General features: G+C 43.4%; 8 protein-coding genes across 8 annotated transcripts; 6 read left to right on the forward strand and 2 right to left on the reverse strand.

The window, feature by feature from the left end:
* The first annotated feature begins 306 nt into the window (after nt 1–306).
* Nucleotides 307–9,241, forward strand: LOC126568030 (monocarboxylate transporter 10-like). Its single transcript, XM_050224430.1, has 6 exons — nt 307–1,009; nt 6,910–7,083; nt 7,158–7,560; nt 7,632–8,177; nt 8,255–8,549; nt 8,625–9,241. Exons 1-6 carry the CDS (start codon nt 307–309, stop codon nt 9,237–9,239), a joined length of 2,736 nt encoding a protein of 911 aa, XP_050080387.1. The 3' UTR covers nt 9,240–9,241.
* Nucleotides 9,242–15,828: 6,587 nt separating this feature from the next.
* LOC126568223 (arginine/serine-rich protein PNISR) lies at nt 15,829–172,881 on the reverse strand. Its single transcript, XM_050224671.1, has 8 exons — nt 172,876–172,881; nt 18,643–19,729; nt 18,447–18,560; nt 18,267–18,363; nt 17,390–17,443; nt 17,134–17,312; nt 16,742–17,054; nt 15,829–16,664 (listed from the first exon to the last, which is right to left on the reverse strand). The coding sequence occupies exons 2-8, from the start codon at nt 19,717–19,719 to the stop codon at nt 15,829–15,831; spliced, it is 2,670 nt and encodes an 889-aa protein (XP_050080628.1). The 5' UTR covers nt 19,720–19,729; nt 172,876–172,881.
* Nucleotides 22,273–23,311, forward strand: LOC126559581 (glyoxalase domain-containing protein 4). Its single transcript, XM_050215754.1, has 3 exons — nt 22,273–22,399; nt 22,477–22,526; nt 22,597–23,311. Exons 1-3 carry the CDS (start codon nt 22,310–22,312, stop codon nt 23,309–23,311), a joined length of 855 nt encoding a protein of 284 aa, XP_050071711.1. The 5' UTR covers nt 22,273–22,309.
* LOC126561618 (uncharacterized) lies at nt 24,946–25,347 on the forward strand. The gene is made up of 2 exons (XM_050217881.1): nt 24,946–24,980; nt 25,067–25,347. Exons 1-2 carry the CDS (start codon nt 24,956–24,958, stop codon nt 25,297–25,299), a joined length of 258 nt encoding a protein of 85 aa, XP_050073838.1. The 5' UTR covers nt 24,946–24,955; the 3' UTR covers nt 25,300–25,347.
* Nucleotides 27,259–29,414, forward strand: LOC126563514 (alpha-(1,3)-fucosyltransferase C). The gene is made up of 3 exons (XM_050220162.1): nt 27,259–27,275; nt 27,368–28,135; nt 28,962–29,414. Exons 1-3 carry the CDS (start codon nt 27,259–27,261, stop codon nt 29,398–29,400), a joined length of 1,224 nt encoding a protein of 407 aa, XP_050076119.1. The 3' UTR covers nt 29,401–29,414.
* LOC126568364 (protein stoned-A) lies at nt 32,088–36,641 on the forward strand. The gene is made up of 3 exons (XM_050224832.1): nt 32,088–32,192; nt 34,026–35,173; nt 35,269–36,641. The coding sequence occupies exons 2-3, from the start codon at nt 34,054–34,056 to the stop codon at nt 36,639–36,641; spliced, it is 2,493 nt and encodes an 830-aa protein (XP_050080789.1). The 5' UTR covers nt 32,088–32,192; nt 34,026–34,053.
* LOC126566615 (protein stoned-B) lies at nt 36,670–44,266 on the forward strand. Its single transcript, XM_050223279.1, has 6 exons — nt 36,670–38,901; nt 40,372–40,600; nt 40,686–41,444; nt 41,508–41,928; nt 42,000–42,392; nt 44,124–44,266. The coding sequence occupies exons 1-6, from the start codon at nt 36,670–36,672 to the stop codon at nt 44,263–44,265; spliced, it is 4,176 nt and encodes a 1,391-aa protein (XP_050079236.1). The 3' UTR covers nt 44,266.
* A 74,563-nt stretch (nt 172,882–247,444) lies between the features above and the next one.
* LOC126567791 (transient receptor potential channel pyrexia-like) lies at nt 247,445–250,426 on the reverse strand. Its single transcript, XM_050224095.1, has 2 exons — nt 250,326–250,426; nt 247,445–250,244 (listed from the first exon to the last, which is right to left on the reverse strand). The coding sequence occupies exons 1-2, from the start codon at nt 250,424–250,426 to the stop codon at nt 247,445–247,447; spliced, it is 2,901 nt and encodes a 966-aa protein (XP_050080052.1).
* Nucleotides 250,427–286,522: the final 36,096 nt, after the last annotated feature.

Consider the following 286,522-nt stretch of genomic DNA (forward strand, 5'->3'; position numbering starts at 1 on the left):
ACATGTGCGCCATATGCTTCTGTTTTTTGTCCCTTTCCGATATCTTGCTCTATATTTCAATGTTACCAAACGATAGAGTCGTACAAGTATATAAAGTGAGAGTGACAGTGAGACAGTACAGGTTACCTAGATAAATAAACAGCCAGCAACAGGCGGTAACCTACACCGGCGGGGTGAGAGGTTTGTGATATGCCGTAATGTGAGTGTTCTTTGTGACGTCGGCACACCGTCCCCTGCTGGGTTGGCGTTTCGCAATGGAACCAAGACTAAGCGTACGCTAAAACCTAACCCTCCAAAAACTTCACGATGCGCATACTGTTCCAAAACGAACCGGTGTACGGAAACTACGAGGATTCGGGTGTTGCGACCAGTGCCGATGCACACTCGCTCGTGTTTGATGAGCCAATCACACCGCCGCCGGTCGGTGGAACGGCACCGGACGGTGCCTCCCACTCCAAGGGTAAAGGCGCGAAAGAGCGTGGATCGCCCCTCGGCGAGTTGGAAGCATTGGCAAAAGCACTCGCTAAAGCACAAGGCGCCAATCTGGTGAAGCTCGCACCCGCTGGCAATGATGGCAAATCGAAACGAATTAGACGACGCACCAAGAAATTGGAACACCCGGAACAGGACCAAAAGGAAACAGAAGAGGAAGACGATGGCGAGGAGGTGGATGTGGAGGGGGAGGAGGAAGAGGATGCCGATGATGATGAAGAGGTAGATCCCGAACAGGGGGTGGTCGGTGACGGTGGTCATTCGCCGACTCTGCCACATCTGCTTCACCACCGGCACCATCACCATCTACCGCATCAGCAGCGTGCGTCCAGCCGGATGTCCAACACGAGCACCAGCACGATCAAGCAACACTACTATCCGGAAGGTGGCTGGGGCTGGATTATCGTGACGGTCGGCGTACTGGTGCACATCTTGACGCACGGTCTACAGACGGCGTTTGGTGTGGTGATTCTAGCGGCGGGACGTGCGTACCCCAGTGAATCAGTCGTCTTCACAGGTGAGAGATCGGTGGTGCAAGAGCTACCGATATGAGTTCGTGTCTTGACACTTGCCGAGAGTTTATCTCTCCGGATGTATTTTTCGAAAGACTACCGCTAACGTCACTCTTCGCCAGAATCTGAAGAAGTGTGAAGTTTCATTTGACTTATCCTTAGGATAATCCTACGTGTTAAAACATATTCTGCAGTTGTCTTCAAGGTAATAGAAGCTCAACACGTAAGTCACACTGCTCCTAGTATGGACACTATAGTTAAGCACATTTGACATTCACGAGGGACCTCTCGGTCCTATGAAGACTAAAGAAGCCTTGCAATTAAGTTGGTATTGGGACGAGGACTTAACGCTCTTAAGGCAACTGAGGGGGTCCTAGAGCCCCTTGCGCTCAAGTCTTTGAAGATTATACCAAAGAACAAACGACTCTGATCCATCATTGTACTGACTTCAATGTGTTCAACAAAATCTAACTTCGATAAGAGCATGCAATCGCACTCTAGGTTTAGGTTTTAACCTACCAAAAGAATTTTATGACTCCCAAACAAACCCAAAGTTGGTGGTACGATGTCTTGACTAGCTTAACGATTCTACTCGAAGCCCAATACCGGCAGTCAATCTTAGTCGGTATCTTAACTCAAGCCATAACGTGTGGTCAACCACCCTTTTCCTTTGATTTCACTGCTAAATAACTCATACGCCTCCCTCTTCCACTCGCCTACCCACAGACTTCTTGTGTTTCTCTTCTCAAAATAAATGATTCCACCGCTCTCGAGCTTCCCCTAGGCGTAATCGGATGAGGCAAAGACTTTAAACCAATTTACATTGATGAAACCACCAGCTGTTGGGCAAAACAGTTTTGATTACTTTTCAAAAAGTAATCAGATTCTCAGCCACGCCGAAACCGGAAACTATTTCGCAAAATCGCCATTTTTTTTTTTGTTGTTGGCCTGAGATGAGTTTGCCACTTCTTGCTCATCTCATCATCATCATCTAAACACTCCCTTCTGACCGGCATCGGTTGTGGTCGGATGGAAAATTTGAACTCTCATAACCCTCTACTCCAGCGGGACCCAGATCACCACTACAAGCATCAACATTTTAAAAACTCGTCCACCGTTACTTACGAAAGTAATGAACTTGGTTAATGAATAGGTTCTTTTTTTTTCTTTGGGTAGTTATTGCGAACAGAAGACTAACGCCCGTAACTGGATGAGCTGGTCTGTTTCACTTGGCATCCACTTGGAATGTGTTGCTTTAGCTGGCCAGCTGGTTTTGCTGTGGCTGTCTAAAACCGAGAAGTTAGTGCGTTGGGCATAATCCTGCAGCAATCCGTCATGGTACTTCAACGTCCAATAAACAAAATAACATGGGTTTGGCCTACATAATTGGAAATGTTTCGAATCGATAACAGAACACTGCAAGCGTGCTGTGGAATCAGGTTCGAATTTTCTGCTGAGTCTTCGGAGCAAGTCTGTCAAGCTGTCAATTTCGAATTGAAATTGAATTGAAAGATACCATTATATGTTTGTGAACGAGTCCGCAACGAGCTTTGTAAAATCGCGTATCTATTTATAAAATTCTCCTCAGTGATTCAACTAGTGATGGACAAAATTGTTTATTGGTTGGAATCGGTTCTGGAGAGCCAACATCCAAAGTAAGATCCTTGTGAGATAGATTAGAGATGTTCGAGATTGCTCACGAATAGCAGCCACATATAGACTTAGCAGGCTTTAAAAAACGTCGTCATGTTAAAACACAGGTAGCTGTGTCCATCGGTTCGCCAATAGCAACTAATAACAGTTGACGAAAATGCAGAAGGTTTAAACCTAATTTATAATTAAGACCACCGCGTCTTATTGTATAAAAAACAAATATTCAAAGACTAATGTAAGACCATGAGCGATAAATACTCAATAAATAGCAAATAGCAATTACTCCACACACATGCGACTATAATTTCCAACCAAAATTACGTAAATTTTCACCACCCACACGGGATAGGAACCGTCTTCTCCACCGTCAGTAGAAAAACTGGCTGATCTACACACGATTCTGCCTTGTGACAACTAATAATCACCTGCTCCTTCTTCTGCTGCTTTTAATTGAATTTCCTAACTGTGCGCACATTTGTACACCAATTCCGGGTTTGTGACACCACACACACACACACAGCCGGATATGTTCGGACTGGCATAAGTGCATAAATTTAACACCGATTAGGGGTGGGCTAAAAGGGGCAAGACAAATGGCATCGTATTTCTTTCCTTTTTTCTGCTTCGCGTACTTCCCACAAAACCTTAGTTGCTGGTAGTGTGTTAGTGTGCGGTGAGTAGTAGCAGTACTGGACGCCGGGTACGAGCCACCAGGCGTCTCCTTCATTGTGGTTGATGCTGGTTTACGATAATTGTCACATTCGGTTGTACGCGTAGTGCGGCTGTGGTCCGCTTGGTTGATTTATCATTTGCTGTCCCACAAATACACACACACACACAAATACAGCAGGATGCAACCGACGAATTTCCATTTGAATTTAACGCTTTTGTGTGTTAAAATGTGCGATCATCAGCATCAGTGTCAGCGTATTTTAGCTTCCCTTTTTTCTGTCTCTCTCTCTCTCTCTTTCTCTCTCTCTCTCTCTCTCTTCCTTTCCCTCTCGAGGTTAGTTTATGCCATCCCATGGAACATAAGCTACACGAGCCACAACAGAGCAAGTCAATGTTTTTTTTCCGGATGGTTTGGTTGGATGAGTTAGGTGGAAAATGTAATTTAGCAGCCATCCCGCTGAATTATGGCGCGTCGGTTGGTTTCACCCTCACCACACACACACACGTGCACCCACAGACCAACCAGCGAACAAATTTTTAGACGCCTAGACTGTTGTCTATTTCCCTTCTTTTTTTTCCTTCGCTTGATTTTCGGTCGGATCCTGTCGCTCGTGGTTGGTGTGGATGTTTATGTTTTGGGAGAGATCAAGCGAAATGGTGCAATCTATTTTCCCGGCGAATTTGCTGTGTTCTATCGGGAGCGGGAAAAAAAAGGATTTAGGGATGTGATGTTTGCGTGATTCATGACGTTTAATTTAAGCAGTAGAATCGGACCACCAACGCTGCGGAGCGTTTATCAACACGTATGAGTATATAAGAAGCAAAGCAAGCCGAGGAAAAGCTATCCACAATTTTCCACAAAACGCGTACCAACTGAGCACACGCTTATCAGCTTCTGCTCGGATGTTCTTGACACAATCTAATTGAAAACAGCTGCTAAACTCATTAGACTCACCTAAACCGAGTGCATTACAACATTTGTCGGCACCATTTTAAAATGGAGTCACAGAGGGAGAGAAGGCAGACCAGAAGGGACGAAACATCTGCAGCATCAGCTCCGGATGCGACACATTGGTGGTTGTGATGTGAAAAGTTTGGCTTCACACAACGCTTGTCGCCATGCCGGGGCCACTCACAGCCAGTCAAAGCTAGGCGAAAAAAAAAATCAGACATACGGTTCGATTGCTCAGTCGTTCATTTTTCCTGTAGAATTCCTGCAGGACACTCGCACACACACACACACACACATTGCGATTAAGTGGAAAATAAAAATTAAAAACATAAAACATTACAAACCACCATCCAACTCGTAGCGCCGGCTAGAAGCAAGGACAAAACAGCATGGCCGATGGAGTGTGGAGTGAAAAGTTTTAATGGTTGTTTTTGTTGTACTCTTCAAACCTTGAGAGAAACAAGGGGTAGCAGGGGACACTTTTTTATGGCTTCACAGTCCGGCTGTTTGCTCGATTTGAAATTGTATTTAACGCTGATTGCATTGATTTCTTTTTGTTTTACCCTCCGCCATCGTTCCTGGTCGCCATTTTCGAACGATTATAAAGTTGGTCCCCGCAGGGCTTTCGAGTTCCGAGCTGCGGAAGAAGATTAGGTTGAACCACGCACACACACACACACGCACACATGACGATCCTGTCCCGACAAGGCGTACCACGAATGGACGTGGCAGATTAGAGACACTGGTACAGCTATTAAGACATGCTCTACCGCAAAGGCCGGATGGCTATCTTTGTTGGGTGACAAAAGCAGCAATAACTGGCAGCAGCTGGTCGGTTGGATCGTTCATTTGAACATCCCGCTTTTTTTTTATTTGTCGACCTAGTTGTGTGACTTGCGGGGATTCCGATCGAGCTGACATGTTCATTATCGTAAAGGTTTAGTAGCTTCGCAAAAAGTTTTGCCACACACACAAACATATAACAGCTTATAAAGGGTGCTTTATAAAAGCTAGTATAAGTGTAGCGATCGTCTAAATGCAGAGAAAACTCCATCTTTTTAGTTAGAGATTTGAAGATTTGAGACCTATGCACGGATGACTCTGAAGTTGTTGCCGCTTTAGTAGTAAAAAATATTCAACGCTTCAATATCAAGGTCTTTTGAAGGTCCCTTAAAAAATTGGGACTCCTAAACGAAAATCCTCCGAAAAATGATAAGATCTTTAGGAGACGATATCCCTTAGATGGCGGAGTCCTTGACGAGATCATTTTATTTGTTTTATTTACGTTTAACTATGACGGCTTGCCGACATATTATCCTTGACGGGATTGCTTCGTTATAAAAGAATAGTTGGAAACTTTATTGCTTTATTGAGGTTTATTGCTTAGATAATAAGTTATCATGTAGGACCAGATAATCACCAGACAAGATTAAATCATCTAGGACCCTTACTCAACAAGTTCTCTTGACTGGCGAGGTACAGGGCATCAACGATCGGACAGCCAGTAAAGCTACTTAGGTATCGTCGACCCTTTCAGGAGTCCTCATCAATTTCCTAAGAAAAATTTTCCTGTCAAGGACATTCAAGCCAAGAAAATCATAAATGGCAATCCGGGACCTCTCGAGATTGTAGTGCAAAAAAAAAATTCAAGGTAACTTCACTAAACAACACAGAGGTGCCAATGCCTTATCTAACAAGATTTCTCTGGTAGGTCTGTAGGATGACGAAATTTCTACGATGGCACATCCATTTAGCCGACTTGGTCCCTGACGGAGTGCCTCGACTTATAAATTGTAGATGACCTCATGAGTAGGATTTCTATAGCGATTTCATCAATAGTCTCAAGCTGTGTCTAGAGACCCGAATTTTCCACGCAAATGTATCGCTGTTAAAGCACATCCCTAAAAGTTGCTCCAACTTTGTATCCTCCTGCAACCACACAGTAAATGTCAATCGTGCCCAAACTGTAGCTCCAAGTGGAAAAGAAAAACTTTACCCAACATTATTAACTCATCATGCTATCTCCGCCACAATTCATCATGTTTATCTTTCACCGAGCACACCAATAAATCATCTCTCCGCATCGCACAGCAGCGACGGCTAGACACGGCCAAATAAATCCTGCCCCGAAAAAGGGTAACACAAGCCAACAGCAGAGATCTCGACGTTTCTGTTTTGTTTAACAACGTGTGTTGGAGTTGAAGTACGCGGGTGTCAATGAGCCGCGAGAGAGGGCCGAACAAAAAAAAACTGATAAAATTAAAACAGAAATATGAAGATTCAAGCTGCGACGCGTGATGTTGTGTTAATAGATCAAAATGGATATTACCAGTAAAATAAAAACATAAAAGTACGTGGGATGTGCACTGCTAGCCAATGCTAGCCGCCAATGTGTGATTTATGACGCACTTTATGGAATTAAATTCCATGCATGACGCTGTCTGGGGAGCTATGGACACACAAAAAAAAACTTTCACATTCTTGATGCGTTCCACGCATCTTAGTGATGACATTTCTAGATAAAAAAATCTCTACCATAAATATTATGATCCTGACGCTGTCTACGTCAAGAATTCGAAGGACACAACTAAAAGTAACGATTTTCCTCATCTTCCCTATCATCAACAGGATGGCTGGGCGCACTATCGACCGCGGTAGCACTCTTCATATCACCCATCACGATCGCGGTATGTAAACGCAAGTCCACACGGCTCACCGCCGTCATCGGTGGGCTGGTAACTGCCCTGGGATGCCTCTTCACATCGTTCGCGTCGCAGTTTCATCAGCTGTTCTTCAGCTACGGTAAGTTCTATCATCTAAATTCTACCCATCCCCGGACACACTTTCCCTACCAATTTCCGACTCTCTCCCGACAGGTGCGGTCGTGGGCGTTGGTGTTGGGATGACGCGCGATTGTTCCACCCTGATGGTGGCCCAATACTTCAAGAAGCGGCGCGAATTCGTCGAGATTTTTATCGTGTCCGGTAGCGGGCTTGGGATCGCCGTCATGTCCAGCTTTATTAAGTCGGCGATCGATGCGATCGGATGGCGATTGGGATTACAGGCCGTCACGGGCACGGTGTTTATCACGTTCATCCTCGGCACCTGTTACCGGTCCGCGTCGCTCTATCATCCGCAGCGGCGTGCGATTCTGCATCTAAAGAACCAGAAGCGCAAGATAAAGGACAAAAACAAGCATGACGATCGACCGCCATTTTTCGACTTTAGTACGTTGCGCAGCAAAACTGTCCGGATACTGCTCGCATCGACTGGAATTGGGTAAGACTACTTTTTGTTGTATGTTGCTACTTGAACCAATGACTTATGTGTTTAATTTTTTATTTTTCCAGTGCGTTCGGTATCAACACACCGATCTTCTATCTGGCCCATGAAGTCCAGAAGGATGGCATTGGTGATAAGGTGATGATACTTCAGATCTACCTTGGCCTTGCCTGGACACTCGGGTGCACCGCGTTCGGGTTGCTGGTCGTGCGGAACAGCGTCGAATGCCGGATCGCCCGCCAATATCTGTGCCAAACCGCCATCTTTATGTGTGGCGTTTGTATACTGGCGCTGACGGCCGTCCACGGCAACTACCACGGATACGTGATGTTTGTCTGGATCTACGGTATCTTCTGTGGCGGTTACCACTACTCGCTCAAGATGTACACGTACGAGAAGGTCCGGGCACGCAACTTTGCCCGTGCCTGGGGTTTCGTACAGTTTTCCCAAGCGATACCGATTGCGCTCGGTGTGCCCATCTCCGGATACATGAACGAGAGTGGTTCCGGCACGGCTGGCTATTACTTCAGCTCGGGCTGTGCCATCGTTGGCAGTGTGCTCATGTTTCTCATCGATCTGCACCGGCGTTCTGTGTCGCGTCACAAACACACAAGGTACGGGAGCAACTGTTCTTGCACAAGTTCACCCCACCAGAACTCACATTCTGTTTTGTTTTTCTTTTTCTTGATAGAGCGAACGGTACACGCCATCTGTGCGTCTCGGAAACTTGTCCTCAACGCCGCAAACTCTCCTTCTCGCAAGAGCCCGACAATGAACCGGGCATCATCACTGGCAACACGGCCATGATGATCGGTCCGGAATTGCTGATACCGCCACTAAGCGATGGCATCGTGGAACCGATCAACGGACTTGACAAGCCGGAGCTCACCTGTATCTCCGAGGAGGGAATCGCCGACATGGACCTGCCGGACAACTTGCTGGATGATCTGGACTATGTTGGTGATTGTATTACCTCGTGCAATAAGGTTAGTCGCGAGCCATAGAGCCGGAGAGAACTCCACTGTACCCTCCTCATATAACGATTCCCTTCATCTTTGCAGGTGGAAAACTATCTCATGCTGAGCGAGTTCGAGAACAACCTCAGTGCCGAAGTTCCTATCCTGCTAGACAAGCGGGGCCGCCGACTGTCACTCTCCAAAACGAAGGCACTACTCGGTGGACATCTGGCTGGGGCCGGCGGTGGTACAGCTCTACCACCCGGAACCCACCAGCAACATCATCCCGAGTGTCCCATTGAGCAGACCCTCGCCCATACTGCCAATCCGCTGCCGAGTGATGCAAACGGTCTCTCCTTGCTTCATCCACACCAGTCACACCATCATCCGCACCATCACCATCACCATCATCATCATCATCAGCACCAGCCACCGGTAAACGGTGATCTGGGCAAAAGTTTGTCCCCGGCCGTTACGAAATCGGACGCAGCGCCCCAAAACACGATCGGTGGTGGTGGTACCGGTGGTGGACGTGGTGGTGCCGACACCAACGCCAAACCGTCGGTAGCCGGCAACGGGAGTGGAAGCGGTAATAGCAGCACGCCCAACACACTCCAGCCCCAGCAGCACTGCAGACTGAACAGCAAATGGCGCCCGAGCCAGCAGGTCGGGTTTCTTAACAACCGCGTTATATCTGTGATCGATGAAGCCTCAGTATAAGCACAACAACAACAAATAACAAACCGCACGCGGTAGAAGCGTGCAGGAATATTAAGATATGGGTCAGAAAATGTCAGCCGGATAGTGTGTCGTAGAGGGGACATACAAAGGGCAAACGAAAGGGTAGAAGAAAAAAACATTTGGAAAGAGGGCCAATCCAGATGGCCGCCATTAAGTAGAGCTAACGAGGCACTCCAAATTTCACTATCTGTACATAGTACTTAGTAGTAGCTTATCGATGTAATAATCGCGATAAGGATGGGATGTCTGCAGCAATCGCATCGCATCCTAACCCCTTGCGTTGAATGCGTTATTTACTTAAGTTTATGCAGTGTGTGTTAAACTTCTTCAGAGAACAATTGACTGATTGATTTTGTGCGTGATTTGGTTTTTTTTTGTGTGTGTGTGCGCTATCAAAACATGACGCACAACGGATTGTTGTGATCGTGAACAGCGCATTGTTTTAATCAAGTGAACGCTTGTTATATGAGCTGCAAAAAACATTGTACGTTACTGTTTTCCTGTATGGTTTTCATCATTATTTTCCATTCACTTTTTCAAACGTTCCATATTTAGGATTCTCTTTCACTACCTCTCTCTCCCTCTCTCTCTCTCTCTCTCTCTCTCTCTCTCTCTCTCTCTCTCTCTCTTCTTCCTTGTTACATAAACATTCTCACTTTATCTCATACACACGCACTATCTGTTAATTGAAGCTGATCCTTTTACAAACTGTCTTTAGTCCTTCCGCAGTTTTCTCTATCTTTCTCTCTCACTCTCTCTTCATTCTCTCTAAAAGCCTAGCTCCACTATAGCAGTGTCTTCCTGGGCCTCCCATGTTTCCAAATTAACCGAAAGATGCTAACAAACTGTATACACGCATACACCCACACATAAATCCGCGGGAGACGATTAAGCATATACACTGAGCGAAATAAGAATAACACCACCATTTTCTTTTCACAGTATCTTCAAAATGTATGAACCGATTCTACTTTTTTAAGCTAAGAACGTTAGATCACTCTATTTGCAACCTTTTAGAATCATTGTTTCTACATTTTTGCAGACTATTTACATTTACGCCGATAATTTCATGAAAACACGATGCGAAATAAAAACAGAACCACCATGACTTTTGATCAACCGATGCATAGATCACATAAAACAATCAACACCAGCTGTTTTGTTCAAGACATTTTTAGGGAATGTAGGTGGTATTCTTTCGATAGATGGCAATAAGCAGTGATTTTGTGGACAATTTTGTTATATTCCAAGATATGCAAATACAATAGTACTTAGCATTCAGGAGTTCGACGTTGGACAGTTAAGTAAAGTTGTAGAACTGTTAGTTGTTTTAGTAAATGTGACGAAAAGCGATAGATTAAAGATTTCCCAGGATAGATAGAGATCCGCAAGATATGCTGCACATCCGAATCCTTGAAGTTTTTATGTGGAAACCAGATTTTACTCAGTTCAGGCTTATAAATCGTAGCAATGTGCATGTGGAAACTGACTGTCAATCCATGTTAGTCCTTGTTTCGATCGCTTGACTTGAAATTAACACCAATGGGAGCTCATCTCCAAAAGAAAAGGGTCGCAAAATTATTAGAGTACCACCATCGATGTTACAGCGCTTAAATTAAAATTAGCTTCTTCGCGGAAATCGTAACATATTTGTTGTCAATGATTGAGACATCGGCATCGAAGCATCGAAGCTTAGAAGAAATAGATTTTCTGTAAAGATGATCATGCTGAGACTGTAGTGCCGCTTCAAATTTTCATTACTCAACATAATGTTTAGCACACATCTTGTGCTCATTGCCCCTGTTCGAATTTGAGTTGCCTATCCTATCTATCTCTATATAATTTTTCAAAAACTGCACAGATTTCTTTAGTATCTGGAAGCCATTATGACCGTTTTCACTCGAAAAGTAGCCTGCATTATAGTTTATTTTTATATTTAAGTTAGAAGAAAAGGTCTCATAACTTATGGTGCTATACTTAGCCTTTTTTTTATTTTGCATCCTTTTTCATAAATGTATCGGCTTGAAAATGTTAACACATTGATTCAAAAAGGTTAAAAATAGATTGAACTTACATTTTAACCTTTGAAAAATCAGAACCGGTTCATAAATTATACGGTGTAAGATATTGTCACAAAAACATGGTGGTGCTATTCTTATTTCGCTCAGTGTATGTGGGGGAAGACCGTGCACAGAATAAAAATAATTATAGCAAATAAATAATCCATCCCTCATCATCTCTCACTCGTGAAGAAGCGTGTAAAGTAAAATGATATGCAACCGCAAAACACTATAGTAGGCGTTTTACATATTACACTAGAGTCACTCTTTACTCGGCAGCCAAAACCCAACACACACACACACGGAAACAAAATACCTACATACATAAATGGCAGTGCAATCGAAAATATTTGATTGTAGCGTTTTAATAAAAACCAGACGAAACCAACCTTAATGCGTATTTTCTTTCAGCAAATTTCGAATGTAAACTTTAGAACTATTTTTAGAAAACGGAACTTCCAGTTGTCGGAATTATTATTCTATTTCTGCAATAAAAACCGTTCTTTTTTTATACCGAGGACGAGAGGATAGCTGACCTTAACAGAAGCGGTAGAAACCCCTAACACAAACAGTAATAAGAGATTACAAAAACCGTTTTTTTTGCAAGAAACCGGGGATTTTGGAAGTTTGAAGCTTTAAAAGTGTTTGTATGTGGTTCTTGATTCTTCCGTGTTCAATATACGTTTTGTGGTTTTTTGATTTGCGGTACATTTTGCCGTATTCTAGGGAAGGTATTGGTGCAATTCTGATCTCAAATCTTTTTTTTTTTTTTAAACACAATCTAACCTAGGACACATGCACAAACGCGTGCGCTAAGTATTTTAGCTATTTTCTTTTTTAAACACCTAAGTTGTTTAGTTCATCCCGAGCGTTCCCCCGTAGTGAGGATTGACTTTCCAACTACGAGGTGTATAAGCAAGTATAGCAAGCCATTCGATGGCCGGCGTGAAGTTTGTTTAATTTTTCTCCGAAGATACTTAGTCTTCACTCGGTTGGACATTTTCCTTTAGATCTTAGACCGTTCATTGAAGTCATAAGCGGAATCCGCCGATCTTGAAAAGTTTAATCGGAAGTTTATCCTACGGAACAAGGACCTCGGCTCTACAGCATATGGTAGGATAGGATTATCCTGCTAAGGAGTAAATTTAGGTTAAATGACTGACCCTTAGGTCATCTCATCTCGCGGTTTTTAAACCGTTTTTCGAATATTTGGAAATTTATCTTGAAAAAACAAACTATTCGTAACACCTGGTGACTGGAGATAGAAACAAAGACTTCATTAGATGCATCCATGTTCTAGTTCTATTCTACATTGATAAGAGAATAAAAATAATACCTCTGTTTATAAAGATTTGCATATCTTGCAACACACTGTGAATATTAGTTTTCCATAGTTTCCACAGTATTGTATTGAGGGCTAACTATCCAACTACGTTGTATCAAGAAGTCTAGTAAGTCGTTTAAGATGATCACCATGACCTAACGGATCGTTGCGCCAAAAGGAAGAAAAAGGGCGCAAAAAATTGCTCTTAAATTGACCAACGAATGCAACTTTCACTCAATGCTATCTATCAAAATGGCATTTCAGTTGTTTGGAACTGAACTTCACACGTATTGCTAAGATTAAATTTTGCTTAGCGCAACTAACGACTTCACTTAACGACAGTCAATTGAGGGAATTATATGAATTTTCATTGTTAGTGAGAGTGAGACCGGAGCTTTTGCTAACGCTTTTATTATGTTTTTGGTGTTATTTTCTGATTCAAGAAATTGAATCGATTACTAAAAATTCTCATGAATTTTTTTTGGGGCGACCCCAGTTGTAAGGGACAATGGCACCAGACTTCACATGGCAGGACCGAAGTTTAAATCCCATTCCCCGGTAGTGAAGACTGACTATCCAACTACGTGGTATCCGCAAATCTAGTAAGCCATTCGATGGCCGGCGTGACCCACAAAATGGTCGTTAAGTCAATATGAAGAAGATCAATTTATGTTTGCACTATTTTAACAATTTTATCGCCCTTTTTACCGATTTTTCCACGCAAATAAACATTTGACAGTTCTTAACACAACCGGTGAAACTTTTGTGTGCCGTGTTACGAAAACCACGGCAACAGAAACTTTCAGTAAACTGAAATGAAAGTTTTAAATGAGTGAAACATGCTATCGTTTACAAGCGCTTTTACGGTACAATCATAAATTTCATCGATTTAAAAACATATAAATTCAAGTATTCCTCGATATACACCATCATTTGGGACCGAGTGCTAATCGTGGATCGGGGGGGGGGGGGAATCGTGGGGGGAATTTCCGTTGATATAGATCAGCATCAACCTTTACATAGACGAAATTATTTGTATGTGTGTGTTTGATCTTTTCGAATTCATGTGTGTTTATGTAGGTAAAACATTTTAGATATGAAATCAAGTTTATTTCAATTTGATATCGTAACTAGAATATTTGGAACTATTTCTCATTAATACTATTAATAAATTGTTTTTAAAGCATTAACGTACAGCGAATCCTCGTATATTGAGTATGGGCCTATATCGGGAAATTCCAGTACTTGCAAAATCGCCGTAAAACATCGGGATGAAAGAAACAACAAAATTGGGATTGTGTAGAATCTTTTAAGGTATCATACGGAGCGCGGGGCTAGACAACGATATGCGTGGCACAATTCTCTACCGATCTCTTCAATTTCTTGGCTTCGCGGATGACATTGACATCGTTGGCAAGACGACAGCGTATGTGTGTAAGGCGTACACCCGACTGAAACGTGAAGCAGCAAAAATTGGATTGATGATCAATGCGACGAAGACGAAATTCCTGCTTGCCGGAGGCAACTTCGGATACCGAATGTCAGTAGCGAAATCAAGACACGCATTGAGCAGAGGATTCGTGCCTACTACGACATTCACCGTCTGCTAAGATCCAGAAGACTTCGAGACCGCACGAAATGTGAGATATATCGCACACTGAATCGCCCGGTGGTCCTATATGGCCACTAGTCTTGAAGGATGAACCACGAGCTTGCTGAGCTATACGGAGAACCGGACATCCTGACGGTAACAAAGACCGGCAGGATCGAGGGATCGAGTTTCCTGGAGATCTATTGTTGATCGGGCCATGTCACGACGTGCTCTTTAAAAGAGCAGGCCAACGTGAGTGAGTGAGAATTTTCGCGATGCCCTGCGAACGGGGGCGGCCCGATAGTGTAACCGACCGGACCGTCCCCCCGTATTAAGGACTGACTATCCAACTTACGTGGTATCGGCAAGTCTAGTAAGCCATTCGACGGCCGGCGTGACCTAATAGGTCGTTAAGCCAAGAAGAAGAAGATACTTTGCGTACATGCATACCCATATGCAGTGTCGGATGCTTTAGTAGCATCAAATGTCCTCGTTTGTCCTAGGCATGGGTATGTAAAAAAACGTGGTCACGGGCCATCGACATCTGACCAACTAATTCCAAAATCAACTAATTAAAAGAGAAGGAATATATTCAAAAATAAAATACGCACAATCATTGGCGACCAAATAAATTGTTCTAACCATGCACCTGTTCCAATAAAACATGCGCGAACACGCTTTCCCCTTCCGGAAATGGTGACGCGCACAGCAAGCAGTTGACCGTTTTTGCTTGTCTTTATAAATCGTAAAAAGTCTTTGGAAAACTAGCCCTTCTCTAAAACGCGCTAGTTACGAAGAATTGCAAAAATCCTACTACTAATAATACGAGGATTATAGCAGTACGGCCTGGCCGTCCTTTATGAATAAAAAAAATAAAAAATAAAATACGAGGATTAACCTGACGGCAAACAAAAAAAAACATCAAACCGCTACCTGTCCTGCGCTATACCGCACGTTTCATAATAGCGTCTAGCCTACACAAACACACCCCCTCTGTCTGCTTGTCTCTACTATTGTTTTTCGTTCTAGTGCATTTGACTTCTTGTTTTCATTTTTTTTAGAATTCCTTGTCTCGCTGCTTAAAAAGATAACTAGTTTGTGTGTGTGTGTGTGTGTGTGTTTGTTTGTTTGTTTGTTTGTTTGTGTGTTCAAGTGTGTGTCTGTTACTTCTACGTGTACGTGGAAAGGAGGATTAGGGGATGGGGGAGAATAGGTGTTCGTGTGTTCAGGTAAGTAATAATTATGCATGTATGTATTTGTGTATGTCTATGTGTGTAGGTATGTGTGTGTATGTGTGTGGGTGTGTGTCTGTATTTATACAATCTTTCCCTAATTTATCACACTGATTTAACTCTCACTGAATTAACTTGCTCTTCTATTGCGGGACGGTCGCCATAGATTTCGTCGGCAGCAGTTGGGAGTTGGGGTGGTGGGGATGGTGGTAGGTGTAGTAAAACACAATTCTGACCTATACCAACCCCACACAACACACACAAACATACACAAACATTTTACACAGAATTCACCAAATGGAGTATATGCAGAACATAACCTAACACGTGCGCTCTCTTGTGTGAGGTGCAGCAAGATACCTTAGAATCGGCGGCGGGAAGAATATTTCGACGAGGACCGTGACCGAGACGGTGAACGGCTGTGTTTGCTACGATGATGCCGCCGGGAACTCGAACCGGACGATCTAGACCGGCGCTCGGACGAACGGCGGTCCCGATGGTAACGGGGGCGCTTCGATGAGGAGGACGACCGCCGATGGTCCGACGCGTGACTGTTGGGCGAGAGGGTACATCGGGATGAGCGTGAATCAGCCGAACCGGACCTCGAACCACTCGACCGTGTGCCACGAGACGAGCGTGAATGGGACCGTTGATCCCGGTAACGCTTCCGGTGGCTGTCACTACCATCGTCCCGCCGGGATCGAGACGTGCCACCGGACTCATTTTCTTCCGCGTATGACTTTTTCCGATCGTGGTAGTAGTGTAGTTTACGATCCGAATCACCACCATCGTTTCCGTGCGAGCCCGGTTCAGACTCGGAATTGTGACGATTCCTTCGCGTATCGTCCGTCTCGTTTGGTTTCGACGGTGCCGTCCGGTTGCCTGCGGCGCTAATGCTGAAAATCGTTTGGTACGATTGTAGCTGTTGTATGTACGCGTTAATGGACTGTTGTTGGCGCGGTTTTGCTTCCGGGGCTGGCGGCTGCTTCGGGCGGACCGTACTGATACTGACGGGTGCAGATGCCGCCGCCGCCGCCGCCACCACCACCGCCACATTCGATTCTAGCGGTTTAGTGCTAGAACGCACCGTTTCAGTTGGATTGGATAGGATGGACACATGCGTGATGTGCGTAGTACGCACCGTATCCCGTGGATCACTAAACCGGGACACACGTTTATCGCGCCGTTTACGGACCGCTAAAAAAAAATGGAACAAATCACGCATTAAGGAAAAACTACAACAGAAAAATCGTTCTTTATTTTGTCAAACGAACCATTTTCTTGGCTTCCGGTTGGTTTTTCCGTCTGTCTACCGGTGAAGAGCGTGTACTGAGCCGTTCCGAATCCGTTGCCAGTAGTCGGTTTTCCTTGCCGCGAAGGTGATTCACCCTCCAGATCCGAATTCATACCATCATACCGCGCACCCTCTTCGTGCTCTTCCTCCTCGTCCGAACCTTCCGTGTCAGATGTCTGTGGTTTCTGGTTCAGTTCGCCACCGTTCGGCATCGGGTCCGACACATCGCCGAGCCATTTTTCTATTTGCGAAGCAGTGGATTTAAAACTTTGCTGCCGAGTGCGTATTTTATCCTACAGAATTCATTTGGCAGTATCACTATCGATAACAGAGTTCAATTGTTTGCATCAGAGGAGGAGAATCAACGCATACCATCATTTTCCGCATTGCTTCCGTGTCGGAATCATCATCATCCGAGTTGTTTCCACTGTCCAGATCCGAATTCGCATACGTACCACTGGGCGCTGTTTTACTAACCTCGTTCGTGGGCTTTTCTTCTTCCTCTTCTTCTTCATCCTCATCTTCATCACTATCGCCATATATACCAAGGCCTGCGGCGCAGCAATAAATTGAAGTAAGAGTAGTTATGCTTTGTATGGACAAAGGCCTCACGCGAACAATCGCTTACCGAGTCCTCTAGTGTACGTCGCATGTCCAACGTTGGATGTGGCAGCCTGCTTAGCTGTATTCGTAGCGTTAGAATATATCCGATCAAAACATGAAGAGAACACATTAGAAGTTCATAGATATTGCTCTCAGGTTTTGAAGAAGCTTCGTTTCTCAAAAGTCAGCCCTTCGTTTAATTTTGAGGGATAACGAGGTCTATTGTTTTAATAATAGAGGATCACTTGAAGCCTTATGGCGGCTCTGTAGCACATTTTAGAATCCTAATCAATGGCATTAAAAATTTAGAACTTCTTAAGAACAGTATAGGTCTTCTAGGCACATTCTAGAACCGACTCAGCTATCGAACCATCACCGTCTTAACAACATTTAAGCATAAGTTTGCATTTTCTTCTTGACTTAACGTTCTTTTAGGTAACACACGGCCATCGAATGGCTTGCTAGACTTGCTAGACCCACATAGTTGGATAGCCAGTCCTCACTACGGGTCTAATAACGAGGTCTGATCTGCGTAAATAATAGAGGATCTCTTGAAACTTGTGGCTCATAAAGGGGCTGTAACATCTTAGATGGCTGATCCCATTCAAATTAGAAATTGTTTACATCAGGCTCCATCAAGAGCCGTTTCGACTATCAAACCAATCCCCATCTAGACATGATTTTTGTATACGTTTGCTAAACACTATACTTGCTTGCTTGTATGACTATCCTTAACTTGATTAGACCTGTTACATCGGGATATTTAATCGAGCGTAGGTGGTTTACTTGGACGAAGCATTGTACCCCTAACCAATGATTCAAACCCACCATTAATCTCTTCCCAGAGAGAAAATAAAGAACTAATTTACAAAAAACAAACAAATAACGCGATAAAGTCTTACCTTTTCGCATCCGCACCTTGCTTAGCTCTTCCTTCGCGATCGATAGCAGTACTTCGTTAGTTGTTTCCATAAACACTTCAGTGAGAATTTTTTTCGTCTGGTCACCGAATTATGCAAGGGTAAAAATAAAAGCAAACATTAAGCAATCATCAGCATGGCATGGCAAAAAATCATACATACAGTTTGTTCCACGTCTTGCTCCTTTAATGGTGATGTCGGTTGAGGTGGCGGTTGAAGATCTTCCTGCTCCAGCTGCTGCACACCTAACGGCGGTATGCGTTCCTCGCGTGTTGGCTGTAGAGAGCAAAAAAAAAAGGAAGGAAACACCAGGCATTACTCCAAGTTCGATTCTGATATAACACTGTTACCAACTCACCGACAACGCTAGGGTGTGAAGATTCTGCTGGCTGGAAAGTTTCTCCTCCCGCTGGCGATATTCTTGCTCCCGCTTTAGCTTCTGCTGCTTTTCCCGCTCCATCTTTTCCAACCCTTCCCGGATCCAGGCCGGCAGCATCATGCGCTTTTCCTCGTTGATTGTGGTAGAGCTGCCGCCCGGAACGGTCGCACCGTAGCTGTTTTCCTTCGTTTCGACCCGTTGCACATCCGCACCGGTCACCGACCCGAGACCCAGCTTTATCTCGCGATCCATCAATCCTGGCAGCCGGACCGGTTTCGGTTGCGTGCTAAAGACGCGCCGTGGTGGTGCTGGTGTTTGTGGTGTCCGGACTGCCGTAGAGTCTTTCGGATAGCCTCCGGTTTGGAAGAGATGACTGTTTTTCGCCTGCCACAGTGCAATGGCAGCCGCAGCTGATGGTGACGGCGTTGTAATGCCGGGGACGGGGGTGGCAATGGTGCTGACGGCACCACCGGCACTCGTCTGTTGCTGGTCGGTATGTTTTTGATTGTTTGGAAGCGTTTGCGGCACACGGGTCTCGCTGGGTGTGGATGCGCTAGGTACGGTAGATGGCCAGGACCAGGTTCGCCACGTATCGTCACCGGACGTGGACCAATCGCTGGAAATGTTGGGCGGTGTGGGTGGTACCGGCATATCACCATCATCTTCCCGTTCCACCTCCATCGGTGCTTCACCTTGCTCCTCGAAATCGACCACCGAACCAACTGACCGGTTGGCCGGATGTGATGTGTCACCCACAGCCGTGTGAGCCGTCCCACCATCGTACGCATCACGATCGAACGAGGGCGGCGGTGGTGCCGATGGTATTAGCGAAGGCATCGGCTGTATCCAGGTTTCACGCATTTTTATCCACTGCTGAGCGAGGGCGGCCCAGTCCACCTGATCGTTAGGCATGTTCTGGTAGTGTGCGAGAGAGAACGCATTGCTCCCGGGTACGAACGTGCCCTGGTGGGGGCCATTGTCGGACATTAGCGCGGAAAACAGCTGTCCCGGATCCTCGGAGCGGGTAGAATTAGAGGCACCGTGTCGATTCATCATATCGTAAGCACTAGCACTGTGTCCAGCTACTCGGCATTATTTCCTTCCCGTGTACGTGTGTGTGTGTTTGTTTGGATGTGCCGAGTGTACGGCTACGCAAAACAGCCGAAACAGATTAATAAACCATCCATGGTTACTTGGAAAAATTGAATCAAACAAAGCAACACCAAACGCGCGATATTTGGCGAAACAGTTTCGATCAGCTTGGCACTTAGCTAAACCATTTCAACACCTAAAACCTTTGTGGCAAGCAAAATCTGCACCGAAACATTGCTGGCCAACATTAATTTCTTTTTCAATAATGGCCACTGATGTACACATGCGTTTTGTTTTCTTGGTTGTTGCAGGGAACAGGGTCAAGGTTCGTAGACATTTTGACAGCTGCATCAATTGCAGTCCAGCGGCAAGGTGCTGACATCGATGCCGTAAACAATTATGGAACTTAGAGTTTTAATTCTAATGTAGATGTTAGAAAAATGCTAAAGAAATAATTTGTAGTATTAATATGTATTTTCAAATGCATTTATTAAAAAAAAGGTATTTTGGAAAAGCATCTAAAAATTATCAAAGAATATAAAAAAAGAAAAAAGGTGCACTCAAACATTTTTCACATTCTAGCAAGAGAATTCGAAAGTTGAGTTGAGCATTACATTTTTTTCGTATTAATCGTAATCGTAATCGTATTTCGTAAAGAATAAGTTTATCCTCCAATTGGTAGCCTTTTTTTATCTCGAATGCATCAATTGCAGTTGTTTTTGTTGCATTTTCTATAGCAGCTGATTGTGGCTGACATTTAAATTGATAGCCGTCAACCGTTTCCACCTTAAATGACGTTTGACAGCGGCTCATGTAAACAGCAAACACAGATAAGGTTAGGGTGCGGTCTCAGCTTTCAATAGTTTTGTTTGCATTGGAAATTAATTTTTCTTTTTCGTTCGTTTGGATAACACAAACTAGCAATACGACCAGGCCGTACTTTTATTCTATTCATTTTTCTGTAGCTTTCAACATCTATAGTTACAGTAGTTTCTCAAATAGCAAAAAATGAAGAAATCAAACCTTCTAGATGGTTGTTGACAACTTAAGGATACAATGAACTTCTGTTGAACGTTGAGGTTTGTTAAAAAGAGCCTAGAACTTGATTGAACTATAAAGTTTTTTTTTACTTGCACTACGATAGAACTATGAGGCATGTTTATAAACGATGCGTGATCCTCAGTGGAATTTTGAGGTTTCTTAAGAAGTAAGCGGTGCTTTATGGAAGCAGTGGTCATTAAACGGCATCAGAAACAAATGTTTACAATATCATACAAAAAAAAAACATAACCCCGCTGATTGCCAAAAACCAGTATTGGTTCTTCACAAAGAACAGAGATTTGGAAGAACAAATTGATTAAGAACAAAATTTTACAACACTTATTCAAAGAAACTACTAAAAACAAAATATTGCAAGCTACAGGTTGGTTTGGATCATAATATATCTTTTTGATTATATAATGATGACCAATTTTATCTTAAGTTTTAGGGTCATCAGCTATTAGTGCAACTGGCATGCCTACATAATAGTTATCATTTTTACAATAAAAAATAACTGTCAGTTAAAAGTTTACAAGCGAAGTGAGCGATCGTCAAGGATCTTCCGTTGGAGGGATCCCACCAAAAAAATCTCAAGGAGGGACAGTGGTGCACGTATACATGTACTCAAATACATGTTCAAATCGGAACCCGGAAGCTGCTTAGGAGCTGGTTAAAAGTACGACGAACTTTAACGCTGCTCATATACTGCAAAAGATGTATTAGAGCAGCGACCTTTAGCATGCTACTTTTGACTGCTTAAGATAATTTGGCTATTTGGGAGAGAATAGGATGTTGATTGAAAATTGAATTAAAAGTAAATTTTAAAAATACTGTTAATAAGTTATTCAAATCTACATTATAATCTATATTAATAAGTTGTTCAAATCTAACAATACGGCACTGGACCGTCATAATTGATTATAAATAAAAGTTGTTCAAATCTACTATATTCATTATAAATGTAATTGAAAAATAAAATGAAATAAAGGATAAAGAAAATCATATAATTATTTGCCATACTTTAGATAATTTGCATGTTGCAAATTTTAAAGCATAAAACAAAATAGCAGCGCTCTCGATTATGCTTTCCCAGGACAACAACCACCGCTGTCAGCGAGTGTTTAGGACTCCGAGACCGCAGCCTAACCAAAACAATTGCCAATTTGCAGCAACATTCATCGCGGTCGCGTTCCGATCGCTCAGTGCCTTTTTCATTGTTGTTCACCCTTTTTCGGCCCCACTCTCTAAGAGAGATATAGAAAAACAAAAGAAAATTACACCATCATCATCGTCATCCCCCCACCCAATTCAGCTGCACGATACACGGTTCTAGCTGGAGGCAAGCAAACGTTTGAAGTAGTCGCCCGGTGGAAGCGAGTGCCCTCGGTCAAACACAAATCTCGATCAAAGCGGCAAACCGGCCCGGTCATCCAGCGGAGGCGGACAGTACATAAAGAACGGCGCAATCTCTAGCTGAATCTCACACCGTCATCGGCACGTGCCTTGTCCGAAGATGATAGCCGCCCGGGCACTACACTACGTGCTGAAGATTGGTAATCGGGCAAGAAATATTCTATTTTTTCGCGATGTACTTGGAATGAAAGTGAGTATGTTGTGCGGTTGTGTGTTTTAGGAAGTGAAATTTTATTTACTTTTTGTTTTCTATTCTACATCCGGTAGGTGCTCCGGCATGAAGAGTTTACGCAAGGTTGTGATGCCGCTTGCAATGGGTAAGACTTTACACTGCTGTACACCAATTCACCAACACCATCTTTTAATACGGCCGCTTTCATCCCACAGACCGTACGATAACCGGTGGAGCAAAACGATGATCGGTTACGGACCGGAATCGTCCAATTTCGTAATCGAACTAACGTACAACTACGGTGTGCAGGAGTACAAGCTCGGTAATGATTTGGCCGGTCTAACTGTTGCCTGCCCGGGTGTGCTAGATCGTGCCCGTACCCACAACTTTCCAGTGGAGGAACAATCGGACCCAACGCAACCACCCGTTTTACGATCGCCCGACGGTTATCCGGTGTTTGTGGTGCCGGATCCCAATCCCCAGGTGCAGCGTGTCGCACTGAACGTAACGGATCTGGCCAAAGCCCGTAGCTACTGGGCCGATACGCTCGGTATGGTGCCGGTTGGGTCCGGAGGTACGGACCGTGCCGAGCTGTCGTACGATCAGGGCAAGTTTGTGCTGGAACTGCGCCAGTCCATCGGTGCGCTGGATCGTGCCAAAGCGTACGGGCGTATTGCGTTTGCAGTACCGTACGATGTGCAGCCACGCATTGACGAGCTGATCCAGAAGATGGGTGGTACCATTCTGACGCCACTGATCACACTGGACACACCCGGCAAAGCGTCGGTGCGCGTTATTATTCTGGCCGATCCGGATGGGCACGAAATTTGCTTTGTCGATGAGGAAGGATTTTCTGCCTTGTCCGCGGTTGATCCGGAAAGTAATGCGGCACTGGACAAGTACATCATTAAGGATCCGTTCCAGAAGTAACCGTATCGTGGACCGTCACATTCCAACCAGGTGGAACGATGGAACGTTAATTCGCGTCGTTAAAATAATGAATTGTAAGTAAGGGCAAATGTTTGCTACTTAATAAACGAAGCTTCAGAGATCATTAATCGAATGATATTAGATCGAAACGATAAAAAAAACCGAGAAGGTCATTCATGATTTAATATTACATTTACATGGACAGAGGCCTTACAAGGTTGGGATGCAATTATCATTACAAGAAAATGCATGTAATGCGTTGTAGTGATGGGTAAATTTTCGTTTTCTCGAAGGGTCTTTGTACAATATAATTATGAACCCAAATTACTTCGGAGTCATCAGCAGTTTCGGTTTTGAATCCGAATATAAATCCCCAGTAAACTCCGGAGTGATCCTCTGGTAACTCCGGAGCAATCCGAAATCGGAGAAGACAGCGGAGAAACAGATCTACTATTCCCATCTGTTCTTCGACATCGAAGGCCACGTATTTATAGCATAGGCAGAGTAAAACTGTACGAAGCAATGAGCTACGAATGAGTTCAAATGACAATGACCAACGTCACATGCTAGGTGATGGTGGATGGAACACTCTCGGGACCTTTTACTACCACCAAAAGTCTACGCCAAGGAGATGGGTTGTCTTCTCTTCAACCTAGCGCCAGAGAGGGCCATCCGCGACCCCGAGGAAAAATCTTTGGGGACCATCTTCTACAAAGTCTATCCAGATCCTGGCATACGCTGATAGCATACATATGATTGGTTTAAGGCTCTTCTTCTTTAAGGTTGTCCACATGGACAGGGGAGGCGTGGTAGGTTTAAATTTAAATGATGTGAGTACGTTGATGCCTCCACCACAAAGGCCGGGATAATGGACTGGCAGAGGACGGCGCTAGACCGCGAGCGGTTAAGAGGATTCCGGATTTAAATCGAGAGTCCACTCCGGATTTTTTTCCAGAATTGAATCCGGTTTTTACACGCCGGAATCGGAGTGGATTTATGAATCAACTCCGGAGCTCCCACCGCTAATGCGCTGTGCATTGTGTCAGGTGAAGGTCGTCAAGATCGTTCTCTCGTGCCCAGTGCGTGTGCGTGTACTGCTCGCGAATCCACCCGCGTAACGCAACAGACAGCGTGCATTTTTAGCTGTGCTAGTTTGATTTTATTTTTTAAATGCATGCGTGCATGCGTTACCGTATCCAAAACAAAAAGAAAAAGACAAAAAAATGCCGACCACCTTTTTGACTGCCGTGCCAATTGGCATTAGTTTCCGATCGGCAGTGCATTAGTGCAGTTCAAATTTTGGATGCGCGATAAGCGCGACAACCGGGCTGCACCTTTCAACTGGGATTATCTAACCCCTGCGAGTGGGAATCGTTGATTGATACGCCTTTTTTTTGTGTGCTTACAAACAACAAACCAACAATTTGGAAGTGTTCTGATTCACCGTGGAAGTATTGCAAGTTTGAGAAGTAACAAAAGCACCACTCAAACGTGTCTCAAGTAGGCGTGACACGTGCGTTTTTACAGACAACGATCAACGAGCCCGAGCTATTTCTCGCAACAGCTCAACCCATCCTTTCAACGGTTATCAAACTATCAACAAGACCGCACGTCCGTGCATCTAGCCTCTCCCAACTCCACATTATGCCCTGCAGAACGTGCGGCAAAGGTAACCGTGTCTCGCCACGGTCTCAACGGGTGACCCACTTGATGCCGTTTGGTTGTATCATTCTTGTGTGACTTTCTTTTTCGCAGACTGCAAATGTTTGCGCATGATGAGCAAGCGCAGCTGCGGTTGCCGGCCGTGCGATTCTGACTGCACCTGCAGCTGTAATACCAGCTCGAGCAGATGTATTGGATCGGCGCAGGTTGAAGGTAGCGACCGGAGCAAGCAGGAAGGGACCGACCAAGACGGCGATCAGAGTGGATGCGGATGTGGTGATGGTCAAGAAAGGACGGTTGGATGTGGTGACTCCTGCTCCTGTTAGACGCTGGCTATGCGAGACCATAACATTAGATCTGGATGAATAAAACCGCGTTCTCCGCAAATATCTTAAAGAGGCTTTTTTTTCTTTCTTGAGGTTCTGTTCTTGTTGTATCCCCTATCGCTAGATCCACGCAGCAGAAAACCTGAGAGCTATCTACCCTACGCGGAAGTTTACCGAGAGATAGGCCAGTTTATGGGAAGTTGTCATTTAATACATGATAAAAAATAGATGAATAAGGCTAGACAAGCCCAATTCCAACGGTGCGCTGATTGCATTTGTGTATCTGCAAATAGCATGGCAGAGAGCATGGATGTAGAATTCATGAGTACTCCGCGCATTGAATTCCCAGTGTACAACTTCTGCCGAGAACGGCAGAGGCGTCAAATGTACAGTAGCGGAAAGAAAACCTCGCTAGTCCGAGAATCTTTCGAATCTACAGCAAATGTGTCCATTTATGGGGATGAGCGCACGAACGAACGCGGCACTGCAATCTGCCAAAGTTGATGTTACTATGCACTAGCCGGTTAAGCAGGACAGAAAAATTTCAATTTGAAGTAGACTGTGGACTTGACTGTTCAAGCAAGCGCTTCTTTGAGTGCTTAGGTGCTTACTTCTTCTATATTGAACTCTAAATCCTTCTGAGTTTCGGTCCAGGTCTATACACGACAGGACCAAGCATCAAATCTAATCTGGACCGTAGTGAGGACTGACGATTCAATCACGCAGTATCATTCACTGATATGACTTATAGTAAAGAAATTCGAGAAGGCTTTTCCCCGTTATAATTGCTCCGGAAATGTTCCGGTGGCAGATAGTGGCGCCGGTCTTCACATGGTAGGACCATGCATGGAATCCCATCTTTGACCCGTAGTAAGAGAACTGTGGTCCTCACGAGTATGTGTTTTAATGACAGAATAATAGATGCTTGAATCTCTCTCGCTCTCTCTCTCTCTCTCTCTCTCTCTCTCACACACACACACACACACAGTCTTTCTCTTTTTTGTTGGCCTTAAGGCTGGAAACACTGCTCAGTTGTACGATGGTCGTACAATCTTGTATGAATTTTCACAGATGTTGGTTGTACAACCAAAACAGTCATCCTATTCATCTGTCAAATTTCATACAAAATTTAAAATAATCGTACGACTGCGCAGTAAGTCACAGCTCCATCGTTCCGATTTGTCACATAGGTTTCTGAACATTTTTTTCTACCTTCCAATTAAATCGGAAGCTTTTGACATCTGTCAAATCCCATATAAAGTTTTGACAGGGCCATACGAAAACATTGGAACAATGGAGTTGTGCCACCCACTGCCCAAAAGAAGGTTTTGACAAATTTTATAAGGAATCTGTCAATAACCTTTTTCTGAGCAGTGGATTAGAGGGCTCTTTAGAGTTGGGATTAAGTAGGGATAATCTTGAGAAAGGGTATCCTCCTTGAGTCTTTTACCCAAATTTAAAATAAGGCCACTTCCACGACATGTCACAAACTGTCTCAAGTCTTAAATAACAATAAAGAACGGAAAGAAGTGATAATTCTACAACCACATCAAATAAAGCTCCCTTTCGGTGGCTTATACGAGCACGCCCTACATGTCACTCACACACTCGTGCGTACAGCTCGGTTCCTTGTACCTCCCGCTAACTGGGTACGGGACGTCACCGATACAACTTAAAACAAACAACGCACAACATTGCGTTTAGCCGGGTCACTATGCAAGCGAGATATCGTACGAGGAGTGTGTATCTAAGCCGGTTGAGTGTGTTTTTTTGTGTGCCTTATCAGCAGCCGGCTCGTTATCAGTGACGCAAAGGAAGTGAGAAAGATTTGCCTTGGTGCCTTGATAACGATGGAGGCACGATGTATTGACATGGGCCCAACTATTGATTCGTTGGCTTTATGCCGTTTTGAAAGTGTTCGCGTCCGTCCTGTCGCGTGCTACTGTACACCGCACCACCATGGCTGGGTTGCTAGAGTAAGTATGTTTGGTTGCATCAGTCGGCCAATTTGCGTTGAAAAATAATACCAAAACGGTTACGGTTGCTTAATCCGATTGCGCACTTACAGCCGTAAGCTGCCGATCAAACATGTGGTACTGTTTGGTGCTGCTGTGCTGCTGATATGCTGCTTCTTCATCTACGACCGATGTCTGGTGGAAACGATCAACTCGTACCAAGTGCTGTACGACCATAACCGTGCCCGGGCCGACCGGATCGAGCAGGAAGTTGGACAGGGACCGGGCGGCCGCACACGCTACATACTGCTGTACACGAGCTTTTTCAGCGAGAAACGGTGGGGCTTGCAGGCGGAAACGCTCGGACCAGAGTTCTTTGCGATGAAGCACTGTCCGGCAACGAACTGCGTGTTAACCAGCTACCATCAGCTATTGCCATCCGTCACCGAGTACGATGCGATCGTGTTTCACGTTGCGACAAACTGGGATGGACCGCTGCCAACGGTCCGAAGCCCGCATCAGGTGTATGTGGCCGCACTGATGGAGTCACCGGCACACACGAAACATACGCTCAGTTTGGACGGCCAGTACTTCAACTGGACGATGACGTACCGGCTAGATTCGGACGTACTGTTCAACTACCTAAACGTTGTCGATCTGGAGAGCGGGCAAGTGATAAGCCCGGCCATTAGTCCGAGCTGGCGCAACGGCTTCCAGGAGTTTATCAATGCGACGCTTCTGGAGACGGTGGCTAGCAAGCGCAAGATGGCAACCCAGTTCGTATCACACTGTGGGGCACTGTCCGGCCGTGATCAGCTAGTAAGGAAGATGCAGTCGATCGGGTTCGAGGTGGACGTGTATGGAGCGTGCGGTCCTCTAACGTAAGTATTGTCTCTCTGTTCTTCGCAATATAGTGTTGAGCGTACTAGGTAATAGCGTGTGAGTGAGCTTTACCAGATTCCCAAAAGTGTTCGGGTGTAAACACTGTTTGGAATCATTATTATCCAACTTTTTTTTTCGTTTATTTACAGAGGCTTTGAGTCTTAGAGACTACATTCGCCTCTCAAATTATTATCAAACTCACCCTGAAGGAGTTAATAGGGGTGACGCTGGTGAGCAGGGAGCGAGAGAGAGAGAGGAGGGGGGTGGGGGGTTATCGAAAAGGGTTGTATTTGGAGGAGTTGAATAATTTTGATCGAATGGGTCAAATTGGGAGCATGTAGTCAAACAGATGGCGCGCCGCTAAATTCGAAACATGCTGGTAAACAAGGATCATTCTGTCCAAAAACCGTATGGCGAGAAGTAATAAAGTTCGGAGATCTATCGGTAGGAAACGACGTGATGGAACGTATAGGGACAGGGAAGAAAAAAGAGAAGAAATGTCGAACTCTGAGGCAAGAATACAAGCAATGAAATAGGAATGCGCGTTTGAATGGCGGAATCCAATTTGACACAGACTAAGCATATGGGTGCGCATTGAAGGGAGGGCACAGGAACAGTACAGCAATGCAGAAATTTACGCACAGCAAGGCGCATAAACCTCCTCTGTACGCTCTCGATTCTCTGCATAGCGGTGACTCCAGCTGGGGTCCAGACAACACCGACATAGTCAAAGACGGATCGATTGGAATCGCAAAGATTTTTTAAGACTCTTTTAATGATTGGAATAATCCGCTGGTCATCACTATAAGCAATTACTTTTTCTAGGTGTCCCCGAGGTAAACCCGAATGCGAACAGATGCTAGACACGGTGTACTGGTTCTATCTATCGTTTGAAAATTCTCTCTGTGTCGATTACGTCACCGAGAAGTTGTACAACGCGCTAAGCCACAACATAGTACCGGTTGTGTTCGGTGGTGCCGACTACAATCGCTTCATGCCACCCGGTTCCTACATTGACGTGCAGGACTACGGCACGGTGAACGAGCTGGTCGACTACCTGCGCTACCTCGTGGACAACCCGAGTGAATACATTCGGTACTTCTGGTGGAAGGAGCATTACGCACTCGAGAATACCAACTCGTACTGCGATCTCTGCACGAAGCTGCACAGTGTGGATGCACGAGAGAAGGTACAGTATTACCGTAGTATTAAAAATTGGTGGTATGACGAAGCATGTACGGCGAAGCCAAAGATACAGTTTTAAGCACGTTATCGTTAGGAGATACCATACGCTTAAGAGTAGGGTAGGTAGATACAGCGTTGTGAACATGGTTGTATTGTAGCTTTTTTCACGGAGCGATCGGTGAATCGACAGACACTAGCTATAATTGTTGGCCTTTTGATAAGAGTCAAGAGCATTTCAGTATCTACCGGGAATCGGTTTTAGGGTTAAGAATTACGGAACTCAAGAGAACTGACTATATAACTACGTGCTATCAATAAGTCTAGTAAGCGATTAAGATGGCGACCTTTAGCCGCGTATTATACAAAGCCAAGCCAAGAACAAGCGTATGAAACGTCGTACAACAAATATTTGTGCTAAATGATTGGAATGCGCTCCAATTAAATCCTTGCAATCAAACATGTGCTTTCAACGAGTTGGTTGATGGATAACTAGATCTTGCTCGTTAAGTTGAATTTTTCTTTGAGATCTTTGTCAATGATTTATAGCTAGTAATGCGAGACGTAAATGCATGATTCTAACTTTCATTACTACTTGACTAACTTTACAAAAAGTCCTCGTTTTATGACAAACTAATAAATCCCAGAGGAATCTAAACTAAGAAAAAGTCGAATAAAGTGGTCTGAATATATAAAAAAAAAATCTTGAGACACACAGAAAGATCTTGGTGGTGCAATACAATCCTTTAAGGTATCGGTAAACCGCATTTGGGCCTATTCATACTACTGGTTCTTCCAAATACCTAGAACTAAAAAAAATAAAATTTAAATACACTTAACGATCAACTTAAGTTAACATGACTAATAAAAAAAACCTAAAGGAAATAGGAGAAATATCACAACTATTTAAAATAAAATAATTAAAACAAAAGAAATGAATTGCAGCAAAAAACCTACCGATAAACTGCAAGTTAATGGAACTAATAGTTCCACTAATAGTTCCAATAGATAAACCAACATAATCAAAATGAAAACGGGTAACTCAGAAGGCTCAACATCTTTGCCCGTTCTGTTTTTCAAGGATGAACACCTGCTAAATTAGTATCGTCAATCTTATGTTAGATAACATCGGTACAAAAAAAAAATGAAATCCGGATGGAGTATAGCATTCCCCCCATTTTTTTTGACCATATAACTTCCGGATGGATGTGGATAGTTAAAAGCAAATATATATATAAACCTTGTGTATGTGTTACACTTGTGTGCCAAAAATACTAATAATAACGAGGTCAGCTTAGGATGGCTACAGGTACTTCGCCGTGTGTTTGCGTGCGTCTGATTCACTGTAGATGTGTTGTGCAGTTACGGATACGGGCAGCGATGGTGAAAAATTGCAAGTTATGCAATCCGCCATCACGACAAATCACTGGAAGGATAGCGAACTTGGAAGTGAGACTAGTAGTGCGCCGACGCACAAACATCCCTGCTTCCAGTAGAATGAAGCTGGAATGCGTGAATCGATATGATGCTCAGAAAATGACTACCAATACTCACTTTTTCGTGCGTCGGAAGCTTGATGTGCTTCGGTAACAATTTACAGCTACTAGGCACCGTTTAAAACTTTTTTTTTAAATGTTCAACTACCTACAGTTGGTGAATTGTTTGCTGACGACCTAGTGTCATCGGTATCCCATGTCGTATGACGGGGCAAATCGTTTCGACGTCATCAGCACCATCGTGACGGGCAGAAACATTTGCACGAACGCTGACACTGACCGGGTGCGCATGTGCACCGGAAGAGTTCGGTTATTTCGTATCACCTAACCGAACCGCTCGCTCCTCTTGCAAAACTCAATGGAAACACGGTGACTCTCGTGCGTGGTCGAGCTGATGCCGTCGGTCAGTACTCACCCGAAAGGCTTCCCGTTTGCGTACACCGCGGTGTCTGTGAAGTAAGGTGATAGGACCAGGAGAAATTCTGTAATAACATACACACAGATTACACTGTACAAATAGGGATATTTCCCTTGGAATATGCAGAGTTGTTCTGCTGTAGGTGGACGAGAGGTTTTTTAAACACATCCGATCAATTTAACGCGCCGTCAAACTGTCTTCAATCCACCTTTTTTGTGCATCGAGTGAAGAAAACTTTATCCTCCCACACGTTGAAAAACACACACATACACATTCACACGCACACACGTACACTCAGATGTGCGCTGGCGCACATACACGGACACAGTAACACTCACACAAACACTCACTCGGTAACAATACTGTAAAATGGGTCTCCTTCTTCGTGCAGAAATAGTACGCTGAGAGCCTGATGTGTCCTCTTGGGTCCGAATCAGAACAGACGAACAGGTCCTAGACGAGTCAAGAGCCAAAGTGATGTTCTTTACCCTTGCCCATCATCCGGTAGTGGGGCGTGTGTGTGTTGGAAGTTTTAAGTAGCAAGGGTGAAGGAAAACTGAGCACAACTCAAGAGCCTCTTCCTTAACGTTTGCTGGGTAAGCTGGCGGAAAACTAGAGAAGAACAGAAAAAACTTAATCGATAGTGTATGGGATATATAACACACATATAACAGTATGGGACGAGTTGTGATAGGTGCATTCTTCTCTTTGTGACTAATACGGTATATGGAATATCCCTTCTTCCAGAAATCAGATCCACAGGTTAGGAAGACGTATGTGTAGTGCGTGTTTGTGTATGTGTGATAGGAAAAAATAAGATACAACCGGGTAGTTCAGGACGGGACCGGGCTTCTCGACCAGCGTCGACGTCCTCGCCAGTTATCCACGGCAGTGAAACACACCTTCAGTCAACACGCTTGTGACAAAGGCGTTCCTATGCTTTACCGTACAAGAGGAGACGTAAGTAGATAGTCGCGTGACGGGAATTTTTGGGGAATATTTTTTGCAAAATATACTATCTGAAAACTAACAAGGATGCTGAAACATACCTTGGATTTGTAGAACTCGCCCAAAGCAAAGAATATTCCCAGACGGAAGCGTATCAGCTCTACTGACGTGAAGTTCTCGGCAGAAAGCATCCCAACACCCCTGGGAGATCCCATCCCATGGGATAAAACATCCCACACTGCAGGACACACATAACGCGCTGCAGATAATTAAAAGTTGTTGAGATCTGCGGTCATTTTACATTCACCCGACACTGGGTTGGGTGGATGAGAATGGGGACGCCCTGCAGCGCATTCTCACATTGGAAAAATGTGTCAAAATATTCGGCCAAATCAATACCTTGGCGTATCGAGTGCTATTGAACGTTTGGGAGGGTTGGGCAACATTGTTCAACAGCTCCCAACCCGTGGTTCTACGGGGTGCTCCAACAACGATGAGCACAGAAGATGTGTACATCACGTGAGAAAATCTAACAAGCAAGTATAGAAGAAAGGATGGGGATACTGGTGGTGGTGACTGTTGGAGCGTTTGCGCGAATAGCGATGGAGAAAAACGTATAGCTTGTCAGGGTGCCTGGTAAGCTGACTGGCTTTCGATCCAATATCCTAACCCGGGTGTATAAAGAAATGTGTTAGTCTATCAACCTGTACCGAGAACCAATCAACCGTATTAAGGACGAAGGTCCTAGTTCTCCCCCGATAACTGTTTCGTCTAATGTATATGAATGTTATCATTTAGGGTGCATAATTGAACAACTCAGCTCTTCAGCTGCTGGGCATCTGTATAGATCAGGAGGCTTCAGACCTGGTAGTTATACTACAGAATCCATTTTTGTTCTCATCATACAACAGATAGTGAAGGTAGCACCTTAATATTGGAAGAAGATGGTGGCACTACCATTGAGTCACGCTTCTCCAAAGAACCTGAATCCTGTTCAATTGCCGTTTTTTCTTCTTGACTCTATTCAGACACACTAACACACTCTCAGTCATAACTCCAACAGTACTAGTTTGGACCATCGGTAGACAAATAACATGTACGCACGCGTGTTCTTCCCCAATCCACCGCTCCGGTTCTTACTTGTCGGAGGTATTTTTGTGCCTGGCCTTTCTTGAAAGCACAGAATCAGCTTTGCCTGAAGTCCTCTCGTTTTGTGACATTGCCGTGCAACGGTATGTGTGTGTGTGTGTACCGTGCACTTCAGCAGAATTTCTCACTCGTTATTGGTCCGGCATCATCGCGAAGACCTGCTTTTAGCTGGCCAAAAGTGAAATAAGGAAATATTCATTTCCTGCCAAGGCTCGCTCATAACTACCCGGTACCCCGGAGCAAAGAGTGGATGTGAATAGTGCATTTTTATCGGTAACAAAATAAAGTAAGCTTTGCAGCGAAAACTGCAAATTTTTGCATGCTGATGATGAGGTCCCCCCACCACACTGGGGCCGGTTTTGGATGAGAGCAGTTACATCAGCATGGAGAAGGGGAAAAAAAAGGATTCGCTTGCTTATTGGATAAAATATGGATGACCTTGAACTGTGTGTGTGCAGTCTTGGGAAACTGTGCCAGCTTTTCGGAGAATTATGTAATGTTTTCTATATTGTTGGCAGTGAAAAAGCACTATCGGGGAAGCTTCTGGGTGTCAGAAACCGTTGGAGTGCAAAAGTTCTTCTGTGACATAAAACAGATGTGTGATAGCTTCGTTTGATTGTGAAATAGCTGTTAGGTGGGTTTAACACCTAGACGTTGTATCTAATTCCCACCGAACTTCTCTTGTTTCGATTTCAGACGCTTCGATGTCTCGGTAGTTTAGATAATGCTTAAGCTACCCAAAGGACTGAAGAAGAAAAAGAAAGGCAAAAAATCGAAGAAAGATCAGGAACTTTTCACCGAAGAGGAGCTCGAGCAGTACCGCCGGGAGCACCAGAACCAATCGGCGCTCAACTCGGCGGCACCATCGGACAGCGAGGACCAGCCGGGCGGCAGCGAAAAGTCCGAAAACGACGAGGAATGGTCCAAGTTTGCCGCCCTTACGAGTGGCATTGATTCGGTGCTAAAGAAAACCCAGGGTGATCTAGACCGCATAAAGAGCACCTCGTTCTTCCAGAAGGTACCGACCAAGGTTGAGCAGGAGGCAAAGGAGCGGGAGGAGCGCGAACGCCGCGAGCAGGAGGAACGCGAACGGGCGGCAGAAGCCGAAAAGGCAAAAGAGGAACAGCGTGCAGCGGAGGAGCTAATAAACGCTGTCGTTGAGCTATCGGAATCGGAACCGAATTCCGAAGCGGAGGAAGATATCTTTGATACGGGATACATCGATGCGATAGCAAGTGGTGAACTACCGATCGCTTACGTACCCGAGTCGCCCGTACTTGAATCGTTCGAGGGTGAGGACCCGTTTGACACTTCGTACGCGGAAAAGGTTATCAAGGGACCGGAAGTTTCGAAGCGGGGCAAGAAGATTGTGAATATCGGATCGGCTGTCGAGGTACTTACTGGCCGGGTTGAGAGTGTTGGTACCGGTTCGACGAAAGGCAATAGACAGAGGCGTGGAATACAGAACCTTCTGCTAGCGAGTTTTGACGAGAGTGAGCAGCAGCAGCAGCAGCAGGGACGGTGCGAAGGTGAGCCCAGATTTGGTGCCGAAGGTAAATCAGCGGAACATTCAGTTGGAGTAGCAGAGCCAGCAGCATTTAGCTTGTTAGATGATTCAGCCGATCTACCGGGGGACGTTCCGATCGATTTAAGTGTATCGTTGCATCTGACGCTACAAAAACAACAACAAGAACAGCTGCAAGAGGAGAGCGAAACTCACCAGGAAGCATCCGACACTGTTACCGCTCCGGTACTCGATCTAGACGAGTTTGACGACCTTAAGAAACGCACATCAGTCCTCGCTGGAGGTGACGATTTTGAGCTACTAATCGGAGACGCCACTGGTAAGTGATTTTTTTATTGCTGTAGATATAAAATTACATCAATCTATCTCATCTTAAATATGTTCCAACAAATTTCTTTTTTCTTGTGTGAATAGGCTCTAAAGATCGAGTCAAAGCTGCAGGAAACGCGAACCTACCGGTAGTTGATTTAGACGAGTTCGAAGACGCTCCTGTAGACGATCCGTTCGATACAGGGTTTGTTGAGCGTATTCTGCCAGCAACAGCCGTTGAGGACGACGAGTTTGATCCTCGGGCCGAAGAACCAGAAGTACCGGAGGACGACTTTGACTTTGATCCACGGGCTGCCGAACGGGACGAAAAGCGTCCGAGTACACCGGATCTCTTCTCCGTCGATCAGCATAGTTCGCTGCAAGTGTCGGCAACCGGTTCCGGTACGCTTACCAAAGATTTGCTCTCTGGCAGCAGTTCAGATCTAGCAGTTATCGCTCACGCACCACTCGAGTGTACCGCGGGTGGTGTTCAAGCAGCGTCGGTATCCACCACAGCGGATCCATTCGACACCTCGGACGTTGAGTTTATTGTTGCGCCGGGTAAGACAGAGCTAAAGTTTCTCGAGGAAGAACTTCTCACGGATCGTAGTACCGGTCTGAGCCACTCGCTCAGTGATCCTGACTTTGATCCGCGTGCCGAGGCAGAGGAAGAGGCTCGCACAGCCCAGGAAGAGCAACGTACGGAGGAAGACTTTCAATCACTAGCGCAGCGTAAATCATCGCTCAGCCTACACATCGGCAACGGAGGCGCATTAGGTGGTGGTGCTAATCGTAGCAAGTCGGTAGTGTTTGCAGTACCAACGCCGGATCTACTGAAGCTCGACGGAGAGCAATCAATTGCGAAGAAACCACTAACACCATACTACAATCGTGAACCATCGCTACCGGACGTAGAGGCGGATCCGTTTGACACATCGTTTGTGCCGTCGGTAGCACCGACCCAGCTTGAGCTAAGCTTGCTAGAGCAGGAACTGAACAGTGCATCGCTGCACCACAGTCTATCCGATCCGGAGTTTGATCCGCGTGCCGACTCATCCCCAGCAGCAGCACCTACCGCCCGTTCGGATCTGCTTGGTGTGAGTGAGGAGGAGCATTTGCAGAAGGTGTTAACACCGGCTCGTGGTGGGGTTGCAGTTGAGGCGGATCCTTTCGATACATCGATCGCAGTAAATTTGCAGCCAGGTCGGGCCGAATTGAAGTTACTCGAGGACGAGCTCATACCACCGGTCGCCAAGGATAGTAGTGTGGTGTCGGATATCCTGTCCGACGGTGCACCGGAAGCTAGTTCCGTCTTTGTGAAGGTATTAACACCGCAAGCCAGCAACAGTTCGCTCGATCTCGGTCTTGGTGGTGCTGAGGCGGAGGACATCGATCCTTTTGATACATCGTTTGTGCCGAGCTTGGGACCGGGACGGGCAGAAATTAAGCTGCTCGAGAGTGAGCTAATTGATCAGTAGGTTCGCCGCGCAACTTTCCACATCGAAAATGGCGAATCCTTTCCTAATGGATGATGAGGCGTTGGGAGGCAATGATCCAACGCCAAACCCGTTCCTGTTCGGCGACGATGGTCCAGCGGGTGGCGATGAGTCGGACAATCCGTTTCTCGCGCAGGGTGGAGGTAGCAATCCGTTTGCGGACTTTGGCGGTGGAGGTGATGAGGATATGCCAATGGCGGTTACCTCAGCGATGGATCTGTTCGGCGGTGGAGATCCAGTGGTAGTAACGACCGGTGCGCAACTATTTCTCGCTACCGACCATGTCATGACGGCGACAGCGGCATCCACTGGTGTAGTGGCGGGACTTCCGGATCCGATTACCGGTTCGACCGCTGGACCACCAAATGATGGCGTAAATGCTAACTTCTTCCACACCACAATCAACGAGGAGGATGATCTGATCATCCCGAAACCTACGCACCTGCATTTAGGCTCAAACACTACCGCCGCACTAATGGATCCGGACGGTGCTGCCGGGTTGTATTCGAGCGAAGATGAACTGTCACGCGGTGGTCCAAGACCCCACAAACCTGTCCCGCCCCGTCCGATACCACCTTCGACCGCAACGCAGCAGCTGATCAGTTCGATCGCCGACCAGCTCGACCAGACCAGTACCAATCTGTTGCAGAAGATTCCGGTAACGCGTACACCCAGCCCGGTGTCGATGCGTGATCTTCATTCGCCGAGTCCCACACCGGGCGATTTTGGAGATCTGATGACGGGCAGCACTGGGGACACAGTGTCCACCGCTACCGGTGACAATCCGTTTGCTGACGAACCTGCTGTGGTCGGTACTGTAGCGCCTGTGCAGAAACCACCTCGCCCAAGGCCTCCTCCACCAAGGCCAGCTCCACCGAAAAGTTCGTTGGCATCGTCTCCGGTTAATCCAACACCTTCTGCTGCTGCTGCTGCTCCAGCAACAGCACAAGAACCGGACCTGTTCGATCTGTTCGGTACGGGGCCGGCACCGAAACCGGCCGCTCCACCAAAGCCACCTGCACCGAAAACGAAGGAAGACATTCTATCACTGTTCTCCCAACCGGCACAACCGACCACGGCTGCAATGGCACCGAGACCTTCGAAACCGGATCTGCTCAGTGATGATCTGGATGATCTGCTTGGTGGTATGCCAGCAGCAGCTGGACCCGGATCGGAAGCAGCATTCGTGCCGAACTTGGCGGAGAACTTGGCAACAGTTGTACAACCTTTGGCGACCGTGCCGACGGTAATACCAGCAGCAGTTGCTCCCGTTCCGCCTCCAAAGCCTCCACCACCGGCAGTCTTACAGCACCAGCAACAACCTGCTCCTCCTCCTCCACAGGAAGTTCCACACCACGAGGAACCACTGCCCGAGGAATTACTGCAGGAGGATTATTCTGCACCTGAAAGTTTCGTAGAACCGTCGCCCGAGATTGTGCTGGAGGTAGCACCCGCATCGGATCCGAGCGATGCCATGCGTTCGGAGGTATCGTCCGAGTACAGCCCAACTGGGTCGAACATTACGTCCGGCAATATACCTAGCTCGGTGTCGGGCAGTATCGTTAATTTGCCCACGCTTGATCGTGCGCCAACCGGGGGTATCGAGATGGAGATGGATACGGCACCGGAAGACCCGATTGCACCAGCCGAATCCGAAGCAATCGATTACAATCACGTCGAGGCACAGCAGCTACCACACGCGACGACCCTGTTCGAAGAGCCTGCTAGCACTGTGACGCAATACTACGGTGAGACGATGCAAGATCAGTTGATAGGCGGCACAAACGGCAGTGCCACGGTGAATCCCTTCGCAATGGTAGACGATGAGCCGGTACCGGTGACGGTGGCAGCTCCCGTTGATAGTGGACTAGCGTATGCAAACGAATTGTTCGGTGCGACCAATCTGGCGAACAACAACAACACGATGGTGTCGCATCACCCGCCCGAACCGGATGCGTTCGATTCGTTCGCGGCCAAGTTCGAGGGCAAACAGACTGGTGGTGGTGTCGGTGGACTAACAACTGGTGCCACGGGACGGGTGGAAAACATCTTCCTAGACGATGGTGACCTCGGTGGAGGCGGTGGGCATACTGCCGAGCTGGACGCTTTCGGTGGAGATGCTTGGGGTACAGGAGCAACGGGCAGTATGGGTGGATTCGACGATGCGAAGGGCGATGGGTTCGGTAACGACGATGGTTTCGATGATCCTTTCCTAAGTATGCAGGCACCACCGGCACCGGAGGTTAGTAGAACTTTGTAGATCTCTTTAAGGCTTTCAATATGCTTTTGCGCACATTTTGTCGGATATCAATCTATTATGTTCTGGTTGTAGTTCTTCCTATCAGTGCGTTAGTCAGGTTGGTCACTCAAGCGGGTATATCGGGAACCAGAGGGGAAAATATTTGCAAAGCATTTTCATTCTCCATGAAATATTGTTTATTATTCGGATTATTCGGGATTTGCCCTTCGGTTCTGCTCTATCGCTCTGGATGAGTCTGGCGGTCTGTCACATAACAGTGTAACATATGTACTTTCACTTTCTGAAGATACTTGATTTGAAAGTTTGAAAGAGTTTTTTCGAGTTTTTTTCAAGCATCTCTTTCTTGCATAAGGTAGTGTGTGAGTCGTCCGAGTCAATCCCATAACTTACTGATTTTTGTATAGCGTTTTAGTAGGCTTCCTGTAAGATATTTTTGTCCTATATTATTGTCAAGTCGATACCACGTAGTTGGTTAGTCAGTCCTCACTACGGGGGGACGGTCCGGATGGGATTTGAACCCCAGTCCTGTTGTGTGAAGACCGGCGCCGATGTCGCCACAACACCGGGCCGTCCCATTAATAAGAGTGTTTTAAAAGAGTGACTTAAAAAAAAATGAAATTGACATTGAAATTGTTCAGTTCAATTTGGTCGCTAAAAAAAACCGGAAAAAACTGAGCAGAAACCGAGAAAAACCTGAAAAACCATGGAAAAAACTGGGAATTAAAAATCCTGATTTGAGTGGTCATCCTGGTCAGATATCGATCGTAAGATAGGTTAACCAGGCGGAGTTGCTGAAAAACGGGGCATATACACTGAGCGTAGTAAGCATAGAGCCACCATATTTTTTTGACAATATCTTCAAAATGTATGATCCGATTTTAAGTTTAGATTTTTTAAGTTTAGAATGTCAGTTCAATAATATTTCTACCTTTTTGAATCAGTGTGTTAAATTTTGCAAACTATTCACATTTATGCCGATAAATTTATGAAAAAAGGGGCGAAAGAGAAATTGCACCCTCAACTTTAAAAATTAGAATCGGTTAATAAATGCTGAAAATATTGTCAAAAAAAAACTTGGTAGTATTCTTATTTCTTTCGATGTAGTAAAAAGACATGGAGACACAGGACATGGGGTACTCTTAAGGACAACAAGAATTCATATTGCATTTGTCTTTAGTTAACACTAAACTACCTTTAATTTAACAAATAATATTACAAAGCAATCGCACGAATACAATTTTATTTTGATGTTAAAGGATTTTATTCTATACGGCAGGACATCTACTTTTGATAAAAAACAGGATTGTTCCGCTAAATACGATATATACATCTGACTCATATATATCTGACTCATTAGTAAGCACATCATCTAGAGTGCTCTTTAGTGTTTTTTTCTATTTTTGTTATCTGTAGACGAATAATCCTAAATCTGCATCTTCTGATCGGGTACAGGGCACACCGTTCGGAAGATCCCACTCGCGCGATTCGGACGAAGGCCGCGAGTTCAGTGTGGTAATACGGCCGAAGGAAGGCGTGGAAACGCAATATTCGGCCCTAGCACTAGCGCCACCACCCAAGAGCCCACAGACGGCTTCCATCTACTCTGGTGATTCGTCGCCGCGTGTCAATCCGTTCGAGCGAAGTGATGAAGGTGAACCGATCCCAGTGAGCATGCCGGATAGTAAGTACAACGAAATCGATACTCTCATTGGTTTTTTGCGTTACTATGGCTAAGCACTTTCTTCATTCCCGCAAAAAAAAAACAGAGCCACAGCTAGAGCGTACCGATTCGCAAGAAACACCCCCAACACCGTTGTTCGACGAGGATGTATCGCAACCATTGGAAGACTTCCCGCGCGTCATCTACCACGGCGATGGATGGGAGATGCAGTTGCGCCAGCCGAACAAAAAGAAGATCACCGGACAACGGTTCTGGAAGAAGATCTTCATCCGGTTGGTGTATCAGGGAGATAGTCCGGTGCTGCAGCTCCTGAACGCGGCCACCGATAAGGAACCATTCCAAGAGTTGCCACTGCAGGCGTGCTATTCGGTGTCGGAGATCGGCGCACAGCAGTACGACAACTTTGGGAAGATCTTCACGATCAAGCTACAGTATGTGTTCTACAAGGAGCGGCCCGGTGTGCGGCCGGGCCAGGTGACCAAGGCGGAACGGTTGACAAACAAGCTGAGTCAGTTTGCGGCGTACGCGATCCAGGGCGATTATCAGGGCGTGAAGGAGCTGGGCAGTGATCTGAAGAAGCTTGGTTTGCCGGTGGAGCATGCGCCCCAGATTTCGCAGCTGTTTAAGCTGGGCTCGATGAACTACGAGGATATGAAGCAGTTTTCGGTGTGCATTGAGGAGGCACTGTTTAAGATGAATGTGCACCGGGATCGGGCACTCACGTACAAGACTGAGGAGGTGCAAGTGACGGCGGTGGACGAGCTGTACGTGGAGCAGGACGCTGAAGGCCATGTGATGAAGCAAATCGCACGTGTCCGATTGTTCTTCCTCGCCTTCCTCACGGGTAGGTTCGCGGGGGTGTAGGTTAGAGAAGGGAAAGTATGCATTAATGGTTTCATCCTTCCAGGCATGCCCGATATTGAGCTGGGTGTGAACGATCTGTGGCGTCAGGGTAAGGAGGTGGTCGGTCGCCACGACATCATACCGGTAGTGACGGAAGAGTGGATCCGGCTGGAGGGTGTCGAGTTTCATACCTGTGTTCAGCAGGACGAATACGAGCGTAGCCGCACGATCAAGTTTAAGCCACCGGACGCGTGCTACATCGAGCTGATGCGTTTCCGTATCCGACCGCCCAAGAATCGCGAGCTGCCACTGCAGCTGAAGGCGACCTGGTGCGTGACAGGCAACAAGGTGGAGTTGCGTGCGGACGTGCTCGTGCCCGGATTTGCATCCCGTAAGCTAGGTCAGATACCGTGCGAAGACGTCTCGATACGTTTCCCCATACCCGAATGCTGGATCTATCTGTTCCGGGTGGAGAAACATTTTAGGTTAGTGTGATGGTCATGTGGAAAACACTGTTACGGGTTAAACATTTAACGTCTTTTATCGATTTCCCTAGATACGGTTCGGTAAAATCGGCCCATCGGCGTACCGGCAAGATTAAGGGTATCGAGCGCATTCTGGGCACGGTCGATACGCTGCAAGAGTCACTGATTGAGGTAACATCCGGACAGGCAAAGTATGAGCATCACCATCGTGCGATTGTATGGCGGTGTCCCCGGCTACCGAAGGAAGGTCAGGGTGCATACACGACGCATCAGCTTGTCTGCCGGATGGCACTGACCAGCTTTGACCAGATCCCGGAACAGCTGGCACCGTATGCGTACGTGGAGTTTACGATGCCAGCGACGCAGGCCTCCCACACAACGGTGCGATCGGTCAGCGTGCAGGATTCGGAAAGCGATGAGCCACCGGAGAAGTATGTGCGCTATCTCGCTCGTCATGAGTACCGGTGAGTATAGAGTATTTAGTGACGATGTCACCCTAACCGGTAACCTAAATTTCGAAAGTCCTTGAATCCATAATTCACGCTTCCATCCATTCCTGATTAATTCGCAAACGCAAAACTTCCTTCTATCTCCATTCCACCTCCATTCCTCGTCCATTCACCTGAACGGTTCAGTACCGAATCCCTCTTCGAATCATTAACTTGGACATGCTGAAAATCTGATTCGATGCTGAATTGTTTTTTTGTTTGATGTCAGTATTGGACAACGTTTAATAATAATGTAATAATGTAGTAATAATTAAGTAATAATGTTTTCAGCGGAGCAACTTCTGATATGGTGCAAAGCATGGATAAAAACAGATTTGGTGGGCTGATCCGTTATGGATTTTTGATGGTTAAAAACACGGTTCAAATCAAACAATGGTTTGATAAGTCTTACCCAGACTAGGCACAAGCACCTACAAACATTAATTATTGGTTTTGTGAGTTTAAAAATCGCCGTGGGGACACAGCCGATGCAAAGCACAGAAGGTCGCCCAAAACAGGTTGTTTCGCCAGCAAATGTGAAAAATTCCATGAAATGATTTTGGATGTGCGTAAAACAACATTGATGAAGATAGTAGAAGCTCTGGTAATATCTAAGTAACTTGAAAGAACAACGGATGGTGTGAAACTTTTAAACAATTGAATTTTTGGGTCGTTATGTGATTACGGACGGCTTTTTCCATCCCTATTGATCAGAAACAAAAAAAATGCTGGCTGGATAGAAAATGATGTCCAATAATGAGATAATCACTGAGACAGAGGCCACTTTTGAGGCTTATGACAAACTTTGTTTAAAAAATGGCATCGAAAAGATAGAGTAGATCGCTATAAGCACTGCTTTGCTCTCGGAGACATATTAAGTTGAGTGGAAAAATTGAATTTTGAACAAAAAAATTCAAGTAAACTATCGTGGTTAGGAGTAAAACTTATCTCTACCAAACTTTTATATACCATCCCGCCACACTCACTGCGGCTCAAACCACCCCCTTTTCTAGAGCTCTATCGACTTTCAACAACATGTGCTGGAGAAGAAGAAGATATCAGAAACTCGAACGTTTAATCACAACGAGAACGGAACAACGTGATTGCTTGCTATGCGAACCAATATCTTTCTTTTGTTTGACTGTCGAGTCAGTCTTTCTAAAGATTCTGGATGAGAATCTTCCTTGCTGAAACGTTGGAAACATCGAGGCCTTACCTTTGATAGGAGACTCTCGATGCTCTTCGGCGAAGCAATTGAACGCAAGATTTAGCTTGTTGCTTGATTTATTGCATTGTAGGTTTCTTTAAAGTTCGTGTTTCATCGGGCGCTTGGTCAAAATCGCTACTTATGCATTTCTGGCATTCTTCATAGTCATTTGTATGAGGTAAACAAATGTCTATGTTCATAAAATGTTGTTAACATGAATATGAGGTATGCTACAAACACATACCACGTGTTTGAGTAGAATGTTCCTCAGTGTCGTTTTTGTGTTCCTCTTCGTGAATCTTTCTTTCTTTCCTAATCATCCTTTTAATACCCTCTAGCTCCTCTGCCCAGACAATACGGCACTGCGCCGTCATACAAATAAATAAATAAAAACCACCTCTGCCCATTAGTCATTTAAGAAATCCTTTTTGTTAAGCCTTATTGGTGAATAATTTACGTAAATAAACGTAACATAACATAACTTTGCTTTCTTTACTTAGCGTTGGCATCGAACATACTACTGGTGAGTCGTTGAATCCTTACCTGGCAGCGACCACCGTCACAAAGCAACCGATCCAGGAAGAGCAACCTATGGCAACCACACCGATCGCACCGAGTGATTCTGATTCCGACTCCAACTAAACCACCCAACTCCCTCCCCCCATCCAACCAGATGTAACGCTAACGCTGACCAGTTCGGGGACGTAAAATTCGGATGAATACTACACACACACACACACATACACACACACACAAACTATTGAATACTTACACAACCACACACAGATACATGCCCCGTAAGGATTCTAGCTACTTATTACGTATTGACAGACATACACATGTGCATAAGAATGCATGCATTACGTATACATATTGAATATAGGAAACTTATAGCTGTTATTGAATTATATTAGTTGGACAATAAAAAAAAACCGACACAGAGAACTGGATAGGTTAGAGAGGACGGGATAAAGAGACATAGTGGTAACCGTTTCTCGCTAGGGCCGATCTACCAACCGGCATGTTAAACTGAGCAAACCCACGTTTAGTTGACATGTATTTTGTGGTTTGGTTTTCACAAGAGTCGGTACCACTACCAATCAGTAACAGCGCAGATGGTAGTGGCCAATACGAGAACCAATCGTGTGCAGTCAGCAGCAGCAGCAGCAGCAACAGCAATACACTTAGCTTTTAGAGCCAGGAGGCCAACACGCACCTAGTGAGGATGTCTTTGTGAAAGCGCGTTGCAGAGTAAGATATTAATTAGACAGTATAGTAGGGATTATCCATACGCTCGCACATTATTTAACGTGGACACTGTGAACACCACACCCACACACAAAGTTTTGTGGAACGCGATATTTACCAATGATTTAGTCTATATTATAGATCAAGCTCCCTTAAGCTTGAATTGGTTGAACGCCTGCAGCCAGCTAGGACTTGGTGGTTGGCGTTTGGTACCACTACTACTACTACTACCACTACCCTTCATCTGCTGTGTCTACCTGTGTACATCTGCACTTCTTACGCACCTACCCTGGTGAGCGACTCACTGTACATACAAATATACGGACACCGGTCCGTCAGCTTTCTTTAGTAGCGAAAAACATTCCAGTGCAGGCGTAATCGGTGATATCCAGTATACATATAACTTCAGCCTACCTAAGTATAGTATTATCCGCTTCCGCTAGCAGTAATGCTTACCCACGACCAAAGTTACGGGTAGAGCACGGTCCAGCTGATGGTTTAAGGTTTTTAGGATGCGTGATCGCCTTCCTGATGTTTTCATTGACATTCGTTTACGGCGATAGTTTATTTGGAGCGATGTGTTGCTGATACACGATACGGGTTTGCGGACCAGTAGTTGCACGGCGTACGGTCAGGACCTTTCACTCCGTTGCGTTGCGGACTGCGTACGCTGGACGTTAGACGCGGCGTTTACGAATTCCTATGAACTGGTTTCAATCAGCAGCTAGTGTCAGTTTTAGTGCATTCTAGGTTCGTATGGTAACATATCATTAGACACATTCCAACACATTCCTGGTATGTTTCTTACTTACTAGTTCGAGCAGATTTGATGTGCGATTTTGAGCTTCATTTTATCCTCTTATCCGACTTGTACGCTCCTTTACTCTTTGCGCATTGTTTTACCCATGCTTACTCCGCCTTTCCAGAGATCCAGAGAATCAGAATATTCGTGAAGTGACGTTTTTTTTGTTAAGAGAACACAAACTTTAAACAAGAATTATATACCACGGTTAAGTCGTTGTTTGTTGATATGAATGGCTATGTTATAATTTGGGATGTTAGGATGTATGACACATAAACACACGTACACACTTACACTTACCCCCAAGAGGGCACGTAACATTGTTGGAACATGCGGTTGGTGGACAGAATAAAAAAAAACGCTAAAACCTGGAGTGATTATGACATGCATTGAATATATGGTTCATAAAATTACACTTACCCTGATTGAAACAAAAGAAAAGCAAAATAAAACGAAAAAAAAACAAACGTAGCAAACATACATCAAATAGTAACTAAACATAGAAAAGCAAACAAAACAAGAAGCAAAAGCAAAACCAATATACGTGTAAACATGGTTGATTGATATAGACATACTATTGCTAACCGGTGAAGGTTAAACAGTGAAAAATCGAAAAAGAAAAATCGAAGAAAAAACATATAAAGAGATTTAAAACACACATAAAGAAATGATATAAAAGTAAAAAAGAGGCAAACGAACAACGGCGAAAAACCAACGCTAATAATATATCGCGCAATAAAGATATCGCTCGAACATAGTAACTCTTAGCGAAGAAACAAGGAAAGCAAATGGTGACGAGATGCGACAAAATATACATATATACATAGATATGTTATATATGAAAATGAAGAACAGAATGCAAAAGTAGATATATACACACAGCGCATATGGGCGTGAGGTTTGCAAATACTATTGATACGCATGTTGATTGCTTGTATGATTCGAACTTGTTCATATCTGTCTGGTTCTGGCTTCAAAGATCTTTAGGGACGGGCGATGCATGAAGCGAGCAATTGGTGCAAACATAGGGAGGGAGGTGGCAAGAAGCAAAATGATCTGCAGAACAGTTAAAACTACTTAACAGTAGCTGTATTTCCCCACATTTAGACAAAACAAATGACAGTTCAGTATTTCCTGCAGTGTACGGGGTCTGGGTTGGTCTGGACCACCGTACACTGTACCGGACCAGATAATATTATCCAGCAACAACCAAACAAAACCTAGTCCCGATAAAACATGTTAGCAAAATAATCGATACAGACACAAGATAAAAACGACGGCACGGCAAAAAGTGAACAACAGCTATTCATATTATACATACATATAGTCATCCCTAATGAGAGATCGAGATCTCTTCGAATGATAGACACATGGAAATGGAGAAGAATCTCATAGTAAAAGAAAAACAATCCCCCGAACAATATACTGTGACATCGTGACCCAGACATCGTTGTGAAAATTGGAAAACTATATGAATACGGAGAATGCACCACACCATCATGGTTGTTTCTCGCATCTATAAATATATATACAAATCCAGATTGTTTCAAAAAGCACGTCCAGCAACGTGTGGTATGGACGGATATGGTTGATGATTGGACGTGTAAGAAGAAAACCATTAACTTAAATAAACTCAAAGTGTTATACATACTATATGCAACAACGCGTGATGCAGAGTTTCAGTGTTCGATGTTGCATATCTCGTAGATTCGCATTGAATAAAGCTGTGTGTACGTTGTATCCGATGAAGTCCGGTGGATCGAATTTGTTGTGGCATGTGTCGGACGTTGGAGACGTTAGGTCAAGTCATTCGGGCGATCCCAACCATTTTCACCGAATTCTTAAAGTTAGTTTATAGTGTCTTGGCTGCTTCTGAACGATCGACAATCGAAGGATCCTCACGCCACTCCATCCATATGCCACTGCTCAACTTCAACTTTTTAGCTGGAATTTTGACCTCAGGTTGCGGACGCAACCGTTGGAGGCCCACTTTTACTCCCATCCACGAGATTCTCGACTCGATTCGCGTAAAAAAGAACCTGGCTTCGGATTAATACTCGAAAAAAGAGTTGTAAAAGACCACCACCCCGCTACCTAGACATTATTTTATTTTTCTGAGCCATTGGTTCAACCAACTCAATCAATTTTATTATTTGACAATACCAGCCTGTCCGTAAATCACTTCCGTTGGGTACCGTGCCCATCTGGCTGCCTAACAGACAGCTGTAACGAATTTGGCTGGAGGGGTGGTGCCTTAATAAGCAAATGTTGCCAATAGGTCTGGACTCGCCACGAACGTCTGTGCTATAGGGAAAAACGGAAAGAAATTAATCAGCAGTGGGCTCGAGCTTTTGTGAATGTGTAATTTATGTATTTTTTAAAGTATAACACACACACACACACACACACACACACACCTACCTAATTTTTGCTTCTACTTCATCGTCATTGACGATCCGCCGAGGTTCATCTCCTTTTTAGTCTGCAATATATATTTTTTAAATCTTTTATTTATGGAGGGTTTGAATCTCAGAGCCTACATTCGCATCTAATATTATCGAATGCTGGCCGACCCGGTGGCACAGGTGTGGCAGCGGTGCCTGTCTTCAAACGACAGGACCGGGGTTCAAATCCCATCCAGACCGTCCCCCAGTAGTGAGGACTGATTAACCTTACTACGTGGTATCGGCAAGTCTAGTAAAAGCCATTCGATGGCTGGCATGACCTTACAGGTCGTTAAGCCAAGAAGCAGATTATTGAATGTTGAATAATGAATGTTGATTATTGATTATTGAGTTGGATTACACAAAATTAATATAAGTTTGAATAGAATTGTTTAAAATCCATGTTTTGGACAATCATTGAGAGCTAAGCAGTGTTTGATCAAGTGTAAACATGTTTTTTTTATGTTTATGTATCGGTTTAAGGGTATTTATAAACTTTTTTAAATGTTTTATTTTCGAGGAGCGAGTATGCCCGGGATAAGGCAAACTCCAAAGAGGAAATGCTTTGTGTAATTTGTAATTCGTCAACACATGCGACCAAACGGCATAGAGCCGTCATATTGAAAATTAAAAAAAAATTCCTATGAAACATTTTACTGAAAAAAACAAGTGCCTCGGACAATCAATAGGGCCTGGTCATCCTTTGTAAAAAAAAAAAACAACAACAACAAAGTGCTTCGGACGTTTTATCGAGCCCCAGTTTCCCAAATACTTCTACCAGGCACTTTATTTCGCTGTAAACTAGTTTGAACTTAGAACATTTTGAATTTTTGGAATTTGGAACTTCGAACTGGAAACTGGAAATTGAAAGTCTTATATTTGAATCGCGTCCTCACGAGCCGCTTGATCATTTGCTTGTAACTCTTTGATCCTATGCTTCCGAATTCCATCGTTCCGATCGTGAGCGCATATTTTGCTTCCTTATTTGGGAATATTTAATTCGTCGATCTTCCCACGGTGGAAGCCTGCCAGTTGACCTTTCGTGCGAACCCTGTCTCTCTCGTGCCGTGCGGTGTTTTCTTATCAGTGATCGATTTTAGATTAATTGATTGGCACACCGCACGGCATTCTCTTACGATCTTTATCATAACGTCTGAGGTGCCATGTCAACACATTTAAAAAACCAATTTCTCAAAACATCAACTCTGTACGAATTTCAAGCCAACAAAGATTTGCGAATTAAAGTCCAAACTTTGGCCAGGTAGGGAAAGTCTAGGTTTAATTGATAATCTACTATGTTAAACTTTACAGCGGCTTGCTCCTAGCTTGTTTCATCAGTTGTCACTTGGTTCATTGCGTTGTTTACACCGTATAGGATGCACAATTTTCCATTTATGATAAGGTAAGCGAAACTTTATTTTGTTTAATATTCTATTTCGTTAATTAATAACTTAGAACGGTATTACAGATGTATTATCTACACGCAAATGAATAATCGAAGCAATGGTTGATGATTGAGTGTATGAATGCGACTTGTGGTGGTGGCACCACCTTCGCGATCAAACTAGCTGTACGAGGTTTCAACACTTTCGCATGTGCACTTTGCACATTTGGGGCTAATATGGATTTGTGTTCCTCCATGGGACCCTCATCTACACCTGACGGACCGACATGCCGGAAGGGAAGAAGTTCTTGGTTCTTTTGACGTAGGCCTATGTTGTGCGCGCTACCAATGCTAGCAATCGAAATGTTTCGTCTTCTGCTTGGATTAACGTCCTGCTAGGTGGCATGACCTAGCATCTAATCCGTTGCTGCTGTGTAAAAGACCGTGGAAGGGCTCGGCGGGGGCGAGTACAGCACAGGGGAAAGGTTTCTTTAAGTAAGTTTGCAACTGTATCGTTACCTCCCCCTTACAGGCAAGTTGGAGGTTTGAGGAATTGGCAGATTTAGCTTGTTGCAACTCTAATCCATTCTCACATATTTATATCCATATTGAATAATTTCTTTGGCTTGCAATAGTGTTGCCTCACTGATTTCCTAATCAATGTTTTCTAGCGAATGTGTTCAAATTATGGATTGCTACGTAGGCGTCAAATGTGCCACTTGCGGTGCGATCGATTTCTGCGCTTGCAAAAAATTTGTCACTATAATTGTAGTGCGATCGTTTGCCGGATTGTACGTTCTATGCGATTGCTATGGTTCGATATGTATGAAGTTATTTGTTTTGAGTTGAATTGCTAACCAATGACTGCACGGGCACTGGCGTTGGTTGTTATGATTTGGCTTCACATTGCATTATTAGCACTGGGAATATTCATTTCATGTCGGTACTCTTCCCGTTACGGCACTGATTGGCGCGGTTTGCTCGTAATAGTCGACTGGTGTGATGCTATTTAGCATGCTATAGACCATAGCACACTATGGTCGAAGAGGCGGTAGCAGACTTCACTCGTCGAATTGACTATCCACGTACGGATAAAAAAAGTCAAAGAAACGCAGAAATTGCAGCCTGCGAGACCTTGTAGTGCCCAAAACAAAGAAGAAAACAATCAAGCTCTATCTCGACAGTTACCTGCATGGTATAGACCATAGAACACTTGAGAATACATAACCCTGTGCTGGACATAATAACTGTTGGTAAAGGTCGAACATTTCCGCTTGACTCGGTTGTACTTTTGCTGATGATAGTGTTGGCATGACATCTTACCAGCATTGTACGGCTCTGTCGGATCCTGTGAAGAACTTTTATTTGCTTTCCTATCTTTTGCAGAACCAACCTGCACGCAATCTACACGTGTCGCTGCAGCTATACGCTTGCGGGATTGAGCTTTTCTCACACGACAACGGCCAGCTTACCATATCTCACACAATGCAGACACTGGTGAGACATCGTGCACTCATTCTCTCAGCCAGCAGCACTCATCGGACAACCAGCATGGTCGGTGCATTTCCTTCTGGTGCAACTGGCGGCTAGATCGTGCAGTTGCACTGGTTTGCTACTGGAAAGTGTACTCGATTAACTCAATCGGTGCTAGTCAACACACCTGTGCAATTTTACACCTATTATTTCCGTAGACCATGACCTACAGAAAGACGCACAGAATGTCGTGACATGCTCGAAATATCTGGCTTGAAAAGGTAAGAAGATTTATTGATTGATTAACATATGATTTTTGTTAATTTATTACAATTATATACATCTTTCTCTAGATTAGCATGCATTCTTTGCTGTGGCATGTTTCGAGACGAGCGTGTAGTTAACGGAAGGATGAGAAAGCGATTTATCTAATGAATGTAGAATCAATGCTAGTAAGCTATGCGAAGCGACATGGTTGCTGTTCTATGATATCGTTGGCAATTGAAACGACTACATTAACTGTGAGCGATGAAGTACGTGTTAGGTAGTTTAGGAAGTGTTTTAGACGAAAAATGACTAAAACTGCCTAAAGGAAAATTACATATAGCAATGTAAGCTAATGAAACCATTCGATCACATTCACTTCTTACTCGAGAAGCATAGAAAATACGGAAAAATTGTTCTTTATCTAGCGAAGATAGTTCAGCCACTAGCGAGGATAGCTGAGTGATGGCAAAACAAATGTACTGCTAGCAGGGTAACATAGTCGCCAGTCGTGCGGTCTAGCTAATAAAAGATTTATGGGCGGGAGATGGGGCTGAAATAGATATTCTGAACCGAGGCCCATGTACAACACTCTTGTGCTTGTATAGAAGACCAATGTTTATCCTTGAATATATCTAGCACAGCCGATCAGTTGGCGTTTGGGCTTTGTCCGGTTTGTAGCTATCATCTCCGTTGGCATCCAGAATATATATGGAACATTCACTTAGAAGTAAAAAAACGAAAGACAAATGCATTAACTGCTGAAATTACAGACTATAAGAAGAAAGCAATAAAATCTTTTCCATCCGCTTACGCTTCCTTTGGTTTTGCTTCCAATCATTGCCGCCTTTGTGTAAACAAAGCTGACATATTGCTACCAGCAACACACATCCAGCGACCCGAGCACAAGCGCGCACACGCGTACATGCCAAACCGAAGACATCCGGCGTGGTCAGCAGCGAAAGATCACGCAGCTTCTAGAATCACGCGCACTTTCTTTGCCAATATGATCTTGTTAGGCCTTCGCTTTGATGGATCGTTCTTGTGTCTGCATCTTTAGAACCACCCTTCGCCACTCGGTAGTACGTGCTAATGAGACACTGATGACACGGATGGCCTGTCAGTAGGCGCCAAGAAGAATCGATCGACGCCCTAAGCACGCACGCACGCTCGCACTAAAACCCGCCCAAGTGAAGAAACATAAAACTTTTTGCAAAGCATTTTATTGTCATCGTGATGTTCTAAATCATTTCGATAGCGTGTATCGTTGGAGAAGGCATAGCGCTAGCGCTGGAACAGTGCAATACGAAACGGCCGGAGTCCACGTGGGACAATCTTTCACACCGGAAGATAATGACAATACAATACAAAGACCCGGGGTTTACAATGCTCCTGCGGTATATTCAGGCTTGCGGAATGTGCGCATCTTGAGCTCCACCTCGACGTATGGTCTAGGTGTTCCATCCAAACGGTCCGTAAGTTCGACCTCATATATTTCCCCTGTGCAACGCTTCTTCAGCACCATTCTCTTTGCGTAGCGTATGTCCAGCCAGAGGGAGCGCTCCGTAGCAGCAGCTTTCAGCAAAGATGTTAGCAGTACGTCGCCAACTCGGAGAATCAAATCACCGGGCTCAATCTGAATGTCCGGAATCTGGAAGACAAGAGGTGCATCAAACTAGCTGACCATGGGGCGAAGCAGCGACTTTACAAGAACTTACCTCACCGTACGCGATGTGTTCCGAGCTCAAAATCTTTCCGGCGATTGGTAATTTTTTATAGTACTCGATGTTCGTTGGCGTGAGCCACGGCTTGCTTTCCTTCTGAAAAAAAAAACAAATAGTTTTATAGAAGAACTTCGCAACAAACAAAAAAAGCGCGATTAACTAAAATAATTACCTTCGGATAGCGAGCATACAGCACTATCGTTGCGTGATCGGTAAAAGGCATCATTTTACATCTGAACCGTTTTAAACTTCGAAATGAAATGAAATTAACTCTTCTTGTTCTTCTTCGTTGCTGTTCAGATTATGTCATCCTATGGATCTGGGTTGGATCATACTCAGAGGCATACTGTACTGCGTTAAAAGAGAGGACTGCATGTCAATATCTCTTGTTTTTTTGGGTTCGTTATGTCTTTGTGTTTGTGTGAAACGTCTTGGTTTCTATGTCGCTTTTCCACTGTCTTGTAGAGGTTCTTTTTAGGTAGGAGTGACCTTATTATTATTGTCATTATTATTATTTTTTATGTATGTATTTTTTGGTGTTTTTTAGTTTGTTTCTCTTTTTCTTATGTATCTTATGGACTTTTTATATTTGTGTTTTGATTCTATGATATTTTGAAGCGTGTTTCACTTATTAGATTCTCTATATATGTTGTATGTAATTCAAATAACTATAAGAGTTTCTTTGAAAAGCTCTCAAGCTCTTCCTAGGATGTTTCCTTTTGATAATTGTGTTTGTATTTTCCTATCACTTTGATAGTTTTGTTCCTTTTTTGTATTTTTGTGAGGTCGCTTTTTTTGCTTTGAATTCTTATACTCTTTTTTGTGATCTGGAAGGGTAAGGATTTCTGGTAGCCTATTGTGTTTTTTTTTGTTTTGGATTGTGTGAAGAATTTTTTCTTGAATATCAGTTTGGAGGGTGTCTTTTGGATTGTTTTTGTAAAATAATTTATATGCGTGTGAATAAATAAATAAATAAATAATTTAGAATGAATGAATAAATACTTAAATAAATATTTTAAAAAATGAAAGGATATTTGTTTTTTGTTAGTAGGAAGATTTTATACTTATGGCGTGTTGTACGGCGAGTTTGGTTATTTTCTTTCCGGTGACAACGGCGCCGGTCTTCATACGACAGGACCTGAATTCACATCCCATCCGGACCATCCCCCAGTAGTGAGGACTGATTAACCTTACTACGTGATATCGGCAAGTCTAGCAAAAGCCATTCGATGGCTGGCGTGACCTTTACAGGTCGTTAAGCCAAGAAGAAGATTATTGAATGTTGAATAATGAATGTTGATTATTGATTATTGAATTTGATTACACAAAATTAATATAAATCTGAATTGAATTGTTTAAAATCCATGTTTTGGACAATCATTGAGAGCTAAGCAGTGTTTGATCAAGTGTAAACATGTTTTTTTTTATTTTCGTGTATCGGTTTAAGGATATTTAAAATTTTTTTTAAATGTTTTATTTTCGAGGAGCGAGTATCCCCGGTATAAGGCAAACTCCAAAGAGGAAATGCTTTGTGTAATTTGTAATTCGTCAACACATGCGACCATACGGCATAGAGCCGTCATATTGAAAATTAAAAAAAAATTCCAATGCAACATTTTGCTGAAAAAAAACAAGTGCCTCGGACAATCAATACGGCCTGCTCATCCTTTGTAAAAAAAAAACAACAACAACAAAGTGCTTCGGACGTTTTATCGAGCCCCAGTTTCCCAAATACTTCTACCAGGCACTTTATTTCGCTGTAAACTAGTTTGAACTTAGAACATTTTGAATTTTTGGAATTTGGAACTTCGAACTGGAAACTGGAAATTGAAAGTCTTATATTTGAATCGCGTCCTCACGAGCCGCTTGATCATTTGCTTGTAACTCTTTGATCCTATGCTTCCGAATTCCATCGTTCCGATCGTGAGCGCATATTTTGCTTCCTTATTTGGGAATATTTAATTCGTCGATCTTCCCGCGGCCGAAGCCTGCCAGTTGACCTTTCGTGCGAACCCTGTCTCTCTCGTGCCGTGCGGTGTTTTCTTATCAGTGATCGATTTTAGATTAATTGATTGGCACACCGCACGGCATTCTCTTACGATCTTTATCATAACGTCTGAGGTGCCATGTCAACACATTTAAAAAACCAATTTCTCAAAACATCAACTCTGTACGAATTTCAAGCCAACAAAGATTTGCGAATTAAAGTCCAAACTTTGGCCAGGTAGGGAAAGTCTAGGTTTAATTGATAATCTACTATGTTAAACTTTACAGCGGCTTGCTCCTGGCTTGTTTCATCAGTTGTCACTTGGTTCATTGCGTTGTTTACACCGTATAGGATGCACAATTTTCCATTTATGATAAGGTAAGCGAAACTTTATTTTGTTTAATATTCTATTTCGTTAATTAATAACTTAGAACGGTATTACAGATGTATTATCTACACGCAAATGAATAATCGAAGCAATGGTTGATGATTGAGTGTATGAATGCGACTTGTGGTGGTGGCACCACCTTCGCGATCAAACTAGCTGTACGAGGTTTCAACACTTTCGCATGTGCACTTTGCACATTTGGGGCTAATATGGATTTGTGTTCCTCCATGGGACCCTCATCTACACCTGACGGACCGACATGCCGGAAGGGAAGAAGTTCTTGGTTCTTTTGACGTAGGCCTATGTTGTGCGCGCTACCAATGCTAGCAATCGAAATGTTTCGTCTTCTGCTTGGATTAACGTCCTGCTAGGTGGCATGACCTAGCATCTAATCCGTTGCTGCTGTGTAAAAGACCGTGGAAGGGCTCGGCGGGGTCGAGTACAGCACAGGGGAAAGGTTTCTTTAAGTAAGTTTGTAAATTTAGCAACTGTATCGTTACCTCCCCCTTACAGGCAAGTTGGAGGTTTGAGGAATTGGCAGATTTAGCTTGTTGCAACTCTAATCCATTCTCACATATTTATATCCATATTGAATAATTTCTTTGGCTTACAATAGTGTTGCCTCACTGATTTCCTAATCAATGTTTTCTAGCGAATGTGTCCAAATTATGGATTGCTATGTAGGCGTCAAATGTGCCACTTGCGGTGCGATCGATTGCTGCGCTTGCAAAAAAAATTGTCACTATAATTGTACTGCGATCGTTTGCCGGATGGTACGTTCTATGCGATTGCTATGGTTTGATATGTATGAAGTTATTTGTTTTGAGTTGAATTGCTAACCAATGACTGCACGGGCATTGGCGTTGGTTGTTATGATTTGGCTTCACATTGCATTATTAGCACTGGGAATATTCATTTCATGTCGGTACTCTTCCCGTTACGGCACTGATTGGCGCGGTTTGCTCGTAATAGTCGACTGGTGTGATGCTATTTAGCATGCTATAGACCATAGCACACTATGGTCGAAGAGGCGGTAGCGGCGGCAGATTTCACTCGTCGAATTGACTATCCACGTACGGATAAAAAAAGTCAAAGAAACGCAGAAATTGCAGCCTGCGAGACCTTGTAGTGCCCAACACAAAGAAGAAAACAATCAAGCTCTATCTCGACGGTTACCTGCATGGTATAGACCATAGAACACTTGAGAATACATAACCCTGTGCTGGACATAATAACTGTTGGTAAAGGTCGAACATTTCCGCTTGACTCGGATGTACTTTTGCTGATGATAGTGTTGGCATGACATCTTACCAGCATTGTACAGCTCTGTCGGATCCTGTGAAGAACTTTTATTTGCTTTCCTATCTTTTGCAGAACCAACCTGCACGCAATCTACATGTGTCGCTGCAGCTATACGCTTGCGGGATTGAGCTTTTCTCACACGACAACGGCCAGCTTACCATATCTCACACAATGCAGACACTGGTGAGACATCGTGCACTCATTCTCTCAGCCAGCAGCACTCATCGGACAACCAGCATGGTCGGTGCATTTCATTCTGGTGCAACTGGCGGCTAGATCGTGCAGTTGCACTGGTTTGCTACTGGAAAGCGTACTCGATTAACTCAATCGGTGCTAGTCAACACACCTGTGCAATTTTACACCTATTATTTCCGTAGACCATGACCTACAGAAAGACGCACAGAATGTCGTGACATGCTCGAAATATCTGGCTTGAAAAGGTAAGAAGATTTATTGATTGAATAACGTATGATGTTTGTTAATTTATTACATTACATCTTTCTCTAGGACTACAAATACATGTATTAATGGGTTAATAGAATGTAACCTAACGTCATTGCCTGTATGTTTAAGGATCTGCCGAACCATGCGCAAGAATGCGGGATAGGATCAGCAGGATTCAAAGGTGATCTCGACGGTTAACAGGAGTCTATTGTTGATGTTGCATGATCTACCGAAGTATTTACGTATCCGGGACCAAAAAACAATTTTCCCATTCGATTGCGCCACCGATTCGATACCGGACACATCATAGATGAGCCAATTACTTTCGTAATTCGTATACCTTTCTGACAGTGCTGCTAGTTGGAAATTTTTGGCTCTGTAGCCTTTGTAGCCTCTACGTTTTAGGGTACATTTGAAATATCTTTCCAAAAATGGTTGCAAGTGGTTCAGCCAAAGCATCTCTTCGCTTCATTGATCGCCGATACATTAGCAGCACCAGGACGGTAATGTAATATCGGGAAAGACCAAGCCTTTCATTATACCAACAGATTTCATTATACATTGCTTCTTCCGAGACTTCCACACAACCCGAACTGAACGTATAAATGAAATAGCTTGATTAAAAAATGTCACATCGTATGCGCTACATCCATAAAATTTACCACAACACATGAAACTGTAATTGCTGTTCTCATTCCTAAGAAGGCCTTTCACCAAACAGACCATCAGTACAACCTAGTACGGGAAAGTGTCAATAAAAAAGTGCATCGGTCGGCAAAAATTTAACTGTCTTCCGACCTTCCGGCAAACGGGGTCCACCGAGAAAACCATTCGTTTCGAGAACCAAAACGAACCACATTCGTAGCAGCAAAAAGAGGAAGTAAACTGGTATCGGGAAGGGATATACAGACATTTCGTCGCGGTAGTGATGGTACATTACATCACACAAGAAAGATAAGCACGATTAGGAAAACAACAGAAAGGGAAAGTGCCGAAAAGGGAGAAGCATAACGCATTGCACAAGACAATGAACCGTACTTACAGCTAGTTTTATCGAATGCTAATTTCGGAAGGGGCATAAATCACGATAAAATTCCGTCATTCATGTGCGGAGAGCGCACCGCAGTACTGGTAAAGAAATTCCTGACATTGCAGGGTTCGGGTGGAACGGTGGATGATAGTTATCTGTACATGCTGCATGCATTCTTTGCTGTGGCATGTTTCGAGACGAGCGTGTAGATAACGGAAGGATGAGAAAGCGATTTATCTAATGAATGTAGAATCAATGCTATTAAGCTATGCGAAGCGACATGGTTGCTGTTGTATAATATCGTTGGCAATTGACACGATTACATTAACTGTGAGCGTTGAAGTACGTGTTAGGTAGTTTAGGAAGTGTTTTAGCCGAAAAATGACTAAAACTGCCTAAAGGAAAATTACATATAGCAATGTAAGCTAATGAAACCATTCAATCACACTCACTTCTTACTCGAGAAGCATAGAAAATACGGAAAAATTGTTCGTTATCTAGCGAAGATAGTTCAGCCACTAGCGAGGATAGCTGAGTGATGGCAAAACAAATGTACTGCTAGCAGGGTAACATAGTCGCCAGTCGTGCGGTCTAGCTAATAAAAGATTTATTTACCACGTCCAATTTTTTTTTTCGTGCACCAATCGTGGAAACAATCGTAAATGGATGGAGCTTTGCTGTTCTTTTACTCTTTCTGTAGTACGAGTAGCTTCTGGGGCAAAGATTGTAAGCTGCAAGTAGGACTAAGAACAAAAAACAAAGTAGGGAAAATAATTTATGAGCCTCCTAGCACACCAGTTTGTACGCGCCGTAGGTCAAACAAGCAGAGCTAGATGAATCAGTCTAATTATTTTGACTTTGTCGGCGATGGGTTGGTTTTTTTTAGCAACTGGTTTGGGGGATGTACCTCTTCACTCCCAGATTTTAACAAGCTTAACAAAATACGAGAGTATTGGCCCTTAGGTTGGCCTCATTAGGTTAGAATAAGGAACAGATTAGGAATCCCTATCTGGCAATCCGACGAATGTATCCTGCATCTTCTTTAGTCAACTATTCCATAGCTTCGCTACATCCTTCATCACATCATCACCTTTGCACATATTGTTTCGCATGACTGATGCTTGCCGTGAGACGCTGTATTTAATAGCCACGGGTATGTGATCTATAGTCACCGGTGATCGCAACAGTACCTTAGCTGTGTCTATTTGAATCATCGACTGTTCATAGCGGAGGAAAACCCCAGCACAACCCAAGGGCGGATCAATATGTTAGGAGGCCCTGGAAGGAATGGATATCGCGGGAAGGGATGGGCGGGAGGTGGGGCTGGAATAGATATTCTGAACCGAGGCCCATGTACAACACTCTTGTGCTTGTATAGAAGACCAATGTTTATCCTTGAATATATCTAGCACAGCCGATCAGTTGGCGTTTGGGCTTTGTCCGGTTTGTAGCTATCATCTCCGTTGGCATCCAGAATATATATGGAACATTCACTTAGAAGTAAAAATTCGCTTAGAAGTAAAAAAACGAAAGACAAATCCATTAACTGCTGAAATTACAGACTATAAGAAGAAAGCAATAAAATCTTTTCCATCCGCTTACGCTTCCTTTGGTTTTGCTTCCAATCATTGCCGCCTTTGTGTAAACAAAGTTGACATATTGCTACCAGCAACACACATCCAGCGACCCGAGCACAAGCGCGCACACGAAAGCGCGCCAAACCGAAGACATCCGGCGTGGTCAGCAGCGAAAGATCACGCAGCTTCCAGAATCACGCGCACTTTCTTTGCCAATATGATCTTGTTAGGCCTTCGCTTTGATGGATCGTTCTTGTGTCTGCATCTTTAGAACCACCCTTCGCCGCTCGGTAGTACGTGCTAATGAGACACTGATGACACGGATGGCCTGCCGGTAGGCGCCAAGAAGAATCGATCGACGCCCTAAGCACGCACGCACGCTCGCACTAAAACCCGCCCAAGTGAAGAAACATAAAACTTTTTGCAAAGCATTTTATTGTCATCGTGATGTTCTAAATCATTTCGATAGCGTGTATCGTTGGAGAAGGCATAGCGCTAGCGCTGGAACAGTGCAATACGAAACGGCCGGAGTCCACTTACACGCGGAACAATCTTTCACACCGGAAGACAACTTCCACCGTACGGACAGGCGCGCCGTTCTCATTCTTTTTAACAAGATCTGTTCATTTTCCTTCCTTCCAGAATAATAAAATAAAATAAACAACAAAATCTTCGAATCTAACAAATCAGCATGGCTGTAAGCACTCGGCTTTATTTATAGAAAAAAAAGGGCAAAGCTTCTTCGGTACATTTAGGCTTGCGGAATTTGCGCAGTTTGAACTCCACCTCGACGTATGGTTTAGGTGTTTCCTCTACATAGTCGATAAGTTCGACCTCATATATTTCCCCTGTGTAACGTCTCTTCAGCACCATGCTATTGGCGTATTGTAAGTCCTGAATGCGGGAGCTCTGATCAGCAACAGTTTGTAGCACAGATGTTAGCAGAACGTAGCCAAATCGAATAATCCGATCACCGGGACTAATCGCCATGCCCGGTATCTGGATGAAAAGAGGTGGATCAAACATATTAGCTGACCATAGGGCGAAGCAGCGACTTTACAAGAACTTACCTCATCGTACCAGAAGTGTTCCGTGCTCCAAACGTTTCCGACGATAGGTAATTTTTTATAGTACTCGATGTTCATTGGCGTGAGCCACGGCTCGCGCACCTTCTGAAAAACCAAATATTTTTGTAGACGAACTTCGCAACAAACAAAAAAAAGCACGATTAACAATGATCATTACCTCTGTATAGCGGGCACACAACACTATCGTTCCGTAATCAGTTTGATACATTTTTCTACGTCTGAACCGTTGTAAACTTCGAAATAAAAAGGAAATGGTTAATCGCTCTAAGCTCTTTATATAGACTTCAACCCTCACCATTGTCAGGTGAGGGTGTCGTTGACGTTTGACAGCTGGACAGATCCCTAGCAGCAAAACCCACTGTTCGGGTTGGTTCAAGCGCGAACTGGAAGCGCAAACCCATGCAGCATAAACGTAAAGTGCCAACATTTGTGAACAAAGTTGCAAGCGCAAGCATTTGTAAATGGATTATTAACTAGTTTACGATACTGTTATGAATAATACCAGTTACAGTACAGTTTTTTCTCCTATCTGTTTTATATTAGTATTCCGGTTATATGCCTTTTTACGGGAGTTTACGGATGAAGAGAGAGGCATGATGATGATAACCGAAATCTTTTCCTGCTTTTAGAGTACTTGCTTGGAGATCTCGCAAGCATCTCAAAAAAAAATTTAAAAGATATTTATTTATTTTTACTTTTTATTTATTTTATTTTTTTTCTTTGACGGCTCTACAAAATAAAAATAGCAAAATTTTTCTTACATAATTGGGTGGTCATAATGCTAGTATAAACGGTTTTGTTGCTGGTATATGTAACGTGAGCAAAAAATAAATTCCTTTTTTTGGCCACAATTTTAGACAAACTGTCCACAATTGCAAAATAGTTTACATTTCCAATTGCGAAGCTTGCAAAGAAATTTGATGAAGCACCTGAAGAAATGTGAGCCAATCTGTGGTAATTTTATACACATGAAACTGAACAAATAAAATAAACGCTGAAATCCCTATTGACAAAATCACCTTCACAAAACTATTATTTTAGGGATTTATCTTTACAAATCTGGCTTTATAGTACTCCAAAGGAAGGTTTTGTAAACAAAAAATATAAATGTAAGCGCATTGGCCGTACCTACTTGTCGTTTAATTGCTTTTGGAAAAAAGTATTATATTTTTAGCTGTTTGTTTGTATTATTATATTATATTATTATTATTGTATTATTATATTGTGTATTATTATTGTATTATTATTGTATATTTGTGTTGATTTAAAATTTAACTTTCTAAATTTTTGATTCAACTTAAATCTTATAACGAGTGAAAGCCACGGTATAGAATTCGAGGTTTCTAAAAGTTTTCGGTTGAAAGGGGATCAATGTATTGGATTGAAAAATATTTTCCTTTGAAGATCTCGGGTAATTTCGGTTCAGGTGATTTTAAAATCACACCTTCTTCTCGTGCGGTTTGGTCACACGCTCTGCCAAAATGTTTATAGCAATTCAATAGAAAATGCCAGCATCAGCATAATACGCACAGTGGTCTGTTATGGTGCCAAATATTAATTTTTCGTCATAAATTAGAACCATCAAGATGCAACGAAATTATTCATCGCTTATGATTACTGTTAAGAATGAAGAAACGTAGAGCTTTCATCGGAATTGCTTACTTTTCTTCTCTCGAGGCCCGTTGACATGCTGGGTACGATCAAAGTTCTGGCAAACATTTGGCAAACCAAGGCACCAAGGTTTGGCCACTTTTGTGTGCTTCTGTTGAATAACAAAAAAAAAAAAGTAATGGCACGTTCGTTCAATTTTTTCGATCTTTCACACCATAATGGGGGTGTGTGGGTGTGTGTGTTTGTGTCACAATTTTGCTATTGATGGCCCAAATTCACTTCCATTCCCATACTTTTGCGTGAGTGAAGTGATGCTTCCGCCTAACGAAGCCTGACTGGTAAGTGGATGGGTTTCCTGGCTGGAACGGTGGAAGTGTGCGTTCTAGCTAAAGTGTCTAACGAAGGCGTTAAGGCCATCACACCAGACTAGGCGTATTTTTTTTTTGGTGTTGGGAATTAAGGGGTAAAAAATGGAGAGGCAAGACGTTGGCTTTGACAAAAGGAAGAAAACTGGGTTGCGATAAAGCAGGGAAACAATCTGCAAATAGGAGTGAGAGAAACAGGGAGAGAAAGAGCGAGAGAGAGAGAGAGAGAGAGAAAAGAGAGAGTGAGCGAGAGTGAGAAGGTGGTACAGTACGAACAGAGCAGCTTCGAAATCAAATAGCAACTTTGCGTTTGAAATTCAAATGCACTCTAAGGAAGTTTTCGCTTCACTTCCGGAAAGCGCGGAAAGCCCGAAACCGATTGGAGGTGCCGGTGGACGGATCGGCGAAAATGTCGTTCATGTTTGAAACTCATCCCTGCGTGGGAAGCTCTTCTACGGATTTTGCTTAAAAGAAACTCTTAGCTGGGTGGTTTTTCGGCACCAGGAAGAGGCACCAGGATGGTGAGGATGCTACTTTTCAAAAAATTATGCTAAATGAACACTCCGGGACCGGGCCACTCGACTATCCTAAGGCGAGAACGAGTGAGGCTTAGCAGAAAAGTTTGCTCTTTCCCCATCACACTTTTCCCGCTGCAGCGCTGGCAAGTTGCATTCATGGCAAGTGCTCCAATTAACGTGCAACTTCCATCCGTAACGTACAAATGGTGGCCTTGTTGGCTGCGGAAGGTTTTTTTTTTGTATTTTATTTCTTGTCTTCTTGGTGGTCCACCCCCACCCCCCGCCCTCATTGGTCGTTCTTTGTCCGGGTGAGTTCTTTAAAGCAGCATCTAGAATGCTCTACATATGCAGGTTGCCTCTTTTTGCACAACACCCAAAACATAAAAAGGTGCCTGTATGTGTGAAGAAAAGCCGGTTGCGATGAAATGTTTCGAGTTTGGCAAGCAAAAGGCGCGAAAAGAAAGGAGGAAAGATGATGCGCGTGCTTACTTCAAAATATTCACCACGCAGCTGCTGCTCAAGCCCATTACGCTTGCGGCAAGGCAAAAAAGGGGACTTTTTGCCAAAACAGGGATAATAATTGTTTAAAACGATTTTGATGTATCGCGAATTGCATAAATGGTGGCGCTTTTGAAAGATTTGTTTCAATCATTAGAAGTGTGTGTTGCGTGTACGACAGAGAAATCGGATCAAGGATGCGATGTCGATGTCCGGGTCCGATATCAGGTTTGAGTACGGGTCAGAGTTTGTGCGTGACTCCTCGTTTAATCACAGATCCACACACACACTCAGATTTTGAGTCACTTGGTCGATCCTTGGGCAAGTTTAAGCTACACACGAGACCCTCAATCGAATTATGTTGATGCCATCCGAGTACGCCTAGATCGGGATTAGTGGAAAGTATCCGAGAAGAGCGCCACCTGTGTGTCTCGGAAGGTCCTCTCTTGGGCCAGGGCCAACTTCAACAAGCTTAGAAGTATGGAGCTAAGTACATGGATCTAGTGGTGTCAGGTGCCAGTGGTATCTGTCAAAACCAAAGACATCTACAGGCATGTTAGCGTGGAAAATTTACTACAATTATTTATAATCCTCTAGTAAAGTAAACGGAAAATAACGTTTTAGAATGAATCATTACTCTAGTCTAAAAAAAGGGTTTTCAAAATTTTTAATCTGAAATAAAATGTTTTACTTTTATTTTTGAAAATGACTGCTATCCGCTTAGTTGTAAAAAAATAAACAAATAAAAATAAACAAAAGCGGCGTGTAGCCGTCATACTAAAATAAATAAATAAATAAATAAATAAAACAAATATAAAAAAATATAATATAAAAAAAAAGATTTGTCTTGCGGATTGCCGGGCTGCAAGCCTATTCCAGCGATCAACGTGTTCGCAAACATTAAAAATATATTTTTTTAATCACAAGTAATATAACCCCTAACCCCTTACAAAATTATCCTAACCAGCATTTAATCCACTCTCAGCCCGCATCAAGGTGAAAGTTTTACGTATTCAAAAATTCATTTTCTCCAATGGAACACTCTGCCACACTGGGCGAAGCTGCAAACAGGGAACGACTCTGCACGAGCGAACATTTTTGTATGTATGAAGGTAGAGCAAATATTTGAAGTCAGCCAGGGTTTTGAAGTGTGTTTGAAGCGATTCAGTCTCCATTCTGGTTTCCGCACCTGGTCGGCGCGTGTGTTTGGGTGTGTCAGCGCACTGGAGGCGGTACGTTATTCAAAAGCGTGCCCATCCGTCCTTGAGCTGGCGATGGGGTTTGGGAACGCGAAATAATAAAAAGGGAAATCAAAAACGTACACCGAGTTCATGTTACGCCTGGTTGTATGCAACGCGCAGTGTATGTGCGAATTTTTGAAAGTGTGCCTCTTGTCGTACGGCTGAACTACGCTGGTGTACTACGGTTGCCTATTATCTGCGTTCCGCTGGGGGAGAAATATTCACTTCATCTCTCCCCCCCCTCCTCCCCCTCCCCCGCTCCACTGCACCGCACTCCTCTTTCTCTTTTCACGCTTCTCCCACACGGGTGCCAATCGATGATCGGTGAAGTTTGCCAATCTAATGAAGGGATGGGCCCGGCCGTTGTCGTTTTCCTCAAACCAAGCAAAACAAAACAAAAAAAAAGAGAAAGAAAATAGAAAAAAAGTTTTTAAAAAAAGTCTCATTCGATTTCGTACACACAAAAAATGCTTTTCACAATCATTTCCCCGCACAAAGGAGTGCACAGTTTGTGTGTATGTACATAGTCAAACACAAAAAAGGAAACACGAGCGTGTAGGGGGGGGGGGGGGGGGGGGCTTGTTGAGAGACTGCACTAAAAAAGGCAACCAGTCTCTTGGTTCTGCAACCATTCCCCCCCCCCCCCCACTTCATTTCCCTTCCCCCTTCTATGGTGCTTCGACTCTTTCGATGGGATGTAAAACGGTTTCGGCAGCCAGGGCAATGTTAAATATTTGAGTTTTTATTCGAAATAAATGTACACAAATTTGCACAATTATGCTGACGGTTGCCATAGTGCTATAGAAGCGGAAAAGGGTGGCTGGGGACGGCGACAGGGATGGGGAGGAGGTGAGTTCAGGAACAAGTGGTTTTTGAAAAGCGTGTTTGTGTTTGAGCACTCCCATCCCCACTTGGAAAACCCTACCTGGGACCTGGTGCTAGGGACGCATTTTCGATTCTTTCGGAAGGACTGTGAACTGGCCCTGGGAAGGATGGATTGTGCTTGGACGGGACATGGTTTGCGTGACGTTTGCATGTGACTTGTTGTCTGAGGGGGTTTGGAAGTGAGTTAATTGTAAGCCGAGCTGTGCGCTTCCGGGTTCTGCTAACCGGGTAGCGTTTCACGGTGGGCATCGTTGGGTAGAAAAATAGGAATATAAATTTTTTTTTTTTGCAAAAATTTTATTATGTTAATTCTTTTCACGATCATCTAATGACTTCATAGACTTACCGATACCATGTAGTTGAATTCTCATTCCTCACTGCGGATTAGTGTAAAGACCGTTGTTGACCGAAGTTACGATCGTGCCAAGGCGGCAGTAGTCCTCTACCACCTAAAAATCGCCACCGTCAACTGATACTCTGCTTCCGAGTGCCTTCGGAGAACAGGAATTTTATCTTCGTCTTACTATTGCTTCTCCAATAATTCATACGTCAGTTGCCGTCTCGAGGGTCGTCTTCCGTTCGCTGCACCACAACGCTATCGTTCGTTACTGCTTCTTCGCGTTCGTAACCAGATTTCAGAGATTTTAAACATGATTAGCGTTGTGTCTGCGCAACTTCCGTGCGTCAACGTGTACGATTGCAGCTCGTCGGTTGATATGCCTGCCTGTTTATCACATCACACAGCGAACGAATCGCGATCGTTTTTTACTCAAGGCGCTCATTCTCCTACGATGCCCTCTAGCGGAATCATGCGGTAGTTTAGTGGTTGCTCTTTTAATGCTCAAACTATACTTAAATTGCAATTTTTTTTAGTAATTTCTTATCGACTTCAACCGGATGTACTTTTTTGAATAATATTTTCTATTATTCATTGTCCGGGTGATAAATATCTTAAAATAAATGAAGTGCGATTAAGAACGATTTTTTTTCCACGCATATACCCACTGTGCGTATAGAGGAAGCTTGTTGAGTTAAAATGTTAGAGAAGTGCAAGACTATGTGTGTGTGTCCGTAAGTGTGTGCTGAGGTTGGATTGAATGAAAAGGAGGTCCTTTTGTTTGGCCGTAGCTAGCAGGCACCACCATCACACAAGGGAAACGGAAACAAATTGCAGAACAGTATGCGTGATACGTTCGTGTGGACCAAACTGGGGAATTTTCCACACGGGTAAGGTGCGAACGGGAAAATTGAGTACGACAAAACAACAACAACAAAAATGTACTGAGTAAGGATACCGTGTGATGGCGTGTCATTCGATTTCTTGTTTCGATTCGGATAGAAGCATTAATATTGTGTAAATATATTTGAAGCATCGGTAGTCGATGGTGTATCGTTTTTTTCCGCTCCTTATGAAACTGGATGGTGAATCAGCCGAAGGAGCATAAACACATTTTTATCATTCTTCCCACTGTCAGTTCGGGTACCGCAACACACTTTTACTCGTACGCTGCAAACGTGCGTTTGTGCGGTTTGGAAAGTTTGTTTGAAGTTTGCTATTCCTTGACTTTCCGTTTTGTGTGCATGTGTATGTGTGTATGTGTGGTACATCCGACGTACCGTGTGGACGAACGACGGTTCCACGTGTCGGTGGTGCAAAAAGTCCGGGTGCTCATTAAATTTTTCCACTTGCCGAACCGGGTTTCAATAGCTCGCTGTCGAGTTTTGTTTCGAATAGGCGGGTACGGCGTGGCTCACCGGCAAGAAGCAACGGAAGAATTGTATGTTTTCCCGCTGGTCGTTGGGGAACTGATGAAAAACGACCCGGAACCACAGTCACGCTGCACACTGCAATAGATCGGTTCGGTTGGGATGAGCCTGCAATAAAAGGAGTTTCTGCCAAGAGCGCACGATAGCATTGTGCTCGCGTCGTGTAGGGAAAGCGCATTTGATGAGACGTTTTAGGAAGCGCTTTAGAGCAGCGCGCTGTGCAGAATTGCCAACGGTCGTTTGTTTGCTGGGATGGTGACTTGTTTTTGTTGTTATTAAAAATGTACTTAATTAACGTTCAGACGCTCGAAAACCAAGAATAAATGAGAAATTATGCACGGAAGAAATGTTTGTTGACATTAGTATTTGAGAAAGTCGAGCCTATTAGACCGGACGAGATAATGGAGTTGTTTTTCGGGGAACTTAATGCTATGTAGTGCGCGATAGGATCATAAATATTAGCTTGTTTTGGCCAGCAAAGAGCGAATCTGACAACACAAGTTAGTAGATCTGCGTAGGAAAGTAAATAGAGATATCTGATAAGAAAGCACAGTCGCGAAGTTTATTTAATTAGAGGCCTGCCATCAAGTTTAATTAGACGTGAAAGTGTGCTACTTCAAAGGAATCTGTCTAAAAAAAGTGACAGTGGACAGGATAATGCCGAACAGTCACTATCAGACTACGAGATCTTGAAGAACTTGAAGTTGAGTGTGATTTGTAAACTTTGGGGATGATCAACGTGGGCATCCAGATTCCTAGATTCGTCACAGAAAATACAGAAGATGCACAACTGATAACTGTATCACGGATGATCTCCGGATAGAACGTTGGCCAAAAACTTTTTCTAAAGGATGAATCCTGAATCCTCAGCAGCATTGCTAACGTTTTACTCCAGAAGAGAAAAGATGTTGGTCAAACATCTCAGTCTGTATCCTGTAAAACAGGTCTTTATTACTCCATCCACGGCTGATTCCAATCTCCGAAAGGTACGACTCTTCCTGATCGGTGACGAGCACCTTCCTCCGGCATCGTCCGGCATCGCCATAACGTGTCCCAAGTACTCCGAAAAGGATAATCCTTAGTTTTCGCAAAGGATTAAAAATTGGCGAGACGAATACCGGACGTATCGGTGTTCATTTGATGTGTTGCTGAAACCTCTAGTACCATCTCGGGATAGTTAACTGACTTTCAAGTCAGGATATTCCACGGATAAAGTCTCCTGTAGGCAGCTATTCTTGGCAGATTAGGGGTGTGCGGGAGAGTCTTCGGAACAGGACCTACAGGCAGCATTCAACACTCGGTGAAGGCTCGAACGTGACACGCAGTTTTTAAATCCATTCAATCAGCTGATGCATGTTAGCGGCAAGCCTCTCCACTTTACAAATCATCTTTGTACATTTGTCCATTACAGATGTTTGATGGCTTCGTCTGACGATATTGCTCTTCTGCTGTTCTCTACTTTCTTGAATTTCCTCTATCTCCTCCATATGGTGAACGGTGGTGATGCGACAACGGCGCCGGTCTTCATACGGCCGGTCCGGGGTTCTAATCCCATCCGGGCCGTTCTCCCGTAGTGAACTGTGTGGTAAGCCATATTATGACCGTCGTGACCTATAGACGGACGTCACGACAAGACAACAAATAACAAACTACAAAATCAGCGAAAGTCGAAAGCCCTCCACGGGACGGGTGGTACGGTTAGACGATGCGGACCGCGGTACAGCGCCGTGTAACTTGTATCGACCGTGGAGAACTTCGACAGATCCTGGGCAGCAATTGCTGGGAAATATTTCTTGCTTGAAATTTCATTCTATAAGGCGTTGTGAACGTTACTGGATTGGAATTTATAATAATAAAATAAAACAAAAGTTGTTGCTAAGTCAACAGTCACTATCGAAGATAAACTATAAAATGAAGCAAATCTCTCCTGCTTGCCAATAACATTGAAACTTTGGTATTAATTCAGTCTCGTAAGCTTCTTCGGATGAAGCAGCATCGTTTTGCAGCATCAAAGCCCCATCTTTAGAGGTGTATGGGTAAAGTTTCACAAAACGGAAGTTCTCCACGGGCTTTAACTTTACGTGAAACTTCACTTTAGAAATAGCGAACGGGAGCGAGATAGAGAGAGAGAGAGAGAGAGAGAGAGAGAGAGAGAGAGAGAGAGAGAGAGTGAGAGAAAACAAATACAGACAGTGCGTGTTTCGGCTTGTCTCCACTATGCAAACTCAGCAGCTCATTTTCATTTTCTATGCGCACGAAACAACAACGAAAACATCCAGGAAGTAGTGCTTAATAAATCCCGCCTTGGAACTTACGGTTGGGAAGAAGTGTGTGGAACATATATTTCATCACACACACACACACATACACGCGAGCGGACACTCCGTCTTATCCCTTTTCCCACCGAGAATAGCTAATAGTGAAAGAACCGGCACGAAGTATTCCGGTCCGGTTCTGTGATGGGTTTTTGCGTGGAAAGGGGACACAAAGTTTTCGCCTTTTCCTCGGGGTTTCCCCGCGAAACCAAACGCTAAGCACCACTTTTCTTATTTATGTTCGCTCGTATCGCTCATTCCTTCTCTCTTTAGCGTGGTTTCCACCAGCGCCCTGCCCGCCTCCGGAAAAGCTCCCCCGCTCAGCAGGGCAAACGGAAAACGTAGGGAAATAAAGCCGATGGAGGCGCCCGGCACTTTACTCGTGCCCGGAGCTCATTAATATTCATGAGCAAACACATGTCGCGTTTAATAGTGATATGTGTGTGTGTGTGTGCGTGTGTGTGGGAGGGTGAGGAGGGGGACGAAGGGGTGCGTCTGCGAGGTTGTATAAATATATATGTGTATGGGTCGCTCGTTTCACCAGGGGATCCACCACCTCATCCTTTTTTAACCAATCCCATTCTTTCTCCATCTCTCTTTCACACCTTCTCTCTCTCTCTCTCTCTCTCTCTCTTCCTCTACGGCATTATTCTGTTCTATAATTCTATGCTTGTGTTTCGATTTTTGCTTGAAAATTTATTTATATTTGGCAAAGCGAATGTTTGCCCTCCCCCCCCCCCCCCCCCCATCCACACAATCATCTGTTCTTTTTTTTACTCGACTCCAGGGTTAGCTGTGAGTGGTTCCTTCCTTTACGTTTCTCAGCTCAGCTTGCTTCTTTTTCTAAATATACATTTTATTTGATGCCAATGTGCTGCAACTGTTTATGTTTATCGCATTTTTTCCCACGGTGACTGCTCGCACGCCCCGCTGCTCTTTTATTTTAGCCGCTTTCGACGGCTTTGGGGTACGTTTTCATCTCAAGAGCTTCTTTCGTGCATGGTTTTGGATCGTTCGCTGCTTGGCACTTGGCCCTTGGAACCGTACCGAAGTTGATACAACGATTTAACTCTGCCAATATTTGACGTTTGGCTGGTTCGGCTTGATCGACTTGGCGCGACCCAAGACTGGCACTTCTCCTGTGAGTGTGTGTTGTTTTCCCTATATTTGTTTGATTTGCTCGCTTCATGTTTGACATGGTGTATTTTTCTTCTTTTCTCTCTCTCTCACACACACACACTCTGTGTATGTTTGGTTGCCAAGTTAGTACTTCCACTGGATTATCGGATATAGCTCGTACGAGGATGCTGTGGATAAATAAATAATATGCAAACAAATCAAATGAGTTTTACAACGCAGAAGATAGATGCAGAACGAAGTGAACGGTACTCATAAATCAGACGCGTCAGCTGGTCAGGTGTGTTTGGGCAAAGTTTACCAAACGGTTGGTCCGTTCTCCGCCAAAATTGGATGCCTGAGAAGTGAATTTATAAATCATAATTGTGCAGGCAGGATGGACAGCTGTAGCTGGAAGTTTAAATAGTTTGGAAATTAATGGAAAATGTTTTGATGATAGTAACGAAGAGTTGCAGGACTCTATCTACTGAACAACAAGAAGTAGAATTAATTGTTGTTTGACGCGTTGGGCACAACACACCAGATATGCATCATAGTTGCAACACTGGTCCGACATAACGGGTATGAAGATCTTAAAATAGAGTCTTCTTTACAGGAGCTCTATAGACATCGAAAGCTTACTTTGATGCTCGGTAATCTCGATCTTTATTGGTGAATCGACCTTGAACATTGGGAAGGACGGTGCCCTCCGTAGCGAGGATTGAATATCTAACTACGTGGTATCAATAGTCTGGAACTAAGAAGATCCTATGAGATAGTCTTCCTTACACGAACGTTGGAGACATTGAGGACCTACTTTGGGCTAGCGGGGTTCTGAATTCTTAGTGATGAATTGAAGTCAACTAAATGACTTTTTGGGTAAAGAAAGATATATAAGGTAGAGACATTGGATATGGATCCAGGTATAGAAGATTTTGTATCAAGTCTAGGGCGTGACGATCTCATATGGAACGTGCCCTAAGTAATGAAAACCGACTAAACTACTTAGTAACATCAATAAGTATCGAAGAATCCTAGAAGAGAAATTTTCGCACAGGACCGTTGGAGACATCGAGGATTTAATTTGCTGGTTATGTTGAAGGGTTGGGGTACAATCAAAGCTCTGTTTATTTGGATCCAGATTTTAAAGATCTGATTTTAGGTTTAGGGCGTTCCAGTACAGATCTCATCTCTCTCTACAGGGAGGATTAACTATCCAACAACGTGCTAAATCTCGTGACGCTATTAGATGGTAAGCTAGCAGAACATTATAGACCAAAACTCCAAGTCCTTACATTTCATTGCATGCAACGAAACCCTACAACAGCAATATCTGCTGTACGAAAAACTTCATCTTCAAGAAGATCGCCTGTATAATGTGATACCGCAAGATTGAAATACAAACTTCAACCCATCGCATAGTGCCTCCTGCACCTCGGTCGCTCACCCACCGCATTAGACGTAAAGAATGCACTCTCAACCGTTGCGAGCTCGGCAAGCAAAAAAAAAAAAAATAGAAACCACAACCTCTTCTTTGCTGGATGTGTTTTTGTGGGTTCCGCGCATTACATCGAAGCACTCCGCCAGAAATTCGTTGCACGGTAGATGCCCCCACATTCACATTGTTCGAGTTAAGTCGTTGTCGGGATGCGCGTCCCTCAAGTTCAAGCCTTTTGTTAAAATTTGGATTTTCTTGCCCTCACGATTTTGACCCTTTTTTTTGTCTGTGTGTGTGTGTCTGATTGCTCTGCTTTCTGAATGGAGCGCACAATTTGCGAGAATGCTTCTTTGCTTTCTTTAGATGTGTTTGTTCGTCTTTTTTTTTTGTATGCAATATCCCCACACAGGCACGCGTCTACACGGGCCAGACACACATTTTTCCTTTCAGACTTTGAATGTGCTTTTCCGACCGTTTTCATTATGGCGATGGCGTACGGAACACTACAGATGGGGAGATTTCGTGCTTTTTTTTCGGCGGGAAAGAACTGAATCCCCCCCAACCCCCCTTTTTTCCATTCTATCATCCTTCCTTCTTTTATCCTCGATCTCGATGCTTTTTGAAATCTTTCAATTAGAGCAGAAATATGAATTTTCCCTAGGCAAAACTCGGCAAAACCACAGACGTAAAATGAGTAGGGCGCCCATTATCAGAGCCTTGCGCTACGTTGGGATATTAGGGTGAGAAGATGAATTGAAGCGCAGCTGGAGGATCACAAAACGCGACACACACACACACACACACATACAGCAAACCAACCAAAAAAAAAAAACACTCGCCACTGACTTTAATTCGACAGTCCAAACTCAAGTGCGGCAAATGCTTGCCGGTTCGGCCAGCCATAATAATTGGGCAGGATAATTCGTAACGAGCTGAAAAATAATGATTGCACCAGTGCCGTCATCAAAGCCGCCAGCAAACACCACCCAGTTCCAGGTCCAGATTGCCCGACCACGCAATGAATGGACCAGAAGCAGCAGCAGTAGCAGAAAAAAAAAATGGAAAGAAAAGCACCGCACAACGTCATCCAAGATGTGGGAAAGGAGTAACATTTTTGCAAAACCTTCGACGAAATGGTCGAATGGCCACTAGAGAGAAGAAAGGGAGGCAGAGAGCTGGGGAGATGGGGGGGGGGGGGGGGTGCGTTAGCTAAAGGGGAAGGTAGCTTGAAATTATAGTTTCCTTTCAGCGTGAATAAAATACAAACTTTTCCTGATTAAGCTTTCATTCATTCGCCCTGCTGACCGGTTCGTTTCCGAGCCCTTGTTATTCTGTATGTCTGTGTGTGTATGTGTGTGTGTGTAATTATTCTTCTCACTCTCTCTCTCTCTCTCTCTCTACCTTCCTACTTTTCTTTGTATTATTAAAGCTGCACTTGATACAGCCATGGTGCGGGGGATGGGCAATAGATTGGATAAAATTTTAATTAATCATAAGCTTGGGAATGGTTGTGAATTCAAACCAAGTGAATATTAGAGCGTAATGGAAATGGGGCGTTTTTTCGCTGTTGTTACATTTATTTTAAAACTCTAACAACGGCGATTCTGTGCAAGGGAAGGAACTGTGGTAGGAGGGTTAAGAGGGAAGTTCACCTTGTTGAGAGGAAAGTTAGGATGCTTGCTGTATATCGTGGTGAGAGTAAGAAAATAAATAAAACACATTGAAAGTGCACCAACAGGTGTGTTAAACCGGGCACAGTGGTGTGATTGAAACTATGATGGAGTTTTTTTCCCGCTGTTTTCCGCACTCTTGATGGACTGCTTCTTTGCCTACTGTGCGGCAAGTGAGATAAATATGTGGTTTTTCCTTTTCACTAATCACATTTATACCTACCACACATACCAGTCAGAAAACGGTTGCTATAATTGAAGAAAGTATGTGAGATATCTCCTGTCATAACTTGTTTCGCTTTCAAAAAAGATTTTGTAAAAAAATAAGCTTATTGAAAGCATTTTTCGTTGTTTTTGTAGACTCGATGATACTCTCTTCGGATAATTTAGAGTTTTATAGCAAACTTTGATAGCATTGCGTCTTAAAGATTCGTTATTAGCCTGAAAGAATTTCGCTTAACTTTTAGATAAATAAAGATTAAAATGTGGAAATATTATTAGCATTCGTGAATTCCTTGAACAATCGCACGGCCCATCAAGAGTGTTAAGTCTGTCAAGACTGGGGACATCAAAGTGTGTAAAGAACTAGGAAGTATATTATCACAAACAAGGCGCATCAATTCTCGTAACCGCACAGGGTCCAGCGCCACTAAGGGCTTAGTTTATAGATTGATCCTTCCGGAGCCATTTTCAATTCGTTCGGAGCCATGGATCTTTCGGAGCATCTTCCTCTCGAACGGAATCAGAGGATGTTTTCTTGAGATTTGTCACAGAGTCTATGTCACAGAGGCGTAACTCCGGAGAGGTTCGGCTGACTCCTCTACGGTCTGGCGATAGAGAGCAGCCATCTAAGATTCGGAGGTGGAAGCCTCGGAGATTGGCTGTCATAAGTCAATCCAGAGTTTCACACACTCTGATGACATAGACATCATTGGTATGAGGCCTACCAAGTATCGAGTATGTTTCAAAACACTTCTTGTTGAAGATTAACGAAGCGGATCTAAGCACGTTTGAAGCACCCAAACACGTACCGCGACTAACGAAAGTAAAATTGTATAGAACTTTGAAGCAGACACTTCGAAAGACTTATGGCTCGTTTATGTGGAAGGACAACTTCTGTTCTGTTCTTACAGAAACAAAATTCTTCTTTTTCGTACCTGGATAGTCAGTTATCTCTAGGGAGGGGCGGTCCGAATGGGATTTGAACCCCGGTCCTGCCGTATGAAGACCGGCGCCGTTGTCACTTGCACCACCGGGCACATTTCCAGGTTGCCAGCTAGGTTATTACTTCAGAAATGTAAGGTATAGACGTTTTACTTCCCGAAGGAAGCGTCTCGGCGCCGCACTAAGACTACTTGGTTGAGGTAGTCTGGCATATTAGGTTTATTTATTTATTTGATACATACATTCAATGGATAACAATGATCCTAGGAACGATCTTAAGTGTAATCTAAATATATTTATAAATGTTGTCTAGTTTTAAGGCGGGTTTTGAACGATTCTATCGATGTATTAAAGTCAAAGAGCTGAAAGCTTTCATTAAATGCAACAGACATAGCTATTACATGGTCTCTATACCCATGGTTAGTACGGCTGCGGGAAATCCCTAACAACGGACGCGGTCGCAAGGTATACAAATGTACAGTGTGTACAAATACGCTTCCACGGCATACCGTATCTATAATAGAGCGGCTAAAAAATAAAATTTGCCTCTGACCCTCGATCATTTTGACGTTTTGCCAATGTCCTTTGCAAATCCCTCCTCAATATCTCTAGGCAATGATGTGGCTGATACGCCCGCTGGCTGTAGTGAACTATTCGCGAGACATTTTTCATGCGTGTTCGTTGATCCATGTAGCAATACCGTGTCTCCCCTTGATGCTTTGGCCTACACGCCTAGTAACGTCATTAGCTGCAACACCGTAGAAATAGATGAACATGCGGTTTCAAAGGCTCTAAAGAAACTAAAATTACGTTTCTCACCCGGACCAGATGGCATACCATCATGTGTCTTGAAGAAATCTCAAATTTTCGTCCCAATTCTGTTTCGTCTCTTTTCAAGATCGCTCAGAGAGGGAAATTTTCCAGCCGTCTGGAAAACGGCCTGGATCTGTCCAATTTTAAAAAAGGGAGATCGTTCAGTCGCGTCCAATTTCCGTGGTATTGCCATCCTCTGTGCTATGTCCAAAGTGTGTGAATCCCTTGTTCAATCTTTTATCCTTCCCGTAGTGTCTAATTGCATTTATCCGCACCAGCATGGCTTTATGCCCAAACGTTCTACTTCGACAAATCTTATGTTTTTTGTTGTCTGTTATTATGTCCAACATTGTCTGTAAACGTCAAGCAGACACTATATATACTGACTTCAAAGCAGCTTTTGATAGTTTGCAACACGACCTACTGTTTGCAAAATTGGAGAAACTTGGATTTTTAGGACCAATCTTGTCCTAGATCGGGTCCTTTCTTAAGAATCGATCTTATTCAGTCAGATTGGAACACTCGATTTCATCTTCATTTGTGGGCTTGTCTGGCGTCTCTCAGGGAAGTGCACTTAGTCCTATCCTTTTTACCCTATTCATCAAAGACTGCATCAATGTTCTTCCAACTGATGGACACCTTCTTTTTGCTGATGATATAAAAATCTTTTTCCCCGTTTCTTCGTCTTCCGACTGTCGATCTCTCCAACGCACTCTTAGTGACTTTTCTGTTTGGTGTTTGAAAAATGGGTTGGTGCTCTGCCCCCCTAAATGTTGTGTCGTCTCTTTCGGGAGGCTGTCTGCTGACCGGCTGTTATGGAACTACTCCTTATACGGCACCCAAATAAGTAGAGTAACCAACCGCGAAAGATCTTGGAGTCTGGTTGGATGAGGGACTCTCATTCGATGAACACATTAACCTTGTAGTTAATAAAGCGAATAGAGCACTAGGCCTAATTTTCCGCATGGCTTCTGAGATCAGAGATCCTTTATGTACAAAAGGCATTGTACTGCTGCTGGGTTCGCTCTGTTCTGGCGTAGTGTGGACCCCAGCCGGAGAAACCGCTATGCAGAGAATAGAGAGGGAGATTCTCTCCGCTGCCGTATGTTGGGTCTAATAGATATTAGATCCCGCCATCTACACGTGCAGTTCTACTTCATCGCCTGTATCCTTTCCTCTGAACTCGACGTTCCTTCACTTCTATCTTCTATACTCCTGTATGTCCCTTCTCGTCGACTTCGTGATAGACCACCCATATTTATCCCTTCCCGCCGTTCGGTTTTTGGCCAGAATGATCCTTGGTTAAGATGTTGCGTCTCTTTCAACAGAGATCAGGAGCTGTTCGACTTCAACTTTCCCATTTCCCACTTCCGAACCCGCCTTCTAGAATCCACTACCTTTACTCGATAAAAATCCTTCATCTCTAATGACTCCTCATAATACAGTTTTATGTCATCGGCAAACATAAGATAGTTATCATAAGGCAACACATACGTCAAGTCGTTAACAAACAATACAAAGAGTGACGGGCCCAGGACGCTGCCCTGGGGTACTCCGGATGATCCAACGAAAGAACGGGAGGTTTGTTGATCAAAATGGACTGCATACGTTCGGGCTATCAGATAGGATTTCAACCAATCCATCAGTTTCACTCCCAGTTTATCGAGTTTTGCTAGCAAGTGGCTGTGGTCAATACTATCAAAAGCCGCCTTCAAATCGGTGTATCAACACATAAACGTATTACATGCGTTTGCTGTTTGCTATCCATATGGCAGACGCATCTAGACGTAAACTCCACTAGGTAGGTCACAGTTGAACGCCCTGGAATAAAACCATGCTGCTATCACCGCTGTTAACTGGAAGAGCTAATGTGACCCTTCCAGTACTCAACGGTGAACTACTGCCTGTGGTGATAGCACGCTCCTCCATAGAAGCTGGAGTTACCGCTAATGAAACGGCTGTTCCGGCTGACATCTGAGCCATCGAATGGCTTACTAGACTTCGTGGTACCACGTAGTTGGATAGTCAGTCCTCACTTGATCCTGATGGGATTTGAAACCCGGTCCTACGGTATGACGAAGACCGACACAGTTGTCGCATCACTTAACCCGCCGCATCACCTGGAGCCCTTAACAAAATCGAATAAAGTAGAAACAAAATTATTGAAAATATTAATTACATTAAGTATTAAGACCATACCTAATGATCTTCGCCCGAGGGTAGTTCCGGGCATTTTCATGAATAAGTATGGTCATTTAGACCAAATAAGCCAGTACTACACTGATGGATCATCTTCTGATCTTCGGTGTTTTTAGCGAGTCCACCGAAGCTTTTTTCAAATTGAGGTAGCCATGTAGTGTTTACACCGCAGAGCTAGCCGCAATATTTTACGCACTATCGATGATAGCAGCGAGACTTTCGGACCAGTACTTCATCTTCACTGATAGCCTTAGTGCTATTGAAGCTCTGAGATCTCCGAAGGCTGTTAAGAGTGCTATTGAAGCTCTGAGATCTCCGAAGGCTGTTAAGAGTCAAGATTTCCTCACCATAAAAATCATTGAACTGCTTGGCTCAATGTTCGATAAAGCGTATAGGATCTCGCTAATTTGGGTCCCTTCTCATTGTGGAATTCCCGGCAATGAGAAGGCTGACTCATTGGCCAAAAAAGGCGTCCAAGAAGGCGCTTTTTACGACCGACCTATCTCGGCTCAGACAAAAGTGTGTGGCTGCGGTGACGGATTCCACGATGTGGATCACCTTCTGTGGTCCTCCGTGGAATTTGAAACCGCAAGACCCTCCTTGTTGAACGCAGTTGAGCATATTGGCAGACGAACGGGTACAGAAATTAGAGAAGTGTTGGCCACTAGTGACCTCCCCTACATGAGGACCATTCACCGATTCGCCAGAAACAACGGTCTTGTCCTATGATACCACATCCCTAGTATCCTTCCAATCCTTATTCGTACTTCTCCATTCTTTTTTTGTTAAATGTTGTGTTTTCTATGTCTTAAGTGTATTTTTTGTAGTGCCACGGTTGATCCAATGACTGGGCAACAGCACTCGAGGGCGATTCCAACACTGCCGTAAAAGGGAGGCAGGCGTTGTGGAAAGTACAGTGTTCTGTAGTCCAGTACAGCTTTGACACATTGAGTTTGACAGCGTAGGCGTCGGGTTCGGGGTGTTTGGCGGGTTCAGTCTCGTGAGTAGTGAAGTCGCTTTCGCTGCTGCGGGATAGAGCTTGTCGATCATCCTTTGATTGGACGTTGACTAGATTGAGCTTGGAATGCCATTGCTGGAATGCACTGGAGAACACTGTCCGCAGACAAATAAATGTTCGTGCTGTCTTAACAATGTTTATTTGTTTGTTTCAGTCGAGACCAAGCCAAAAAGGTCAGCAATAGAACAGCCACAACACCAAAATAGCCGGAATTCGGATGCAATCAACCACTATCAATACAATAGCCACAGCAATAGAACCGGACCATCATCCACGAATACATCATCATCATCATCACCATAACCGAGTATGCCCGGTATAAGGCAAAGAATAAGGAGGAAATGCCTTATCAAGATGATTATAAAATTTACTCAACACAAGCGGTGTTGACAATACGGCGCTGGACCGTCATAATCAATTGTAAATAAATAAATAAATAATAACATTAAGTATCCAAGTATTCTCAAATATATTGTCCGAAATCTTATATAAATTTCCACCTCTTTACACAATATCTTCTAACGAAGCTCAATTATGTGCGTGATAAAATATTCAAAAAACATTTTTAAGTCCACCACTCAACGTAAATGGTTGGTTGGTTGCAATTGAAAAGCTTTAAGTAAGAATGAAACGTCGCTGTTTAAATAAATACTAAGAATCGTTACACGCCTTTATCTTACAGGCTCGCTGTAATGTGACACCTGATTCAATAATTCCAGCGAATTGTAATAAAGTGTGTGGCCATTGTGTGGGGCGAATGTGAGCAAACCTCCGACCGATAACCGGCAAATATGGGAGTAATGTAAAGCAAAAAAAAAAAAATGAAATTATTTCATTATCGGACAGCGAGTGTGTGTGAGCGTGGGAAATGGATAAGCAAACAAGGAAAATTCACCCCTATAGCGTCGTTATACTCGGCTATTTCAATTAAAAGCATGTGTTTGTATGGGTGTCTGTGTACAATTCTGCTACGCACAAACGGAATCACGAATTATTTAATACTATTAAACACTAACTTGTTTGCTTTTATCGTTTACAACATGTGGATTGCAAGACTTTAACCCTCCTGCCGCTATTTGTATTGACCCGGAATGGAATGAGTTGACGACAACAATGCAAAAAAAAACGGCTGGAATCGAATGCAACAGTAAATAAATACAGCCACTCTGCCGCTCTACTCCACTCCAATCATCCTGTGCCGTACAGCGTAGCCAAATATAAAAAAAGGCAGCACATCCGAACCCGAGAAAAATGGCTCCGAGTGGGATAATCATAATGTAATAATGAAATTTATTTGCTTTCCACTTCAGGGCAATAAATAAAACAAACGCCCGTTTTCGAACTGCAAGCAAAGTAAAGATGGCCTCCTAGAGCCCGAGGGGCTTGCGATGCCACCATTGACACCTTTGTGTGCGCTTGCTGTTGCAGAGTGTTGGCTGGTGTTTGTTTGCTTTTGTCTCATCCCTCATGTCCTCGTTGTCTGTTGTTTCATGTGAGTAGTGAGTGTGTGCCGGTATGTGTGGGAATAAAGAGTTATTTGTTAAGTTATCGAGGGGAGAATTTCGTACCGAATCGTTGAGTCAAATATGTTTTGTTCGAGTACTTCTTTTTAACACCAACCGATAGGGTTGTAATAAAGGTTTAAAAAGCTACCTAAAAGGGTGCTTAATTTTGCTCTCATCATTGTCTCACAAGGCTCGCACATGAGCAGGACTGCTGCGTAAGGTCATCGCAATATCAACGAAGGTACGATTTCCTTTCTCCACGCCAAGGAAATTGAATAACGATTCACTGCCCTATCCGGAAGCTGGCCGCATTACGAAGGGAAGGCGTTGGTGAAAAACTAGAAATGCGGAATAGGAAAAATGGTACGTGCAGGACATAGAAAGCAATCAAGTTCTAACCGTTCCCCAAGCCCGGCCGTCCCCGAGACCACGTCTGGTGGTCGACTGGATGGATTGATTCGATTCGGACCCGCGACGTGACACGATTGTCATCCGGCTGCACCCATTGCTGCGGTTTCGCTTCCCACCTCGCTGTCGGTAGCAGTTGTTTACACTTTTATCCGGATACGAATCGGTGGAACGATCTAAACTCAATTTCATTCTACCGGGTTTTATTTTCTGGCTTCCGGATTCAATATTTAAAGCGGGAACGGACGGAAAGAGAGGGAGTGTTTGTGTGTGAGAGAGGAAGTGAAAGAATTTAGTAAGCATGCGATGGATCACTAGCGAGCTCGTTCGGCGGCGAATAGCAATGAATCAAGGTTTTAACGATGTTTTGTCCGGTGGGTGAGTGAGCTTATGGGAGAAGTAGTGAAGGAGAAAGCAATAGGTTAAGTCTAGTAAGATAAATTGATAAAATGAATTGCATGAAAAACTAAAGCACGGATCAGGAAACGATCTCAAACATGAAATGTTTGCTTGAAAAATCTTGAACCTAAAATTTGTAGTAAAGAAAATATTTTACCACGTTGGAAATGGAGGCGCCTAGTGGGTGGTAAAATATTTTTCTAAAAATAAAATTAAGACATTTTTTTAGGCACTTTCTATGCAAAGTCTGAGTTATGGAATAATGAATTTTTATGTATGCAAAAAAAAAAAGAAATCAAATTTCGTGTAGCTGGCTCACGGTGACATAGTTTTCTCCGAGAAAAAAACTTCTCTCGGCCATTTTTGGGAGATAAAATTGAGTTAACGTTGGAAAGTAAATTGATGGTGTTTTGTTTAGTCATAAATTCACAGTAGCTACTACTACTACTTAAAAAACGCACAGAAAAGCACCAATTCATCCATTAACGTGACTTTAAGGGGCATAACGTATGCTTAAATAAAAGCGACAAAAATGTTCCAATGTTCATGCTATCACGCTGTCATCTGTCCGGTCGGTTCACCGGTCAATGTACACTAATTGACAACACAATGTCAAAGTTTGATAGATTTAGCTTGTCATTTACCTAGGTACTCGTAACAATACCTAGGACGAGTAGACGGCGCCGGTCTTCAAACGGCAGAAACGGAGTTCAAATCCTATCCGGACTGTTCTAGTAAACCATTTCGATGGCTGGTATGACCTTAGAGGTCGTTAAGCCAACAAGAAGACGGGTGAGAACAGTAAAAGTTCTTTGCGGAAAAGTGTTCTCCCACTTTCTGCTTAATCCGGGCCCAAGAAAAAATGGGCAATTTCTGTCAGGAGATTACGATCTGGCAATAGAGTGAAAATCTTTTCGACTGAAAATTCGTCCGAAACTGTAGTTAACAGTCAATGTAAAACACGTTACATCCCGTTTTATTTTCTCTAGGAATGACATTGACCAATGGTCAACAAATTATTTTTTGATGATAATGGCTTATGTGTCGGCAAAAGGCCGCATGGTGACGAGGCTAAGATTGGCTCGTCACCAACCACCAGGAAGACCAGGAGCAGAAATTGAAAAATGGGTTGAAACGAGAATAAAAAAAAAACAACTGCAAAGAAGAGCTGAACTTTAATGCTAGTAAACACTCGCTACTAACCTTTGCAATGAACCATTTTTCGTGGTGAAATTTAGTTGAAGGTGTACAACATTATCCAATGTCAACCATGGAAGCGTTTCTACATGTTTGCAACCGCGCAAGACATCGAGTGTGGCTGCATTTGACGTTGAGAAGGTCTACGCACGCACACGACATACAAATGTGCAGAAATGGAAGCTTTGCCCAGCTTGTGGAGCAGCATGCTTCTGGTAAGGATGCTGTGAGGTCAACGCAGTAAGCAGCCATCAGCACGGAGTAGAACTATGCATGCTCCCATCTGAGTGTTTGCTCACCGTATCGTTAAATATGCACATATAAAGAGGGATTTTGTGCTTGTGCGATGGTGCCGCGGCACAGGTTGACAATGGCCCCCTTTCAGCCATCTCTTTTTATGCCTTTTCGTATAACAATAGCATATAAAAAAAGTTCACATTCTTCACACGCGGGGAACGCGCCTCGCACGGGTATGAGCCGTCACTTTGAACGAGGTGATGAGTTGCTTTAATTATGGCAGTAATCAAAGATTAAACAACGTTACTGAAGAAGGCATTGTTCCTGTTCGACGAAGGGAATGTTGAAGAAAAACTCGTTATGGAAGACTTTACACGGCTCGGTGGAGTGTTTGCTTTATTTTATCGTGGAGCTGTAATAATTTTATCACTTTTTTCCTTCCTTAGTCCCAGGAACAGTGGTATGATTATCAATGTTCTCATTGGTTCGTTTTTTTTTGTGCGTGCATGTATGCTTGAGAAATATGTGTATAATGTGTTGATGTTTTAGAAAGATAAACCTGAATTAAGAGAGAAAGATGGCGAGAAAATGAGAGAAAAGCACTGAAAATATTCAAACTCAAGGATGGTGTTTCGAGGCGCAGATTATAATGAAATCTTTGAGGATACCTAGCCAAGAGAATTTTTCATTAATCGTTTTCCTTTTGCTTGCGCCACTTTAATGATTGAACAAATTTTATTGCTTTCAAAGAAAATATATAATTATGCGATGCGTTACCCCAGTTAAGCACCTCGATCACCACACATAGACGCACGTCTGAAAGCGTATCAACCGGGGCGAAGTGAGCCAGGCGCGGCGTAGTGCGGAACGAATGCGAGGATCTCGTTCTCTTTCAGTGAATAAACGCTCGACGAACAACACAATTATAATTATATATTTTTAGCTCTCTGTAAACGATCAAAAGAATAATCACGAATAATTGTAACACCTCTAACCACTAACACAAACCCTTAAGCACCTGACATTCCTATATTTATTTCGTCAATTCGATACCGAAGATCTTGGAACCTACTGGCCATGTATTTTCGGATTGATTGTTCATTGACCAGATATTGTCCCAGATATCGGATTGCAGATTCCGGATACCAGATCCCGGATATTGTACCCACGCGTTAAGCCAGGCTCTTCCGGATCCTTTATCCCTGATCTCGGATTTTGCATGGATGAACCTTGGACCTTGGATGTCCCAGATCTCGGATATCGGATCTCGGATCTCGAGTCGCGGATTTTGGATGCCAGACCTCAGATCCCGGACCTCAGATATCGGATCTCCGATCTTGGCACCCGGATCTTGGATCTCATGTGCCGGATGTCGGATTCTCGAATCTCTGATAGACAAACTTGTTCAACAAGTAATGGGCCGCACTGTACGTATACAATTAAGGAGCGCAGAGCGCAACAGACACATGACAAGGAACGGATAAGAGGCGCCAAAACGAGTACGACGTTCCCCTACGTCAAGCAGTGATGTAGCAGGGAGCGATCTAGACGGGGCGTAAATGTTGATTGCAGAGAACAGCGCTAGCGAGTCGATGCGATTGTCAAGTTGACCTGCGGCAAATGCAGAAAAATGCCAACTAGCTGATTGCCCTTAGCGACGATGTGCTCTAGCTGGTCATGGAAGCTCAACTTATCGTCAAGGAGAACTCCACAAGGAGATCTCTGATGCAGCTTTTACGGACAAGGGCCGTGTCGTTGATGATATACGTGCAGATTAAGGGAATACGATTTTTGGCAAACGCAACCACAACGGACTTATCGACGCATATCTCCAAGCCATTCGTACAACACCAGGACTGGAACGCACTGAGAGCATTCTGGAGATGCAGCTGATCTTCCTGGTTGCGTATCGGAAGGTACAATTTAGCGTCATCCGCGTAAAGCAGATGGCTAAGCACCCGTGTGACGTCGTTCAAGAATATCTTGAAGAGAAGCGGACCAAGGTTACTCCCTTGTGGCACTCCTGAAGACCCGTTGATACGTCGAAAGGTTTGATCCCCCATCTTCAACACGATACGGACGGCATTTGCCCCCGGAAGACCAAGAACCTGAAGCTTGGCGAGCAGCAACGAACACTGTCAAAAGCTGCCTTGATGTCCTTCTAAATTACATCGATTTGAATGGCTAGAATTGGTGGAATACGACAGGATCCTGGATCCCTGACGCAGGACAAATAAGATCCGTAATAGAACAGCTCCCACTGTTGATCGATATTGTCGAAAACATCTTCCACCAGCGACAGGCTCATCCAGCAGCATCGATACTATTAATTAAGAACCACAACATTTCCACCACTCACAAAGCTTGCCACCGTTGGAAGCAGGAAGACACAATTCTGTTCTTTTCAATCGTGAAATCGTGTGCGTGCCTTCCATTCTGATACTTTCTCACGTGCAATCGAACGCAGACGCTCACCGTGACGGTGCATCTCGTCAGGCTTTGGGGGGGCTTTGGGATGTACGGTCGGGAAAAAGTCAAACACATAATAAGCAACTTTCCGTATGTTCCGCTTTGCGCAAACACACACACACACACGCGAACACTCATGTACACGTAGTCATTATGAGGAAAAGCAAACATGCACTTCGCACCCTGTGCGGGGCACGAGCAGCGCCGGTTAGAAAAAGCTGAGCTGAAAAAGCTAACCGTGCATGGGAAATTTGTGTGCTTTTTGCGAGTCGAACGAGCTAAATCTAAAGTCGCAGAGTTGCAGCTAAATGGTACGAACAATAACGAAACGGGGGTACTGTAGCGGGGCGGGCGGATACGGTTTCGTACCACCACCATTACACACTCTCGCGCACGGCAAATTATGCGGCAAATTGCTCTATCAAACTGTTTGCCATTAATAGTCACTAGCAGCGGCAATGCAACTAATGCTTTCGCCACGGCGTTTGCACTGTGGCAACGATCGCATCGTCCGGGTGTTGCCACAGTTTGCCGAATTAAAGCATGGTTTCGGCATGGCTATGCATGCTGTGGTACACCGAATGGAACGATATTCTTGTGCGACGATGTGAGTATCTTCGGGAGCACCGGGGAGCAGAACTTTGAATGATTTAACTTTAATTTAATATCAGTTTTTATGAAAATTAAAGTATTTGCTAGTTTTTCTTGGTTGATCTACTTCAGCAGCCATTTTTTTCTCAATATTTACAACCCGCGTGGGGTTGTGGACAGTTTTGTATGAATGTACCTTTGTTGTTCACATAAAAAAGTAGTCTTGTCACCAAAATTCTTACATGTTCGGTTTATTGGAAAAGAAAATAGCAATTGAAACCAACTTTACTGAACGAGCTAGTTACACAAAATGTTTCAAGACGCTTGTCGCGTATTTTTTTTACGACTACTTGCGGAGTCGTTGTAAGGAAGTGTGAGAGAGGAAGAAAGAGAGCGAGAGTTAAACAACTAAACGATTTTGTCTGTTGAGCAAAAGTTTTGGTTTCTGTCGGAAACGTTCACCCCGATGGTCCTTCCCAGTAGAACGGTGAAGAAAGAAAGAGAGAGAGAGAAAAAGGGGTGAGGATTGTTTCGTGGGGGTTGCGGAAGCTAAAGACAAATCTTGCAAATCTAGCACGAGCATAGTTATGTAACGTGGGAAATTAATAACAAGTGCAGTAAACCGACTTTTTCTTCCGCACGATGAAAACTAGATGAAAACCGTTGGCGAAAAACCCCCGCCCAGCTCACGATGGAGGGAATTTGTGTAACTTTCTGTGCTCGATGTACGCAAGCGTACGTAACTCTGGTACTGCCACACTCCGAATTTTGCGGACCGCTGCAACTTGCACGGGCGCAGTTTTTTTTTGCAGCAGCAAATCGTTCAGGGAAATCGGGCGTTTTATGTTAAATTGGTGCAAAACGACGACATTCACTCGTCGGCATGCTCGGCATAGAATTAGGGGGGGGGGGGGGGGGGGTTGTGTTTTCACCGTGGGCGCTACTCCCTGCCGGCCGGGAAGGAACGGGTGAAAGTTTAACACGCGAATTCTCACGTGCTGGAAGCCCATCGTCCTAGTGGGATGTTGGGATAAACCGGGCGCCACTGCAAACATGTTTCCGAAACTCCATCATCTCTTTTAAAAATCATTTAAAACTTTTCCATTCGATTTGCCAACTGGGGTCTGCAATCGTATGTAGGTGTGGATGTGTATGTGTGTAGGTGTGTGCTCAGCAGATTGATTGGATTTTACTAAATACAGTACTGCAGGCAGTAAGTTGTGAGATTGACAGTTTTTGCTCGTCTGTGGTTCGCTTGATACCTGTTGAGGAAATCCGTTCGAGTAGGAAATTGAAGCCGAGTGTTTGATTAATGGTGAAGTTTTGTTCATAGGTCCTTGTTTTGGAATTCCGTATCAATTTGCTTGCGTTGGCGTGACAATTGAGCGACGCATTTAGAATTTGTTTTCTATTTTCTATTTATTTACAACTGATGTTCCTTATAGATTAGACAGTTCTATCTTAAAATTAGCGCCTTTTAGGAAAGAAAGGAAAAAATACGGTGGAGAAAAGATCAACGAGATCTGGGTTAAAGAATGAACTCCGAAGACGTGACACGAAGAGTGAGTGAGAAATATGATCGCATCGCTTTCACAACTGGGTCGTAGTAATCGACGTGGTAAGGTGCCAACGGCGTCAATCTTCACGCGGTAGGACCGAAATTCAAATCCCAGCCGGATCAACCTCCATAATCAGAATTGACTATTCAACTACGTATCAGTATCGGTAAGTTTAGTAAGCCATTCGATGGCCAGCGAGAAGAAGCAGAATCGACGAAGGTTCGCCAGCTAGCCACGAATAGCAGCGGCTGTAGATGTGAGATTAAGTGTGGTAGTAAACCATGAAAAGGAAGGTCATGTTTGTTACACAGCAGGACACTAACAAAAATCGATTAGGCGGATAGCTCGACTTCTCTCCATGGGTTCCATGCCCAGAAGTTGAGAAAATAAATATGCTGTTTGAACCAGAGCCTCGATTCTAATACATCTAGGTCCTTGACAGTGTCAACCATGTTTACCTTAACGCCTGCAACAAAATTGTCATGCAGAGTCAGAGAACGCAAGAGGGAGAGTAAGGTAGAGGAAAAGAGATCAGAAAGGAAGATCTGATTTGGGGGGTACAAAATCAAAGATGTTTTGGAACGAGACAAAACCTACAGGGGAAAGAGATAGGGAAACAGATTGTGAGCCCATCTGCATGACATAAAAATCGGTGCGTAGGAAGGACAGAGCAGACATTAACGATAAATCGCATAAATAGATATAGAAAAAGAACGATTTTTCCTTGGAAAGGTCTCCAACAAAAAATGAAATAAGGTTTGAAGATATTGAGATATTGAGGACCTAGTTGCAGTCCAGTTTGGATGTTTGGAAGAAGGACCTTAGATACAGAAAAATATTCTCTAAATCTCTGCAGAGGTCAGTTGGAAGTCTCTTTAAGCGATGAGAAATGACAGGAGATAGGAGAAAGTGTTTGGGAACAATTTTGACTGATTGTCCCATGGATCCAAGTCTTAGCAATGTTCATCCTTTGCAGAATATTTTGCACGTGTTTATACAAATGCCCGGAACCTTGGATCAAAGAATTTACACCTTTAGTTATGTAAGCATTAGTAGGGCAGGACCAGAGTTCAAATGCCGGACAGTTCCTCCTAAGTGAGGACTAATTATTGACCGATGGCCGATCGCCGACGTGACTAAGTAGGCCGTAAAGCCAATAAAAAGAGGAAGCAGCGTTCTACAAAAGGTGGCAGCATCTGAATGCCATGTTGTACGCAGGACTGCTGTGGGTAAAATTAATTTAAAGTAGGTCAGAATGTGTTTACCAAGACTTACCTATTTATTTATTTATTTATTATGTTCAATTGTCCACCAACAATGGCTTAACAAAAAAATATTCTTTAAGTATCTAATGGGAAAAGGAAGTAGAGGGTGCTAGGAAGGATTGTGAAGAAAGGGAGGAAGAGTCACGCGGACGAACACGAAATCGAGACAGAGATACATTGTAGTGAAACAGATGGTAAGTGTTGTTCAAGCCGGGATGGGATGTATTGAGGAGGTCTATCGTGAAGTTGATGAGAAGGAGCGTAAAGGGGGATAGCGGACAGGAGAGACAGGACATCTAGTTCATTTAACAGGAGCCCTGCATTGAAGCTAGCACGGATATGAAAATGTCTTACTTCCAAGGGCTCAAGCCCAAGAAGGTGACAGCGAACAGGATAGGGATGGAGAGCCAGATGATAACCGGTAAGGAATTTGCGTTGAAAACTTTCCAGTCTGGCCATCGCGGTTGTGCCTGGAAGAGTCGGACGAGCAGTTGGGAGCAGCAGTTATCCCAGTCTTCGGAAACTCGCAAGTTTTACAGAATGTTGAATGCGGCACGGGGCGGTTCTGCTCCCATGATCGCTATGTGCCGCAGCGAGGAAGGAGATATCCTGTCAGACGAGCAGGAGGCATGCAGGAGGCACCGAACTAGGCGCAGGAAGCAGAGGAGTGCAGAACTCCGACAGCCAGCCAGCATGACGATGACGAGGCATCCCTGCCATCCCTGGACGAAGTCATCAGTGTCATCAAACAGCTGAAATCCAACAAATCAGCTGGCAGCGATGGGCTGGTGCCCAAACTGTTCAAGATGGATCCGGAGGTTGTTAAGATTTGGGATCAGGAAGAACTACCGGACGAATGGAAACTGGGTGTCATATAGCGCATTGTTCTGGGGAATCGTACCAACTACGGACTCCACAAACTCCTGCGATCCAGAAGGCTCCACCAACACACGAAATGCACGATTTACCGCACCTTGAAACGTCCGGTAGTCCTCTACGGGTACGAGTCTTGGACTATGCTGACGGAGGACGTCAATGCACTCGCCATTTCCGAATGGCGGGCTACTAAGGACTATCTTTGGCAATGTGTGCGAGCAGGGCGAAGGAGAATGAACCACGAGCTAGCTGAGCTGTTTGGCGGTGCTGATATCCTGACGGTAATCAAAGCCGGTAGGATACGTTGGCTGGGGCACGTGATGAGGATGCCGGACTCATGCCTCACCAAGAAGGTGCTCGTCAGCGACCCGTTCGGAACGAGGCGTAGAGGAGCACAGCTAGCTCGTTAGCTGGATCAAGTGGCGTCTAATCCTTCGGAGATCGGATGCAGCCGTGGATGGAATACTGCAGCTCTAGTCCGAGTTTCCTGAAAACCAATTGGAGACCTCGCCGTGTCGATATGACGTGCTCAATCCTGAGCAAACCAAGAAGAAGAAGAAGTCTGACTGGAATTCATCCTTTTTTGCTTAGACTCCGTTGTTGTTCTTAGCAACAACAAATCTTCCATCGAAGTTCGATCGTCTAATTAGGCTTTACATGTTGCGTTTTAATACTTCTACTCTTGAGCGATATTATCATCTCAAACAAACCACATATACGGTACGATGGAGCGGCCGAGCGGACTTCACACGACAGGACCGAGGATCAAATCCCATCAGTGAGAACTAATCATCCAACTACGGGGTATTAGCAAGTCTAATAAACCTCTCGATTGCTGGCGCGAACTTGGAGGCCGTTGAACCAATAAGAAGAAGAAGGAGAAGAAGAGGATGACATATACGATGCAATTCGTCAAAGTCTCCTTTTCTATTCATGTGGCGTTCGTTAAGCGAATTGCTGCATACTTTAAGGAAAATGGTGTTTCTCTTCTCCTGCGATCTGTTATCGTCTCGAACTTTTTTTTTCTTGCGGCAACTTAGAGTTTAAAATCAAACTCTTTCCTGTACGCCGGCCGGACGAAGCAGATACAAAACGTTTGCGCTAAAACAAACTAAGCGAAAGCACCAACGCTTACTTCGCAAACGTGTGAGCTCCCGAGCATTTCCGCCGGACCCGGATGGATAATTCGTGGCAAAAGTTTTAACGGATATAAATTATGGTACGATTGAAGAAGAAGAAGAAAAAGAAAGGCTCACACACACACACCAATGCGTTGGATGTATTTTTTGTGGCTCTCTTTGGTTCCTTACTTCTTACGAAGAAAGCTGCCGGTTCAAACTTTTGACCAGGTGAGCTCTGGTTCCTCCTGCTTCTGGACATCCTCTTTTTTCCCCCACCCTTTCCCTTCTTGATGGGCATGGTCACTTTTAACCTGGTAGACGATCAGCACGAAACCGGATCAAGCGGGTGCTTGAATTTGAAAACTTTTAAATTTACGTGCCTGGATTGGGTGCTGCTTCCGGGTTGCGCGTACGTTTGGGGCTTGTATGTACGTGGTTTGGCTTTTAATTTTCTAGGAAACATCTAAAACATCTAGCGTGTATGTGTATGTGTGTGTGTTCTTTAAAATAATTGACCTTCATTTGAGCTATTTGCTTGAAACAGTTAATGCTGTAAGTAATTCTAGAATGTCGGAATTGAATGTCAGAAATTTGATTGAAATAAACCTTCCACTAGTTCTTATGGTCTGGCAAATTTACCATGCAGCTAGATAATCTATCTTCAAGAATACTTTCATGCAATCAACTGAGCATGACCGGGATAAGGCAAAATAAAACCCAAGGAGGAAATGCCTTGAGAAATTTGTACAAAATCAGCTCAAGAATAGCAGAGAGTACGGCACAGAGTCGTAGTATTTAAACTAAAATTTAAAAAAAATTTGTAATTGTACTAGAAGAATATCCAGCGAATCTTTAAAACCGATCTGGAACATCAGCAGCGCCTGCAGGACACCTCCGATACTCTTCAAACACAGCCCAACGCTTGGCTGCAGAAAAACTCATCGCAATCGCCTTTTTAATTAACCGGATGCATTTGGAAGGCATCGTGCTTTGTTGCCTTCTATTCATTGCCTCGTGCACTTGGGAAGCACAGGCAGCACTGGTCGATGCAAATCTGTCTGCTCTGCGGTATATCTATTACATGTTGCTTGCCCATTAAGCACATGAAAAGCTCCATCACCAGGCAGGCAGCCAGGTAGCAACAAAAACTCAGTAATCCAGTCAAATCAACTCTTGGATGAAGCGCTAAGCCTTCTAATAAAACAGCAACAAAAAACTAAAAATCGAGAACTACCTACCAACTCTGCCAGGTAGTATGGAAAGTAATTCGGAAAATACACATTCGGAAAAATCTGTTTTCGCTCTCGGCCGGTTGAAAATCTGTCCCTACTCCGACACCCCTACTACCGCCTAGTGTCTTCTATGGTTTGCAGGATTGTACGGTGTTTAGTTTCTTTATTTATTCTACAGGATCCGGATCGGTCATCACGGTACAAGGGGGGTTTTTTTTTTGTTTCCTTCTGTTACCGTGTGCTGTGAAAACCCACTTCTCACCAAGCTGCCATGTTTACACGGAAAACTCTTTTGTCCGAATGTTCGGTTTTGCGGTGTTGCAGTAGCCAAACGAAATAACAAGTAGCACAAACACACACACACACACACACACTGACAAAAAAAAAATCGGTTGGGATTTCTGGCGTGCAGCTATTAAGATAACTGGAAACCGAGAAAAACAACAGCGAACTGGAACGTGGTCCAGAGGCATGGGAAGGCAGCAGACCGAACAAAAAAAAACATGGCCAACATTCACCGTAGGATACGAGACTAAGGAACACACACACACACATCAGGAGGATGTTGTTGTATTATATATATCTCTCTTTCTCTCTCCCACTATCCCTCTTTATTTCTCTCTTTCTTTGCCTCGTAGTCATCCGGATGCCCGCGAGTGTCTGGCAAGCGAGCAGCACTGTAACAACTAAACTTTTAATCAATTTTATAATTAATGCAGACGTGTTGGAGGAAAACTTTTGCCCCGAAAACTGAAACCGTTTGCCGTTCGATGGTGGTCGTCGCCTTGTCAGTATCGCCGTACTTGGATGAATGGATATGTGGCTCAAGTGTATGTGTGTGTGTGTGTGTATGTGTGGAAGAGGGAAACGTACGGAGTTTTATGTTATTTATGTTACCACTAACCGTGTAGTCGCGTTCAAATCCCCCCGGGGGAAAGAATGTTTTGGAAAGGTTTTTGCATGGGACCTTAGATGGATTCGGTTGATACTTCAGGCAACGAAACGGGTTGCACAAAGCTGATCCACAAACGGTTGCTGGTTCGTATGAGGACATACAATGCATAATCTAGAACATCGGTCGGTCCGTGTAAACGAGGGACGTCCATCAGCGTCACGAACCGGGGATAGGATTAATTGTTTTCAAAGCGACAAGTTTTCAGCAACAAACGAACAGGCCATGGGTGGTTATAGTTTTGTAAATTAAACTATTGCGTACGAAAGCGATGGCGGGTCGATAACCAGGAGAGTTAAAGTTGTAGTACGAGAATTTATCATTGAATGACTCACTCACAGAAGAAATCCGTCATACTGCTGACGTGCTGGTAACTTTGTTTGCCAGTCCAATATCCTGGTAATTCTCAGACCATCTTCTGTGTCCATGTGGACGGCGTAAAAACACGTCCAACGACGCTAGCATTACATGACATCCCACTGTACACTAAGGACAGAGACCTTGTCTTCTTGGCATACAAACGTCCTGTATTGTTATCAATTTATATTGTTATCAATGATGAGTTTTGATGCCAAATAGGAGAGGTTTCAAGGACGACTTCTAAGTTGTGACCTCCTCTCTGTACATCAGACCTGCTGGAATGTATATTGATAGATCCGCTTGTGTTGTCACCTCGTTAATTGCCATTAAGGGTTTTTGTGACGCATGCTAGATCCTTGGTAAGACTCAAATCAACGATCTCTCTTTCCTCAGAGTATGCCAAGATCTGGTTTGATTTTTAGAAGATGATTGACTCAGATTGAGGAAAAAACACTCAACCCCATGTTTTTGAGTTTAATTCTCCTTTCCCGGATTATGATTGGTCAGAACTTTGGCTATGTTAGCATACGAGGCTGTTGAATCTCTACCTTCTCTGTCCATGTTCATGTAAATCTCTTCTCTGTAGACGGTCTGAAAAGACGTGCGTCGAGATAAGTATTACATGATCAGCCCACCGTACACCAAGGACAATGGTCCTTGTCTTGTAGGAACACAAGTGTTCTGTATAGTTCCAGGTGTTCATCACGTCACGTTAGGTAGTTGAGTGGAGTGGATGTTGTCTGTTTGTCTGTATGTCTGTAGTATGGCTGTAGTTGAAAGCGTATACACGTGCCGGTGTCACAATGTCTATATTGTTATCGATGATGACTTCATTCATGTTGGCCTGCTCTTTTAAAGAGCACGTCGTCGTGACATGGCCCAGTCAACAATAGATCTCCAGGAAACTCGATCCCTGGCTGCAGCTTCCCATCCATGTCTCCCTTCACCTGATCCAGCCAACGAACTCGCTGTGCTCCCCGACGCCGAATTGGGGGTCGCTGACGAATACCTTCTTGGCGGGGCATGAGTCCGGCATCCTCATAACATGCCCCAGCCATCGTATCCTGCCGGTCTTTGCTACCGTCAGGATGTCCGGTTCTCCGTATAGCTCAGCAAGCTCGTGGTTCATCCTTCAAGACTCGTGGCCATATAGGACCACCGGGCGAATCAGTGTGCGATATATCTCACATTTCGTGCGGTCTCAAAGTCTTCTGGATCTCAGCAGACGGTGAAGACCGTAGTAGACACGATTCCCCTGGACAATGTCACGATCCGTCTGCGCATCTGCACATCGCGGTTATAGGAGCAAATCCACTCTGTGTCTCTTTGAACCTCCTGTAAAACGAGCGGGCGTCCCCCGACTGAGAGAGCCTTCGATGCCTTCCGTCTATTAGAACGTGTTCGATTTGGGAATAGGTTTGTAGTGGTGATCTCGAATGGTGTAGCTGAACCGAGGTGCGTGGGGTGGAAAAAGGTGTTGCGAATGCGAAAGGCAAAATTGATTTGTCAGCTGGTGGGCGCTAAAGCCTCCAATTGTTGGTTTATATGCCTTGTCCCGTCCGCAGCATTAAGGTCTCCGAAGACGATCTTCACATCATGTTGTGGACAACGGTCATACTCCCTCTCCAGCTGCGTAAAGAAGAGCTCCTTCTCGTCGTCGGTCCTCCCAAGGACCGCACATTTATGATGCACAGATTGAAGAACCTGCCACGAATCTTCAACCTGCACAATCCTTCGTTGACTGGCCACCATCCAATCACCCGTTGATGCATCAATGAATAAACAATCCTTATTTACCTAATATGTGATTGTCATCTTAATAAATCTTGACCAGGACTCTGGATATGTTGACATACGGAGCTTTAATATCTTTGGCATAGCGCCTGAAATTTAACGCGATTTTCTTTCCTTTTTGGAACCCTCTCTGTTTATCTTTTTCTTGAATGAGGCAAGTCCATTTTTTAGTATCAGAAAAATAAAATCTTACAGGCAGTATTCAACAGCCTGTCATCGGTATTGTTCTGTAATTCAAATTCTGTACGTAATAGAGCCTTAAATTCTCTTCTAGAAACTCTATTTATGCAACGTTTTGTATACTATATCGAGTATAATGCACCATACAGTTTGTCAGACCATTCTATCGTCCTCGTTATTCAAAAGTTCCAGGCATTGCCGGCGTGTTTAGTGTACCTAATGTGCGTTGCGAAATTGGGATGCAATCCCTCATTACAGCAGGCGTATCACCCACAGGGCTCGGTTTTCCAATCGCGAAAGAACGTTCTACGCTCGGCACCAAGGTACCGAGACATTGTTCATTAGGCACGGTAGGGACCATCGAAGCGAAACATCTCTCACCCCCTTCTACCTTCGTCCAGGCTTCCCCGCACACTTTTTTGCCAAATCCATCAATGCAAAACTAATCGATTTTACCCGAACCACCCTCTTGTAGTACACGAATTTCGAACACGTGTATCGTGTGTGCGTGTATCACGCACACACACAAAAACCCAATAACATCGCAATTATTGCGGATTGCAGAAATTACATATCGATTCGGCAGCTCTTTCATGTGTTCCGTTGCAATTTGCCCGTACCTTACGGGTACACGTCTAACAGTGAGTTTAAATGTTGGTTTTATTTTCGTGAAGCGCTTCCTCTATTTCGATTGGGCGCTTTCATACGACGGAGCGCTATCGGTGTGTTACAATGTGTGAAATTTGATGAAAGCTTGAGCATCGCAAATGAGTATTGCTGTATCAATCGTCATGAAAGTAAATGAAGCTTGTGTGTCTGTTTAAAAGTAAGCGAGAGAAAGAGAGAAAGTGTGTGAGAGAGAGGGAGAGAGAGAGAAGAAGTAAAATATAATCAATAAATGCATCCTTAACGAGCACATTCCACCCGCCCCAAAAACCCGGATTCTACCGTCAAGAGCACTTCAGCATAATATCTTCAACTTTGCGCGACGGTAGCGATATCTCCACACAAACCAAATTCGTGCACTTAACATTTTGCTGCGTGGAGTTTTGCTTTTTTTTCTCGGCTAGCTTGAAACAAATCGAATTTATTACAATTTCTAATAACTGCCTGTTTCTCGACGAGCTTCACGACGATGATGAACCGCTTCCGAGTGTGCGATCCACTTTGCCACCAACAGAGCAAAACCAGAGGGCAAAGGAAAAGCAATATAAAATCGTTTAACGAGCCGCACGAAACAAGTGACGACCCAAGTCGCGGAATTTGTGCCTCACATACGCGCACCCGATCAGACGAGATTTGAAAGAAAACCGTCCCGACCGAATCTGAAGATGTTGATCTCATTATTTTTCTCATTTTCCGCCATTTGCCGAGCAATGCGGATCGAGTGGGAACCGGGGAACCGCCACTGGGTAGGCAATGGAGTCGTACTCATCAAATGGTTCATCAATTTCCCGGACTCCCGGCCGCCAGGATTTGGTGGTACAAAATTTCAATACATTGTTTGGCTGTGTTTGGCAATAATTTGTGTGGTTAGAGTTCGTGCGAATCGTTCGCCGACACACACACACACACACACACACACACACACACACACACACACACACACACACACACACACACACACACACACACACTCATATGCCCTTGTCGTGAAGGATGTGTGATGTAAACTGTGGCCTTTTTTAATGGCATCGAGCAAGGAAGGTACAGATTACAGGCACGGGCGTTAATCAGGATCAAATTGAGAAAAGGGGACTTATCGAAATCTTCAAAAGGGTTGGCATTAGTACAGTGGTTTCGTACCCGATGTGGAATTCTGTTGGGTTGCGAGTTTGATGAGCTTGTAATGATACTTTGAACGCATTTGAAGTCATTTCGTTACTCGTTACTTTCTACAATTGGCCAGTGAGGCTGAATTTGATGTTCCTCTCTTTTGTAGTTCAAGGAAAGAGTCATGCTAGGTTAAAAATAAGTTAACTATCTTTACTGGCGAGCTGGTTTGTGTTCTGAAACCGGTTCGCAACACGGCAGGATCGAGTATCGATGCTCGTACGCCGGACTGACTTTCCAGCTGTGGGTTAACACTAGAACCGCCGATGGGACTTTTTTGTCCCATCACACTCGAAAAAGGTGTGTTATTGCGCTTGCCGTTCGGACAACTCATTGAAATTTTCTGAATTTTATTTATTTTTGACGATCTTTTGAATGCGCTCATACAAAATTGTGTATCCCAAATGATACTTTAAAAATCCGCTTCACCAACACCATCATCTTTCAACACTGGAACTCCACATGGCACAACGTAGACCTCAGCAACAAACTCCGTCCTATCAAGCACAACACCTCTTCATGGAAAGATACCGAATCCAGCCACATCAAACGAGTCCTTTCCCGCCTTCGTATAGGTTAAACACGGTGTACGCACTCCTAACTCCTAGAAAAATTTAGTCCTCCACTCTGCAGCTTCTGTGATGTTGACATCACCGTCCGCCACATCCTCACCGATAGCCATGGATACACGAAACACCGAGCCACCTGCCAACTACAGCAGAACCGCCTCGTTAGATTTTTACGCATCAGAAATTTATACAAAAAAATTTAAGCAATAGTTTAAACTTATCTGATATCATATGTCATAATCGCAATAGTTTTCCATAATATTTAAGCCACATATACGATAGTTTTGTATTAGATTAAACCATTTTTTATACAGTAGAGAGGCGAATGTAGACTCTAAGACTCAAAGCCTCTACAAATAAACGAAAAAAAAAAATGCCTGAAGCTGTGTCCTAGTACAACTCGACAAAGTACGGAGTTGATGTAGTTGACCAAATGTGTAGAAAGTACTCCATGACAAGTGCTAGTAGAAGATGACCTGGTTCTTCATTTCAATAACGAATGCTGGGAATCAATGCCTGGATGCTTGTACAAGGAGCCAACAAAGGAAAAGATATCTAGACGCGATTTTCTTTTGCAGCTAAGCGAAGAACTTGCCAAAGGGTACGTTGAAAATAAGAACGCCAACACTAACTTGCCTGTGTCAGGTGCTACAGGCTCGAATGCCACAAGGGCAAAAATTACTAAAAGAGTTGCGTACATATGCGTTTCATGTGTGCTAGGTTCTGATGAAGCAATGCAATATTTCGACCTAATGCCAAGAAGCCTAAAGATGTGTTATAGAGGCATGAAATAATTAATCGTGGTGTTCCCTTTGCTTTCAAAAAAAAAGCGTAGTCCTCTTCTTTTGGCCATTTAAAGCTACGATATTGAATTTTTGTAATGTTTCTAAAGGGAGTCACAGACGCCCGCGTAGACCCAAACAGCTTAGAACAAAAGATTTGTTTTATTATCATAAAATCCCTACATACCGCTTGATTGTTTAAATAATTTATACAACTTACAAAATTTATTGTCGTTTAACCATGTAAGGTATAATTATAAGCATTTATCACTAAAAGCCCTATAATTTTAAATTTTATGTAAATAAAACTGGCCTTGATATCTTTGGTATGCAGTTTATATTATCTCAATTAATTTTTTAAAATTATTGATTGAGTTGCCCCCCAAAAAAACCCTTAGATAATAATAAACATGTCTTAATATGTACACATAACGAATGGGACAAAATTGTCCCATATGGCGGTTCTAGTAAAGTTGAAAAGTTCGGTGGTTCTAGTGTTAGGCCAGTCATGGAATTTAGTAATGGCAGGCCAAGTCCTCGTGAGGTTGTAGAAGAAGACGGTTGATTACTGATGATGACCTATTGATTGCCCGAATGTTTGACAGAAGCTAGAAAAAAATCCTGCCGGTCCGCACACGGTAGGACTAAGATTCAAATCCCATCCGGATCGTTCTCCCGCAGTAAGGACGGACTATCCAACTACGTGGTGACAGCGTGACGTAGTAGGTCGTTAAGCTAAAAAGAAGAAAATGCTATTGAAAAGTAGGTTTTTGACAGCTCTCACATAACTGTCAAAACACCTCTTTTGAGCAGTGGTTTAAAGGGGAAAATTATTATAATACTCGCAGCAAATAACATAATTCTAGTTATAGCTGGTATAACATTAGTTACGAAATGTTGGATAAAGCTACGGTGAAGGTAATAACTTTTCAATAAAATTCTTGACAAACACAAAGCGAAATACAACTAAAAAGTAAAGCATCCTTTTATTTTGTATCGGTTTTCTCATAGATGTCTACAAAGACACTTATCTGTATGTTATCTTTATTCGCATAATGATTTCTTCTGCAGTACCATTCTTTCTGAAGCGTTTTTTTTTTGTTTAAAGCTTGACCTGTCACGCTGCCGACTGTGGACAGATTTGTCCATTTTATTTATTAGACAGACCCCGTGGCCTATCGATGTAACACTTTTCCGTCCGACGAAAAGTGACCACAGCTGTTGCTGCTGTTTGCTGCGACCAAAACCGTCTCGGGAAGAGCTTTCAGTCCTAGACAGAGAGAGAGAGAGAGAGTATGAGCGAGAATGCACGATGAATCACCCTCCTGGGAGCGAACCATCCGGAATTGGGTGGGTCAGGATGAAAGATTTATTTCCGGTCCGGTTTCGTTTCGCACCGTCGCACCACGCACCAGCTAGCCCCAGTATCCTTGCAACAAGCCGATAATTACGTAATACTTGTGAGCTGGAAAGTTCGATCTGCCCCGGAAAGTATAGCAGCGTTCGTCCGGGTTTGTATCGCGTTTAGCCCAACCAGTCCGGGCGTAGTGGTGGGTTTTGCTTAAGAAAACCGTCTCTGTCAATTTATTTGTTGCGAGGCTGAAGATATTTATTGCCTGTACGGTTCGGCCGACCCTACCGAACGGTCGGCCGGTCGGCTATTCAAAGTGAGTGCCGTAAGGTGCGCAGCTAAGATTTATGCTACTTGAGGGGGGGAGGGGGACATCACCTCATCCTCTCCCCCTCCTCGTTGTACTTCTCGGGCAGCAACCAAAGGTGGACACAAACCACACGCTACTGGACAATATGTGACACACAGTGACGATTGTATCTTGCATTTGGCACGGTCCAGGTGCAATGACTGCGTCAATGTGTGTTCGATCGTTCGGGCCCCCGAGGCCCGAGGTTGTGGATGCACCGACTGTGCAATGATTCATGCATGGCTTATTCATTTCGCATTCGGTTCCGGGAAAGCAGGTAAGCTTCGGGCAGCAATCCACCGTCAGCAAGAAACGACGGCCCACGGTGGCTGGCAAATGTAAATAAATAAAGCATTGTGTATGCATGTGTGTGTGTGTGCAACTAATCTCCGAGCCGTGGCCGGTGCATCCGGAGGGAAAGAAATAAAATAACAACTTCATCTTGTGCCGGCTACTCAACGGCTCATCGATCATAAAATTCTCATCACCGGCAGGACTCATCGCAGTCATGTTCGGTGCCCTTGCGCTCTGTCAACCGCACGGCTTGGCCGACCACCGAATCTCCGCCATTCGATGAGCGTATTTTCTAACGGGCCCACAGCACATTATTCATTCATCGATGGCAATGAATATGTAGTCGCTGCTCCGTTCGATTTCTCTGCCCACTTGATTGTCAGCTTCCGGGAGAAATCCCAGGCGCTAGGCTGTTTGTCCTTCCACGTGAAAGCGAAGGCCACGGGAGACAGATACGGCAGGTGTTGATATTTCAACGGGTGAAGGAGGATGAGGTGGGAAAGAAGGGAGGTGAAGCAGGAAATGCATCAGACAATGTTGACCGTCAGTGGAGAAGCGGTGAGCACTGTAGTTATCTTTTGCTTGGCCGGCAACTGGATGAACTGGATGGGTGTGGTGGTCGTAAGGTCAGAAAGTAGATGGAAGCTGGGAGTTTTTATGTTTCTCTTGCAGTCAAGAAGTATAGACATCGATTTTGCATACAATGTTGGATGCTAAGTGGGGGCGACGTGCTGTTGGTTGCCTATCGATTTTTGAGCCTGTTGGTTGTCATTTCTTACTCTTAAAATGATGATTGTGTTGCGTAATGCATATTTCTAGGCGCAATATTTATTCGTAGTCTTTTTGCAACTAGTTCTAAGAAGTGCTCTTCTGCTCAAAGTTTTTTGTTGCGTTATTTCTTTGTAAAGATTTAGCACATCTTATCAAGCGCTATTTGAGGTGTATATTTCAAACCAGGATTGCAACCACGAATCAGAATCCTGGTGTATTTCACAAGAAGTTTGATTCTTGATCGTAACTTCCACCCGATAAAACCGATCACAATCGCTAACCACAAACACGGGAAGGTGGCGATATTCGTACAAAGGGCGTCAAAGTCAATCTGATGGGGTTTGGGGTTTGTTTACGCCACGGTTCACACTTCCCACTCCCAATTTGCCACCCCATCCAAACCGGAATTATATTACGGACGCGACCCCTAATTAGCGACGGTTCACCTCAAAGTTACGGCTCAATCAGCTTTGTCGGTGTATCTGCAATGCCCGAGGTATGCGATCACTCGCAGCGTGGGAAAGGATAATTAATTGGTTGGTATTTGTGGACCGCGGTCTGTGTGCGACGTCCCGTACCAATGCCACCATCTACCACCAATTCTCGAAAATCTAGATCGATCTAATCACATCGTGGTAACTCCGCCCCGGATCTCGTCTAATCGCATCGAATTGATGCAATTAACATTAACGTTAGAAATTAACAACACTAGCCAAAGCAGCGTTTCCCAAGAACGCTGTGAATGCTCGTATACCACATTTTGAAGGAACAGTTGGTCAAAGCAACGCAAGCAATGAGAAATCCGAATAATTAATAGTAATAACAATAGTAGCTCGTCTTACAGATAAACCATAGAGACGATAAGATATTTTGCTAGGTAGATTGCATATCTTAAGGCGTTTGAAATCTTTTCCGAATCTTGTGCATCGATTCTCTGAAGCTCATATCGGCCGTAGATTTAAAGCAACACCAGCTATGGCGCATTCGGATTTAAAGGGAAGTTTTGGAAACTATTCCTGTTTAGGAAGCTATATAAATGCACGACTATGCCTGTGTTACCTTCTTCTATGTAATTTGTGTCCTGAACTTTTGAAGTCTTAGAAATTTTCATGCTAATGAACACACAGAGTCACCCCCCCTCAACTTTTTCTTCTTTTTCTAGCTTTGACATCTCACTCCGTTTTACAGCATCATATCATTATCACATAAAATGGAGTATGGTTTGATCGAGCCGACTGCTCCATACCGTTAGATTTTAAAGTTATGTCCACCTGCGACAAACTCCTGCGAAACGGAAGTACAGATAATTATAAAGCAACATTGAACCGGAAATAATGCCGCGGACGCGAACGACGCTCGGCGGCAACATCGGCTATCCTTTCGCGTGTAGTCATTAGACACGATTTCGGTGAAGCTGTATCGCAAACTATTCTCGTCCAATCGTTGCCAGTGGAGTGATGTTCCCTCCCCGGAATGAGATAATTAGAAGATTGAGCTTGAAAACGATATGTTGTACAATTTCAACGTGAGCTGCGATCGTGGAGATGGGATGAACTGCGAGAGAGAGAGAGAGGGAGAACGGAGAAAGGAAGAGCTGTTTTATAAAGATATTTAAATAAACGGGTAGATGTATCAAGGTTTTAGTGAAATTGCTAGTGGATTTGCTTTGATGCTGTGAAGTAGTACATACTTACACCCGAACATACACCGCTGGTTCTAGGTAATCATTAGAATTCGTAGTTGTTTGTGTAATTTTGTACCCACTCGGGAGGGTGGTGTCGGTTACTTTCCATTGTCCAGAGAAGCTGCAGCAAGCTGAAAATTGTAGGTTAGCGTCGTGATAGAGGTTGACAGCATGTTATCGATTCTGGTGCATTTGATTAGCTGTGGCAGGTAGAATGTCTTTCGTCTTTTGATTTTCCAAAACTGTTCCAAAGACAAGATGCGTTAAGGTTCCTGCAGAGAAGTATATTTGCCGGAAGTTCTCGTCGGTAGACACTGTGGGCCCTTAGAGCCCAGCTCGACTGCGTACCCTTTGTGAAGTCACTTCAAAGAAGGTATGGGGCATTCTGGACAACTCGATTATCTGGAAGGCAACACAACACGCCAGCAGGTGGAATGCCATATATTGGCTTCGTTTTAGGCTTGCCAAACCTCCCAAAGCGTAGCCTGCCCGTAGTGCGGGCATCAGTCACATAAGAGGCTTAGCGTCAATTTGCGACTCTTTGACGGTGGCTCTGCAACAAAAATCTGACTCCATCCAGGCCATAATTAGACCTGGTCGCTATCAATTGCTTTCAAAGCTCTGGCGGGCTCCCTCCCACGGGCGACCACCCAGCTTTGGCCGCCGAGCGGCGGCAAACAGAGATTTGATGGAAATTAATTGACCACCTACCAGGAACACCCAAGGCAAGCCAATGGCACGGCGCCTTCTTGCGCTCTAATACCTCCGGTGTGGTCTTATTCAATTAGGGTCCGACAAAAGTGAAAATTCGTATGTGTGCACACGGTGCTCGCGTACGATGTGCGTGTGTTAGGTATGTCTATATCAGGCTGAAAATTAATGTGACAACCGGAACAGCCCCGGAGTGATTGTGTTATGTAAAAGGCACGCCGTCACCCTAGCCCCATCACCCCATTCACCTTCCGCAGCTCTTGTTCGGATGTCTTCAAGATCCATAAGCAAAGCAGGCGGCCATTTTCTCTCTTCACGGCTAATGTCGTAGGTTGGACGGAATCCACTTTGACTGCTACCCATTGGATGGTAGTTTTAGAGCAAATATGTGTTCGTGGGTGTAGGTTCTGAAAAGTGCAAAAGCCACACCGATTAATGAACCTTCGCTTTGATAAATTTGTACCATATTTCGGGGTAAATTTTTAATAATCCTCACTGCTGCCTGTAAAAGGGTCCCCCCATTAGTGGATGTAACGACTCGTATCGACAGAAGCGATTAGTGGTGATATTAGCTGCAAAGTACAAGTCCGTGGAGAATACACATCCCGTAGGGATTTTGCGGAACGGCTTTCGTAACTATTCCCCTTTTCCGCTGCGTCCTGCCATACTGCTGCCTGTGGATGCGCTAATGTCTTCTCAGAAGCTTCTTCTTCTCCCTCGTGGAGATGGGGACAGATAGTGCGTGGAGGACAGAAGAAAAGAAAAATGAAAAAGAAAACGCATGGTCCTCCGGTCGTTGCCGAGCAGCAAAATCCGATGTCGTTAAGGTGGGTGATGTATCATTTCTGTAATTAAATTTCACTCGAACTCGGACCGGGCAGGTCATTTATCAAACTGGATCAACCGGATGAACAACGGTTTGGGGACGGTGTCGTCGCATGTAATGGTAGGGATCGCCCTTGAATTCACCATTGCGTCATTATATTTTTGGCTTTCATTTATTCATTTTAATGTTCGGGAGAAAAGTCGGGAAGGTTTGATACGCAGAAGAAAGTGTTAGTGAGTGTCATTTAATGTTTAATTATGGGTTTAATTAGGAAACTGTAAATGGAGTTCGGGATGTATTTAAGATTAAAATAAAATAAGGCTCTTGAAGGCTCGAGGAATTCTTTTAGTGATAGTCGCTGCAGTTGTAGAAGAATTACATTAAGCGCTTGATATGGTCACATCAAGTGATTGAAGTCCTGATATCAGAGGTATGATCCCGATGTATGTCCTGATGATTGGTTATGAAGGAGTGGCACAGGCCACAGGCACAAGCATGTTCGTCTACACTTCAACATTGTTGCCATTTTATCCAGGCAGAACTGCAGAGCATTACATAATAAGCGACTTCTGGAGATATTTGAGACGCTCGGATTTCCAGCAGCGCATGCCTTCACACGACAGGATCGGAGTTCAAATCCCATCTGGATCGATCCCCTATAGTGAGGAGGGAGGTATCTATAAGGCTTATAAGTCTTTCGATGGCCGGTGTAGTCTAGTAGGAGGTTGAGTAAAGAAGAAGAAGGACTGATAAAGGTCCTACATCTAAGGATATTTATCCGGGTTGTCTCCGTGATGTTTATTTATATTGTTGTAGTTTGAGTGATATCAAACTGAGACGTGCTAGGACTTAAACTTGTTCTATGGTGGGCAGTTTTAGAGAAATATTCAATCCAACGAAGAATAAAACATCACACCAAGCCGAGTCGTCAAAACCTTTGCAAAGTCCCTTAAAGTCCTGCTAACTAGCGCGCCCTGTGCGGCACTGTTCAGAACATTCATTTCTTAGGGCGCTTTACATCAACAGAGCGAACTATTTGGTCCATTTGCCCGTCCGACCTGTCTAAAGAACTCTCACGTTTCTTTTTACGCCCGATTGTCTGTCTCTATATGTGGGTTTCCTTTTCCATCTGAAGTTCACATACAGACCCATCCCACACAAGATATTGTGTCTTTTCGGCGCCCGCATTACGCATATCCATTTCCGCCCAGCTCTTTGCTCGGCCCCCCTCCGGATTCTTCCGCTGAATCTGGCGAATCTTGCTATTGTTTGTTTGTTTTTCGTGCGAAAGACTTCACAATCCCTACCGTACGCCGATTAAAGATATCTCAGCTATCTGTGAGCTTCCTTTCTTTTCCCTTTTTAATGGGAAGGGAGGGGGGAGGGAGCAACATTTGAAGGATCCTGAAATACCTTGCCTTCCAAGTCAACCCGGGCAACAATGTTGGATCAGTTTCGGATTCTTTCTCCCTGGTTCCGGTTGCTGGGCACAGGAAAGGGGAAAAAAAACTCCACCAGGCAGCACCCACAGTTTTGGAGAAAGTTTAAAGTGGTGTTGTTGTTGTTGGGGCTTTGTTCTGTTTTTGCCCCAGTGTTCCGATGGTGGACTGCTGGCTGGGCAGTGATATGGTTTATCTTTTACGGTGGTCCAGGTAAAAGGCCTTTTTTGGATGAATGCATGCTAGCTTCTCCGGCCACTCTGAGACGGGCTTAGAACCCAAGGAACAGTAGTGGCAATTCACAAGAATTGAACAACCTCCACTGTTTGCCTGTTTTCCATAATGGCGAGAAGATGGTTACCTTTCAAACTGATTGTCGGTGGGCGTGTAGTATTCATCCGCAACAACGACACGTGTTTTTAGCTTTTTTTTTCTTCTTCTTCCTCTTTCGTGTATGCTGGCAAGAAGTTAACGGGGTTAGGGGAAAATTTCGACTGTGGGTTCATACCAAAAGACAAGAAAAAAGGGAAAACTTTTCATCTGCCCAATCTTTTGCTCAGCTTTATCCCGTTCCAGAATTGCCTTGGAAGAATTATTTCAACAAGGGAAAATAAAGAAAAACTGGTATAATGTAGAAGAACTGGTGGGAGATGAACCTGATATACTCCCTCTGCTTTCTCTTTCCTTCGTTTCACATGCCCTGCCTGCAAGCCCTTATTCTGTCCAATGTGATTCCAATTTTCCTGCGAAGCAAAGCACTTTTAGCAGATCACATGGATGGGAAATTCGGGAGCTTTTCTTCGCGACACTGTCCCAGTGGGACTATAGCCTCTACGCTCACCGCTTCCACCTTCTCGTTATACCTCTCAAGCGAAGAATGTTTTTTTTAAAGATTCCATACAAACCCCTAACGTATAGGCAATCCGCGACACACGACAAATAGCTACCACCATGTGCGTTATTTTCGCCCCCTTTCTGTTGCGAAGGTGGAAAAAGTGGAAAGTGAGGTTTTGATATCAAATTTGGGTTCTTTTACTTTCCCACCTTCCCACCTTCTCACCCTCTGCACATTCTCCTCACACATCAGCACAAATACAATTTCATTCTTCTTTCTTTGGCAAAAGAATTTCCATACCCAACCGGGGCGGAGGGGTTTTTTTTTCTTTCTCTGTAACTTGGTGGGCTGTGGTTGCGTTCCCGGCTTTCCTAAACAATGTGAAAATGGTGATATGATAAACGGAAAGTTGTGCTCGCTCGTGGCGTCGCTCTAGCAACGGGGGCGCTATCATTCTTCCACTCGTGTGTAGGTGTATGCGTCTCTCGGGGCAATCCAGCTTGGGTGGAGTGGTTTCTTTTAGCACGTTTGCACATGGAAATCACAAGGAAAAAAAGGAGGAAGCTGGAATCGAATTGGAGCGCGGAATGGAAGCAGAAGATAAGATAACTAAAACTGCAACCCTGTCGCACGTCGATCTGATCATTAATTTTCATACATCAAGCGGATGTTGCCGATATTCCCGGATCCGATAGCAGGGTGTGTAGGGAAGAAGGATAAAAGAGGAATTGGATGGGTTTCGGTTAACCATAACTTAACGGATCAGCACCAATCAATCAAAAACTATGTCCAAACGTTTTCTGGGCGTCCTAAACTTGTATGTGTTGGTGCAACTTAATGTTTACGGGGCAAAAGTTGCAATAAAAAAGCAGGCCCACTTCAAGTATCTTCCTGATATCACAAAACAAACACACACAAGTGTATATATATATACATACACACACACACGCAATCGAAGACATGGTGATGTTTGATTCAATTTATGGTCAACTGCTGGAGCGTGTTGTGGGTGTAAATGGACGGTAAGGAAGGAGAGGGAGAAGCAAAAGAGAGAGAGAGAGAGAAAGAGAGAGAGAGGGGGGTGGGTGCCAGCACCGCAAGGACATGCGTTTGGACAAATACAAGGACACGTACTCGATTTTATGCGCTGGGCATAAATTATTCATCGAGACAAGCTACCAGGGTCCCAAAAGCTTACGCTGCGGCAAGCAGAAGAGCCTGGCCCGGGTGGAGGGGAAGATGAGGTACGGGATAAAGGATACGATTCTTAACACTTGTAGCAAGATGTTGCTTGACCATTTTGGTCCAGTTGCGCAACCGAGCGCTGCCAGCAGCAGTGGCAGTAGCAGCAAGTCCTAAATTATACATGAACAAGAAAACACATTATCGTTCGCGTCGCTCGCTTTCACCACCGGACACCGGGCGGGTTGATTCTTGCTACCGGGATCCGGCACCAGCAAACACTTGAACCGGGAATCGGAATCGGACGCACTAGTGGGCCTGAAGGTGGTCAAAAAAAAAACCAGACCTGACTGTACCTTTTGTCTTTTGGACTAGAATACAATTAATGTGATGTAAAATTAAAATCAAAAAATTAAAATATTTATTAAAAGTTCCTATAGTACATAGTATCAACGTCAGAAAAAAGCTCCTTCGACACCCGTTATCAGTAGCAAAGACACAATTATTAGTATAACATCCGCTATAATAATCTGCAGTAAATCCATAACATCATAGACACAAACCGCACACTTGTTACTAAGGCTAGAATGAAACAGCTAATGAAATAGCATTAGAAGTAGCGTGATCCCATTCTCCAACACACTTAAATGAAATAGTTTTTACAGTATACAATTTTAGATTAAACATTATCAGAACACAAACTTCTGTAATTAGATGCACATAATACATTAAAGTGCAATATGTTCTAATCAGAAATAACTATTTAAGTAGAGAAAATTTAAGAGAGCGCAGTAGGATAAACTTGGGAGGACGATATTGCATAATGTACGCAAAAGTCACGTACGCATAATGCAGAAGATAGAGCAGGATAATTAATTGTAATCATGCATAATTATTTTATATAAAAGGAAGCTCGCGCGGAGCTAGAGATCAGAGTTTCAATTACAAAGATCAACCTCGCAGTACCGTATAATTACACAGTCCAAATTGTTAAGTCCAAACGTGGAGTTTAAACTCGCTGTTCTATAAAACGAAAGTGGAAAAATAAAGTTGTAATAGGTGAAATACAAAAATCCGCCTCAGTCCATCAGTAAAAGGATGACAAGTTCCACTACATTATTTATACTGCGTAATTCACTCGGATAATGAAAAAAAAAAAAATGGTCCATAAAAATCCCTGAGATGTATAAAAGTATGCGTTTGAAGGTCGTATTATGGAGCAACGTATTATAGAAGCTGTAGAGCAACATATTGGCCAGGTTGTTAAACGTTACTTGGGCGAATGAGTTTGAAACTATTGCTCCTGACGTGGAACGAAGGGGATTTAATTCAAATTCTAGTCATATTTTCTGCAAATCAACTCATCAAGTATTGACCACACATAAAGCACAATCTGCACCCTTGGAACCACCCCCCCCCCCCCTCCCTCCCCTGAAATATTCATCTATTCCGTAGTGAGGACTGAATATCCAACTACGTGGTATCTGCAAATCTAGTTAACCGTTCGATGACCGGCGTGACCTTAGTGGTTGTTAGAAGAAATAGCCATCAATAATACAAGAAGATATTGTGAAGACATTTTTTGACCATGGCTTTTTGCAAGCTTATCCCATAGTGTCAATTGTATGCTGAGACAAACAGTCGAGTACTGATACTGAAAAAGAATGCTTCTGCTTACCCATTATACGCTGCGAAAGTGCATCCCTTTTCTTTGGTGTGTATGTGTTAGTGTAGGAATGCAGTTCAATGAGGGCGCGCGGGCACGGTACGATCTTGGTACGATTTATTTTCCACCCACCTCTTAGCTGTGGGTTACATTTTGAAGGATAATTCAATTGTGCTTCATTATTGTGGTTTGAACGGAGCCCCTTACAAAAGCGAAGCTATGAAACGGCACTCTACGCGAGATCGAAATCGGTCGGTCGGTTGCATTGGTTATTGTTTTACAACAGCGAAATGGGGATAGGTTTTTGGCCGTTGTTTTTCTTTTATTGCTTTCCGGTTTTTGCTAGATCCGGTAGCATAAAGCGTAGCGTTACTTCGTGGAAGATCTCCCGCCTAACGAGCTGTGGAACGACAGGCTTTCCTGTCGATGTTGGATGGTTTGGAGCGGGCGCAACGAGTCAACCCCTTGGCAGTATATTGATGTACTCTTGTAGACCAAACATCATAGATTTATTCAAACGCTGGGAGAAAGTAAAAAAAGAAGAGCTGGAAAACAACAACAACCACGCGAAAAATCGCAAAGAAAAACAAAACTGCATCAGCTTCATCCGGATGCCGTGCAGGGGTCCGTTCCACCGTGAACCGGACGGGTTCATGTTTATGGTGATCAATTTTTAATATAAATATTGGCAAACAAATCACCCTTCTTCGTTTCACTCGCCGGGTTTTTTGTAGTTTTTTTTTGCTATGCCGCCCCCATTTTGATGGGGATATGTACTTTGCAACCCGCCCGATGAACCTTCATCACCACACGATACGGACAAGGGTACTGTTTATGGTTTCACGAGTGTCTAAATTTATCATTCCAAACACTTGCTAAAGCGTTGGCACGCTGTGCGACTTGCCAAAAGGGAGAAAAAAGGCTCACAAACACGATACACTCAATCGGTACACCATTTTTAACTTTAGTACGGGTTGTAGTTATTGTAGTTGTTTGTCGGACTGTGTTTACTATACACCCTGTTTCCCCGGGATGCCGATTCGGACGGCATCAAACAATTGGTAACGGTGGCAAAGACGTGGCAAGGATTAAGTGATTCGGGGCATGAAGCAAACGGATGAAAAATTAATTCTAGCGAAATATTTGGGTTATTTACTATAGGGGAGATGGAAAAAAAAGCTTGAGAATTTTTTTTTTTCGATGTTGTTTGCATTATCGACACAAATACTGCAAATTGACGTGAAATGTGAACGATTTGTTCTGCAGTAGAGCTAGTGTTGCTGGATGAATGGTTGCTAGTGACGTACTGTACAAAAACTTGAAGCTTGAATGAATGGGACCACACCGCTGTGATTGTAAACGTTCAATAATGGCACTCTCACTGATGTACCGTAACGTATCGTATCAAGTTAATTATTTCTGTGTTTTATTTTCCAGTCAAAATAGTGGAAGCGTGTATTTTTGTCGAGGTAATGATAATTACTAACAGAAAGGAATTAATTACGACAAAAGCATTTTATTTGCTGTTGATTACCGGTTGATTACAATAATTGTTTCTCAAATAAATAGGCAAGAAAATTACAAAATAGATAGTAAAACTATACTGATTGCATGCATTTGGTTTAATGATGCTCGCACCATTGTGAGTTAGACCATAGAAGAGCTGTGTTTGAAATTGTTTTTACGCGTCCTAATTGATGTAAAATGGTCGACAAGAAAGGATTGAATGCTTAGAAGAATAATAGGGCTCCAAAGTTGACTAAAAATGGTAGTAAATAAACTAAACAACTTTGTGTATTTTAAGACGCTTTTTACTTTTTTACTCTCGGGTGCTTTGGGTTGGGGGTGTCTGCCAATCGATAATTTCGATGAAAAGGTACTTCCTATCAGCATCATCACCCGTTCACTTTGATGCAACTTCGGTCGGATGCTTGGAGGTCTAGGGCCTTAGCAATAGGAAGGTAAACCCATTAGGACTTCAGGATTTTTATTACCACGTTCTATTTCTTGGCTTGCTCAGGATTCAGCACGTCTCTTAAAAATGGCCAGGTAGCCTATCAGTTTCCAGGAAATTCTGTATAGGGCTGCATCCGATCTCCAGCCACCGAGCTCGCTGTGCTCCTCTACGTCTCGTGTCAAACGGGTCGCTGACGAGCACCTTCTTGGTGGGGCAAGAGTCCGGCATCCTTATCACGTGCTCCAGCCAACGTATCCTTCCGGCTTGGACTACTGTCAGGATATCAGCACCGCCAAAGAGCTCAGCTTGTGCGTGGTTCATTCTCCTTCGCCACCCCGCTAAAGATAGTTCTTAACACCCGCCGTTCGGAAATGGCGAGTGAAGTGGCGTCCTCCTTCAGCATAGTCAGCGGTATATCGTACATTTCGTGTGTTGTTGGAGTCTTCTGGATCGCAGTTTTGTGGAGTTCGTAGGAGGTACAATTCCCTTAAGTTATCGTTATCGTATCCTCCAACTCTTAAGGAGGTGTCCTTATCGTACAAGAAGCTACATGCATGAAGTATAACAAGCCTCAAGTCAAGGAAGCGTTGTGCAAAAAGCTTCGCTCTAGTAGCTTCGTTCTAGGAGCCTCAATGAAGGAGCACCACACTAGAAGTCTTGTCCGGAGATTCTCGTACAAGGAAGCTTGCTCAAGGAGCCTAAACCACGAAGCGATCTTTGTCCAAGAAACATCATTTTAGGAGCCTCGAACAGGAAGCCTCGTCCAGGGAAGTTTTCTATTATGGGTCTCACTATAGGAACCTCGACCTAGAAGTTTTATCCAAAGAGTCTCATTCATGTAGCTTCAGTCTATCAACCTCGCTTTAGGAGCCTCGTTGAAGGCGCCTCATCCTAAAAGTCTCACCCAGGGAACTTCCTTTTTAGGAGCATCGTTCAGAGATTCTCGTTCGGGGAACCTCGTAGGGAAGTTACATCTAGGAGCATCGACCAAGGAGCATCATCCAAGTCTCATTAAAAGAAAGGATATCTCTCCCATCAGGAACCTCTAGAAGTAGTCGTTCGAGTCCTTATCTTATGTTCCTTCACAATATGCTCTGATAACACGAGAAGCTCAACCTGAAAAGATTTAATAGATAGCCTGAAAGAATATATAAATTGATACTGCCTTCCAGGAACCTGCTGTGTTTCTTATTTGGTGTTTGACGTTATAAATTAGCGTACTTTCTTCAACGTAAGATATATTAATTTAAATTATTGTTTAGGTATTTCTTCTTGGCGTAACGACTTCTAAGGTCATGTCAGGCATCGAAATGGCTTACTAGACTGCCGATACTACAAAGTAGGTTAGTCAGTCTTCACTACGGGAGGACGGTCCGGATGGGATTTGAACCCCGGTCCTGCCGTTTGAAGACCGGCGCCGCTGTCGCCTACACCACCGGGCCACCCCGGTGTTTAGGTATTCATAAACCATATAAAACCGTAAACAGAAACCTCTCATACTGCCCAGAAAATGCCAGTCTCAATCGGAACACTAATTTGATCCCTTCAATCAAATCAATTCATCGAATGTAGCCCCGGACGTAAGACTTTCAGAATTTTCCAACGTACAATAGGTTAAATTGTAATGTTTTCCCAAAAAGCTTCTTCTGCTGAAAGAATCGTGCTGATGGTGATGATTGTATCACCGGTAACAATCAGTTTTCCATCCTAACGCCTTTTAAACTGAAAAATGATTCAATTAGTCGGTTCAGTCGAACTCGTCGTCCAGAAGCGTGCGCGTGTTAGCGAACGAAAGTGCGCCGTGCTATGCGTTTTGCATAACGCAACGGGGGAAAGGGTCGGCACACCAATAAAGTGCCAGTGTTGGTGTACCGCGCGTTATGGTGTCTGTTTTACCCAACATTGGGCCCGGCGAAAATCGGAAGCATTTTTCAAGATGCATGTGTGTGCGTGTGTGTGTGAGTTTGAAATAATTTGTACGCATATAGCTGTTTAAATATTCATGATCATTTCACCATCACCGTTTATGAGGCTTCCACCCCCCCCCATTCCGCTTTCGGCGCCCAATAAACCAACCGATGTTGGTGCTGTGAAATGTTGGGTTTTGGGGTGGGAGTTTCTGCTTCCGGAGTGACATTATTTTCCTAAATGGCAAACCTGAGCGCGGTCTTACGCAGTGGTTTGGCTGTGGGTTGTCACGCGAGTGGCTGGCAGCTTTGGGGGCAGCTTCTTTTACGATGGTAATGCGCCGGTACTGATGAGCTGCTAACCGTGTTGGGTAGGAGAGGAATGTCACCCCCCCCCCCCCCCCCCCACTAGAGATCCTCTCGCCTTCTTAGAATGAGAATCACCATACATAAGACGATCGTGAAGGAATCCGCGCATCGAGCAAGTAAGCTAGACGTGAATATATTTTACAATTTTCACACACTCTCCGGATGCTCTTAAGCCTTGACTAGTTTAGAGGTTCTGGTTTTGCCTAAAAGGCATAGCTATCCTTCCGTGCTCCAAAGCCTAGAAACCATTAAAAACTCAGGACCAAGGGTACCAAAGAGGAGCAAGCGCTTTTGGTGGAGGTTGCTTAAATTATTGAAATGCAAATGTTAATACGCCTCAGCTTGGAGCTAAGAGCTGTCTTAAATAAAATAATAAAAAAGGGTGTTTTCCCGTTCCTGGTCGCAAGTTCGCGTTCGGTACGAGGCGATGCGTTTGTGGCTGCAGAAACAGAGTAAAACCGAGTAGCGGCAAAGAATGAACCCGACAGTCACTTCCTTCTCGGGCGAAGCATCGCATCTTACGGCTGCCCGAAAATACGGTACCAGTGCTAGACCGCTTCATTAGTGCGGCCGTGTGAATCTGTATGTTAATTTGCGTTTAATTTGAGGTTTACGGTGCGATCTTGGTTGGCGCCTCGCGTCGCGGTTTGACGCGTTTTGGGAAATGGGGAAAATGAATTATGCTACGCAACGTTCGGACACCCGTTGACACACCAAGACCGAGCATTAGCGAACGCGACCAAACAGTGCAAAGCAATTTATCGAATCGATGCGTAAATCCCTTGATCGTTGGCAGGCATTCGACTGATGCTTGCTGTACGAGGGCTCGCTCTCTCTCTCTCTCCCTCTCTCTTGGTCTGTAAGATCCGTAAGCCTATCAATCCGTCTCCGGTTTGGAACGGTTGGTTAGGCGCCCGTTTTGGAATAAATATTGCATAACTATAGGCGCACGTTTTCGATACCGATCGGTTACATTAATGGAGAAACAATTCGGAAATGGATTTTGATGCCGATCCGCCGATTTACCGAAGCTTAGCCCTTAAAAGTTCTTGCGTTTTCCTTTTCGGAAAGAAAGAAAATCGATCCGGCTGTAAAGTGCGCTAGGAGACTGGTGTACACATGCAGTCATGACCCTCTGCTTGGCTGCAACACGTCGCCGAAACGGATATGAAAGCTGGAATGGAGTCTTCCTCTTACTTGCTGTTATCTTTTTTCCATCGCTCTTCTTCTTGTTCCTTTTCTTCGTGGTGGAAAGTGACTGGGTCCGGAAAATGCGCATTTAATTTGGAAAGATTTATTGCGCTACAACCAATCCTCTAGCTCTATCCCTTTCTCTCGCACGGAGCAAGAACAAAGCTCAAGGAGACTAGCCCCTCCTCCCCATCCTCTTTTAGCCGGTGAGCTTGGTTTGCTGGTGTAAAAGAGGATTTTGGTTTAGTTCGATTCTGAATTGCTGTGTCACGAATGTACTGGCCTTGTCCCAAAAGGGATTTTTTCGGCTACAGTTGTACTCTTGCTGGCAAGCGAGTTGCGAAAAAAAGTGTAAAAGAGTCATAGGAGAGATTTCTCTTGGGGAAATTGAGATTCGTTACCTTCGATATTTGATCAGTTTTTGGAGACAAAAAAGAACTTTCATAAAAAAACGATAATTTTGATGAAATGTTCAAGTCGCATTAAAAAATTTAAAAATATTGCAAAAGAAAATCAAAACCAATTGACATTTTGGAGGAACGCTTTGCGTTTTTAATTATTTACTCCATCACGCGCAGCATCGTTAGGTCCAGGCTTTCCAATAGGGATTCAATTCCCACTCGCGCTAGATAAATGGATGCAAAATTGTCACAATCGTAATGAATTTCCCAACGGAGCTTCGAAGCAAGCTCGAATATGGCTTAGATTTTTTTCTCATCCCTCCATACAATTTGCTGGAAGGCTAGAAAAGTAAATCGATTCTAGCGATTCAATATCTTTCTTCGCACTCTCTCGCGGTGTCTCTGCCTCTTGGGAAAATAGGACGCCAATACGTTCCATTGAACCAGTCTCGAAAGAGCGGTGGCAGGGTGGATGATTTTCTAATTAAATTTCACCAACTATCTGCTACCATCCCTGGCGTGCGTGCCAGAGCAAGGAAAAGCCTTCCTCTGCACACTTTCCTGCCCCACAAAAATACGCAACCCCTGCAACGATGGCAAAAATTCGCCTCAAGAACGCTTCTCGAAAGTAGCTGTCAAGTGGCACTTGGCATGCCAGGTTTCGAATGTTTGCCAGCAGTTTTGGGGAAGGTGATTGCGGTAGCTGTCCTAAATCGACCGCCACTTGAAACAAAACGCTAGGTTGCAGCCGGTACGTTCTGTGCGCAGGGTGTCGATTGATCGGAGAGCTCTTCCATCGCATCGCTTCTTTTTCCGCGTTTTGATTGTTGTCTTGCCCATTGTGTGGATGAATTGAATGAAAAACTGGATACCACCCACACATACACACACACACATTTTCGTGTATGGGGAGAGTTTTCTTGAGGTGTGGGTAGAACTTGAACTACTACCGCAAACCGAGCATCCACGGGAATCCTCAAGCGGGGGTATTACAACGATTGAAACAATTCTTAAGTCGGCTCTTGTGGTTTTTGAAGAGTGTGAAAAGAAGTGGTTTGATTTATATTGCTTTGATGGCACAGCCCAAGTACGTCGATTCGAGTGAGGTCTTTAAGTAGTGCAGCTTTGCAGTGGCGTAAGGTGGGTGATGGCGATCGGAAGATTAGTGAAGAGTTGTAAAGGAGGCAAGCATTTCGATGTCCTGTTGCTTGTTTTTAACGTACGTCGTACTGTAGAGTAGGTTCGATGTATTGCTAACAGAACCAGAGCCAGTTTAGCTTTTTTATTTACATATTGGACTCTTATTTGCTATCAGTTTGTAATCATTTATAAACATTTAGTTCAGAGATATCCATAAGGAAGTTAATTTCAACGGAAATATAGGACTCTTCATGAGTGTTTCGTAGTGAAAATCAGAGTAGCCTAGTTGAAAGTAGAGTAGCCTTATTCCAGTAAATGAAGGGTTCTAATGACGATCTTTTATTTCATTAAAGTAACTTTGATCTCACTGTAGAGTACGTACGTCAGAGATTGAAAGGCGTAAACAATGGCGGGCAACAGAAGAAAGAACTGTCATCGATCGGCAGGGAAGGAGACGGCAAGAGAACAGAACATCCGGCAGTTGGCTGGTAGATACTGAACAGGCGAACAGGCCAATAAAGTGAGCAACTCTACACTCACCAGAACTCTCTGTCCTCACTAGATTGGTAGCTCTGATTTCATTAGATTGCTCTGCTTTTACTAGGATATTTGGAGTGTCGTCACTGGGCCGTCTCTGTCCATGCCATGTTGGACTCACTATTAATCTATGTCCACATCACGATCACGTGGAGCTGTGCCACCATTACAATGAATACACTGGGAAGTTCTGTCTTCACTAAGTAGCTCTATATTTGCAGTAAAGCTTTGGCATCACAACGACATTTCGTCCTCACAAGGTCATCAGGTATCAGGTTTGGCTTCACAGGAAAGCTCTGACCCATTACGATGAAGTCACTGAATAACTCTGTCTTCACTAAGTTCAGCAGGAAGCCTTAAAGCCTAACAGTAGCATAACCCTCCCTTAGATAACTCTGTCCAGATCTTTGTCTTCGCTACATCCTCACAAAGTAAAACGGGATGTACAGAGTAGTCCAGGATCCACATAGTTACTCTAGCCTCACTAAGCAGCTCAACCTTCACCAGCCTTATTTGAAGCTCTGACATGTTTAGCTGGTTCTGTGCAAATTTTGCTGACTCTTAACCTTCAGTGAACCTGCAGCTTCCTAGGATATCGCAACACACAAAACGAAAGGGAAAATAGCAGGCCATATTGCTTTATAAAATAATAAAGCAACAACGGTTCCTGTAACACTAAGCAGTTTGAAGATATTTTGTAATTGCTCTACGTTGGGGAAGATAAAATATGTGTCCAATAACTTTCACGACTTCATCTTGCTTCCAACACTGAGCATTACATTCCGAGGAAAGAAAGAAGTAAAACCGTTTCAACGCTGAGTGATAAAGTTGTGTGCGATTGCTCGTACACACAGTTACCTCATATTTCCAGCCTTAATTATGATGATTCGTGGCACGTCCAATACGATAAGGCAGGGTACTGCAACTTAAAAAAATACAGCAACCAGAGCCTCCCCGGTTACAATCTACTCACGTCCTGGTCAGCCTTACTGGAGGTAAAAGTTTTTCTTAACCCAAAAAGAGGTTTCAGCGCCGTTGCCAAAGGAGTGAAGCGAGGTATAAATGTTGCTTGCCAGCTGGACAGTTGCCTGGGCAGAGATTATTCTCGTACGTGTTGTGTTGCTTTCGGGGAATGTGTTTGGGTTTCATATTGCTTGAATTTGGTAACATCGGTTGTTTTTACCATACGTTTGCAATTAAACAATGCTAGAGATTATTCACAAGACGTGAGAGTGTCGGGGCGGCCGGTGGGAAAACGACAGCGGCGTCGGTCTTCATACGGGAGGTCTGGGGTTCAAATACTATCCGGACCCGCCCCCCCCCCCCCCCCCCCCGTAGTGAAGAAAAATGAATAGTTTCAATGAGTATAAATTTCCGCTGAAGGATGAATTTAAAACCCTCTTCAGAGCACCTTAAGTAGTGATTAAATATTTATCACAACTGGCAATTATGACAGTTACCTGACAGCACAACTCTCAACGCAAGCGACCCGTGGCATTCGAGAAGCGTTCGTCCGTTCACGGCACTATGAAGCATCTCGATAACGAGCCGCACGCCCGTCTGCTAATAGAAAGCTCTCCAATCGTTCATTACGCCCCGTGCAACAAGGCTTCGGTAGGAATGCTCCGTGCAAAACAATTACCGAACAAAATTCGATCCTGCACCGGCGATCAATCAGCCACAAAACTCTCTTTCGCTCTCAAACTTTTCAAAAGATGGCAAGTTTCGAGGCTCCTGATACCCTTCAAAAAATCGCGGAAAATTCAAATTGAAGCAAAACTAATTAAAACAATCAAATTTAAGTAAAAAGGGAAGCCGATGCTACTTTTTTCGTTAGCGTGTTGTTTTATCGCAACAGTTTGCTTTGATATCATATGCCTCTTTTTTAAATGTTTTACCTACAGTTGTGGGTGCTAATCAAAGCGAGCATTCGGTTGCTTTCTTGAGCTAAACCGCCTTAAAGTAGGCAAATTAGATTCGACACACACACACACACGCACACAGAGAGAGAAGGCTTCGGGTTCGATTTTAATCAGCGAAACACAGCGCGAAACAGGCAATTAAATTTCTTCCTCGCCTCGCAAGGTACGGCTTTGTGCGATTGGAGCGATTGCCGATGATTCAATTTGCCAACGGCGAAAGCGAACCCGGTGGTTGGTGTTCATCTTCGTTCCGATTTGTAATCGGATTCTCTGGGGCTCCCAATCTCAAAATCTCAGGTTTTATTTTTCGTCCACGCCGAGGGTAATTATACGCAAGCTTATTAGGGAAAGGATAAGATAAGGGCAAATGTACACAGATGAAAACAATCCCGTGTTGATTCGTCGCTGGTGGTGCGATGGAGTAGACGTTAAAGTGTACTAGAACCGGTAGGGTAATTGAATATCATTAAACGTTAGTGTAAAATGAATCAAATTTGATCGTATTGAGCTGAAAACGAAAATTGGGTTCGAAATGGGATAAAATCATTGGGAAAAAGACGATTTGAGTACGATTGAATTTATTGCGAACAGAAGCGCATTGATCACAGAAGGAAAAAAAAGTTGTTTTGTACTACAGACTGCATACTTTTTGGCAACTTTTGTAAAGTGACCTAAAAGGCCAGGGCACCGAAACAATTTCAAGATGCAATACAGAAAAAAAAGATCATCAAATCGAGTAAAAACTATACACTAGCACTTACACTGTACACTATACACACTTTTTGTTTTGCAGATTGCATACCTTTAGGAAAATTTCATTATTCATTTTTCGTGGGTATTTGTAGAATAAATCTCTTTATTGCCTACAGCATTGTAGATACTCGTACACAACGATCGACAAAAAAGCGCACACACACACGCTATCACTTAAAAGTGTTCGGCTAATAAAGATTAAAATATTGCTTTGCGCAAGCTGTTACACAGGTCCAGGGCGGGTCAGCAGAATAGTTCCGCACTTTGGGCAATTGTAACTACTTTTTAATCCTCTATCACACACACACACACACACGCAGAGCTCAATCTCCTCGCAAATGCCGAAACAGCATGCATCAAACAGGGTAGGAACAATTAGGATGGTGAATGTTTCATAAAACCTTCACGGGTACGGGCCTGATTCCCATTACTGACCGTGAGGTTTTACTTTCACCGGCACCATGACACCAATCGGTTGATCCCACAACAGTACCGGAACGGTGCATCGAAACAAGGATTCCTCCGAGAGAGGTACGTCCGTATGTGCGCGCGTGTGTGTGTGTGTGTCTATCGATTGTACCGTAGTTGGAGCCATTTGAGGGCGAAGCCTTACGCTTGGTACAGACGATCCGCGTGTGTTGTGAAACGACGAATGAACGAGCGAACCACTCATAATGGTTGATGTTGCACGTTCGAAACGTGCAGCAGATCGACCTCATGGAAACCGGACAAAATCCACTAGCAATCGTTGATAGAAAACGGAAGGGTGGAGTAAGGGATTTCGTGAGGGAGAGAGGGAGGGGGGGGGGTTGTGGAGGCTAGCTAATTTTCATTCTACGATAATGCTCGCCCACGGTAGGATAAGAGCCTTTCGAATGTAGCCAAGCCCCACACTATGGACTATGGACAGTTTAGAACTTTAAATAAATAAATATCTAGTTTTTATTATTAAGTACGACGGCACGTCGCCTAATTATCAACACCGTGTGTCAACATAATAAAAAACATTGTTTTACAAATAATTTATTTTTAATTGCATTTGACGGTAGGTCGCCATATTATCATTAAACTATATTTTTAAGAACCATTTTTTGTTTTAATAGAAATATATTTTTTTCTAGCCGTCATACTTCCAAAAAATAAAAATAAAACACTTTTTGTTTGCCATTCCAATGTTTTAAATCAGTTTTAGTTTCTTCTTTCCCTGAACATCCCTCTTGGGAAGTATTAAATTTGATCAGAAAACGAAATTCTAACGTATTGTACGGCTGGGCGTAAATTTGAAGTCGGAAAAGGCCTGCGTTTATACAAAGACACTTTTTGAGGCGGTTGTGCTTATGAATTAAAATAGACTGTATACGATACTGAAAACAAATGACCATCGCTTTTCAAACGGTTCAGAGTTTTGTTGGTTTAGGAGTCTAGGCACAAAAGGTTACATAACTTTTGAAAATTTGTCTCAAAGCTGTGATAGGCATCGTAAATCGTGAAAAATGTCTAAATTTACTAGAATTGTATGTACTATTTGAAGTTCAAGGAAAACATAAAAAAATTGATCAAGCTTTTCTTAAAATTTTATGTTGGTCTTTGTCAAACAAAAATAATAGTTTTAGATAATAATGTTTCCAAGTTTCGATTTCATTTTATACTTTTGACGTGTTATGTCCGAATTTCAGTCCGAAGAGAGCCCACCGTGCAACTGTGATGCAGGACAGTTTTACCCACATTTTCCTCTTCTTCTCGCAACCCCCCCCCCCCCCCCCCCCCCTCATCGCCACCCTCTACCGGGGAGGGGTTGGGTTTATGCTATCGTTTTGTTCCTTGCATTACCAATCATGTCAGATCCTCCTGCCTAGGCCCATTTTTGGCAGGAATGCGCTTGCCGAAAGTAAAGGGATTTGCAAAATAATCACCGGTGCCGGAATGAAAATGATCTCGCAGTTGGCACACTCCGGGACAGTGCAAAAGCAGTGGTCCCCAACCGCGAAACGGTGCATGCGGTATAGTTTTGGTTCGTTTTTATTTCGTGCAGACGCAAACTCACCGGGCAGGGTTAATATTGCAAAATCTGGCCTGCGCTCCAGAACGGCAACGGGTATTACGGGCAGTGTTTTGAAGGTTGGTGATAGAAATATACAGCAAAGAAGAGCAAAAAAAGGGAACGGGTAGGGGATGCGGGAGGGATGAGGAGGTATGAAGTTCATTTGTTGGGTTGGTCGTGTGATGTAATAGCGTTGTTAATTTATTTTAAAATTAATGTCGTCTTTAACAGATGTCACTGTTAAAATCTGTACCCAAGCAGGGTAAAACGGGACGCAAAAGGAGGAGGGGAGGGGAGGGGGTGGAGGGGGGGGGGTGGCGGAGAGGAAGGATACTGCTAGTAACATCCCATTCCGCTCTTACTAGCTGCATGGCCAAGGTTTGGGCACTGAAAAGCAATGAAACTGTGCCTACAGCAAGGCCCATGATCAAAAACGCTACCGAATCGAACAAAGGTTACTAAAATAGAGGTAGGAGGTTTAGCAAAGAGGAGAAGAGGAAGGGTGCTCATGCCAGAAGGGGTGAGGGGGGGGGGAGGATGGTGGTGGAATAAGCGGAAATCTGCACGCGCAACATAATTTCAATTGCAGCGGCTCTATCGCTGGACGTTCCTGGCCGATGGGTAAAACTCTGCATTCTGTGCACCGATACAGGCCTGTTTTACGGTTGAAAATAGGGTGGCCACGTACCACCATTTCAACCCCCTGCTTATGTTGCCCCCAAAAACTGGGCTACGAACAACCGCCGAGCGCACGCCGAGCGCACAGTGCCGTGTTTCGCTGCCTTAATAATTGTTTCAAAGAGTCTCGTCTACACAAAATGGCGATCGTTGTTGTGAGATGAAAAGCTAGGGGATTGGAGTTCTACCGTGGTTGAACTAACTAGTATTAGAAGCTCTCCTACCTTCAGACCTACACCCCCCCCCCCCCCCCCCCCCCCAACAGAGGCTTGTCCTGTCTAGCACGAAATACTAGAAATGCATTTAAATGTACTTTGTTTCTGTCCGTAAACCCACCAGCGTACCGGAAAACAGCAACCCCTGCACTGCAACAGAGGGATGAAAAGGTAAGGTAGGTAGTTCAGGTTTCACCCTCCCAACCATCTTCCGCTTTCTCTTTGGTATGGGTCCCGCGATGTTACATTTAATGGTGATATATTATTGGTCCTCGCGTCGCGAACAATTCGCCAAAACCTGGAACTCGGGCTGCCAACCCCCCCATCCCTCTCATTTTTCCTCACCCCTATTCTAATGTGTCTGCCAGTGAAAAGCCGTGAAAACGATACTTTGCGAATGGGTTCGCTCTTTCGTAACGCAGCACCGTGCTCAGGTAATACAGTTGATTAGGTTCATCCTTCTCCTCATCCCACCTCCACCGACCCCTCCCTTATGTACACTCTCTGCCATACACGAGCAGAGTAAGGGGACGCATCGAGACGCACAAATTGGCGCAAAACAATTTCACCGTTGTCAAAGCAAGTCAATTAAAGCGCTGTTTGCACGTTGCATGCTGAGGCCAAGTGAGTGTGTGTGTGTGTGTGTCCTGCACAAGTGTGTGTGTGTGTGTCAGTTGGTGCGTACTAATGCGTACAGCAACATCCCGTTACATCGATCTTACTCGGCGATCCTTGGACCTCTTGGACCATTAACCTACATCGGGTTAATCTGGGGAGATAAATCAAGGGAATGGAGTATGGAAAACGGGTTGGCCGGGCATCTTTTCACTTTGTGTGTCTATTAAGCCATCAATGGTGTAGTGTGTATGTCGTGTGAGGTGGAAAAGGAAGTCAAAGAAAAGAAAAAAAAGGGAGCAAGCAAACCTTTTAAGAGTGCAAAGATATGCAAAATCCTCACCAGAACACAGCAAGTAGGTTTTCTTTTACTACCCTTTTTTTTGTTGGGAACCGTTGTAAGAAAGGAGGATGGACCTAATGTAGCTAACGACATTATTGCACATTGTCGTCACGTGGTTGACTGGAAATCATTGACCGCTTACGTACGGTGACAAAGTTTGGTCTATTTATAAAACCCAGCTGACAGAAGGATGAGGAAAGGTTTTGAAAGATCGATGCGGTGTGTTGTGTGAGATGAAACATAGCTTCCGATTGCAAAATTGCATACTTTTAGGCGTTTAGTTTATCTTTAGAAATAATTGTTTTTCTTTTTGGTTTAGCGACCTACTAAAGTCACGTCGGTCACCGAATGGCTTACTAAACTTGTTTATACCACGTAGTTGGATGGTCAGTCCACACCACGGGAACAACAATAATATTCTAGAGATAATTTTAGTGTCCATCAATTGTTTTCGATCACATTCTCGAGATGGCGTTCAACGAAAATGAAGAACTACAACAGTTTTGAGAGCTTCCGCAGTATGAAGAGATGGTACGCTTAAATATTTATACGGAAAGGTGAGGCCATAAATCTTGTGCCCGAAATACCTTCTGAGGTCGGTCCTATTTGATCCTGTTGTTGGACAACGATTTGATCTTCAGTGAAGTTGGTTAGAGGCTTTTTAACATCATTGAGTGTAGTTTGTTTCTTCTACATCGTTTATAAAATCTTCACAAATCATCTTTTACAAACAAAATCTTCTGTACTGCAAGCGGATTGCATACTTTAGGGCGCGCAATTTCCTTGAACGCCTTAATGTTAGCATTCTATTTGCACCACATTTTTCTGTGTCCAGCAGCTCACATCAACCTTGTCAACTGGGTCGCACAATTTTGGGGATCAAAATGTCAAAGTAAAGGAGGGGAGAAAGGAAGGACCAAATCGGACAATAGAAAAAGAAATGTCAAACGTCAACAAATCATCCATTTATCGACCCTCACCGGTGGGGTGTAGGAAAATACAAGCAAAAAAAAAAGTAATAGTAACCACGACAACACGTACACATTCACTCAAATCGTCGCCCTTGGTTCACTGGTTGACCTTTTCGGTTCGGTGAAATTTCCTTTCCCTTTTCCCGGTCCTCCTCACACCCTGGGCGATGGTAGTGTGCGGTATGGGAAGTTTCCTGTGAACAAGCTAATCAAACGAACCATTTTCCAGTAGTCGAAGGCGGGACGGCGATTCTTTTCGGGAAAAAATATGACGACGAAAGTTTTCGCCTCCTTGCCGAACACCATTTCCGCATCCGGGAGAGAAAGGGGGGGGGGGGGGGGTGGAGAGAGGAGGTGAAAATCGTTTCGCTTTTCACGAGGCAAACATCTTAGTCGTTTTTCTTTTGCGAATGGTTGCTGTTGTTGTTGTTACGGTTGTAGAGGGTTGTGTCCTTAAAAGAAGAGAAAAACATTCAAACGGATTGTCCAGCCAAATTCGGGAAGGACGATTGAGGTAAAATTTGGGGACTGAAGGAGCAAAGAGGAGGGTAGCTTTACGATCGACCATTATCGTTGATAAATAGCTTTTTTCCTGCCCTTCAATAGCGTGCCCTGTGGCGGGAGTGTATTACGGGAAGGAAGAACAAAAAAAACCTCTCATACCACACCTGCAACACCCCCCTCCCCTCCTTCCTTCAAAGCAGGGTCCTGTCATGCAGCATGGTCCTGGAAATCTGCTGTAATTATGCTTGGTGCAGGGAAATTTAAAACACTAAACACTTGAAGCCCTCACACTCACTTAAAACAAAAAAAAAAAAAAAATTGAAAAACAGCAAGGAAAAACAATGAATTTTCCACCTATTACAAAATGGACGGTGCGCGAGAGAAAAGCATACAAACGGAACAGTGAGGCAAATCCAACAAAAATAAGCACCACGTTTCGGGTGAGCGTTTTCGTTTGCTTGTTTAATGTGCCACTTGAAGCCATTTGCAAAAGCCCCCCCCCCCCACTCCCCCCGCCACCCCCGCCACCGTTCAAATGATTAACGGGGTCAACCGTGGATCGGGAGAGCCAAAAAGTAAAAGCTGGCTATTTAGTGTTTGCTTTTATTTCTGGTTTGTTTTGTTGCTGTCTTGTTATCATTGTATTTTCCCTCTCGCACATCATTTAGATCGTTCTATTGTTTTTAGCGTAGTTCAAAGTGATTCTTTCTTTCTTTTACCTTTTTTTTCGTGTATGTTGTTTTGCTACTGTGATTTTTTCCTTCTATTTATGATTTTTGTTTGTTTTTCATTTGCTCCTTTGTGTTTTCCCTTTCATTTGTCAGTATCAAGCATTGTTTGTATAAATTGTTTTTTTACTTCTTTTTGTTCCTTTTTCAATTTTTATCAACAGAAAAAAAACTATGAAAAAACACTTTTCTTCTCACATCATTTTTCACTCATAAACTAAAGACTTGTTGCGTTCGGTTTGCATCAATCTTCAAACTGCTTGCTTGTGAAATCTTTACAAGCTAAAGCTATTTCCTTTGGTGAAAGGGTGTCCACATTAAAACTCACTTTTGTTAAGGGTGAAATGAATAACAGTTAGCAATGAGGCAGCCCTCTTTCTGAGCACAGAAAAGGGCTGACAAACCAAAACAAGCAAAAAACTGCCTGAAGATAGAAGATGTCACTTCCGGTGCTTCATAATTGTTTCGCAAATGTTTTGGGTGGAAAATAAAAATCAACACGAGTAACAGAAACCGCATGAGGGTGAGAAAGGTAGGTATAAAGAGAGAGAGAGAGAGAGGGAGAGAGAGAGAGAAGAAAACAGAAGATCTTGTCCATTTCCAACCATAGTGCTGGTAATAATTTATCATGTTATCTTACCATTTAGCATGATAAACTTTGGCCGGTTCGTTTTAGTGGGCGATGGGTTGCTGAAGGCTGGAAGCGCAATGTCTCCAACGACAATGGGTGATTATTGTATGCGAGAATGAAAAAGTGCTGTATGTGCGTATCGTAAGAAATGTGTTAGAACGGTTTTTTTTTTAAATCATTTTCTTTGAACAATGCTTGTCCACCTAACTTTGGTGGCTTTCATAGCATCCCTCCCAACGAAAGGCTGTTGACAGTGAGGGAACAAAAAAGCAAACCGCCGTGACCTTGTGTCCTAGTGACAGGAGAGCGTAAAAGAGGTAGCTTACAGGAAGCAAAAACACTCTCATAGAACCATTAGTGGTCTACAGTGTGAAAAGCGTCCAACGAAGCGCAAGCGAAAGGCTCAAGAAGACCAAGAAACCAAACAGAGGGGTGAGACAAAATAAACTGTAGTTGAAAGCAAACCTTATGGATATGCTTTTCGAAGGGGTGAGGGGGGGGGGGGGGTTAATGGGGGAGCTACAGTGAAAAGGTGTAAGAAAGAGTGAAAAAAAAGGAAGGTCACAACCACACCGGAACGGTGCTGTAAAATATATTTTAATCAAAAAAGCCGAGATCGCCATTTTCTTGCTAAACAAATGCTGGTTTTGCTAGTCGTATGATGAGGAAATGCATTTACTTTAAAAGAAGCAATGCTTAAGTTCTTTTTTTTTAACCACAGGTCAGATACAGGGAAAGCTTTTAAGTGTTGGCGGAGCGCGCTCTCCGGGAAACTTCTCAAATCCTAAAGAAATCGGATTCTTTCTATTTAGATTTTATTTAGGTAAGAACTTGTTGCGTAGTATATTAGCATTAGGATAAGAATTCGAATATTTCATAATGATTATATATTGTATATGATGTTTTATTTTGCATAACTTCTCCCATGTTTGACTTTATGACTGACTAAACCATTCCTTGATGGTCAATCGCTTGAATTTGCAGCTGAATAGTCATTTTTGTAACGGGAGAGCCTATTTTTGAAACGATTCAATAAATGATCGACATACGGATACGGGAGAAAATACTTTTGCCAGTCTACGCGTTTGTGTAATTGCATAATTAATTTTCCCAGGTACGGTGGCTCTGTACTCATCAGTCCTGATGCTGTTGAAGCTTCATTATCCAAGCTCTAGCCTTCCTTCTCTCCCGGCCCGGATGGTATTCCTGCCTCTGTTCTCATAAAATGTAATGTTGTGTTTGTTCCAATACTTCCAATAAAGTTATTCCGCATGTCCTCTATCTTTCCTGATTTAAGGAAGCGTGCTTGGCTGGTACATATCCTCAAAAAAGGTACCCCGTCCTCGGTCTCAAATTACCGCGGCATCCCACTGCAATGTGCGATATCAAAGGTGTTTGAGCACTTGCTTCATTGATTCCTTTTAAAGTCCTCCAGGCCGTTTATCATCCCTCAACAGCATGGATATCTTCCCAACAGATCTACTACTACTAATCTTATGTCATTCATTTCCTTCATCTCCTCTAACTTAGAATCCGCACATCAAGTTGATGCCGTATATACTGATTTTAAATCGGCTTTGGACCGCGTCCCTCACTCCTTATCTTCATAAACTATCCCAATTAGGCATAAGCCACTTCTTTGTCTCGTGGTTGCGATCTTTTCTGTGTGATCGTTCGTAATATGTTAAGTATAATAACGAATTCTCCTACCCTTTTTCCTCCTCTACGGGCGTCCCAAAAGGTCCTTAGCCCTATGTTGTTTGTTATTTTCATTAATGATGTCAGTACCGTGTTTCCCAATGATTGTTTCCTATGTTATGCAGATGACTTAAAAAATTTTCTTCTTAAGACTTAAAAAGAAAGTCTCTGCAAGGCATCCTTGACTGTTCCTCTAATTGGTTCGCTCGTCAGGATCATCAGGACCCTCTGTCCTGACAAGTGTGGGGTCATTTCCTTTGCCCGATCGCGAACTCCCATCAGCTACCCCTGTGCTCTTGACAATCAGTTTGTTAACCGAATCACGGCTATCAAAGACTTGGGAATCTGGTTGGACAAAGATCTCTCCTTCAACCTCCAAATTGATTCCGTGGTTGGGTGCGCTTGGAAGACGCTGGGCTTGTTCAAGCGTATTGCTTGCGACTCCTCGGACCTCTTAAGCCTGAAAGCTGTGTACTACTCGCTGGTCAGATCGATTCTGGAGTACTGCTCAGTAGTCTAGTCTCCCCTAGCCAAAACTCATATTGAGCGTGTTGAGCGGGTGCAGCGTTCGTTCACCAGGTTTGCAATACGCAAATCACTTGGTGGGCTTTCACTCACCCTGCCTCAGTACGAGTCCAGGTGTCAGCTGCTGAGGCTGAATTCGTTGGAAATTCGCCGTTCCCAGGCCCAATCGACCTTTATTGCCGCTCTCCTTTTCGGTCATTTTAAATCCCTTCCCGTGTCCTTCGTAATCGTCCCCCTCTTGCGATCCCAAGTCGTCGTACCTCAGCAGGGCGCAAAGACCCCCTCGTGTGTGCTATTCGTCAATTCAATTCCGTGGCCCATATGTTCGACTTTCACCTTAGTTTATCCACCTTCCGGTCCCGTCTTAAACATTCTTCTCAGCTTTCTTCTTCCTTTATATTCTTATTCCCTGGCGCTTAGCAAAGTTAGGTATAGGTTTTAGCGAATAAGTCAATTCTGTAAACCCGCGAGGCAACAGAACTAACAATAAAATAATAATTATCAGAACCTAGAAAATGATTATCCGAAACTTTGATTACTAGTTTTTGTCTAGTCAACCGGGCGGCACGTGGTATTAGCAAGTCTAGAAAGCCATTTGATAGCCGGCATGACCTGGAAGGTCGTTAAGCCAAGAATTCCCAGGGAAGTCTTCTCACCGCGGTTGTAAAATCTCTCCACGACGCATGTGCCTGCCTCAACCTTGCGATGGTCAGCTGTTCCTGTTCGCGGACGACATTGCCATTACGGTTAGAGATATGAGTCTGGTGGAGTTGAGAAGCAGATAGCAGTGTTGTCTTGAAGTTCTTCTAAAGTATGCCGAAGACTGGAAAATAGGGATAAATCCTTCAAAAACACAAACAATTATTTTTCTGCATCGTTCAAAAAGAAGCCTTACTCCATCTTTGAGTTCGAGAGTGTAAATACACTCTCGAATCGTAGTCTCCACGGCACGGTTCCATGCCGAGACTACGTCCATTAGATATCTGGGTCTTGTTGCGATAGATTCTTCTTCTTCTTCTTCTTCTTGGCTTAACGACCTCTAAGTTCATGCAGGCCATCAAGAATGGCTTTCTAGACTGCCGATACCACGTAGTTGGTTAGTCAATCCTCACTACGGGGGGACCGTCCGGATGGGATTTGAACTCCGGTCCTGCCGTTTGAAGACCGGCGCCGCTGTCACCTACACCACCGGGCCGCCCTAGTTCTGGCATTTCAGGTACAGTCTACATTAAGGCACCTTCATGGCAGTCAGTACTATTTTGAAGCTATAGCTTCACGCATTGTAGTTGCATCTATGCATGCATGTATCTGGTTTCCTCTTTAAGTGGGTTTTATACGAAAATCAATACTGATTCCATGCAGTTTTGATTGTCTACCTTTGGGCGTCCCACAGAGTTCGGGGTGTGAAAAAAAGATAACCAGAAAGCCATCACAATCATCACGGATCCAACCGTGGCTGAACGAACTGTCTGTAATCAATTTTCATTTACGATTTCCACGTACCGTTTCCTTCCATCTGCAAAGCTCATCTCGAAACTTTTGCGACCTGGTAAACTGGTAAACCGGAAAGCCTTCTGTGTGTGGTTTGATGCTTCTCCATGGTCTTGGGTGTGGTGACTTCACCTTTGGAGGTGTAAATGGCCCTTTTTTGCATATGGTACAGTTCCGGAGGTTTGCCTCCTTAGCATATGCAGACAAACATTCCCTAGAGGGGGGTGGCGAATATTGTGAATAAAGAGTGAGGGAGCGAGCTTGGTGCATTAGAAGTACACGACAGTACTTCCCTGAAGGTATTAGCGAAGCGAGGTCTCACACACTGGGTTTCTTCACCGAGCTGGGAATTGTGTGTGTGTGTGTGTGTATGTGTGAGGCGTGTTGATTGGAATAATTTTCTGCTTGGAAGCTACTCGGCTACTCCAATCCGACTCGGTACAATTCCTTTTTGCCATTGTTTTTGTGTGTGTGTGTGTGCGTATGCGAGAGTTAGAAAAGAAGCAGAAAAAAGGGGCGAATAGCAAATAAGATACCTAACATATCCTCCATACACTCGCCTCACCCGTATCACACCGAACAACGACATAAAGTACGTTATAAAAAGCTTATAAACAAGCTTCAAAGCAGCAAAGCAATTTCTTCCTCTTCTTGGCCTAACGAGTTGCTAGGCGACGCCGGCCATCGAATGGCTGATACCACGTAGTTTGGGTAGTCAGACCTAACTACAAGAGGGGAACGGATCGAATGGGATTTGAACCCCGGTTCAGCCGTATGCAGACAGGTGCCACTGTCGTATCACTACCGGGCCTCCTCAAAGCAAAGCCCACTACTGCTTCTATGCGCGATTATGTGTGAGATTGCGTATGGAGGAGAATGGAAAACTTTGAGGTCAATATGCAAAACAGATCCCCAAGACCTGGAGGGCTTTGGTGGATAATAATGTATGCATGCGTATCCTACATACTCCACCGCTGCAGAGCGTTCTCAGCAAAAGCATAAGAGTCACATAAAAAAGGTAGAAATAATGTGTTAAAGAATAGTCAACTTTAGGGAATCTATAGTACCTGTTTGGGGTTTTGTTGTTAACGAATAAAAGTGTCAAACAACGCAGAAAACTGGACCTGTAAACGGTTTGTTTTTCTCTCTTAAAGCCTCAAAACATGCTCTCAAACATTGCATCCGCCTCTGTGGTAGCCAATCATTATAAAGGCTGCATACCGCTGCCGTAGCCAGCAGAGAGCACATCCAGAAACGCAAGGCCCACGTAGTAGCTCGGCAAGATTGCATAGCTTCAGGCGCTCAAGCATCAAACTGTGGGCGGCGAAGATGAACTGTTGCCTTCCTTACTCTCAGGTATCCCGGGGCAAAACTTGTTGCAAATGCATGATGCACACCGCTCTTTATACACGTGCACAGGGGGGAGTGGGTGGGGTGTGTGTGGGCAGCAACCGGGCCAATGGTAAATCACTTACTGCCGCATCAGCACATCGGCTGCATCCATACGTAGAAGTCGATGCATTGTTTTCTACACCGAGTGCAGTGAAGTATTGTTAAAATCGATATGAATTTTCCCTAGCCTTTTCAATATGGTTTACCAGGTCCGCTCAGTAGCTAGGGGCTGAATATAAAGGCTGAAAGCATGTAACGAATGGAAAATATCTACACTTGCCTGCCAACGAGTGGACGATGTAAGATCACTTCCAGACAAATAACCGTAGAAAGGAATGTGTGGCAGAGGGAGGGGGGGGGGGGAGGGGCAGAGTGAAGAAGCAACGACTAGGATGACATGGATCGCATAACTGGCTATGCCTCAATGCAATGGTAACTTTTTAATTAATTTTGAACGTTTTGATTGCAGTTCGTAGTAAACAGTCTGCAGCGTGGTAAACAAAACCCAGGTAGTGGACCGAGCGGCGAAGCAAAAACTAGGAAAACTCGGTATAATAGCTCAGAGATACCTGCTTCTGATGCTGCTCTACTTTCTACGAACACGGACAAACGGGCAGGGTTGAAAAATTGTTTGCTCAGTTTGGAGGAATATCTTAGACGCTGCATCGTTTCACGGACGAGCAGGAAAAGTAATAATAATCATTTGTGCTGTTGTTTTGTAATTTTCTCTCTCTCTCTCTCTCCTTCCAGGCTGAATCCGTGTAAAGCTTGTTAAAGTTATGCAATTATTTGTTGCCTTTTATTGTACTAGGTCATAGAGTTGCTTGTCGGGGTTTGCATTTCAATGAAAGCCTTGGTAAGCTAGGAAATCATCTCGAAGGTTCTGGTGTGAGCGTTTAGCATCAAGCAAATGACGTATTGCCTGATTTAAGCTCTTTCATTCCTTCATAATAGCAACTGCAGCGAGAAGGATTGAGCTTACCATGCTAAAGTGTGTGCAATCAAGGATATAAATTGATCGTTAATTCTCATCTACGAGCTTCTGTTCCGACGGTGTTAGTAAATTGCATACCTTAGGGCGTATAACATTTTTATTCGACCTCGCTAATGTGTAGCGATTGTGACTTTTATTAAAATTGCAGATGGTGGTATTTGAATAATAATTTGGGTGTAAAGATAGAAAGAACCTGTATAATAAGGTCACTAAATTCTTCTGGGCTTGACGACATTCCATAGATCACGCTGGTCATGTAACGGCTTACTGAGCTGAGTAAAAATTTAATGAGGTGGTTCTGCTGGAGTTTGTCTGGTGATAGGATTGTCGTTAAATCAGTTTCTAGTCGGCAGGTGGCTCGGTGTGTCGTGTATCCATCTCACAGCCGGCTGAGTCCAGATGAACGGAGCCGTCTGTGAAGGTATGATGAAAATGTTTGTATTTAGACTGTATTAAGTGAGTAAAGATATTATTGGCTATGTGGCTGCTTTTTCCGGTTCCCCGGAGAGAGCTTTTAAGTTCCCAGTCTATGGCAGGTGTACGGTGGTACCAGGGATGAATTCCCCGTCGGGTGGATTGAATGATTGGTGGTAACTGATGTTTGGTGAGTGTCGTCTTGTGATGATTGCAGTTGTGTCGAGTCCTTTCTCAAGGATCCGAGCTGCAGCTGCGGCTAGTCCGTTTCGCAGAGGAGGGAGTTAATCGTGCACCATGATATGTTCGAGGTGAATTTTAGTCTCCTAGCTGTTGACCTCTTTGAGCAAAGCGTTTAGGTGCTATTGCGATGGGACCAGGACTGGAAGACGCGTAATGATGTTTGTTTTGGCTGGAGTTAGAAACTTGCTCCTCTAACACTATGTAACCGAGGCTTTTTTGAATAGTATTCTTGAAAAAGGATGAATACCTGTCCTACTGCTGTTGGGGCGGGTCTATAGCGTAACAGTGAAGCTTAAGTCTCTTTCTATTTTGTTTTACCGAAGTCGGGTTTTTGTACAGAAGGCTAGAGTGGGTCCTGTGGGACGACATGCCTCGTTGAACATTTTAGAACAATCTCCAGAACAGTTGTTTCCTATTTCATTCTTGTAAGACAGTGGAGAACCACCATTTAATCGAATAGAATCTGTGGATTTTTCGTCTGAAAACTTTCTTCCAATTCCAACTTTCTGCTATAAAGTAGACAAATTTTTGAAAGCTGCTAGTAAATTGCTCAATGTTGAAGGTGTGTTAAAGTGTAAAGTATCTGGATGGTCTCTCCTCACCCGGTGCCTTAACACACCTCTGCTAGAAGATAAGCCGGTAGACGACTCAATTTGTTTTGCTTTCAAGAGCTGAACATCTCAAGAACTTACGAGTAGTGATGTGTCGAAACTAAATGTCAAATCTAATGCCAAGTAGCAAAATGCAGCTGCTCAAAAGTCTTGTGGAGCGAAAAACGATTTTTTGGGACCGCAGGTACCGTGTCTTGGCTGAGCCATGCACACTGAAAGGCAAACAATCTCGTCATATCATTTCGTTAGCGTGCAAAGCACATACAAACACTCAGTGTATTAGGCCATACGCTTCGTATTTCGAACCCATCCGTTCAAAATATTCTAGTCCCGGGTCACTCCAGTTAAGCGTCCGTTTGCAGTTAAGGCGGTGAGAGCAGTTGAAAGAAAGTGTTGTTGATTTTCCACTTTACATTTTCCACGGGAGCCCCCCCCCCCTTCCCTACCTTTTTTCCTCACAGTACCGGGCAACGTTTACCGGTGCATCTTATCACCGATGGTTGCCGAAAAAAAAATTCAACCGAGCAAAATGGTAAACTTAAGCACTTTCTTCTGCCAGCGGGTTGCTCAGGGCGGATGCATGTATTTGTTTTTCCTTTCCTTTTCTTGGTGTGTCTCAGCTCGCTCGCAATGAGCAGCAGTGCCATCTTCAAAGGAGTGTTTTTCTTCTTCTTTATTTTCGTATACACACACTATCGTCTCTTAAACGACATCTGTCAGCTGGTTGTGATGGGTTGTGGTGCCGGCTTTTCGCAATGCATTTCGAAAAACCTGGCTGTTTGCATTTTACAAAACGGCAAGGAACGGTTTTGCTCAAACGCAAACAGCGTATTTGAGGCGTATTTCTGGCTGCCGCTGATGTAGAAATGATTTGAAGTGATAGAAAAATATGCATCTGATAGCAGCTGGATAGTAGATGATGCAGTTTGTTGCGTGAAACGAAACGGCGACGACGAAAATTACAGTGAAATAGAGTTACACGGTAGACATGCGTGGAAGATTATTAAATTCGCCTTAAGTTATGCAATTTGTTTACTAGATATTCTTTTATAGTAACATCACTGCTATAATAAAAACAATTATTGCAGCTGGCCAAGAGCTCCTGATACTATAAGCCATTTAGCAGTCATATAATTAGGTTAAAAGGCTAGAATTAAATATATAATATATCCCACGTGATCTGTGGGTTGGGAAAGTGATCTCATTTGTCTGTGAATTGGACTTGCCAATCCCCGCTAATCATGTTTTCAGTATTTTGCCCCTCGGATGTCCCAAGCGAAGTGGAAGTTTGGGCCCCATTGGCTGAGAAAGTCATTTTGAGGCCCTAGTCTGAATGTTTGTTGGACCATAGAAATGAAAAGTGTAGAGCGGGGAAGGCTATACACACGCACACCGACACTTTGTTATCGACACAAGCCAGACTAATGCGTTTTGTTCCCAAATGAACTAATATTATTGAAAATTTATAAATATGTATAATAAACTTAAAATTGCTGAGCAGTTGCTGGTTGCAAACTCAGTCTCTTTCGTATGCTTCAAAGTGAGCATTAAGATTTTGCTCATCGTTTTTCTCCACATTTTGCACTTTTTTTTCAATGCTTAAAAAAACCAGAAGAAATTTACCATTCCAAAAGCAAGCAAGCGATAAATAGCTGTCACGTCGTTCCCGCTTTCGTCTGCGTATCCGTATCGGGAGTGATGTAGATGTATTTTTTGTGCCTGCTTTGACGGCAATTTCTCGTTTGTTACAGCCACTGCACCAGTACACTGCATAAAAATGGAGTAGTGAGGCAAAACTATACCACTACACGGTAACGGGTTTTCTGACAACAACAAACTCAAACAGTTGATGCTGTCGTCCCGGTGGCAAGATGCTGGCGCATCCCGTTGCACTTTTTGTCCGGCGCACCGACGTTCGGGACGAAACGTTTCCTTGATGTTTTGGTTCGTCTGGTTGTGCCCGCGTTTTGGGCGAAGAAAGTGGTGACTGCAGTTGCAATTTTTGCACCGTTCGGTGCGTTTCATAGCAGGGAAGTCGTTTTTTGTGCTTCATTTTTTCTGGAACGATGTTTTTTAAAACATTTTTTGTGTTTAACCAGCTGCATATCACTCTTCCCCGGGGGTATTTCTTCGTAACTCGAAAGAATCGAGAGTGTGTGTCTGGTCTGGTCTGGTGGGACTTTTTTTGCCGGCTGGTTGTTTTCGTCCGGTCCCGGTTCTTATCGCTTACTACCGAAAATAATTGATTTCAGTTTACCGGTCCCAGCACGAGTGTGTAAGTTTTTCGCTCGTTGCATACCGTTTGCTTCAAACACTTTCGTCTTCCTGTGTGTGCGCGTCTGGGTTAGGAAGTGGAACGAAATGATGACAAAAAAAAAAAGGCTGTGCATGAGCAAGGAGCACAAGTGTGTTAGCATTTGGCGGATGTTTACAGTCGTGCTTTCACATGCAGCAAAAGCATTTTTACCCATCGTTGCCGTCGTTTACTCGAGGTGCTATCGTATTGAGTATTTTCATCTCTCGCTACCAGCAACGTGTGGGTGAATTTGTTTCCTCGGATGAAAATCGCTCCATGATGGGCAAAAGAGTATCAATTATCACCGAGACATTCATATTTCTAGTGTTGATATGAAGTTTTCCTGGGCGGTATTGTGCATCCATCACACAGTTCTCATTCGAGAAACGCACTAGAAGTTTGTAAAAGTGCATTCTTTTAGGCGCAAAACTTGTGTCCCGCTGGCACGAGAAATATTAAAAGCAAATATTGTGCCTTTTTCGCCAAGAATCATCACACACAAACCCCATTTGGCAAGTGTTTTGGTTTGTTGGTTGTTGTGGTTTTGCTTTTTCGCTGCATGATGGTCAGACAGCTCAACTGATAGAGAACTGCACGTTTGAAAGCATTCGTTCTACAATGGTAAAGCATGGCGATAAAGTGCTTTTACAAATTTTGTACTGCTTGTTCAATTACGCCCCCGTCTAGACTGGGTAATGGAATAATGGAAGTTGCACATTAAATAGTGGAGGGTATTGATGGGAATAATTTTTCTCGTTTTAATATTTTAATTCTATGACAATACGTTAAGTTGAATTAACGATTCGGTAACATGCCGTCCGACTTAATAATAAATAAAAAAACACGTAAATTCAAATAAAAACTGAAATATGAAAATGTATTTTTTTATGTCAAGAAATTTTTAACCTATTACTACCATTTTGCTGAAGATTAGAAAGAAAAAGTTCCATATTTTTTAAATGGAAATTCAATGTTGACATTATCTTTCAGACAAACGGGTATTTTTGTCAACTTTAAACTGCAATAACTTTGAATCCATTGAACTGGAATTTTCAGTAGCCTCTCAAATTTTAAATTTCGATTTTTTGGTGCATACTTTTTTTTCAACAAGCAGAAAGTATTTTAAGTATTTTATAATGATTTTTTTTAAACATTAACACGTAAGTCGGCTACCAGCTTACCCAGGTATCCCATATATTTTGTATGGAGAATGACGTTTTTCTTCTTCTTCTTCTTTTCGATTGTACTTGTTTTGTACTTATTGTACTTATTTTCGAGTCAAAATCAATCGATGTAAAATTTGAAATGGTTCGTTAGTTTATTATATTTCATTCATTATGGTTTTGTATGTAATATTTATTATGCTATATTTTTTTTTAGATTCAAGTCTTAAAAGAGCAATAGGAACTGTAGAATAAATAAATAAATCATAAAAAAATATGATGATGCAGAATATAGCGAAAATGTGGACAGTAGACTGTAAAACAATGAATTTTTTAGCACCCATTTTTTATATTAAGTGTGATAGAAATTTTTTTATTTATTTATTTATTTACAATTGAATATGACGGTCCAGTGTCGTATTGTCAACACCACTTGTGTTGAAAAAAAAAAAGTACAATTATATTGATAAGGCATTTCCTCCTTATTCTTTGCCTTATCCCGGGCATGTGATAGAAAAATGTTCCATTTAATTTTGCATCATAATTCTATAGTCATTTAGCGTTCTGATTTTGAAAGATTCGTGATAACATAAATAGATAGAAAGCATTTTTTACCTACGAAAACCGTCAATTGTATTACTTAAAAAATATGTAACACCCGAGTATGCCGTTTGCCAACACTACGGTTAAGGGATACGCAACGTTTCAATTGTCTGTTGTTAACTCATGAAAAGTTATAGAAAGTTGCCTAACTCAATAAACGAAAGATGTTTGTAGATGAACTTGAATTAAAAACTACTTGAAGTTTAAATGCGTCACGAAATGGAAGATATTTCCTTCTCCCACCATTTGACGGCGGTACCGATGTACCTGACATTGAGGACACACGAAAAGCTATCCGTCCGTTAAAGAACAATAAGGCACCCGTAACCGAAGGAATCGTAGCCGAACTGGTTAAAAAATGGGGAAGTCTTACTAGAAAATGAGGTTCATCAACTTGTTACTGACGTATGGGATAGCGAATTGATGCCTTATGATTAGAATCTCGGCATCATCTATCCCATATACAAGAAGAGAGATATATTGGACTGCAACAACTACAGCGGTATTACGGTGTTGAATATCGCCTACAAAATATTCTCCCTATTGCTTCAGGATAAGCTTGTCCCATTCGTTGAACAGATAGTTGGAAACTATCAAAGAGGATTCCGTAACGGAAAATCTACCACTGTCCAGATCTTCAACATGCGGCAAATCTTGGAGAAAATGGCTGAAGAGCAGTTGTATCGTCGCTTCTTCTTGCTGCCAGTATGACGATGATATTGTTTATTCTTGTAGGCAAACAGCATCGACAAGCTGTCTTGCTGGCGAGCTTCAGCCTGCATACCTGGCGTTCTGCTAACCCTGATGCAGGTAGCATGTATGGATCAGGGAGCCACGGACACTTTGGAAAGTCTCAAAAGCATCACCAGCATCAAGACCACCAACAACAGCTTCAGACCGTGTGCCAATTTTTGAGTAAACCACCATTGGTGAGAAGCGGTGTTGTTGGTCGGCAAAAACATTGAAATGACACGTACAAATAAGCCATGGTACAAGAATAGTTAAACATAAAACACTGCGAACAAGTAACAGATAATGACTAAAACTAAACATCGATAGCGAGGGGATAGGGTAGGGATAAAAGGATGATTCCGATCTCTTTGGCGAAGTCGAACAGAATTCGCGCTTATTGCTAGTCTTTCTGACGCACGATGTCGTACATCGGCAAAGCATTAGTTACGTCATATACGTCACATTGACAGTTCAAAACAATATCAAATCGCTGTTGAACTTATACGTGCGAAATGAAAAATAAACGAAGCTAGTAAATCAACACGCAAAACAGGAAGGTGACGAACGAAGATAGTGACAAATCGGTCCTTCCATGCGTGATGAGCACAAATCCATCTTACAATGGTGCAGACCCACCCCATACCTTCTAACCACGGTCCAGCCCGGCACCCACACCGGCACCATTAATCGTTCTACTGCTCTTCGCTCTTTCTGTCACGCTCGTTTCGAAAACGGACGAGTTTAAGGTTGCAGTTTTGGTTATGTGAGTCTTTAAAAAGTTCACAGTGTCGAGGCACATTTGTCGCTGCGTCGTGTGAAGCCGTAAACGCCTCTCCGTGCCAGTTATGATTCGAAGCGTCGCAATTTTGGGGAAAAAAAACAACACACACACACACAAGCACGCACTCATCAGTCACCTCTCGAAATGGGCTCCATATTTGAAGTTTAATTGGAAGAATTAAGGGCAACTTAAGCAAGTGCGTCGTACCGACACCGTCATACGTGTGTGTGTGCGGGAAAGAAGACGAGCAACTTTTTAAGCGTTACAGAAAGGGGTTGCAGATAGCAAAGTTTTTCCAACCCCTTTGGGAGGCTGCTTTTACTTTTCTTTCGATGTCCTCAGCTCATATCGATCGTGTGCATGTCAGCTACCCGTTTGCTCGGATGGTGAACGTGATTGTGTGTCTGTGTATGTGATTGTGAACGGATCGTGCTTCATCATGTGAAATATCGGAATCAATTAGCCCTACACCACCCGTACTTCGATAGCGGGGACATCTATTCGCCCGAGTCAGCCATAAACCGAACAGACACTAGGCACCTACCGGCGTTTGGATGGGTGTCTGGAAAGGTTTTGGTACCAGGCGTTTTTAGCGGATGGGAAGGAGGGAGAGAGATTTTGGCAGAGTAATGAGACACATTTTGTGAGCTTGAATGTGTGTGTGTGTATGTGTGCTAGCATTGTGATGTCGTAAGCATATCGTGAGCATGATTTATTTGCCTCCGTTCAATCGAGCCCTTTTTTTGGGAGAATGTCTCGGGTTAGCTTCAGCCATTGACTGTTTTGTAGGAATATTAATAGTGTGTTTTTATGTTTGTTAGACAGCTAGGGAAAGAGAAAGAGAAAGAGAAAGAGAGAAAGTAGCATACTCAACACATTAAAATATCTGGCTTTTTCTAATAGGATAAATCGATTGAAGTTAGTGATGGTTTAAGATCTAAACAGCAGTAAAATAATACACACAAAAAAAACACACACACACAACCTTCGTCACACACTCAAGGGATCAATAGCCCAATCCCCGGATATCTTCTGGAGCAAGGCCAGGAAATTAAACGATAGCAAAGAATGCAGGATAATTGTGCCGGCCGGTCGACAGGAGGCAGAACACCAACGCCCCGAGAGCACAGCGAAGAGAGAACGTGAGGACAATAAATTTGGAAACGATGGAAATTGGCTCTGCCGCCAGTGTTCCTCCACGGTCCGAGGTGAGCACTTTACGCCCCGGGAAAAGCTGGAGCGCCGCGCAATCGGGCCTCGCCAGCGTTCAAGATTGAATTAAGATCGAGTGCGCAACCTATCGGAAGTAACGGCAGTAAGTTAGCAAGCGTTACGGTACTCAGTGGATATTAAATTTTAATGGCTCGTTCGTTCGCATTCTCTTCCTTGTGCAGCTCGAGCATAGAGAATGTCGACTTCAAGTTGGCTCTGCACCGCACTGAGGCAGATTCGTTGGGTGAGCTTGAAGCAATGTGGTTGGGAAACTTCTTCCCGTTAGCTAGCATCGCCCTGCTCTACGGAGTGAAAGCTAGGTCGTTGAGTGACTTTTTCTACCATTTGCAGATGGCGGCATCCGTAGTACTCCATCAAATAGATTCCGGTGGGCGAAATCTGGTTAAAAGCGTTCAGGTTTAGTGGATTGTGTGGTTTGTTTGCTGCCAGTGAGCGCGAGCGAAGTGGTTTATTGGTCTTGTTTACGTCATAAATGGAACAAATGTAGTGTTTAAAGAAATGGCAGATACGTGATGAGAAACTTGGACTTGTTTGACTTATCTGTAATAAATCGTAGAGTAAAATAAGAAACGTGTCGAATATTTTTCATCTGATATTAGAGTACCAAGTTCTCCACAAACCGTGTTTAGTAATCGACAGTTGATGGACAGTCAATCCAAAAGTACATTACTAGATCCAGGATCTGGAATACGAGTTTCCGAGTGTGGGATACGCAATCCGAGATCCAGGACATTCAATGAAAACATTCATGCTTAAAAGACCCTGGTTCCGAGATCCGAGTAACAAATCCAAGAACCCAAGATCCATGAGACATCTGAAATTCGAGGTACGAATTCCGGAGATCCTGAGCTATTTGACAGTCAATTCGAAAATGTATGAAGTGTATGTTCAAGCTCAAAAACCCGAGATTTAGCATCTGAAATGAGGGATCAGAGATCCGTGATCTGAGTTTCAAGGTAAGGAATCCGGGAATCAATCCAATATTGGGTGGCTCGGTGGTGTAGGTGACAGTGGCGCCGGTGTTCAAACGGCAGGATCGGGGTTCAAATCCCATCCAGAACGTTACTCTGTAGTGAGGACTGACTATCCAACTACGTGGTATAGGCAGTCTAGTAAGCCAATTCGATAGCCAACATGACCTTAGAAGGTCGTTAAGCCAAGCAGAACAAGAAGTTAATCCAAAATTACCACTAGATCAGATATCTGAGATTGTAGGATCAGGCTGGGTACGAAATGTTAACCAACCCTTAAAGTTATGCTTTATTTAGAACAATGTTATCATGAGATACGTGTCTATTCTTTGGAATAATGTCAAATAACCCTTCTAGAGGATTCAGAACAGCAAGAAAATAAAATAAAATCTGGGCCAAGATATCAAAAAAGCTATAAATATGTACGACAAACAGCAGAAATGCAACAGCAGCCAGAAAAAGGAGGTGGATTGAAATAAATTTCAATAATTTGTTTCGTAGATTCCCTTACCTTTGTCATCTCCCTCAGCATCGGCAGCGCCAGTTCTAGGAGTAGCCGATACGGAAGAAACTTTTACTTTAACCCCAAACTCTACCGTACGCTGGGCGGAAAGTTTGCGACGCGTTGCCACAAAGTTTGCATTTATCGCGTGCATTGCAACAGTATTGCTGCTGTTAGGGAGATAAAAGGGAGCAGAATTGGTTACAATTTAGTACAAACTTTATTGTAAAAGTAAATTGAAGAACGCAAAGCTGCCTTGATTATTCCGCTGCAATGAGGAGGATTAACGGCGTATGTAAAGGTATGCAATATACATGCATTTGCTAATGTTTATACATTGCATAACTTACTGGGGCAAAGTGATCGGAATCGAATTGATGCGCGGTTTTTTGGAAACAGGGGAGAAATCGAAACGATTTACGATTAAATATGAGAAGCAATTATGTTTAACATTGGTGGAAAGGAACGGAATGAGAGGAGGGGGGGGGGGGGGTGGGAGAAGAAGGAAGTAAACCATTTTGTAATGTGGTTGATTGCATGCTTTTTAAAATACTACACACCTTGCAGAACGAGCCGTGGTGGTAGGGGGACCACTACTTTCTGGCACTTTCGGCTCATTACGTTTAATCTTTTCAAAACAACTTCTTTCCAGTGCGCTAGTTGCGCGGTTGGGTGGAAAACTGAAGGAAACTTCCGCCACATTTTGAAGGTGACGCCGGCCGGGAGTTGGGTGGATGGATAAAATAAATGTGAGACAATAAATATCTTGTTTCCAATTCATCTTCAGCGTTCGGACGTTGAACGAACGGATCGCATCGCTGCAGTCAGCATTCAGCGGTGCTTTGGGCCGGGCAAAATCGTGGCGCACTGCTACAATGGCTTGCACTTTTTAGTGTGTTGTTTTTCCACTGTTGCAAAATAGTGCAAACTGGAGGCGAGCGCTGCCCCTCGTCGTATGCTTCGTGCTTTGCTTTCTTATTCATTTTTGACAAAGTACGACTCCCTTCCTTTGCGTTTTCCGTCCGTTTTGCTCGCTCCTCGACTTTGCTATTGCTTTCGCAAATGTGTTTTTCCCCCGGCCTTCTTATTTTCTTGCGTTTCCGTTTTGCTTACGTTTCCGCGCCCAGCGGAAAGATGCATTAAAAACGTTTCCCTCATTTTCACCCCGTTTTCTTTTCGGGATGGGGTCTGTTTTTCATTCGAGAAAAGTCGCTCTTCCTTTTGGTCGGAAGATTGCCGTTCCTTTCCGGTGGAAAACGTTACGAGTTTGTGCAATGTCTTGACGCTCCGTTTGCCCACACACACACACACACACACACACACACACACACACACACACACACACACACACACACACACACACACACACACACACACACACACACACACACACACACACACACACACACACACACACACACACACACACAGAGTGAGCGAGCGGCGAAAATTGAACACTCTTACGGTTCCCGTTTTGTGCACGACTGCCATGTTGTCCACGCTATCACACCATGCCCACCGGGTAATTGACGCGAGCTTGTGTTGGACTGTTTTATTTTGCTTTCTTTTTTACATCTCCTCGGTAGAGGGCGGAATGGCAGGCACGGAAGACGGACACCGGAAGTGAATCCGCAAATGGGGGAGGAATGGAGGACTCGATCAAGCTGCTGGGTACGGAGCAGGCAACAGCTCGCCCAAAGCACCCGGCAGGCGGCGGCAGCAGCGAAATTTATTGGCGAAAGCTAATTACATTGGGCATTATCATCAATTCTGCCGCGTGGAGTTTGGATGTATGTTGGTGCCCTGGCACACACACACACACATACATACATACACACTACAGTTATTCGGCTTCGCGCTTTTCCAGCAGAACGCAGGCAGTAGATGCTGAAGACTTGCCTGCCTGCCAAGAAGACAGAAGCCAGGAAAGCGAATTTATGTCCACTCACTTCCGTTCGGCGAAGTTCGGAAGTTTGGTGCGACGGGAACCTGGTGGAGGTACGAAGGTACCGTATAAATTTGACATACGTTTGTATCTGTAGTAGCAGCTTCGGAGTTGCAAGTAACGCTGTGTGTTTTATTTCACACACAGACCCGTAGTTGGAAGGGTGCTGTACAGCACCGAGAAGAAGCGATTGATGGGGAAATTAATTTGGCCCAGTAAAAGGAAAAATCCACTTGTGTGCATGTAGGTGTGAAGTGCACATATTTGCTTGGTTTATAATGCTGGCGAAGGAAAACGAATGCTGAGCTGCTTCGGTCGTAAAGAAATCCTTAACCTTTAAAAGCATATCTTAATCCTGCAAGAAATTATGGATAATATTGATGCTTCGACAGCCATGAAACCTCTTCGTCTACGGGGTATCAAGTACTAAGAGACCTCGCAAGACGTCTCATCCAGAGACAAAGCGATGCGTAATGCGAAAATTATTTCATTTTCCTTTCGAGATTTCGTAGTCACTGAAGCTTCGTCTTTTCATCATCTTCTGCCGTGGAGCCTCTTCATTCAATGAAACTCAACTCCAATACCTCAAAGATATCCGAGGGGCCTTGATTACCTAGAAACCTTGTAGTTCAGGAAACCCTGTGTAGTAAGAGATCTAAGATCTAAGAGATCTGATCGTTTGACCGCGTTCCTCATGAGTTACTTCTTGAGAAATTGTCACAATTAGGGATCAACAGCATAATTGTTTCCTTGTTGCAGTCATTTCTAAGTGAGCGTTCATATCGTGTTAAACTAAATGTTAATTTCTCTACTTCCTTCTGTTCTTGGGCCGATGTTCCCCAGGGTATTGTCTTCCTCTATTATTATTATTATTATTGAAGTCCTCTATTGTTCGTCCTATTCCTTAATGACATTACTTCTGTCCTGCCACAAGATAGCTTTCTTTGCTATGCCGATGATGTGAAAATCTTTTTCTCAATCTCATGGGGTGCGGATTGCGTTTTCCTTCAAACTGTTCTTAACCGTTTTTCCTTTTGGTGTGCTCATAACTCTCTCACCCTTTGTCCTGTGAAGTGTCAAATCATTTCGTTTACTCGTTCCCGCACTCCTTTCCTCTATCCTTATGTGCTGGACCAGGTCCTAGACAACCGGGTTTCGCTGGTCAAGGACTTAGGCGTATGGCTCGATAGTGGCCTTACCCTAACGTCCCACATCGACTCTATGGTTGCTAGAGCCTGGAAAACACTGGGTATCCTGAAGCGTATTGCTCGTGACTTCTCGAATCTTCTGTGTTTGAAAACGCTGTACAACGGCTCGGATCCATATGGATCGAATCGAGCGGGTGCAGAGGTCTTTTACCAGGTTTGCGGTTCGCAAATTCCTTGGAAGATTCACCTCCACCCTGCCCGGTTACGAGTCAAGGTGTCAGTTGCTGAGTCTTGACTCTCTCGAAGACCGTCGATCACGTTCCCAAACACTTTTTGTCGCTTCCCTCTTGTTGAACTGTATAGATGCTCCTTCTCTGCTTGGTTCCATCCCGTTCTATGTCTCTAACCGTTCCCTTCGTATTCGTCCCCCTTTGATTATCCCTAGGCGCCGTACGTCTGCCGATCGCAACGATCCTTTTTTGAGGGCACTGCGTTCGTTTAACTCCTCGTCTCTTGTGTTCGATTTCCATCTCTCCCTTCCATCCTTACGCTCCAGTCGGTCTTCCCTTTAGCACTTAACAACTGTTAACTCCCTCCCCATTTCTCTAAGTTTAGAGTTAAATAATTTTAAGGAGAGTGTAAGAGTGATAAGAGATAATAATAATAATAATAATAATAATAACATTCTTATGAACCAACCTTCATCTACTATGAAATATCGTGATCGAATGAAATTCGTCTTACAAATCAATCTATCGTTAAACTTACCGAACAGAGTCTTCTTTTAATCGGCTTGACGACCATCTAGATTACACCGGCCATCGAATCGGCTTACTAGACCTACCGACACCACGTAGTCAGTCCTCACTAAGGGAGAACGATCCGGATCGGATTCAAACTCCGATCCTGCCGTGTAAAGACCAGCGCCGCTGTCGGTCAAACAGAGTCCAAGAGCTATGGTGGCCTCACGCTGATCACTGGTCACAAGATCAGGATAAACAGCTATTTGAACTTTTATTTAATAATTTTATGCTCAAATCCTTCCAAATTGCACAAAAGTTACACATCACTGGTAAAGCTGTAAAATGAAAATTCCACAAGTAGATGGTTAACAAAAACACGACTTCCCCATCACTGATTCGCGCGAGGTACATCATCCCCCTGCGGGGTAAATGATTGATGAAGATCGATCCAACCGTGGCCACACCTGTTTGTTGCTTGCTTGGTTCGGGGTGCATACGAATACGCGTTTGATGTTTGATCCTTCACATGTCACACCAACCCGCACGATAAAGGAAGGGCAACAAGCAAAAGCAAAAGGGGTAACCGTCACGTTGTTTTGTACCGCGCGATGATTGCGCCTCATGTACGGGGACGCGGTAAGATCAAATGGTTCTCCAGACGGAAATGGCTGTAAGATATGCGGCTTGCTTTTTGTTTGTCACCAGCCTGATTTCTTCAAACGAGCTCAAAGAGAGAGAGAGAGAGAGAGAGAGAGAGAGAGAGAGAAAGAGAGCGATAGAGTATTGGTTTGTAATTCAAAGAAGGGATTTGTTCCAACCACACAAAAAAGAAAAAAAAATGGTGAGAAAAAGAAAATCGCTATACTATGATTTGTTTCAGTAACAAAACAACGCTTCATACGGCCTTGGAGAGATGTCGTCCTCACGTCGACGCCGCGAATCCCCAAGCTCGCCGATTATGTTGGCATATTATTTACGTGCTGACATGTGCAGAAACAATTTTCCATCGCTTTTCCTCGGCTGTGGTGAGAGCTCGCACTGGATCGGGAGGGATGGTAACGAAAATTAAGGTGTACGTACGTTTATCTCGTTTGAACAGGTGAGACACAGAGCTCAAATATCAGCAAACATCTCAAACAACAACGCGCGTCAGCGTTATAGTGACGCCGCGCCTTCCCAATGCTGGAAAACTTGTCCCAGCCCAGCACGGTTTATTTACCGCTCCAGACCGAAAGGGGTGTAGGGGAAGGGAGGGTGGGGGGGGGGGTGTGTTTGGTAGGATAGAGAAAGAGGATGGGAAAGAGAGGAGGCTGGCTTCACACACTCGTCATCCTCTCGTCAGTGCAGGTTTCGCTTAAACATTTCAACCCTTGTTTTCCAAATCGAACAACGGCGAAAAGCGCACACTTTGCGATACCGATTGCATACCCTGTAAGGCGCGTACGGCAATGGTGTGAGGATGTTATTGTTGTTCTTTCTGTTCCGGAACACGTACACACATACACACACGCGGGCTAGCGCCGTTGAAAAAATAAGTCGCCGTTAAGATGCTGATGATGATGATATTGTGGTAGCTTGGAGCTTCACTTGCCGAAAAATCGTTCTTGCGGGTTGGGAAAACATTCGCAAAAGGAGACACGTGATGCGGGTTACGACCGTCTAGCTAGTGTAGAAACGATGGGATACGTTCCCATCGTTTGCTGCATGGTGTGCTTCATTTTCGAATTCAAATGTGTTTCCTCAACAAATAATGATCGGGTATCGACCGAATCGGGTTCTCACACTCTTTGTCAGTGTTCACGATAAGTTGAGCATCGGAAATTCACGCGTTGTATTATTTCCTTCGATGCGTCTGTTTTCTCGGAAGGAGAGTGAGTTTAATGTGTTGGAAATTGGGTAATCGAGAGCGACGCGCTAGAAGGATAAAACTGCAAGCAATACTTTCTTTTAGCGCTAGTGGCGATTGTTTCGAAGACAATTTGCTTCACGTAGAATCTCTACTTGAGTCCTAAAAAACGTCTGAAGGTTTTTTTACTTCTCCTGCACAACTTCTCAAGTACTGTGAGAGATTTCCGGGAAAAAACCATTTGAGGATTGGCTGGACATCATTAAGAATCCTTATTGAGTGGATATTTTTTTCGTTTCCATAGGTATGGAAATAATCTTTCCTGGAACCAATTATAGAAACAGCAGAAAGTGTTTTGGTGGAAGAGGTTCTGTTTTTAAGGGACTCGTGTGTCAAAAAATGCTGCTGCCATGGAAAAAAAACTTAGAGAATTTTTTTTAAAAAAGTTAGAAGATCATTCTCCTGACTTAATCAGCACACAGAGATCAGAGCCCGAAGAGATCGGTAGAGGTCTTGGTATACCCATCTAGAGGGCAGAGTCTAGGTCTCAGAGGCTCGAAGTCGGATCGAGGTCGATTCCCAGGGCGGATATTTTAAATAATTGCAATTAATAACATGGCAAATTTCTTTTTCTACAAAAAAAAATTCTTGCATGATTATTTTTTTCGAATGTAACTGTCAAATTTATTGCAGCCACCTTGCATAAGAACGCATTGGTTCAGTGAATTTCAGAATATTCAGTCTTTTAAGGATGCCTTTAAGCCTGATGTTTTGCAATAATTATTTCATGGTAATATTTTCACATGGCGATTCAACTTAAAGCCACAGATGATCGAAAATTGCATATCTTCAGGCTACAAACTTCAAAGAAAACACGTTTTTAGCATAACTCTATCGGGTGAATCGTCAGCAAGGTATGCAATTGAAGAATATAATTTACATTTTTTCCCCTCACATTTCGTTACTCTCAAGCCACAATCACCTGGCATGGTAAGCAAATTTGAAACAAAAACAACGGTTTACCTGGCCAGTTTTGATTTCTTTCTTTTAATTGCCACACCATGCAGCGCTATGGTTGCCGGTGCGGTGCCGTGTGTATAAATATGCAGCAAATGTGCCCTTCGCTGCTGAATACTTTCGTAGTGGCAGAGCTGCTCTCACATCCCGAACATTGCAGCTGCATTGCGGACGGAGGAAATTGAAATGCCATCGCTTACGTTGCGAATCATCCGGACGCAGCGCCAGTGCCGCAAAGCAGGAGAAGGAAAATGCATTTTCACGACACAATTCACGACAGGCGCTTCGGTATGACGAGTTTACTTGCCCTTTTGAGTGAGTGTGAGTGAGAGAGCGAAAAAGAGGGAGGGATAGAGAAACAGAGCGGGAGCGCGATCTAGAAAGAGGAAACATAAAATGGCAGGAAGGTTATCCTGTTGAGTGTTTGACCTTGCAACGGTGTGAAGAAAGTGGGACACTTCTTTGGCGTTCCCTCTCGCTGTGTATTACACAGTGTTTGCTTTTGAAACAGGGATAAAATATGAATGAAGCAACAAGCTGTGCACGTGAAAATGGCCGAAACGGATGTGAGTGTTTCCTCATTGTATGGCATTTTTTTTAGAAAAGAGTGGAAATCTAAATGAAAAACCCAATGTACACATTATGCCATCGTCTAGGTGTGCGACTCCGTACGTACTTACCTTGACCAGCGTACGAGCCCGTCCGAGCCAGTGGTTGGCCGCGTAAGGATCCTCCACTACGTCCGCCCGAAGGTATGCAAGCAATTTAAAAAATGTAACTATTTCTAAGAGAAAGAGAGTCACGGTCGTTTCCCTGACGGTAAGCCCGGGTTCAAAGGTATGCGTTAAAGGGTTCGTTCCGGGTTTCCGGGCAGGAATGTACGTATGAATAAGTGAAACGAAAACATGTTTGTTTGGTTTCGACCGGAAGGTCCTTCCGGGTCCGTGTGTTTTGCAGTAAAAAGATAAAAATTGAAAGAAATATATATATACAAATACTTTGCAGCTAGCATTTATGGAAGCAGTTTGATGAACGTCGACGATGGTCGAACGCTGCAAAGGTTAGGAAATATTTCTTCCAACAAATCGAAATGCGGGACGGCGGAATCTCGAAAGCAAAGGAGGTGAAGGGTTGTTTTTTATTTGATTTACCTTTTCTAGACCTTGGAAAGCAACAGTCGATTGCACAGAATTCGTCCTCAGTAAAGAAAAGCTTGATATAAGAGGTAAAGAGAGAAGGAGTGAGAAAGATCCTTCGGCATTTTTTTTTGGTTTTATTTAAACTCACCACCGGAATATGAATGAGGAATCTCAATATGCGATCCGGAGCAGACCATCTTTTGCCGTACCGTGAGTGTATGGTTTGGTAAAGAATAGAAACGGACAGAACGGACTAGAAGCTTCCGAATCTCAAACCTCTATCCCATCAGATGAGTTTTGCCCTGGTGCGCTTCTAGTGCAACGAGATCACTTTTGTATTTATTGCCCAGATGGTACATCCCTTGGGCGCATTACGATTCAAATCAACGGCTGACAACGATACCTGTGCATCATCGGACAGAGAACCGACCTTCCAACATATTACGCTTGCAGTAACGCACATAAAAGCGAGTTAAATGTAAAATCAGGCGCTTCATCTCACTCGCTCACCCTCTCGACATTTACGGCTGCTCCGGGTACAGTGCACAACACAAATTGTAATCGATTGCAAAACCCGTCAGATTGCATCGGTGGCGGTCTTCCTGCATCGGTTGCAAAACCATTAGGTAGCGAAAGCTTGTTTTCTTGTTCTACTTTATTAAATCCATCCCAGTAACATGCAGCCTCGACCTCGACGGTTGGATGGGGTGCAATGTTCGTTCTTGAGTTAGAGGTTTTATGATAGAACTAGGAGCCTGTCGTATTTGTTATGCTTTGAAGTAGCATCTGAATCTTTGTTTTGATATGAAACATTTTGACATTGATTTGACTCTTTTTAAAATTTGTTCGATTTAGATTAAGATCGGATGTTAGTTGAGAAGTTCTTAGAACGTAGAGTTTATAGAAAGCTTTGTGGACGCGAAGTCGTATAAAAAATAATTGCGTTGATTGCTTGCGTTGCAGCTCTATATTGACGATTTTGGAATGGATTACTTCAGGATAATCGAATGACATTAATGTCGCCTACGCTGTAGGTTCTATGAGATCCTTTTGAGGTTGTTTATTCAATCCACACTTAATCCGGAAATTAGATTCTAAAGCTTTAACACCAGAACTTGTGCAATTAGAAATTGTATCTATTGTGTAATGTCATAGGACATTCCAGAGACACTCCAGATAATCATGAATTAACGTTCGAAAAGTACTAGTGTACAGCAGAACTTTATATAGTGTTCCTGAGGACACTCCAGTGTAACTTCAAAGAAACATGACTAAAAACTGCAATAGTATGGATGTCAGAATGACATCTAGTGTGTAGTGTCAGAGGATCCGCCACACATCCTTCAGAGAAACATGAGTCAACGCTCGCAAGATATAAGTGGATATCAGATCATTACCTAGAGTCCAGAAGACACTCCAGACTAACTTCAAAGAAAGAAGACTTAAAGCCATAAGAAGACTTAAAGACTTTATAGGATTAATGGATCCTAGAAATGTATCTAGTGTGTAGTGTCAGAGAACACTCAAGAATTAGTCCAGAGAATCATGAATCGACGTTCTAAAGGTATTAGTGGATATCAGAACTCTATCTAGAGTCCCCAGGACACATCAGTGTAACGTCAAAGCCACCTTTGGATGTTACAATTAAATTTTATATTCAGAGGTTTCAGCGGGAGGTTTCACAAAGAAATTTCAGTGGATTCCTACAAAGATTATAGAGTGTTTCTGAGATATTTTTCAATTATATCCTATACTGTCTGCGGGGTTTCTTGCGAAGATTCATGCTTCCAAAGCACTTCCGCATCCTTACAGAATACCGGCTTTTAAAAGGTTTATGAGAATTACTGATATCGCGTAGTTGTACAGAGAGTCATCACTGTACAAGATGGGATGTTTTTCGGATGATACATTGTTTTTTTACTAGGGTATGAACTCTACGTTGAACTGAGAATTGATTTATGTTTTTAGTTATTTCAAATTCAATTAATTTCTGTTTTATAAATTAAGAAAAGTTGATGAAAGGAACTTACTCTGGCGGGCAAGTTTTAACTCAACTGTTTCTTATTTATTGAAAACAATACAAACAAATGAGACGTTCAATTAAGATATTCTAGGATACGTATAAAAAATCTTGTAGTTTTCGAAAACTCTACCCGTAGAACAGCTTCCGCGACGAGAGCATACCTTGGCAGCCCTGCGTCAATAAGACATTCTGCGTGGCCGAACATCGAACTGCTTACTGTTACCGATTTGCTTTCCCTCGAAGACACGGCACAGCACACTCGGCCTTCACTCGTCCGAAACTTTTTTCCCCTCCAAATTCTTTCCTTCCCCAACACACCACCCTCGCCGAGCGGACTAGCAAAAGGTGAGAACGGTATGTGGGAGGTCCAGCCATTCGAGCTTCTTGGCCAAAGACGGCAGAATGAATAAATTAAGGAGAAAGTTAAACAAATATTATCGAAGCAACAAATCTAATTCAATTCGACGCCGGCGGACGTACGGTGCGGTAGCGCAGAGACCTTGGTGCGGGAACGGGCGACTGGAGCCGCACGGTAGGGTGGAATAGGTTGACGAGTACGGGAAATGGTTCTAGATTATTTATCTTACCGAAAGTTATGAATACCTTCTGGCAATGATTAAGCATGCCTAAGGAGGGTGAAGTGGTGGGGGTGATGGAGGGAGAGGGTGGAAGCAGGGAGACGTCTGCCACAGTCCTTAGGAAGCAACGGAAACGGTATAGTGGTCAAAGTCAATGTTCGCTACGGATATCCGGAATTGATCGCAAACTCACTAACCGAGCTGAGGCGTAGTAGAAACAAAAAATAACAGCGAGAATTGTCTGAAGGTAGCCTCAGGGAGGATGAAAGAGAGGTAGATAAAGAGAGCATTGGGGGGGGGGGGGGGGGGTAACCGGTAAAGACCATAGAAAGGGGAAGGATAGCTCCGATCGCCAGTATTTGCTAGGATTTGTTTGAGATTCGACTCGAGAGTGGAAAGTTTCTACAGCAGAACGGTATAGTTGAAGCAGAACGCGATGCTGGATAAGGAATGTTCGATTCGTGTCGAAGTGAGTGGAATGGGGATGATCAGGAGAAATGTGTGTATGTGTGCCTGAAGTCAGAAACTCTCCGACCGGATATTCAATCCATCACGTTTCTTCTGCACGTTGGCAAACACGTGTCCAATAGTGAATTTTTGAAGTTTTGCCGCCTGCAACTTGTGACTTTTGCTTGGAGTTCTCGTCGCTGTCGGTGTTCGTTTAAATGTTTCAGAAACGGTTTGCAATATAATGAGACATTTCAGCTGCACATAATATTAAATTGGCTTCGTTTGGTTGTTATTCTGCATTCATTCGGTAATACAAGATCCTTTATCAATTTTGAAACCCAAGCGTTCGTGTCTACAAATGTCAAACGGACATAGGGGCGGGTTATAAATTACGTAAAGCTAGAATCGGGATTGTTTTGCCCCTTTCAATATTATGTAACGCTAATGTACCCCCTTTCACCTGAATATAAATTTGTGGACTACGGCGTAGCGTCGTCATAATAAAATAAAATAAAAAAATCAATAATTTTTGCATAAAATGTCAAGTTTTATTAGCTTTTAATCGCAAATATTACGAAAATGGTTGGTTCAGTGGTGAAAGCAACAGCGGCGCTGGTTTTCACACGGCAGGAAGTTGTTTGTTTTTAACTGTAACAAAGACACTTTATTTATGATTAATTATGATGGTACAATGCTGTACTGTCGTAACAAAGCCACAGGATACACTAAACGATGCGACATTAGGGAAAGGGTCATAAAATGGATTTTAAGGAAGCAATGTTATGATTTCGGAGAAAACGACTTCAATAACACAAATGTGTCCCGAATTTTGGTTGAAATTTACTTTCTGTAACGTAACACAAAGTGAATCCCCCTCCCCCTTGTGTTACAAATCGTAATGCTAGAGGGTTCCTCATCTACTCTCCCCCTTATGAGCGTTACGTAATTTATGGACGCCCTCCATTTTATAGAATGTTTGATCGGTTGATCGCTCATCCCTTAACTTCACATGTGCCGATGCGACAAATTAAGCAACATTTTCTCAAAAGGAGATCTCCCGCTCTCTCTTGCTCTCTCTCTCTCTCTCTCAAGGGCGCTTTGATGTTCTACGATAAAACAATGAGGCTAAGATGTAACTTCATCCCTAACAGCAGGCGCAAAACTTGCCAACAAGCTGGGTGCCTTTAAGACTTGTTTCCATTTCGCACGACTGTTCAAAGCGGCCCGTTATTCTTTACGTTCCGTGCTTTGGACGATTCCGAGGACTGCTCCAACGTCGCTCAAATTATCTTCACTGCCGCTTCCACAAGATTAGCCCATGGGAACGGACCAAGGAACATTAAACACGGCCACTGCCGAAACAACGTAATTTACCGAAGACGTGCCTGGAAGACATCTTTTCCCAGCCACCCAAAACCTTTGAGCTGGAGCAGGCTGCTGTGTGGCTGTGGGCCTAATCACCACGGCTTCCACAGCGCACCATTTTCTTTGCGGCTGTTTGATGTGCTTGCAGCTTAGCTCCCGCACGTTCGGAAGTGGCTTTTTTTCAAAATGACTTGTTAAAAATCACCATACGGACTTCTGGGAGAGTTGACGGGCGATAGGGAAACTGGGAAGCCTGGTGTCCATTTTATGTGTGTGTGCGGGCGAGCGAGAGAAATGTGCGTTTTGCGTTCCTGGAATCACTTATCGGCCAATTTAATAACCGCGTCAGAAGATCCGGCGAGATTGTGTGCTTCATTATTTTTCATTTAAATGAAATGCAAATCAGTGCTCGGGTGTCCGGCATACCGGTGGCACCCGTGCTGCTCGGCAGAAACACCAGGAAAAAGGTGGAACTGAAACCCAGTGAATCCTTGAGCAAGACCGAAAAAAATGGAGTGGGTTTTTTTGCGCTACAGGCAACAAATGGTGGCCCTCATGGGCGAGCTTAATCTGTCACCGTCCAACAGGTTCAGAAAATTCGCTACCACCTCAAAACCGCCCTCTCCTTTTGCTTGTAATGTCTAGAAAGCGAGCAAGCGAAAGCAGAAGGTTTATAAGGGACAGTGGAAGGCTTAGGTTGATTCAATTTAAATCAACATTTAAATCGAGGGTTTCCAGGTTTTTCTGCTCTGGCGTTTTGGAAAGGCACAAAAAGAAAAAAAAAACAAACCCCTCCGACAGACGCAACGCGGAAACGATCTCGTTCTCTGATTGCATTGCCTTTGAAACACCTTTTTCAGCGGCTCCCACGCCATCCTTATGATGTCCCATTTGCGCACACTTTAAATTTGCTGTATCAAAAGATTAGATAAAGCTGCTACGCTACAACAAACCCGGGTCTGAGATGAGCTGTGGATTGATAAAATCGTTACTGGGAGCTCTGCCTGCAAGAGGATTTGGTCTAACGACCGGCTTGCCGTTCGGTTTTGACACTATCGGGTCTATGCTATCTCACTCTTCGCTGCTCTATCTCGCTTTCAATTCTCGCTCGCGCACAGCCTATTTTCATAAACCCATTAGCGATAAGCATTAAATAATTTCGACAATTAATAAGCAATATTGTGCGAGGCGAAATAAATTCGAGCTTTAAACGTGAGCGACCGGAACGGGTCCAACCCATTTGTGTGGTGCAACGATCGCGGGGAAGCTGGTGAATCGAACGGGGGAAAAACAACAGGGACAGGAAATAATGCACCTAGGCCAGTGCGCCGTGTTTTATGCAATCCACCAACCACCACTTTCAATTGCGAACGATGGGTTTCGATTGGTCATTTGCATAGTATGCTATCCAATAATAAATTATTCTTAATTGAAATAACATCGGAGCAGTCGTTAGGGTTTTTAAATTAGAAGAAAAATTATTTTTCGAGACAAATAACCTCACGCCGAAAATCCGGTTGAAGAGTTATATTGAACTTCTCTAATATAAAATGCTCAAATTTTATTATTTTTTTATTATTCCTAGACTCTATAGGCCTGATTGTCAAAGCCAAACGGAAAACTTTCCGACGGAAAGACTCTACCCAAACGGTCTCCCGTTAGAGTCGACGTATGTTACGTTGACTTTTTGCATACATTCATATATTTACGGATTAGTTTGTTCATACATTCACAGACGAATTCTTTCGAATTAAACCTATACTTTAATTCAAATTTTGACTAGAATCATTAACTGATGAATCAGTATGGTTTAATAATATACTTTTTGTGGTGGACATTTTTTCATGGCAGAATTTCGCGGTTTTTGCTTCAGAATAATTACTGCAAACCACCAAATAAAACCACTAAAACGACTTCAAAATGATTGTCATAACATATCCACGTAAAATATATACAATTTTATTTCGATTTACGCTTTAAAATGGTTTATATGAATTAAAAAAATACTTTCCGCTGCACTTGACTGACGGAAAAGTTTCGTTCTAACGCGCGTTTCCGTTTTGCTCAGACAATGCAAATTTTTGACATTCCGTTCCGACAAAGATCTGTCATCGATTTTTAAACGTTTGATTTAGCCAAACGGATGGCCAAACGGAAAGTCATAATACCAAGGTGACAATTATGTGACGATTGCGAAGACGTTTGAGTTTCACAATCAGGCGTTATATGCTGTAGTGTTGCCACCTATTGTGCCCACCCATTGTTTCGCTTCGAGTGGAAGTTTTCTGATAAATAAGTGTGAAACTAATGGAAAACATTGAGTATTTTGAGTAGATCTATAAACTAGTTCACTGATATGGTGTAATCATATCAAAACAGTATGTTTATTTTGGCGTTACTTTAATGTACGCCACGAGAATACGGTCTCAAGCAGTCGAACTTACAAATGAATAAAAAGAATTTTAAAAAGTACTTCATTATTGCATGCCGTTCTAATTTTCTTACAGAATACCATAATTTTAGCGAAAGTATGAAAACATTTATCAAAATATTTGCCCATTTATCTGACCTGTCCTGTCCCATGGTATTGGAATTACCTCGGGCGAACACTAATTATACGTAATAGCCCGAACAGCCCCAAGTATCAAGCAAAATCGGATCAACCGGTTGCATTCGGGGTGCGTTTGAATGGCTGGGATTGGAGGAGGTTTGTGCGGGCCCGTGGCAGATTTAAATGTAACCAATATTCGTCAAAGCAGCGCAATATGGCAGCAGGCGGATTGATTAAAAGCGAAAGAACACCGGGCTCGAGCCGCACGTTCATAACGCTGGTGAAGCTAATAATTTCCGGCTTCCGGTAGCGTTGGTGGGTGCTGGTTGGCTGGGTGGTAGTATTGGTGAGGTGTTTAGTGTGAAATGCATGGTAGCCAAGCCGGAGGGACAAAAGAAGGGCATAAATGTAGGCGCTTAATACACGCACGCGATGTAGTTTTGCAGCGTGATTTAGTACCCATTTTTAGCACGGTGAAGTTTTGCAACAACCAACCATAATCTATGCCTCGAGCAATTTGCTTACAAGCGCTTGGGGTTCAAAACCGGACAGTGAAACAGGATAGCAGACATCTCCCGGTCAGCGTGGTTCCGATAAATTGTGCCTGTAAATAAAGGGTAATTAGCTTCGAAAAGCTCTTTTTTCTATTAGTTGCGCACGGAACCAATTCCAGCTCAACAGTGCTTGAATGGTATAACACGTTCAGTACACAAAAGCCCGCTGACACATCAATTTCCAACCAATTCAGCCCAGTTCCAAGAAAAATGCGTCTCTCACTTGTGGCCATTTTACATTTTAACAGCATGCTGGAGTTTGGTTTTTCATAGCTTCGATCGCAAGGATTGACACTTGTGGGTTACGTTTTGTTGTTTAAATACACTAATTTTTGCTCCAGCCAGAATCTGGCCAGGATCGGGCCAGTAATTGCGTTAGCACGGTTTTCCCCGAATGGCAGCTTTGACAGCCGAGGTTGCACAAAAACCAATCCCATCGGATCGGCTGCAAACCGTGAAAAACCAATCGGTACCTTTACCTCGTCGCTAGATCGGTGTAGGGTCACGTGGGAGCGTTTGAAAAAAATGGCTTCCATAGCGCAGAGCGCATGGGAAAAATCAGTTAGCCAAAGGTTTCGATTTATCGGTGTTTCGGCACAATGTAGCGAAGCGTTTGTGTCATGGTATTGATTATTTTCAATTAGTATGAAATTAATTTTTCCCAACGATTTTCACGCTGCTTATCGCGATGCTACTAATTGTGGATGATTTTTCCCTGATGCTTCTTTGTCCCTGCCCCACCATCAGGTAGGCTGTCCAGGGGGTGGGGCAGGATAATAGATATGGAGAGGAAGATTTTTTTTTTCTCTCCGCTTCCTGAATGAGCACTTCATTCCTTTCCCTCGCAACAAGCACATCCGTTTCGGTAAATCACATTAATGTGCTTCAACGCAACATCCCACACCCGACAGAGGCCGTTGAAGGTAAATTTCCAACTGTGTTTTTTTATTTCGTTTTTGTTTTTTTTTTGGTTGCTGTTGCAATGTTGTTGGTAGATTTTCCACGTAAAATAAACGATGATGCTGGAGGGTAGTTGAAGAGAGGCAAAACCTGGGGATTGATTTGGCAAATTAGCATAATGGCTGATGAGGCTGATCGGAATCGTGCATCCTGGGTGGGGGATGATAATGAGGATTAGTAAACGCTTAATTATTTCCAAATTTAATACACCAACACACGCGCGCGCGCGCCCTCCAAATTGAAGTGATCGAACGGTTTGATTGCGAACGGTGCGGTTGCCTCGCCGATTTTGTTTTCATTGCTGCCCCTTCTCGTGCAAGAGATAGATGGATGATTAGTGACTCTAGCACGCCCGTGGAGATTGGATGAAATTCATACGAACTAATAAATTTTCTAAACACTTTTTACCTGGAATGTAAGCATAATATTTGATCAACGATGATTTAGCGGTATGAAACGTGTTTTTCTGGGGTTGACAAATCGCTATTTATGTAGTGCCGGTTAAGTAGTTATTGCGATACAGATTGCATACAGGTACGGCGCAATTTTCTTTCCGATGGGCAAAGCAAACAATTCAATTGAACGATTTTATTTACTTTAATTTTATTGCAAAAAACACATAAATGGATTCTTCAAAATCTTTATTAAATCCTTTTACGATTTTGATATTGATTTTTAAAATTTATCTTCTTTAGAGCACTCACTCACTCATGTTGGCCTGCTCTTTTAAAGAGCACGTCGTCGTGACCCGGTCAACAATAGATCTCCAGGAAACTCGATCCCTGGCTGCAGCTTCCTATCCATGTCTCCCTTCACCTGATCCAGCCAACGAACTCGCTGTGCTCCCCGACATCCTGTGCCGAACTGGAGGTCGTGGACGAATACCTTCTTGGCGGGGCATGAGTCCGGCATCCTCATAACATTGTAGCATATCTGCTAAACATCTCTTTAGAGTATACATTATTTCGCATATAACAAGCCTTACGTAGCATTTTACGGTGAGCGGAAATTCACCAATTTAACAAATAACCTGCATTAGGCAAGAGCGTGAGAAATGTACATTCAGCTATTTTGACCACGCGCACGCCTTAACATGAACATTCAAACACTTACCAGCGCACCCGGCTAGCGAGCGACGCAATGCAATATGATATCAGTTCAAAACAACCAGCGAGTCTAGACAGTGGTCAGCAACACAAAACAACAAAACACAAACAAGTAACTTCATGCATAGCAAGCATATAGATCCAACGACGAATGATATCCGACACATTTCTTGCAAGTGCAGCAATCAATCGCACCGCGACACATTTTATGCTTACGTTAATATTTTTGTACGAAATGCAATAGCAATAAGAACAACCACTAAGAAATAATATTGGTTACAAAAACGACCAAAAACTATTGTAAGATTGGGTATAAATAAAGCAGTCTTGGAAGCCTTCGGCAGAACAGACACCACACAGACAGGCAGAGAGAAGGTACAACAAGCTAAACCTTGCGTTCAATTCTTTCTAGAGGTTTGAGTGTCCCCCTACCCAAGGTAAGGCCTCAAACCTCCAACATGCCAGTAAGGGATATTCCTTCTGAACATCCAAAGTCGCCTGGCCGACTTGCTCCGCCGATGAGCATCGAGAGTCCCCCTACCAAAGGTAAGGCCTCGATGTCTCCAACTTTCCTGTAAGGAAGATTCTCATCCAGAATCTTCAGACTGCCTGGACAGTCAGATAAAGGAAGATATTGGTCCGCACATTTAGCAATCACGTTGTTCTGTTCTCGTCGCGATTATAAGTCCGAGTTTATTCTTCTCCACCACATCGCGACAGTGAATCTCTTCTTCCCACCACATGGCGACTGAGAATACAAATATTCTTCTTCCCACCACAACATGTCCCAGCCATCGTATCCTGCCAGTCTTTGCTACCGTCAGGATGTCCGGTTCTCTGTATAGCTCAGCAAGCTCGTGGTTCATCCTTGAAGACTCGTTGCCATATAGGACGATATATCTCACATTTCGTGCGGTCTCGAAGTCTTCTGGATCTCAGCAGACAGTGAAGGCCGTAGAAGGCAGGGTTCCCCTGGACGATGCGTGTCCGGATTTCGCTGCTGACATCGTTATCCGAAGTTACGACAGTCCCAAGATAGGAGAACTCCTCTACTACCTCGAGGATGTCGCCGTCGACTAACACGCTGCTTTCCACTCGGGCTGTATCACGATCAGAGCCTCCGGCATGCAGGTATTTCGTCTTCGTCGCATTGAACATCAATCGAATTCTTGCTGCTTCACGTTCCAGTCTGGTGTACGCCTCACACACCTTCGCTGTCGTCTAGCCAACGATATCAATGTCATCCGTGAAGCCAAGAAATTGAAGAGACCAGTAGAGAATCATGCCACTGAGAATCATCTGCACTGCACCCCGTTCATGGTGGCCTTTAACAGCCGGGGAAAGTGCTTCCGATGCCTTATGTTCCATAGCTCATTTCGATCTATGGTATCGTAGGCCGCCTTGAAGTCGGATCCCCACGGTGGTGCGTAGGGATCTGGCGCTCTCGGCGCTTTCTGCAGGATCTGCCCAAGAGTGAAGATTTGGTCGATTGTCGATTTGCCTCCAACAAATCCCGCTTGGTAGCTTCCGACGAAATCTGTAGCAAGGGGACCAAGTCTGCAGAACTGTTCTTTAGAGCATTAACGCTTATCATATTTTATTTGCTTTGATCCATATTCCAAACAATTCTGCCCCGACTATCGTCGAAAGAGGACGATTGAGAGCTACACCTTGTGCAGGATAGATTTGACACTTGGTTAGTTACTTAGTTAAGTATATTTCCATGTTAACAAATTTAATCTTACACTAGTGTTCCTAATATTAATGGGTACGAATGCATCTTCCCTCCTCATTGGCCTTTTACCTTATTAGCAACGTGGCTGAAGTGACGTTTGACGTTTTCACCTCGTTACCTCGGATATTTAATGGAGCTTGACCATGCAATTTTGATTCCGTTAATTTTTGAATTCATGCAAGGTAGTTTGCGCGAGCTGGTGTATCTGGTAAAGAACTACGGCATCTGATTTAGCGCCGTTAACTTTGATTTTCTATTTTTTTGCTGTATTTTTAATACTTTATAAGGGCCTTGTTTAATGTTTTAATCACGATTGGAATATCTGACAGGACACTTCCCTGCGGTACACCTGACGATGGAGTGTAGAGGTTTGATGTTTAATAACAGGTTGGCTGATAAGTCCCCGGTCTGACACATAGATGGCGCCGCTAGTATTAAATGCATATTATTTTTATATAGCACCAACCTTCAAATGATTCGTGTCAAAATTTGACGTCTGTATGTCAATTAGTTTGTGAGACAGAGCGTCTTTTGTCAAGCAACTTTTGGTTGCTTGACGAACGAAAAAAGAACGAAGAAGAAAAAAGTGTTGTTCCACCAAGACAACGCACCGTGCCACAAGTCATTGAGAACGATGGCAAAAATTCATGAATTGGGCTTCGAATTGCTTCCCCACCCACCGTATTCTCCAGATCTGGCCCCCAACGACTTTTTCTTGTTCTCAGACCTCAAAAGGATGCTCGCAGGGAAAAAATTTGGCTGCAATGAAGAGGTGGTCGCCGAAACTGAGGCCTATTTTGAGGCAAAACCGAAGGAGTACTACCAAAATGGTATCAAAAAATTGGAAGGTCGTTATAATCGTTGTATCGCTCTTGAAGGGAACTACGTTGAATAATAAAAACGAATTTTGACAAAAAAATGTGTTTTTCTTTGTTAGACCGGGGACTTATCAGCCAACCTGTTAAGTTTAATAAGTTTAAATATTGGTCATTGGTGCCAAATGGAATCAAACGCTTTTTCTGTATCGGAGGGGAGCAAGCACTACTCCTGTTGATTTCCTGTTTTGTCTGTTGTGTTGGATAATGTTTGTTATTTTATGCAATTGATTAGTGGTAGAGATAGATGGCCGGAATCCGAATTGACTTGATGGTATTATATTGTTGTTGTTTGTGAGCAACGCTATTTGGTTTTCTATAAGTATTTCAAATATTTTTCATAAACAGCTCAGTAGACTGAAAGCTCTAACATTTTGAGGGAGGCAGTGGTCTTTGCCAGGGTTTAGGTAAAGCAATAACTTTGACTATTTTCCAAGCATTCCGAAAGTAGCCCAGCCTTAAACAACCATTTATAAATGAATTTAGAAAAATAATTGCTTTCGGAGGTAACCCTTTGAGAGCGTTGTTATTAATTTCTTAGGGTTTGGATAACTTTATTGAATTTGGATTATTATAATTTTGAGCTGAACAAAAATTACGTATTCACGCACCTCGCATTTTTCGGTTGAAGTGATTAAAGTTTGGTTATGGTTTTTTAAAACTGGAATTGATTTTTGATTGTTTTTAATTATTTTCACAATTTTCCTCAGTTAAATATGGTTATGTTTTTCTTTGTTTATTGATTCTAAATCTTTTGACCAGGCAGCATTTCGCAAATCTGCTAGTTTTAGGTAAATTTGTTTTTTTAGAAAATAATAAGAGCGCTTCAGAGCCATTTTTCCTGTATGTATTGCGAAGTTTAATGAGCAAAAGAATACCTAAGGGGATAATTAGGTTGTATTTTCCTAAAGATTTTAATGGAACAGCAGTGTCGTGCGCTGATAATATTGTTGCTGTGAGTTTTTCATGTTGTCTATTTGTTCAGGTGTATTAATATTATTGAAGGCAATTTCTGATGGGTTTATTGTAGAGTTAATATATTCTTTGATTAATGGCCAGTTTGCTTTGCTGCAGAATTTGACATTTGGCCATTTCGTTAAAAGGTTGTGATTGAGTTATCGTATCAAAACAAACGATACGTCATTCGAAAGCCACAAGTGCTTGAAAACAGTGCAAAAAATGTCAAGTGAAATTAATAAGTGGAACCCACCGGAGCTATGGAAGTGAATTACGTGTATCATGATGATCCGCGCCGGACACACAAACCGGGACAGCAAGACGGCGGCGCAGTGTACATTAAACACGGTGAAGGACATTCGCAAGCGGGTTGAAACCTGTAACGAAGATTTTGAGGCTGCTGTACTACGGAAGTATCAAACCAGGCAGTCGGATTGCTTACGTAACCACGAGTTCTTCGATATTTCTTCGAGCAGAGCCTGAGAATGAACGTGGACGGCTATGTAAAGTTGCTGGACACGGTCTTCAAGCCCTAGAAAGTGGCCAATGGTAAGCCGTATGTGTGGCAACAAGATTCGTCACCTTGTGGCCTCCCATGGCCGCCAAATCGAACAAATGGCCAAACCTCCAATGTTTGGCCTCCCAGCTCCACGGACCTCAACCCGATGTACTATTTCGTGCGGGACATGGTTGAACAGGGACACCAAAGGAACATCCTGTAACACAAAAGCAGAATTAGTGCCCGTTTAAGACCGTTTTAGCGACCTTACCGAGGGCTATGGTAGTCTGGGCTTGCTCCAGGTTCCGGAAGTGGAAACAGGCGGTCATCGATGCTGAGGGTGGTTACTTTGAGTAATCTGTGCAGCCAACATGGTAAGCTAAACTTCGCAGAAAAACATTCTTTTATTATTTGCTTCAATATAACAAAAAAAAAAAAAATAAATTCCCACAGCAACTGTCAAATTTATCGTGCACGCCGTTTATATATTCTAAAAGATTGAGAGCTAAATATTCCTTAGAAAATTCAACTACAAGGAATTCTTATCAACCATTCGTTTGATGCTGATTTGAAAAGTCTTGGGAGTTTGGTAATGATGTTCTCGAAAATCTTGCGTCAACTTTTGCCGAACAGCAGCGTCCCTGGGGATGGTTGTTTGTGACGAGAATATAATTATCGAACTCAGAAAACCAACCCTCCAAGACACCCGTGAAATAACGCGAGCCATTAATTTGAAGCATTGCAAACAATCGTTCCAGTGAGCGTCTTTTTGAACAGAGAAAATAAAGAAAGAAAGAGAAAAAGAAGCAAGAAACCCACAACAAATTGGAAAAGCGGGCTAAACTAATGAATCTTTCGACCGATTTGACACCGTAAAATGTCGAACGAAACGGGCGACAAATGATGTAACGATTGCAAACAATAGATTCGGTTGGTTTGATTGATGATGATGGCCGCCGTGCTGGTGCTGCGGCCGCTGCTGGGAGTGTTCTTAAGCTGTAATCACCGAAGCACCGCGGTACCGTGGCAGCAACTCGAAGACACCTTTCGCGAGTAATCTGTTCCAGGACTGTGTGTGGCTGTGTTCGGGAAATTAAAATAATGAACAATCGAGCGTTGATAATTTCGCGCAACGATTCGTTTGGGGGTTTTTTTTTTCGCGGAAACTGTCCGGCGTTGTCCTCCGTGCCCGTGGGAGGAACTTTTGTTTCTCTTTCGTGGGAGATGTTTTATCAAAAGTTTAGAAGAAGATGGAAAAAATTCCAGCAAAGAAGACATTAAAAAAAAAAATCGCTGACTCCTGTTCCAGGTGGGTGCTGTGCGCCTTGCGGGCAGATTGTGGATGTGTGGATACTTCAGCAATAATTCATGAGTCCCGGTACGACCAGTTTCTGGAACATTTTCTGGGTGCTAATCTCCCACTCTTACATACACCCACTTTTTGCCACGTTTTAATTTTATTCCCAAAACCGTCCATGGTCTCCCGTCGCTACGTCTTTTGCGGTTTTTGTGGGTTTGTGCACACAAACGAGATCCAGCGTCCAGACAGTGAAAGTGGATAATTTTTTATTTTTTTTTGTGTTGTTCTAGGGGACATAGGGCAGGAGAGAAAAAAATCGCATATACTTTTCCACCACCGCCGGGTGGAAAGAGAGAGGGGGCGAGTGAAGCACAACACGGAAAGGGATCGAGTGTGATGATGGAGGGTGTTGAAGTTACAGTTACCACAAACGCCCGCTCAACCAAACCCCCGGGCTAAAGTTTTAAATTATTTTTTTGACATTTCAATTTCTGCTGTGTCCTCACGGCTGCTGCCCAAGACCACAGCGGCCACATCCAACGGTGGGTCTGCCGCACCTCACCTTCAGGAGTGTGTTGCTGATGTCGGTAACGCTTACATTTTGCCGGAGCCAAATATATATTCCCAAACATTCTCAATCCCCTAGTCCAACTCTACCAAAGGTTGGTTCGGCAGTCTGTGGAAGTAAATGGGTGCCACTCATACGAAGCAGGTGTGCCACACTGGCACAGCATAAAACTATGCTTAAAGACACAGTATAAATAATTGTAAGTGTTTGCTTTTGGTGAGGTTCATTGCGACTTCATAATAATGGTCACCATACTGGAGAAAGTTTTGCACAAAACCTCAAAACTTCCATCCCTTTTTTGTGGAGCTCCAAGTCACGGTCAAGTGTATATATCCAGTAGTAAAGTATACACATAAGTGTGTGTGTCACGGTGTGTCACGCTGCCCCGAATAATGTTCAAGTGTCGTTTGCTTGGTTTGGTAAATGTGCTCAATGTTGCAAAACGTCATTCGGCCCGGAGCAGTCTATAAACTTCGTTTTAGTGTAGATCGCCCGGGTCAGGGCTTTCGGTTTGCCACACCATCATCGCCAAAGTTTTGGCCTTCGATTCACGAGACGCTTCCATCAATATGGTTGCGTGCACCGGGTGCTTTGGGATTCGTGTTTTATGTGAATCTAAAAATGGGTCTAATCATGCCATTTCGTTTGGGGTTCGCATTGCCATCGATAGCGGCTTGTTTTGACCGATTGCATGGACGAAAACCCTTTGAGGCGCAGTGAAACAGAACCAGCAATACGGTGTATTTGTGCAGATAAGCTGATGGACTGATTGGAGGCCTGGGAGACATCAGAGTCTGGAGAACAATATTTTTATGGTCTCTGTTCAATTTCTGACTCTTTATAAAGAAAAGTGTAGTTGAGACATCATCCATATTTGGAAATAGAAGTGCCTCGCATCTAGAAGAAAATCTTACCAAAATATAGATAGTTATCGAGCTGTAGTACTGGAGAGCCTATGAAGCTGGTAGTCATCACAATGACTTCACACCTAAGGTGACTTAAAAAATATGAAGTTGGTCTCCTTTTCCGAACTGCAACATATCATCACTAAAAGTGCTTGGTGTTCTGATAAAGATAGAGGTTTGGTCACATCGATGGAATTCTGTCAGCAGTCATCTCGCGATAGATTTAGCTTAGTCTGTAAGCAACAGACCCTTCTCGAAAGCAGACTAAGGTATGTGCTGCAGTAAGCAGAAGCTTAGAAGAACTTCAAAATATTCACTACAAGAGTAGGTTGTACTCGCGAGACTTCGACGGGCTAAATCTTGGATATTAAAGAATAACTAATGTTCGAATGAAGTCGTTACAGGCTCGGATAGAAATGGATTGGTCGTGTTGATTCGTGTCTCTTGCAAAGAGAGATGGTCGGAATTGCTAATCGTGACTGGCAAAGGACGATAGTTTGTCCATGCGAGATTCTTGGTAGAATTAAACGAGTAAGACATCTAATCAAATGTTATTGTTTTCTTTTATAAATCTTTGGTTAAAGAAAAAAAACCCCGATCGTTGCTCGTCATCTTGCGGCATATTGCCGACACTTAAGCCATAAGTGTCAAAACATAATTTGTGAACATTTTTATGTGGAAAGATTTCCTTCATTTTATCAATTTATTCCTTTGACCATGTAGTAAGTAAGATAGATTCTCTTCTTGAAATTGATCTAGAAAATTGCGTTCAGATGGTACACATTTAAGTTTCTACTTGGGATCCTCCAGAATGTCCAAAACGCTCCTATTTTCTAGCGCTCGCTTCGAACAGATAACAACACCACTTCGCCATCTTTGTAGTACTTTTTGATGCGCTTGGCACCCATTGTGAGGCTCCTTGTACTATAAATCACATTGATCAATGCCATTTCAAGTGACAGCGTTAGCGCATGAAAAATCAAAACATTTCTGTCACTTTTTTTAAATGTATACATAATGAGTCTACCTATGGGGATACACGTAAGGGTTAAAAAGTCACGTGTTCATCACGATGGATAGCTCTCGTCAACTGCTCTTTCCATCCGAATGAACCACTGCACAAGCTCATAAAAATGCTACCTCAAAAGCAATGCCTCCTCCCTCTCCACTGCATAGAGAGTCCGGATGCCGTAAATGAGTTGAAGATAGCTACAAACACACTCTCCACTGTCCTTTCCTAACCGTTCCAACCGGAAATAAGAGCCTCAAACAAGGGTTTTGAAGGTTTGACTTTTAAAACCTACCGACCTCTTAGGTTTAGTTTTTGTTTAGTTTATTTACTTTCGTATCGAGTGTGATTTACTACCCAAATCTCGTCCGGACTTTCTTCTATTGACACGCAAAATGGGTGGGAAAACAGATTCCCGTTGCCTGTTTGCGCAAATGAATAAGAATGACAGAATCAAGGGTCAGAAAGGAGTGCTTTGACTGACGTCAGGCACTCGAATGGCGGGTGGCGCAACTAATTAATCACTTCATCCTGGCCTACCACCCCAGCCACTCTCTCTCTTTCTCTCTTTCGGTCTTGTTCTTGTGAACAAACAAGGCCGGAAGTCTGGGCCAAAGTGCTGGTTCCGGGGTATTTCGCATTTAACTGACCATTAAGCCAGTGTGCATCATACCAAGGCAAAAGGGTGGATTTAATCTTGATTTACGCGCTTGCCGACCGTTTTCGAACAGTGAACCCTTTCAAAACTGGCTGGTTAATGAGCTGGCTGGTGAAAGCTTATTAAAAACCCGTGAGGCTGGGGAGGTGTGTGTTTGTGTGTGTGGCTGGGCATTTTTGTAGCGGGTCCTCCACAAGTCCTCAAATGTCATCATGTTTCCGTACCGGACTACCGGGGTGAAGGACTTCGAATTCGGAAGCAGCAGAGAGCGAGAAAACGAGAGAGAGAGAGAGAGAGAGAGAGAGAGAGAAATTTTTCGGTATGACTTCCTTAAATTCATTGGGTCTGTCCATAGTTGCGTATGCTGACACACACACACATCTCACAGGAAACGGGCTCGTAAAACGTCGTCTAATAACTTCCGACTGGAGTCCGTTTTAATGGGATGGAGAGTTCAACCCAACCGAAAAACCCCGGATTCGAACGTCACAAAGTGAAAGTCCCTTTTTTGTGCTAGGGATGGTTGAGACTTTCATCCTTTTTCTCACCATGTTGCCCCGAACCTCCTGTCTATCCTCCCCCTCAGTCAGCCAGTAATGACCGCAAATTAACGTTCTAATTTTTGGTCGACAACTTTGGGGCTTATGGCTGAGCCTCAGTTTTGACTGTTAACTGGCAGAAATAGTTTTGGTCATGGCAGGTGGTAGTTGTGGTAGAAGATTTTCTATACCTTCAATCCTCTGTCTTACTCTCTCGTAGTTTAGTTTCTTCGCTCGTCTTCTTGTACCGGCTCTGGTTCAACGCGTGAAGGTGATATTCTGCGTGCGTGAATACGCCGTTAATGATAATCCTGTCCTGAGCGGATTTCATTTCGTCCATGCTCGTAAATAGCCTAATATAATGCGGCTCCTCCATGCTTCCGTACACTATTTCTTCGCGATGATGGCTCACCTAAATAAATAAAAAAAACCTGAACCCAGCTGAGACAGCACAGCGAAAACGCGTACGGGAAACGGCAACAGGAAAAGATGATGATAATGGATATTTTACAGCCAATTAGATGCGTACCAAGAGGATTAGCCGTTCTGGAAATTTGCCTCTATTTGCCCGTCTGCCCACATCCACCAGCAGGTCAAATGGGCCCGTGAGTCCATGACCAACGTTGGTGAGAGATTTATTCGGTATGCTTTGAATGGAATACCAGTTTTGTATGTTAAAAGTTTCCTTTCTTGTTTTGTGGAATGCATCTCGCCATTTTCTCATCGAAATGTGCGCAAACAGCGAGCGAACAGTTTTGCTAAAAATCCTGAAACTACTAATCGGATTTCGATGTATTTTATTTCGAACAATTGAACAGGGCAAGCTGTATTGATGTGAACACATGGTTGGTTGATACATTGTTGCAAAAATAACAACAGCAACCGTTGTATGTAAAGTGGCACCAGCTAGCAATGGTTACGGCTTTTAAAATTTTTTATAAAGTCTTGAAATGTGTAGCGAGCAAATAAAAGTCGAATAGAAGAGTAAAAAGCTTTTAATGTATGTTATAATCCATTCCACAAAGCATTGGAGTAAAATCGAAAAAAAAATTATTTAAAAAAATTATTTTGATTTTAGAATTTTTCTACGATGCACTGATAAATGTGTATAAAACTGGTAAAAATATCTTAAAAAGTACTTAATACTTCATAAGACTTCCAACCGATTGGTGAAGATAGTCTCCAGTTCTTGAAAGGTAATGGGTGATGTGTGTGCCTCACAATTTCTGCGTCATTCTGATGTGGGTTTACTTAGGAGTAGATCTTCATAGAGATCCATGAGATCATCCATTGGTTACTTGCCGGATTCTTACTGACTAAAACTCCTACCAGCCTTTCAGGTTTCACGATCACCGTTATTCTGTACACGAGATCTAAAGAAACTCTTCCTGCTTTCAACGATGATCTCTTACAGTAGCATACTCTTTAACGGTCTTTACCCTCTGTTGATGCCAATACGTCGCTACAACAGTCCAGTACAGATCTCCCTGGAAGTCTCCTTTATAGTGAACCAGCTGTTTCGACTGGAGCACATGGAGGGGGATAATGTTCACGATAGTCGTCTCTTCTCCTACCGGGATATTCGCGCGATTTACTGCATCGATGCAGCGAGAACGTTCAATTCTGGACATTCGAGACAGTGAGCCTTCCGAATCGCGAGAGAGCCTGTCTTCTCCTAAACTATGAGATGTCTTAGAAGCCACTTCTGGGATGAACTGAGCGCGTTCATGAACCATGAGCTTACTCTTCCCACTCATGTGCGATGCGGCGGCAATGTGGAGCGGCGTCATCTAAGTAATCACTCAACAAGAATCATCGGATGGATTCAGAAGACACGGCTTACAAATACGTTGAGCCAGTTTTCTGCAGAAGGTTCTCAGGTGGTTGCAATGAACTTCATGTTTAATGATGAGAGAACATTTCAGCTCCAGAGAGTACACATGCTACTACTACTACTGCCTAAGCTGCATAGTGGATTCACGCCAAGTCTTGAACTTGCTTACTTCACTTTTATCCTTCGTATACTCGCTTATATAGGGCGGCTCGGTGGTGTAGGCGACAACGGCGCCGGTCTTCAAACGGCAGGACCGGGGTTCAAATCCCATCCGGACCGTCCCCCCGTAGTGAGGCCTGACTAACCAACTACGTGGTATATCGGCAGTCTAGAAAGCCATTCTCGATGGCCGGCATGACCTTAGAGGTCGTTAAGCCAAGAATAAGAAGAAGAAGACTCGCTTATATCCGGCCCACCCCTTTCGTGGCAAGAATCTTCATTTATTCGACGATCTTCGCAGATACTGTAAGAACTATGTCGTTGTTTGAGTGAATTGAGTTTAATACGGGGAGGTATATCAAGCAGTAAGCACCTGGTTGTGAGGGAGATTACTCGATGGAACGCCTCTAGTGACGTCCGATGTTCTAAGACCATTTGCTGCGCTTGCTGAGGCGCAAGTATGTTGGTTCGCTAGGTGGTTCTTTTCTAGCAGCTTTTATAACAGAAGAAATCTTGACCAGACCTAACGCAGCTAGTCGGATGATAAGCATCACTTTGTCTACCTAGTCTAAAGAGATTTTAAGAGGGTTCGAAGGTTTCCAAAAATCTTGAAATTGACATACACTTTAAACTGTTATACAGCACGGGCAAATACTTCACAAATCGCACAGACACTGTTTAGTTTAATCCTTTGCATGTTTACTGGCTATTGGCCCTTACGAAGCTATCACTTTCCTCTAGCTACTAATGAACAAACTCCTGTTCTTCGACATCTTTTTCATTCGGTGATGTGTAGTTATTCGGTTCTGTAGTTATTTATTATTTTTTTCGAAAGTATGAAAAACGGTCATCACCAGGAAACGCAAGTGGTAACAAAATCGCAATAAAAGTATTTCCGAAACGAATAAAACCAAACACATAAGCTTACGATGCAGATGCGTCTTGAACAAGGCAAAAACGGAAAAACCCTACTTTACAAAAAAATCGAGCCAAAATTTGGAGTAAATTGCATTGTGCTTAAAATAAGTCGTTCGGGGCCGAAGGTAAAAACACAATCAAACTGGACCAACGCAACCAGGAATAAAAGAAAACAAATTATATAGATATTTGTTTCATACAATAGGCAAAAAAACTCCAAGAGGAAGAAATGAAAGCACAAAGCAGCCAAAACCAAACGGGAAGCTCATAAGAAAAATGCCGAAAGATGAGATCGCAAGACTCCCGCGAAAACAATGACCAACGAACGAGCGATCTTGTCGGGTGTTTTTTTTCCCTTCACTTTGTTTGTGTCTATGTCTGTGTATGTGTGCGTGGTGGAAGTGCTAGAAAGCGACTAGTTCCGGTTCGCGTCCCTTTTGCGTGCTCGCGGAAAACTGAATTAAACAGTTTGGAAAAGCTAATTTTAGAATATAAATTGGATTTTTGTCGCTGTCTGTGTTGTTGCTGTTTTCGGTTTGGTTAAAGGGGAATGAAGTTGAGTAAAGGAAAGGTTGAAGGAGGGAGCGTGGATAGGGGAGGAGAATGGAGAAGAGGGGATAGAATGTGCTGTTGATTTCTTGTGTGTAAGCTCTGCCTTTGCTATAGACAGAACAAAATGGAGAATCCTCATGGAGTGTTTGGGTGTTATTTTTTCCTCTCTCACTTACCCTGGTTCTATTTATTTCCCTCTTTCTCTCTCTTTCTCTCTCTCTCTCTCTCTCGCACGTGAGATGCTCAATGTGATTTTCTTCCTTTCAGCCCATGTTTGAGGCTTGTACATTGTTTTACATTGTGATTTGATTGGTAGCGAAGAATAGTGGAGTGTAGGCAATGTGAGAGACTAGTGTCAAGTAGCAAGGGTGTTGGAGAGGGGAATTGGTAAAGTTTTACGCGACACAATTGTGTGTTGCTGGATGGATCGCTGGTAAATGGTTTCGCTCTTACGTGTGTGTTTCGTGTATTTCTGGCAAACGAGGGAAACTCCGTTGACCTAGGCAGGTGTAAATGTGACAAATAGGAGAACAAGTACGTTGAAGGCATGTAGACACTTAATTTCTAACATAATCGCGCAAAAAATGACATAATCACGCTTGTGCGATAGTGAAATTACGATCAAACGCCTAAAAGTATGCAATTAGCAGGCCAAATTTCAAGAATCTTAACCAAATATTTTAAACAAGACATAAAACATCAGTTAAACATTCAAAAATTGTTTAAAAACGATAGTAAACAGGTTGCAATATTAAACAGGAGAAAATAAATCATTTTTACAACATTCACCTCCTGATTCCTTCAATACCTTGCACTACGATGGCGAAAGAAAAGCAAGTATATAAATAAATACATAACTTACTTACCGGAACCGAATCCGAAACTGTTCCACCCAGTATTGGAACTGATAAAAGTTGAAACATTGCGCAAACAGAAAGCGAAAGAAAGTGGCTAGAAAGAAACGATTTATGATGCTGAATAAAAGAACAAAAAAGCACGCAAAAAAAAAGCTAATACAAACGAACATTTTATTTGCCCGTCCGACTCCCTTTCGCTCCGGATGAATTATGAACGTTCGATGTGCCTGTGAATGTCCAGGGAAAGGATTTGTGGCCATCTTTCCTCCCGTAAAAAAAAGTTGATCCTTGAGACCAACGTAAAGTTTAACACTAAGAGAAAGGGAGAGTGAGAAGGAGAGAAAGAGAGACAATGTGAGTGAAAATGGAAAAGAAAAGCGCTTCTTTTGAAGACTGTTTGTTAAACTTCTAAGTTACTGATGAGGTGGTCTGTTACAATTTTTACTCTTCCATTTACTCAAACCCAATTTTGCATTATTAACAAGTAGCTAGCAGCATGCACACGGGAGCACGACAAACGACAGTTGAAAAATAATATCGGATTAAAAACTTTAGTCTGCTATATTTGTAGAATGTGTTTTTTGTTGGTGTTGGTGTGCGGTAAGAAAGGCGGGGAGGGGAGCGTGGGGATGGTTTGCTTCTCCATTCTCCTTCAAGTATGATGATAGATTTAAGGAATCCATCTGCAGGAAAGTCTTCTGCAGAAGGATTTCTGAAACTCATGATATGGTTTATCTATTTGAAAAAGAAGTTACATAAATTTCAAGAAAGCAGTAACTTGCATTATTATTATATGTTCTGATTGAACTTGATGGTCAATGTGTTAAGCTTTTGTTGGTTTGCTTTTGTGAATGTAATAGTAAAATTTTCCTTTCTGCTTCCTGCTTGAATACATCAATTTATCATAGGAGCAAAGAACCAACTACTCTGTCCGAAAAGTAAGGTGACGTTGGATGTCAAATTTTCGCGCGACAGAAAGGATTCTCTTGTTTTGATTTTTCTTCTTCTTCTTCTTCTTCTTTGCGAGGATATATCCCGGTTCGGTAAAAGAGTCCAGCATCCTGGGCCCTCCGGTACTAGTCCGTGATTGTGAAACACGATCTCCTTAAAGTTCTCAGGACCGACTTCTTATGGCCATATGTGTTTTGATTTTTCGCTTGTCAATATGCATGTTTTTGACAGTTCTGTAACGTTTCAAGTCACAACATCAACCCGGCTAGGAGTGACAATTTGTTTTCGGAGCTGCGCCAAATGTTTTCGTCCATATTGACCATGTCAAAGTTTGTGGAGCAGCGCGCAAGTATCAAATTTTGTTTTGCGCAATGAAATAAACGCTGCGGAAAGATTGCGGATGTTACAAAAAGCATTCTACGAAGAATTTATGTCCAAGAAAAGTGTGTACAAATTGTACAGTGATTTCAAGAACGACCGAAGACGAGGATCATCCGGGAAGACCATCCATCTCGACCGACGACGCCCACGTCGTCCATATCAATGATTTGGTGATCAACAATCGACGATATCTTTCGGAAAGTGTTGGGATTCCCAAAGCCTCGGTCAACACCATCCTGAAAGCTGTTTTGGGGTTGAAGCGGGTGAAGTCTCGCTTGGTACCGTCATTTTGAGGGAGTTTTTCTCTGCAACTCGCACCCATATTTTTCTGCATCCGCCGTATTGGCCAGATTTAGCACCAGCTGATAGAGATAGAGCTTTTATAAGCTTTTGATTGTTTTAATTAATTTTGAGCCACACACAGGGAATATTTTCTGTTCTCTTAAAATATCGACACGATTCAAAATAAGCATTTGACTGAGCATAAGCTCTAATTCTGAAGCGTACGATCCCTTGTATCTACATAATCTTATTTGCTATAAATCTTTTAGCTTATAATAAGGATAACGTAATTTGGAAGCAATCTCTCCCCAGTTGAAGTAAATCTCCAGCAATGAAATTTTACCCAAAAGAGTGGGCTAGAAATTGGATAGGAATGATATGCATATTCTTAGCAAATTCATTCTCCAATTTCTTTGCCGCTTGCAACCAAATTTGGTGGGCCTCTGGAGGCCTTTTTCCATTCCTTTTTTCCACTTGCTCAGTGTAACCAGATATAAGGTTTGTGCAATTCGATACACGGATATACGCACGTAAGAGAAAAGTTCTTAGGAACACGTTTTATTGTACGTTTTATCCTGATGGAATAGTTAGTGTAAAGATTGTTTTTTTTTTCTACAAATGAAACTAGAAGATATCGCTTAGACGTTGAGGATGAAAAAGAGCAATCAGAAGAAGAAACTTTTAGAAAAGAGACAAATGAAGACTTCGTTGAAATCGTTGCCGAAGGTTACAGTTTGCCATGTTGCCATGAACAGTTCGACAATTTTACACCTCTTAGAGTGAGGGATAAAAAAAAACCTCGATTCCACCCTTTCAGTCTCCTAACTCCCAATTGCCTTTCTTACCCTGTCCCCAAAAACCCTCCTCCACAATCACGCATTTTCAGTATGAAATGTATGCAAATGAAGTGCGAAAAATGGATTTCATTTGTGTGAGAATAGCGGTGCGAAGTGAACGAAAAAGCCTTCCACCTCCCTCGAGACTTTCTCTTACCTCATTGCCCCTCCTCTACCCCTCCCGATTCGCCCACTGAACTATGAAGGAAAAATAAGCATTTCCGTATTATTTAAAGGCATCAGAGCAATCGCACCTTTTGCTTTTGGTTTCAATGTGTTTTTCCGGTTCTTTTTTTTTTGCTTCTACCGCTTTAAATTACTTCGATGTTTTCTTTTCACTTATCAGTGTATGTGTGTAGGAGAGCAAAATTCCCTTCAGAGCCTCGTTTGGAGCTTTTTTGTGTGCTTGAGTTTTCGCGTCGCGTTTTCATCGCCAGCTAGATGGGCGTCAAAACCAATCGTGAAGTGGCTGACTGGTTTTATTTCAAGTGGGTTAGATTTGATCCACTCTATCCCTGCTCCGGTGTTTGAGCGTGTGTGTGGGTGTATACTTTTGGTAACGTGAAGATTTGCGTTTCATTTTCCTTAGACCCAGAAGAATTAATCTCAATCAAAACGAAACGATTTCCTAGGTAGATTACGACAGATGAAGGTGAAAGAAAATCTGTTTAAAGTGAAGATTGTTCAAGCGGGACGGATTCTTTTGTTGTTCTGATCATCTACTGTACTTGATAGGTAGCTTGAAGTCACACTTTATTCAATGAATTTGATACAACTTAGATAATTTTTTATATGAATTAATGAATGAATAGGCAAAATAAAAACAATCAGAATAAATCATAACATTTGTTTTGCTGTATTGTGTAATCTAGTTAAGTAATATTTGTCGAACAAAAAGCATCCAGCATCCAATGAAGTTCCTTGGGCAAGATTGCTGGTATAACGCATTCAGTTTTCAGTAAAATTAAATACGTCTTGGGACCCTTCAGTATGGGATATTGAGATCCGAGAGCCGGAGTACTGAAACATAGTATATTGGGATACGAAACCCAGCGATCAAGAGTCTTGGGACCCGGAATCCAAGAGTCCGATAAACTCGAAGTTGGGAATCTGGAACCTTAGGATTTGGGAGTTTGTAATGTTTGTACTGCTTGTAATCCTGGATGTTGAGTTCAGGGCTCTTGGGATCTGAAATCTCGGGATCGGAGATCCGGGAATCTGCGAACTGAAATACGGGGACACGTGATTTTGTGGTTCTCGGGATAAACGACGGGCGAAAACTCGTTAGCTAAAAGCGCCAAAGACCCCTGCTTTCGAACGCGTTTCGGAAGTGACAAGTGTGTTCTTATCGCCTGTCCACTGCGAAATCGAGTGGGAAAGAGTTTCCGGTGTGGATTCGATTCCCGAATCTTCGAAGAGTCTTCATGCGTACGATCAGAGGATCGATCGATCTCTTATCATTCTGACCGCACCATAAACCACATGTAAATATACCTCATTTTAATCATTATAATCTAATTCTTTTTGAATTGCAGATAGCGTGTTGAAGCCTGCATCCGAAAAGTGAATTCCCCGAGTCGCGAATGGACGGCTGCATGCAAAAACATCAGGGAATGAAGTACCACGGGACTGGAGATCCTGGAATCCAGAATCTTAAGATGCGTGTTCCAACGATCTGAGATATTGAAAACGATATCCTATTAATCAATTGTGATCAGTGTTTTTGCATTTTTATGAATTTATTAACATACTATTGTATCTATCACATACGAAACAAATTACTTCTTACTCGGTGTTTTGTAATTCTCAGAGATTATAAATCACAACAGAATAGGTAGCAGTTAAACTTGAATTGACATATTTTAATCTTTCGATTATTTGACCATAATCACCACAGCAAGTGCGGCCAGCTTTGAACACCAACCCTGCACATAAAAGGAAGCTCCACCGTAACGACATCGTTTAAAATTCATATCTACCAACAGGCTCTTAAGCTATGCAGCTACCCATTGTCCACAAACCGAACACGTTTTAGCGTTCGTGCTCCTAAAATAATGTCCACCCTGGTGCTTTAAACCAAACCCCGGTTCCCGGACACAAATACCGCTTTAAGCCCTTTTAACCTTGTCTTGTGCAACAAAGCAGCGGAAAAGAAGAAGAAAAACACACCCAGAAGCTCTTGTCCATTGAAATCGTTAGTAACTGGGTGTTGGGCGCAAGAAAAAGGGGAAAGGGTTTATTTTTGACGTACTCTCCACTGTGCCTTTTAATGCAGTAAAATAAAGATTGGTCTGTGGAGGTAGGAAAGGAAGTGACAGAGAGACACAGAGAGAGAGAGAGAGAGAGAGAGAGAGCGAGAGAGAGAGGGAGAGAAGGAGGAAGGAACGCCACAAGCAGACAGGACATCTACTCATCGCCCCTGTTTCGCTCGCTGCTTCCTGCACAACAATGAGTGTGGTCGGGAGAGTCAGCATTGTTCACTTTCATTCATCCCATTTGAACAAGGGCGAGGGATGGTTAGGGGTAGGGGAGAAGTTGAGGGAGGGGGGTGGAGGATTGGAGATAGAACTTCACTTATCTTTCACCCGATACTTTTCACTCTATTTTCGCCTCTATTTTTCCAATCAACCTTTTGCAGAGCGCTGCGTTCGTTCCGTTTCTGGGATTTCCCAGGCCAGTATCGGAGACGCATCTCGGAATGTGCTTCTACGGAAAAGCGGGAAGAGTGAGAGAAATTGAGGGACGGCATGGGAAGGGAATGTAGCGAAGGTGAGAAGGTGACGTAAAAAGGTAGCGGGAAAAGGGCGGGAGTAAATGGAGCCATTTAGGCGTGACCAAAGGGGCAGGAAGTATTGAATGGAACCGATTTTGGGATGTATGCAATATAGCGCCTAGAAGCGCCTGGGATGTATGCAATACAGTGTACCCAATGTACGACGATGATCGTAAAGAAGCACGTCGAGAATGTCTAGAACACCGTAATCGCACAACCGTAAGCCGCATCATACACCACTTCCCGTCGCTTTTCGTTGCTCCTTACCATCATCAGCCATGCCCCCCCCCCTCCCCCCATTTCTCCTTGGACGAAGCCAGTTTGAAGCAACCAAGTTTTGGGGGGCGAGAAAATGAACGTTTACAAAATGGGGAATAATAAAAATAACTATAAATCCTCTCACGACTGGGACACGACTGGCTTTTTTTTTTGGTGTGGAAGGAGGGTGGGACTTTCCTGGCGCTGGAAGAAGGGGCGAGACATCTTTCGGCACTCCCATGCCTTGCTCTTTACCACATGCGGTAACGATGTTGCTGATGGTTGGTGGTTTTCTAGTTTTTTGGAAGGTCCCCTAATCCCTCCCCCCCACTCCCCTCCTCCCCCTGCCCTTCAAAAGTCGTTCTGCTAAATCCAAGGTACGTTTCTCCAATCTCCCACCCTCTCAACTCACCCATTATTATAGCTCGCTCGTTTCGGCTTCCTTGCGGTTGAGCGTTTGGCAAAAGCCCGTTCGGATGCCGGTCACCACTTCCTTCTGGTTCTGGTTTAGCCCGCTCCCGAGTCGATTTGTTGGTGTGCTTTTGCCCGGCACTACGAATCGTTATATCTTGGTCATGGTCGAAACGCCTGTGAACAGTAAATGTGGGCCGTGTGGGAGGAAATTTTTCCCAGCACCAGAACAAAATGAAGCTCTCTGAAGTTGATGATGATGTCAACCAGGTGAATCCCCTGGGCGTAGGATGGACAGGGGGAGGGGGGGGGGCAGGTGGGGGCAGATTATGGTGGGACACGCGCGGTACACGTGGGTGGAAGTAATAATACACGGGCACGAAACGGTGCTTCACGTGCGAATCACTTTTATCGTCGTTCTCGGGCGTTCGGTATTTGTTACCGACGAGAGTATGCCGAGAGCGAAAGGATGGATGGTGACAGTGGGTAAGAAATTGAGTATAAAGTTACACCCCCCCTCCCCCCTCCCCCCTGGCTTAACGCATTGATAGTAATTTATTGCTATTATTATCTGTCTTTAAGGTGCAGTATGGCACATCCGTTGGTGTGAAAAGTGGTGAAAATGATGATACAAAAACCGGACGTAAAACCACACAGATTGATGTATTGATTGAGTGAAGGAAGGACGTTAAAAATGTTACGTGCGTGTTTACTTTTCGCTTCGCACGGATAAGCTGTACTTATCCTGTTGGTTGGTTTATTAAATTTGTGTTGTTTTAATATTATTTTACTATTTTTTAATGTTTTTTTTTCATGGCATTTTTCAAAGAAAGTAAATCAATAATACTTCTTGTTGGTAAAAGTTTTGTTTTATAAAATACAATTGTCCTTAACCATATAAATATTTAAAAAATGTAGTTAACTGCTTTCAAAATAATTTTCTCAACATTTATTACATTTTGTTTAATTGACTAAATGGCCAGTCCGTATAACTTAAAACAAAAGCTTATATCCTCCTCCTCCTCCTCCTCCTCCTCCTCCTCCTCCTCCTCCTCCTCCTCCTCCTCCACCACCTCCTCCTCCTCCTCCTCCTCCTCCTCCTCCTCCTCCTCCTCCTCCTCCTCCTCCTCCTCCTCCTCCTCCTCCTCCTCCTCCTCCTCCTCCTCCTCCTCCTCCTCCTCCTCCTCCTCCTCCTCCTCCTCCTCCTCCTCCTCTTCCTCCTCCTCCTCCTCCTCCTCCTCCTCCTACTCCTCTTGCAAGACTCTTGCTTAAGAAAATCGATGAGAGGAATCTCCATTGTACGTTCGCTTCCCACATGCGCTGCCAGCAAGTCAGGTAACGCTTCAACGCTAAAGCTTAGTTTTTCTTCAATATCTCAATTCATCGCTCTTCAAACGTCACTTTTCATCACTCTATAACGGTATAGTATAGTTGTAAGAATTTTTGTAATTTCATTTGTGTGGAAAATTTAATCTAAGTGTTACCATGGAAAGCTTATACTTTTATGAGATACCAGGAATGAACTACGCATACACAATGATCCACAATGATCTGCAAGCATTCGAGATGACTTCATCAGTAAAAGAAAAACAATTTTACGTTCAAACAATTTAAGATGAATCCATTTTGATACGCCTTTTTTTTGCACTGGCACAATGAAATGAACAAATTCCTAAAAGACAATGCTCTCATTTACTTAAAATTGTGGCAGAAGGTTAAAGCTCACATCAGGAAAATAAACCCTCATGATGATTTCTAGTTGTCCTATCGCAGACGTAAGCAAGGCCGCATTTAGAGTCATGCTTCTGAAGGGTTGTACTGTGCCCGGATGCGTTCGAAGTTAATTCCGGCGATAGCATTTGTAGCTTGCTTTAAGCTTTTTTGCGCTTTCTTCCTTTATACCAACATCAGATCGTTGCAGCTGGCACCGCTGCAAAGAAAGGAAAACGGGATTGTTGCACTACAGCGGCACCGCTTAAAATTGGGACCCATTTATGCTGGCTGGTGGTCATCGCTTGGTCAGCCTTCTGAATGCGTACAAAGCTTATACAAGTTCCAACAGACAAGAGAGAGAAAAAAAGGGAACAGTTAAAAAAGCAAGGAATTCCCTTCGCTTCTAGAGGAAGGTTTTTTTTTCAGCTTTGCTTCTGTTTGCTCGTTTTTTTTTTCGTGGAAAGATGCTCTTTGAGGCTAGGCCGTTGAGCAAAAGGCTATCTAAAAATAGTACAGTGTATGCAACCAGAAACTCTGTTCCGATTTTCCTCTCGACTGCTTTCAAGGGTGCAACCTTTCCGGCTACGGGGTTTCCCTGACAAAGCAAACGGAACGGCACGGAACGAAACGCTTTTGTCTGAGAATGCAATACCGGCATCTTTGTGCACGGTTGGACAATTGCTGAACATTCTCCGGCTACCCATCTAGATATGGATCAATTTCAGCACGGGTTAGTACATGCTTTTGTCTCTGTGTGCATGTGTGTTTGGGTGTGTGTTTTTTGTCGATACATACAGCGATTGAGCAACGGTACGATGCAAATTAGTCCCGGTCACTCACATGGTCACACGTGCAATGGGACCACCAAACACCATTGAGATTAAGCATTTTTTTCTTTCTCTCGTTTGCCGTTTGCCTCACAAAAGACCGACGGCAGTAAGCGGGACTGGCTGATATATTGCAAAGGATTTTTTTTCTGTTTCGAATCGTTGGAATCGATAATTTAAATCTATTTCAAAGAAAAAGGCTACGTCTAGATATCAGATATGGATATCAGCACTGCATTTTCAAAGCGTACGCAGGTGGACGCGTAAAATTCTCTTTAAATCATAAAAAATCTTTTCACTGTGGTTTGATATTTTGTTATGAAAGAATAAATTGAGTATAGCGTGTAAACTAGTTCAGCGGTGGAAAATAAATAACCATTTGCAGTCTTTTGATCGTGGGACGGTCATTTTATTTTTTAAATAAATAATGAGACATGTATCAGATATGGTGATAGATTTTCAGAATTATTTTAAACTCTTTCAGGCAATGTTTATACAATATATTTCATGGAATAGATCTCTACAAATAAAATAATTCTACTTGCAACAAATAATAACTTTACTGAACGAAAACAAAACTCTAAACCCATCTATTGTGTTTATTTATTCAGAATCATCAAGTGGGTTGAAGCTAAGCAAACAAAGTTTTCCGTCCTATGATGTTGTATTTTTCGCCAGTGCCCAAGCTCAAATACCAGGCGCCTCCACCAACATAGAAAAAGTGCTATAAAAATCTGGTACGTTACCATGCATGTTGGTATATTTCAGGAATTTAATTGCATATTCATTGTATAGACAAATATTATTCAAATATTTATTTAAAATAAAAAAATCAGTATCATGGGGTGCAAATTTATCGATCGTCATAATGAAAAGAAATAATTTTGACTGAGGAAACAAAACTCTACAAAGCAAAGGGGGTATTTTTCATACACCAAATTCTATTTTACGACAATACGGTGGAGAACCGTCATTTTTAAATATAAATAAAAAAAAATGTCGATGTATTATCAGCCGAGCATGCCCCAGCATGAACGGGTTGAAGTACTGGGCGGCTCCATTAGCAAAGAAAATCCCTTCCATTTTTACTGTTGCGTCCAGCAACAAAGTCTCACCTGATTCACTTTTATAATATCACAGGTTTTGGTAAATATCGAAATATAATGCGTTGGTGAACTGTGTAACTCTTCTGTATTCAAAAATAATCTGCCGTTATCCGATGCGTGATGAAGCAAACTCAGTAAACCTTCGTCCTACCCGAATACGATCTCGTTTGGCAGCGTATCCTTCGGTTTAGATTGGTTTCGCCCTGATTTTCCAGCTGTTGTCTCCGACCAATCTGCTCCGATCCACTGTCAGATGACGTGAACCTTTGCGTACGCGACAGTTACTGTTACTTCATCAAACAAGTCGCTAAATTGAATTGAAAAATCCTTCTTCTTCTTGGCTTAACGACCTACTAGGTCAAACTGGCCTTCGAATGGCTTGCCAGACTTGCCTATATCACAAAGTTTGAAAGTCACAGTCCTCACTATGGAAGGATGGGCCGGATGGGATTTGAACCCCGGTACTGTGTGTTAAAACCTTACAGCAAACTACCTCTATTCCACATATTATATATATAATAAATTCAGTTATTTTTGTAAAAAGAACGTACAACCGTACCTGATCACTTCTAGCTTAAATTGATGAATAATTTTCATGTTTCATTCTTGATCGTCGAGTTTCGCGCCGAGTTTTGCTTTCGCATTTTAAAAACAGATGTAGAAGTTAAGAAATTTAAAATGAAAAACTTTGTCAGCCTTCCACTCCAGTTACGGTATTGCTGTTTTCAAGTGCTTGAAATAGAGCAACGTAATCGGTAGAACAAAACCCAAAAGCAAGACACACACACCGAGTCGACACTTTTGCTGCTGTCCAGGACGACTGTCGACGTAACGATTTTTTCGACGGCAGCAGCACGGAAAACAATGGCACCCGAAAAAAGATGCCACGCGCTTAAAGTATGTTTCGCGTTTTATTTTACTGCAAAAGCACCACCTTCCGAAAGTAAGGTTTCGCTACACCCGACAATATTTATGTGAAAATGCAATTGAAATCCACTCACAAGGCTGCACAGTACTGCTACAGTGAAACTTCCTTGTTTATTGTTTTTGTTGGTTCTGCTCGTGTAAGAACAAGCATCAAAATCGAAACAAACAAAAAAAAATGATGAATGCGACAGCCGAAGAAGCTCGTCATATTCGTGAAATACGAAAACTGTGTGTGTCGGGCACGCTGCTAGGGTGGCGAGCTCAAGCCGAATCACCGGCACCGAGCAGCGAAAAAAGCAGACCATAAAGTTTGGCCCCTAAGTAGCTCACCCCGTAGCACGGGGGAAGGGAGTGGTGGGGCCTGGACGTGGGTGGATCATAATTGTAAATTTGATAACGAGGCACATTGCTCGTTTGTTTGTTCGCTGGAACGTGTAGTCGAAAACTAGCTTAAGTTTGCTTGCGAAAATCATTTCTGCCGCCATTTTTTGCCCACCATCCACCGTCACTGTTGGTTCTTCGTGTAGACTTTTTCCTACAGACTACGTTTCCAACCCCCCCTCTCCCCACTCCTGGACAAGCACGAAAGAGATTTGAAAATGAAGTTTGCTGTGGGTGAGCGAGAGCAGAACGTGTTATGGCCGTCTTTCACGTTACCTGCGTGAGGATTTTCTTCAAAACGGCTTTAGGAGGATAATTTAAAGGCTGCTTTGAAGCTTGTGGCTTATGATTAAGGTTTTAAGTGACAGAAATTATTCTTTAATACTGGTTGGATTTATTCAACAAATGGAAAGAAAAACTGAATTAAGAATTAAATTTTAAACATTTCCTGTAAGACGTTTGAAACTTGTTCTTTGAACACATAACAGAAGTATGGTAGCACAGTTGACGTTTTCGTTGCAATATAAATTCAAGCAAAAGAAGAAAAATCTTGGAGCAATGACTTTCTCCCTGTTAGTGTGGCCACGAAAGGTGATGGCCAGATGATTTTGACTTTCTCGACCTGATTTTTCTCCTATTTGGGTTGACCCATGAGGCTCGAACGTCTCATTTTGACGGTAGTTGTGTGAGTACCAAAGTAAAGATTATGGACAAACAGGAATGTAGTGTTGAGTCTGAGATGTAAACCTTTTTATTTAATCAATTATTTGAATCAACTCTTCAAAAAAATTGAACAACTCTTTTGTGATTCAAATTGCGCAGAGTTTTTACAGCTCTTTGGAATTTCGTTGAAGTGAATGAGGGAGTTACTTTTCGCCAGAGGAATTCAAACCGCCGGGAAATAAAAACAACTATTTTATGATTCAAATTACAGCGTCTTAGTCTTTAGCTTTCTCACTCACTCTGTGCATTATGTAACAAGACTATTACTAAATATGTTAAAACTATCTGCGAGTTGAAGCTCTTTCGAGCGACTAGCAACTCTTTCAGAGTGAGTATTGCAGGATTAAGAGCCTATACAACAAGCTTCACATATATCACGCCTATATACATTAATTGGTCATGGATATGTTTAGCATACAAAGGTGTGTTTTTGGTTTGGAATTCTTTATACGGAATAGTTAATAACTCAAGCATCTTGAGCTTCCGGATCATCCGAAGCGCTCTGATTCCCAACCGATGAATATCTGTTGACCATGATCATATTACATGTTGTGATATTACATACAGCTGTGTTTACATAATCTGGAAGAAGTAAAAGTGTTTAAATTAATTGAAAAGACTAACTATTCTTCTCTCTACAGCAATCTGCTACAGTTTGTTAACTTCAATATAACACATACATGCATACATTCAAGGGCCAGAAGAGTTTCAATATTAATTTCCACCAGCGAACGCGAATTCCACGCATTCCCAAACCTCACGTGCGAGAAAGTTTAAATCAATCAAGTCAAAAGCTCCCACCAGACAGTATCAATTTTGCACGTTACGAGCGCCAGTTGACATTTCTTTGGGAGGGTATTTTTCGGGCTGTCGTTTTCCCGTTCACCGGCAATGCGGGCTGTAGATTTATGGCGCAACAGCGGGTGTCCCACACCACGCCACCATACTAGGGCATTGTTTTGCATGTTTTAGTGCTACGCCTAGTGGCCCGTTTTCGCGATTTGGGTGCCAGCCTGTTCCCGCTAAACGAGGAGAAAACATACTTTCCCATCGATTACAGTTCGAACACGAACAAAAGGCTTCGAGCCAGATCCGGTTGAGCATTTTTTGCGAGTTTTTTTTTTGTACGTGTATGCGTGCTTAGGTTGTAGTAAGATAAAGGAAAAGCTAGCTTAAAGAAAAAAAGAAACAAGCTGTTCCCTTTCACTTACATCTTCTTACCATTATACAAAAAAAAACAAAAAACAAACACTTATGTAGATGTTCATATATTGTCACCATTGGTATTATGCGGGACTGTATGTGTGTGAGCGATGTGTTGAATAGCACATCGACTCTTTGGCGAAACACGGCGAAAGTGTGTCGTTTTCTTCTAACGGATTTCAAACGTATTCACTGGCACGAGGTGCAAAAAGTTGTGGAGAAAACTGTCCATAACAAAAGAAAGAAAAAGAAATGGTAAAACCGACCCCAAATCGATTGTTCAAGATGCAATCGGGCGTGTGCGTACGTACGTGTGTGTGTGTGGGGAAGAAAAACGCTGAAAAGTTATGCCAAAAACGTTTTGTACAGAATTTTCCTTCTTTTTTTTTGTCGTCGTCCTTTTTTTCTTTCTCACCCTTAGTCAACCCCCGCTTTGAAAGTCATCGCTTGAACATGTTTTGTTGACTTTTTGTGATGTGCATGTGTCTATGTGTGTATGTGTATAAGAGTAAGGGCCAAGATACAAAACAAAATGCCATCATCATCATGATACAGCTGGTGAACCATCGTGGGTAGCAAGAGCAGAACAAATATAGGGGATGAACTTCCCCGGAATATTCATACCCTTGTAGGGCACGCGTGTGAAGGCGAAGAAGTTGTTTTGTGCCCGTGTATGCCCGCACACGAGTGTATGGTGATCGATTGGCGATGGGAGGAAAATGATAAGCTCTTTCCAACAAAACGGCTGCTCCCAAGGACCCTTTTTTCCCCGTTCGATACGGAAAAGGATCAGCACCGAGAATCGCTCTGATTTCCACCAAACGTATCGTGCTAACTTTACTTAGGATGGGCAACAGGACTAGGGCAGCCGAAGCGAAATACGTAGCGAAATCTCGCCGATCTTCGTAAAACAGAAACACAAAATCTGGACCAGAAAGACTATCGCCAATAGGGATCAATAAAAGTTTACTCTCTTGCGAGTGCAACAACGTACACATATGAAAAGGCATGAGCACCCCCCTAGTGTGTGTCTGTCACTAATGCTCCACGTTTGCAATTTTCTCAGCCAAGTCGAGTTGAGTTTTATTATCGCAAAAACTATCTCTCACCTCCCTTTTTTCAAAACTGAAGATCGTGATAAAGTTTGTTTGTAAATGTAAGCATGTGTGTGTGTGTGTGTGTTGTTCAATGGAAGACTCGGTGTCCGTTATGTTTATTCTTGCTGTGAACTTTGCTGTTTATGTTTTAAAAACAGATCTGCACAGTTCGGAGGAAGCATAGTAAATCTTACTAAGTTTGCGCCTGAATGTATGCAATGCGTATTGTATTTATAGTTCAATTTACGAATTTGTTTCCTTCTTGTTCTCCTTTGAATCTTACATTTCTCGGGGCCTAAAATGCAGTGTTGGTTTTCTTTGACTTTTCTTACCTTGGAGCATAGAACTGAACAACTACGTACTCCTTAAGACAATGAAAGCCGATGGGACGAAGACAATGTCAAGTACATTTTCGGTACAATTGGAACTTTAACAATGTAAGCAGTAAAATCTAAAAACACATTGTTTAGGAAAATTGTTCCTAGAAGAATCCAACAACGCACGAAACGTAGTGCAGACACCGCACACTGATACGTCCGGTACTCCGTTATGGGTGCGAGTCCCTTGGACTATGCTGACGTAATCGCCATTTTGGATGGCAGATGTCCTGAGGTAGCCAGAGCCAGACTCCGGACTTATGTTCGGACCCACCCACCAAGAAGGTTGTCACAGGAAGCTCGTTAGCTGGATCAGGATCAGGAAGAGCCTAACCTCTCGGAGATAGAATGTAGCCTTGGATGGAGGACCGCAGTTCTAGATTAAGTTTCCTGGAAACGAATTGAAAAACTGACCATGTCCTCGCGACATGATCAACCGTGAGCTGGTTAAGAAGAAGCAATTAGAATCAGTGCATCAAATAGAAATAAAGAAAACAACGATGAAACAGCAGTCTCTGTTCATGTGGGAGAGAACAAAGCCTCTTGATCGAGTCTTGATACATACCTTGGGAAGCGTGAAATGTTTTGAACTCTACTCTCAAGTCCATTTTCTCCACAAAACCCATTTTCCTTTCCACCTGAGAATCATACATTAATATTCGTAAACAGCAATGCAATTTAGGAGCAGTCTGGTGGTGTAGGTGACAGCAGCGCCGGTCTTCAAACGGCAGGACTAGAGTTCAAATCCCATTTGGACCATCGATAGTCGGTGTGTCCTAGTAGGTCGTTCAACCAAGAACCTAGTTCCAAGAAGGAACTAGGCAGAAGCTATACAATCTCTCCGTCTCATCACTTATTGTGGATTCTTTTCTCGAAAAGAGGTGAGTAAAAAAAAAATCTTTTATTCATATCCGTTGAGATTCTGGTCGATTTGTTAATTCAATTTGGTTGTTCCTAGACTATTTTGATTACTTTAAATGTATCAATCAAGGATGGTCGTAAAGTGTACCAGCTGAATCCACGCTCTTTAAGACCAAATATGATTGAATTGAATTTATTATTTTGCAAGACTTTATTCAAATTCATTCTTTTTGTATAAAAAAAGTAATGCTTTCTTTTCATCGGCAACAGTAAAGAATCAAATTTGTTTTTCCCACTCTCTCGAACCTGTCCAAGCAATCCTCGCTTCGTATTTCAATCCCTCACCGCTTGCAAGCTGTAAAAAGCGATGTAAAAGGTCGGTACGCACGGGAAAACCCGCTCAACCCAAAGGAAATCATCTGTCGATGAAGGTTGCATTCAATGCAATTTAATCAACTGCACTCCGCACAGGCGCACCTTTCCAGTCTAGCGCATCGAGTAACGGCGTTGGTTGGTTATCCTTTTCCGGTGAGAATTCCCGATTCACATTACCTCCGCGTACGGTAAGTCAATTATTTAAAACTCATCACAATATGTTTACCTTTTGTCGCGAGTTAGCCAAGCAGCCCCTGGGACGTCAACGGGGGCGCAGCAAACGCAAACCCAGCTCCATCCATCCATCGAGTCAGAAGTCAATTTTGTGCGTCTTGAAATGCGCGGAACATGATTAATAGTTTATGGTTGTGATTGTCGCCACTGGAGGTTGACTTCGGTATCCTGGTCAGGGCACCAACAAGTTTGAGCTGCATGTGCTGCGTTCGCGGTTTCTGAAAAAGAAAATCAAACCAAACAGTGCCGATAGGAGTATGTAATAAAGAAAACAAAAATCCCCAAACAGACTAAAGGCGGCACAGCACTCAAGCGCTCGCTGTGGCAAGCATGGTGCAGCACTTGTGTTTACCTTGTGGCTCTTGTTCTCGCGGCGTGTAGCGTAAGCCCATTACGCTGCAGACGCGGGTGCACCCGCGTAAAAACAAAAGGCAATGCCGGTAGCATGAAATAAACCTTCTCCGTAGTGTTGCTTCGTCTCTTCGTGTTTATAGACGTTCCCACTTGCCAGTACCCAGCGTTGGCAGCGTCCTAGTCTTTTGTTATACTTCCAGACATCCAGCTGGTAGTTTTGTTTTTTGCTCGCCGAAGCTGCTTTTGAAACGTTTCGAGATTTTCGTTTGAAACCAGCCGACCAACGACCACTCGACTTGGTGAAGTACTCGTCCAGGCACTGCGAAGCATGTGCTAACCGGTGCTCGCGTACCGGAAGCCAAACCTTATGCAGGCCCACTGCAGGGGTTCTTCAATGCTAACCGTGGCTTCTTTAGATTTTCTCCACGCTCGGGATGCTTCCACAGAGAGACAGGGAAAGAAAGAGAGAGAGAGAGAGAGAGAGAGAGAGAGAGAGAGACAGCGATAGAATGAGACAAGAAAGAAACAGGAATTCCTTAAAAGCGTCTTGTAAAGTAGCGCCAACGAAAACCGAAATAGACCGAGACAAAAAGTAAGAAGAAACTACATCCTGTCATCCTCTGCTTCAGTGTGTCTACACGGCGGGTTGATTTTTATGGTGCAATTTACTGGGGCAAAGTACAGCGAATTGCCAATCCCACACCCACCCACTCGCAGCCAAGCAGATTCATTACGCACGATGTCCTTCAAACGCTGTTTCATTGCTTCCGTTTCAGGGCGAAACGGAAATTTACTTTCTATTTAATGAAAAGAAAATAGTCACCCTCAAACACCAACCGCCAGAAGGGATGGTGGTGGTGAGGTGCAGGAAGGGAGCATTTCTTCAAACTCCCGGTTCGGTAACCGGGTGTGTTCGAGCTCGATTGCTCGACATCGATGGCCTTCGGTGATTACTGGCAGAGGATAGTGTAGGGCGCATTGTTGCCTTAAATGTGCTTCTCTCTCTCTCTCTCTCTCTCGCTCTCTCTCTTTCTCACTCTCTCTTAAAGGGAAGAACACCAACAGGGTACGAAGAAACCACCGGCATCAATCAACGGACAGATGCGATAGATTGACAATTTATTCCATTACACAGCCCCGTGCAACCGCAAGCACCCAGCAGCAGCGGTGTGAAGTGTGCTGGAGGCAAAATGAAGAGTAAAGCGAAGTCGCGAAAATCACCAAACTGGAGAGCAACAGTGTCGTTCCGGGGAACGTTTTGTTTTTTCTTTCTTTCAAATTTACAAGTCCTGTGGCGTTTAGACGCATTTTTGCAATCTAAAACACAACTGTAAATGACAGGTGAAGGTTTCTACTGGTGTTGGACTCGCTAAAAACTTCATCGCTGACATAATACGCCGTTGAGATTTAGAGATGTGCATCTAGTTTATTCCTTTTTTGATATAAAAACCTCAAGCGTGTAGGGATACTGAGCTCTGAGCACGGATTTACGATTCGGAAAGGATTTGATATCGATTTCAATGTTTCAAGTTTGTTACTTCAAGATATGGCTCTTGATAAACTAAATCAAACTTAAAGGGTCTCTTAAGCCACATGAAGAGAATGATTGTAGCAGTAATTGTAGCAGTAATTTTGTCTGGTAGTTTGTGAAAAGATGAATAGCGTGTTTCAATGTAAAATACTCCCAAAAAGGTGATTATAAATAATCAACAGACTTATTCCTTGCAATATAATTTTAAGATAACATGTTAGAATCCTCAGCGGTGGTGATGCGCGGTGTCTTGGGACAGAAAAACTACGAATATGCGCGGATTCTGCGTGACTTCGCCAAGGAGATAGGAATCATCCTTTGATCTTCGGGAACAATCTTTCTGATTGTTCTCATATTTTTTAACGTTATTCTTTCGTTAACAATTCAAATTTTTTGAATTAATTTTTTAATTGAACATACCAAACACAACGTTAAATTTCGCAATGAATTCAGATTTGTTCGAATTGGCCATCCTTGGGATTGGGAAGTGGAAATGAAGCAAGGAACCTCATTTCGTAATGAGGCCAAAATGTTTGCGTGCCCAGGGCTTCAGTGTTCGCTCTACAATATTCCAACATATTTATCCAAAAATAAAAAATAAATATGAATCTCTGAACCAATGAAATAGGTTTGGGTGACGTGAAGCTGTGACTGGTGACTTTACTGTTGGCTGAATGCGTGAGTTAGAAGATACTGTAGCTAAGCAAAGTTGTAGTGGCTTTCGGAGTGGTGCGTTCTGCCGATGGTGGGGCCGCCAGCCACAACATCCACATGCTGGTAACGAAATGGAGCTGCGAACACCACAAAGGGAGTTCGCCTAGGGAGCCAGTTGCCATTCTCCACGGGAAATAGAGATGACAACACCTGAACCATACCTGGCAGCTAAAACATCCACAACCGAGCTCACCCGGGATAACTTCTTCTTGGCCTGCTCAAGATTGAGCACGTCGTGTCGACATAGCCAGGTCTCCAATCAGTTTCCAGGAAACTCGGACTAGGGCTGCATCCGATCTCCAGCCACCGAGCACGCTGTGCTCCTCTACGCCTCGTGCCGAACGTGTCGCTGACGAGCACCTTCTTGGAGGGGCATGAGTCCGGCATCCTTATCACGTGCCCCAGCCAACGTATCCTACCGACTTTGATTACCGTCAGGATATCAGCACCGCCAAACAGCTCAGCTAGCTCATGGTTTATTCTCTTCGCCACACGCCCTGTTCACACACACCGCCAAAGAAAGTCCTTAGCCGCTCGAAAATGGCGAGTGTATTGGCGTCCTCCGTCAGCATAGTCCAAGACTCGTACCCGTAGAGGACTACCGGATGTATCAAGGTGCGGTAAATCGTCCATTTCGTGTGTTGTTGGAGTCTTCTGGATCGCAGGAGTTTGAGGATGTCGTAGTGGGCACGATTCTCCTGAACAATGGGCCTTCGGATTTCGCTACTTACGTTGTTGTCCGAAGTTCGTACGATCGTACCAAGGTAGCAAAACTCCTCTACCACCTCGAGATCGTCGCCGTCAACTGATACTCTGCCTCCGAGACAGGCTCTATCATGGTCAGAGCCTCCGGCAAGCAGGTATTTCGTCTTCGTCGCATTGATGCTCAATCCAATTCTATTGGCCTCACGTTTCTGTCGGGTGTACGCCTCGCACACCGCCGCAGTTGTCCGTCCGATGATGTCGATGTCATCCGTGAAGCCAAGGATTTGGAGAGATCGGGTGAAAATCGTGCCCCGGATTTCGAAGTTCGCGCTTCGCATGACACCCTCCAGAGCGATGTTGAACAATAAACAGGAGAGTCCGTCTCCTTGCCTCAGACCCCAACGACGGCATGCTCGAAACTCTCACCTTCCACCGCACCCCGTCCATAGTGACCTTTAGCAGCCGTACCAGCTTCCCAGGGAATCTGTACTTCTGCATGGTGTTCCATGCTGAACACCATGTCGGTCCGATCTATGGTATCGTAGGCCGCCTTGAAGTCAATGAACAGGTGATGCGTAGGGATCTGGTGCTCCCGGCATTTTTGGAGGATCTGCCGTAGAGTGAAGATTTGTTCGGTTGTCGATTTGCCTCCAACAAATCCAGCTTGGTAGCTTGATTTCCGACGAAATCTGTAGGAAGGGGCTCCAGTCTGCAGAAGAGTATTCGGAACAGGATCGTCAAGGCAGCATTTAGGAATGTAATGGCCCGGAAGTTAGCACAGTCCATCCTGTCGCCCTTTTTGTACCCAGATAAGGTGCACTTGAATTGAAAGAGAAGGAAATGTTTACACTCCAAATAGGATATAAGTTTAATGAATTGTTAAGCTAAATATAATGCTGATCCTTTGATCATTTTATTGTACACGATTTGAATCTTCGAGGTTGCAACACAACAAGATAAACTAAATTGACATGTTCTGTTTAATGGGTTTTCAATACTGGCATGAGAAACAACCAAACAATTGTGCATTAAGTCAATCATATAAACTCAATGAAATATGAAAATGTTAGTTAAATCATTACGATTATTTATTTCTTAACTAGCAGTCACTTTGCCTAGTCGCGGTAGAGTTCCACGCGAAGCTCTAGTGTTAAAATACAGCCGAAGGTAAAAGATAAGAGAATGAAAATTATTTCCCCTGCTTGTTCGTCAATATGCGAAAAACGCCTAAATGTATGCAATATGCAGTATTTGACACTAAGCTAGAACAGTGTATTTTAAAAGTGTGGTCAAAAGTAAAGTGATAAATTTGAGGAAAATATAGCTAAAATGTTAAGAAAAGCTTTCTTCTCCCTTCACGCAAGCACAAGTTTCATTTACATGGTGGTACTACTCATTCTCGGTCAGCCGACGCATGAATGAACTGGCCAGTATATTGTCCTTAGCTCATGGTACTGTATCTTCAGCAGCTTTGTCTCGTGCCTAGACAATCAGAACTATTAAAACAAAGTAGAATATTCTAGAGCACAAGTTCCGGGATCAAATGCATGTTTGGATTAACTTTTCCTGTTTTACTCGGTGTCTAGAAGTCTAGAAACGATTTCGAGCCACACTCACCAAATTCGACTATTGTCAAGAAATAATTATTTTTGATTTGTTGTGTACATGTTGAAACGTTATTTGAAATTTTATTTGGATATCTTAGGAAACTCTTTTCTGTTGAGAATTCTGCTCCACTCAAGAATTATTACCAGATAGTCGATGAAAAAGTTCGGTTTCATGTTTAAATTTTTAAACTGAAAAAGAACATTTACTACAATCGCTGTTGTTAATAGTCTGCATTAAACAGTTAAACAAGCTGTTAGCAACATTATTTGACTGATTTACACTAGACCTCACATTAATTGATTTGCCACAAAGTATGCAATCCGTGCTCACCCGCACACACACACACAAACACACACAAAAATTGTGTGTTAAAATAGTATTGTTTTTGACTGTCATTATCATTGGCATCGCACGCATCGGACGGGCCCGCAAGGTACGAAACGAAGCGAACAACACGAAACCGAATCATGTAGCCCAAAACACATTTGCCAACCCGGCATGCGCCCGCTGCAGATGGCACATGATGTGCTGCTGCCTCTGCTTCCAGGCATAGCAGTTTGTGCAAGCTACCGGCTTAATGTTGATGGTGGCGTGTCACACCGGCGCTTAGCTCGCACTGATCGTACTGATTACCCATAGAAATCGCATCGCATTTGCCCCCCGAAAAAACCCCCACTTTCCGGCACGGGAGCGTTACGAAATCCTCTCCCACCCTCACCACCCGAGGTTTGGCTAAACGGTAGCGATTAATTGACTCTCCGCTTGTACGAGATCTCAATTTCCGCCGAAATGGTGCAAGATTTCCGAAACGAGATTGGAACAGTATGCTCGTTTTGTGGGCAAACCGTTCTGGGTGACTTTTGCAGCGTGTTCGAACATGCGTGACAGTGGATGACGCGACGGGTGACGACTCACCGGATCGATGAGTTTCGACGAGCGTGTTATGACGATGGCGAAACAGCGAAAGTCAACTTTACCGCAAAACTCATCCCCATCGTTTTGGCATTAAGCTCTGGTGTGATGAAGCACGTTCGCGCTGAACACCAGGCAGCTGTCAGTGGTGCGAGCAGCAGCGACATGCCCTAAGCTGTTTTGTAATAGTGCATGGATGGGTGTAATGAAAGCCAAACAAACCGGGTACAATAAGGTAGAATGGTTTGGTGATGAAAGGATGCTATAGGAAGGGGGGGGGGGAAGAGGAGGTTGCGAAGGAGCAAAGGGTTGGAGGGAAATGTGGAGAGCTTGAGGAAAGAAATTGGATGTGTTTTGATAGTTTCAATTTCAATTCACTTAGCGATTGATGGAATGGTGGGTACGGGAGTGGATGTCTTTTTTGTGTTTACAGCAACAGATACTTCACCAGTCGCGTACTATGCAAACGAATCTGTACGTTCCGAGACTATGAATTTGCTTCTTTGGTGTTCTACTTTAAGCTGAATATCTCCAGAAATTTCCAGAGTTCAGAAACTTGCCAATTTGAGATTCAGATCCAGTTCAACTCTTGTTTGAAAACTACATTGAACGAATTCGCATTGTTGCTGTACAAGATTCCACTATCTATTCTTCTGACATTTTAAGGCACATTACGAGAAAACAATGTCAAAGTCCTCTCAGACTTTTGGACTCTTATACCGAATGGCTAGACGCGTTAGTATTGAGCTGTTATCTGGATTATCATACCTAAATTTCTTCTATCACACGACAGGACAGGAGTTCAAATGTCATCCGGACGGCTTCTCCGTAGTGAGGACTGACTATCCAAGTACGTGGTATCCAATAAGTCTCATAAACCATGAGATAACCGGTGTGACCTAGTAGGTCGTTAAGCCAAAAAGAAACAATGCTATAAAATCAAATCCTCACTGCAAATCTCTGCGCTCTCTAGGTATTTCTAAACACTTCACTCTCTTCCTTTTCACCTTTAGTGAAGCTACCGAAAGGCTGCTAAAAAGTAGTTGTTCGCTCCTCCTTTAAAAAGGCTAGCTGGATACAGCAACATTTTTGATCAATTGTCAAACTACGTGGTATCAATAAGGCTCGTAGGCCAATGCAGACAAGCTACACGTATAGGGTGTCAGCGGGAGTTGCTATAAAAATATTATATCATTGTTTCCCAGACCATTGGATCAGTGTCAGGCAGGACCAAGTCGGACCGCCCGCTGTCATCCGCTATCATTGTAAATTGTAAATGTTGTAGTTTGGTGGCGGTCTACTAGTGGCGCCAGTCTTCACACGACAGGACCGAAGTTAAAATCCCATCCAGACCATCTACCCGTAGTGAGGACTGATTATCCATCTACTTGGCCGGCATGACCTTAGAGTTCGTTAAGCCAAGAAGAAGAAATTTTGGATAGTTTTTGGTCCTGAAAGTCTTAAGACAAGAAAGAGGAAGATTTTTTTAAACAATTTTTTTTAAAGGACTCGTAAGGCTTCTGGGATAGGGCGGCCCGGTGGTGTAGGCGACAGCGGCACTGGTCTTCAAACGGCAGGACCGGGGTTCAAATCCCATCCGGACCGTCCCCCCCGTAGTGAGGACTGACCAACCAAATACGTGGTATCGGAGAGTCTAGCAAGCCATGTCGATGGCCGGCATGACCTTAGAGGTGGTTAAGCCACGAAGGAAGAGGACTTCCCGCCGAATGCAATAATATAACAATGCTTTGCGGTAGTAATAAGCAACACTCGTAAAGTGTGTTGCATAAATTTAGGCGTATTTAAAAATGACGCCTCTTTCAAAACATCACTAACCACAACTCTTCCTGCTCAATTAATATCTCATACCGTGTTTGTGAATTTGAATGGCTCGGTGTTTTTGCTTCTAACCACTGCACTGTGGTGTTGTGGGAGTTGGGACGCCTCACGCTAGTGCACAACAACAACTCCCAATAATGAATCTGACATGTTTTGCGTGGAAGCCTGCTAGCACAATCGAACGAATGGACGAATAATTATTTGCACCGCAGTAAAGCAATGGAAAATGGATGGTGGCTTTTTCTTTATTTTATTTTTTTTGGCCATCAGCTTTCGTTCAAGGGTTAAATGTAGGTGTGTTTATTGTTTCATTTGTTAATATATCTAGCCTCTGCCAGTAGTCCAGACAGTCAGCGCTTAGGTAATGGGTCAGCATCATACTTGGTAATTGTGTGTTTTTCATGCGTTTTTACCCCTAATTTTTTTCCGGATGGTTTTATAACATTTCATCCAGCATTCATCTGTGCATAAGCACCCCGCCCAACTGAAACATTTGCAAAATGGCGGCACGAATGGTACGGCAAAACCATTGTGGTGCGGTTTGTGTTTCACAATCACAGTTCGTGTATGATTTTCCGTGTATTATTGTCCGCCTACTGTCCCCACTGTTCGTCCTGCAGCTGTCGGCAGTCTCTGGCAGTAAAACCCCAAAACAATACTAACGCCTCCCGTCCCCATCGCCCTTATTAGGAGTCTGCTTTCGGCGCACGCTCCTGTGTGCGAGTTCAATACTTCATCTAAACACAAACCACTTTCCAGCCTGAATGGAGATAAAATTGCAACATAAATAATAGAGCATGAAATTGAATTTGAAGCGTCTCCTCACCCTTTCCGTTTCATGTTGCCCCACACCGCACCGACGGTTGGTACCAACAACACGCTGAGTCGCTTAAAATCGGCTACGGTTAGCGCTGGCGCTTTGGTTGCATGGGGCATGTTTTGATTGGTTTTGCCTAACTTACTTCCCTCACGCGCACGCACATACACACACACACACATGGTCGGCGCTTGTGTTGACGAATCATTTTCAGCACTTCTGTTGTGTCCCGGTTTTGCACTTTGTGAAAGCCTCGGAAGGAGAAACACTAAAGAGAAACCTGAACGCGCCCGATAGTATGCAATGGATGACCGTGGAATGGTTGTGCTGTGTGTGGGTGCGAGATCCCTCTATCACGCTCCCTCCCTGCCTTTCCTTCAATTTAACAACCGTCCATTCGTCTGTCCGTGGTCTCGCTGTTTCAACCCCGTCAAACATTTGTTTGTGTGACGCTCGGCACCACGGCAGCCCAGGTCACCCTGTACCTGTTTCATAATGCACGCACACACACATGCACATATTAGACTCCACAATTTTCACCAGCGAGCCATATTAGTATCCACACCTCCCCCTCCACCAAGTCCACGACTTTCCTGGGACGAGAGAAAAATCAAATCATTGGCCTGTGGGAGGTTCTGTTGTGTCTTCTGAATTATTGCAATTTTGTAGCGATTGAATTCTTTGGGAGCAGCGCACTTTGTTTGCACTGTTTGAAGCTCCCATCCTTCCCTTCGCTCCTTCTCTCGCCATTTCTTCAGTCTTGCTGTCCCGTCTCTTAAATGTCCCGAATGGGTTCCGAGGTTTGGTTGTGCAAGATTATGTGTTTCTGCCGTCGCCTGGCGTGGTCCCCGGAAACCCGGAAGATGCCGGAAGCGGAACGTGCCACCAATGAGCGAGAGTAATTGAATTAGCCTTGCGCTTGCTGCGAGAGAGGCTGGCGGTCTTCGGGTAGCGGTCATTCATTCGTCGCGAGCCGGAACGCCGTACGGTGAAAGACCAGTGGGACTACCGGCCGTGTGTTGCTATCGTATCATCAATGGTTTGAAGAGTGTTTCAGACACTGGCAGAGCGCTGTCTGAATATAGGCAGCAGAGTAGTGAGGGATGAAAATTGAAACATTAACCGTCCGTTCCACCGATTCCTCTCCACTCTCTCTCTCTCACACTCTCTGTCTCTGTTTTTGTTCACTCCAGCCCAGTGTTCGGGGCCGGTTCGTTAATTTTGCAAAACCACAAAACCCGTACGCAACGTACGCCCGAAAAGAGTGACACGTCGGGCGGTCTTGCCAGTTGTGCGCCTATATGTATGCTAGACCTTCCCTGCCTAATAATGCAGGGTATTAAATTAGCGCCCCGCAACCGGGCTTTTGGCCGCAACCGGAGATAACGGAGTCAAGTGGGCTGGGTTCGGGTACGAATAGGAAGCCCCGATGTCTAATTGCAAAGTGGACAAATCTTGTCTTTTCTGGAGACCAAGCCCCATCAGCCTTTTTCGTGCTTCTTTCTGCTGTTGCGTGCGATCGAATGATGTTAGAGCTTCTCAAGACGCTTATGCTCTTCATTATAACCGGGGTAATGTAAGCGCTCCCACATTTCTAACCCTTTCCCGTAAGAAAAAAAAGCCCTCGAAGAAACCTTCTCATCATAACGTCAACCGGAATCATACCATCAAAAGCACGAGCTCGGGCTTCAGGGATTCATTAAAACACTCCAACCAACGCTAAGCTGGTAGTCTAATATTGCCAAGCCTTTTGCCGGCTGGCGTGTGGTAATAGGTGCGGGGAATAAAAACGTAGACGAAGAGGAACGGGCAGGATTTCACATCACACTAAGCTGCCAGAGCTTAGGGCCTTCCACGGGGCTTTCATTTTGGCCCGGCAAGACTATCTTCTTGTTCGATCGGCACCGTAAGTACTTGCAAGCTTCCTTTAGACCGTGGGCGCGTCAGGCACAATCAAAAACCGGAAAGCATCAGTGATATTGTAGGGTTGAATGGAAGAAGAACCAGAAAAGTGTGTTAGCATGCGTGTGTGTGTGTGTGTGTATGTATGTGTATCACAACACTAATGTTTACCCTCTTCATTCGTGCTACGAAGGTAGCAGCTTAAGCTGCCGAAACAGCAGCAGGAGCAGCTCCAAAGTACCGAAATGGCAGCGGCAGTTGTTGTCCGAACGGGTCCCTATCGTCGACACGTTTGTTTCACTGATGAAATGAAAATGAATGTTTTGCTGCTCCGGCAACATCAGCATTATCATCTGCCGACGGCATTGTCGTCATTCCAGCTCATCGAGCATCCAGTCGGTACCGGAAGCGAAGGAAGCTTGGGACCGGAATGCCCGAATCGATCCAGCAACGCACAAATGTTGCACGATGGTCCAAGGGTTGGTCATTTGGTTGGAAAATGTACTTTTACCGGATATATGAAGGAACAGTGCCGATAAAAGGGATATTTATTTAGTATAAAACTACAGTTTTAGTAGATTTAATTCACACTCCGATATTGTAAGAGGTTTAATAAATGGTTGAAAGTATTGCGGGTGGGTTTTAAGAGATATCCACTGACTTGAAGAAGATAACTTTGAAGAGAAACTTGTGATCTTGCTTCGAAAACTGTTCAATAGTTGAAAAAAGTACGATTTATTTCCAGGCAGTACCTCTCTAGGACACAAAATTTGCTATTCAACAATAGATATATTGAGCCAGCGAAGTCATAAATGGCAGTCCAAGACCCTTGGCAGCCATAAATGGCAGCCAAAGATAAAAAAGAAGAAAGTTTTCTTCTTTTGATGTTCAACCCCAGGTGAAAGATCAGGGAAACATTTCAACTGGTGTTAAGCATGTCAATTTTAAGCGTCGCTAAACATCGATGGCCTATGCTTGCATCACTGTGCTTCGGAGTCGGTCATTCCTACAAAGTACCAGCCGAACGTACACATCCAAAGGAAAGTAGCTCACGTGACTAGGGAATTAACAGCAGAACATCTCACTGGTTCCTCTGTTGCAAAGTTGCATCGCTCGAATTCATTTCCAATGTCCTAGAAACGTTCCTCCAGTAAGCCTATGACAGTGGGATCAATTCGTTGGAAGTCCAGCTAACTACAGTTGAGCTTCCGGTGAACCTGTTGCAATGCGTGATAATAGCATCCACTTCAACCAAAGATGACAGGCACCGCAAAAAAGAACACATTTTTGATCTGATCAGTACCCCAAAAACCACACCGCAACTGCTGTAGCTACTGGCAATGAACGAGGATGATGATTATTGGTTGATGTAATTAAACTTTTTCCGCTGCTCACTTTCTGTTAAGCTCCTCGCTCGGTTTCGCGTCGGCACTGAACCATGGGGCTCACACGCTAACGTACGATGCGATGAAGATGTCCGGTTCAGAGTCCAGAGTGTGGTCCAAAGTTATCTGTGGCTGTGATTGTTTGCTACTTTTGTGAGTTTTAGGATCGCTCTCTCCCTTTCTCTCTCTCTTTCAACTTTGTGGGTGTGTGTTTGTTCGCTATTTTCAGGCGCGATCCAGTCAAAGCTTGTGTCCCTAAATCCACGCATAAGCTACCACGGCCCACTAGTAAGGGAGAAAAACTCTCCTCGGGGGGAAAAAAAAACGCTCAAGAACCCGATATTTACTTCCGCCTGGCCGTCACTTGCTTTATGTTCTGTCAAGCCTAGGATAGCTGAACGGACGCAAAACTTTTCGTTCTGACACTGTCAGTGACATCAGAGGTTCGTTGAGTCGTCCGGGTGGGAAGCGGCAAAGAAGCCGAAAAATGGGAAGACGTGTAGCTACTGCACCCGGGGAGACGTTGATGAAGTCATGCCAGCCCTTGTGCGACGACTTCACAAGTATCTGCCCACTTGAAGGTTGGAGCGCTTTCATCACATCCGGATCCGGTTGGCTACGAACGTGGGCTCTCCGCCAACTGCTGGCCGTCGCCGTCCGGTTATCCACAACATAAGTAATCCAGATTTGCAACGTCTCGTCATGTCGGTCGGGCCCAAAAATGACGAGCACGTACTACTCGTTCTCCAAACAAAAAAAAAAAAAAAGAAAACATGAGGGAAAGAGAGATAGATCGATCGAAAGAAAACGAGAGCGAGTGAGATGAAAGCGGTGAAAGCTACTAATAAGTGTGATGGCGAGGCACAGGAAAACCCGGGAGCGACTAACACACTAATCCACTGGCAGCAATCTGTTGGACAAACGTGGGAACTTTTCGGAATGATTTATAGCTTATTTATCAACGCATCCGGACGGAACTATCTGCTAAGCATTTTGTGCCGAACCCCCCCCCCCCCCTCCCACTCTCGTTCCCTCTTCGTGCCCCACTACTCTTTTCACGGCTGGCCATCTTCTTCTTCGGGCAGGGTTTTGCGGTTTCTACGCAAATCCTACGGCCAAGGCATAATGAATAACCGTGGTGTGACAGTGATACGAAGCTACCGCCGCTCCTTGTTACGCTCTCGCTGCTCACGGTAGCGCTGTTTGCGCTGGGCATTGTTGATATGTGTGTTTGCTGAAGCCAAGCGGGAAGCCACTGCAACCTGTCAGATTTGGTTTTTATCTTTATTGTCGTTCGATTTAGCTTCCAGCTAGCAGAGAGTTTCGCTCGTGATGACGGTCTTAAACTCTTCACACTATTAATGACTCGGTCTGGCTGTGGTTTTGTTTGTGTAGCCGTGTGTAGTATTTGTTGATTTGTTATCCTTTTCAAGCTAGGTAGGAGGATGGGTCAATGGTTCTTTAAGCTGTAGAGATGAAGCCATCAGGCTTCAAGTTGTTTCGGCCGTACATCATACGGATTGAATGCATGCGAAACGTGATTCCTGATGTAAAATTAAAAACAAATCGAAAATCTTCTTACACATACGCTTTAATGGAGGCGCCTGGTAGTTGATAGAAGAAACATTTCAAACTGCCCATAAATAAGAAAAATCGGCTTTTGAAGTCACCAAAATTCATTGCCCTCGTACAATGCCAACTGTTTGCTGAAACAGAGATTTGTTACAAAGATATGTTTCTTACTTCATTAGCACGTAAAATGTAATGGTCATACTGTCGTCGCGGACATTTAGCAATATTTTGAAATATGTGTAATTTAAAATGAATGTCTGCGATAATTTAAATGTGTATGGGATTAGAAAGAATGCACCGAAAAATTCACTCGAGTAAAAATAAGTTTGTATTAAAAAGAGAAAGAAATCCTTTACATGCTGCGTAAGCCGTGTTGGGAAGACTTCACCACACAGTTACAATTGTAAACATTCGTTACTGCATATAATAAGACTACCTTCTTTTGGATTAAAAAAAAAAACGGAAAGCACGGTAAGCGCTCTTCAATTGATCCGACCCAATTGCTGCTCGGTGTAAAAATGTAACCCCATTTCCTTTGAAATTCCGATCAGTGGACAAAACTAATCAATGAAATCGAGATGATCCGTTCAGCAGCAAGGTACCTGGGGCCGAACGTTGGATGATTGATTGATTTTCATCCCGACGCGCGGTCGGTCGGATGCATCGTTTGTATGCGCGCCCGATTTTGTGTATGCTTGTGTGCGGTAGTCCAGCAGCACTCAGTGCAATTGCAGAGTCGACCATCAATCGTTCCTGTTAAACGGCAGAATCAATGTAATAATGTGATTGAATTTATAGATCGATGCACGGATGCCAACGCGCGAAGGGGGCTTTGCAATTTCGGAAGCAAGGCTAGGGACGCCGATCGACCTTTCCGGGGTTTTTCAATTAGGAAGATGGAAGATGGATAGAACGCGTGCTAATGGAAAGCTCAGCTATACTGGCCGTGCCACTTGTGGATTGGGTGTGCCACGCCTTGAGGACGGATGGCCAATATCGATTGAAAATTAGTTAGATTAATTTTATTTAAAACAAAAAACAATTCAATTTAAAAAAAAGTTAAACCAAACACACGCATACAGCGCAGGAATTGTAAGAAAAACTGTTTAACCATTACTAAGTTACATCCTTGTTTCCAAGTTGGCTGATTTTCTCTCTCCAAGAAAATAATACGCATAAAAATGTTAAATTCCTATTGCCATCTATCCATTCAAGACGCATTAAGAAAATGTTCTCAAGATTTTCGAATAAAAATCCAAACTTTCTTTCTGTATTTGTGTGCGAGAGAAACTCATTTTGCAGCGTGTTTGAATATGGGAAAATTACAGAATAATGGATCTATGGTAAAGGATGAAAGTTGGCCATCCATTTCACTCTTACCGCTTTTCTCCATTTCATTCGTACCGCCAAAGTACCTAACAATGCTGCCAATTGTCACGCGAACGGCATTGCAAAAGGCTTGTCTCCATTGTCTTAGCCGTTGAGCTTGCAGGAGAAAGAAACGGTGGAAGCAATGTTATCTGCCCATCCCGAAAGTGCTGATTGACGTTAACTGCCAAGGAGTGTGTGCGCGGATGCATTTTATTTGTGAGAATCATCCTCATCCACGGTGAAAAAAGACACTCTACTTCGTTCGCATAAGCTAGTAGAATAGGCGGGAGAGAGAGAGAGAGAGAGAGAGAGAAAGAGAGAGAAAGATAGATCCTTACTGTTCTGTTTCACCCCAGCCTCGTTAATATCAATTATGGAAGCTTTGGCCTTTATCTCTTTGGCGATGAGGCAACTGAAACAAATCGAGTCGCTTCACTCTTGTGCGAAAATCGCCTTAAGTTATGCAATGAACATCAGCAGCGTATGGTGCACGGGTTAACATGAATCCGCGTTTTATGCAGCTTTTTATTGGGTAAAAAAACGGGAAGGTTAAACAAAAACCGATCACATGAAACTTTACCCACGTTTCGGGTTGACATTCGGTTATTTTAATGCAGCGAACCGTTTGAAATAATTGCACACAAGCATTAACGCTCACCATATCCAGCGTGCGGAATGATTACGAAGTTTTCTGTTTGCCTAAAATCGCACCCGAGAAAACTTGTAATCGCATTATCACGAGCAAAAACCAATTATTGCCTGTTGAAAAACTGTTCGATTTGGGAAGTTTGTGGATGTGTACTGAACAGCATGCTTTGGAGACATTGATGAGCGTTTATTTATCAACAATAGAAAGACAAATATTAAACGATACTGAAGCATTGCAACCAATTTTTATTTCCTTATTTTAAAGAAGTGATGTTACGGTTCACAACAGAACAATAAAGCCAATAATTTTTTGAGAATATCTGGAAAAGTAAAGTGTTCTTCTGCAAAGTTGTATAGAATTTTAAAAAAATCGCTCTTACCTCTCTTTCTCTCTCTTTCTCTCTCTCTCTTGTCGCTCTGCGCCTACAATAGAGAAATCCGTTGTGACATGGCTCGGTCCACAATGATTCTGCAGGATACTTGAACGGTGGCTGCAGCTTCGACTGGTCCGCTGAACCTGATCTAGCCAACGAACACGCTGTGCTCCCCGATGTCTCAGGCCGAAATGGTAGCGTTGACGAATACTTTCTCGATGAAGTACAAATCCGGCATCCTCATAACATGCCCTAGCCATCGCATTTTGACGGTTTTCGCCACCGTTAGGATGTCCGGTTCGCCGTACAACTCAGCAAGCACGTGGTTAATCTTTCTCCTCCAGTGTGCGATATGTCTCACATTTCTGGACCTCAGCAGACGGCGAAGGCCGTAGTAGGCACAAACAAAGAAATTGGATAGACCGGTAGAGAACCATGCCACAGATGTCACCCCGCTTTTTGTGTGACACATTCCAAGGTGATATTGTAGAGTAGACAGAAGACACCGTTTCCTAGCCTCCGACCTCTGGGAAATTCGAATGATATTGACAACATGTTCGATATTCTCACCTTGCACAGCACCTCGTTCATAGTGGGCTTCAACAACCGGATCATCTTCCCAGCAAAGTGGTGCCGCTGCATTATGTTCCATAGCTCAGTCCGATCTTTGATATCGTAGGCTGGATTGAAACCGAGGACCAGGTGGTGCGTAGAGATCTGGTGCCCTCGGCAATACAGAAGGATCTGCCGAAGAGTGACAAGCCAGTAGTGTATTCGGCTCCATCAAATCCTGCTTGGTTCCTGGGACAGGATCTTACAGGAGGCATTGAGAATTGTGATAGCTATTTTGAATTGTTCTCTTGTAAGTGTATAAAGAACATACCGCACTGATATTAGTATGGCCCCGACTCCTCTTGAACGACATTATAGGCTCTCCATACTCTACTTCGACTTAAGGCGTCATCGGCGTACAAACCGACAACATATTTCTCCAAATATTTGAGTCTAATGCCACAGCCTTAGGAAACATCTTACCTCAAACAACCTGTCGCGACGGTCGAAGCTGGGACTGTATCGTACCTTTATAGTCTCGGTACTCACATACGCTTCTGAGACATGGACCCTGTCCAAAACAGATGAATCCCTCTTAGCCGCGTTCGAGAGGAAGATGCTCAGAAGGATCGTTGACGGAACAATGGCGGAGCCGTTACAACAACAAGCTGTACGAACTGTATCACGACCTCACCGTCGTGCAGCGAATAAGGATCGCCAGGCTCCGATGGTCTGGCCATGTTATACGCATGACACCGTACGACCCAACTCAGAAAGTCCTTTTAGGCCATCCTCACGGACAGAGGAGGCGTGGTAGGCCCAGATTGAGGTAGGAGGATGGCGTGGAAGCATCCGCCATCAAGGCTGGGATAACGGATTGACGGACGACGGCGCGGGATCGTGAGCGGTTCTGCTGCGGCAGGCCAAGACCACAGAGCGATTGTAGCGCCTGATAAGTAAATAAGTAAGTCATAATCTAAGTGAGGGAAGTGTAGTGAAACAAGTGTTTTAATAAGTGACTAGCGCTCCAAAATGTTCCACTTTTATTTCACAGTACCGATGTTCTATGACCGGAATAATGCTTCCTATGCTCAATGTCTACGGGCTACATATCGGCCGTGATGCTCCACCGTCGGCCGAAAGAGGATAAGTGCTAACATCCTGAAAACCAAATTAGTGCTTGTGACGTTAAGAACAGGGACAGATATTCAAATTTTATTTTAGAAAAATAAAAAATAAATTTATAATATATAGAAAAATAAAATTTATATTTTCGACTAACTGTTCCAATCGTTTATGACCACACTGAAAACCCAACGTGCATCTTTAGCTGCGAGTACTACACTTTTGCTTTACTTTCTTAATTTTAAACTTTCTTCATCTCTTTTTTTTTCTTGGCTCAACGATCTACCGGTCACTTCGACTATTCAATGGCTTCGCAGTTGGATAATTAGTTCGCAGTACGGTGCAACGGTCGGAAAGGCATTTCAACCCTTGTTCTGTCGTGTCGTTCTAACCCCTTGTTGTCTGTACCACTGGTCCACACCAACTTTCTGAAGTATTCATCACGATAAAACATGTGGTTTTATTGTCACAACACGCCTGAATATATGCAACACTCAACAACAATTCCATTCAATTGAAACATGAGCTACAAACGTACGCTTTGTTGTCTTTTTTCTTCTCTCGTGTTTTCTCGCCAAAATATCCTAAACAACACATGGCACCGCCACGACCAACAAAAATTGTCACCGCTACCCCTTCTAATGAAAAAGTTTTATTTCTCAAAGGACACTGCGCTAATAACCAATTTATCCTTCCACGAGTTTACGTGAACCGTTCACGCGTTTGTTTAAGCCACGCTCAAACACCCTTCAAGTATCAATATGTTAAATGGTGGCCTCTCTTTCTTTCTCTCTCAATCTCTCTCTCTCTTTTTATCTCTTCCTCTCTGTTTTTGCTTGGTTCTGTTCTTCAAGTGAACGAACCTCACCAACCTGTGGGCTGAGCGTTCGAAAGCGTGTGCGAAAAGTCCAGTAAGAACGCAAGAAGTTTCAGTTCATTAGATCTTTCAAGCAAAGTTTGGTACTGTGCGAGTTTTCCTACCCTCGTTGCCCATCCTTTTCTTCCGTTCACACCCTCTGCACAACTTCTCTCCTCCCCCCATCAACGCGTGAAGATAAACAGATTGTCAACGAAGGTGAGTACATCGAAAGTTTTGCCTTTTACGGGATTGTTTCAGACGAAAACAGGTCTCGTGCCAAGTGCCGCACCCGGGCGGCACTCGGTCGGGATGGGATGAGCCGAGTGTCACCTCAACCTCGCACCCGTGGTCGGGTTTTGTGTAATGAACATATAAAGTTTACGCTCAACGCCAAGCCCGAAATCACTAGCATGCGTTGGCTTCGGTTGCAGCCGGTTTAAACACACATACAAGCACAGGCCAAGAGGGAAACATATTGACCAGCAGTAGCAGCAGGTTGGGATGTGTTATTTCATTAAGAAAACCACAGCAAACTTCTTTCGGTCGAGGGATAGAATTTTTTTTCTTCTTTTTCGGCCTTTTTCGTGCGAAATTCGAGCGTCCAACATTGGCAAGCAATTGGCAAGCAGAGTAAAACCATTCCACGCTTCGAACGTTGGCTTAGTTCTGTGAAAGTTGAGCAAATGCTGGATGTGTTTGGGAGGATGTTTTTTTCCACCCTATTTTTGTCGTTTTACCACCCTCTCTTTCGATGCTTCGAACCCCACACCGAACACACTACTGGTTGGGGTTTAACAGAAGTATTTGGAACATTTGCTTCTAGTGCTCGGGTGCGAATACAGTGAAAGGGGGGAAAAAAAGAAGTAAAATCGAAAGAGTTATCCAGGCACTGTTTCACTTTGCTCGGGACATAAAGTTTACCTTAATTTCACTCCGAAGTACTGCGGAGCCCAAAATTAGTTACCAAAAAAAAAAAAAACACACACACACACAACCTTCGCAACCGGGTTGTGGTGGGGCCGAGTTGGGTTGGCAAACTATTCCGACTCCTTTGAAAGAACAAATAAGTGTTTAGAGAAGGGAGAGGAAAAGGGGCGATTTTGTTTCGGAGTTTGGGCAGTAAAGTGAGGTGTAAATTGTTCCTACCGGGCTGCCCGGTACGGGCAAGTAAGCTCAAATCACTTTCCAAACCAGCCCGAAAACACTGGTTAACCTTTAACATCATTTAAAATTATTCACACACACGCACAGTCAAAAGCTCCTCCGGAGCTGAAAATCGGCTACACCACTGCTGTTGCATCGACACCAAGGTTCGTTTGAGATAGCAGAGGAGTAATCAACACATCATCTAATTAAAGAAATGGGATTTGTATACTTCTATTCAGTTTTCGTAAGGAACTGAAAGAATGTAATGTCAATGCTTAACTTAACCCCTGGCCTCTGCCTTTGACGATGGTTCCCGTGGTTATACAAAACCATAACTTAGAAAACTATGCTTGGAGTTTTGCATTTAGCATACATTTAGGCGTTTATAGAAATACTTGAATTATTGTGCCTGTGCCGAGGCGCTTAACAATTGCTTCACTGTTACTTGAAGTCAAAATATTGTCACAAAATGGCCGCTCATACAATTGCTTTTAGCTACAAGTTTTTGATGAGAAAAGAAACATTTCAACAGTTAAGTTAGTGCAACTGTTATGAATGTATTCAATAATCAAATTTACCAGAAATTTTCATAATAAATGTGTAATTTGGCCTTTCCTTTCATCTATAAGAGATTAAAGGATTTATAAAGATCGTCGTGTTTTTATAAACAAATATGTTCACTTCACATGTTCCTCACACGCACACACAAACACAATAACCGCTCGACCATCTTCAACTACCGCTCGTGGATTTTGCATGCTCGACTTTTTACTGCTGGTGATGCTGCTCGCTGATAGTTGTACCTAGCTGGCGAATGCTAATGTTTCGCTACCGCACCCAACGGCAGCCAGGGTCCCGAGCTAGCCTTTTGACATTTTGCCTCTGTTGCTTGGTTGGCGCTGCCCGTCTAATGAAGAAAATTCGAATTCAGGCACTGTTTACGGTACAGATTGCAGGAGTAATTTAATTAAAACTAAATAACTGTATATCGGGGGACGCCGGAGCGTTTGTCGTCCGGTCTTGGTCTACATTATTTGTACAGAAAGCACATACTTCTTCACCTTCTTCATTTTCTTCGACCACTTGCAGGAGAAGGCAGGATTACACCGGAGTGCATCGTCATTTACACAAAACCAAGAAGTAAAACTGGCAAACCATAATAGCAAACATTTGCTGCCAGTACAATGGTCCGAGTGCAGATGGAACGCATTTTTTAGTGAGTATGTATGTTTGTGAGTGTGTGTGTGTGGGTGTGTTACATAAATCAAAGAAGGCAATAAAGCCACAAGGCAAGTCATTTGAATCGAAATGATTATTTTCTTTATAATAATAAGAGCCATAACAAGCACTACTGACAGCCACAAGTATGCATTATGCGTGACAGCTTACAATCCTTGCTAGCATTAGAGCTGTGGTTCATTCACGTAAATTATTTATAATCAAAATTGAGATTAAAATATAAAATTACAAAACTAAAATTGTTAAAGAAAATATTTAAACACAGTTTAAAGATCTTTCAGCAAGAAAATCCAAAACAAAATATTTGACCATGTGAATGTAGGAGTCATCTTTCAGTTCAAAACGAATTCCTCTAAACCTCTCGTTGATATGTACTCTTTCCCCAGCTTGCCTAAAACTTACAACAACAAGCAAACTCATTAAGGCTAGTGCATTAGGGCTGTAATGTCCGGCGTAAGCAGCCAACGCTCATACTATTCCAACAACATCCAAGATGATGGATCAACGTCAATGTCATATTTTTGGTGGGCAAAAAGTTTCAAACTCCGGTTGAAAAGTGGGCTGGCAGCTCGCTGCAAGTTTCACGTCTAACCTAACCTCGGGTAGTTCGAGAGATAAGCAGGAAGTTATTTCAAAAACTTCTCATTCTCAAACATCTTTCCCTCGCACCGAGCGGTGCTGCACCTAGTGGGATTGGCTTCACAGCCAGTGTTTCGGGACGCAAACATTCGTGAGCACAAACACTACCCTTGGCGCACGAAAAACGAGTTAATGAACTATCCACGCGTCGACCTCGGGGGTTGTGGGCTTATGATGAGGGTTTTTCGGTGATTGTCACGTTAGCCGCACACCGGTGTAAGCAGTGCACGATTCCCCGAAGAAATCGGAACGCTCCATCGGTACGGTACGGAGTCGTGATGCTTGGAAAATCATTCCATGCCATCGGAAAACGACGCGGTGGAAAAAGCGAGACGTTCGCTGTTCTGGACCGCTTGTCGGGGGCCTTCCAGGGTTTGGCAATTTACAACACTAAACCATGGGAACGTGCAAAAGCCACAAAATGAACCGCTTCAACCTTATCCTCGTTTTTCCCAGTTTCGGAACCTCTGCAACGGTGATGTGTGGAAGGCTGGTTGGAAGGAAAATTCTTTCTTGGTAGAGTTTTTTTTTCTTCTTTCGGGAACTCTCACCGTCATCGTTAGTCAACACATGTACACCGACACACACACACACACACAAGGAGCACACAGTAATTGAACGCATGAAGTAGACGAAGCTGCCGGTTGGTTCGCTGCAAAGTTGATTTTTGTCCAAGGGTCTGTTATCAGCAGCAGCGAGATTGTTCTTAACAACCAACGGGTAGTGCCGGCAAACGTTGACGTCCATGTTTGATTGATTGTTCGTCGAATGTGTTGGGGATTTTTGGGGGGCCGAAGTGTCTGGGATGAGAAATCGAGGTCCAAATTTCCATCCCCAGTGAGGACATCGTAAAGCACCCAGATTTTCTTCACTTTCGGTATGTGTTTTTTCGCTTCTATCGTCGAAAAAGGCATTAAACGGGTACTGGGCGAACGTGTACAGAGTACGGTCGAAGCGTTGGGTATGGTAGGTTTCAGGTAACAGCTTTTAAACCTCAGTTTGGCAGCGTGCAGATGTATGTTGGAGATGTGTTCTAGAGCAGTTCAGACACTACATAAACAGTTTGCACTCATCATCACGTACCACATCGGGAATGGTGTAAGGATGGTGTTTCAGCACGTACCTTCGCTATGAGCTTAAAGAAATTACCACCCATTTTGGTAACGCGATTTAAAGTTTATGTGCTGCCATTTTTATTGATTCTTTAGTGGTGATTTCTTGTTCAGTTGAGATTCAATTTCGTGGCATTGGCATCTTTTCTAGTGAGTTAAAAAAGTCTTTAATTTTGGAGTACAATAACGTATGCCAATATTGTCCAGCTATAGAATTTTGCGAGTAGCCATGACATAACCTATCATTGATTCATTGATGTTCCCTTTAGCCTCCAACAGGTCAAAGATGTTGTCACATTCAACTCTCCTACAAATGGTAGATCCGTTGGTCTAAAAAACTTCGTCTATCAAGTAAGCACGTCGTCATAAGGTCCTCCAGAATAGGTAAAGAATGCATATCGTCCAAGAGATCTCGTCTACCTGAAGACAATGTAGTCTAGGTGGGCGCATAGCTCAATACTAGCTTTTGATGTTCGGAATCTTATTGTTCAAGGGTCTCACAAGCTTCCAAGTAACGTTCTCTGGGTTAGATCCCAGTATTCTTTGATCCCGGATCCCAAGATTTCGCATTCCACGTTCCTGGATCGCACATCCCGGATTCTTTATTTTCGGATCCCCGAATCCTAGGATCCCCAGGATCGCAAAAAAAATCGGACCAGTAGATCCTACCAATTTTCTACGATGACTCGTCTATTTATATTTTAATTAAGTCTTACGAATATCATAAGAAAAGTTCTTCCAAAATATCTCAGTAAGCCCTGATTCGTTACCCGTCATCATCTCGTAAGTAAAGCGAATGTTTCACTGGCCAGCATCACACACACACCCTCTTTTTCTCACATGCACACACGAACACTTCACATCAATCAAGAGTGTGGGCTTTTGAGAAGGAAAAATTGCTCACGACACGTGAACGCTCACCATCGAGGCGGTGAATCGTCCACTTCACTTCATTTCACCAGAAGCACCCATCGAACTGTAACAAATGTGGATCTCGAGTGCTTCCTGTGCCTCCCTGCCCATGTTCCAAAGCATTGTGTTCCCGATGCCCGGTATCCTCTTCAAATATTTACCAACCGATTGGAGAGCGTTTTTCTTCACCACGAAGCCTGGGTGTTTTCCCTCCTCGCCTGGTTGCTTTCCTCTCTACTTGTCTTGTTGACTGGCCACTGTCTTACCCTTCCAGGGTACGGGTGCGTTATTTACTGAGGCGTCCCTTTTAATTCTAATAAATTGTTTCTGCTATCGGCCGTTGGCCTTTATCTCCCGGTAAACGTCCATGCACAACTCTCAACTGCGTGCGGTTTGCCCGTTGTGGTTTTATTAGCACCATCCGTGTTGGCTAGCGGATGGAGAAACGGTCGATCTGTTTATGCAAGTACAACACTGTTATGTACCAAGTTGCCGACCTTATCAGTGAAGGTCCTCGTCAGCACTACCACTCCGGCAAACTAACCTCCCTGCGCGAGGCGTCGTGTTGGTGGTGTTTTTACTATATTTTATTATGATTTTCCAATGCATCCTCGTCCAGAAGTTCGCGTTACTCAAGGTGTTGACTGGTTGGGGTTTTTGCCCTGGTTGCCTCTTCGCCATAAACTAATGAGGTTTATCGAACCTTCTGGGGGAGTTTCCGTGTCCGTTTTGCAAACCGGTTCACACGACGCAAGTGCCAAGGAAACAAACGGCACGGAATAAAGAAAACCTCCCTCAGTGCACTCTCGGTGAGCAGGTCGAAATTAATTAAATCCACTCTCGGAGTGTTTGAGGTAACCATCATGGCCGACGATACCTCAGAAACCGAGTAAAGATGGTTAGCTATATGCTAGATACACTCGTACAACCACACACAAAAAAAATAGCAGAGAAAAACACCTGAAATACTTTACCTGGGCTGGTAAAGCAGAAAAGTTTTTAAACTACAGTGAGTAATGCACTGGAATTTGTCTTCCCAACGGCACATACACCAAAAGCGTAGCAAAGGGTGGTTTTCGGAGACTAGCCACAAGCTTTCGGCACCACATTGGAGTACATAATAGAGAGTCCCAACCCACCTGGAAGATGGATTGATTGAGACACAGCTGTGGGCGTAAGGACTCCTTCAATTTGACTCCCGGTTTTGCTTCACACAGCAGTACCAACTAAGCGGTACCTCCTCTGTGTAATATAAAAATTATTCTGTACCATGACGCCACGCACCGCAGACGTCACTAGGCAGGCTGAGTCTATGGATTAGATAAATCTAGAAAGGGAGAGAGAGGTGAGGGGGGATAACTATTGACTACAAGTAGAACCGAAAGTGGATTGCATTTCGGAAGAGGATGCATGATTTATGGTTGCACATCTGCCTGTATTGTAATTTTCCTTTCTTTTGGGTGGGTGAGTCCTCACCTGAATCTGTGGTACTGTGATTTTGGAGCAGACTGTGATGAGAAGGATGTCGTTGTGATTAAACTTGAGCCTCAATTTCATCAAGTGGTTCGCTCAACCCCAGCACATACATCGAGCGGAGCTCTGAGAAATCTTTGGACTTTTGGCAGATCCACAAAAATAGATCGATAGGATCGCTTTTTTCGTGTAATCTGATGAAAAATAATATTTATTCTTGAAATGTATTGATGCCCTTGAACAACAAGTATTCGAACACGAAAAGATAGCACTAGATAGCAATGAGTCTACCGTGACTACAATGTCTTTTGGTAAGCGAGGTCTCTTGGACGGTATGCATACTTTACCTCTTCTGAAGGACGTTATGACGACGTGCTTACTTGATAGACGAGGTTCTTTGGACAGACGGGACTTCATAGGTCACGCCGCTGCCATCATTTGTATCTGAGCTAAATGTAACATCAGATTGAGATTCTTAGATCCTGGGACCTTGAGATCCAGAATCCTGTGAACGAGCATCTTGAGATCCAAGAGTCTTTAGGCAACTTTATCTTTATTGAGCTAAGCACCTTCCCGCAACTTCCTTACATACACACTTCCTTACAGCACACATACTTGCCAGACTCACGAAAAATCCATCAAGCAGACGACGACTGCGACGACGATGTGCCCACACAAACACGGGTAATAATTAACTCCACGCAAAGCAACCCCCGAAACCACTAGATGATGAATGAGCCACGAACTGTATGCTTACCTAACACTAGCACGCGTCACATGTCCATGATGAGGTTACTAGTTTTCGCTCTTTGCAAAAAAAAGGAGGGTTTCGTGAGAGATTTTCCGCGAAATTCCAACGCGAAGAAAACATGTCATGGATGCTGCATGAAAGTAGGCTAAGCTGGAACTGATTATTTTGACAATCTTCCCTTCCCACCTTCCCACTCCTCTCCTAGTTCCTCCCGCCCAGCAAAACGGCTGGGATTTGTGAGAAGAAATGTAGCGCACGCTCGTTCTACACCGTAAACGTTTGACAACGATTCGATTCGGGCTGCATGTGAACCTCACACTACTTCCAAACCACCCTAACCCCCCTCTTTCCCCCGCCCCATCCTTCAAACTAGAATCCAATTCGGAATACGGAAAGAGCACAACTTTGCAGACATTCAGGCGAATAGTGAGGGGCAAAACTAAAGCTCGCTTTTCCAAAAGGATTTTATGGCGCTAGGGCACACGGGAAACACAGTACATTGTGCGATTTGAAGATCGATCGCATACATTTGTATGCACACAACTACACACGCACACCCACACACACTCACACACACACATACACTGGTTTGCTCTTTGTGAGGTTTAGAGTGTACAAAATTTAATATTCAAATGTGTGCGAAACCCTTTTGTGAATCGACGGGTGGTTTTGTCTGAATCGATTTGTACAACCGTGCCTGTGGAGATTCGAGGGTGAATCCGAACATTTCGCGTACCAGTCCTAGCGAAAGCATGGCCTGTTACATTTCATCACCCGTCGCGTACGGTACGGTTTACGTAATCGATCGCGGAATGTTTGTAACGCAACATATTCTAGCATTCTGGCACCAACCATGTAGAGGAAAACCCAGTGCACCACTTTATTGCAAGTAATTATTGTTTTATCTTGTACTTAAAGCATTTGAGCTTGCTGTTCGAAGAGCTGCCGCTAGGGCTTCACTGCAGGGAGACCGTTTGGCGGACAGCCGGGAAACAAATATTTGCATCCATATCTTTTCCATCATTACTGTTGTGCAACGGAACGTTTGGGCGCGCAATATTCCTCCCCAAACAGATGGTGAAAAGCTAAACAATCAGGACGACGTCGTTTGAAAATCAAATCAAAAGCCGAAGATGATGATTGTTGCCATGGGTTGCTGCAGCAGTAGGGTGCCTGCCCCTGGGGAAGGCGAAACAATCGCCAAAAAAGCCCAATAAAAATTCAAATATTCAAAGTGTTGTCGAGTGCTGTCCGGATGCTTTTCGGGGCTCGCAAAACAGCAAGAGAAAAAAAGTTCCTCGACTAGAGCGTTCACCGTGCCGTGACGCTCATTAACACACTTTGCGCGAAAGATTTACGAGCTTCCGATAAGAATGGAAACACTCCGAAACACCCGGAAAAGCAACAAAAAACCCCCCCCCCCGCTATATAAGTAAAACGCAAACGGTTTGGCGAATGCGAGTGTGAGCAGAGCAAATAGGAAAAGTGAAACTAATTGCGTTGGCATTAAATTTCGCACCCTCCCCCCAAAAAGCGGATGCGAAAAAAGGAAACCAAAGGCACGGTAAAAGAAGCACGACGAAACAAAAATTGGTTTTATATAATCACAATACGCAGCTTACGGTTTATGGGTCCGAAACAGCCGATGGCTGTTGATTTACGCTTTCCCCTTCCCAGCATTGCTTCGCCCAGCTGCCCTTATAGAAAGCAAAACAGGACAGAAAGAAGAAACAACAGATGAACAATTCAGCTGGACCACAAGACACCATCGCTCAACGATAATCGGCAATGTTGGGCACTTCTCTGTAGGACTCACTTTTTTGCCCCTCTAACATATTCCGCGATCGATTTCTATTTGGGACGCAATTGGAACGGACGACAAATTATTATTTTCTTTGTTTTTTTTTTGTCGGGAAAATCGCTAAGAGCATCCTGCTGCGAGTACTGCCAAGTTTGATCTTTTGTTAGCTTTTCGTTACCCACCGTGTATGCTGTATTTTGATTCTTGAGCTCGGGAGCGGGAGAAATTAAATAATGCGGTTAACTTTACATAATGATAAACGAATTCCAATTTGAATAAATTGTATTCTGCTTACCTTAAATGTGCAGGGAGCAAGTATTGGCAGTAGCTTGAAATATATAAATGCTCTTTGAAATATTCTAAACTTTGTCAAACATGAATTCACGCCTAAAGGTATGCAAATTGTAGTGAATTATTATATTTTTTAATTTATTTAATTTATACACATTTATAATACATACGATGGTTTTGTTTTCATCAATAAAGTATTTTCATTATGTTATTTGTAATAGATTTCCAACAAAAAGGTAAAATATTTTTTTGTATGCCTCGGAAAAAAATTTTTACGATTTTCCCATTAGGGCTGCTTCCGGGCCCAACGGTTTTACAGGAAACAGAACGGTTAATCTAGCGAAATTTTTAACTCAAAATTTCCTTTCCACTGCCTTCCCTTTCTCCTCCTCCGACAAATCTCCTCAAATTTTACGAATTTGAAGCTTTTGTGGTACGAACCCTCCGGCAACAACCTCACGTCACTTTCAGTGATGAAAATTATAGTCCCTCGATTTTCTCTTCAACGTGCTCTTCCCCCTTCCTGTTGCGCTACGAAGGCCGTATTATGGAATGAAAATCAAAACCAACAAAAAAAAAAAAAGACGAAGAAACAACGGAACACAAGTTTAAAGTTTGTTACAGATCGAAGTATCGAGGGCAAAGACCAGCGCAACACACAACTTTTGGCGCCCACGTTTGGGACGGAAGCATTTAACGGTTTCGGGAAGTGTGAGAGTAAATAATTACACACCGAGCACCATCTGTACGGGACGCCATTGTACGGGACGATCGCTTCAAGTGGATTGGTTCACTGTTGTTAGTATTGAATTTTCGATTTGATTATTACTTGTGTAACTATTTGATTACAGCAGCGTTTTTCTACGCTTTCAGAACTTCATAGAGTGTTTCATGGCAGCGGAATGTGAGCCAAAAACGGTACGATTTTTGAAGGCGATAAGAGAAACAAAGAGAGGGATAAATAGGGCTGAAAGACACACCATTGAGCTCGTTTCTAAATGAACCATTAGATTGCATAATTTTAAGTCCTAGCATAATCAATGATCAAACTACACGCGTGTGAAACGTATTCAGTCGTTCTTACATGTATATTTTTAAATATTCTTTCTATTAAATATATAAATCATATATAAATAACTAAAATAATATTATTAAGGATTGTAGCAAACTAAACATATTTTCAAACAAAGTTTGATTAACTTGTAAAAATTTTACAATTTATTTTAATTGTCCATTGAAACTACTGTTGTTTTAAAACTCAAAACAATAGCAAATTGAAGGAGCCCGAGTAAAAACTGAGCCAGGATTGAAGAAAAGAGCAAAGAATTAAACAAAGAGGAGCATTAAGGAGTAAAAGAGGAAGAATGTCTAGCACGGAAAGAAGTCAGAGAGATGTCAAAATGGTCTGAAAAAGCATTGAAATGACGGAAACAAACCAGCAGTGGATCGTTTGAGCCAAATACTGTGCGGCGCGCAGGAATCATTAAAGGTTGAAGAGGACGAAGGGATCATAATGGGACAAAGCGAGGAATAACAGAAAGGAGGGATGGCACGTCGGAAACTCCAAGAATCAATCCAGCGATAAATTTGGCTTGAACGCCTGGGAACGTTTCGATTCCAGTGGTGGGAGCTCCAAAATAAAACACCGAGTCGAGCAGGAGGGTAATTCAACGAGGGAACGACCACACAATTTTGGTCGAACAAGGCCGCAATACAGCGGTTGAAAATTTGTGAAAAATTTTATTTTATTTTTAAGGAAAATTTTCTTTTTTTATTCATGGAGGTGCTGAATTTTTTTTAAATACTCAAAAAAGTTTGAGCGCTGTGAGCGAAGAAGATAATTAAATTTTATTTTAAAACACTTTACACGCACATTGCAAAACGTTTGATGAATGCTTAGTTGGTGTGTAACGTAGGAAAAGAAATGGTGGCCTAACTAAACGATTTCACTAGCTTTTTGCTGTTCCCTTTACGGAAGCAATCGCACAACACAAGCCGTAAAAACAGCATTTCAAGAAAATAACCAAATCAATACGCACTTCAGACACAGTCACGATTGAGAGTGATTGAGGAGTGAGTGAGCGAATATTTTTCTTTAAAAAAAAATCAGAACAAAACAGGTAAGCCAGCGAGCGGCAAAGCATCACTTTGCCGCTTTAAATATGGTGAACTTTTCAACAAAAACAAAACAAAAATATTCGGAAACGGGCAGAAACAGAAAAACAGCAACCAACCCAACCGTCTAGCCTTAATGGGACGCACATTTAAAAAAAACGTGAAGAAAAAGAGCGAACCATAAAAAAGGAATCCCTATTTTTATGTGTAGGTGCATGAAAACAGAAGGAAAACTGCACATATACACACATACACATCGAAAAACGAAAGGATAAAAATGGACGATGCAACTGATTTAAACGGACAATGAAACGTGCCCGGAATAGTGAATCGGAGCGTTATGCGCTGCGTGCGCCTAACTGTATTACGCGGAAAAACTGCCAAGTCGCAGCCTTCCCTCGCCTTCTCCGCTTGCCTCACTCACATGCGTTCTTGACGCACCTTGCAAAACGGTTGCGGTATCGCATAATATGTTCAGCTTTATTAGTATATTATTTTCCCCCACTTTACTGTCGCTTCGTTCGCTCGGTCGCTTTCGCCATCCCAAAAATGGGACATGCAGTTAAACCACTTGCTGCGTTCGTTGTAGGCATAAAGTTTTGGATGTTTTGTTTAGTTTTATTTTGGGCGATTATTTTACTGTTTTTCGCAAACGTTAGCATTAACGCGCCTGAAACGATGCAATCGAATGACAGGTAAGGAATTCGAAGGAAGGCAAAGAAAAGATTCACATTTTTTGTAGTGATTCGTCAAATTAGCTTTTTAACGCCCAAATGTATGCAATGAGCGGTAAAAATATGTTGATTGCGAAAATTAAAAAAGAATTTTTCTGTTTTCGATGTAGAAACAAGCCAATTGCGAGTTTCTAAAGCAAATTCTACCATTCTAGGTACAAAACGTTCCCTTCCTGGCTGTACATACACAGGAGTGCTTCACTCCCAACCCAATTTGCCTTTAATTGGCTTCGTTCGCGCTTTATTTGCTTCGCTTCTGGAAGCCGCACGTCAGGAAATGAGATACTCTGTGCCCGTATCAGTGTGTATAAGTCTCTCTGCCATGGGTCTGTTTATGGACAGCTCGGTCGGGCGTTTTTCGCAAGTCCATTTTTGCCACTCTGGTAAGGACAATGTCACGTTCTTGCATGATGGTTTTGCGTGAGCTTGACTATATCGCGGATGGGTTCCAGGACCACTTAAGCGAGACACACATGTTCCAATAGAGAAGATAGAGAGAGAGAGAGAGAGAGAGAGAGAGAGAGAGAGGGAAAGGGGAAGAAAGAGAGGGATAGCGGAAGAGACAATAAAACCACCATTTTTGCCATATACAAAGATAATCATTCGTCAGCGTCGGACAGAGCAATGTTGTCTATGCTAGCAGCAGCTGCTACTTGGTGTGAATATATTTAATTTCTGCTCCTATTACTACACATACACACACAGCCACAAACTCAAAGCAAGCGAAAGCAAGTACTTGCAGCAGCTTAAGTACTAGCTCATAAAAATGTAAAGTACGCAAAGCTTTTGATGGACGAGTCATGCAGTCGTAGCAGACATACTTGTATGTGGTAAGGGGTTTTTTTTTTTACTATTCTTTATTTACCCTTTATTATTTTTGTACTTTAAAATCGTTGCTCACGCTTGACTCGGTTTCTAGAGGAAAGTTGTGTGGGTGTGTGTTTGTGTGCTGCTTGAGCTTTTTTTCCCAAGTGCTTGCTGCAATCGTAGCCGGAAGCGATAAGCTAAGCCTAGCGATGTTGATGGTTGCATCGTGTTTTGATGCTTTCATAACGCACAAAAACATTTGCGAAACACTGCTTCAGGGTGAAAATGTTGGAAAATTTTCCTTGAAACCACCAAAGGTGGTTTTTTTATGTTTTATTTTCATTTAGGTATTTAAACAAAACTTTAAAAATTTTCCACACTAAGGGCATTCGTTCGTGCAACTATTACTGTCGGTGTGTTTCTTCACGCTGTTATTCACCAATCAACAACAATCTGTGCGTTATGGTAATTGTGCTTGTGACAGAATCGGAAGCAAAGGAAAAAATAAGCTGCACAAAAAAAAAGCTAGACACAATTGTGCTGCTTTATAAAACTGCAAGCAAATCAAGAAACCATTCTACCCGGCGGCTAGAAAAGCGGAAGCTTTTCATCGCAGAACCCGGAAAATCGCGTTACGCGATAGCGTCAAATCAAAAATTCAACGCACGGCACCAACTTAGGGAAATATCCGTGCGGCAAAGCGTTTGCGGAAATGATCCGACATGCAATAATGCGAGCTCCGGTTGGAGTGGTGTTACGCAACGGAGGGGGGGGGGGGGGAGGGGGGAGGGGTGGAAAAAAGAAACTGTACAAAGCTTCCCACACCGCCAGTATGCTCCGTAAGCGTGAGTGTGTACAAACCGTAGGAAAATTGGAAGCAAATAAAAACCAGACATTTCGCAAAGGCAAGTCACAAAACATGCTTCTCGCTCGCACGGTACGGGCTCGTTCTCTGGAAGCCGGAAATGCTACTAACTTTTGCTTCCAACCACCTTCAAGAGAATCGCTGCAAGCATTCTTTCGCTTGATTTCATACGATCGAAAACAAAAGCAACGCTTTGTGTGCGTGAGTATGGAACGGTGCGCTGTTTCGCTACAGCATTAATAGTCCATCTATTCTAGTTTGAAAAAAAAAACAAATCATTGACTGATAATGAAAGCACCAGAAAGATGGGAAAGTGAGTAAAAGGGAGAGAAAGAGAGAGAGAGAAAAAAAGAGAGAGAGAGAGCAAGAGCGGGAATATACACCAAAATCATGACCAACAAACGTCTCTGCCCGTAGGCGTGAGTGTGCGTGTGTGTGTGTGTGCTGACGCAGCGAAAGTTTAACGCACAATCACGGTAATTGCATTGTAATGTATAAGGGGAGGAACAATTGATTTGATGTGACCGATTTTATATAGCTTCGGTATGATTTATACTGGAAGCAAAAAAAGGGACGAGCGCAAATCGAGTTTGATTGACCGATTTGCTGGCTGGGGTGGTGTAATGAATGCGTGACGCCTCTTTTAGGCACCAACAATAAATTGTATCTACGACCTATTCACCTAATTGATTTTAATATTCAAGAAAGAAGAAAAGAAAGAAGTCAAAAAGAAACCTCGAACACTCACTGGATCGTTTTGGAAAACTCGTACGAAAGATGCAATTGTTTTGCGCACGAAATAAATAAAGTAATTCTGAACGCCTAAATGTATGCTATTTGCACCTCATTTAAGTGCCTCAACAAGGGTGGGTGCTTAATTCTCTTGAAGATCTCAGAATTAGGACACTTTAAGACACACACGAGCATAGACAGAAGTCTGCAAAAAATGAGCAATTCTAAAAGGATAAATTTCGGCTACCAAAGCTATCAGTGTTCTTGTCTACTTGGCACGCCATGGCAGTTTGGGTTCAAGACCCTGCTCTGTCCATATGGACCATGTCTCAAAGGGGTTATTTTGAGTACTGATATTTTGAGTTCGAGAGGAACCTTAGGCTCTTGTATGATGGATTTCTATAATACAAGATTCTATAATAATTGATAATTGATAAAACCGAAAAAAAACCCAGCTGGAGACCAATTAATCGATAACCTTGTCAACTAAAAATGGTGGAAAATTATTCAAAACAAACTTTGCTCCTAAGCAAACGAACAACGAATGCTTGTGACTCGACGATACACCTTTCTCGATGCAGCAAGTACTATTTCCTACATGTTTGTACGATAACTAAACATAAAAACAAAGGAATAAGAATCACGACTAACATCATAAAAACTAACTGCAAAAAAAAAAAAACCCCCTCTGTCCACCAGGTTAGTTGTCCACTCTCGTAAACTGTACATCTGGTTGGTTCTTCCTCCATCTTCCATCAAACCACCGTGTCCGTGAATCGTACCTTGTACGTCCTTGTTGCGGGTAGATAAAATAGGAAAAACCACACATGACCCCTTGCAAACGAGAACCAATTGACGGGTCGAATTGGTTATGTGGTTTGCAGGGTGTGGTTTGGCGAATCGTTTGGTTAAAGAGTAGAACCAAAACGGGGGATAAAAAAAAAAGACAAATCAACGCAAGTGTCCAGAGGAAAAGTTTCACTTTACCGGTAGCAGATAGCAGGTAGGAGAAATAAAAATTGCAAGTACGCCTGCACGTGCCCGCATGTGCGGGAACAAAGGCCACAATTCCTGTCCAGGTTGGTGGCGAATGTTTGCAAATGGAAGCTGCTCTTAACGGAACAGCACTCGAAAAGGAAAGACTTTGATTTTTAAAGGGGAAAAAAATCAAATTTTAGACCCCTTGGCAGCAGCAGCAGCAGCGGCAGCGTTAACTGCACTAACAAGAGGTTTTGTTCACGGGACAGGAATTGGAATGCGAGTTAATAGTCCAGAAAATGGGGGAAAAGCGGCAAAAAACTTCACATTGAACCACCTCCAAAACTGGAGCGTTTGCATTTCGGATATGATGCTGTGTTTTGGATTCTGGTAGCGATGGTCTTGAAAAATGTAGGAAAAGCTAGAAGCATTGCATAGTTTTAGGCGTGCTAGATGGATCTTCGAGCTCTTGTCGAAAAATCGCGTTATTATTACCTGTTTTCAAAAATTTTAAACATAAACAAACATTATTACAAGAACAACTTTGTCCCATGTTTTCACAGGCTCAACATTCAAAAATCAACGCTCCAATATAAGCACTTAGTGTATGTTTATGTCATTTATTTATTATTATTTTATTTACTATTAATAATGACGGTACAATGCACCTGTAATTTTACAACGGTAATACGATATTTTTGGGAGAGTTTGAGGCGCTTTCCTTTTGAAGCTGAAAGTTTGTTAAACAAAAATAAATGTTTTAGAATACAAAGGCTACGCAAAAGAATGACAATAGACAAAAAATGCTAAAGTGAAAGAGAAAGCCTGTAAATAATTAAAAAAAATCGTTGATCTTTCCTTCAAACAGATCAAGTTTCAACCAACTTACAAAAAAGCAAACCATTAGTTGGTATTGAAGTCAAATAGAATCCTTTTTCACATTTTTTCGTTAATACTGTTGGTGAAACAATGCAAGCAATGGATGTAATTTCAACAATTATGTAGTCGTCTACAACTTTATGGCACTATTTGACAAGTTTTATGTCATCAAAAAAATCGTATAACTACAAATAACAGTTTAAGCAACATGAAAAGCCACCAAAGAAATCATTAAAAAAAATATTCAGCAATCTTCACCACGGACAATAAACAGCTCGATTAACGAATAATTAGTTTTCTCCAGAATGCGTTATCTCCCATTATAAAGGTTGTCATTTTCCTGGCCGCAATATGTGTGGTCATGTGTTGGAAGGAATTTTTTTTTTATAAACCCAAAAACAAGCTTACACAACAGTACACGGAAACAACTGCCAGCAAGAAGCAACAACATTAAAATCCACCATGCATGCATTGCATTTTTTTTCTTCTGCGTGCTGTGATCGAGCACAAAAATCGGATTGAGGTGAAGAAAAGTGGATGACACATTAAGAGGGACCACCCATCCGCCCACCTCCGCCAATAAAACCCTCCGCCCCAAAACTGTTACTCATAAAAGATGAAAAACCAACGAAAAATGGTGGTCGGTCGGTCGGTGGAATATCGCTTCAGTGGCATTTTTGGAACTGAAGCACCATAAAGTAATTAACGTGGTGATAATTAAGTTTGCCTACCAACGTCCTCTTACGCTCTCCCACCACACCATCACCCTAGCGCTTGTCCCTCCCCTAAAAACCATCCGTTGTCCGTCATTAAGCTAGAAATCGAAGCGGTCGTGCGGATGGAAATTTCAACCACCCAACCGGTCGGGAAAAAGGACCGACGGAGGAAAAAAACGAAGCTTTGCATTTGTCGCCACCGTCGGGGGACGGTTATCCTTCGGCCCTGTGGAGGTGTGGCGGTGGCATGGCGTGCGAAATGCAAAATGAGTTCATAAAATGATGCCAATCATGTTTGCGTTGCCGTTCGTTCACTGGAGGGCTGAATGGAAATGATGAGTTGACGAGTGGTAAAAGGGAGGTGGAAAAGGAGGGACGGTATGAGGGTGGTGGTGGACACAGTTTTTTTTATGTTTCACTGAAAAACTAACGGAAAACAACCTTCCCAACCAACAACGAAAAACGAAGCATAATCGTGGGAGGCACCGTACCTGTGGGTCGTTTTGCTTTATAGCTTTTAGCCGTCGGATTTCTTTCCTACGTTGTGTGCAAATGACTGAAATAAAGCGACAATTTGTTGGGTAGGTGGATTTTAAGCAATCAACCAGCTTCAGATGGTGCTATAAAACAGGGAAAGAATACGCAATCACCACGCAGAATAAGATCACAGACACCGAACGAACAGGGCTTCCGTTGGTTTGAAGTTTTAATATAATAGTTTGATTTATAGCTGCTTTTAGTAAAATTCACTTTTATATAACAGGACTAATATATAAAATACAAAAATCGTGGAAGCAAAAACTCGAAAGGAAATGAATTTTTAAAAATATTTTTCAATAGTATTACGGCTTAACGCCAAAAGAAACGATATTATTTAAAAAAAATGCATACCTTTAGGCGTTATCATGAGAAAAATCTCTACCAACTTCTGACAAAAATTTGTTGTGCTCTTTTCCTTTTTAACTAAATTATCAGAAACATTCTTATTTATTTGACGAGTCAGAACGATAAAATTTAAATTTGTTTCGCACATTGTATAGCCTCAGTAACGATAATTCTCTTAAATTAATTTTAAGGAAGTTCTTAAATAAATATTTAATCTCAGCGTTTTTCACGCTTCGCTAGCGCAGAGCGCTTTGCAGCATTACTAAAAATTCAATTTAAACAATTTTCTTAATTTTGAAGCTTAATAAAATCTACCTTTTTTCCGTTTCTTCCAAAGAACATTTGTTTCCTTTTGCAGCTAGTAGTAATTTTAATAATTCATACATTAACTCTACAACATTCTTCCTACACCTCTAAGTGCAACTCTCACTGCTCAAGAACTTTGCTTCCTGTTGCAATCGTCTACGCGCCCTGCATACCAACCCATTACCGACCCGCCTAACAACCTGCTAAAGCTCAAAATTGCATCACACTGCAACCTTTAAATCCATTACATCTTGCCATCAATCTCGCGACTCGCGCTGACGTTGACGGGGTGGATTTAACGGTAGCAATTAAAATTAGTGGATCAAACAGCTTTATCCAGCTCGGGCAAGACATCCTCTTCGCCCGGAGGTCGGTGGTACCTTGCGTACCGTTTGTCCCTTCAGCTCACGATTCCATTTTGTCAGCTTCTCAGCAATGGGCGGAAGAAAATGTCGAAAAAGTTTTGCCAGGCACCAACCAGCGACAAAGCACGACCTAAGCGATAATTTTGCTACTTTGGCCGCTTTTCCACTCTACTTGCCTATTTCCCTTATGTTTCCCCCTTTTCCCTCGTTACACACACACACACACACAAAATGCATTTTCTAGCACCAAGTGCTGTCAAGATAAGAAGCTCTTGATACTTGTACAGCTTATTATTTTCTTCACTTTGTGTGTGGATAGTTCGAAAGGGCGGGACAGGGAAGCGATGGGGAAGGTGGGCTTCAAAAGTTTTTGGAAAACTGATTAACGTTTGTAGCAACATAATTATGAAAATAACCGTCGCTTTACCGGTTGACGAGTGCAAGTGAATTTTCATTGGTCATAAGGTGAGCGTTGCCAGCGAATCGGATGTTAATCGGATTGCTGCGGGATAGGAGGAGATTGATGTGTATGGGTGCGATGGTGGTGCTACTGATCAGCAATTCATAATCCCTTGATACTTGGTTCAGAAAATTCAGGATAACCAAGCTTACTTTTTCAATTTTGAAGCTACTTTTTTCTGAGACGCTGTAGCAAATTGATTCAATTTAATCATTTCTATTTAATACGTTGGATGTTTTTTCCTGTCTAAGTTTTCAAAATGGGGAAAAAAGAGGTGGAAGATTGATTCCATAAATTTGCAGCTTCATACAATTCGAGATGCTACCTTAATAATTAATAATGAAAAGCTTTAAATTCCATCTGTCATAAAGGGCTTTTATTCAAACTTATTTAACTCGGCTATCAAATTGCTCTCAAATTGATACATTCATTCCAAACTAACAGGGTAAATAGTGTCCATATTTCAAAAAAAGCTCAGTAAAATTCACACCTGTAGCTGGAGTGCCGCAAGGTAGTTTACTATTTTCATTTTTGACATTCCCGGTATGGAAAATTGCACACAGTAGCTATACGCAGACGACTTTGCTTTAATCACCACATTTTAAAATGCAAAGTCAATCAACAAAACTCTTTGCAAAGCGTTAAAAGTTTACAATAATTATTGCCTAAACATTAAACCTAACATTAAACAATGTCACAATACCCTTTCGCTATAAAGTTAAATATCTCGGCATACTATTGTACAAACGTTTGACATTCAAACATCACATTCTAAACGTTGTAGTAAAAGCAGAAAATTTTTTTGTTTGTCGTGATGACGGCCAGGCCTTAACAATTCATGAAACTTTTATCCTATTTGGAGGGTAGACATTTCCTTCTCCCTCAATTCAAGTGTCTTTTATCCCGGGTGAACTCGGTTGTGGATGTTGTTACTGACAGGTATCGCTAAGATGTTGTCCTCGCTGTTTCCGATAGCGCTTCTTTGGAGCTTCGTGCCGTAGAGGCTAACTACTGGCTCCTAACAAAACTCCTTTTCTTGTGGATACTTTGTGGTGTTCATCACACCATATAGTTGCCAGCATTAGCATGTTATGGCTGGCGGCCCCACCATTGGCAGAACGCACGAGTCCGAAAGCCACTACAACTTTGTGAAGCTACAGTATCTTCTAACTCACGCATTCCGCCAACAGCAAAGCCGCCAGTCACAACTTCATGTCGTTAAAACCTAAATCAATTCGTCTATTATCTTAAGAAACCTGCCTCACTCATGTCCAGACCAGCTTCATCGCCTCCCTTCTCCTCCTCTCGATCGACGAACACAGCGCACAGCGGCAGGTGCGAATGATAATTTGCTGCGCGCCTTTCGTGCCTTAATTTCTTCCTTCTTTCCTATTTGACTTTTACCTCTCCCCAGTCATGTACGTCTTCACTCCTCATACTTTAGTCTACTTAACTCGTCTTGACCTCATTTTCTTTACGTTTAGCGATCAAGTTAGTTTTTTTTTTTAAATTTGTGGAGCCCTAGGCAGACAAATTGTGAAGTTAAGAGAAGTAAATAAATAAATAAATAAATAAATAAATAATAAATCAATCAATACTAAATATACTTCTCACTTATAACAGCATGCATAACGAAACTTAATTTCAATAATAAAAATAAATGCCAGACCAACACACGCTTGTAATCAACGCAATAGTTTGATTAGCATTAGTTTGACCGAAGCCTATCGATTGTCGTCCGTTTTAGCCTATGCGTATTTAGTTTAGTTTATTTTTAAATCATTTAGCAATTAAGTCACTTATATGTAGCCCTAGCGGCAGATATTTCGTTTGAAATAAATAAATAAGTAAATAAATTAGTTAGGATTTAGTTTTTTTTCCTTTCTATTTTTTGGTGATAGTCATCTATCATTTCATTTTTTGCTTTTAATTCCTTTAGGTTAGACATTTTACCTTTAGGATTACTGGTTCATAGGATAGTTTTTAGATCTTTTTGATTATTTTTGGATTTTTGAGTCATATTTCCCAATATGTTTACAAAATCGAACTATACCAAAAAATCAACCGGCTACTCCATACGAGACGAAACACAAGGCAATAAGGCAACAATAATAGTTAAACGGACCCATTAAAATTTTGTACAAGCACACTAATGTAATACATAATTTCCATAATAAACTATGCTACTCTACAGCTTTATTTAGAAGAAGAAGAAAAAACAAATAAAAAGTATGAAAAATTTCATTTCATACAGTTTTCTAGGCTTTGAATTTAAGTAGGAATGCATGAGGGTTACTGTACTTAATTTATTATATGAATACAATGTAATTTTGAGTTTTAAATGTGTTTAAAAATATTAATGAACGTTTACGAAAGCTCTAAAATATATAAACTAAGTAAACCAAGAAACACATCAAAGCTCTCGAGACAGGAAACTTTGCTTCACGTACAAATGAAATTCAACCAGATTAACGATGTTCAAAGGAGGCGCCCAGTACTTGATTCAATTAAAAACTTTCAATTGAAACGTTGATGATCCCAAAAAAAAGTTCTACATCTTTTTTACTCAAAATTACAATTATTGAAACAATATTGGATTGTGATTTTTGAAAGATGCCTTTGAACACGTACAGTTAATTTTTAGAGAAATCTTCTTGGTTTAACGATCAACTGGTTACGCCGGACATCGAATAGCTAGTCTTGTTGATACCACGTAGTTGGATAGCCAGTCCTCACTGAGAGGTAACGGTCCAGACGAGATTTGGGCCCCAGTCCTGCCGTGTGAAGACTGGCACCAATTTCACCACCGGACAACCCCTGAGAGAAAAAATGAAAAATTGAGCATAAAAAAATCAACAACAGAAAACTACTAAAGACAACTGGTCAACTTAGCCATGCCAACAGTCGTCAGGCTTTGTGGTACGTAAATTGGCTACACACAGAAATCCATTCACTGGATGTTAGAACCTGCAAAAAACATTTGACGTAGAAAGAAACAAGAACGTTTCGAACGGGTAGCGGAAAACCAACTATTCTCGTAACAAAACTGTCACTTCGGTGGCAATCGGCTAGTAATTGTGTGTATGTTTTCATAGCAATCGATGCCCGATAGAAGGTTGCCGTCGTGCGGGTGACCTTTGATCTGTTCGTTTTGGCTAGTGGTTGCGTGTTGTTTGCGTTTCACTGTTCGCTTCTTGTGAGCAATCAGTTTACAAGCTGTGACATATGATTGATGCTTGGTAGGATGACAGCTTTTTTTCTGCTCAATTTTTGGTTCAAAACGCTTGGTTTCATTGTGCAATATTTTTCATTTACATAGCGTCCAATCTGTCATCGTTTTGTGGGTGGATAAAGGTAGGGAGGGGTAGGAAAAATCCACAAGCTTTCATCAATTTGTTTGCAATGTTGCCGTGGCCAGTTTCATTAAACTACGGTAAGTAAATCGTACAGTGGCTGTATGCGAGAAGCTGCCTGGCAGGATTGTGGTATTCTGTTTTCCTTTTCACATCCGATGGTAAATTAAGTTGCGGTAGTAAAGTCAATACGGTTTTTCCTTGCTTACTTCATCTGGCGGTGATGTTCGATGGTATAAACTTAATATTGTTATCGTTGGAAATTCGTCCAATTTCCCAAAACGTGTCTGCTAGCAATCGTTTCTGCAGATGAGATGAGATGATTCTGCTTCTGGTAGCGTTCAACGTTATCGGGCCTTTAAGCACCCAACCAACACACACACACACACATGCATGGAGACACCAAGCTCACTGTGGCTGAATGATGGATGCGGTTAGCCCTACGCCCGCATCTTGACATCATAATGATGCGAGCTGTCCCTTCAGCAAAAGACGAAACTATTAAGCGACAAGAATGGGCCATCCGTCTGGCCGGCTGGCATGATAATGGACGTAAATTGAAGCAGGACGTGTCGCGGTGTTCCTCCATGAGCAGAAGACAATACGAAATCATCAAGCAGAGTAACATGAAGGCGTGCCTGCCAAAAAAGAGACCAAAAAGAGTGCAATAATAGTCGAGGCAGTAAAAGAAAAAGAGAATTTGAGAAGGAATACGAAAAAACACATTACGCCAGCAAGAAAAGCACAACAACGGAAAGATGAGAGAGAAAAAAATGATAAAAGAAAATGATACTTGAAAAGAGGAAAAATGAAGCCACAAAAAACACACACTCACACACATGAACACAAGCGAAACGAACGGAGACGATGATGGTGACACAAACGAGCAACAGCAGCCGAAAAGTGTCGCCGGGAAATGTTGTTCTCTTCTCCCTCCCTCCACTATCTCTCTTCCCTTTCACCCATCATTCTCGCAACGCTTTCCACATCCACTCACAATTTGCTAAACTCTTCGGGAGGGGTTCCTTTCCGAGGGGGAAAAAAAAATTGGAAACGTTCACTGTTGTTAACCCGGTAAAGAAAATGGTTTCGCCATTTTCTTTCGATGCTTTCTTCTTTTAATATTAAGCCTGTGTATGTGTGTGCGATTGTGTGCGTACGTTTCTTCATCATCATCTATCGTTGGCAGCAGTCGACATCACATCATAATTATCATCACACGGCGCATCGATGGTACAGCCACATCAGCCATCAGCCATCATCATCAGACTCCAGGTCGGTCCGTCGGTCAATCGACTCGTCAACGATTCGTACGGGAATGGCGCTCTATCGCTTCATTGCGCCGACACGGAACCGTCCCACACCGAAATGGGACTCATCTGTGCGCTGATGTGCGCATTATGTCGTCTAGTTTGATAATGATGACGAAAGTCCTCCCCCCGTTTTTGTGGTGTGTGGTTGGCGAATGCTGGCACAACCATGAGCCAAAGGACTCATCAAGGATCAGGTCGGCATCAGCAAACCATTGCGTTGCGAGGTTCCACGACCGACAAAGAGCAGTGTATTTATTTTACCCCAGTTCGAAAACATCGGGAAATATGGTTTATTAGCGCGGTTTTGTAATTACTTCCGCTATTGCTTTGATTTCTGTGTTCTTCTTGATGAGCCCAAATTAGTTGTTGGTGGTATATTGAGTACAGTTCGTGGAAACACTACTGGTTAAATTTTATTGCTACGTTGCTCAATATAATAATACATAAAGTTATGCCTTTTGCATACATGTAGGCGCTGTTTTGATAGAAAATAAATAGTTCGTTATAATAGTCGTAGAAATGAGTTGCATCCGCATTTAAAATACTTCTTTCTTTTATGTATGCTTAACAAACAATTTGCTGCGACTTTGTAAAGTTTTGCTTTTAGTATACAAGCAGACGTTTTTAGTTTCAGTCGGTAATTTAATCGAAATTGATTGTTTTCACCAGCCGCACCACAATTAACAAGGTTTTATTTTATTTTACTAATTCCAAACGTCTGGCTTAAAGGCTTAACAATGTGACTTAATAACTAAAATTATGGTAAAGATAAGGAAGATGAAGCATGAAGAAAGGAACGGAAAACTAATAACAGGACATGATGGTCAAAAAGGTACTGAGAGTTGTTAAATGCAGCTTACGATCTCAGGAGAGGGTCATTCTGGCCATAATACATGAGCCTGGTTAGGATATACAGTGGTGGTCTAATATACAGGTGACGGGAAGGTGCATTTGGGGTGATATAAGAAAGAAGAAAAGGAAATTGAACCAAGAATTGAACATTGGTGCAGCGATGAAGAAAGCTCGGGAGTGAAAATGACGGATGTTGAGGGTTTCCAGGTCTAATAAACGACAGCAGTGAAGCTAGGAGGGAGTTGCTACATTGTGGTATCTCGAAAGGAACCGATGAGTGCCAAATATCGCGAATTTACGCCGGACCCGTTTGATTTGTTTAGTTATATTTGTACAGGTTATATTTATTCAGTTACACGACCGTAGCAACCCCCGAACTAATCACTCTAACCCATTGCGCCTGAATGCATGCAATGCATAATTTAGCTTGTTACGCCAATTTGCTACCACCCGGACGGCAAGTGATTCCGATTTGTAACACATCGGAATGGATGAAGCTTCGCTTGGGGAGACATAAAACTTGGCCCATAAAGCCTGGCACGTCACGGAACAGTAAGAAAGCCGCGAAATCTCTGACTAAAGTTTGTCTAGTTTGCAAATGTGCGTTTTTGAAGCAATATCCTTCGCGGTAACCATTGTTTCCTGATTTTATTCGCAGATACGACCAAACAACGATGATGAGTGAATTAGTTGTCGTCCAGCGGTGAAATGAAAGATGCGATAAGATGACGTTGATGAGGTGCTGAAATGGTGGGCTACGCCTGCTGGCTTCCATTTTTTTTTTTGTATGTGTTTTGGTCTTGCAATAGGACAAAAAATCTATCAGCAATACGATAACCGTAAGGGAGGAAAAGAAGCAGACAATAACAACAACAAAATGGTGAAAAGAGACATTTGCAACACAATAAGAAATCTACTCGCAAAAAAAAACAGGTAGAAAAGAGACGAAACAATAAATCGTTTTATTCTTAGACAAAAGACGGAAAAGAACAGACGAGAAAAAAAAAACATCACGAAAGGAAGAGAAGCAAAAACACACAACAATCCCTGAGTGGAACCATCTTGACGAGCATTTATTTAAATTACTTTGACCTTTTTTATCTTTTCTTTTTTGCTGTCTGCCCGTTTTGTCTCCCTCCAAACTTCATTCTCTGCTGTCCTGTTTTCCTGCTGCTCCAGCTTGTTGGTCTGCCCTCTACTGTCGCGCAACAACCTCCTGATGGTTCGAACCCCGGATGGATCATCATCATACTACGCGAACGCGCTGGATGGGAAACTAATGAGAGTAATAATAAAAATAATGGGAAAAACGGTGGCTGCGTGTGGCCATGGTCAGTGAAACCGAATGCCGTGCGTCATTTACCTTCGCATCGTTGCGAGCCAAACGATGAACGAAAAGAGAGAAAATACCGGAAATAACGAAATGAAAGAATTGCCTCCTGAGGAGGAAAGAAAAAAAGCACTTCAAGAACCCGAACGCTTGTGGTTCGCTTTTTCGGTTATAAATGACATTTGAAACGGAAGAAAATTGCACATGCTCTCCGTGTTCCCTTTCCCGTTCATCTGCCTTCCCCCTCCTTTCCTTCACGGTCACATGGTTGGTTTGGGTCAAAGCAGTTTCCGAAAACGGCGACCGAGTTTCGCCCACTTATCTTCATTTCTCACGCATTTTCGGGCACCATTATCATCATCTAGTTTCATTTTTCAGCGCATCAACGAAACGAACGATCATTTGTGCTGTGTGAGTGTGTGTGTGTGTGTGTGTGCATTACCACCACAAATCGTTGGTAGAGTCAAGCACAAAAAATAAAAACGCGTAAAAGAAAGCGGAGACCATTCGTCGATCGGTGGCGTCAATTAAAGTGAGTGGACAGCACATAGGCGAGGTTTGTCGAAAAAAAAAAAAAGATTTTATGGAGGATACAGTCCGAAAACAAACATCAAAATTAAATTCATAAGCGAATGTTTGGTCCACAAAGAATGCCGGAGTGGGAAGTTTAGTTACTAAAAGCCCAGACGTTATAATAATTTTGAATCTTTGTTTTGTAACCATAAAGTCAAGATCTATTTTTGAACTTCAAACATTTTAGCCAGGCTTGTGAGAGCTGCATCATTACCATCGTTGTCGGTAAATGTAGTCTTTAAGCCACCAATTTTTAACAGCGTTCATCAAGCTTGGTCTGTACTTAGCCCAAGGCAAAAATTCGCCATCAAAAATGTCATGAATTGAAAACCAATTTTATCATTTTTGCGTAAAATACAATTACATTCCTTGAAACAGAGCAATACAATTTGCAATACGGCCAGACCGTCCCTCAGGAAATAAAAGAAAAAACAAAGGGTACAAAAGCAAAGGATCGACAGGTTACGGCAAACGTCACGGCTGTAAAACAGATAGTCTAGATTTAGGCGCAAACGATGTATGTATGAAATTTCAAAATTGCTTCAAATTGAGTTAGATTATTCTCTTTCACCAACGACCATTAAAATTATTGAGCATACTCCTCCCCCCTTTCCCCATTTTCCTTTACCTTCCTCCTCCTTTCCACTCTAGCTCATTCTTCTGTGTACCTGTCGTACGTCCAAACACAAAATCCCATTTTCCTCGTTGACTAAGTGAAATGTGCGCTTCTTTCAACAAATGAAGCGCCACGTCGTCTCAGCTGCTCAGCATTTTCAGCACCCGGAGGATAAAGGCCACCTCATCCCCATCCATTGGCCTTGCCTGTGCGAGCTGGTTATGCCGATTGACCGAATCAACCACCAGCATCATCTCTACAAAACACCAGCAAGCAAACAAGGGAGAGAGAAGGTAGAAAGGGGGAAGCTGGGGATGGTGCTGGATATCCCATACCTCTTCATACCGGCAAGTATTTATGCAAGGGCTAAGCCAAAAGTTATACAACCACTCGAGTGGCATTAAGATCCGCAAATATAACGCAAACACCACTTTCGCAACCGGTTCGTGTGAACGGGGTTTTTCCTGTCAACCTCCAAAAGGGAGGTGACGGCATGGGAGAGAGAAAAACAAAAGAAAATGTGTCTCGAAAAGGCGTATTGTGTGTGTGTGTGAATGTATATACGGTATGTGATTCTACTCGTTTCACTAACGTCCGCCTTCCACTCGGTTTCACCACCCTCATACAGGCGGGTGTTGTTGTTGACGGCTTGACTAGTGAGCTTTCCCAGCCAATGTTAAATAAACCTATGCCTTTGACCAGCTTTCAGCCGTTTCTCTCTGTTTTTTTTTCCTTCCCAGCAGGGTGGACTTAAATTATCATAAAGAAGGGGAGTGAGCGTAGAGAGGGATATGAAGAAATGTGCAAGAGTAAAAGCAAGTCCAATCGGTACTCGAATTCGGCCACAAACTGTTAACTTATTTTGAAACAAAATGAAATCCCATTTTGCTTTGCAAATAGCATACTGTTAGGTGTTTGAAATACTTGTTTTTTTTCTAATTAACGCACTATTTATCAGACATTCATAGAATAAAAAAAAAGTTCTATCTAGTACCTTCGCCGACAAGGCTGTCAGAAGGCTCTGGCGGTTGCCACCTAACCAGACCAGACATACTTGCCATGTTAACCCTGCGGATTGTTATCTCTACACTCTCAACTTACCCTCACCTCAGAACAAACAGATTCTTTCTACCATCCCTTGCTTGCCATCGTTTCAAGATCGAATCTATTAGCCTTAAGACAGTGGCCTAACATTGCATCTTGTAGAGAAACTGAGGGGAATGAGAAGGGGGGTGGGGGGTTGGAAGGGGGCTCGATTCGATCCGCACGTATTTGTTCGGCCAGATCGGCCAGATAGTTTTCCACTTCAGTAGCGTCGACCGGACCGGGGCGGAAGTGTTGGAAAAACAACAATAAAGCTCACGCCACCGACTTGCAGTATGCAATCTGATGCCCAAAATGTTCGGCCTGTTTGGTCCCAAATAAAAGACAAACAAAAAATGGCGGAAGTTCCCTGTCGTTTTTTTTTTCTTGCCCTGCACATTCTAAACACACTTTTTTCCACCGGGTTGCTTCTTTTGTTTCCTGTTTAACTTTTACCAACCCACGTTCCTATTATGCATTGCATTTTGTGTGTCGCTTTTTGTGGCAGAGGCGCTTCCCATTCCGACAGCGTGCTAACCTGTACCACTATGGCTGCTTTATTGATTCATTATCGTATCACTAGAAAGGGTTCGGTGGGCCGCCTTTTAGCGCCACAAAATAGCGCCCGGGGTGTTTGCTGCCGGTGCGAAACGAAACGTTCCGAATCTCATCGCGCGTGTCTGGTTGACGGTGGCTAGCTTTGCAATGAGTTGCCCACTGGAAAATTATTCTTTGCTGACCAAACACCCCCTCTTTCATTTTCTGTTCGTCTCCGCCACACGCACTCACCTCTTCTTTCTTGTCGACCCGAAAAAGCGGTAGAGAAGCTCTTAAAAGAAAACCAAACGTTTTCTGGATTGTTTTTATGAGGAAAATAAGGGTTGGGGGTAGGAGGGGGGTCTTAAAGGTCACGCTTTTCTTTTTTTTTTGGGTTTTAACATATTATCCGTGCAAGTCGCAATCACGCCGCAGAAAGGAGAGCAAAAAGGAGGTGAACACATTCCGGCTGATTTATGCTGCTGTGTGTGTGTGTGCGCTTCATGTTGAACCCTTGCCTAAGCGTGCGAGGTGGGTACGTACACCCACCTACAACTGCATTACAGACTCCCCCCCCCCCTCTCTCCAAACTGCGATACAACGCCCATGTGCGGTTGTGGGAAAAACCCAAACAATAACAATAAATAATTTTAAAGTGCACAAGTGCTGCCAACCCGTTCTGGTCTCGTGTTTTCGGCCAGCGCTAATGGTGGGCGTGGGCCTGTATTTGATTTACCACCACCAGCACCAGCTCCCACCTGCAGCCTGCAAAAGGTGTCGAGGGATTGGTGGAATTCAAAGGTGATTTTTCTTTGGGGGACGGGGATGAAGAAATCAAGGTACGCTGGCGCTAACAAGATGATCATAAATATGTACGAAGTGTGGGCCGTGGTGGAAAGTGCTTTGCGGGATGCCACAGTACGAGAAAATATAGCAATATGCTTCCTAACTAAAACCACCCCCTCAGTGGAAGAACAAACATTGTGCAAAGAAATGCATCGGGGCCGTTATGAAGTCATATGCTCGGTAAGTGCAACGTTGCAGATGCACATATGTCTTTTCTTTATCTCTCTCTCTCTCTCTCTCTCTCTCACACACTCTCTGTCTCTCTCTTTCTCTCTCTTTCAAGCTCTAACTGTCTCTTTTCATCGATGTGAGTTCGCTTGAGAAATTGTGTGAATTGGTTAGAATTCCTCAAAGTCCATCTCCCCTTTCCACCCCACTTTCCACCCTTGCTGGTACTAGTATTGTGGTGGGTAGCTGGAGTGGATTGTCATGTTTTAAATGTATACCGTCCGAATGATTGTGGCTTCTACAGAAACCTTCTACAGCATCAGCTCTGCACTACACCTTAACAGTGGTTACGGTTCTTCAGCACACCTGGAACATTCATTCGCTTGAACTTCACCCCAACGGTGTGCTGTAAAAAGTCTTTTGTCTCACACAAAAACATCCTGCGGTTCTTAGAACTATTGTGCAAGAGTGTGTGTGTGTGAAGAAATGGGAGGAACAATTTAATCTTTTCTGTTTGAGCAACTTACTCCAGCCAGCCCACATTCGATCGGATGCAGTTTTCCAACCAACCTGGGGCCACGATGGGTGCCATGTAAAAAAAAAACACACACACAGACAAGATGGAATCACTGTACACTTGATGGCTATGTGCGGTAACTTCATTTAACACCAGTTTTTGGTCTTCTTTTCATTTTTTTGCACTACTCACCTCATTATTGTTTGGCTCCGGGGGTGGAGAAAATAAATGTCAACAGAGTTCCGCTTCACCTGTTTACCTTCAAGCCACTCCCCCCCCCCCCCCTCCAAACAACTCCCACTCCCCGAAAATGGGAACGAAATGTCATAAACATAAATCTCGTTCACTCGAAGCACCGAAGCGGTGGACACTGTCTATCTTGAGGGTGTCTTTCTTTTCAGAGAAGTTCACAGCGCTGAACACTGAATGATGCAACGGCCAAAAAAAAAAAAAAGAACTCGATTTATCTTACAACACTCTCTCCCAGCCCACAGGTAAACGATTCGAGACGATCATCGACGATATTGATGTGAGGTGGGAGGCACGCAATATATTGGAAACAGAAGTGGACCATCCGAAGAAGAATGAAAAAAAAGGCATCGTTAAGGTGCGGTTAGGATGGATTTGTAAATATTGCGTTTTAAATACGGTGCTTCGCTGTGCGGAACTGTGGGTTGGCAAATGTTCTGAAGAAGGTCCTCCTGTACCAGCGAGAGTGTACTTTGGATGTACAAAAAGACAGGATTATTAGAATATGGAAATAAAATGACTTTATTATGTATGCCCGGAACAGATACATCAAACACTGGTCAGCAAGTACGATGTTTGGAAGCTTAAACGTTGTAAAATGTGTTTTCCCCTAAAGGTATGCAATTTTTGGTACAAATCATCTTTCTATGCTGCTTTATTTTATAACCTAATTCATTTGTTCAGACATCGGGAAAGTTTTTCTCAATCTCAACATATCGCTCAGTCTCGCGTATTACACAACCGACCTGCTCATTTCCCCAACGGAAAGGTTCTTCGTGCGGGGTTTTTAGAGTTCAGTTTGGGAGCAAAATAAGGAAATACCTAACGAGCTTCGCTGCGTACGTTTGTATGGTATCCTCTTCCCCTACCAACCTCTAATCTTCACCAAACCCAACGGTGCAGCACACCCTATCCAGGGTGTGATTTATGCCCTCCGAAGAAAAACCATTTATTACCACAAACGCCTGGTGAACGATGAACGATAGGACATCATTGAAAAGTGCTTTACAACAAAACTGGCCCCTCCGGCCGGCCGCCCAGTCTACCCGACGAGCGTAGTTTACTACGTGACGCCGTAGTCGCCTCTGCAGCAAAACGGGGAAAAAGAAGAAAAATACTTCACTCACACACACACACACACATACGCCGACGACGCCTTATTGGAGAAAAATAAAAGTCTCGCTGGTGGGGCGGGGAGTATTGGAGTACCACCAAGAAAATCCCGGCGAAAGCCCGGGTTCGAATCAAGGCGAAAATGCAGCATACTTCAATTCCACGCTTCCAGCAGGCTAAGTATTCGATTCTGCCTTTTTTGCCGCATTTGGCGCAGCTGGTGCTTCACCATGACCATGACACGACACACGCTTTAAGGTGATATGTTTTCCGTGGAATGGTAGAAAAAAAGAAGCAAAATGGCGCACCCCAAAAGAAAAGCGTCGTTGTACAAGACGGTTTCTCTCTCTTTCTTTTTTTTTTTTTGTTGCATGTATTCTTGCGCTACTAAGATTTGCACATCTCGTTCCGGTGGGTTTTGGCTAGCGGCAAGTACACGTGCCAAACGCGTAAAAATACGGCGAGGGCAATATATTTTCCAGCGGAACGGGAAAACGGCTGACTGTGGAAGGTAACAGTAATTCGATTTTTATTGCGACCGAAAGGAAAGTAATTAGTCTCACTTGTCGACTCGCGCAGCCCGTTGGCAGGCGTATCAGAAAGTTCTGCTGTCTAAGGTGCTAATGATGGGAGACTGCTACAGTGGAAGGAACCATCCTTTGAAGGTACAAGAAAGTTTGTGTCTCGATTCTCTCTCCAAGTTTGGGTTCAAGTTCAAACCGGAGTTTGGTTCCAGTGCCTAGAGTTCTTGTCTGGGACAATGTAGTTCAGTTACAGATCCGAGATCCAAGGAAAAATTTGGGACAGAATGAAAATCTGAGCGAAAGTATGAAACCAACCCTGATCTGATGATGAATTTGGATCCGATTTCTGGTAAAATTTTGGTTGAGAGTTCATGTCAAAATCCGAAGCCAATTTCCAGTGAAACTACGAGCCCAAGTTCAGTTCAAGATCTCTGGACTCAGAATCCTAGTCTGGGACCGTGTTCTGCTCCAAGTCCTGTTTGGAATCTAGGTCTAAGCCTGGGTTCTAGTCCAGTTTCTATTCCAACTTCAAGTCTAGATCAGATCTATGTCCAAGTTTGAGCCAGAGTCCGAATCTGAATCTGAATCTGAGATATAGTCTAATCTCGAGTACAGATTCAGTTCCGGAACCGCGTCCTAGCGTTAGTTGGAGTTTGAATACAACAAGCAATAATTTCTGATACCAAAAAATATCTAATCTTGCATCGCGCACCATCTTAAGGGTTTAAGAAGCAGCCACCTGCAAGTCGGAAATGTCATCAAGCAATATATCATCCATCTTTTCCATCTTACAACATTGCCTCAAGCCAATCCTCAGCAACTTCATCCCACTTCTGCGCTTCAGTCCCGAGTCAACCGAGCAGCTAACCTTGCTGCATTTCTTCGTCAAGCTTCTTTTTTTTGTTTCATTCCCCTCCCGTCGTGGTGTCAAGTTTGCCAGCTTTTATCAATCTTTCAAGCGTTTGCAAGATGAGATAGCGAGCAAAAGGGACGTATAACTTGGATGTAAATTGTGTCCGTATACACGCAAGGAATCGGCTTACGCCAATGCAGCTTCAACGCGAGGAGTACGTGACTGTAGTTCTGCAAGCTGAGCTCACATTCAAGAATAAGGCTTTTACGTTGATATGTCGATGGGAAAAGGAAACCCTTTTTTTCTGCAGTTTGCCTTAGCGCAATTCTGCATTGGAATAATCGATTGCCGTTTTGATACTTGTTTTGATCTGTGTGAAGTTGAATGTTGAATTTTGAATAAAAATTTCATGAGCAATTAGATGCATAAACGGATAAATAGCTACCCCAATCCATATGTTCACACAACTATTATCTTCTGTTGACAGCTCATCAAAAGTTGCTATGCGAAATAAGAACACTCGTGCCACCGTTTTGCTATAAAAAAGCCACTAAATTAAACTACAATTTGACGGAAGCACGTCGCGCTGGTAGCAAATAGGTTTCTCTTCCAATTTTCGCATGCCGCCCCGTATGATCCTCCATCGTCATCATCATTTCCATCTTAAACTTCCGAAAGTTCGGCCATAAACGGATCGTATGTTTGGTAGCTAAATTACATTTACATCCTTGTCGCATTATTTATGGCACAAGTGTTCACTCATCGTTTTTCGCACCGTTTTTCTTCGCGCTTTCGTTTCGTCTCTCATTTTTCATTCCCACCCAGACGCCGCGAGATGCAAATGAGACTCTAACAAGGTTCTTCTGGTGCTTTTATTTTTTGGATAGCCGACACGACCAACATAACCAACCAGTGGGGACATGGTGGGTAACCAGCACAGTGGAGATGAGAAGAAAGAAAAAACTTTCACTTCAAGCTGCCTATCAACGGCTTTTTACTCTTGTTTGTAGTTTTCTCGAGTATGAAGCGCCATTTTCTCACCCTATGTTTTTTTTCCCACTTCCACAAATAGGGAAGACAATTATTCAAACGCAAAAGAGACGACACGAGGACCAGTGCACAAGAACTTCCTCGGGAAAGAAGTTTTACTCCTTTTGCGTTTCGGGGACAGATTCATATTCCTGGACACAGGCTTACCTGCGTTCCACTCCTCCCACGCTCCTTCCCGGTTATTTCCACTACCTTTCCCCCTCTCGCCACTTCTACTCTTCCTCTTTCTCACCCTCTCTCTCTCTCCCTCCCATTCTAAACTGGAGAGGAAAAGGCAAGTGCAAGTTGCGCAAATTGAAGAGTAATAGTTTTCAATTTACGTGGGAAAAGTTAAATGGAAAGAAATTTCCAAAAACTACCCCCTTCCGCTTTGGCACCTACCAGGGAGTGAGAGGGGGTGGGGGGGGGGGAGGTGAGAGTAGGAATCCAAAAAAAGGGGGTAAGTAAAGAGTAAAGAAGCGATGGACATTTGCATGCGTTTGCAGGCGGCTAATGCACTTGTGAATGCGCACGGTGACACAAACAAGACTCTTCAGGAGACTTGAGGTTTTTTTGAAGTTTGAAGTGACAGTCCAGTACCTGTTTTGCAGGCGCGTGTTTGCTGTTGCGTTTGTTACTTTAAAGTGAGAGATTCTATTTTCTCTACACCCCCTTTTTTCCGAGTTATAACAGCGACGCCGGTCGATAAGCCCAATGTTTCATGGAAAAGCCTGAAAGTATGCAATTTAACTACTTATTGACTTATTTATTGACAACATTATGAGAACGAATCAGCTTCAGTACCATGATAACATGGTTAACTATGCTATTTTTGTTTAGTTGTTCATTTATCTATTTATTAAAAACATTCAAAATAATTCCAACCTTGTACTAGTGACTTACCCTTCAACGTTTTCTATGCAGTAAAGCATATGGGTCAGATTGTTGAATTGTCTGCCCTCCTAAGAATGAGTAGTAGCACCTTCTCATTAGAATTAGTGCTTACAGGAAGGCGAAAGGGTTTATTTAAATTAGCCATACTTTCTCCTAACTCAACCACACTGAAATTACACTGTGCATCCTTGAAGAGATTTCCTGTGCTTTGCATACTTTTAGGCGTTTATCCTAGACGTATGGTAAAACGTACACGTTTCACTAAGGAACCTTCTCGAGTCTCTTATCTAAAACTGTGTATATAATTCGTAATACTGCCACAAATAAACTTCATATACTCGTTCTTCCCTGATTGCCTTGTCTTGAGAAAAGCTGAAAAAATAATATGAAAAACTTGAAGAAATCAAACAATTAAAAAATGTTTTAATGTTTTGTCTTGTGAGAAGTGTAAAAATTAAACAGACAAAATGTTTATTCCAATGATTATTTATTTGTTTATTATCCTCTTTAAGAAATATATAAAAGATCGAAAGTAATTCATAAGAGAAAAGTTAAAGGAATACAATTTCCATTTCACTTTATCTCTTTGACCAATTATTGTTTGTTCTTCCACTTTTGATCATAGTTTTCCTGTGTTATTATCTCCTCTACTGCACTGCTTGCCACAAAATATGTTTCAAAAACCAACTGTTCTTAGAGATACCACTAAACGAAAGTCATTCCCATAAAGAAAATTGTGTTTTCCGATGCACTATGCCCCGTGAGCTTTAGGAAGAAAATGAGAGAAAAGCAAACCTTCTTTTCCATGAACCCGATCCCTAGTGCTCGCTGATTCAGGGGGAGCTGTTTTGTTTTCTTGTTGCCATTTATCCCGAATTCTGTTTAATGGGTGTACCGAGATTTTTCACTCGCATAAATGTTTAAATGAGCAGTTACTCTTTACCTCAATCGCCTTCCTTTGCCCACTAAAAGCAAAATGGCAACAAATGCATTCATCCATAAACCATTTTGTAGTTGTTTTATCTCTTGGTCGTTTTTTTTTTTTTGCTGTTGTTTTGTGTCTTGATTGCGGGAAGTTCTTTCGTTCTCTCATGCCTTGATGCAATAGGAAAATGGTCTCTTTGTGCTGCGCTTGATTTCAATAAAGTCATCGTGATAAAATAATAATGCCTTATTAATGGGGCTCACTGTGTGGGGGGGTGGAAAACAATTTCGGGTTGGGAGAAAAAGAGTTGTGAAACAAAGACCGGCCCTAATGTTTGATTATTGCTCATTAACGATCGACAGTTTTTCGCACTTTTCTTTGGCGGCTTATTTTATCGTGTCGAGGCTCAAGTGAGGCTTTCATTTTGAAAACAAGCGGCAGAAAAGCAGGCATCGCATGTGTACTCAGCATGCCCCACTCGAAGTGCTTTATATTTTGATCCCATTTTTATGATCCACACTTCACGAACACCGTAGACCTGCGAGTAAGAATGTGTTGTTTTGGTGTTGGTTTTTTGGGACTTATTTTTAAGCCATTATTTTTTTTTTTTTGCTCTTCGTTGCAATATTCTGCGCCGAAGTACTTGCGCTTTTTCCCCGATCCACTTTTCCCACCATTTGAGATGCTGCTCTTGCTTGTGCTTCGCTTATCAACAGCAAACTTTACCATTCGATTCGGAACCACCATAACAGAAGAAATGAAACGAAAATTAGATCTTCCGTTTATAACCTTCTGTATTGTCTGTTTTTTTTTCTTTCCTCTTGTCGAAGTTGAAACCAAAAAGGAGGAGGAATAGGCAAGGAGGGGCATGTTTTGCCCGGAATGGTTTGATTTTACGCCCGTTAATCGTGCCCGAAGTGTCGAATTGAGCTCGACAGATGGATCATTGTGTTTCTCTTCTTTTCACTGTCTAATTCGCGCTCTCTTTCTCTCTCCCGCAGCTATTTCATGCAGAAGGCATCAGAAGGGCTGTACCGTCATTTATATCCTTCCATTCATTGCATCCTTTCACCCCAAAAACGTACGAGCGTGTGAAAAATGGGCCCTCATAAGTAAGTGAAAATTGATAATAAAAAGCAAAATTATTTTATATTCCCCCTTGTGTAATTCGATCCATTTGTTACTGTGTTTTCTTCTTCTTCTTCTTCTTCTTCTTTCTTCTTCATATCGACAAAAACCTCCCCTTATTCTCCTTTCGTCGAACTGGTTGGCGATGAAACATTTAACGCTTAGTGTTTGCAGTCTAATGATTGCCCAGATTTATGCGCGCAAGGAAGGAGGCGTGTTGAATATAAATACAGAGAAAGAAGCAGAAGATTGGTAGGAAGGGCGAAAGGGGAGCAACCTTTCGAAATTGCACGGTTCGTGAAACAAACCTTCCTTTTACACGCAGGCACACAATGGAGGCACGAAGAAAGAGAAAAAGCTTTGCTTTGTTAAGCTTTGCGCTGTAGACACTGTAGATTCAACCCACACACCATGGCGTAAAGCGGAAAAGGCAACGGCTGGTAAAGAAAAAAAGAATAAAACAGCTTACAAAACAAAACAAAACTAAAAAAAAAAACAAATGTATAAATATAACAGGAAAATAACATCTTCACCTTAAATCCACTCGAACGCACTACTACAATGTAAAATTTCCCATCGGAAACGATCACTCCCAAATGCCCATCCCAAAGTAATTTCTTCCCTTGTGTGTATGCGTGTGTTTTTCGATTTGTGTTTGTGTGTTGATTGTTTATAGGTTTTTTAAAAAACCTTTTTTTTTCCCGCGCGGTTAATACAGCGGGATCAAACTGAATGGGGGGGAGGCTTTCGGGCTTGATTATTTCTCGCGCGCGCTCGTTTTAGGGCTACTGGAGTGGTAATGTGCGTAAGTGGGTACCGGCTTATGGGCAGCCATTTCTCTTGATGGTTTTTTATTGGTTTTCCTGTCAAAAGCAAAGGTGTTTCATGTTGTTGATTGGAAAGGTGGTTCATTATAGCTTCGGAAATCAACGTCAAAAAGCGAGAGAGAGGGAGAGCGAGGTAGAGAGAGAGGGGAGAAGAGAAACAGAAATAGAGAAAAAAGAGAGAGAGAGGATAGAGAGAAAGAGAAAACACTACTTAGTATTTTACTTAGTTTAGTTTACTCATTTAAGTCCAGTCCAGTCCACTCCAGTCCAGTCCAGTGAAATAAAACCGAAAGCTTAATCCAATAACAGGTTGGCTGATAAGTCCCTGGTCTAACAAAGAAAAACACATTTTTTTGTCAAAATTCGTTTTTATTATTCAACGTAGTTCCCTTCAAGAGCGATACAACGATTATAACGACCTTCCAATTTTTTGATACCATTTTGGTAGTACTCCTTCGGTTTTGCCTCAAAATAGGCCTCAGTTTCGGCGACCACCTCTTCATTGCAGCCAAATTTTTTCTCTGCGAGCATCCTTTTGAGGTCTGAGAACAAGAAAAAGTCGCTGGGGGCCAGATCTGGAGAATACGGTGGGTGGGGAAGCAATTCGAAGCCCAATTCATGAATTTTTGCCATCGTTCTCAATGACTTATGACACGGTGCGTTGTCTTGGTGGAGCAACACTTTTTTCTTCCTCGTTCTTTTTTCGTTCGAAAAGACGCTCTGTCTCACAAACTAATTGACATACAGACGCCAAATTTTGACACGAATCATTTGAAGGTTGGTGCTATATAAAAATAATATGCATTTAATACTAGCGACGCATTCTATGTGTCAGACCGGGGACTTATCAGCCAACCTGTTATTATGCAGCTCGACTCGATCGGATAAAAATGAGCAAATTTTCGCAGATTTTCCACTTGCCAACAAAATTAAAAAAACACGAGTAATTGGAACTTAAAATTATATTTAAATTGAGACGATAATAAAATTATGTTATGTTTCATTTTTTATCTTTCATTTGCTACCTCCCACACTGGCTCGGTCTTCTGTTATTCGAAATCCTATTTCGTTGCATCGATGTTTCCTCATTTTGCTCTAATTTTCGACTAATGTTACTGCTAGTAACAGGAGAGCATCCATTTGAAGAGGTTACTGACATAATGTTTTTTTTTCTCTCAGTTAAATTTGGTGCTTTTTTAAAGTTTTGGTTATTCACTTTATTGTTAATTATTTGTTCACTTCTAAAATGGTTTTTGATTTATTAAATGTGGCGGCTTTTCAACCCATCTTGTGCTTATTTTGCTCATATTTCTCAAGGCGTTTTCTTTTGGTTTTTTAAACTTATCCCGGGCATGCACGATTACAGGTTGAATGCTGGCGATGTTGTTGCTGATGAGCTATTGTTTATTGTTTATTGTTTAATAATTGATTCGTCCACCGAGAAACGGTTTAACGAGGCAAACACGCTTGCTATGGCTAAGATGCTTTACAAGAATTTACAATAAACGCAGAGAACTTTTAAATTGGGACATAGACATCGTAAAATCAAACTGACACGAACATTGATTGAAACGCCTAATCATGGCCTTAAGCGGGGCGTTAGTACCGTATAGTGTGTTAGCGCGAGCTATTGCAGCTTGCTTGGTGCGATGAGGTTTGTGTGTGTGTTGAATATTATGCTTGGTCCGGTTCTATTGCTGTGTCTGGTATTGGTGCTAACATATTGCAATGAGACACAGAAAAGGGTGTTTGAAGGGATGCTATAGACAAACTGAACCCCTGTAAATCTACATCATGCGACTGGGGGCTTCAAACGAGGCAACTTACGAGGCCCTAGGAGGATCACAGGCGAGGCTCTTACTTACTCACTTACTGACGGCGAGGGAGGGAGGATTATCATTCAAAGACTGAAGGGGGTTCTTTAGTCAGCAAAAGCCTTCCAGGCCGGCGAAGCTCCCCTGTTCGTTGAGGCCCCTGACGACCAACACCTCCTCCCACAGTTTCACTCGCAACTGCTGCCGAAGTTGTTGGAATCCGCTTCGCATCGAAGAGAAATCTTCAAGGAAAGAAATCAAACATAAAAGAAAAGACCCGAATAGCCTAAGCACCCCGTCATCATTTGCATACAACAGCATTTTTCCATTTTGGCACACTACCGGAGCCGTGTGGGCGGAAGCTTCCGGGAGGGCGGGTGGGCGGGGGCACCGTTAGCGCCGTCCAAAAACCTGTAGCATCAAGAAATGGGAGAGAAAACGCCCAAAAACGCTTAACAAACCTTTATTGTCCTACTTGCCCCGTACTAGAACGAGTCGGTTGAATCACTAACCCTAACGCTACAGCTCCCGGCTACTATTCCTTCGGCGTGTTGCACACCTGCCGCGCAATCTCATCGATCAGCTGCTGATTTTGTTTGAGCACTGCCCGCAGCTCCTGTAGTTCGCGCGTAACATCGTTCATCTTTTCCGTGCTTTGGTCGAGCTTGGTAGCGATGGCGTCCAGCGTTTCGGACGTCCGCGGCACAATGCTTTCCGCACCTTCCGCACTTGCTGCAACACCTTCGGCCGGCTGTGGTGCCGCACCGTCCGTCCCGCCCGGTACAATCGTTGGATCACCAACCGCCGCCAGCTGTTGTTCCTTTTCTTTCGCTATTTCGTACGCCGCCATCATGATGTTGCGCGGTAGACGCTTCTCTTCCGGGTTGAGTGGCTTCACGCTCAGTATCACACGATAGGCACGGGGCGAAACGAGCGCCGTATAGTGGAGCAAGCTGCGCAACCAGTTCGGCAACCAACCGTTAAACAGTGCTGACTCGATGTACGAGATGAGCTTCGTTTGGCCGACCAGCTTCGAAAGGGTGGCCGTCTTCTTAAGCGCCTGTATGTCGTCTACCGCAATACCGACCAGCAGGTTCATCAGGATCACCGTGACAAAGAGCAGAAATAGTACGAACGTAATCTGTGCGCTCAGCTCCAACATAAACGGTGGATCCTTCCCGTCCGGATCGTTGATCAGCAGCTCGAGATCCAGCTCGCCCACCATCATCACCAGCACGGTGATGAACCCCATGAACGGATTCTCAAACGACGACGAGGAAGGAAAGATGACGCAGAAGCTGATCGTGAACCCGACCAGCATGCACGAGTACGCGATGAAAAGCTTCGCAAACTCCACCTGCACCTTGGTGTACATTGCGACGTACGCACCGAACACTGGCAGCTGCCCGATCATCACCATCAGATGGGTCCACCCGAGCAGTACCGCAAACGCACCGATATGGTTCTGCCACGTGTACGTTCGCTTCGTGTAGATGTACGAGATGACGAACACGCTCACGATGATGAACCACTCGGTAATGTTTTCCATTTGCGTCACGTACCTCCGTATCGACGAGTAGCCCGTTATACCGTACAGCTTGCGGCAGATCTCCACGAACGTGATCGCCACCAGCACCAACCACTGCATCTCCATCACGAACGGGTTCCGGCGCAACATGTTGCCGAGGATGGATTGCTTCTGGCAGAGCTCCTGCTCCTGGATCGTTTCCTCCATATCCTTGCTACCGTTGTAGCAGTTGTGGGCGAGCGCCGTCAGCACGTACAGCGTTAGAAACAGGATAAAAATGAAGCAGAACAGCAACCGTGCGATGTAGTACTTCCGGATCTTGCCCCACTTAATGTAGATGAACGCGGAGCAGAGCGGATGCTGCAGCATCTCCTTCTGACCCTCGTCGACCAGCGTATTCAGGTAGCTTATCTCCCGCGGATAGCAGTGCTGCAGAATCGTACGAAAGTCCAGCTCCAGCTCCACCTCCTTCTCGGACGGATTCTGCGAATGGATCAGTGTCATCGCATCGTCAAACTTTTGCGTTATCATCGCCAACGAGCCGGGAGTTTTGCGCGTGATCACGTTCAGTGCGGTGGTGCCTTTCTTCGTTTTAGCCGTCACGTCCGCATCGTAAAACAGCAGTATCTCGACGCAGTGTGCCAGCCCGTCCAGCGCGGCCAGATGTAGCGGCGTAAACCCAAACACATCCTTCTTGTTCACGTCCGCTCCCCAGCAGATGAGCGTCTCGATGATGTGAAACGCCGACTCCGACCGCCCGATCGCCGTGTGCAGCGGTGTGCGCATATCAAAGTCTTCCTCGTTCGGGTCCGCACTGCCAGCGCGCAGCAGCAAATCCACACACTCCAAGCTGGACGTGCGTGACGCTAGATGCAGCGGAGTGAATCCACGATGGTTTTTTAGCCGCGCTTCCGCTCCTTGCTCGAGCAGCAGCGCTACGCACGCCGCATTACCTTCGTCTGCTGCCAGGTGCAACGCGGTCGACTCTTTCTCCCGTATGCCGATGCGTATGTTCGGGTCGGCTCCCGGTGCGGCTAGCAGCACGCGCAAACAATCCACGTGTCCCAGGTCGGCAGCGAGATGGATCGCATTCATGCCGCTCGGTTTGATCGAGTTCACGTCCATCCCTTCGGCGATGAACAGTCGCACACAGTCGAGCGCATTCGCCCGGACGGCACAGTGTAGCAGCGTTTCTTCACCGCCCGGCCGCCTCGTGCACAGGTCCAACCGTGCACCCTTGCTAAGCAGAAACAGGGCGGTATGCGCCGCATTACCGAACGCCGCGCACTGGAGCGGTGTGTACGCTTTCGGCTGCAGATTAACGTCGATACCCTTCGCCACGAGCACACTCGCACAGTTCAGGCAGCCGCTGAACGCACTCAGATGCAGCGCAGTAAAGCCGTTCGTGTCGTGAAACGCTAGCTCCGATCCGTGCTCCATGAACGCGTCCAGCAGATCCCAACGCTTCGCAAACGCTGCCCACAGAAAGCAGATGTTCTTCTCGGTTTTGCTCGCGCCACCGAAGAAATCGTTCACGTTCGACGCAACCATGTTGCCCTGCTCGATACTGTCCAGCAGATGTACCCGGCCGGACGCAAGCCGCAGCTGCTCGATTAGCGCGGTACGGATCGAATCACTCGACAGCTCAATGCCAAACTCCGGGCTCGACTCTTCGTAGCTGTCGAAGATGATCGGTGCACTCTCGGCCGGCGGTGATGGACCAATCTTCATGTACTCGAAATCCTCCGTCACCATCGCTTCCTGATCGTTCATCCAGTGCACGCTCAGCTCGGGCGAGATGGAAAACCTGCGTGAGTAAGGCGTCATCCATGGTGGCAGGTTGATTGAGAGGGTTCACAAAGATACCGCACGCACCGTTACCGCTTACCTTGGTTTGATGGGAATCTGGGAGTTGCGGCGCTTCATCGACTTGGCCGTGAGGCGCCGCGTCGGCTTCGACGAGCCCTCCTTGTAGCCAAAGTTTTCCATTTCTCAAAAAACACTTCAAACATTCACCATTCACTGGATACACTCAGGCACCAACCGCACCAGCGCTCTCGCTCACACCTGACAGCGCATCCGATCGCTATCGTAGAACGATCTGATCTGTCCGCACTGCACCCAGTGGCAAGCATCTTTACTCAGTCTGCTCGTTATCTACCTTTGCCTCACTGATTGTGTGCGTGCGCGTATGGTGATAAATTTATCCCAAACGGACGATAACAAAGTGCGGTGCCAACTCGGCGATGCTGCTGCCACCGAGATGCCTTGGTGCGTGAGGGGAGAGTCCATTAACGAGCGCCTCGTTACGACAATTGACGATGCAGGCTAATACAGATTTACGGTTCCCTTTTTTTCTCGCGTGGACTTCGTCACAATGCGACATATGGTTGTTGTTGTCGCCGTTTTTTCCTTCCCCTTTCTTGCGTGTCTAAAGAAACTGGACCTAATTGAGGATTTCGGAAGGAGGGGGCATGCATATGGGGTACCCTTTTGTATCTCCGGTTGGTTGTTCAGTCTGCTTGGGATGGAATTAGATTCACTTTGATTTGATTTTATCTCACGTGTATGAGTGTTCGGTTATGTATAAGGTAGACGGCCATGACAAGGTTGATGGTGAGGATGAATAACACGTTGCGCAAACAGGAGGTCTGTTTATCCAGTCAGCTGAGTTGGATGAGCTGAGAATTCAAACAAAATTAGCTTCTGCTGCAGGGTATGCAATCGTCAAGGCATATCTTGCTTATAGTTCTTTGTGCCTGGCTTGTTTCATTTTATAGGATCTCAATAAGCAATGGCTTGTGCCCTATTTGATTTTGAAATCTTCTCGAAAAATGCCTTTAAACAGTTCCGTAGCCCGAAATATAGCCAAGAGCGCGACAGAAGAGGTCTAAAAGATAGCGTTTTGCCTACTTTTGGGCGCATCTAGATTATTCCTCTGGATGTATTAAATAAATAAATTTTTACCAATTAACAAAATCTTGTAAATTAAGTTATTTTTACTAATTTATTAATTTATCCACTTTGAACTAGATTTTCTTTCCTCTACATCCATGTATTATGTCCCAACCAACCATCTTTAGCTCACTAGCATAAAGCTTGCACTAGCATAATTTCGACTATTTCGATAGAGCTAATATTGAGCTTGGTTTATTGCTTCCTAAGTCATCTCAGATACAGCGCCTTCACCTTTCGCACGTCTGAAGCCGAGGATGCCGTTAAGTTTGTGTGTAGTGGAATGAACAAAAAAAGAAACAAGCAAACCTAGGTGACGAATTTTCAAGTGCGACCAAAAGCGCAGCCAGCGTTATTTGTTGACTTTCGCACAGACAAATACACACAACCAGCCAAGCACAGACAAAGCACAGTGAGATAAAAGCAGTTACAGTGAGCTATGTTCCCAGTGCAATAAAATCGGAACGCTCTGCTCGTACTCGTAATGATGAGCAAGAGTTGCCGCAGTCTCACAAACACGACTCGGATTGGATACGCGGAAGCGTGTAATTAAGGTGTTGATGACGTAGTTAACGAACGGCTTAGAAGTACATTTATTCCGGACTAATGTAGTGTTTTCGCCTGACACTATGCTTCATGCATGGCATATAACACAAGCAACGTAACACAACTATCGCCTAAAGAGCGAAATAACAGTGCTAAAAGTGCACTCGCACTATAAACTAAACCATTCTTATCGGACAGGAAGTGTCGCTGCTCGGTACAGTACAGCAAAGATAAATTAGAGAACAAGCGTTTAGCGAAAAACGCCGTGACGTTCGATTCAACCACTGGACATGCGAGTACCAGATTATCTTTGACCCCAAAGGTAGGTTGTACGAAAAAATAATGGTGTAGTAAAATGGTAGGACTGATTTTAGGTAAATATTCTATTTTTTCGGACAATACGGCGTGAAGCCATTCGATTGAATAATAAAACAATATTTTATTTTTTCTTTTATTTTCAAGCAATTTTTTAAATTTGTTTTTAAACATATTTATTTAAAAATATCAATCAATTGTGCAAACAAAATTTGTATGCTTAAATATATAAACATGACAATATGGCACTGGACCGTCATAATCAATTGTAAATAAAAAATAAAAATATGTACATTGCGGCTCATAGTACACAATGTTTACGTAGTCCCGCGGTCCTAGACGGTTTTTGTAACATCGTTTTGCATAAGTCAAAGGGGCAACCAAGCCCACCTAACCAGACAGTGATATCACTAACGCTAATCATTTCCATTTAACTTCAGTACACCTAAAGCTGACAGATGCTAAACTTGCTGCCGTTTTGAGGTTTGCCGTAACGTTATCCTCCATGTAAAGTACGCATCCCGAAAAGCAGGAAGTTCCCAAGCATCCCCACCGTCCCGATCGTTCCAGCCGAATGGTTTTTGTCGCTGGCGCGGGACGCCACGAGTCCAACCATCGCACGGCGCTCCATTAAATGCCACCGCACGAAATCCGATGTCACTTTCACTTCGCTGGTTACGCAAAGCTCGATATGGACGCGCTCTAAGCGCGCTTGGCCAATTGTTCCGGGCCGGAAGTTCTCACCCCACAAACGGGGGATGGCCTTCCACGGGGAGGTGTTTTAATATTATAATGTCATTCAAACGGGGTCGGTAACATGACTCTAATGGAGTGTCCTTGGCCGGAGCAGGGAAAAAAATATCGTGCGATAGAAAAAAAAAACGATGGAAGGAAACAAAGTGGAAGTCAAACCCGCCAACATGCACCCATGAACAAGAGTATGCAGACATAAGCACACGCATGGAGTCTCCTGTGACATTCCAGTAAAGCTTTCCCGAAAAACGAAAGGTACGGAAATCGTTTCAGAGTTCGCCGACATTTTGATGTTGCGCCTTTTTTTTTTGTATATTTTCTGTATATTGTGTTGTGCCCTCAAATAAACCATCCTTGCCGATTCTGTTAGGATGGGTAGGTTTCGGGTAAGGTGAGGACGAATGTTGATTTATGAGCCGACGAGGTCCTGTCATCTCATACTCCATTGGGATCGGAGTGAGGTAATGGGGATGAACTGAGTCATGAAGCGAGAGAGAGTGTGAGAGAGAGAGAGAGAGAGAGAAAAAGAGAGAGAACGCAAGAGTATAAAACTGTGCTGACTTCCCTGGGTAATCGCCATCGTAAGCTCGCCATGCTCAAAAAGGATAACACTTGCTCTGTTCTTCTCCTCCTCCTCCTCCTCTTGCTCGAAAACACACCAACCCTTTCCCACCTCTCACTCTTCTCTTGAAAAAAAAAAAAACGGTTCCCTATTCGCCCGAAGCCATGCTTTCACGGCTTTCACCCACAATCCGCGGGCTTTACTTTTGATTTTTCGGTTCCATGTCAGTGACGCTTTTTTCCTCATTGTGTTTCTCAATGCTTGCCTTTTTTTTACACTCCGGGGGTGGAACGGGATGTCATAAATAACTTTCGCTACCAATACATGTCGCTCGCTCACCGCTCTTCCCCCGAAACAAGACCTGTTAAGGATATATTTGGGGTTGACGGGCGTTGGGGCGTTATTTATTTTTTTCTTTCTTTCCCGCCCGCTATGCTTTCCCATCGCCGTTTTGGGGTGGTCTTTATGGCAGCACGACAATCGTGTGGCCTGTCAGAAAATTTTGGAGCTTCAAAAACGCCGGCACGAAGGTGTCACTACCAAACGGGTAAGGGTGTCAATACGCACACACACACACACACACACACACACACACACAAACAAACTGAGAAACACATAATTGAGTGGGAAAATCGGTGTCGCTTTTTCAAGCATCGTTACAAAATATGCTTCATTGCCGTTGGCTAACATAAGAAGGTTACTGCGTAGACGGGATGGGTAGAATCAATTCAGCTGATGGCGTCCCCGCACTAGCCCTAGGGTGCAGAAGACGAGATACACTGGTGCGGATATACTCCAGCCCCATCAATTCGTTTTAATTCCGGTAGCAGCACGATAAAGAACAAATCCAGCAACAAAAAAAAAAAAAAGAAAAAAAAACGGGGCGTTCCGATTCTTGTCGCTTGCGAGCTGCTAACTAGACGGAATGATTGTGCTAGGCAACAACGAACGCTGCGGCACGCACCAAAAACATCATCGCGCTTCGATTGCATACCCTGCAGGCGCTTAGCTGTTGTGGTGACTAAGCGCGAGTATACTTATCAAGGAAAGGCACCATCCCGCAAATCACAAATGCTTGGTTTTCCTTTGCCAGCGGGCGCGCTGTGCTATAACTTTCCGGCATGCAAGTGTGCAGTTTGACCGCTTCGAAATGTTTGTCTTTCCGCGTCAGTAAGCATTTGCATAGATTTTGGCCCCGTCAGTCGCAGTTTTCGTTTGTTTGGTATTTTTGTTGTTGCTTGGTGGTTGTGTTGATTTAGTGTGCAGCAAGTATATGCGTGTGTGGCGATGCAATCACATTAGTAAAGCTGGTGACCAAGGCTCACACACATACACATTGAACATACTTTAGGTAAAAATCGAATACTGCAGTAGCATCCGAACGGAAACCAATAGAACTCATCAAATCACATTGGAGATTAAGCGGGACTTAATCTAGAGTTAGTTTTAGGAGATCGGGGATAAAAAGATACACGTTTTTTTGCTTTTTTTATGATTCCAATAATGTTAAATCAATTGCGTTAAGAGGATCCAACTAAGTGCGAGAAGGGATTTTAATTTTCTGTGGTACACAAATCACCGGACAAAATTAAATACTTTTACCAATGTTTTGTCCTAAAGCCCACCTACTGTGTGCAAACCATAGAAGAAGTACAAAAAAAAAACCCCAAAACCAAGCTCCTAATTGATCGCTACACCAAAAGCCAACCGGAAATTTGCACCGATTTGCAGAAACTGTTGCGACGACCGGGAGTTGATAATCATTATCTCTCGGGGTGATTTGGGAAAGATCGCGGCGGCGATGGTGCGCGGGTGCTGTTAGAGCGTGAAAATTGTTTAACTTTATCTAGCGTGTAATTACAGCTGCGCGCGCCGAGCAATTCGCATGATGGTAGTAAACGAAACAAACAAAAAAATTAGTGCCGAGTTGTCTCGTTTCGGAGCTAGGGGGTAGTGGAGGAATAGTTTTTTTTTTTTTTGCAAATTTATTTGATTTGGTTATTTTATATTAAGGGTTATGAAGGGCGGATAAAAGCAGAAGCTGGCCTTTCCCTACCCCCTTTCATAACCCCTTTCCTCTTCTTCTCCTGCACAAACAAAAAAAGACTCACCTTCACAAAGCTAGCACGCTTTGAAGTGCTAGAGATTGGATTTTTCAATCGTTACGCTGTACTTCATTCAGTTTGCAAAGCAGTAATATGCTGAAAGCAGACCACCAAAAGCAACGTTGTCTGGTGTGCTGTTTTTGTTTTGCTTCTTCCCCATAATGCACTCCAATCAAAGCAGCGCTTGGGTCGATACCACCAAAAAAAAGCAACATGGCGCAGCATGAAATAATTGTGCATGCATATGCTTGTAACGGATGTAATAGGATGTTTCAGGTTCTGCTTTCAAACCCATCTACTTGCCAGACACCTCTACGAGTGTGCAAGGCTTTTGTAGCTGGGCTTGAATGCGCTTAGTCGTAAAACCATTCTGTACCAAGTTAGCAAACAAAACCTAACGTAAAAAGCTCGAGCACCGGCAACGGTGCTGTTATCCTTTTCCCAATTACTGGTGTAATTCGACAGCAAACAACAGTAAATTGACCAATGTGCGGCCAGCGAGTTGGGAGGGCCCCGAGCCCAAATCTAATATCATCCCTTCGCTCGGATCGCTAACCAATCCACCCGATACGGATGCATAATTAATCATCGCCATTCAGACACCGCCGGAACGTGCTATCTCGCTCGCAAAACGCATGGAAATTAATTTCGATGAATTTCTGAATACTGCTCCTCCGCGCACGGTTTTGATAGCCAAGGCAATGCGTTTCCACGGGCCTGACGGTTGTTCGTGCGGTCGGGTCGAGTCGCGACCACAAACGCCTAAATGTATGCGCTAAATCAAGGTGTTCTGGTTCGCTGTTCGTGGGTTTGACGGATAGTGAGGGGAAGGGGGAGGGTGGGTAGCGGAAGCAAGCGAAAGGGCATGAGATGAGGGCTTGTAGAATTCCGACTGATTGGAAATTTTCACCTCATTGCATCAGAAACCACTACGAGTACCACTTTCGTAGTTTTACCCCTTCATACACACAGGATTGGTTTCTCTTTTTCTTCTCTCTCTCTCTCTTTCTCTCAACATTATTTAAGCTTCATGTACGGTACTTTTGTGTCTACAGGACGGGGGAAAAAAATAAAGGAAATATTTTCTAGCTGACTTCATAATGGCTTTCTTCGCTCGGTTGCATGCTATTGAATGGGAAAATCGGTACAGGAAAAGTGACATTTGTTGTTGAAGCTGTACGCCTGTAAGAGTGACCGACAGAGAAGCGGCAAAGGGAGGGAGGATAGTCAAAGTAACGATAAAAATTCTAGCCCACTCTAACGGATATCGAAATAAAAAATAAAAAAACACACGAAAACTCATTCGAACGATTTCTGCACAACGCGCCTAAGGGTGCGAAAACCCAGTACTTGGTGGGGCCCGTTCTTTTCCTACTTCTGCGCTGGCTTTTCGCGCTTCAAGAACGGTGCGGAGAGGAAATGGAATTGTCGCAAAATTTCATGCGCGTCATGAGCGCGTGGCCGAGCGCAAATTTTTGTCGTCCGAATAAATTAAAGCACTGACCGAAAAAGTATCATTCCGCCCAAGGGGGTTAAAGGACCGTTTTTCCTCCATTTTGTTGTGCGTGTGAGTGTGCTTCCCTCTCCCCAAACCCACCCCGCCCCCTGCACCCGGAACCTTTAGTAGGAAACGTATCAAGAGTTCCCAGTTGAAAAAAGCAACCGTCTCGTCGCCTTAGAACAGGTGTTAAAAAGCGTTTATACAGGTAGAAAAATAGCTCCTTAAAATTATGCAATTTTGATAACGAAATAGTTGACAAGAAACCAGACGACTTGTAACTATATGTGAGTGTTAATTTCGGTGCCGAACAAAATAGTTTTTCTTGCCCGAAAAATGGCAATATTGTTCCTTACAATTGCATTTTTTGACACGTACTACACGTTTGAAAATATTTCTGCCATCACTTTGGTCTTGCTGTGAAGTGTGACCGTACGGTACGCTTTTCTCTCATCACTGCTGCCACTCATTTCCGTAGCGGATATCAGTTAAATATAAATCAGGAATCGGTTTTGACCATTCGCCTTTTGCAGGTATGTGAGAAATAAATGACTGATAAAACAAATAAATAACAAAAACCAACAATTCTACATCCGGCAAGAACAAAACCTGCTGGGAATGAGTAAGGAATGAAATATATAAATTTTAGAGATCATTCGCGAGCGGTAGGCAAACCGAAACACACGCGGAAAAAAAATTATACACATCGCTTTCCCATCATTCGCGATAAGAAGCACACACAAAAAAAGGAGCAGCGAAACAAGCGTAAGCCCTCCAGTAGGGCGCGTATCGGACAGATAAGCGACACCAATTTGCACCAGCTCGACCAGTAGTTCAGCTGTGCCGATTAAGCTTTCGCTATAAAAGAGCATCACGGTGTGTGTGTGTGTGTGTGGTGTGTGAAGCGAAGCGATCTATCCAGCACCGGAACATGTTCCCATCCTCCCTCTCTTCCCTCCGGGGGGTGGAGAAGAAAAAGGGGGAGAGGTACACAGTTGGTGGTTGAATATAAATTTTCGTTCATAACAATAATTATTCCAGTTGAAAAAATAAAACACTTTTAAATTAGCGCGCATCAATTTACAATCCGGTGTGGTTCGGTGGCATTTTTCATTTTTCCGTGTCCCGTGCTCCGTCCCTCAGGCAGTGCAAAAAACGGAGGATGAAAGAGAGAGAGAGAGAGAAAGATAGAAAAAGAGAAAGAGAACGAGAGAGAGATAGGAGATAGGGAATGAAATTGAACATCGGGACCATTTGTGACCAGGTTAATGTCGCGTTCAATTTTCGAATGAATGTACCGAACGTACGAGCTTTTGGCATAATGGAGAGTAGATAAATGGTAGGATCGACATTTTGACTGTGTTCATTTTTCGTTTTGTTGTTTAGATTTTTTTGTTTTGTTTAACACAATTTAATCTTCAAAGCTAAAAGCAATTCTCTAATAATGTTGTGGTGTTCTGTTTCAATTTTTTGTGCAAGCAATTTGATTCAACTTGTGCAATCTTCACGCCCCATACCAAGCGTAACAATCAAACAAACCTTATCAAACTTACCACCACAATGTCACCACTAATCCTTCGACCAATATCACACTAGGTCCGTAGCACAACAAACAGCAACGGCTCATCATTCTCAAACCCGTTGACCATCTCGGTACACAATTCCTTGTGCAACGATCGACCTCACATACTGGCTCATTTGCATTTTCCTCCTTCAGCTCGACTGTACTTCATCGACAGGAAAAAAGGTGAGAGGGGGGGGGGGGGGGGGGGGAGGGTCACATAAACAGAAAAAGCCAACCCTGGGGTTTGTTTGTTTCGACTGTAATCGATCGTGCCCGAATGGTCGGTTTTACAAAACCTTCGATTTGCCCTCCGGAGCTGTTCTGCTGTTCCCAGAGTGTTTCTGATCGATTGCTACCATCAGAATAGTAATTTGGGGTCTGTAATGACAACGTTCCTAACCTAATCTGAACGGCTCCCGAACCAGTGGACACAACGATACAACATCGCCAGTGACCAGGCGTCTCCATCGAGGTTTATCGAGAAACCATAAATGAGGTTGTTTTCTTTGTATTTTAATTCTTTCTTGTCTGTGTGTGTGTGTGTGTGTGTGTGTGTGTGTGTGTGTGTGTGTGTGTGTGTGTCGTCTCTCTGTTTTCATTTTCTTTTCTAAAACGGATTAAGGCTTTTGTTGGTTGGAAACACACTACCATGTTGGGCGGTCAGGGTTTTGCTTTGCTACGTGACGTAAAAGGATGGATAAAATGGCGCTCTAGGATGGATCCGATGCTAGATGCAGGATTTACTGCCAGGAGTTGAGAGAAGGGAATCTCTACCTACCATACTGCACGCCAAAAACCTCACGAGGGAAATGGACGATATTGCTAAATTTGCATTTTTCTTTAAGGTGGAGAGAAGGAAAATGGTGGCCATTCATGGTGGTACTGCCACACCCCCCCCCCCCCCGGGTTCCAAATTTCCTCACAAGTACGCATATCTTCACATCTTTGTAAAATTGTCGTTTTTTTTTGCTGGTTCGTGTGTGTTTCCACCTCATACTCTCACTGTCTTTCTCTCTCTCTCTCTCTTTCTCACACACACACACACGCACACGCACACACTCTGCCATTCATCGTTCTTTATCATTTTCTCTTTTAATGGAAACTACTTCACCTACGGCCAGTGAAACATGTAAATTCAATTACCGGTCCCTGCTCGAGTCCTGCCGGCCCTTAGGGAAAAAGGGATGGGAGGGAGTGTTGGTTGCGGTATCCTGCTGCTTATCCTGCTTGACAAAAGATGATGGTCGTTTCATTGCGTGCGCTGCGTGACCGTCCAGTAAAAGATGCAGAGATACTAGTAGAGCGCTGAACATCAGCACGCACACATACACTCGGTTTACTAAGCAAACAGCTTTTCTCTTAAATACACACACACACACACAGTTACGCTTTATAGAGCGATTTACATAGCAAATGAACAAATCTCTTTCTCTTCCTTTCTCTAGCAGTGAGGCAGAGAGAGAAGGAGAGAGAGAAGAAAAAAAATCGAGGAAAACCCCTTGGAATTTGAACAGCTTGCTCATCGTGTTGCGGCCCTTCGATTTCGTCGGCTGGATTGCCGGCATATGACCGTGCAGTGGAAAGTTCGAACCGAGAAACAAACGGATTGACAGTCGTCTCCGGGTTTCGCATGTTCCATGCGCAGGAGTCATGGTTTAATTAAAATTTTATGAGACAATTTCGAAGTCTCCACAGGTCAGGTTTTGCAACGGGCACTGGCGCTAGCATACAGGTCGGTATCTATCGAAGGGAACGTTACGCAGATGAATAGAAGCTGTGGCAACCTGTTCGGAGTCGGTGGTGTTGTGGAGCGGAGTGGTTTCGGGGATGATGGTTTTCAGACATTTGTGTTTCTATTATTGGATTATTTTTGTAATTTCACCGTACCGTTCCGTGTCCTTCACGCTGTATGTTGAAATACAAAAACTTTTGCAATGGGCATGATATGCGGCGAGCAGCACGAGCGGCGTAAGGCTGATTGTCGTCTGACGATAACTGGACGCTCCTGCTCCGAAACTGGTTTCCTTAACTCGTGTGCATGTCATTGTAAATTATCGCACAGGTTTGTAAGGAACAAGGCACTGCAACGCTCAAAGACTTCGTTTACAGAGTGCGCACACTGCTCTCAAAGCCGGAAAAAGCTCATTAATAATGCAAGTTTGTCAATGTGGATTGCATAATGTTAGGCGTATGTTATGTCTGTTGCGTTGAATTAACTAAGGCTGAAATTATGCTTGACCTTTGCTCCTGCTATTGCTTGCTGAACGAGTGAGTGAGTGAGTCATTATTCAGCACCGAGGGTTAGTGGGAGTGGGTGGCCCGGAGGTTTAGGCGACAGTGGCGCCGGTCTTCACACGACAGAGCCGGGGTTCAAATCCCATCCAGACAAACTCCCCGTAGTGAGCACTGACTATCCAACTACGTGGCATCGGCAAGTCTAGGAAAAGTCATTCGATGGCCGGCGGGACCTTAGGAGGTCGTTAAGCCAAGAAGCTAGTGGGTTAACCCGAAAGCGTAAGTATAATGGAGCTTTTTTCCAGGAATCTCTAACGGGTGTGTTTCAACTTCAGCACACCCCTTCAGATTATGTTTACCAAGCTTCGCACTCATCGAGCATTTCGTCCTCCCGAATTAGCTCTTCGCCTTCAGTGAGCGTGGAGCTACTGACAGGCCTCACCTCTCTTATCGTAGTGCGCAGTTGTCCTCTACTCTATAAGAAGAAATAATAATTAGTAAAAAGAACTACTTTGCACAACACAAGTTACAATAATTCCAAGCTGTGCTTTAAAATTGCCTACTGACAGGCGTAAAAATATAAATGTATTACTTCATTATTCGCAGTGCAGAGACAAAATTTCAAAAAGGGACATAAACTCATGTACGCTAACAAATAATGTTATGAAACCTTGTATCTACTTGCCTAACGCGTAGTTAATCAGTTTCGAGCTGATTATGATCACTGAGAGATAGAGAAAAAAAGCCACATTCGCTCAACAATCGTAAGTGAATCGTAACATGTGCCGTTTGGAAAATTGTTAATATTTTATTTATAACATTGCCTCGAAACTCTCCCAACCCAACCACCCATAAGCCAGCCTTCCCTCTGACACACATACAAATAGAAAAAAAAAGGAGGGACAGGATTATGTGTATGTGTGCTTCATACGAAATTACATTCGAATGAGAATGCTAGCGAGCTCGGCACACTTACGAGGATTGGGAATTATTAACGATAGGTTTCCACTAATCAACTCGCGGTCGCGGAAAATTATTCGCATTAATGCCCTCCCTGCTTCCCGTCCTTGACGCTTCCCTACAAACCCCAGGGGTTTTCTCTGTTGGATTGTGGGATCGTTCCAATTATTTGCGATTCACCTATTCAATAGAAATTAAGTTTCACTTAAGCCATGTTCTTTTATTTTTCACTAATTATTGTAATTAAGCTTATGGTTATTAACATTACCTGACCTTTTTATCCTGGGCGGGCTTCCTTCTCGTTTGAGTCTGTGTGTTTCTGTATGCGTGTGTGTGTCCACTAGTCGTTGCTTTATGTTTTTCAATTTAAATGTCAACTTCCCAACGCCATCCCGCTTCGCTGCGATTCAATACAATGACGACTCGATGGATGATGATTTTCATCCAGCTGAAAAACTGCCCCCAGTGCGTAGGTGTAGAGTGGCTCGTCGCAAGCTTGGGATGGATGGTTCCGAAACAATACAGCAACCATTCCTTCATCCAATAACCCACGTACATATCCTTCACATCAGGATGTAGCAGCTTATCATTATCCTTTCCGGTTTGCCGGTTTCAAGCTTTCGGGTTTTTTTTTTTTTTTGGTTTGAGTACGGACATTCTCGGAAGGAACGCTTCACTCACGCTTGTGTCACAGATCTCAGGAAGAAAGCGAATCCAAAAAACAAAAAAAAAAAAGCTGGAATACGGTTGGCACAGCATACTGTTTGCTTTAGCATTTTGTGTTACCGTGTATTAAACAAAAATATTTATCCAACCAAACACCAGCCCCACTGTCCGGAAAGAATAAGAATGTTTGGCCCATTTTTAACCCAAAAGAAGCATTGCTAGAGAAATGCAGGACGACCTGTTGGAAGTCGTTTTTCCTTTTCTGCGCTCCCTCACTTTCTCTGTCACTCTTTCTCTCGTTTTTTCTCTCTCCCTCGCATTATTAAGAATCCTTCCGGAATGTTTCCTTTCTGCTGTGAAGGACCAAACGGAAAGGACAGATAGACAGTGCGTGCGATTTGAAGGAATTTAAAGTAGCCATTTCTGGTGAACCGTACTGCCAAGCGGTGCGGCAAGCAGTGTTAGATTAGGGGATGGCGATTTTTGTTGGGATAAAGAATGAATAAGCTTGACCGAAATGGGGCCTTTTTTTTCGTTCCTCAGAAGCGCCCGTTATACATGATGGAATGTTTGTATTTTATTTTCGCTTTTGCGATAAACAAAACGGCGTCTACAAAGGGAAGATAAGCGCTACAAAACCTTTTACAAGTGAATAAGGAATCTATATTGAATGAACTACTTTATTTTAATGCAATGGTTGACCAGCAGTCAAAAGAAATGACACGAGGATTGTTTAATTCACTTCACAATAATTTTGTTCTAGCCAAACTAAAAAACTTCGGCTGGTCAGGAAAGGATTCTTTCTACAAAGTGCAGATCGTCATTTATCATCAAGTCAATTGTCGGTCCGCTTGCTCACGTTACACGAAGACATGGGCTCTCGCGCTGGAGCCTGGATAACGACACCTATGTTGTACGCAAATGATCGGGTCGTCGAATTTTGATTACCGTAAAGCGACACCAAGAGATCTTCTTTGGAAATCTTTTTTTTTTTTAATTTATATAGGTTGGCAACGCCGTAACACTTACAATAAACTTAAAAGTAAGATACTCCTTTCATCTTAACTGGGAGACATTTCCTACTGCGCGCCGTGAAAGGGCGCCATATCCGCGGTTGTTTCGTTGCGTAATATTCTGTCATCCAAACGCAAACTCGTGTTCATAGGCGAGGGTCTTATCGTGTGAGGGCACCTTATCGGGGTGTGTGCGGGCGTTTCCAACTTTACAATACCCTTGACTGCTTCTAACAAGTCGAGCAGCCTCGCATTCCACACAAGACCATAGAAGATGATCAATGTCGTGATATCCGAAGCCGTAGCCAAACACTTTGGAGTCGACCTGTCCTATACATTGGAGATGCGCGCCCAAAGCGAAATGATAAGACCTACACCTCATTCGAATGAACGCATGATCACCTGAGATGCCGTGAAACCAAGGCTTCAAGGACACTTGGGGAGTGATCGAATATAGAAACCTTCCGAGCTCATCGGTGTCCCACAAACTCTGCCACCGAACCATGCAGAGAAACTCTGGGGCACGCATGTATGCCCCTTCGCTGCTTATGTTGTTTTCCGAAGTTCGTACGACCGTACAACGGTAGCAGAATAGCTCTACCATCTCGAGATCGTCGCCGTCATCTGATACTCTGCTTCCGAGTCGGGCTCTATTACGGTCAGAGCCTCCGGCAAGCAGGTATTCTGTCTTCGTCGCATTGATGCTCAATCCAATTCTACTGGCCTCGCGTTTCAGTCGGGTGTACGCCTCGCACACCGCCACAGTTGTCCGTCCGATGATGTCGATGTCATCCGCGAAGTCAAGGAATTGGAGAGATCGGGTGAAAATCGTGCCCCGGATTTCGAAGCCCGCGCTTCGCATGACACCCTCCAGAGCGATGTTGAACAACAAACAGGAAAGTCCGTCTCCTTGCCTCAGACCCCAGCGACAGCATGCTCGAAACTCTCACCTTCCACTGCACCCAGTCCATAGTGACCTTTAGCAGCCGTACCAGCTTCCCAGGGAATCTGTACTTCTGCATGGTGTTCCATTGTTCTGTCCGATCTATGGTATAGTAGGCCGCCTTGAAGTCAATGAACTGGTGGTGCGTAGGGATCTGTTGCTCCCGGCATTTTTGGAGGATCTGCCGTAGAATGAAGATTTGGTCGGTTGTCGATTTGCCTCCAACAAATCCAGCTTGGTAGCTTGATTTCCGACGAAATCTGTAGGAAGGGGCTCCAGTCTGCAGAAGAGTATTCGGGACAGGATCTTATAGACAGCATTCAGGACTATGATGGCCCGGAAGTTAGCACAGTCCATCCTGTCACCCTTTTTGTACACCGGGTGTACGACACCCAGTTTCCATTCGTCCGGTAGTTTTCCTGATCCCAAATCTTAACAATCAGCCGATGTATGATGGCGGAAATCCTCTCCGGACCCATCTTGAACAGTTCGGCCACCAGCCCAACACTGCCAGCTGATTTGTTGCATTTCAGCTGTTTGATGGCACTGATGACTTCGTCCAGGGATAGCGGGGGTACCTCGTCATCGTCATGCTTGATGTCGTAGTTCTGCACTCCTCTGCTTCCTGCGCCTAGTTCGGTGTCTCCTGCATCTGCTCCGTTAAGGTGTCTGTCGAAGTAGCACTTCCACCTGTTGATCACCTCTCGCTCGTCCGACAGGATATATCCTTCCTCGTTGCGGCACATAGCGATCATGGGAGTAAAACCGCCTCGTGCCGCATTCAACTTCCAGTAGAACTTGCGAGTTTCTCCCGACTGGGATAATTGCTGCATCAGTTGCTTGTCCGACTCTTCGAAACTCCGCTTCTTATCCTGGTAGAGCCGGATCTGCTGCCTCCTCAGTCGTCTGTAGTGTTCCACGTTCTGCCGGCTCTCGCGCTGGAGCATGCGGGTACGCGCTGCGTTCTTCTCGGATAGTGCTCGCCCGCACCCATCATCAAACCATTCCTTCCTCTGCTTACGTGTCACGGGGCCAATTGTTCGATCGGCTGTGTTGTTGATAGCTTGCTTCACCATACGCCAGTGGTCATTGAGGGACATCATCTCGGTGTTGGTGTCCTCCGGCAGCGCTTCCCCAAGCGCATTTGCGAAGTCCCTTGCCACATCAGCCTTGGGGTAGGCTGTAAGCGCAGCTTGTTGGCGACGCAGAGTTTTTGGCGCAACTTAACAATAACCAGGTAATGATCTGATTCGACGTTTGCTCCTCTATAGGTCCTTACGTCGATAATATCCGAGACGTGCCTTCCATCGATCAGAACGTGGTCAATCTGGGAATATGTCTGCTGTGGTGATCTCCAGGTGTAACTGAAACGAGGTGTGTGCTGGAAGAAGGTGCTGCGAATAGTCATGTGCTTGGAGGAGGCGAAGTTCACGAGCCGAAGCCCGTTGTCATTCGTCAGCTGGTGGGCACTGAAACTTCCTATCGTGGGTTTGAATACCTCCTCCCGTCCGACCTGAGCGGGAGTCTAGATCGGCAGTCTAGAAACCATTTCCATGGTCGGCATGACCTTAGAGGTCGTTAAGCCAAGAAGAAGAAGAAGAAGAAGCCTAACGATGCCTCGATGTTTTCCCCAAACAGGCCGTACACTGGAAGATCAAAATAAATTCGACAAAAACCCAACCGTTATAAGGCCAAACTTTTTCGCTCCACCAAATTGTAGTCAAGTTCAAATAGGAGATACCTTTGATGAGTGGTCCACGGCCATCAAATACCTGAGACTCTTTTGAAAATACATTCAGAGAATCTTGAATAAGGGTCTCATGCTCATAAAGAGCCCTGTAACCTTTGATCAATCGCAGGTCCAAGTTATCACTGCAGAATAGGTTAGCTATCGCTGTAAAAAATAACAAAGGGTTAACGTAGTTTTTGCGCCTATTAGGATGTAAAATTTTTCTCCATAAAAATTGTATGGGAAAGAACGACGTGGTACACAAAAGTAGACTTTATCCCTACTTGGATGTTTTTTCACCCATACAAATTGTATCGAAAAGGATGATAACGTAGGGGTTCAATTCCCATTGGAGGTTCCCTAACCCGTGAGGCTCCCTGATCGGTGAGGCTCGTCTGTCAGGTGGGGCTCCTCCTGGTCGAAAGACCTCCCCATCTCTTGATCGACGAGGTCCCCCGGGCTACGAGGCCCTGCGGACCACGAGGCGTCCTTGGTCGGTGAAGCCCCCTGGTCGGCTAGGCCCCCTGCATGGTTTACTGTCCTATTATGTCGCAGATGGAACGGTACTGCCTTAGGTTAATGTTGTGCTATCGAAAGGGTCCAACGTCATTTATGAATCTACGGACAGTAGAAGCTACCATTTGTGCTTCCTTTCAGCAGGCAGTTACTGCAGCCGAACTTTTGCAAGACGATGTCGGGTGGGATCGTGCGCTCCAGGAAGGCGTTTCATTTGGGATGCCCTCGCAGCAGCGTCAACTATTCGCTCTCATTCTTTCCGAAGGAATGGCTCAGTATCTTCGCCACTTTTGGAACACAAAAAAGGATACTAGAGATGCAGAATCATAGAACAAGACCGTTGTTCCTGGTGAATCGGTAAATGGTCCTCATGTAGAGGAGGTCACTGGTGGCCAACACTTCTCTAATTTCTGTACCCGGTCGTCTGCCGATATTCTCGACTGCGCTCAACAAGGAGGGTCTTGTGGTTTCAAATTCCACGCAGGATCACAGATGGTGATCCACATCGTGGAATCCGTCACCGCAGCCACATACTTTCGTTTGAGCCAGAGTTATACGCTGTAGATAAGCATTCAACGCAAAATGATTCGACATCATTCGAGACATCATACAAAGCCGCAGGGACACTTGCGGAGAGATCGAGTAAAGGAAACGCCCGAGTTCATCCGCCTCCCACATGCTCTGCCAGCGAGACAGGAAAAGTTGCTGTGGAAAACGAAGGAACTCCTGAGTCGAGATTGGTCGGTCGTAAAAAGCGCCTTCTTGGACGCCTGTTTTGACCAGTGATAATGCCTTCTCATTGCTGGGAAATCCTATATCTTAGCGAGATCCTATACGCTTTATCGAACATTGAGCCAAGCAGTTCAATGATTTTTATGGTGAGGAAATCCTGACTCCTAACAGCCTTCGGAGATCTCAGAGCTTCAATAGCACTAAGGCTCTCAGTGAAGATGAAGTACTGGTCCGAAGGTCGCGCTGCTATCATCGATAGTGCGTAAAATATTGCGGCTAGCTCTGCGGTAGAAACACTACATGGCTACCTTAATTTGAAAAAAGCTTCGGTGAACTCGCTAAAAACACCGAAGCCAGTGCCCTCCTCAGAAGATGATCCATCAGTGTAGTACTGGCTTATTTGGTCTAAATGACCATACTTATTCATGAAAATACCCGGAACTACCCTCGGGCGAAGATCATTCGGTATGGTCTTAATTTTCTCGTGCAACGAGGAATCTGTTGTTAAAAAGGAACTGTAGTTCTAAGGAAGGGCAGCACGGTTTAATGCCTGTGGAGCTCTAGGATGCACTTGTAGGGCAACAAAATCTTAATAAATCTTGAGGATTTTGCTCTTAGAATCTGTCTCTAGAAAGGCTTTAAATTTATTTTTATTGTCAAGAGATTTGATACTGAACAACGGACTAGAAGGCGAAGCGACAGCATTACAAAACGCTGTTTGAGCGGCATCACTTCGGTTATCATTCGTCGGCGTCTCTGCTTGCAAAAGATATGACGCCGTCGTCTGTCAATTGTCTAAGACTGCAGGTAGTACTATAAGTTACAGGAAAAATTTCAATAATAATCAAAAACATCTTTGAAGCTTGAACACGCCATTAAACGCCATTGAAAAAGCATTGGAAATTCAACGTTTTATATTAAACAACATGGAACTTAGATTAGAAAAGAACATAGAGACGCTTCATATAGTCAAGAGAAATTTTATAAAAAGTTGAATATGAGCTTAGTTAATAATTTGAATTATTTACTCATATTTCCTGCAGAATTATACAGTTTTTATTACAGTTTACAATAGAAGCTTTTCAGTATGAGTAATCTAAATTGCTAGTCCGTTTTTTTTTCATCGAAAAAATCTCCCTGGCGAAAACATCAAGCTACCATCAAATTTATTCTATCAACACGCACACACACACACAACATGCCACATTTATCGATTGGCAATTTTTGAAACACATTCCTGCCAACATTAACATTTAAACAATTCCATTGCTTTCCAATGGCATGAAAAGGGGGAATCAAACGACGAAAAACAAAAAAAAACAACAGAGACAATCCAACACTTTATTGCCCCTTCCGGTTTTATGGCACTGGGGCGAAAAGCGGTCCTAGTTTTATTGATGGAATTTTGATTTGCTGAACCCAGGAAAAAATACACACACACACGCACACACAAAAGCCCGCAAAACATTTATTATTCCTTTTGTAGGGTGTACAGCTTTTTATTTTCCCTTGTTTTTGGCTTTCTTGCTGCGTATATACATATACATTCATATTATATTATTTATTTCACTTTTTTTTCAACCGTGTTCAGTTTTATAATCGTGCTCGTGCTTCGAAAAAATGGCCGCTTGCTTAGTAGAGGTTAACTTTGTCAGTGTGTTAGATGAACCTAGGATGAACAAAAAAAAAAACCAAAAAGCAAAACCCCAACAAAAGATTAACAAACCAAAAGCATTTTGCTTCTTTCGTTTTGCCTTCCAAGTTTTACGATCCGTGTACGATGGTCGAAAGCACATTTACATAAATATTTTACAGTTCGGGCCCGTTCGGCATAATGTGGTGGGCTGCGTGGATAGCGGAGGCTAGGCTCAACAAAAAAAATCCAAGGAATTAGCAGTCAATGTAGCGGTTAGCGATGGGTGAAACCGTAACCGTGGTGCGAGCTGCCCTAAACAAATTTCTCTTTCGCTGACACGCTTATCCATTTGCCCTCCTGTCCTTCGACTCGTCACCAGCGACGGGATAAAATAGGCGATTTTTTCCGGGTGAGAAAGACACGCGCTAAGCGCTGCAAACGATGGTTTTCCAGCAGAAACTGAAAACGGTGGAAACCATTGTAAAGGGGAACGTGTTTTTTTTTATTTTTAAGCGAATGAATGAATACCAAAGCTAACCTTAAACTCCCAAGACGGTCCCGCAATCTGATTGCCCTTGCTGTGGCTCAGCGACCAAATCGCACCTTCGAACAGCACCGTGGCGAGCACCGCGTGAGCACAGAAGCGAATAAAAGCCAACCGTAAGATGAAACCGGAAACGAATGCGAAGCGATTTGCATTGCACTCTGTACATTTTCTGGTGTCCCTCACTTTTACGGTTGAGCGAACGGCAAGCACGAAGCACAGAGAAAATCAAGGCCAAAACGCTCATCGCCGGTTTTGACGTTGAACAATAAACTAAACTTTAAAACCGAGTTTAAGCTAGAGATAATTCTAGAAGTAAGTTCTCACTACTTTCCTAAGGTTGGCTCGAGTTTTCTATACATTCATAGACACACTTACAATCCATAAAAGCAATATTTTCCTTTCGTCGATTTTCGTTATCGAGTGCAAGACAGCAAAAGTATTGGCAAATGTATTGATGAAGCATTAGGTGGATGATTGATTGTAAAGTCACTGTTTTATCTACCAGAGTTATGGATAAAATCGATTGCCATCATCATATTAGCTAAAGTACAAGTGAAATCATGATGTAGTGCCCTTAAAGAGTATTCAAAGCGTTTAATGACCACAGAGCAGGCTGAAATTCGGCTCGGAAAGGGAATACAACGTAAAATGATCGTAGTACATGCATACATTTAGGCGTAACTGTGAAATCAAGAGATGAAAGCAATAGCAACAACGGAACGTTTGTAAAACATGCTATTTCAGTCATTTTGAGAAGGCTACAGCAAACCAAAAACAACAAAAAGAACAGGGACAAGAACTATGATTTTTTTTTTTTTCGTTTATTTGTAGAGGCTTTGATTCTTAGAGACTACATTCGCCTCTCTACTGTATAAAAAAAGGATGGTTTAATCTAATACAAAAATATAGTATTTGTGGCTTAAATATGATGGAAAATTATTGCCTATAGTTTTAACTATGGAAGCTATTATGGCATATGGTATCAGATAAGTTTAAACTATTGTTTTAATTTCTTTGTGTAAATTACTGATGCGTAAAAATCTAACGAGGCGGTTCTGCTGTCGTGTATCCATGGCAATCGGTGAGGATGTGGCGGACGGTGATGTCAACATCACAGAAACTGCAGAGTGGAGGATTGGATTTTTCAAGGAGTTAGGAGTGTGTACACCGTGTTTAACCTATACGAAGGCGGGAAAGGACTCGTTTGATGTGGCTGGATTCGGTATCTTCCCATGAAGAGGTGTTGTGCTTGATAGGACGGAGTTTGTTGCTGAGGTCTACGTTGTGCCATGTGGAGTTCCAGTGTTGGGAGATGATGTTGTTGGTGAAGCAGATGGCATCACGGCGTGAAAGGGTGTTGTGTGGTTCGTCAGGACGGAGCCGACCATCGTTGGCAAGTTGGTCGGCTTTCTAGTTTCCGTTGATTCCGGAATAACCCGGAATCCAACAGAAAACGATTGTCGGGGATGCAGGTATGGAGTCTAGGAGCTGGATGAGGGGGTCTTTGGTGTTGCCGTGTTCCAGGGCAGCCAGAACACTGGCACTGTCGCTGAAGATGACGTTCGGTCGGTCAGTCTGTAGTCCTTCGTCGGCGGCTAGTTGAATAGCTATTGCTTTGGCGGAAAAGATGGAGGTGTGATTAAGAAGTTTGATGGCGCAGTTTTCTGTGGTGGAGTAGATCCCGCACCTGGCTGAATCCAGATGAACGGAGCCGTCTGTAAAGATATGATGAAAATGTTTGTATTTAGTCTGAATTAAGTGGGTAAAGGTACTATCGGCGATGTGGCTGTTTTTTCCGTTTCCTCGGAGAGATCTTTTAAGTTCCCAGTCTATGGCAGGTGTACGGAGATACCAGGGACGGATTCACCGGCGGGTGGATTAGATGATTGGTGGTAGTTGTTGGTTGGTGAGTATCTGTAGCTCTGTTTTTGCTCTGGTGATGAGTGCAGTTACGTCGAGTCCTTTTTCAAGGATCCGAGCTGCAGCTTCCACTAATCGGTTGGTGATGATATGTTCCATAGGAAGGAGGCCACTTTCGCAGAGAAAGGAGTTGATCTGACTGGTGACAAATGCACATCAAACCTCCAACAAATTGTTGGAGGCAAATCGTCAACCGATCAACGGTAGATCCTTCAGAAATTCTGGGAGCCCTACGCATCAACAGCATATTGAATTCAATGCGGTCTACCATGCCATAGATCGGACTATGGAATGCTATGCAGCAGTACGGATTCTCTGGAAGATGAAACTGCTGTTAAAGGCTTTTTTGGACGGGGTACAGAGCAAGGTAAAAGTGTTTGACTTTGACTCTAAATTTTGCTGTTCAACAACTCTCTGGAAAGTGTCATGCTCTGACCAACTCGGCAGCTGACTATCAGCTGACGGTGACGATCACTGTAACAGTGTATAACAGGAGTCCCCATCGCCCATTGATACGTCCGGTAGTCCTCTTCGCGTAAGAGGCGTGGACCACGCTGTCGGAGAATGCCAATGGACTTGCCGACGCCAGTCAAAGCCGGAAGGGTACGATGGTTAGGGCATCCCACCATGAATATGCTCGACAGTGACCAGTTCGGTACGAGGCGTAGAAAAGCATAATGAGCTCGTTGGCTTGATGTGGTGGAGACATGTCGCATTGATTAAGTTTCGTGAGTGCCTCAAGATAACAACCTTGAGCCACTTCTGTTCGTCATCTTCGTCAACCACGTTACCCTGCTCCCTGCTGGCAACAGCCTACTATACGCCGACAATGTTAAGCTATTCCTACTGATCCACAACCGGTCATATCAAATTACCTCTTGAAATCGCCTTGAGCACGTTCTAGTCCTGGTGCTCGTTTACGTTTAGGAGAAAGCGATGCCCTTTAGTGTACAAGTATGGTACAATTATTGAGCGTAAAGGCTGTGTGAGAGACTTGGGATTACTTCTTGATGAGAAGTTGAGCTTCCAATACCAGCTAGAGTATATTCTTACTAAAGACAATCAACTTGATCAGCCTACCAAAACAAATAGCTCGTAACTTCACTGATCCGGGATGCATTAAAATGCTTTATTGCTCTTTGGTGCGATCGGCTTTAGCATACGCTTCAGTTGTGTGGTTGAAATTTGCTGCACGTCCGCTAACCCGGCTGGAATCAATCCAGCGTAAACTGACCCGAACGCTGCACGCTTTGCGCTGCTAGGCCTTGAGTCGCTAAACCAGCGAATCTATAACGTCCGGAGACTGTTTTGGCCAGAGCTACTATCTGGCCTTAACCTATACGTCCCTGCGAGATCGTTCCGCGCAAAATCGACGTTCTTTGCAGAGGATCGCTGTACCTGCTTTGGCGCCTATGATCCGTTTTTATGAATGTGCCTTACGTTGTACATCATGTTGAACCATCATGTGGTGCATCATGTTTTCAAACTGTATTCGCGGTGTGCGACCTACTCTATATTTATTTATTTCGACCGGGTTCAAAATCATGTATTGTGCACTTGTTTTTTGTTGTCCGTCTTGAGCCCTGTCAGACATCTATTGCAGCCTTGAATGGAGTACGGCAGCCCCAGATCGAATTTTGTCAACCTGGCCATGTCATCTAGACGTGCCCAAGGCTGAACAGACCTAGCAGAGGAGAAGAAGATGATGATATTGATGATGCAGAAAAAGAAAAAGAAGAAGAAAATAATGTTGCAATAAACACAACCACGAGAGGATGTGTGCGCCCGAAAGCTGTGCCGGACGCGTTCAGCATACTGACAACTCACAGACAAACGACCGGTGGGCAAACGTCCGGATGGGAAATGATGAATCACGCGGAATGCGAGGGTGATAGCTTCCTGTGCGAGGGTGAACGACCAGGTTCCGGAGCACACACACACGCATACACCCGTCACAACGTCTCTTCTGCTCGATATACCAATGGCTATCATGTCATCACAGTCCAGCAACAAATACTGTGTCCGGCTTAAGGATGTGGAAACAAATCGACCAGAAATGTAAGTATAAACCTTGGCCGGTATGTTTAAGGATGGGATGAAAAAATCGTCATAAAAAATGGCTTTCTTTGTCGTCTGCTTTTGTGCACGAAAAGCGAGGAGAATAGAGAAAGAGAGCGTGTGCATGTGGGCAGGTGGAAATAAAGTTGTTTAATGACACGCGTTATCCTCGCATTCCCGAACCGGAATGGTGACTGTTTGTATTGTGCTGCAGCCTACAATACACTTTAGATTGTGGTGATTGTTGCGAGACCGTTCGCTTTTTTGACCTTGGTAGCGTGACTTTGATTGACCGCGAGAAGCGCTAGCACACAGCAGCGCGAGACAGAGCTGGAGGTGTTGAAGGTATCAGTTAAAGGCTGCTTAATGGGCCATGCGTTTTGCATAATCGCTAGGCGCGGTACGGGACGAGGTTGAAACCACAAACAAGCTGGCCATAAAAATCACCCGACGGCTGGATCGATGAGATTCACCAACGAGCGCCTGGATTCCGGCGCTGAAGTTCGTGACCGTAAGCGACCAGCTGGATCTTATCCGAAATTATGTTGTTTATGATGCGAAAATGTTCACACCGCTGGTGGCTTTGGGCGCCCACGCCAAAGTTCGTCCGGGCGCGTTGCGTGACAAGCAGCCATAAAGGCTCCGGTACACACGATTCTCTCGATCCGAAACAGGTAACGCAGGTAAAAACAAAAACAATCAACACCTATACGAACGGAATGGATTTGATTATCAGTGGTATTTTTGTGTGCGTGTGTAAGCAGCACGAACACCATCCACTGAAAGCAATTGCTTTGCCTGCCCGACAACGACGACCGCATACGGGCAGTACGATGAGAGCAAACGGTTTTTCTTGGACGAAAAAAAAACCAAAACTGGCAAATCATCGACTACTCACACTAGGGGCTTTCGTCCCAAGCGACAGACACGCGTACAGCTTTGGAGGGCTGTTCGAGTTCAAAGATCGCTGATTAGACGTCACCGCTGGATGGACGGCCTGTCGGGTAGATAATGTCACACGATGACACTGACACTACGCCCTTTTGGTCGTGCAGACCGGCTGCTGTAGTACGCGTATCAGCATTTAAACCAAACTGCAAAGGACAAACAGTGGAAGAAGAAGCTCCCAGTTGATGACTTTTCTCGCATCATCATGCACAATTCTGTGCACAATAGAACACACAGGACGAAGCCAAGCTTCTTTTTTATGAGAAACAACTGTTGTGAGTACTTCAGAAAACATTAACTCACGCCTTAAGAAGGTCATCGGGGGGTCATGGAATACCGCTTTTGACCTTTTCGGCTCTTAATTAAAGTAAAGATAAAACTAAATCAATATACTTAAGCTTGTTTTCTGTTCACGCCTGTCATTGAAAAACTCGCAGAACAGCGATAGGATTGAGAAAAGAAAACTCAGAGACTAGCTTCCTCTCTTACTTAAGTCAGGTCAATTAAGCCCAAAAATGATTTCTTATATTTCTTGTCTTGTACGACTAATATCCTTCCGGCTTTGACGAGAATATTTCAAACTCTGTACACGTAAAGGATTACCCGACACATCTTACTAACCTATCAGGTGCATCAAACGGTCGGGCTCTCTTGTAGGACGTATCTACAGGGTGGTCAATATATTCGAATACACTTTAAACAACGAGCTCAAAACAATGTAAACATAAGATATTGTTTTTGAGTAATTTTTTCTTGAAGCCATGTGTATTTACTATCTTTTTGGCACATTAGGCAAGAGTCATACCCCCCCCCCCCCCTCCCTTTCGTAACTTTTCGTTTTCTCCCTTTTCGCAACAGGCACGCACCTGTTGCGTCGGCATTTCGTCCCAAATCTTGCAAATAACGTTCTTGAATTGGTCGACTGTGTTCACTTTATACTCGCTTTGCTTGGCCAGCATGTATGACCATACATAGTAATCAAGGGGATTGAGATCCGAGGAACTGGGTGGCCAAGACATCTTATCTAGAAATCCCGTCAAATTCTACAGACATCTCGGTTGGACGACATTCGTCGTGTGGGCCGAAGCGCCGTCTTGTTGGAAAATTTAAAGATCCTTCCCGTAGAGATCCTGAAGTCCCGGAGCCACAACCTTCTCCAGAACCTCGGTTTTGTAGTACGCGGCGTTAATTTTGACGTTTTTTTTTCAATAAAAACCAGTAGGAGCTTCCCACGCCTGGATACGGCCCCCAAAACCATCACCTGGCCCCTGGCTGGCCAACATCGGCGCCCACAGTCGATCATTTTGAACATTGTGCGGCTGTTCCAAAACGAAGAGTTTCTCATCGGAAAACACGAACTCCTGACCTGCGTGCCGCGGAAGTACCAATTTGCATTTGTCCAGCCTCTTCTTCCTTGCAGCCTCCGTTACTCCATGTATTTTACTTTTCTTGTGCGGCTTGTACCCTAGGTCCTTCGTTATAAAAGTGTGAGTCATCCCGATTGACACATACAGATCAGCAGCAGTCTGCCGGACCGAGCGGGTCATGTTTCGACGGATCCGCTCCCTCACCACCTAGATGACTGCTGGCTTCCTCGCCGAATACGGACGCTCGGATCTTTAACGGTCATTGGTCGAACCCATCTCCCGGTACCGACAAATGGTAGTGTAAATAAAATTCCGTTTCACCCCGTGAGATTTCAACCGCCGGAATATGTCGCCGAGCTGCTCACCTCACACAAACAATTTTACTATAAGAACGCGGTACTGTTTCATCGTGTAACTGTTAGTGTGTCACATCGTGTGGCAGTTAGTCGACACTACATGCAACGGTTAGCCTGATACTAAAGCTGACAAAAATATTAATACACAGAATACACAGAGTGCACAACTACAAATCGATGAAAAGTTGTATTCGAATTGAACACCCTGTACGACATTACTCTATCTCAACTTAGCCCTAACACACCTTCTGCCTCTCTCTAAACCTCTATGTCGGGTTGTCGACGTCATTCTCATGACATGATCCATGGCAAAGTCCATGTCACAGAGGCGATCAGTGGGACTATAACGGATCTATGGAGTCGTATCTGCACAGGCCCTTGGGTGTTGTTAGCAAAGTTTTCCACTCAGCTTTTCCCTGACATCTGATGTTGACTGTTGTCATTTTTGTAAAATAGTGATTTCCATCGGTGTATTGATTCTAGAATCATGTTTCTTTATCGTCATAGCATACTATCGTATGAAAGTGCCGCCTCTTCTTGCCTCTAAATAGTTTTCAAACTACGTATAAAATGTAATATATGATGCATACTATCAGAGGTTCACACGAATGTTGGCTCTAGCGCTATCTTGAAACATTGCTTTACCCGGGTTTATGCATATGGGGTTGCACTGCTGGATCACTTCATGAAACAAACCCTCATGGCCATGCACAGATGCATTATCCTTAAACGCTAACAATAAGGCAAAAGTTCATCGACAGCTGCGGCCACTATTCACCAAACGAAGCAGAACAAAATTACACCGGTTTCTTGCACACTCACTCCATCCCAGCCAGTCTGTCTCATCCGTGGGCTATTCCACTCGGTTGAATTAACAACCGAGACCGAGACAAGAATGGCACACCTACCACATGCACACACATACACACGTAGAGTCAGAGCAATCTGGCACGTCCTGTACAGCGTCACATGGGCGTTAAAAGTGACACCCATCCAATATAGAGAAGACGGGGGGGGGGGGGGGGGGGGGTTCACAGTTCACCACCTCACCCGCAGTATAGCGTAGGAAGGTGATAATAGTTGACCCGGCACCCTTTTCTTCAAACGACCCGAACAGCCAACACCCGCACACCTGTGTGAGTGGAGTTGATTCCGTGTCCGTGTTTGGCTGCTAAATGCTGCCTTCCCTTTGATTCATGGGGCTTTTTTGCTGGGCTGATGGCTTGCCATCCCAGGCATGCAGCGTTTCCCTTGGATGAGCGCTGTTTCATGGGAGATAGTTCCAAAAACTAGCCAACGCCTCGCAGTGAGCGCGCGCAATAGAAAACACATTTTCTGCACACCACGTCAAACCCAACCCGCACACCCTTTGCTAGACGATTGCACGTGAGAACGCGGGGTTTTCGGGAGGAAAAACGTGGAAACTCCTAAAGCACACATCTCGTTGTAAATGTAAACCCAGTGAGCCATCACTCATCACAGCATCCGGGCAAAACCGATCACGAGTCGGGCATTTTTGCTTTTTTTTTTTGGGTCTATTTTTACCCAACGAAGGAAACTTTACAAAACCCATCCGTCAGTATTTTGCCAGTGCGTTGCCGGTTCTTTCTGTGTGCGGAGGAAAAGGATCAATTGCACTAGTTGTCATTTGCCGCAACGACAGGACGGTGCTGCCCGAAAACCAACAGACAGACGTCAATACATCGATCATGCTCACCAGCTACGTACGTCAAGCATCCGGAAGCGCCCATCAAAACAGCCATTGTTTGTTTGTTCCCGTTTGCGAGGAAAATCCTTTTACGGTAGAAACATTACTTGCTGATGTTAGGAAGATAAATAATACTACCACTTTGCAATCAAAAATCGATTTGCCAAGAAGCACGGGGCCATCCGCGAACAGCAGACAGCAAACATGACAACTGCGTGACATAATGATTCAACGATTGACATTAGGTAGAATGCAGTTGGGGTAAGCGAAGGTAAGCGACCGCGGGAGGCCCCGTGCTGATAAGGGGGCCCGAATCCACAAAGAATCTTCCACCTCCGGTCAGCTGATTCAATTCAACTTCTATTCCGCTTAGGGCCTCCGAGGGACTAAATCCGCCACGCCGATAGAGCGAGTGTTTTTATTATCGTGTTAATTGTCTTTGCAAATAATAAACACGCTCGTTAAATTCTTTACTCTGGTAAGGGCTAGATACTTTATACTTCAGAACAAATCATAGAACAAAAGAATAAGAGACTTCAAAAACGAAAAAAGTAGATCTTGTTTTAGGACTATAAAATGTTGAAAAAATTATTTGAATGGAGAGTTGCGGGAGAATGTTGCATATGTGATACGAAATATTAGGTTACATTTTCAAGAAAGAGCCTACAGACTTTTTGAAGTACTAGAAGATGTAGTAGTATGTCTAAATTAGTATATAAACAAATAGAATACAGATCGATTAATAAAAATTAAGCAACAAAAAAGGACAAGTTCTGCGTAAGTTTTTAAAGCTTCTATTTGGAAGAATATTTCAATATTTATAAGCAAAATAGAAAAGCTTATGATAGAGAAGCTCAGTGATGTCGCAAGGAATATTTAAGTATGAAAATTAACGTCTGTAAAAATGACATTAAACCTCTAAGGAAAGAATTGGGGAATTGAGGAAGAATTTACTTTGTCTTGGAAAAAATCTATAGTAATTTAAATTGAAAAGGTATCAGGTACAGTCATAGTGGTGGAGCTTCAGCTGAGAAATATGCTTTTGGTGTTTGAAACAATAACTGAAATTGTAGTAAAAGTACAATTGCTTCTAGTTTTAACCGGAACAAATACAATTAAATCATTCCTGAACAATTCGGATACAGAACACGACATTCATATGAGTCATTTTTTATTCTTAAAAAAAAAGATTCTTGTTCTTCTTATAGTTTACCGACGGACGGATCTACGGATGAACCCAGGGGACAAAGCTAAACAAATCAGTATTTGCACCCATTGAAAATACTCTGGGAGCTCCACAAGGTAACGTGCTAGACGACATCTCTTTAGGTAGTAGCAGTATTTTGATTGAAGAATTTTATTTTACATTTTATGTTTGCCTATTTTTTAACCTATCTTAAAAAACGTATTTATAAAAAAAAATCACAATTAAAACTATTTTATGCTGCGGAAATATTACCTTACACTAAAGAAATAGAAAAAAAAAAAGTTTGCTTGGAGCAAAAAAGAAGATAAAAGATCAAATAATAATATCCGTTTGTGCAGTTCTTTACCTTGGTGTAATGTTTATCCTTTCTTAAATTATATTTACACTTGCAGTTTCTGATAAATTCAGCGTTGCTTGGCAATTTCGAAATTCTATGAATATCAACTTTGCTTTGCCACGGGGGTAGGTCAAAAATTTGTTTTATACATTTATTTTGTTGACAATACGGCATTGGACCGTCATAATCAATTGTAAATAGTAACATTTATTTTGCTACTTACTTGCAATGTGTGACAGAGCACAGCTTCCCCATACGGGTGATGCGTATAGAACGATGAGTCTGATTATTGCTTTGTAAAGTAATAACTGATTCTTTGCGTTTAACTTTGAGTTTTTGTTTATAAAACATAAAGTGTTTTTTCTTTAGATTCTTGCTAGGTTTCTTCCTTCGACTCGTGAATCGTGAAAATATATCGAATCTGTTTTGTTTTCGTTGATTTGAAGCTTCCATGCGCTGCAAAAGGCAACATATTTCTTGATTCCATCTTTTATGTTTCGAATTTGAGTGGCGAGTTTGCGAGCGGAGGAGCGAATTGCAAAATCATCCGCAAATGCAAAACGTTTCACAGATTTGATTTTAGGAATATCTTATGTAAATATGTGGAAAAGTAACGGAGATAAAACATTTCCTTGCGATAAACCTGCTAGGGTTTAAAAAAGGATCAGAAAGGGAAGATTTATCTTGGACTTGACAATGTCGGTTTGCAAGGAAAGAGTCGATCAAAAGGATATCTTTTGCTGGAAAAAAGTTCAGATTAATAAGTTTATAGACAAGTACACAATGCCACACAGTATCGCAGTTGACGTAGTAGTTGATCCGTAGTTGACAAGCCCTTTTTGTAATCGGAATTAATATTGTGGAATTAAATTCTGGGTGTGTAAATAAGAATTTTTCGATGAGCTTCTCAAAAATTTTTGCAAGGCAACGCAACAGGCTTAATGATATATAATTCGATGGACTACTGCAATCCTTATTGGGTTTTGTGATTGCGGTTATGTTTGCTCTTTTCCAAGTTGCCGGAAAAAAACTTATTTTACGGCAACTGCTAAAAATAAACGATGAATAAATTTAAGCTTTCATATTAAGATGTTTTAAGGAACAAATGTTGATCTGATCAAAATCGGTTGATTTTTTGCTCGATGACATCAAGAAAATAATGTTGAAACATTCCGACCTGAACCATTTTCGTGACGATACGATTATTTTTATGAGAAGAAATTCTGAACAAAATTCTGCAATCCTTATGAATGAAGATTCATAAAGAAAAGAAAAGTGGTTGAAGAACAAAAAGCTAATCTTCTTCTTCTTGGCTTAACGACCTTTAAAAGGTCATGCCGGCCATCAAATGGCTTGCTAGACAGCCAAATACCACGTAGTAAGGTTAATCAGACCTCACTACGGGGGAACGGTCCGGATGGGATTTGAACCCCGGTCCTGCCATACGAAGACCGGCGCCGTTAGCGCTTATACCACCGGGCCGCACCGTAAAGCTTACACTAAATGTGAATAAGACAAAAATGCTGGTCATATCCCGAAGCTCACATAAAAATTCACCAATAAAAAAAATATATATAATTATGTGGTTGGTCACAAGTTCACAATAAAAAAAATAATTTTTATTGATTCTAAATGGCACCACACGGTCCCACTTCCTATCTATGACAAAATTAGAAACGAAAATGAGGCGCCGAGCTCTATGTTCCCTGTTCTTTTATACCTATCGCGAAGGGACAAATTATAACCAGGCATTCTTATCGTGGGGAACGGGCTGCTGGACGATCGCCGATCTGCAGAGTGGAGTTGGCTTCCGTTGAACTGTTGAAGGAGAATCGGACACTCAGGAATGCATCTGTTTCCTGTAGGGGAGAAGATTGTCCGTTGGCCGATGACTAACGCGATCGTTCCATTGGGGCTGGATTCTGACGCACGGATGATACTTGTTGAGACGTCCAACTTCCGTAGTGAAGAATTTGTTTCCGTTGATCGAAGCGAACGAACGTATGAGAGTCAAAGTTGACTACGCGTGTAACATAAATATATGTCAATATTTTGAAACATAAAACTGTACTGTACAACTGTATCTGAGAGACGGTTTAACAGACTTCAAAAAAGCTCCAAAATAAGGCGCTTAGCTATACGCTGGGCTTGGGACGATACACCACTTCCATTGCCGAACGAAACATTCTGCAGTGGATATCCGAACAGAAGCGAGTGGATTAAACTGTGATATTCATATACAAGTTCCACAGTGCATATGACAGCCTATCTTGGGATGAAAGTTGTGAGAGGGCGTGATACTCATGAGCATTTCAATCATAGAGTTAATGCGCTAAGAACTCCGAACTATTGTACATTTCCAGCAATGTAACTTAAATGTAATGTAACTTAAATATTGTATATTTTATGTATTTATTTATTACATTTATTTTTGTACTCCTATATTTTTGTATTATATTTATTACGGTAGGCCAAAGCTGATGATGATGACGAATTTTGTATTAAAAAAAACACTTTTGAAAATTGCTTCACAAAAAATATGCGAATTCACCGAATTTGGACTCGCGCGCGTGAGTGGAAGCATATAGTTTATTTGATACGATTTGAAACGGTTTTATATACAAGGCCTCTATTGTATGAAAAAGTATATTAACATTATCTTTAGATGATTCGTTTATCTTAATACTGTGAATGAGACTCCAACATGTTCAACAAGAAGCGAACTTATATGGATTTGTTAATTTGTTTTCCCGATTAATAACAAATTACTACAAGACCTCGTGCAGACCGGCTTAAATTGAATACATCTGAATAAATCTTCCGTTTATTGACATCTTCGGATAAAGCTGTATTAATTTTTCCAGTTATAGTTTACGAATCCCCAGCAACAAATGACACTTACCTTTGCTCTACGCCTAATTTCTCAAGCACCCTTCTGTTCCCCAAGAAGCAACGTCTTCCATCCCAAAACAAACAAAAAAAACACCCCAAAAACCAGATTCCCACGCCGCATATTAGACTCGCGACAATTGCAACACTTTGCCCAGGGTCGTGGCCGGATTTGTGTCTGGCATTTAAATTGCTAAAACCCGTGCGCCGCTCTCCTGTGTGTGTGTGTGTGTGTGTGTTCTCTCACTTGCAGAACCATTATCTTGGTTTTGGTGGTTTTTGGTCGGTTGATGTGCGGCCCTAGAGGCTTGGCAAAACTTTACCCACTGCTCCCGCACAATGCCAGGGACGAAGGTATTTTGCAAATTGAGCAAACGCCAAAAGGGCAAAAGTTGGCCCAACCACGGGGGAATGTTTCGTTCGCCGAACCGTACGCTAGAAGCTAAAAATGGTCGGGTCCATAGGTAAGGCAAGCGTGCGAAACAAGCGTGACAAATTTTCCACGGTTCAAATGCTGAACCTCTTGCACGCGCGAGTGTGTGTGTGGGTGGAGGGTTTAAAACGGGCGATGAAAGTATTTGAGGAAGAAAGGAGAGCGAGATGGGTATTTTTAAATTATTGTCAGCAACCATCTCCTGTTTGTCTGATCGTGCCTTTTGAAGAAAAAAAGATCAAAGAAGAAAAAAACTTTTCAGAAGGAAGTAAGAAGACCTTAAAATATATATTTATATATTTTCCCTAAAAATTTAAGTACAAAAAACTATACTAACCAAACGAAAATAAAAAAATAATAGTAACAAAACAAGAATGAATAAATAAAGGAACAGAAAAGCATCTTAAAAAAACAGCAAGAATTCAAAAGTAAAAACCTTAAAACACAACAACAACACACCAACCGAGTCGATGTTTCGATAAAGCATCCAAAAGAGCAGCAAACTGCAGCGAAATAATTGTGTGGCATAAACAACAGGCGCAGGCACTGGTCTACTATCCCTACATTTGCGGAGGGATGGTGCCGGTGGAGACAAATTAGATGGTGATGAAATGAAGGAAATCCAATTTAAAGCGCCCACCAATTTTCCGGCCACTGGTTGCAACTCACCCTTTATTCTCCCACCCTTATTATAGAGGTGAGTTTTTGAGGGAGGAAAAAAACAACAGAAAAGTGGATAAGTAGAGTGACACTCTACGATGGACTCCGTTGGAAGAGGAAAAGTGTTAGAGTGAGAGAGACGGAGAGAGAGAGAGAGAGAGAGAGAGAGAGAGAGAGAGAGAGAGAGAATTGTGCCAGATGCGAGAAAACCTTCATTTCCCAACGGGCTTTTTTCCGTCACCGGACCAAAACAAACCTAAAGCGGTGGGGATGGAAAATGCTACAAAATGCTGACAAGCAAGGGATGCCTGGGTGAGTAAGCTTCGAGGGTGGCAAATGATTATGCCACAAGGAAAATGCGCGACTAATTGCTGTGCCGGCCAGAAAAGCTACCCTCCCCGTTGGTTGCAAAATGTTTCCGGGGTTGAATTTTTTTGGGTGGATCGGTTAGGCGGTTAGGCGGAAGGATAATACGAAAAATATAAAACACACACACACGTGGGTGCGCTCACGCACATATACCATAGGAAAAAGAGGAAAAACTTACCCACAAAATCCACAAAAATACCATCCCTTATTTGCACCTTATTGTCCATTAGCCAGCCCTGCATTCACTTTGTGTGAGTGTATATGTGTGTTTTCTTCTTCTTCTTCTTTCTCTCCAACTAAAATACCCTCCCCTCCCCCATCTTAAAGCCTTCTCTCACTCCTTAAAGTCCTTGCTTTCCAGCAAAAGTAGAAAAGAACAAAATCATCCCCTTAGTGAGTGTGGCTCGGGGTTTTCATTTGTCATCGTTGTCGCCATCTTTTGCTCTCATTCCCCTCTCCCAAAGTACTCACTCCTCCCCTTCCTCCCTTAAATTTTCCCATAGATCAACGAAAAAGGCAGCTTCTGGTACGATTTCTGTGGCCCGTTGTTCACTTCCAAAGCACATTAAACCCAAAGCCCCTTCCTCACGCAACAACACTCAACGATGAGTCCTTTCTCTTCATTGCAATCCTCTTTCTCTCTACTCTCCCCCACTTGTACTAGCATAAGGTGATGGTGGAAACTGCATTTCATTATTTTCAACGGTTGCACACGGTTTCTGTGTCTTTTTTTTACTCACGTCCTACTCGCGCGCTTGTATGAGCGTGAGTGCATATATATATATATATATATATATATATATATATATATATATATATATATATGTGTGTGTGTGTGTGTGTGTGTGTGTGTGTGTGTGTGTGTGTGTGTGTGTGTGTGTGTGTGTGTGTGTGTGTGTGTGTGTGTGTGTGTGTGTGTGTGTGTGTGTGTGTGTGTGTGTGTGTGTGTGTGTGTGTGTGTGTGTGTGTGTGTGTGTGTGTGTGTGTGTGTGTGTGTGTGTGTGTGTGTGTGTGTGTGTGTGTGTGTGTGTGTGTGTGTGTGTGTGTGTGTGTGTGTGTGTGTGTGTGTGTGTGTGTGTGTGTGTGTGTGTGTGTGTGTGTGTGTGTGTGTGTGTGTGTGTGTGTGTGTGTGTGTGTGTGTGTGTGTGTGTGTGTGTGTGTGTGTGTGTGTGTGTGTGTGTGTGTGTGTGTGTGTGTGTGTGTGTGTGTGTGTGTGTGTGTGTGTGTGTGTGTGTGTGTGTGGCTGATAGCAATACAAAAGTAACTGGACGTGGGTAATAGTTGTTCCGTGAAGGCTCTGTCCACCCCTTGGACAACACGAAACCTTCAGCGGTCGGCGGTCTGCTTCCCTACTTGGAAGCTTATTATGCTACCGGTATGCACAACAGCAGCAGTCACGAGAAAGACGGGGACAATTTTATTACCTCTCTTTCACTACATATATGTGAGTGTAAGAAGCGGTGGAAAAGAAAATAAAAGCGGGTTGGATTTGGAGGTTTTACATTTCCTTCATTATTATTATTAGGTTTAATTAATTAGTGGGAAATGTAAACTGACGTATGGGTGACGATGAAATGCCGGATATTCACTTCATGTAGGTCCTTTTAATTTATAGCTTAACTCTTTTTGGAGAAGGGGTGAATGAACAAATCGTTTTATTCATTATCATATGTGCACTGGAGAGTGAACTTATGTGAATTAAAGTTTTTCATCCAATTACAGACGTCTTATAAGGAGGAAATGCCTTATCAAGATGATTATAAAATTTACTCAACACAAGCGGTGTTGACAATACGGCACTGGACCGTCATTATTAATTATAAATAAAATACAGACGTCTTACCTTGTTATGCTTTTATCGCCATGTAAAAGTATGTAGGCTTGAGCCTAGAATCAATTCTATCACGCTCCAGTCAATGGTACATAAATAAGGAACATGTTTGCGCCTAAAAGTAGGCAATTTTGGTTTCCAATTATACCTTTCTGGCTGAATGTTACAGAAAACAATTTTATGATTTTATTTTGACGCTCACATCATTCACAATAACTTGTTTCTTCCAGCGATTCTTCAAGCGTAGACTTTAATGCAATTAAATGCTTAAATTACAAACGTCAATGCACAGCGTGCTTTAGTTTCAATTCATTCATTAATACAATTTATTCAAACTGCACACACACAATAAAAAAAGAAACATCGAGTGTTCGTTTCAAGGTACAGCTTGTGTAAAAGGGTCGAATGAGTTAAAGAGAGCAAAATAATGGCCGGTTTAACCATAGCCCGATGAATGTACGGGTTGCAGATAATTATAATTTCCAATTACTGTAATGCGTTATATCATTGTTATCGCATTTTTCCACAATTCACAGCCACGTTTCGCACCGGTACCGGTGTAATAGTTCAATTTTGTATTTCTTGTGGCTGTTTTCATTCGCACATCAACATCATTGTGGCTGAATGTGGTCACTTTCAAGCTGGTGTTATTTATTTTCCCATAATTTTTTATTTTATTTTTTTATCATGTTTGTGATTTTGAATTTTGATTCCATTATAAATAGCT

This window comes from Anopheles maculipalpis, chromosome X (assembly GCF_943734695.1).
Source record: "Anopheles maculipalpis chromosome X, idAnoMacuDA_375_x, whole genome shotgun sequence".
Classification (NCBI taxonomy): Eukaryota; Metazoa; Arthropoda; class Insecta; order Diptera; family Culicidae; genus Anopheles; species Anopheles maculipalpis.

What these genes read in the sequence shown, in the direction of transcription:
- LOC126567791 (XM_050224095.1), bottom strand. Translation starts at nt 250,426, where the DNA reads ATGGAAAACTTTGGCTACAAGGAGGGCTCGTCGAAGCCGACGCGGCGC. An exon ending in CAGATTCCCATCAAACCAAG is followed by an intron (nt 250,245 to 250,325) that starts GTAAGCGGTAAC and finishes TTACTCACGCAG; the next exon opens with GTTTTCCATCTCGCCCGAGC.
- LOC126559581 (XM_050215754.1), top strand. Translation starts at nt 22,310, where the DNA reads ATGATAGCCGCCCGGGCACTACACTACGTGCTGAAGATTGGTAATCGG. An exon ending in GCGATGTACTTGGAATGAAA is followed by an intron (nt 22,400 to 22,476) that starts GTGAGTATGTTG and finishes TACATCCGGTAG; the next exon opens with GTGCTCCGGCATGAAGAGTT. An exon ending in TGTGATGCCGCTTGCAATGG is followed by an intron (nt 22,527 to 22,596) that starts GTAAGACTTTAC and finishes TTCATCCCACAG; the next exon opens with ACCGTACGATAACCGGTGGA.
- LOC126563514 (XM_050220162.1), top strand. An exon ending in GGAGCGTGCGGTCCTCTAAC is followed by an intron (nt 28,136 to 28,961) that starts GTAAGTATTGTC and finishes TACTTTTTCTAG; the next exon opens with GTGTCCCCGAGGTAAACCCG.
- LOC126566615 (XM_050223279.1), top strand. Translation starts at nt 36,670, where the DNA reads ATGGCGAATCCTTTCCTAATGGATGATGAGGCGTTGGGAGGCAATGAT. An exon ending in CTTCCTCGCCTTCCTCACGG is followed by an intron (nt 41,445 to 41,507) that starts GTAGGTTCGCGG and finishes TCATCCTTCCAG; the next exon opens with GCATGCCCGATATTGAGCTG. An exon ending in CGGGTGGAGAAACATTTTAG is followed by an intron (nt 41,929 to 41,999) that starts GTTAGTGTGATG and finishes CGATTTCCCTAG; the next exon opens with ATACGGTTCGGTAAAATCGG.
- LOC126561618 (XM_050217881.1), top strand. Translation starts at nt 24,956, where the DNA reads ATGCCCTGCAGAACGTGCGGCAAAG. An exon ending in CTGCAGAACGTGCGGCAAAG is followed by an intron (nt 24,981 to 25,066) that starts GTAACCGTGTCT and finishes TCTTTTTCGCAG; the next exon opens with ACTGCAAATGTTTGCGCATG.
- LOC126568364 (XM_050224832.1), top strand. Translation starts at nt 34,054, where the DNA reads ATGCTTAAGCTACCCAAAGGACTGAAGAAGAAAAAGAAAGGCAAAAAA. An exon ending in ACTAATCGGAGACGCCACTG is followed by an intron (nt 35,174 to 35,268) that starts GTAAGTGATTTT and finishes TTGTGTGAATAG; the next exon opens with GCTCTAAAGATCGAGTCAAA.
- LOC126568223 (XM_050224671.1), bottom strand. Translation starts at nt 19,719, where the DNA reads ATGATGAATCGACACGGTGCCTCTAATTCTACCCGCTCCGAGGATCCG. An exon ending in GACGTACACTAGAGGACTCG is followed by an intron (nt 17,313 to 17,389) that starts GTAAGCGATTGT and finishes GCTGCGCCGCAG; the next exon opens with GCCTTGGTATATATGGCGAT. An exon ending in AAGCAATGCGGAAAATGATG is followed by an intron (nt 17,055 to 17,133) that starts GTATGCGTTGAT and finishes TGAATTCTGTAG; the next exon opens with GATAAAATACGCACTCGGCA.
- LOC126568030 (XM_050224430.1), top strand. Translation starts at nt 307, where the DNA reads ATGCGCATACTGTTCCAAAACGAACCGGTGTACGGAAACTACGAGGAT. An exon ending in TCAGCTGTTCTTCAGCTACG is followed by an intron (nt 7,084 to 7,157) that starts GTAAGTTCTATC and finishes CTCTCCCGACAG; the next exon opens with GTGCGGTCGTGGGCGTTGGT. An exon ending in TCGCGTCACAAACACACAAG is followed by an intron (nt 8,178 to 8,254) that starts GTACGGGAGCAA and finishes TTTTCTTGATAG; the next exon opens with AGCGAACGGTACACGCCATC.